A 283,602-nucleotide genomic window follows, 5' to 3' on the forward strand; every position below is an offset into this window, starting at 1 on the left:
CAGGGAATACCTCCATCTTGTTCTCGGCAGCTAGCTCAAATGACGGAACGGCTAGCTTTGTTTTGAGGGTGGGGCTGGGTTGGCACCCTTTGCTCGAGGATTTCCGATGTTTCCGTTGAGACTTGGTCACTGTAAATAAGATGCATTTATATTTCGTTTTTTTACTTTCACGTATGATTTAAAAAAAAATATATATATATACAGTATATACTGTATTATTTTTTTTTGAGTGGAAACGACCAAGGTTGATGGATGCCCCCCCGGGCCTTGACCACATCCTGAGTTGTGCACCAGACGAGAGACCACTGGCTGCTTCTTACCGCTCGCTGCGGGTAGACCATTCGTCTCACTCTCCACCGCAGCACCAGAAAGATGGCAAGAAAAAAAAATGGAAATGAGAAGAGTGATATAACAGAGCAAGGAAAGACATCAGATCTGCAATCTGTAAGAATCCGTTTGACTGCACCAGTCCTCTCGGGAAGGGGAAACGGCCCATTCAGGCTTTTGCCGCTCTTTGTTATGCCAGTCGGCAACTGCGGGCAGTGCGAGCAAGCGAGATCCTTAAGTATATTAACATGTGTGTGTGTGTGTGTGTGGGGGGGGGGGTTGGCCAATGAGCCCAACCTCGCTTTTTTTTTGTTGCGTCGGATCCCTTTTTGAGAAGCTTTTATTGACAAGATAAAGATTGCTTTGACATGGCGTGGGCCTTAATTACTTTTGATTGCTTTGAAGTGGCTGAAGGCGGAAACGGGCCGGTGGTGAGATCGGAGCGAGGGCCTTTATCTCGCTCAGTAAACGCACGCGACTGCCATTCGGAGGACGCCAATGCGGCCACGAACACAAAAGACACTCAAGCGGGAGATTTAGTGCTCGAACGGCTCGGGAATACGACGATTATCCACGTGAGGAGACATGTTGACGCGCTGTTTTGACAAAAGTGGTTGGCGGTGGGGTTGTGTGTGTGTGTGGGGGGGGGGGGGGGCGCTCGTCCAGGTTTGGAAACCGTCCATTGAACGTCAAAATATGAGTATGCTAACAAATAACAGCGACAGCGCGCGGATAATGTGGGTTGTCCGTATTTTCCGTATTGACGTCGCAGTGCTTGCGAAGGCGGCGAATGTTGCAATCATCCACTTTTTGTTCCCTGACGAATGTTGGTCGAAAATCAAGGGGCCGCTTCTGTCACCAGCGACGTCATGAGCAACTTTTAGCGATGCTGAGAGGCATCGCGTGAATGTCGGTGAAAGGAAGATGGCGATGATTTGCAACGCCATTGCTACGATTCGCAATTGTTTGCCCCCGTTTGGGAAGCTTTGGGATCTTTCTTTGAATCTGTGGACCCCAACCCAATGTAAAAGTGCGCCAACCTTCCGTGCAAACACGTCTGCTGGCGAAACAACGGCTCCGCAAGGAGATTTTCAGAAATTCCTGGCGACAAGTAAAACTGCTTGCAGACGTGTTTGCAATCTTTTACAAACCCTGACCAAAGCCCAAAACTGGCTACGTTTGTAAGTCTTCGGGACATCCGTGTGTGTGTGCGCGCGCGCGCGCGCATTTTTGCATTTTGTTGGAATTTTATTCATTGCATCCTTGAGGTTACCATGGTTACAGACATTACCGCCCCCCCCCCACACCCGCGCCTCCTTCTTAGACGTACATGCGCCGACGTCGGATGAGAGCATCAGAGGAACTTGGAAGGCTGGTCTGTGAGTCATTTGGAGGCTGACGATATTTGGAGGGATATCAAAACACTTTCCGAAGGAGTTTAAACAGCGAGATTTAGATAAAGACGAGCTGACAAGCTTTTTTTTTGGGGGGGGGGGGATAGTCCTGACTTAAATGGAACACATAATGGCTCATTGAATTTTTTTAATGGGGAACACGGTGAGGTCGTGGTAAGCGCAAGTTTATGAAGCAAACTCGGGAAAACAGGTGAGCCGTCCGTGATGGTCGCAATGCGAGCCCGAAGGCACTTTGATGTCAAGTGAGCGCTTAAAAAGATGGATTAAAAACGGGTGGCTTTATGTACTTGCGTCGGAGAATATCGATTTGGGTTTTGACGAGTGAAGGAATGTTCTAATTTGACCTCCGTTTTAAATTATTTAAAAAAAAAAATCAGTTTGTTCGCTTTCAGGATTTTCTGCTGTAATCGGCTCGCAGCACCTCGATGGAAGTCATCGAATCAATACCGACGCTTTGAGCTCACTTGAACCTAATGATAACCGAAATAAAATCATCCTTTCGTCAATCCACAATTCATGTCCGACAAAGCTGTTGAGGTTTTCACTTCCTTTCATGTTGGTTCATTAAAGAACCAGCTGGCTGTTGAGGGTCCTGCAGGCATTTCGACATTTTCTCCCCCACTCCTTGCGTGACATTTGGAAAAGCTTTTTTTTTTTAACTACCTTGACATTTAAATGGAAACATTGTTCCCCCTCTTAACACCCATCCAGCTGTTTGTGAAAGCAACCGCAAGGACGTCTAATAACAGTTTGCCTCTTTCCGTCTTTCCTCTCCCCACATTCTCAACTTCACGCAAAACTGCGACGACAACCCGGACAGTTTGTTCCACAGAACAACGTGTGAAGTTAGCCTCCTCGCTAGCGCTTGAAACGACCGAGCCGCTGATAGATTTGAATACAGTGGTGCCTTGAGATACGAGTTGAATTCATTCATTCACTCATCATAAAAGACCGTATCTTGAAATTGATTTTAAAAATGCGTCAAAGACAGGAGTCAAAGGAATGGGGTTAAAAAAAAAAGGCATTGTTTCTAACTTGGATTTAATAGTATTTATACTTTGGGCAGGCAACTTATTCCGGATGCGTGCAGCAGAACAACTAAAGGCTGCTTCACCATGTTTGCTTTGAAATCTCGGGCTCCACTAATTAACCCGAGTCCGCGGGTAGCAAATCCACAAATGAACCAAAGAATGACAAGAATGCAAAATAATTGCTGGGAATACACATTTGTCCCACACGAGTTGGTTTTTGTGCTGCACTGATAATCACGTTTCAAAAACATATAGCTCGCCATCACGTCGGCCAGCTAAATTTCAGATCTTCTTCTGATGGTTCAGTTCAGTTTATAATTAATTGTTTTTGTTTTTTTTATTGTTTAAACAAAAGTTCATAGTTCCAAAAATAAGCTAGTTCATATTCCTGGCCCCAGAAGGAGCTCGTTCGCAAAGCAAAAATCCACCACGTTCAGTTCAGGGTCATCCAAAATATGAAAGCGTTCATCACCTTTTGTTCATTGATCTCATTCACGTACAACACTGTCGTTATTGTTTCTCCTCGTCTTTCCTACCCACACTTTTACAGTATTTTTTTTTCCACCTAGAACTCTGTCGTTTGATATCAGCTGTTTGTTTGAAGTGCCGCGCATCAATGACCTTTATTGTCGGGCCGCAGCTGTGGCCGCAGTGCCTGACGGCTCTTTGACTCAGATTTTCCTCTCTTGCTTTTCTTTTGGAATCTATGACTTTTATTAGGACCCGTTGATAGAAGAATTGGCTTTCTCAAAGCTTGGCATCGTTAAATACCCGGATATAAAGTTCTTGTTGAAAATGTGAGGCAAGATTTTGGTTTCTGGGAGTTATGAGCCGAACGGATTGTCAGCCCCGTTTTCGGAGCAAATCTGGGAGGACGAGTGTCTCTGAACACACCTCGCGCCACAGAATAAGCTCTCAAAATCATCTTTCAGAGATATCCTTGATCGCAACAGAGAGAATATGCTATCAGATCCTTAGATCCAGCTTAGTTATGGCGCATATGTACCCCTGGCTTTAGATATTGTCGGTCCCCGTATCCATCACACCAAATCCCACAGGATAATCTTTCAGGGACATTTCTCCTTGGCTGGCTTCGATGGCAAGAGAGGGAAAATACTCAAATTTGGCCAGATAGCCTCTAATCACTTTAATCCAGTACGAAAAAATTAGCGACTTCGGTGACGACAAATCGTATAAGACTGAAATTCTTAAAGGGAAAACCAATGTTGTATGCTGTATTGGAAGGACGGGATTTAGACTCAGCCGACCCTCATTGGAGCTGATATTGGGTTTTTGCTGTGGGGACGGCAAGTCGTCTGCTCCGCCAGTGGTCGACCGCTCGCGGCTGAGCTGAGCTGTGGGAAATGGAGCGCGGGGGTTGTTTCGGATGTCGTGGGCTCTGGTATTGGCGCGCGTCCATCCCCAAATGTACCACGTCGTCGTACTCGGGCTCCTTCCCGACAGCCACGTTTAAGAGTCAGGGGGGTCAAACTCAAATGGTGGGCCACATACGGCCTCGGTAGATGTCAAGTGGGAGACTGCTGTTGCCTTCTTCTCTGATCAAAACAATGTTGTCTTCTACTGGAATCGCAACAGTCTGTCTCCGAGCATATGCATTTTTTTTTCACTTCTAAATGATCCTGCGGGCCTGATCGAACCTCCTTGGGGGCCGGTTCTGGCCCGCGGGCCGTATGATTGACACCACTGCCTTAGGCTGTCTGACAATTTCGGAAGAGTTCACATATTTTTTTTTTTTAAAGGGCGAGATCTGAAAATAAAATGACAGCCGCCCGGTGATTTGTTGCAGCCTTTTTGATTGCGTCCTAATTAAAGGTTCGGCTTGGGAGCACAGAGAAAGAACAAACATCACTTGGCCTGTGTTGATGTGGCGTACGCGCTGTCATGACTCTGTCATTTCATCGTGGTTGCGTTGTGATTATGCAGTGATTTACTGGATACTTTGTAGCAACACAATTGAAACGTGTGTGACCCAGCCAGTTGTGGGACGTGGAATGGAGAATGCTGTTCTGGTTCTGGGCCGTTGTCTTCTTCTAATTTAGGGTCTGAACATCAGGCAAGTTGATCTGTGGCTGAGTGCGATAGAAAATTTTCGATTGGAATTATGTTTTTTATATAGTTGATAGAGAAATCTACGAACAAAATTGTATCATGTTTAAAGTTTCGGTTAATTTGGGCATGTCTAGACATACTCAGCGCAGAGGTGTCGGCCGTTTAGGCGGAGGGCCTTTCCTGAGTAATCACGTTAAAGCAAGGGGGGCGAAGGCTAAATTCAATCACAGAGTGGGAATAAACAAATTGGGAACAAAGAGTCGTTGAATACCAAAAGACAGTTTGGGAACAGCTGTCGCGCCCAGGTGGACATTAGTCATCAGCAAAGTCTGTGACTTGTGTATTCGGGTAAATCAGATCATTACCGGGGGGCGTGGGGCGCAAATCTCGGGGGCAGTGTCTTTCTTGTATTTTGCAATAAAAGTTCGAACCGGCGGAGAGGGAGGAGAGTGTGATCGCGGAGCAACTAACCGTCGTTCGCTCTCAGAGATCCGCTCCCGCCGATATTGAAGACAATTTTCCTGTGTGCCGAGTCATTTCTTTAACTTTGTCCGAGAAAATCTCTGACAATAGTATAAGTATAATAAAAGAAATTGTCACGCTCAATAATCTATTCATATTAAATACAAGTGGTCCAAGGATGGACCCTTGTGGAACCTCCGCATGTGGTCTTTGTTCCCTCAGACTCATGACTGCAAGTTCGGACGCAGTAAAATGTGAACCAGCGACTTTTACACTTCTGATACGATACAGATATTGCAGTCTAGAGTACTCTCCAATACAGCTGTCGATCACGATACGATACAAGCAGAAATGATAGACGCGTTGGACTAGACTCCATCGCTGCTGGGTAGAAGAGCAGGAGCGACGTCCGGAATGGACTGCTAGTATAGAATTACTAATATCGGTGATTCTGGATGCAGAGCGATTCTAATCCAATACCGGAATGTTTTATTTTTTTTTTGCTGATATCGGAACAATATCAATATCAGATCATGACACCCCCGTTCATTAGTAAAATGGAAATTGCGTGTTTTGTTTTTATCACCTGTGAAAGTAATTATCAACATATTGCCACCTCGCCCCTCATACCCTACCAGCCAGCCAGCAAGGCAAGTCCAGTGAAAGAGAAACCACCACAGTGAAGAAGGAGATCCAAGGTATCCATCATTTAGGCTGAATCAGGAAACTGAGGCTACCTTATCCCCTCTGGCGTCAGCTCGTATTTATAGGCCCCCAAAAAGTTGCCCCTCCCCCGTCCCCCATATCACCTCCTCCACTCAGGGCTTTAACATAAACCAATATACAGTACGTATATATATTAATCGCACAGTTAAAGGAGCTGCCAGACGAATGGTGTTATCACTCTGGGGGTTGATTTTCATCCCAGAATCTGGGCTGATGGATCGCAAATAGGAAGGGGGTGAAAGGAAAAAAAGTCAGAGAGGACGTTTGCTGACTTCTTTTATGTGGTCTCTTTGTCCGCAAGGCTGCGGTTGGATGCGCGAGACTGTGACGAGCTTTGCTCCGGGAATGTGAGTACAAGGTGTTTTTTGCGTTTCCCATTAACTGTCTGACTGTCTGAGCTCAATGGGCTTTGTCAATTCAACCCTTTTAATCAGTTGCGCTAAAACCTTCTCCCCGGAGTCCTAATCCTCAAATAAATGAACCACAAGTGCTTTCGAACCTTTCTCCCGAAAGAAGATGGAATCTTAGGATCGGGGCTGTTAAATAGTTGATGAATTTAATGGTGGCGGGCTTCTCTGACTCTCGACTTGAAAGAGGCAACAGTCACGCTGCCACCAAATCCATCAGGATCACAAATGTGTGCGTCTGAATGTGCGGTGTGCACACTGCTGAGGAGGAAACTTTGCGGTTCCTTTACATCGAAGCGCAAATGTTCCTTTTTTGATAAATGACCTCTGGCCGAACCAGGAAGTAGCTGTGATACTCGCTGATTCATCATAACATCTGAGGATAGACGGCTAGAAAAGACGAAAATGGATGCGTATGCTCATGCTAGCTTAACCCTTTTTTAAAGATCTGGACACTGCTATGCTGTGCTCCACAATCTCTACTTTGCTGCAGCGGTACCTCAGGCTCCTCTCATCTATAATTGGTCTCATGATGTCAAGAAGTTACTGCAGGAGACGTGCATTGTTGTTGTTTGTTAACGTTTCTTGTTCCGGCTGCTCCACAGTCTCCATTTTGTTGCAGTGCTCTATTTTCTCACTGCTATCAATCTTTTCTTGGGTAATTGTTTCAAAAGAAGTACCGGAGACACATGATCTCCTCCTATGTTAAAGTTTTTTCGCATGCCTCGTTCTGACTGATGCCTTCAATACGATGTGTTTTATTTCCCGCCTTTCTACTCCTCTACAGACTCCACTTTGCTGCGCCGCTCCGTTTTCTTGCTGCCCTTTATCTCCTCCTGCGTAAACTTGTTCCTCTTATGTCCAGAAGTTAAAACGGGACCTATTTTTGCTTCTATTGTTTTTGTTTGTTAGAATGTCTTATGTTGGTTGCGCCACAGTCTCCACTTTGCTGCACCGTTCCGTTTTTCCCCTGCCCTTAGTCTCCTCTCGGGTAAATGTAACTTGTCAGAAGTAAGTACAGGAGACCCTTAATCGCCATGTTGTTTGTCTTAATACAGCATAGTTTTGGCAAGTTCCCGCGGCACTTTCTGTTGCTCCACAGTCTCCACTTTGCTGGAGCGCTCCAGTTTCGTGCTGCCTTCTGTGTTCTCTTGGGTAAAACTGGTGTTGTAAAGGTAAATACAGGAGACCCTTGTTCTCCACCATATGTCGTTTGATAGCGTGTCTAGTCAGGATCGCTCCACAGTCTCCACTTTGCTGCAGTGATGTTTTCACTCACCCACCATCAGTCTCGTCTCGGATTAAAATGTGTCTCCCCAGAAGTAAGTACAGGAAGCCCTTGCTCTCCTCCGATGGTGTTAGCCTTTCCCTTCCTGGCTGATGTAGTCAAGGATGGACCCCCCCCCCCCCCCAAAAAAAAACAACCAAACAAAGACCTAATAGATTTTGCGTTTGTAGATAGCTGGGGTAAGTCACTTAAAGCAAGAATCTAATTTATTTTATTTAGGCATATACAAACCATTTGAGATGGATATATAAATAATATATGTAAATAATATTTTGTAAACCTAAGCTGATTTTTTTTCTTTTTTGTCGGCTCATGCATTTCAAAGCAAGAATCCAATTGATTTGAAAGGAGACGCCGCTCTGTTTAACGTAGCTGAGGTTCTATGAGTGGCTATGTTTGCGTGCCGGGAGGACTATTGACAAAGTTAAAGATAGTACTTCAAGGGAAGAGTCAGATTCATTTGGATGCACACGAGACCCTCTCAAGGTAGCCGAGACCATCACAAATAAAGGTGCCGTTATCGTACATGCTGCATTTCGTTGGCATGCTGTAGTTCGTTGTGAAGACTGCTTAAGTTGAGGCTAATGTTCCAAGTTTGATCCAAACTTTTGTGAGTGGGTGTTTTGTTGTGCTCCAGTCGCTCGTAGGCGTTGTTGCTCTTTGTGCACCATGGAATACTGTGTTCCAGGGCTGCGTTATATGGCCTTCAAATAAAAATCGTTTTTTTTCTCTTCACAAGAATCAATTTTTGTCTCTCTTCTGGCATTTGCCTTATTTCTCCTGATAACAATTAAGATGGGAAACGGGTTTTTTTTTGTTTTTTTCTTTACAGCAATTTTTTTTTCCAATCCCAGCATAAACTTGCATCAGTTTCCACGGATGTAATAGAAATAAATGGTTTCCCTTCGGCATGCATCGGTCGCGACGCCCTCGGAACTACTGAAGCCGCAGAAAAGTAACTATTAAAAAAAATTAATCCATAAAATCCACTAATCATCTCGTCCAACTATGTTCTGCTTGCATTCTCTACTGTGCACTCTCTGAAAAATACACTCTCAGGGAATCTCGCATATACACGCCGTCTCAAACACCCTCTCATTCACGCTGACACACACACACACACACACACACTCAGACGCATTCACGCGCACGAACACGAATGGCTTGTGTTCAGGCGGCAAAACATCCTCCATCATTACAGCGGCGACGCAGCAGGTCACAGCGGTTACTGCGCCTCAAACGGAGGCGGAATGCTAGCTTGTACGGTTGCTGCCCAACGGCCTCCCCAACTCCATTTTGTGTGTGTGTGTGTGTGTTTGAGGCCTTGTGAGTGAGTGGAATTCACGGAGAGAATGTGTGTCTGTGTGTGTGATTGCGAGTGCCAGTGGATGTGCGGTGAGTCATAGACGCGGCGACCATTGCCTTTGTTCTACTGTTCCACTATCCTTTTCCTCCAGGTGTCAAAAAAACATGCCAGAAGTGTGTGTGTGTGTGTGTGTGTGCGTGCGCAAATATATCGCACTCCTTTGGCCTGTTACTGCCCTCGCACGTACAGTACGTACTGTACCTTTGAGATCACCATGCTGAAAGCAGGCATGCCTGTCTAGTGTGTGTGTGTGTGTGATGACAGAAACGCGGGTCCTTGTGTGACACTATCGGTGGTCCCATAAGCCATCTTTAGTCGTCTCACGCCGTAAATCTTTGCCATTTGTGCGGACGCATTACAAACAGATGTGCGCAGCCTGCAGCCATACGCACTCTCCGTTTACGCTAACCGTGACTCAATCCGAAGATATTTCTAACGCGGGCTCATAGATCATCGAGAAACAGGGGTTCCCAACTCCGGCCCTCCAGGGCCCCTATACTGCATGTTTGAGATGTTTCCCGCCTCCAACACACTTGATTCAAACGACGCAGAGACGGGTCCAGAGCGTTATTGGCGCTGATGGAAGTTCACAGCTGAGTAGCAGCTAACGACAAACTCAACTCACGAACAGAAACTCAAGTTAAGATAAATGTTTGGGATATGTGCGTTTAACCAATTAGAGTATCTGTGTGTCACCGTGTCACAAACGTCAAAAAAATGGCAAATCGATGGAAAATAGTAATTGGCATTTATGAAGTTAGCAAAGTGGCGACATACGCGGTGTCGCACTTACGTTGGATTTTTCTTTTATGCCCAAAAAAGAAGAAATGTTCCTTTTGGTGCTAACAATGCTCATTTATTTGCTGCCATACAGGAGAGACAAAGTCACTTAAGAGGAGTTGTGGTGGGCCACTGTTTAGCCACATGAAGCTAACCCAACCGCAACGTGTGCGGCACGAGTTAGCTTAGCATTGCCCCAGCAGTGCGCTGGCGGTGAGGAAAACGGCGAGGATGGCTAACTGCTCAACATGGATGCACCATTATTTTCTTTGGACCAGTTTAGTATGTTAAGATAATGGCGCCGGCAGCTCTATGGTAAGACGTGCTTGAAGCCCATTTCATGCTTAGGCGGCCATCCTCAACACGTCGTTAGTCGGCGGAGTCCAAATTTATCATTCATAGGCCAAACTTACACTGCCCCGTCTTCCTCCATTTATACTGCCTTTGCTTTTTTTTTTCTTTTCCCGATGTTCCTTTCATGACACTAACCCGAACTGAACTTCAACAGATGGCAATTAGAGCAAGCACAAGTCAAGACTTTTTATGACCATTTTTGCGAGATCTTAAAACAGGCGCCCAAGATGAAACATGAGGATGAAAGCTTTTTTCTTTTTCTCTCCGAGTTACATACGAGTGAGCCTACAAATGATCAGAATATAGGGAAGAGACACTGCGCAGTCACACGCATGCAGTCACCCCCCCCCCCCCCCCCCCCCCACACACACACACAGAGTGCCACATCCTCTGTTACTGGGCTATTTTCTTCCCTGGTGTTTAGGGGTTATTCTCGGACTAGTGTTTGTGCATGTGACCCAAGTTGCTGCCCCCCTCGGCGAAACATCCGTCTGGCTTGTCATCTCAAGTTATGTGTCATATGCAATACATGCGCGTGTGCGTGTGCGCGTGTGCGTGCGCGTTCATCCCATAGCGAGCGGGCCATGTTGACACCTTCTGCTTCGTATCACACCGAAGCGTCTCCCCTCTTGTCCTTTGACAGCCCCTCAAGGGCATTCCTCATCTTTTTGTTCTCTCACTTAGATCAACACCTCTTTCTCTTCGGAAAACAATTTCAAGCGCATGGTAACAATGGATTCATGACCATTTTTGAGCTTCTTGGTGAGCGATAGAATACAATTTCTGTCGATTGGATCTCGAATCACAGGATGCGATACGATTCCAAGGTGGCTAAGATTTTAAAACGTAAGGATTCGGTTCGAGTCGGTTGCGATTCCGATTCCATTCGGCTCTGTTTGAGAGGGAATGCGTTTCCTGTGGACGTTTGACGTACTTGGCCATATGAAGGAACCTGTGCTGCAAGTGTGGCGTTTCCTTCAAAGAGACATTTTTCCAAATCTCCTCTAATCCTGACAAATCAAGTCAAGTGAATCAAGGTCGAATACACAAGTTTAGACGTCCCCCCCCTGTGGGATGTCATGAGATGACATCAGCGTTCCTGCCGAATTGTCCCGTGATGGCAGCATTGCTGTGTGATGATCCAATCGTACGTGGCCGAAAGGTTTGGCGCCGTCGAGGTGATGGAGCCCTTCGAGAGTCCCAAATTTAGATTCTGGGTGAGGGAGGATTTGGTTGGAAGGGCTTGGTGGTGGTGGTGGTGGTGGTGGGGGGGCGTCAGCGCGATCACGACGGCTCTCCTCGCCGTCTCCCCGTGACAACGTGCGGCGGCGACAAGGGGTTTGCGGTTAGAAACCCTAATCTGCTCCTCATATGACCCTCTGATGGACGGGAACAGCAGTCCATACAAACACACCAACACACACTCCGCTGTGTCTCACTTCACTGGTGCAGTCTAAACATGCGCTTATATGGATTCCAAATCATTTCTGCTACCGTAAACACATTGTGGACACGGGACAAGTCGTCGTCAGTACAGCCTGAAGAAAAGAAGAGGATTTTCTTTTTTTCCGTCAAATGCCGCGCCGACGCGGGCGTGCCGTTTTCACCGCGTGTCACTCTCGAGGCGACTTGTGGATGGCCTCGCGACTGACGGTGATTATGCCAGTCAATTGGATTTTGAGAAATACGTTTTAATTTCCATGACTTGATTGAAAAATGACATGATTTTCCAATGGACTTCAATGAATGACGATTCGGTTACTGGTTTGGTCTGTAACATGTCAGAAAATCGGCAACAATGTTGATAAATTGTTTTCCAGGGTCAAAGCATCCATTTTATTTTGATTCGACACAAAGTAAATCGGTCGACCTTCATGGCGGGCGACACAATTTATTGTTGAGAAGTCAAAATTCTGAACTTTCGTACGAATTACGAAAGGTCTCCAAATGATTAATTGATTATCAAAGGTAATTATCAATTGATTTGATAAACAAATATACATATATATCGCCGTTGTACCTATTATGGAAACATAAATTTAAAAAGAATATTTTAAAAAAAGTAACAAAAAAAACAACAAGCAACTCCCAGGAGCATACTAATCTTATGAGAATGTACTGTATACATTTCAGAGATTTCTTTTGAAATATTTGAGGAGAAAATCTATATCTATCATATATATATATATATATATATATATGATATATATATAGATTAAGAAGAAAATTAAGAAAAATAAGTATATTTGTCAGAAAAAAATTCTCACAAGAATTAAGGATAGCGGATGGATGATATGATGATGAAAATACATAAATAACCAACTCTCATCAAAACAAACTCCTCTTCTGTGTCTTTCACCAAAACTGTCTCAGTCCAGTGAGAGTTTACGCATATGTGGCTGTTTTGAAGCCTTACTCATTTCCATTCATGTTTTCATTGCTGCCTTTTTTTTTTTTCTTTTTGCACGCGCCGTTCGCGCTCCGTTGCATGCGCGCTTGTCGGTGCGCCTTATACGGCTTTTAAGGATAAAGAAAAGCCGTGAGTCACCCGCCCGTTCAAAGGCACAAAAACATCCTTTTCCTTACCCTCCACACTTCCCCAAAGGGTAAATTAGGTGCGTCTCTCCGAGCCGTCATCCGTCGGGGGCCTCTTGCTCATAATGAGGTGTGGAGCTATTCACACCGCCGTTCTCCAGAGACCTGTGTGTGCGTACTTCGGTAACAGGCGATACCACAGTGGCGCTGCGGATTTGTGCTGGAGGGACCGTCACTCAGGAGTGCTTACAACAAAGAGGAGAACTCGCTAAAAGGGCAAAGAAAAGGCAAAGTAGACTTTCATGCATTTCACTTTTTAACATTAACTGTCATTTAAGTGTAATAACATGTTTCCTGGGAGTCGAGCCTCGTCACTTTGTCACTTTAGTCGTATGGCACTAAGAAGCTGTGACAGACAGCTTTCAGACCCCCCACACTCCCCCGAAATCTTTTAATGTGTAATTTAACATGGGAAAAGTAGCACTTTATAACATTGTACTTTAGAAAAACATACAGAAAGGACAGAATTAAATAGAAGTCATTGAACAGATTTTGTCACACTGCACCAACTCCTGGTGGCAGTATAAGGAGAGAATGGGTGTTCAGTGACCCATTCTCCATGTCTTGTATATCCCACTCGACTTCTTGGCAGTCCTTGCCACTTTGCAGCAGCCAATCAAATTGCAGCAGGGCACGTCCAACTTGTGGGAATCATAGTTAACGCCTCGACTCCTCCCTGAGCTCATCTGTGCGGCACTAATATTAGTTGCTCTACACTGAGGATCAAGAGTATGTGATTGTGATTACTGTCGCGTTGTTACTGCACCACTTGTACTCACTCGGCGGCTTCAAGGGTAAAGGGACGGCAACATTGACGCTAATTAGATTTAGCATTGAGCTAGCGCCCGAAAGAGTCAAACGATGGCTTGAACAGTGGTACCTGTATTTATGAAATTAATTGGTTCTGGAAGAAATGTGTTAACTTGAACATTTTGGAAGTAGAGATGCGTTTTTCATGTAAATGCTCTAATCCGTTCCAAGCCCCCCAAAATTCTGACATAAATGTTTTCTGAAGCATAAAAATATAATAAATACATGTTACAATTGGATGATCGCACAATAAGTGAATCTCCAGCACCCCCCCCCCCCCCCCCCCCCCGCGACACTTGTAAGGACAAAGCGGAAATGAAAATGGTTGGATGGATGGACTATCTTAGGTAGTAAAAACTTCATTCTTCCAACATCATGATTGTGTGTTAGCTTAGCCTGTTTCTGTGCTTTAGCTTTGGATGCTGCAGTATTTTACTCCACAGTCTTTCACTTTGTTCTAGCATCAGTGGCGTGCCAAGTTATTTATTTCTAATTTTAGCAAGCTAATTTTCCGTAAAATCATTTGTGAAATTGTGATTCATTTACCTTATTGGCCTATTGGGCAATTACATCAGACCCCAATGAATTCTGCCTAGCGACAAGCGGCAGAGGCCAAGCTATTCCGGAAATCTACGCCACTGCATCTGCCAGATAGCTGATTGCCGTTTTATATTTTAAATATCTACTTTGTGTGATTTTTTGTTGTTGTTGTCTAATTTTCCTCCTTGATATCACAAAGTTGCTCTTTGTGTGTCTTGAACAGCAACAAGAGTCCCACCGCAGCTGTATGGGTTACGCACGTTGATTTATTATGCATGGGAATGTGCTGAGTCAGGGCAACTCTCGGGAAGAGGGGGAAACAAGAACGAGAGTAAGATAAATGTCATTTTGAAGTACGTCAGACCGAAAAGATGATTTTCTTTTACCCCACCGTTAAATCATTTTTAGACACAGAGGGTTTGTCTTCTCAGGCACATTTAACCGTAGCGTCTCTATATGCTATTAATCTACAGGACTTATTTTACTGCTCTGTGATGACTAGATCATGACTCATCGTCGCTTGTTGTTTTATTTGGTTGTTTAGCTAAAAGTTGGTTATCCATGACCTCAAAGCCAAGATTTTAAGGTCGGACCCTGACCTTTATGCCCCTGCTCTTGACTGTATGTCGTTATGTGCACAGTTTTTGTTTCTGTTTTCATTCAGCTACTAATTGAGACACTAACGGTGTGCTTTCTCTTCTGTTTTCTTCATTCCCTTAGCGCCGCCTCCCCTCCTTGCCTTTTCTTCCGCTGAATCCTCGGTGACATCGCCCCCCCCCCCCCCAGGTCAGAAAAGCACATCTCCTGCCCCGGGAGACGGGAGACTTGAGAAAACGAGAGTGACGGCAGACATCCAGACGCAACACAAACAGGGGGGCGAGAGAGCGAGAGCGAGAAAAGGGCAGCGGGCCATCTGTGCTCGGTCCCCTGCTATTCTGCAGCTGCGTCAGAGTCAGCAAGTACTTCTCAGCTGCCTTGGGAAGAGGAGATAAAGGATTTCTTCCAGCGTTTCATCGCACAAGGGACGAGCCAAGTCCTGAGCCATGCTGAAGCCTTGCCGGCAGCGGATGAGGCCCCTGGGGGCTACTTCTGTGGAGGGAAGGGTGATAGCCCAGTTGGATGTTCCCTTTGTCGCCGTCCTGCCTGGATGTCATTAGTGGATAACGAGCTGCCGCGAGAGAGGAAGTGGAGGAGCAGCCCGTGGAGCCAGCAGGAAGAACCTTGCAGCTGTTGTTAAGAGGCCCTGAGATCTTGTGTCTCTCCTTTGCAACGGGACTTTCTGAAGTATTCCGTGCGAAAGAATCTGTGACAACATCTGTGAAATTTTGACAAGACGTTTAATTTTTCCTGGAAGATGATACGACTATGATTTTCTTTTTTTTTTTTTCGGTATGATCTATGCCCTGACGGATTAGTTTGGTGACATTGGTCACCATGGCAGCAGCCTACCGTGTGGTGGTGAGCAGTGTGAGCTGCTACAACAGCGTGGTGGTGGACCGGCGCACCCACTCTCACGCTGTGCACTATTGTTCGGGCCCGTGTAGAGCGCTCTCCCAGGGGCTGGAATGTTCTGTGGCCCATCACGGCACCTGCTCCGAGCTGCTGGCCACACCGGACTCGCCCTACCCCGACCTGACCGGACACTCCAGGTGCATGACAACCCAACAGATTCCTCACCACGGTAAAACGAATGGCACCATTGACACGGGTTATAACTGCGCTGCTCTGGAGAGGGCAGGGAGCAATGGCAATTTGTTTATTGGGGAAGAGAGCAACATGTGGCGGGGAAAGAAGATCCCCACTGGCGGAGGGTCAACGGGGAACCTGAGCTGCGGTACCTACGGTAGCCTCAAAGACATCACCGAAGAGGCCATCAATCTGGCCAGCGGGAAGCTCAAAGAGTTTTCCTTCGACAAGCTTCGCCTCTCCTCCTCCAGCCATGTCACCTTCCGGAAAGGCCGCAAGGTCCGTCCTGACTCGTTCAGCCGTCGCTCCACTGATCTGGAGATTATCTACGGCCATTTTGGCTCCAACGTCTCCAGTAACGGCACGACCAGCAGCACCGGCGCTGCCCCCAACGATGAGAACGCGCCGCCGCTTTTTGAGACGAAACAGAAGGGCAGTTCCAGCTCCTCGTCGGTTGTTACGAAAGTAAATGGTTCAAGCGGCAGCGGGTCACTGGACCAAAGTATGAACACTCTGGCCTCCCTTTATCGCAACACTCTAGGGGACGAGAACCTGATTGCTCGTCTGCTGGAGAAAACTTGGGGAGAGGCAGCTGCCGGGGGTGCCGGAGGGGAGGACATCCGCGCCTGCCTCGACATCCTGCTCAAATGCTCAGAAGACCTGAAGAAATGCACCGACATCATCAAGCAGTGCATCCGACGCAAGGGTGGCGGAGGACCGCAGGACGGAGGGGCCAGTCCCGACAGCGTGTACCGGGCCTTGATGACCAGACTGAGCATGTATCTAAAGAGACTACCTCTGGAGCTGGAAGGGCTCGGAAACGGCGGGCAGGGTGGACAGGGCACGCCCGGGAGTGGACATGGCGATCTGATGGAACTGGTCAACAGTCTCCACTCGCTCCAACAAACGCCCTTTTCACCGATATTTGGCAGTGAGCAGCCTCCTCGTTATGAGGACGTGGTGCAGTCGCCTCCCAACCCAAAGATGACTCCTAATTCTGCGTCATCCACTCCTCACCTATCCGTGCAGAGCGCCCCATCCAAAGCCCTCACCAATGGACTACAGCATTTGCAACCTCCATCATCCGTCACGCATCACAATCTATCTCCCTCTCCTGTTACGAGTTCCCCTTCCAATCGGTCTCCGACAAACTCTCCGTCCCGTCTTCGAGTTTCCCCGACCCCTCCGTACAGCCACACCCCTCCAGGGTCCCCCATGGAGGCGCTGTACATTGAGGAGGAAGATGTAGACACGGGGAAGATGTCTGAACAGATCACTCAAAATACATCCCAGAACAAAGACGTATCAAGTAAATCTGTGCATATTTCTCAACCAAACTCTACCGGCATTGTCTACAACTCGACGAGACCTTCCCCCAACGCTCTCGCGCACAGGAACGATGACATTGACAAACTGCTCATGGATCTGGAGAATCTGTCTCAGAGTATGAGCAACCACAGAAATATTGAGCCTCCACTTCCGGTCAAGACCCGCAAGCGAGGTGCCAGCGGTCTGGGGATTGTGTCCAACGAAGCGCAAACTCACCCCAAAATGTCCCAGTTCCAAGTCACAACCCCCGCGAGCCACCTAGCCATGAACGGCACTGGTTCCAAAGGCCCTCAGGGAGAAAAACGCAACGCTGGAGCCGGCGAGGAGCAGGAAGACGGCGCGTTGCTGTTGCGAATCTTGGAGAGCATTGAGAGTTTTGCCCAGGAACTGGTGGACTCGGGGGCAGGGAGCGCTGGGAGCTCTGAGAGGAACAGCGGGAAGGAACGGGAGGTGATGAAACTCCTTCAAGGCACACTGGCCTCCACTGGTAGGCCTGACACCCCCGTTGTGAGTTCGACTGGACAAAATGCACCGGCAGCCTGTCCAACGGAAACCGTTCCGGCAGTAACTGTTCCGGCCATACCGCCAAAGCTCTCTGCCCGAACACCTTCGGCGACAGCAGCTCTCCCGCAAAAAACTGCAGCTGAAGAAGTATGCACGGTTACATCGGCGCTTCTGCCTCCACCCGAGGCTGCCTCCGCATCTCCCGCGACGCCGGAAGCGAAAGACGGCCTTTCCGAAGCCCCTCCGATCCATCCCAAAACCACCTCTGCAACCGTCAGCTTGCATTCCCTTGCGCATCCTGCCCAGCTGGGGAATGACGCTGCCCCCAAAGTGCCGCCCGCCAGGTCCAGTCCATCTGTGGTAGTGGGGAGAGATCTGGCTGTTACCATCAGGGACATTCGGGTTCTGAGAGACACGGGTTCTACCCTGCTCATCCAGCAGACTCCTGAAGTGATCAGGGTAGGCCCCATTCCTTTGTTTTCCTCGCTTGGTTTGCCATCTCTATCCGTTATAACTTACGGGGGAAAAGCCAGCTATATCTTCAAGGCAAAGTTAGATGTATTTTTTGAAAAAAAAAAAGGCATTATCTTATATCTTATAAAAGGTTATATATTTTTGGAGAAAAAGGCATCATCTTAAATTAAATTTTTGTATCATTTTTTGGGGGAAAAATATCTTACAAAAATAATTACATGCCCATAATTATAAATGATTTTCACTGAATGTGAGCCGCAATTGCATAGCACGGGCATGCAAATGTCTACGAATAGAATCTTTGCAACGGTGCCGCTGTTCTTCATTTGCCTGATAAACATGTCAAGTTGAAATAGCCTGCAGGGCTTGTTTTTTTTTTCTTTAGTTTTATTTGATTTTTTTTGTGATGGCTATGGCACAACAGGATCGTTGACTGTAATTGATAGTTTGTGATGAATGCCGGTCATAAACGGCCGTGCAGCCCGTCTGCGCTTTGGCTCACTCAACAGAATGAGTGTGAGGGAGGGGGGGAGGTGCCTTGGTTGCGGGGAATGAAGCCCTCCTATTTATTTGTTTAGTTTAAAAAAAAAACCTGGTCACCGCACTGTGCCGCCTCATGTCCTGTTGATTTGAAAAGCGCCTATTTTTGAGGTTGCCATGGATACCGAGAGCCAGAACTCAGCAATAACAGTACCTGAGCACGTCATTCGAGAAAACCGATTCCTTTCCCATTCTGATCATAAGCGAACCCGTTCCAGGACTCTCGGCTTGGGGATTTTACTTGTGAAACAATTGTAGAAATACTGGAAATGGGCTCTTAGAATTGTTTCTTGAACAAATACAATTGGAAAAGCTTGTTTCAATCCTAAAATATTGATTTAATAACTTCAACTATGTCATGTAAAATGGATATATTGATAATGTAAATCCTCAAGCCGATGCTACCTCACACTTTGGAATCGATTGTCCTTTGGCGTGACTGTGACTGAGCAAGGGACCAGTCCAGGGTGCGTCCCGTGTCCCTCGTTCGCCTCCAGTCAAGGAGTCAGCCTGCAATGAGCCAACACTTCATCGCCGCCATTGGCCCGCGCTCTACCAGTATTTTGGGCACGTTGAGTAACCCTTGTTGCCGTGTGGGGGATGGGGTGGGGGGTGACCCAATAGGACGCTCTTGATGGAGGGTGCGGCAGCTTCGCGGGCAGTTGTCTGTTGGCACCACCGATAGTGTTAACTGTGTGCTTAGCCCCCCCCCCCCCCTAGTGGGCGGATGCCGGGGGGGGCACCTAAATCTGTCACCCCCACCACCCCCCGCGTACTATGGCATCCCGCTAACAGACTCGCTGTCGCCTCAGTGTAAATGGACCTGCGCTTGTGTGAATGTGCAGGGGGGGGGGGGGGTTCCCAGTCCCCCCCCCCCTTTTGTTACCATGCATGTTGTCGTATACTATTCTCGTTAAAATTAAAAACACGCATTTGAGTTGTAGCTTTTCTGTGCTTATATTTTCTCCACTCTGGTTAGATCATTGCTTTTAGATATGAAAAATAGTTTTCCCGGCTCAGCCGAATAGAAGTGAAATTACTTGAGGAGGTCGTTGTGCATTCTTAAAGCAAGACAGACATTTTCTTTGCAATAATATGTCGTAAGTAACCCCATGAATGTAAACTAGAAACTATGATATAATTCTGCTTTGTATTTGGTTTGCGCCATTTCGTCGCGTACGTCAGCTGACGTCGCCGTGCCCTCGGGCTCGCATTGCAAACGTCACATCTCACCTGCTTTCCGGGTATCTTCTGGTCACATGACATTCGCAATCCGAACCCGAAGGCACTTTGATGTCCTTGTATCCGTGAAATTGAAGACAAACTTGAAATGATCTACCTGCAACGAGCTGAAAAAGCGGACCAGAAATGCGTCCGTCTTCTCGGCATTTTTGGAAGATTGTGGGGTGGGGGGGGTGATGAATGTTGCCTTCAATGTTGATGTTTGACATCGGTGCTTGTGACGCGTATTTTGAGCGACCTCCCCCAAAAAAATGTTCATCATCTTGAAATTTAGAATTACATAAAAAAATTGTGGTATAAAAACTCATTTAAATGAAAGTAATTTGTAGCATTTAAGCATCCAATTTCTCCTTAGTACCGCGATGCGATCAAGCAAAGCTGCGCTACTGGATGTCACAGCCAGATTTTAATGACGAGCATCCCTGACACCCAAGAGCAACTGTGGGAATTATATGAATATTCCTCTCGGCCCCGCTCGCGCATTAAAGTGTCTGTCGAGCCGCAAACAAAGCTCAGACGGAATGCTGTGTGCACTTAATAGGCCACTTTTTAACCGCACGGGACTAGAGCCTGCCGCGGTGTCGTGGTCCTCACTTAGCGCTGAGCTCCACCTGTCAAATGGCAGCCACACGCGACGTAAAATTCGAGGCGGGCTCGTCGGCCGGCCCATCTCGGCGGGAGATCGTAAGCGGAGTCGTCGAAATCCGTGTCGCTATGTGCCCGCGTTTCACATTCGTGCTTTATAGGAGGGAATCGAAGAAGAGGGCTTTTAACAGCGTAGTGGTTCACATAGCTGATTTAAGTGCGGCCCTGTTGGCTGTGACCCTGAATTGGATAAGCGTACTGGGAAATGGATGCACGGAGGGCATATATCCGGATTCAAGATCGGATATATAGTGGCGCCTGTGCGTTTCAATGCAGGCAAAGGTGATGTAAGATTAGCTCCAGTCTCAGCTGACAGTCTGATGGCTTCAATTCCAGCTTCGGCCTCCCTGTGTGGAGTTTGCATGTTCTCCCCGGGGCAGGCGTGGGTTTTCTCCGGGTGCTCCGGTTTCCTCCCACATTCCAAAAACATGCACGGCAGGCTGATTGAACACTCCAAATTGTCCCGAGGTGTGAATGTGAGCATGGATGGTTGTTCGTCTCTGTGTGCCCTGCGATTGGCTGGCAACCGGTTCAGGGTGTCCCCTGCCTACTGCCCGAAGACGGCTGGGATAGGCTCCAGCACCCCCCGCGCAACCATTTGTGAGGATAAAGCGGATAAGAAAATAGATGGATGGATATAAATGAATAATTATTTTATTTATTTGATTTGATATTAGTTTTAGACAGCCAACCACCAGGGGGCGAACGCATGGTTAAACCTTCATTAAGCTGCCAAAATAACAAGCAAAGGCACTTGCTTGTCATTTAGGGCAGCTTACTGTTTAGCTAACATCATGAATAATTATAAAACTTGTGATTAAAATATTGATCAAAATAATTGTGATTATCGTTTTGACCATAACTGCGTAAAAATGTTTGAATATCTGTTATTCGGCAAATGATATAAACTACAACTCCGTATCGCTAAATAGCAAAGTTGCACATGAAAATTTTTCAAATAAATACATTTGATAATACAATACATTCAAAACACACTTGATCATGCTGTGGCTAATCAATAATAAGAAATACCAAATACGTGTGAGTAATAGGACGCTGAAAGACATTTGACGATTTTCCAGCTTCTCTTTTTCCATCCTGTCCGTTTTATCCTGCCAGTCAACTGTTGACAGCTCCGAGAGAAGCCCTGCTGCGTTTTGGCACAAAGGATTTCTTGGGAAGGGGATGAAAGGGGAGCTTAGGAAAAGTATGCAGATGCGAAGGTAATAACTGTCTGTCAGAGAGAACACGAGGAGAGGATTTGCACAAAAACACTTTAAACACGCGGAGGGACAAGTTGAGGGTGGGGGGGGGGGGGGGCGAGGATATTAATGGGTGGGGTCGACGCAGATTCCGGGGGTGGGGGGGGGGGGGGCTTTCCAGCACTATACAGTTGTTGACTCTGCTTCGCTGGAGAATGACATCACTCCTCCTACAGGAAATAAGGTCACAGCAGGAATGCGTGCCAAGTGGGGGAAGACGCTTGTTTAGACTTCATGCGCAAGTAAAGGTCCAAGAAAAGTGCTTAGATCGGGAAAGCCCGTTTCAATCTATCTATATCCATCCATCCATTTTCCGAACCGCTTGATCCTCACTAGGGTCGCGGGGGGTGCTGGAGCCTATCCCAGCCGTCTCCGGGCAGTAGGCGGGGGACACCCTGAATCAGTTGCCAGCCAATCGCAGGGCACACAGAGACGAACAACCATCCACGCCCACACTCACACCTAGGGACAATTTAGAGCATCCAATCAGCCTGCCACGCATGTTTTTGGAATGTGGGAGGAAACCGGAGCACCCGGAGAAAACCCACGCAGGCCCGGGGAGAACATGCAAACTCCACACAGGGAGGCCGGAGCTGGAATCGAACCCGGTACCTCTGCACTGTGAAGCCGACGTGCTAACCACTGGACTACCGGGCCGCCCTCTATCTATATATAGATGTAAAAAAAAATAAAAAATACCCACAAGGACAAAGGAAACTTGACCTCCTGCCTCTTTTCCAATATGGGTCACGCTATCCAAAGTGGAGGTGAAGCACTTGGCAGCGAACGCTCCGCTCATATTGGGAGCCGTTAAGCCGCTGACATCATCGCCCGGACCGCCGCTCCCACTGCAGCCCGGGACGTCCTCCAAACGACTGTTCCCACTTTAGCGTCAAACTTTTTTTTTTTTCTTCTTCTTTAAAGCGAGTCACCTTTTCATCTGGAAGCTTTTAACTCGGCTGGAGGCTGTGTCACCATGGCAACCGGCAAAACATGTTTTGGAGCATCCGAGGTCGGGGGTGAGGCTCCACGGGACTCCCCCACTCCACAGTGATGGCAGGACGGTGGGACTCCCTCCGAAGAGCACGCAGGGAGGCTGTTTTGGGAAAGGGGTGGTGCTCAATAATATTTTACTATCCCCCCCACCCCCACAATGAAGAAGCACCACAGGCAAGGTTGTGGTTATACAGCCAAAATATTTGAGCTGATTTGCATTCGGCTGTCCTTTTTCCACCGTGTTACAGCCCGTCTCGCTTGTGACTCACTCGTCAATGAAATCGCAAGCCACATTCATGTATACTAAACACTAACATAAAAACAAGACTCAAAATTTTTTTAAAAAAAAAACAAGTTACAAATACCACAGGTGGCATGTGGGCCCCCTCTAGTGGTATGCCATAGGAGCACTGAATTAAATGTTCAAAGTGTCCACATGGTGGTTTCAACTTTTTTTTTTCCTAATCCAGTGCAGCACATTTACCAAGCACAGTTCTGTTGTATTTAACTTTGTGGTTGATTACAACAGAAATGTCATTAGCATTGAATAATTCCTCTTTCTTTTTTTTCAAACATTTCTTTAGCTACACGTTTAACTTGACTTTTGTGTCCAATATTTTTTAATTGAATCCTTATCCAAGTACTTTAAATTTTCCAGTCTTTAAGCACAGTGGCAATGTTCAAACTGTGTATATTAATTTTTTTGCAATGTATTTTAGTGTATTTTATAGTTGGTCATTACGGTGCTGCTTTTTAGGTGGTGCTGGATGAAAAATAAGAAAAGAAACAGAGAACCACTGTCATAAGCATCGCAGAACTGTTTCTTTTTTCAGTCAGAATTGTCATATTTAGTCATCAATCTTATTTTTCAAACAAGTGTAATAATATTCATCATTTGCATTCTTTGATGCACTTTTTTCATGTCCTTATTCTTTTGAAATTGAAATAGAAAACTTCAAACCATGGCCAGAGTTTGTCAGGGCCACCAGTAAGGTCCTCGGTCCCAAGGAAGGATCTGCTGCCCTCTAGTGTGGTTTTCAACGCTTATGAGTTTGGTCTTTTGCGCCATCGAGTGGAAGTTCATGAATAACCAACCACCAGTTAAAAAAACAACAACAAAAAAACAGGATTATTATTATTATTTTTTAAATCATGCGCTCCCTAAAATAATCCATCTAATATGTAGGCAGTTTGGGAAAATCTTCATGAAATCAGATAAAATACTTCAGGTGAAGTACATTCATTTCTTTTCCTGGCTTTAGGGTTAACTCACTTCCACTAAACCTTAAAATAGCAACTGAGAAAATGAAGCTTTACCCCCCCTGTGATGGCCAAGTGTGTGGTTGTTGATAGAAAGTCAGCTCAGTTTGGATTGTTTGGGCCATCCCAAGATGGAAAACAACCGATTGATGTTAATGTGATCCAATTTCAGACTTGTATATGTGCTGTACTTAAATAATATATATATATTTTTTTTTTTGGTGGGGAGGGGGTTGGACAATGTCTGCTTCCCAACAGATTTTTTTAAAATTTGTGTTTGGTGTAAAAATAACTCAGAGTAATCCATCCAAATATATCAAGGTGGTTAGTTCAACGAGCATGTGAAAAATCAAATGTTTGCCAGCAAGTAACATCCGCAGATGTTGTCGTCACATTGTCACCGTTCTCACATGTCCATAACTCGGATTCAAGCTTTTGAAGTCGGAAGCTCGGTCATGTGACTCAAACGATAGCTGCTCAGCTACATTTGGACTCTGCACGCGATTAGCTTCTTCCTTACGGCTAATATTTCGAGTTGACCTCAAAACAAAGCAGAGCTCCCAAGTTTAGGTTGCACTGCGTGAAAGAAACAATCCTCTAGATTTGGAATGATGGCCCAACCAGCAGTTTTGGTTGAACTTTGAGGGCTTATTAAAGCGTTCAAGTCGAGACTTTAATACAGGATGTGGAAAATCTTTGCCTTGGTGACTCGCAGGCAACAACCGCAACAAATCTCTCTGATGACTTTAGCATTTCCTGAGCGTGTTTCTGATCCATTTGCGCCAACGTCTGAAGAAACTATCAGTCTGTCCTCCATCTCCCCAATGGGCCGTCCAGCTTTGCTCTGTCTGGCTCTTTCGAAAGCCAAACATAACCTGTATGATGTCATTATAACTGCAAAGACAGAATCATTTTGACCTTGAATCACTTCTTCCTTTTTTTGTTTTTTTTTGCGCTTAATGTCATTGTCTTGAAATGGCATCTTTAAAAATTCACCAATAGTCAAAATAACCACACAAAAATTACGAAAAGTTAAGACTCGTTTTTTTCACGAGGTAGCGTTGATGATCTGTCTTGTATAATACGTGTTTGGAATTTGGCAGCAAAATCTCTGACATGTCCGTCTTTGAAGTAGCCCCAGAAATGACCAAAATGATGCCAAAATTGATGTTTTAACCAAAATGGCAGACTTGCTGTATGATTTTTTTTTTTTGTGGGTCTACTCATGCTAGCCCAGGCTACTAAATTTCATGTTGCTAAAACAAACTGGTCTGGGGCCAAAAACATTCTAAAGGATACAATCAATTGAAAATGACATTTCGGCACAAAGTGGTTGTCTCACTTTGAGCATGGGTTCTTGATGTCGTTTTTTTTTTTTTTGTGGGTCTACTCATGTCAGACAAACTTTTGCTCCTAAATTTCTTGTTGTTGAGAGAAACGGGCTTCGGGAGCTACAAAGTTCATATTGGTGCATGAAATGACCCTAAAGTGGACATTTGTACCAATATGGCAGACTTCCCGTGTGTTTCCAGGCATGCCTTCTAGGCTTTTTTGTGGGTTTCATCATGATAGGCACGGCATCTAAATTTCATGTTGCTAATTTCAAACTGGCTTTGGGGGCTGGTTTTCTAAGAACATAAAAACGGGTATTTAGAATCAAAATTCCTAACTTCCTGTGTCTTTTTGGGCATGTGTTCTTGAGACCTTTTTGTGAATCTGCTTTATGACTTAACATGACTACCAAATTTCATGTTGTTAAGTCAGTTTGTTTTATTTGTGAAAGAAACGGCAACTAAATTTCATTTTGGTATGGGAAGTCATTCTCAGGGTGAGAATTTCTAAGAACGTTCAAAGGCCGCTAGAGTTGTAGCAAAATAGCTGACTTGAGACAAACCTATGAAAAATGATTCTGGCAATGACCAATGCTGCAGATTTTTCTAAAGGTGGTCCAAAAAAGAAACTTTGTCATTGACTGAGCGTACCGTGCCTGCAATCTGCCTAGCACCCCAAGCCGAAATAAACATGCAATGGAGATGCGATGTGTATGCGGATCATTTTGCAAACAGCCGCTGGCAAGAGTTGCTCCTAGCAGGTGTTTGAGGAAGTCGCTTTGTACACGCTATTCTCCGCGAGACGTCGTTCCTGGGAAGTGGCGTGCACGCATTCACCGTCACAGTTGGCGCTGCGGGACAGCTGGAACCCCCCCAGGCCCCCTCTTCGAACCACTTATCTTCCCATCATGCCTTCATTGGACTGACTTGCCTGTTGCCGTAGCGCGGCGGGAAAAGGGGAAGCGCACTCCAAAAGGCACACCAGTTGTCTTTATTCCCCTCTCCTGGTTCACTTGTCCTTCTGTGACCCACGACCGGTTCACAAAACATGATTTCTGAATGGATTGTTTTCCCCCTTTGTTTATAGAAAACAACAATGACATTATTTATGACCCCCCGTTATAATAGCTATCGAGTTATCTCGCCGTCTTACTATCAAACTATCAACTGTGTATTTTTATGTACCTTTCCTAGTGGCTGCAACACCATAACAAAGACAACGGCGCTTTAAAACGGTCCCGATGTTAACGCTTAAACATGCAGCAGAGACCGCAGACCAAAATAAAGTCCGCGTATAGTAGGAGAAACACATAAAACGGGGTTGGTTTGTTGAAATAAGAAACTTACAGCCAGTTTTTTTTTTTTTAATGTAACAAGGCACCACAAAACAAATCTAAAGTGCGTGAAATTATATAACTCACCAGAACGCAAAATCGAGAGCCACTTGCCTCAACTTGTGCAGAGTGGGCTTAGAGCATTGGACACTGGACCTTTTTCCCGTTATCAAGAAACTTTCCAAATACCTCTACTTTTTTTTCCTTTTTTTTGGACTCTTTTTGCTAGCTTATGAGTTGACTAGTTTTATATTAGCGTTGCGCGAACGAGACAATAAGCATCTTGTTCTGTTTTAACCACTCCTACCGTCGAATGTACGGACGCTATCTCGTTTGGCTAAATGTGTAGCATTATTTTGTGTAATTTTCTCTCCATGTACTTATAATGTAATAGCCTGCTATTTTGCGACCTCGGAAAAGTGTACTCGGATCACCCAAGCACTTAACTCATTCAGTCCCAAAGACGTTTTTAAACGTCTTTTCAGACTTGGTCCAGAATTGGCTGGTACTGAATGAGTTAATTATAGTCTTTTGCGATAATGTTAGCCGCTTAGCAATTAGCATGGCTTCTCGTCTTTCTCTCTGTTAATGCTTGGGGAAAAAAATTGTTTGGTCGCAGATGGGGAAAAACCATGGGGGGGGAATCTGAATCGTGATTATATACTAGATAGTACAATGTGTATTTGGTTGACTGTTATAATTGGTAAAAGTGAATTCATAAAAAAATTATTCTATGAATTACAGTAATGTGTTGGGGCCTTGCCACATTGTATTGGTTAAAGAAAACACTGTTCGGCATATTTATTATAATGTCAGTAGAGTAACGTGCGCAGCAATCCCAACAGGCACGTTTTAATAACAAACGAGTCGACGTAACATCCTCTTTGCATGGCGCTCGTTTGTTGATCGTCACAAGATACAGTGATTAATGTTTCCTCTTCAGCACATCAGGAAAAGTGTGTTTGTGTGCGTGTCCTGGTGTGTGTGTGGAATCGGTATGCGACTTTGGCTCCAGTACAGAGTGGAGTTGATCCAAAGAATTCAGCAGGGGTGCACACAGCCGAGTTATGAACAGGATATGGAAAAGTCACTAGCACATATGAAGTATTAAAAAACAAATAATAATAATAATAATGCTAACAAACAAAGACTGAGTTTTTCGGGACAACAAAAGCTGGATAGAGTTATTGCTTTGTAATTGTAGGTGATAATTACGACCACTAGAGGGCGCCATATTCCCCACTGACACCATTTGAGGAAAACGCAAAGAAAAAAAGGGGGGAAAAAAGGTGTTTATTCCAGGAGCAGATTGCGAGAAGCTTTCTTCCCTTATGGAATGTGCAAACGGCTGCCTTGAAGACATTTGCAACAGTTTGGCCAAACAATGGCCACTTTATTAGGTACTCCTGCAAAATCTCGTGGCATCTAAGTTCAAGAAACAAAAAAAAAAAAGACGTGTCTTTACAAAAGTAATCATGGTCAGAGAGGTGTTCATTTTTACTCTGTTGGAAGTCTCGTGTCGACTCTATACAGTAAATATTCCCATCCCCGGAATTCTATGGAAAGGAATATCCTTCACCCGGATTAAAAACCTATGCATTAACATTTTGACTACGATATTACGTGTTATCGGAAGTTGCGTAAGCGGAAAATTCCACTACCCGTAACCCGGATGGAGGTGTAATGCCGCGGGAGCTTAAATACACGCAACGCCCACCCGATGCGACGGAAAAGACAACGCTGAAACAAGTTTTCACTTCGAGTTTTTCGATCATCAGATTCTAAACGACGACGTGCAAGTGAGTTTTTATTGCCGTGCGTTTTACTGTAATTGTGAATGATTTTAACTTTATTCACTTACGTCGTGTAGAACGCGGCACTAGCTTAAAAGCAGCACCCACTCGACTCGACCGAAGAAACGTGTTCGCTTCGCCGTTTTCATTCATCAGATTCGAAACGAAGACGTGTAAGCGATTTTTTATTGGCGTGCGTTTTACTGTAATTGCGAAAGATTTTAACTTTATTCACTTACGTCGTGTAGATCATCGCATCGAAACGTAGAAGAACTGTTAACGACTGGAGCGGAGCGAGTGAAATGCATCCGTTTGAGCGAGGCTGGACACAAAGTTAAAAAGATCCAGCAGACACTTGGAGTCGGAAAGACGCAAATTTACGAAACTTTAAAAAAAACAAGCCATCGATTCAATCCTGATGACAAGCCACCATCCAGCAAGGAAGCAATGCAAATGGCAACAAAAATCCTTCAGTTTGCACAAGAATGACCAGACATCGGTGATCAACGGGACAGTTACTTGCAACTAGCAAGAAAACTGTATGACACGCAGGCAAACATTGTCATAAACCAAAGAATGCATCCAACAAAACAATCCAAAATACATATTTTTTTCCCAAGACAGAAAAAAATAAACATTAAAATACTGTACGTATTTTACTGTTGTGATTTTTTTTGGATACACCTGTATTGCAGTTTTTGTTATATAAACAGTTTTTGGACAGTATATTTTTGTATTTTATTGATTGTGTTGTTACACGTGCATTTTGTCAACATACTTGCAGGTTCGTAAAGGACGTGTACCATGCTCATCTCCCAAATGAGGAATTTCTGTTATCAGGACAAATTGGACAGCGCAAACACGAGTCCGTACTAGAGAATATTTACTGTAGTCCACCTTAAAAAAGACATATATTGTTAAATAAGACATTCATCTCAATATAGATATGGTCTATATGCATTTAGAATTACTTTCTATCTATGACAGTTTTTGTAAATATTTCCAGTACAGTGTTGTATTTTCAAAAAATGTCTTTATAGTAAATCCATAAAAATGCTCATCATGATGAGTGAGGCGCCAGTCCAACACAGGGTATGTTAAAATTTCAGGACCAGGTGACAAACTTCCTGGAACTCTACCGAAGCGTCAATCGCTGATTCATCACGCCGTCCCAAAATTACCTCTTTGGAAATAGTTCCTCCTTGATTGCCCCGCCCACTCACAAGCAAGCGCCCTTTGCTGAATGTGGAGGGGGGGGGGGGGTGTAAAACGCCACCCCCGCCCCTTCTCCACCGGTAAACTGTGTAAATCCGTGTTGACCGACTCCGGTAAGGCTCATGTTTCTCAGTGCGCTTGGTTCCGAGCCCAGCTTGTGGAGCGGCAGGCTCTAGAGAGACTGCGTGAGCGGGGGGGACACCGTAGGGTTTGCTAGCCCCCGGATAGTGGATCATGCTCGGGTGGTCTTCTTGCGCAGGAACCTTGCATGCTGGATTACCATCACAGTGTCTGGAGGGGAAGGTTCTGGGCTACTTTCGAGATCTTTTTGTGGGATCTCGAACCGGACATTGGCAGGCGGGGGAGTTTTGGCGTGCGGAGACCCCCAAACATGATGATCAAGGAGACGTCGTTGCGCCGGGACCCCGACCTGAGGGGTGAATTGGCTTTTCTGGCGCGGGGCTGTGACTTTGTCTTGCCGTCACGCTTCAAGAAAAGACTCAAATCTTTTCAGCAACAGCAGCAGCAGCAGCAGCAGGTCAGTTTGTGCAAGCGGCGGCTATTGGCACGCCGCAAGGTTAGCAGCACGGAAAGCGCGAATCAATCAAATATGTTGTATTCGTATTGCTTTTCTCACATCGGACATGCCGGGAATGACAAACTATTCTGAGGCAGATACCAGCAGGGTATTAATAGACGCGAGGCGCAGAAATAGAGTGATAGAATGAATGCAGAGGATAAGTGGGGGCGGGGGGTGCGGGGGGGTCAGTGACAGCTGTCAGGCTCAATACAGGCACTGTGCAAAATGGCCACCGCATGCTAACAACTTCCTGTGTTGTTGTTTTGGGGTATGAAGCGGAGAAGTAAAGTTTCCACGGCTGGACAATTCATAAAAATGGAATTTGGATTTTCGATTTTACCAAAGTACCCCGAATGCACCTTGATACTTTGATTGTGTCCTCCTCTTGTGCATCCATTAAATTGCGTAATGACACCCCAGTTGGAGTTGACTACAACTAAACACGTGACGATAATCCTAACGATAAATGAATACATTTTCAATGATGTGATTTCAATGTCAAAACAAAATCAACCAATGTTCCCGGTTATTAGCGCCGGGGTCACCAACGTGGTGCCCGCGGCCACCAGGTAGCTCGCGTGTGTAGCCCGTGGGCCTGTTCTCAAAAATAGCTCACCATTGATGGGACATTGTGATTTTCTAATAATCTTGTAGCGATAACCATCGTTGCCATGACATCGTGTGGAATTGCGATTTCGATTTAAAAACAAAACAAAAATACAAATAAATTAAAAGTGCAATATCCACCTGTTTCCTAATGTTTTGTTCATGTAGCCTATCCACCTATATATAGCGTAAATATTCATATTTTTGGGGGCGTGACCAGAATAGTCGGTCTTTGTTCATTTAAAAAAAAAAAAATCCGTCATTGTGCTAATTGAAAGTTTATGTCTCAACCGTAGTAGTGTTATCGCTACTCCGTATCACGATTGGTACGGATGCGGGAGTGCATACTCGTTTTGGGATCGGTCTGTAAAAAAAGTGCTTTCAAACATCTCTAATAATCCGGGAATAGAAAGGAACCGTATCGTTCTGACGTATTACTGGATGTACTCGTACACGACGGCGGGAAAAAAAATAGGATACGAGAACAACGATTGCAATTTCTCACGACATCATCCTCCGCGTTTCACTTCAGGTCCAGTCCAAAGCGGAGAAGAAACCCGGCACGCCACCACCGGCGCCAGCTCAGGCGTCCGCCGTCTCTCACGCGCCCTCGCACCGCTCGCCCAGCCCACCCCCGGCAGCTCCGGTGATCATCATCCCGTCTCCGCCTCCTCCTCCTGCCATCAACATTCCCAGGTTCTACTACCCATGCGGGCTACCTGCCGCGGGCCAGCCAGCCAACCACGACGCGGCCATCGCCGCCATCGAAGCAGCCTTTGCTGAATTTGAGGAGGAGAAGGCCGATATTTACGAGATGAGCAAGGTCGCTAAGGTAACAGATTTGTGTGATTTAAAAAAAAAAAAAAAAAGGAGCCCAAGATGAATCAACAAATCATTTTTAATCAGTTACATTGCAAAACTGGGGGAAACGATTTTGTTGGACGGCGGTTTTCCCTGCAGGTGTGCGAGTGTCCGCTGTATTGGAAGGCGGCCATGTTCTACGGGGCCGGCGGCGAAAGAACGGGATTCGTCTCGGTTCACTCCTTTGTCGCCACCTGGAGGAAGTACGTTGCATTTGCCGTCGGTCTGGATTGATGTCCGAAAAATGTTAAAAACGCTTGGGCGCTCCTGCAGGTTGCTGCGCGGTTGCCACGACGACGCCTCGCGGTTTATTCACCTGCTCGCCAAACCCGGCTGTCAATACCTGGAGCAGGAGGACTTCATTCCTCTTCTGCAGGTCAATTGCTTTCTTCGGCGTTTCTTTGTTACATTTTCATTTCATACATTGGCATTTTCGACAAATTGTAATTGAGTGCATACGTTCTTATTTTTATTTTTTACATTTATATCTTAGTTACAATGCTTTACATTGTTGCAATATGACTTCATCAGATGTCATTTTCTTTTGTTTAAATTTGATACATTTTTTTCATATATTTAGATTTTTACAATTTAAAATTATTTTTTATATTTAATTTTATGGCTAACTTATGATTATTTTGGGGGCTTTTTTATATACATTTTATTGTATACATTTTAATTTATCATATGTACTATATTTGACCCGATCTTGACATTAAAACGTATTTTTGGGTAATTAATTTTGGTTGATTGTATGTTAAGGCCTACACTGCTCCGAAAGAATCTCTCTAATAGGTGTTTTGATGACATAATCAAATATGTGAAATCCATCTGTGTCCTCATTTAGTCCAGTAACAACAAAACTATTTGCCGTTTTGTTTTAGGACATCGTGGACACGCATCCCGGACTCACGTTTCTGAAGGATGCACCCGAGTTTCATTCCCGCTACATCACAACGGTAATTAAAAAAAAAAAACACTCTTTAGATTATATTTCAAAAACTGCAACATAACATCACGTGTGTGCGGTGTGCAAATGCAGCTTTGAAATCCATCATGGGAAATGATGGCCAGCACAGCCTTGTATGCAGCAACCCCCCCGCAATGTCCTCTGTGGCCCTTTCCATGCCCATGTTAGGAAACTTCCTTCCATGGAGTCCAGCTCACCGGTTTTATTTTGCTGTCCGTGACACATTAGCCGCATGCTACAAGAACCAGGAAGTGGCTCAGCGTCACAATGTTGAACTTGAACTTCCCTCGTGCAGTCAAGCGCACGCGCGTATTTTCAAATGGATTTACTATCGTGCACATTTTGTTTTTCTCAAAATCAAAAAATAATTTCAAATAAAGATAATTTTTAAAAAATGAAGATTTTTTTTTAACACAGGTACCCTGAAATAAAAAAGAAAAGAAAATAATTGACATGAATTAAAGTGTTTCTCGTACTCACGCATGGACATAATCGTCCTTGGCAACTGTCCCGGCAGGTCATCCAGCGGATCTTCTACGTGGTGAACCGCTCGTGGACAGGCCGCGTTTCCATGACGGAGCTGCGGCGCAGCAACTTCCTGCAGACGCTGGCGCTGCTGGAAGAGGAAGACGACATCAACCAGATCACCGACTACTTCTCCTACGAGCACTTCTACGTCATCTACTGCAAGTTCTGGGAGCTGGACAGCGACCACGACCTCTACATCGACCACAAGGACCTGGCCCGATACAACGACCACGGTGAGGGCGCCAGACAATTTGAACCGGAAAAATGGTGGCGCGTCAGAGCTTCTTTCTTGAAACGTTTGTTAGCTGCGCAACAGGAACATTTTAAGATGATGATGTCATGAGTAATCACGTGCAAAAATGTACATTATTCTCCCAAGGCTTTAGCTAATTTGATTTTTTTTCATGACTTTTCACCTTTTTATTCTATTTTTATAACCAGATTCTTTTACAAAAGAAAATATTTTGTTCTATTTTCCCCATTTTCCAATGGGGAAAATAGAACAAAATATGATTTTATTTTCCTGACTCTTGGGGGCAAAAATGAGCTTTATTTTCCAGAAAAAAAAATTCTCACTAATTAGATTTTCTACTTTTATCACGATGTAATATTTCTGACTTTTTGCACAATTTCTCGTAATGGATTCATGACTTTTTCTTTGACTCCTTTTTTTTTTTTTTAAACAAATTTAAGTTTCCCGATTTTTTTTTCTTTTAAAAAAACATTGATGATTTTGTGTGAATTTTTTTTCTGACTTTTGCTCAAATTTGACCTGACCTGTTACGTTTCTCCTTCTTGACCTGTCTTAACCATCATCCAATTGATTTAACCATCTCCGCCATGACTTCAGCCCAGCCAGACCCCAGACCTATATCCTATGTGATTATCTATGGCGAGGCCTAATAAGTCATGCATATCCAACTCAGCAGTAACAAAATGGCCGCCTTTGTTTACATGCGACATCTTCCCCTGTCCTCCCTTTAGCGTCCTCCAACAGAATCATAGAGAGGTTGTTCTCGGGCGCCGTGACACGGTAAGCTTAGCTCAACGCGCAAATGGACGCGAGTGAGCCCGATCGCAATCGTCCGTTTTAAACTGGCCGTGTGATTGGTCGCTAGGGGCAACGCCGTGCAGAGGGAAGGTCGCATGAGCTACGCTGAGTTTGTCTGGTTTCTCATCTCTGAAGAGGACAAGAAAAATCCCACGAGGTGAGAAATCAAACCCCAGTGCGGATGCAGCAAAGTCACCCGAAAGCTGTAATTTGCCCTCGCTGTTTTCCCCACCAGCATCGAGTACTGGTTCCGCTGCATGGACGTAGACGGCGACGGCGTCCTGTCCATGTTCGAGTTGGAGTACTTCTACGAAGAGCAGTGTGAGCGCATGGAGCGAATGGGCATCGAACCGCTGCCCTTCCAAGACTTGCTGTGCCAAATGCTCGACTTGGTCAAACCGGAGAGCCCGGGTAGATACCGGCAAAGGCGCATTTCCTCAGCCGCACCCGCTTCACGTGACACAACGGGGCATTTTTTTGTTTGTTTTTTTCCTCTCAGGCAAAATGACGCTGGGTGACCTGAAGCGATGTCGCTTGGCGCACATCTTCTTCGACACGTTCTTCAACCTGGAGAAATATTTGGACCACGAACAGCGAGACCCCTTTGCCGTGCACAAGGTGGGCACAAAGCACGGGACTCAAGTGTGCTGAAAATGTATCGGAAATTGGACACGAAATGACAAAAGCCTCCCCACGTGCCCGAGAAAAAGTACCGGTAGAAGCCTTTCAATGCTTTGACTGCACAGTGGCAGATAAGAAAACCTTTATTTGTCTCACAGTGGAGAAATTCCCAATTTACAGCAGCAAAATTATGAAAGGGAGAAAGTAGAAGACAAAAAGTATATAAATATAAATATTTGCCGGCATCATCATCCCACTGGAAATTTACAACTAACTGGGGGATGCAAACGTTAATGACAGTGTCATTCATGACTGCTAACATTTACATTTGTTTTAATTTTTGTCAATGATAAGTAGACCCCCAAAAAAAGTCTCAGGAAGTCAACCATTTTGGTTCTAAGTGCCCATCTTAGCTTGGTGGCACACTTTGGATGCTTTCAAAAATACAGAATCTTAACTTTGACTTGGCAACTTGAACTTCGTGTATCACGCCACGTCTATCACGAGTAGACCCACAAAAAAAATAGCCGTGTCCCACAAGACACAAGAAGTCAGCCATTTTAGTTCAAAGTGCCCATTTTGGCTTGGGGATGTTTGAAGCCCGTTTGACTCGGCAACACGAAAATTTGGATGAATGTCTATCAAGAGAAGACCCACAAAAAAGTCTGAAGAACCCATCCCTGAAACGGGAAGTCAGCCATTTTGGTTCGAAGTGTCACACTAGACGGATGGACGCGGCGATTCAATCCAGCTCAGTAGTTACGGGACTGTCAATTCTCTCTTCCTCATTTTATTCTCGTGATTACCGGTAATCATCCGATCACTCTATTCTCTTGTCAAAACTTGTGTGGCCCTTCTAGGACCTCGACAGTGATGGTCCCGAGCCGTCTGACTGGGATAAATATGCCTCGGAGGAATACGAGATACTGGTGGCGGAGGAGACTGCCAATGAGCAGATACACGAAGGGTACCAACAAGAATCTTCTTTTCCATTCATTCAAAACGTTTGCTCAGCTCGCTAACGCGCTCAAATGTGATTGCAGATCTTTTGAGGAGGACTATGACGTGGATGATCTCCAGGTTCCGGCTGAGATCGGGAATAAGATAGAAAAACTGGTCATCTCAGATCTGACAGCCTGAAAAAAGTGGATTGCCTTTTTCGAAATTGTTGGATGGATGCACAGTTGGAACGGACATCAAAAAGAATAAGGACATCCGTTTTATGATGAGGCACCCTTTTTTTTTTTTTGGTGAGGATAGACTCACGTTCACGCGTGGACGTGCATCTCACAACAAAGCGGATGAGTGAGAAATTGTTTGATAAGCTCTTAAAGGAACACAGCACACTAAAAATAGCTCCACAGAAGAGGATTTTCATTTTGGGGCAGGGGGTGTGGGGGGGCGGGGTTCATTTGTTGGATCAAACTTTTTGACTATCATGCGCAAAGACAATCACATCACATGGAAAAGAAACACAAACGCAGTTGACTCATTTTGAAATCAAAATTCCTGGAAGTTGGGCAAATTGCAATTTTTAAAAACTGTTTGAAAAAAAAGTTTGTAGCAGGGCTAGCTTTGAGATTTTTTTGGGGGGGGGGGGGGGATCCGTCACTTAAAAAGATAGCAAACCATCTCGTCACAAAAATTATATATTTTTGTTTTTTACATTTTCACCCACCCAAATTAAATCTTTAAAGTCTATACATCCTCTCTCTCTCACACAAGCCGCTTGGCTGTTTCCTAACCGAAAATGTCAAAAAAGAGCGCAAAACCCCCAAACAGGAGAATTTGTCAGCATCTACTTTCTATTGATAGAAACATAAAGTAAAACTTCTGCTATCTAGAAGAAGAGCATTTAAATGTTCTGCCTGTCACTATCTGTTGCTGACATTCGTTACTCAACAAAGATACATCATTCGTAGTAGATGAATCAGAATTTATGGACCAATTACGTGACATTGCAAAATGCTACTTAACATTTGGAAAAGCGCCTCCGTGTGGCCACTGCATGTTCTTACAAGCATCACCCCCCCCCCCCCCCCCAAAAAAAAGTCCGTCAAATCCTTTCAGGTTGACCAGGCAGGCTATTCTTAGAGCTATGTTATGTGCGTATCGAGTCACTTGCCATTCGTTGCTCAAAAAAAAAAGTGACGAGCTTGTCGAGCTCTCTGGGAGAGTTGCCTTCTATTTGCCACCCACTGCATTTCGCTACATTTATAATAACGCAAACGCACGTATAGGTCGTCTTGTTCTGTTCATGCGTCGCTATCTGATGATGTCATCAAGAATGAACCACTGCGCGTCTGGCAAACATCGGAGATGATACTGTGGTACCTCCTGACTGATTTTTTTTTGGCATGTAAAAAAATAGTCATAGTCAAATATGGCCATCAGGAAAGTTTTAATGGTACAGCAATGTTCGAGGAACATTTCAAGTGTCACTCGAGTGTAAAACGATGTTTTGTCAAACTTTGTTTTGTGATGTGAAAAGGATTTGGCTGTGAGACAGATTGCAGCTAGATAACATCTTGCAGCTAAAATTAGCATTTTAGCACAAGTTTCGACTATTTTTGCGAAGGGTTTTTGTATAAATGAATGTTTTTCTATTTTTTTGGCATGGTTTTTCGATTTTGGATTTTCGCTTTTTGTCCTCTAAAGCAAAAAATGTTTCAGGTCACGTAAAAAAAATGCAATGCTGAAAGTTTTTGCATGAATATTTTTGGGGGTTTGTTTTGGGAGATTTTTCTAAAATCAATTTATTTAAAAAAAAATAGTAGAACTTCCAAGAGTTTTCCTTGTAATTTTTACAACTCCTGTGCAACTTTAGACTTGCATTCGTTTGCATTTTTTTTCTTTAAATTTTTCCCTCGGTTTTTTTGCATGACTTTGGAAACATTTTTCAGTAGTGTATAACTAAATAAAAATGTTTCTATGGTTATGCGGTGTCTTTAGTGAGGTTTTGTTTTTTTTCTTTTGTAATTTTTCAATATTCCAGAATATTTCAGCAAAAAATGTTTTTTAAAAAAAATCACTTTTTCAAAGCTTCATAGATTTCCCGTGAAAATATTACAGATGTAAACACTCATTTTCAATAGTTTTTTTTCTCGAAAATTTGCCCAAAACATGCTTTTTTTTCTCAACATTTTTGCACGACCTTAGAGATCCATTTACAAATTCTGAGGTTCCTCTGTCCACATAAGCATTTTTTTCACCGAAGATGCGGTTTCTTTTATATATTTTTTGTTTTTGTTTGTTGCCAAAGAAATACATTTCAACATTTTAATTTTTTTTTAAAGCTCTTCTTTGCAACTACATTTTATGAGGTGCACCTGCATAGCCTTCATGGAGCTAACAGAAATATTAGACAGAGCTCTCGGTGTATTACGCAAACAGCTTTTAAAAAATATATATATTTAATATTGTGCAGGTGACCTGAAATCTGTGTCCAATGAGTATCAAGTACGTTAACTCTAGTTTCAATTTAACGTCCACAACTGTGTGTACATATGCCTTTTGTAACAGTTCCATTGCTCAACATGACACAATGCAGCTAATATAAAACAACAACAAAAAACTTGTTAGGTTGCAAAGAAAAAGGAATTGACGTGTGATTGATTTGTTTAGAGAGAGTGTGTGTGTCCCTTTTTGTAGCTACATAGCCACTGTAAATGTGCCTGGCTGTGTCTTTTATTGAGCTGTATCAATATTATTATTATAGTAATAATAAGAGTAACGAGAAGCCATTGTAAATGGTTGGTTTTTTTTTTTTTTTTGACATGCTTTTAATTGCAGTGCCACTGTGTGGCTCGGGTTCAATTGTGTTCAGTGTGTGCGTTTGTGTGTGTAACTGACAATCATTACGACTCCCAACACACAAACACACATTGTCTTGGGTGCCTGTCCATCCACAGTTGTGTAAAGCCATGCTGGGACTTTTATTCTGAAACTACGCTGAGAGGAAGTGAGCAGGTTTTTATTTTGGACGAGCTTCCTCTCTTCAGGTTTTGTGCAACAGGAATGTTTCTTGCCAACCTTTCTTTCTGCTCTATTCTGTTTCCCTGTTTATTTTCTGGCATCGGCTGTTTGGTCTGAAGCTTGAAACGTTCAAATAAAAGTGTTACCAAATGAAAGACTACTTTTCAAAATGTTGAATGAAAAGAAGCGGAGAAAAAAAGTAATGGCAGCAGAAGTTTTGTGAGATGTTTCTCGATTGCTGCAATTTGGGGGGGGGGCAGCAGAATTTAACGATTTTTTTGCGTGAAATCTTAGGTGTTATTTTGAAGATTTTTAAAATATTTCTGCACTGTTCTATTTTTCTTAAAACAAAGACCATCATTTTTAACACCCGAGAGATTTTTCTCCTTTATTTCCATAATTTCACATTGCTATGGATTTTTTTGATTGTTTTAAAATCGTATTTGTTGTTTTTTTTGGAAAAAAAACATCTGCTGACATTTTTTATATCTGTTTTTCATGACAAAATGGTTTACCATTTTTTAATTTTTGCCAAACTACAGATTGTTAAGTCAAGTTTTTGAAAATCTTTTTTTGTTTATTTTAAACTAATATTTGCGCAATATTGGTCAGTTCATTGGTTTTACTGAAATAAGGTCAACCAAACAAATTTAGATTTTGTGTGCGTGTGCGTGCGCGCGTGTGTGTGTGTTTGTTTGTGTGGGTGTGTGCGGTTGAGTCACCCCACACCAGCATCTCCGGCCATTGCTGTGGCAAAGTCGCCCAAGCACCAGGACAGGAAGTGGTAAGCGTGGCACATTGTTGCTTGTTCTCCCCACAGTCGTCGTCACATTTACCCACTTCCTGCTCTCACACAAACACACCCAGTGACAGGCCAGCCAAGGACATTCCGCCTTTGGGGTGGGGGTGGTTTGGGTGGCAAGGGGGCAGTTTGTTCTCTGTTATGGGTGACGCTGTTTAGAGGAATTCCGAGAGGAAATTTTGGGAGTGATTCATCTCAGATGAAGTGTCTTCAAGAGTAATTCATGAGAAATTAAGGGGAAAATGAAGAATAATGTGTGTGTGTGTGTATGTGTGTGTGTATAAAATGTTGTTTTTATTTATTTATGTATATATATTATCACTGTATAAATAGAGAGAGAGATAATGTACCCGTTTTCTGAGTTTTGGTCATGTGACATTCACAAGTTGAGCTGTGATTGGTCGTTACCTGAGCAACCGTGATGTCATTTTCAGTCGACATCTCGTGGCAAAATGGCTGCCCATCTAAGACGGAGAAAAAGGCAAACACGACCGAAATATCAACCTGAATGACATGTTTTGACTGTAGTGGCAACACATATAACTGCAAAGAACATTTTGACTTGACCTGCCCTTAAATGGCACTCCCCTTCGAATATTTTTCATGCGTTCCACTCTCGTTAGGTCAACGATGGTAAATGGTGACATCATCATCAATCAATGACATCATCTTTCCATGATCAGGAGCAACAGGTGAAGCTTGAAGGCTGGAAAAAGACTCAAGTGTGGCCGAGAGAGAGACAGATGGAAAGAGAGAGAGAGTGAGCGTTACATGCCCGCTCTTGCGTGACTCTTTTGAAGTAAAAAAATAAAAATTCCATCGTCTCCGTGCACGCGCACGCACAGTACGAGCCTTATCGTCCATCAGCCGGTGCTCCTGCATCCCGACCCCTGATAGACATACAGTGGAAAAACCGCGGCGACGACCTGGCTTTCTGCGGCCTGAAAAAAATTTGGGGAGGGGGGGTTAGGGCAGGGGTGGGGGGTTGAAACACCAAACATTTATTTATTTATCAGTGAATGCTATAACAGTCGTTCCAGTTTAACCCACAATCGTCAAAAACGATGAATTGATTTCTTTTTGAAACTACAAACAATTTAATTACTTTGGTCATTTTTTTCCCTCAAAACTGTGGTGCTGAGCCTGGCTTTCTGTGGGTTATAAAAAAATAATAATAAAAAAAAAAAAATCTCCACTCCGGGTCGTGTTCCATTTAGTTGAAAGCGGCACCGGTGATTACAGAGAGGCGAGCAGCTTTCAAGTTGAAAATGGGATGAGAATGAGAGCGAGAGAGAGACAGAGACAGAGAGAGGGAAAGCAGCTGGCTCGCTGTTAAACATCTGGCGCTTGTTGATGTTCAGAGCCAAGACCTGCCCCCCAACCACTACCCTTCCTACTCAGCACTCGATCTTATCTAACATCCGTGGTGGGAAGTAACCAAGTACAAATATCTTGTGACAGTACTTCAGATTTTTCACCTGTCTGACCAATTCTTAACTCCCCACTCCCTTTATTGGAGTTTTTTTTCCATCCCCCTCTGCCCCGCCCCCCAAAATTGCCCCCCACCCCAAAAACCCCCCCAAAGAAACACAAGTCATCTCAAGGCACCACTATACTTGTACTAAAGTACAGAGTAAGAGTACTTTTGCAAGCTCTGCCTTACACTGGCACTACGTCACGAGAGGGTGGGATGGGGATGGGGGGGCAATTTACAGTTGAAGATCATGACGGCCACTTTTGGGGCCCTTCCCTGACTCATCTGCTTCCATTTATCTGCCGTGTGTGTGTGTGTGTGTGTGTGTGTGTGTGTGTGAGGAGCAGCGATGGAAAAAGTCGTTAGACACGGGCGGACTTGTGGCTCATCCCCGGCAGATCCTGCAGACCCCCGGCCCCACTGACTACCAACAGCACAATGACAACCAACGAGAGGTAAGGTAATGTGCGATTTTGTCTGCCGATATTGGGCTCTAAATAAAGCTCTTATCCTCCATACCGGCTGATATCTCACATAATCGGTGTTTATGAGGTTCTGTTTGCCTTTGGATCTTGTTGGGACAAATCCGGTGCAGGAGGTTTTCTTCCAACAGGCTGGAGAGGCCGTTTACAATGGCGTCCCCAAACCTTTTCCATGGCAAATATAGTCATGAATGCAAACAGGTCTCGAAATTTTTTTGAATATTTGTACCCTCATTCATTTGCCATCAAATTTGCTGCTGCTGTTTACAATTATTTACATTTCTGGGTGTATGTTTTACATGTGGGGTGGCCCGGTGGTTGAGTGGTTAGCACGTCAACCTCACAGTGCTGAGGTACAGGGTTCGATTCCGGCTCCAGCCTTTCTGTGTGGAGTTTGCATGTTCTCCCCGTGCCTGCGTGGGTTTTCTCCGGGCACTCCGGTTGGCAGGTTGATTGAACACTCGAATGGTTGTTCGTCTCTTTGTGCCCTGCGATTGGCTGGGAACCGGTTCCGGGTCTTCCCTGCCGATTGCCTAATAAGTGGCACCACGAGCCGAGACTCGCAGCTCGTCTTTATCTTCGACTTAAAAGCTGTGCTGAACTCAAAGCCAAAGCGATGCAACACTGCCATTCACTGGCATTTGTTCACCAATGCAGTTATATAAAATGGACCGACCTACAAATCTCCCGCATATGTACAGTAATCGACCTCCACCTGCCAAATAGAGCAAGCTGAGCTCGCTGTTTTTCTGATGGAAACGTGCTAATGTAAATGTATTGTTTTTGTTCTGCTGTGTGTGTGTGTGTGTGTGTTCTTTCCAAGGCTGAACATGAGGCCTTCCTTGTTGGCGCTAACTGTACATGACCTTACGTTGAGGTTTTTCATATGTCAGCTGACAATGATCATTGCAGCGAGTGGAATTTCATTTCAAACTTCCTGACAACCCCCCCGGCCCCCTCCACCTCCACCAGTCTCCTTCGGCCGCCGAACCCCCCCGCCTCCTCGTGTAAGGGCCTCGGAGTTCCACCGGCGGCTATTTGCTTGGCGCAGCCGGCGGAATGTGCGCTCGTGTTTGCCAAAAGAGAAAAATCCTCAAGTGCAGGGCAATGAGTCTATTTGGCTGGAAAAGCCAGTCAGGGAAACGAGTTTGATCTCTTATCTCTCATCTCATCACGACATTAATTGATTATGAGTCTTGTGAGGAGCAAAATGTTGTTGTTTTTTTCAAGTGAATAGGATCATTGATGCGGTGGAGGAAAAAGGTTGGTGAACTCTCGAAATTGTCCCAAGGGGTGATTGTGAGCGCGGATTGTTGTTTGTCTCTGTGTGCCCTGGGATTGGCTGGCAACCGGTTCAGGGTGTCCCCCGCCTACTGCCTGAAGATGGCTGGGATAGGCTCCAGCACGCCCCGCGGCCCTTGTGAAGATAAAGCGGTTCAGAAAATGGATGACTGGATTGATTTACTCCGAAATATAATTTTTAGCAAAAAAAATAGCCGGATATAAATCGACGCCGGCGACAGCGCTGCCGAGCAAATTTGCCTTGCGCCTTTAGTGCGAGCAGTACGGTAAAAGGCGGGGCGGTCTCTGGCCTCCCATGTGCGTGGCGCGTTTGATTGACATGGCGGAGCCTCGCTAGCACCAGTCCGCGTCGCGCCGCGCCAGCAGACAGGCGAACAGGCAGTCAGGCGAGCTCCGGAGCCTGGGAATTAAAAAAAAAATCTATACACACACATATCGCCACCATCACCAAGACGAAACGAGAAAGGCAGCCCACGTCGCGGTCCCGTCTCCACGTTGTTTCATTCGCAGCGAGGTAAGTTTCAACTCTTTCGAAACAAAGGAGGCCATGTTGGAGAGGGAAACTTTTATAAAGTGCGTGCGAGCGTGTGTGTGCGTGTGTGTGTGAGTGAGTAAGTGAGTGATTGAGTGAGTGTGTGTTGGTCGCGCTGACGCCGGCAGTCTGAGCCACTTGGCCAGCAGCGTCCAAAAAGAGGGGAGCGGAAAAAAAAGGGGAAACTTTTCGTTCGGTGCGTTTAGGCGCCGCTGAAATGTGCGTCAAAAGTGGCGTTGGGGAACTTTTCTCCACAGTCCAAGTGTTGTTTTGCTGACTTTTGTTTGGATGGAGAGTGAGCAACGGGAGGACAAACTTCAGCCCCCACTGCTAAATCTCTGTATTCCTTTGCTTTCAAAAGTCAACAATCCGCGTCGAAGATGCTGACGAGGCGAACTAGCTCGTTTCGCTGCAATTGACTTCCCCCCCCCTCTCCCTTTTTTTTAAAATTTATTTTTTTTAACACACTCAAACTTGGCAAGTGTCTCGCAACTTGGCGTAAAATACTCCCGTATGGCTCCACAAATCAGTAACACAAGCCTCCCTTTTAATCTCTTCCAATTTATAAAGATATTATGGAGACTGTTTGTTGCTTTTGGGTCATTTTTGTACATTTTCTCCCCCCTGCACAATGAGGCGTTGAGGGGAGAAAAAAAAACGTCTCCACTCCAGCAGATCCTAGCATTCCTTCCAGCCAGCCTCCTTCTCTCTCTTTTTTTTTTTGCCTCCACCTCTCAGAAACGACTACGTGTCTGTTTGTGCACCAACACATCTATCAATCTGTCTAGCCACGTCTTTCTCATGCTTTCCTCATTTCCATACTTGGGGGGAGGGGGGGGGGGGAACACATCCCTCAAAAAGTTGGAATACAATGTAAAAATCGACATGTCTGTGTGGTTTGATTGTAAGTTTGGAATCTGGCTTATCTATCGATGGGTAACCCCCCCCCCCCCCCTCAGCTGCTCTTGCTAAATAGTGGACTCTGGATCCAGGGGGCAAGTTGGAGAAAAGAAATGTCAAGCACACGCACTATTTTGTCAGTGCAGAAAGAGAAGAAGAAGAGGAGAAATCTGATCCCAAATACATGACGTCAGATGACATTCCTTTGGTGCAAGGCTGATGTGGCTGGGTTTTTTTTTTTGGTTTTGCCCAATTTTCTTTGCTTTGGACTAAAATGGGGGACAGGGCAGGAGTGATGATGTAACAATGTGATAGTTTTTCTTGCCCACACGTGATTGTTTTTGCGACAGAAAATGGTTGTCGCAAAGCTTGTAAAAATAGATAAATAATTCAGTCAATACACAAAGTCAAAAGTTTCCTTACGACAGTCCAAACTTGTTATTCCGATTCATATTGCAAATGTCAAACCCAGAAAACTGGTGAGCGACATGCTTTTTTCCCCCCAACCTGAGTCATCAATTAATCCAAAAAAAAAAGATTGAAAGCATCATTGATTATTAATCGTGAGTGAGCAGCTCTAAAACTGAAAATGTCTAGCTAACCCATCTCTCTCTCATATATAAGTATATCCAGTATATATTAGGATCAATTATTCAGCCTTATTGTTGGGAATCTTTGTTTAGCCCCTGAAAGGGCTGTCCTGACTCATCTTTGTTTTATGCCTGTTGAACCAAATCACCACAGGTCATAAACATCAAAATCGCAGACTAATAAACAATTGTCTTTATCGCGCCTAATAAATCATCAAATCCAGGCCTATAAGACAGAGAGCCCTCAAGTGCCTTTGGTTGATGTTGTCTCAGCCGTATCAAAGCCGACTGAGAAAAATCACTTTGAGTCCAGTACATTACTCGGAATTCGGGGTCCACGTGCAAAACGGCTCTCTTCCGCTCCATCTCCGGTAGTTATGGAAACCACGCCTGGCGCTCATTTCCCACACACCGCTGACGTACGCCACGCAACAACGCGCCAATAGATTACAGGAACAAAAACGACTGTTTACCACACCGCCATCGTTGCACTTTGTTGCAGGGTCTTTAAAATAAGCATCATTACGCAAATGGCGAACATCAACAGCGCGGCACTTTCAAGCGCCCGCGGGCCACAACATGCAAATGAGAAATGAACGTTGCTTTCCTCCTGTGTTTACTTCTAAAGTAGACCTTTTTTTTTTTTTTTTTATGAGAGAGGAGATGAGGGCTGCTATGTTCTGGAGCGTGAGACACTGGGGCTAGCTAACGTAGTGAATAGGCTATGCTAATTGTAGCTCTGCTCACATCTATAGTAGAGAGACTGCGGAGCGCGTGTTTAAAAAATGACACCTGTTTTTGTTATCTGGTTCATATATCACGGATGGTTATCGAACGTGGAGCGAGCTCTGCCAAAAAAAAAAAAAAAAGATTTATTGTCGAAATGAAGCTCCTCAACTCATTTGATCAAGAAGTTCCTTGGCAGCTAGAAAAGCCTCATGGATGTTTTGTCCAAATGAAGTTTTTAGACTTCCACGAAGCATCAGACCAGTGTATCGGGGAGGGGATGCGTTCTCCCCAAAATTCAGCAGTTTAATTCGCAATTGCCCAAATCGCGAATTTACGCGGATTCACCGTTAGAGTTTTTGGTTGTTTTTTTGCTGGCATTTCTACGGTGTCAAGTATGTGCTTTTGCAAGCTCTCTCTCGTGGTATGTGGCGGGAACCCCCCCCCCCCCCCTCCCCCCAGAATTAATGTTCCGATGGTTTTTAACTTATTTTTCTAGAATCCAGAACAATATATTAAGTACAATACAGTTGTATTTAACTTGGCAACACAATTCAAATTTTAGAAGTGATTGTGAACATGAACCGAGCCACAATTTGTATTGAAGTACAATGTGCAATGCATATGAATTGAAGCAGGATTTAAGTACCAATGTTTCCCTTTTCTCATATTCAAGCACGGTGCGACAGTGGCTGAGTAACACAGACAATATTTTAGTTGTTGCTATTTGTTGAGCTAAGAGTTATTTAAATTTTTTTTGAAGAGGTGGTACCTGATTTAAAAAGTTTGAAACCCACAGACATCGACAGTCAACATATTAGGCACAGCCGCGATGGCCCGCACCTTCGCAGTGTCTTTTTTTCGACGCATGCCATGTGCGCTCAGTGTTGTGGCCACTTAAGTGTAATTAATGTCATCGCAGTAAACTTGGCCCTGGGGGCTATTACATTTGACTTCATGCCTGCGTTACCGTGATGTGCAGACCCCCCCCCCCCCCCATGTTTTCTTGATGTTAAGCCTCGGCGGCCTTTGCGTTTCAGCGCACCCAGAATGTAAACAAAGCATCCCGAACTGTCGAGCAGATGCCGGGTGCAGGAATGCTTGGATCTTCAGCTCGCTGGAACTTAATGAGTGAGATTTTCTCGTTCTGGTTTGCGGCGGCAATGGGAATGCGTACAGCTGCAGGATGTATGCGGCGTTGAAATAATGATAATCTCCCCATTTTATTTATTTTTTGGTTGCTGCTAAGAGCTCAGAAGCTTTTGTTCACGGCGGAGTCAGATTTCTGTTGGCCTTTTTCTTCCGTGCATAGGTCAGCGGGTTGAATAACACTTTATGTAAGTCGACGACCTTGTTTCCGTAACCATTGCAAGTTTGTTTTCCAGGTACGACTGGGTTATGGATTATTTTATTTATTTATTTATTTGGGTTTAACTGTTGGGCGGGGGGGGGTTTCATTGTTCAGCAAGTTAACATAAAATGAGCCATCAAATTGCATAGTTTCTCCTTCGACCAATCAGATGAAAGCAGTGTGTCTAGCTGCGGCTCCGAGTTACCCTTTCACGGCGGTTGGTACTCGGGGCCAGCCGATCTCTCGGTCGATATTGTTATCCGATTTCTCCAGAACTTGCCGATGAGCTGTTCATATGAATCAGGTGTGTTGGAGGAGAGAAACGTTTAAAAAATGTGCCCACCACCGCTGCAAAAGATCGGAGTTGCCCACCTCTGTCGTATAGGAAATGGATGGAGGGGAGCAAATGAGCCCGAATGGGATGCAAGCATGGTTGTCTGCATGCTTTTCTAAGGCTAAGCTAACGTTAATGCTAATTGAGTTTGTGACTTTCTACTTTTTGTCTGAAAATCCACAATACAAAACTTTGTCATCTTGTTTTAGATAATGTGGGGTGGGGGGGATGTAAACATTATGATACGTTATGGTTGTCTCCTCTTAAGCTCTTTTAAGGCTAAGCTAAAAAAAAAGAAGCATTTTGTCATTTGACAAAGTTTTTGCAGTTTCCTCTATTTATTGAAATTCAACAATTTATGTGTCAAGTCAGATAACGAAGAAGAGAGTCGACAAAATTTTGCTCTGTTCCATGCATTGTGGTTGTGTACGGTTCTGCTTTTCTCAGGCTATACTAACGATACATTTTGGCATTTGTCAAAAATGACATTTTGTCATTTGTCCCATTTTTTATTTTTAGGGGTAGGGGCTTTGTTTGACTTGCTTCTTTTTATCTGAAAGCCCAATAAGTGATATCTCTCATGTGGATGAACAAAAGCGTTGACAACATTCCAGACTTTTGGATGCATTGTGGTTGTCTCTTGGGATGCGTTTCTCAGGCTGTGCCAATGATACCGATTTACTGGACTTTCTTGTTTCAAATTTCAAAACCGACGACTCACATGTCATGTCGATGAAAGAAAACATAACTTTGCCCTGTGGTTGTCTACCGTTAGGCTATGATAATGAAAAGCATTTTATTGTGTCGCTTTCTTTTCACCCGAAAACCAACAACTCACATGCCGTGTTTTAACTAATGAAGAAAGTAGACAAAACGTGGCCGTTGTTACACATTTCTACTGGCTACACTGACAGCCTCTTATCATTTGTCAACATTTTGTGACTTATTTTTTATCTAAAAATAGCTTCAATGTGTCATGTTTTATCTCACGAAGAAGAAAGAAGAAACAACTATGCCCACTTGTTGCTTCCTGTTACGCTTTGCTAATGCTAACTGTAGCATTTTATCAGCGACATTACTCGATTTCACTTAGCCAGTCCAGAAATCATTATTTACTCTGAATATAGAAAATCTTTATCTATCTCTGCCAGCAACATATCGCGACCAGCGGAACAGTCAAACGATCTGAATTAATCCACCTGTTGAGTTTCGTACAGCAGAATAACAGCTAAACAGGCCCAGATTTTCACCAATGAGCAATTTGAGATGAGAACATCATTTATTTCAGCATCAAAACCCATCTATTTTTTTGGGGGGGGCCATAATTATTCAGTCAGTTTTGAAAGACTCTGGCGTTAACGTCTTCTTATTTCGCACAATGAAACACTGAACTTGTGCTCTTTCCCCTCTGGCATATACGCACACACACAGACACCCCCCCCCCCCCCCACAAAGAACTCTATACAAATGCGCTCTATAACATAACCTGACTGTGCTCCCCACACACACACACACAGAGCGTATATGTTATGCGGCCCTCATGGGGAGGTCTGGAAAAGTCTGCGCGGCCCCGTGTTTGTTTAAGCGCAAGGCTGCTAGCGGCCGCTAACTGGTGTCTATTGAGCTGCACATGAATGCCAACCTTGATTCCGAATAAGCACACAAGGTTTTGGCTGATAGAAGACGCCGGGGTCGCCGTGCCCTCGGAAACCTTTTGCCCATGCGGCGCATCGCAGAAATATCAACGCAACACTTTAGTTTTTGCACCCCGCTCCCTTTTTATTTTTATTTTTTAAATATAATAGCTAAAAGCTAAAAAAAAAAAAAAAAGAGCCCTGACTTTTTCCCACGTATGCAAAAGGCCTGCAAGTCGCGTTAACATCCCAGTCAGCTAGGTGTTGTGCAGGTGAAAATGGGGTCAGGGAGGGGTCGCGATGCCGAGCAGAGCTTTGTCTCGGTTGCTTGTGTGTTGTCAGGAAAGGACGATGGAGCAGCTCTCAGGTTACGTGGACAAGACAAAGCATCCCTTGCTTCTTGTGCCCCCCCCCCCCCCCCCTCCGCCATCCTCTTTAGCCGCCATCGGGTTTCATGCAACTGTTTGTCATTGAACTTGTACATGGACGCAAACGACGAGAGGCAGCCCGATATGGCCCTAAAATAACATCTTTTGCACAAGTCTCCCATTTGCGGCTATAATTGATTTCGCCCATTTGCTCATGGAAAAAAAGCAAATGACAATGCCAACATTCAAAACGGGCTTTGAAACATTTTTAGCAAGGTCCCCCCCCTCCCCCCAGCATGAATTTATATCAACTTCCAGAGGAATAATATAAATCAAAAAATGGAGAAAATAATAGAAATAAATTGGGGCTGTCAGTGGGATCAAAATTTTAATCGGCTGCTGCTTTTCAATTTTAAAACGTCCGATATCGGTGCGATTAAATCATACTTGTTCGTCTGATTTATACACCCATGAGATTACAATTTTTTCTCCTAATCCAACAATGTCAGTTTTTCATCATAAAATTATATTTAAAAAAATTGAACTTTATTTGTGGAACCGGTGCAGTTTTTTTTCTTCTACGCTGCGACTTTTTATCTTCTAAACAAGACAACAATTATTTGCCTTTTATTCTCCCAGTGCGAATTCGTGACACGTAGCTTGACATGCACATGACATTCAAGAGAATTTTGCTGTTTTTTTTTGTTGTTTTTTTTTGTGGCCGCTTTTGACTTGTGATTGTTTTGTAAGTGCAACTTGATTTTGTGAAACTTAACCAAAGACCTCGTCAGCGTTGCGAAACTGCAGGTGTCATTGTGGGAAAACTGTCGCGAGCTGGCTGGATAAAGAACAAGCGCCGTGTAGTACGTGTGTATGTGTGTGTGTGTGTGTGTGTTCTTGATAACCTCGCTGCTGCTTTCACTTTCCATTTCCCAGCATCCTCTTGTGCCGTGTTGAAGTATCCCAGCATCTCATGTTTGCTTGGCACCGAGCTGCAATGTTTGCCCTCCTCCTCCTTTCTCCTCCTCCTCCTCCTCCCTTCTTTCTTTTCGCTTCCATGATACCAGCCCACCTTCTCTCACACAAACTCCTCGCGCATTCCCCGAGCACCCGTCCCCCCACCCCTCCTCCACCCCACAGCACTCCCCCAAGTACCCCTCGATCATTTCCTGCATTGTTGACCACCGGTTCAGGAGGAGATAAAAAGCAGCCTTTCAACTTGCTCCCCTCGCCGCATTTGAACATGAAAGCGCAGATGAACGAGTTTATTTGCACTCGACGACTGAGCGCGGACGATAAAACCTCCCCACAAAGACTTTTTATGAAGTAAATGATGGGCGAAAACGAGATGCTGGTGACTTGAAAAGAATGTGGGAAAATGCACCATCAAGATGGAAATGTCACGTATCACCCCCGCATGCCCTCGCCCCATTTGAACAGCGGATACCAAAAGTCTACACACCCCTGTTCAGATGCTAGGTTATGGTGGTATGGGAAAAAAAAGTCAATTGAAATTTTTCTTTAAAAAAAAAAAATACAATAGTGTGGTTGCACAAGTGTGCACACCCTTGCTTTTTTGTTGTTGTTGTTGTTCCATTTGCCCAACGATTAATCAGCAGATATTAGCGCTTTTAAAATCGGCAAAAATCTGGAAATTGTCAAAAAAATTTGTCACCGATGGAAGTTTTTTAAAAAAAAAACACATTACATCATAAGACAGACTCCCTCAAAAGATGCCCCAAAAATTGGCCAACTTTTCACCAATTTTTCTCTTTTTTTTGTTGTCAATCAACACTAAATCGCAAAAAAAAAAAAAATCAATCAAAATGTTCTGCCTTTAATGCACATCTTTTTTTTTTTTTAGTCAGCATTAGGGGACCAAAAAATAAGTTATTCTATTCATTGTATATTTTATTTAATTACCTGATCATTTATGGGAATCGTGTTCTGCCAAATATCAGAATCGGCATTGGCCTCAAAAAATTTAAATGAAATTTGCATTTTTGACTGATATTAATCGTGATCCCATACAATAAGATTAAATCAGTAACTCGAAAAAAAACACGCACACAAGGTATTCCGAAGTGCCTGCGTAGCGGTAATCTTGCGAGTTGACCTCTGGAAAGTTACTCCAGACTTTTTTTTTTCTTTAAACTGCATCTTTGGAGTGTCAGCAGCCCGCCGCCATCTTCCCCCCGCTCTCTAACCGCTTATTTTTCCAGATTAGGCGGCGGGATGAGTGTTTATGCAACGTGCGTGCGGGCGTGCGGAGGAAGTCGCTGTTATTGAATGCAAAGCCACATGTTTTATTGCTTTCCCTTGTTACAACACCCAAGCTCCAGCCTCCCCCTCTCAGGCATGCATACTGGCGTGACCCCCCCCCACCCGCCCAATCCCCTGTCCTTGTTCACCCCCCCCCCCCGCCCCCGGCCCGCCCCTCCCATCGCCACATACCTGTCATTTTTTCCAAGTCTTCTCCTTGAGCCTCTTTTGGCCTTCAACAGGTCCTCTTTGACTTCCACTTAGGTTGCCGAGCACGACCACACGGGATCGAGTTACTTTGACTTTCTTGTCAAAACCGCTACTAGTCCAACTTTTTTTTTTCCTGAGAAAACACAAAGGAAAGTGTTTTTTCCCCCCATGTAGGTATTAAATATGAATTTGGCAAAAATATTTTGAAAAATTAAAAAGTTAGTTCGTGGTCGGAAGCTCAGAGGGACATCATGACGCGTCATTCGCCTCATTAGCATAATTGCCCCTGTGAGTGGCTCTCAATCTTTTTGTACCACCGAAAATAAATTAGCTCTCCGAGTAGCGGCATCATGAAAATACAGAAGGAGTTAAAAATAACAAAATTGGCCTTTAAATATTCAATTAAAACGCGTCGCACATAATGGGGAAATGAGGATTGTAGCTCAGTCCCACACTTCGAGAAACACTTTGAACCTTTTCAAGAAATAAAAACCAAACAATCGACAAACGTCAAGTTGTCTCGATTTAACTCTTGTGCATTAACCATCATGTGGATGATCAGGAATCGAAATCTCCCCCAAAGTTTCTGCTCTTAACTAGAACGAGATTATTATTTGATTCTATCTTTTGAAATCTGGAGTCCCGATTTAAAGATCGATGCCCGTCGCCCGTCCTCGCCCTCCCGCCGGACCCCCAACAGACAAATCACATGCACAGGCACACACACACAGACGGGCTCGGCGGAAATACACACCCACAACCCCGAATGACTGTGTGAAATCCTGAGGCTGATTGGGGAGGAGGAATGCAACCTTGTGACCCTCCACCCCATCTGTGGGGAGGAGAGGAAATAGATGAGGGGGGCACTAGTAGTGTATGTGTGTGTGTGTGCGTGCGTGCGTGTGTGTGTGTCAGATTTGACGCACTTTATGGACAAGAAAGATGTGCCAATATCCCCAAAAATTGTTGCCACTAATTCATTTCAACTCTTGGGGGTTAACACAGTTTTCCCAATGTGTGTATATACACACACACACACACACACACACGAAAATACTCTCATTCATAAACACAGCAGCAGTAGGAGGAGTTAGTCATAGACTGAGGCATGTAAAGGCACCATTCATGATTTGCTTGTGCTCTTGAAAGACGCGTGTGTTTATTAAAGGGACATTTGTCTTTGTGGGGACATTTTGGACGGTCGCGTTTACCGGTTTGGAGTGTGCGTGTGTGTGTGTGTGTGTGTGTGTGTGTGTGTGTGTGTGTGTGTGTGATTTTTGTCTTTCCGTGTTTGCGTGGACCGATCCTGGACAGATATTATTCAGGGGACATTTTGTCATTGTGTAGGCAGTTTGGCTGCGACACAAGAAAAATGCTTGTGTGCGTGTTTTTGCGTTTTTTTTTTTTTTTTTTGATTGGGAGTGTGGCACCATTCTTGACTTCCCATCTTATTTGGTGGCACTTTTTTTTTTAGGGGTGGTCCATGAAAGAAAAATGGTGTATAGGCACGCTTTAGTTTTGCTGTGGTAGTGCGGCGCCATCCTTGATTTCCTTAATGGGAAGAAAGCATTTTGACTGGTCCGCATGAGAAAAATTGCGGTTGAGTGTGTGTTTTTTTTTCTTGTCTTTGTGTAGTGTGGCATTGGAAGAAAAATGACCATGAAATGAAAAATGTGTGTGTTCTTGTCTTTTCCGGTTAATGTGGCTTTTTCGCTTATTCCAGTGTTTGTGATCTTGTCTTTCTTTTGGTAGTGCGGCACCATTACTGATTTCCCAAACAGTATCACCTCTGTCCTCTTTTCATTGAAATTCAAGAAATTTTATGCCATCCAGGTTTTGATTTCTTCCAGGCAGGATAAAAGTGGCCTTAACGAGAAAGCGTCTTTTTTGCTCAGTGGGACATAGATCTGACAATCATCTGCATAACAGTGGAAGGAAATACCATGTTTCCCTAAGATGGAACCCAACGGGAGCAGGTACAGTGAGACCAGCAGGGGCCCCAAAATTGAGCCCTGTGGAACACCACATGACAGAATTGAGTTGAGTTCCCTAAATGTATTGGAAGAATATATTGACTAGTCTACACCCCCTGCCAAAAAAAAAAAATAATAATTAAATACTGTGTGTACATAAGTGTTCTCATCCTTCCTAGTTAGTGAGGCACCACCCTTGACATCCCGCCGTACTGTTGGGTAGTTTATTTTATTTTTTTTTGTGGATGCGTTTTCTGCAAGATTACTGTGTGTGTGTGTATGCGTCCTCATTTTTCTGTGTTCGTGTGGCACCGCTTTTGATTCCCCAAATTTATGAGCATTTCAACCAGTTCGAGGGGTCTTTAAATGGAAGTGTGGTATCCGCAAAGAAAGATGGTGAGATTTTTGCTGGCCCCCCCCCCCCCCCCAAAAAATGTTTTAAGCGTCCGTTCTTTTTATCCCGTGTTAGTGCGGTACCGCCGGCGATTTCGCACCTTTTATCAGACTGAAACTGCCACCCTATGAGACCACATTGTATGCGGTTCTCAAGTAACTGTGACTCATCGTTGGCCACGCAACAAGCAAGCTTTTTCACGGCTCATAAAGCCGCGCGTGCGTGTTCTCGACTCGGCATCTTAATTAAGAAGCCGTGTCACGGAGTCGCGCCGAAATCATTAGCCACCGCCATTTCCGCCCGGCCGCTTTGCATAAACGACACGGAAAAGTCCGAGCGTCATGTCTGTCTTGTAGGCGAGGCGCGCGAGTACAGTGAACGGCGCCCTCGCCGCTGGAGCAGATCTGTTTCATTGGAACAATGACGTTAGTTTTGAGTGACAGGCGAGGAGGTCAGTGAGGCCAGACCGACTTGGCGCTGACGCCACGTCTCTAGTGGGAATGGAATTTTTTTTTTCTAACTTTTGGAGGTTAGGGCACTTCGCTTGTTTGCTGAAGGCAGAAATGCGCTTTGAGTTCGGTACGTCCGAGTGGCTCGCCGCAGCCGGCGATGAGAAACGGACACAGCATGAGGTACACCTGCGCAATGGCAGGAAACTGATACGTGCGGCCTTGTCACAGTAGCTCTGTCTAATTATTTTATTTATTTCAGTTTAAATATGTCACTTCTTCTTTTATGTATCACATTTAGTACTGGTTGAATTTGTGTTTAACCGCTTACTATAGTGGACGGCTTGTCAATTTATCAGGTTCCAGGGTGCGTGAAAGGGTCGAAATGATTTTGCCATCATTTGCTTGGTGTATTTATCACGACTTAAATTTCAACACGCTGAATTTTCGATCCATCCCTCGTGTCGGATGTCCCGCAGCTGTGAACAGTGGCAATCATCATCATCATCATCGAGGCCCGCATGTGCGTGCGCTCGTGTCCGCCTCGGCCCTGTCAATGCGGCGCCTCGCGTTGGTGGTTTCTGAGCGCAGGAGTCGGGCCAGCTGTGAGCGCTTGATATCGAGCGCCTGCCGTTCAAAAGCGCGAGGCGCAATCCAAATCATATGTTGCAAATATGCTGAGTGTGCACTCGTGCGCAAGCGCTCAGCTGGCAGGAGTTGCGTTCGCTGTCTGCCAACAAGCGTGGACACACTGTATTTTGTGTGTGTGTGTGTGTGTTTGTATTCTGTACGTGTGGTTGTGTGTTGGAGCCAACACATACCTTTGTGACTGCTGGATGTATCTTTGCGTGTGTGTGTGTGTGTGTGTGTGTGTGTGTGTGTGTGTATTGAGGAGGAAGTGGCTGTGTTTGTTTAAATGGCGCACGCTCACCCATGTGGGACAATTTACCGGGAATGAGAACTCACCAATGCCACTTTGAAGCCTGTAACCCCCCCCCCCCCCTCCCAAAAAACCCCCCATCCTGAATGGTTGGCGCTTTGCATTTTGATGGAGAACGGACTGGTATCGTGACGGGACGGGTTCAGGCTTCTACACACTAGTCCGACGTCGGCCGTCGTGAAGTCGGAGCCGTTGTCGGAGCGGCTGGGCGGTCCGGACGATTCAAAATATGGAATCAGGTTGGTCTATCGGGACGAATGATGGCCGATTGGCTTCCGTGCTGTCTTTCAGACTAACCTTTTCCAGCCCACTGATATGTTTTCTTGACGTCAGCCATTCGGATTTGCCGGCGGGATATGTAACGCAGCCACTTGTCCATCTGGCTCCTTCTCCTCAAGCAAATCTTGCCAAAACCTCAAATATTTCTTGAACATATTTTCTGTTATTGTGCAACTGAAGCTGTTTTCTTACACACTGATGATTAAGGCTTGGACTTAACATGTGTTTTCGACTCTTATTGGGTCAAGTAGACCCAGATTCTGAAGCGCCTGAACAGTTGCGCATGTCATGAACAACGTTGCGCTCTTGAAGCAATCATGTTCAGGTTGAACCAGGAAGTGGAACCAGGAAGTCGGTCTTCGCCTTCAAATGTCCTTTGTCAACCTCACGTTTATTTTTGAACTGCGCATCAGCCTGATTAGTTGCGCGTCTGATTGCCAAATAGTGCTCTTGTCGTCAACGGGGGCGTTCTGGATTTGAATGAGAACGAAAAAACAAAAAGAGGAAGATAATCTGGAAGCTGTGAAAGAAGATTTTGACGAGATGTGAGTCACGGTCATGTGCTCGTGGGAGATTCTCCACTTCCTTCTGCCTTGGAGCGCGTGCGACACCTGTCACACGTCGATGGACGAAGTACAACGTGACAGTCGTGATATTTCCAAATATGGACGCAAGTCGTGGTGGCGATGACAGGAAGCAAAGTGTGTGTGTGCGTTTGGAGGGGGTCGGGGTGGGGTCTTGGCTGATGTAACAGCTGGAAAGCCGACTTGTGATTGAATGAGTGTTGTGATTAGGTCACTTTGTCTTGTCGTGTTGGGACTCGGACTCCCCCACCCCCACCCGGACCCCCACCGGCTGACCCACGTTGCGTCTTTCCATTTGCTCCTCGACTCTCCTCTCCCAAGTCATCTTCCGTGCCTCCTTTTTCTTCTCTTGGTGCGCCACATGACTTTCTACGTGCTCTGTGCCCGCTTGGACTCCCCCCGCCGCCGCAACCCGCCCCCGCCGCCGCCTCCTCTTTCCTTACCTCGTCCTTTACTCTCCTTCAGAGCTCTCCTTCCAACTTCTCGTCTTGGCTGCTCCTCTTCACCCTTTGGGCTCTTTTATTTATTTATTTATTTTTTTATACATTTACTTTAAAGCTTGAGTTATTCCGTGACAAGAAGTTTCCACATTTTATTTTCTCGGACAGCAAATCAGTTTTCCTCATTGAAATGAATGGAAATGCCCATAATCCGCTCCGGCCGTCCAAAACACAATTTTTTTTGTTCACTGTTTTTGATCAAGTAAAACAGAAAAATATATATATTTTTTAATTCTAGTTTTTTAAAAATTTATTCTGGGAGAAATAGACTCATTTTGTCAAGTGTAATTACTGTACGGACTGTAGTTGTCATGAGTTGGTTGTGTGCCTTTAAGGGGCGTGGCCTAGTGAGTAACATCTGGAACTGACGTCCGTTTGCTTGCATGCGACATTCTGGGCACGTATTGTCGTCTCGAGCAGCGACTTGCAAATTTTTACATTTTGCATTTGTGTGCTTGACTGTTCAATCGTCGTCTGAAAGTGCATCAATGGCTGTGGCTCTCCTTGCCCACATGTGAGGGCATTACGGCATTTTCATTGCCGTATATATATATATATATATATATATATATATATATATACCTCCCCGCCCCCCCTCCAGCGGTTTAAACGCGCTTGTTCTGCACATGTGACCGTGGACAATAGCTCTGAATGTCTGTGTTTCCATATGCTTGTGCGCGTTACGTAACCGTCGTCTGTTCCTGAGACGGAGGCCGCCGCCGCTTCTTGTTCTTCTCCTTTGGAACTGCCGGCAGGCCGCTGAGGCCTCGCCAAGAAGCTTTTTCCCGGCAGCCGGTTTGGAGTCAGAGCGCCGTGTTTTGACAGGGAGGAGGAATGCGAGGGAGGCGGGGTCTTTCCAGGAAGTGCATGGCAACGGCCAGGGATCCAGAATTCTTTTGGCTGCGTTCGGTTCCCTTGGAAAAGACGGATTTTCGTTGGAAAATGATGGCTCTTTTTCCTGCTTGTAACGAGGTCCTGGGTTCGCACCCAGCGATGCAGAATTTTTGTTCAAAGGCAGAATTGTTTCTGATGCGGGTTGTTTTCAGAATTGATGGCAGTTCCCTTCATAGCAGGCCTGTGACAATCTGAATTACACAGCACGCTATTTCTTCCTTATTATGGCCCGTTTGCAATATCAAGAGTCCGATTAAATTTTTTTTTTGCTTTCATTTCACTTTTTTTGCCCCTAAAATCAGTTATTTTAATCACACTTGCTTTTTGGCATGAGCCTTCTCGAAAGATTACAACCAAAAAAAAAAAAGACTGAAGTCACTTGGTCATCCGTTGTGGTTGGCATTCCAAGAAAGCAGGCCTGATGAGAGCTCTACACACATGGCTTCTCATTTAAAGGAGGCGCAGAAGTGCTGAGGACATCGTTTTTTTTTTTGTTTTTTTTTAAGCGGGATGCGTCCCGACTCGTCGCCCGCCGCACTTTTCAGAATTCTTGGCATTTAAAAAAGGCAGCAGAGAGGCAGCAAATGAAAGAGTGAGGTAGGGAGCAGAGCTCCATGAAAGAGTCGTTCGTCCAGGGAAAGTATAATTGTGACTGAGACGCCCTCTAATCTGCAGCACAGCTTTGCGAGGGCCGTTCCGGAATGTTCCGCTCAGTTTTTCACGGACCAGTCAAGTGAAAAACTGGTGGTGGAGTTTTTTTTTAAATGTTTTATTTTTTATTTTTTTTAACCCCCTAATGGTTTGAATTGGCAGTCGTACATCCGCCATCAAAGTTATTATTATTATTTTTTGCATTATCACAGGTTTGTTTGTGTGCAGCTTTCACACTCGCTAACTCTCTGTCACTCTCTCTGTCTCTGTCGCTCCGCATCTCTGTCTCATACTCTCTCTGTCTGTCTGTCTGTCTGTCTGTCTGTCTGTCTTACTCTCTGTCTTCTGTCTATCGCTCTCTGTCACTCTCTCTGTTTGTGTCTTTGTCTCATCTGCATCGGTTTCTATATCTCTGTCACTCTCTCTCCCTCTGTCACTCTCTGTCACTCTGTCTGTCTGCCTCTCTTGCTCTCGCTCTCTCTATATCTATCGATCTTTATAATCCAAATACTTGATTATTCGATAGAATTTTCAGTAGGATGTCCCATCACCGAAATATTCCCTAGCTCTATACCATTTGTAATTAATGAATCAATTAATTTACTTTTTTGCAGTCAGTTTTTTTTCTGTAAGCATTGTTGGAGGATTTTGCTTTTCTTCTTCCTGTAAAAGTGAGTTTCCGCCTGATGGGCACATTTACATGCAGTCAAAGAGCGAGAAATGCTCGTTCGCGGCAGGATTGTGTGACGTGGCCCCCACGAATGAGGCACCCGCCCGGCCGAAGTGCATTGCAGTTTGCAAAAAAAAAAGCCACAAAAGTTTACCTTTTTTGTCTAAAAGCAAGCGACACCTTCAGTTTACAGTCCGCTTTTCTCTGAAAGTGCGAATTAGATAGCGCAGCTGAGCTTCCAAATTACAGTCATGACATTTTCCAGGGTGTCCACGGGGCTTTAAAAAAAGCCAAAGTCATCCTTAAAAAAAGACACGTAAACCCAAAATCTGCACTTCGCGGTCTTAAAATGCACCGTAAACAAACTTGTTTTCTTTTTGTTGGAATCGTGGCGCAGTCCCCAAGGTCACAAGCAAAGTCTATCTGGTCACCAAGCGTGAAATGTCTTTGACGCTCTGCATGACGAATATCGACAAATATCCCGGCTTTGAAATCATTATCTGAGTCATAATAGAGGCGCGATGGCGCATGTGGAAAATGTACTTGGTCATGCTGAAAGAAGATCCTTCTAAGGTGTGTGTGTGTGTGTGTGTGTGTGTGTGTGTGTGTGTGTGTGTGTGTGTGTGTGTGTGTGTGTGTGTGTGTGTGTGTGTGTGTGTGTTTTTTAAAAGAGATCCAGAAACTGGCACGCTGCACTCGCATCTGATTGGAACCTTTGTAGTTGCATGAAATGCAAGAATGATTAGTTCCTTGAAAATGAAACGTGGATCCGCTTTCTCGTTTTCGACTCTTGTTTTGGGGTTTGGGCGACTTGCGGAAACGCGGCATTCACAGCTCTGCCAAGGATGATGTGGGCTTGTTTGCATGCCACTTCCTGATCTGCCCCAAAGCCAATCCTGCTCTACTTGAGAGCGACTGTTTTGTTTTTGCTTCCGGTCTCAGTCCCAGGCTTCCCGGGAGTATCAGGAACTAAAAGTTCCTGGATGCGGCATGGTTTGACCTGATGATTGATACGAAAAATGAACTCGCTCATTTTTTTTTGTTTGCCGAAATTGGACTCCAGTCATTTCGGTTATAATCTCGGATTAAACAAATAACATTTCATTGCCTTTGCAAGCGCTGTATTGTTTGTCCTGGTTCCTTTTTTATCAGCGATTTTTGTTTATACCTTGTCGGTGCGCTTTTGTTCTTTAAATCAATATTTTTGTGTGGATTTTGTTTGCGTCGACGTCTGTGGGATTCGATAATGGACCGAGAACCAAGTTTTGCTGGTTTGTTGCATTGCTTTGAAAATCTGGCTTGAAGGGAATGTTTTGGTCCTGCTTCCAGTCTCAGTCCCAAATACTGAAAACCAAAGATTCATTGAATGTCATTTTCAAATGGGGCTTCAATTTCATTTATTGGTAATATTCGCGTGATTTGTGGATTTGCTTCGATAAATGTTCCTAATCTGACCCTTCTACAAGGGGTTTGCTACTTTCTCATGGTCTAGGGACCTTGAGAAAGTAGGGTCAAGTGTCTTGCGCTGAAAGCATCTGATTAGATAAATTCTGGCCCCAGGAAGTACCAAATAACTAAAATATCCCAAAACTTTGCTTCACCATTTTTTTTTTAACTGGAGTCTCTTGGCCTACTTTTGAGGGAATGTTTTGTTTGGGCTTCCCGTCTTATCTCACATCAATGAAACGTTTGGAATGAGAAGCCGAGACGCTTCATACGCGGTTTTGTCGAGGTGTCATGTCCATGCTTTGGACACCCCGAGGGGGGTGCCGAGAAACCTGTTGTAACACGGTTATGGAAATCTTTGCGTGATTGTGTGTTTGTTTGTCGTGAGCCGGTGTCAGTTTACATTCCGCTCCGCCCATCCTTCCCCTGCGGATGACGTGTCATTTCTGCCACCACCAGGTAGGATGACGGTGGCGCTCGATGAAATCACACTGGCTGCATATGTGCTATGTGGGAAACCTCCACAGCGTCCATCGTTTAGAAATCCTCCCTCTGTCTTGACTGAGTGTGTGTGTGTGTGTGTTCACTTCAGCATAACATTCCTTTCCACCCTTCCACCCCCCTTTGCCGTATCTCCGTGTCTCCCCCACCCCACCTCAGCTCAGCTAAGAAGGTACTCACACAATTTGTGAGAGAGAGAGAGAGAGAGAGAGAGAGAGAGAGAGAGAGAGAGAGAGAGATCCCCTTGTTCACTGAATACCTTTTTGTAAAAGGAGCCAGATTTGAATGGGAGTGGTGTTGGTGGCAGTTTCCCACCATATTTAGCAGCTCCGACCCCCTTTTTTATTCCTTTTTTTTTTTTAAAGCTAAACACACACACACATCCTTTACCAATCAAATGCCAGCAAAGATTAAAGTTGTCAGCCGATCGTACGTTTGTGTGTGAAAAGTGCAGATGAATATTCGCCAGGTCTGCTGCTTCGCTTTGCCTCTTTGACCTGTTGATTACCCGCTGAGACAAAAAAAAAAAAAAAGGAGTGGGCGTTTCGACAGTGTGTGCCTGAGTTGCGACTCCTTCCGGTAGGGTCAAATTGGTCACCAGGGGGCAGCGCAGGCAGTCATGGAGACACAAATGAAGAAGACTTTCACGACTACTGTGAGATGAGTATTGTTATACAACTGGACAACTTCTTGCTGCGTCCAAACACCCGTTGCAGGGTTGCGGCTATCGAATATTTTGGTATTCTGTTAGCCTTATTCGAAAAATCGTGGACTCGGAATACAGAGCAGAAAACAACCGATTGATTTTAATTTTTAGATAAGCGCCATTTTTCTTTCTTAAATATCAAACTGTGCATAGCAACAAACCATATTTTCTTGGCTGTCAACATTAGTTTGTGAGAGTTGAGCCTTTGGGGCGAAGTGAGTCGCGACTTTTGTGATTTAGCAATTTTTTTTTTTTTTAACTGGACATTGGAGTTCATCTGGTTTGGTTAAAAACTGATCAGTCGGAACTGAAACAGTATCAGGCTTTCGGCATCAAAGTGTGCAGAGTTTTTTTCACCTTTGAAACTGCCTTCGAAAAGATGACTCTTGCTAGCCGATATGAGGCATTTGATTAGCGGCTAGCTGCTAGCCACTAGCCGCTAACAGTAGTAAGGTGCGGTATTATGTCAGCATCATGAATTGTTTTTTTTTTTTGTGTCCTTAATTCACGATTGAACATGATTTCAGGATGACATGTTGATGCCGTCGGCAGTAGTTTTGCTCAAAGATATTCGAGAGAGCTATTCCTCAGCCCCTTTGATTTTTCATCGTGCCTTAGCATGACGCTCGCAGAATTCAAAGTTGTTTGGTTGTTTTAAAAGCACATCTAATTCTTCATGTTTAATGTTTACTTTCCAGTAAAGTTCAACTGGCAGTGGCATTAGACAGCTGGAAGCCTCCTTTTGTTTTTTTTGGGGGGGGGGGGTTGCTCCTCGTTGTGAATTGAGCCGAGATGGAGTTCACCGACCGGCGCATCCGTTTCTCAGCCACATCATTTGCGTTGGGCGAAAAACCCATCCGCACGCCTCTTGGAAGGCCACCCGAACGGCGGCAGACACAACAAAAATGAGATTAGAGCGAGTCACCACCTCGACCAGACAAAAGCTCACCTATTCATTTTGAGGCTAAGTTGGACTTAACCTGTTTCGTATTGGCTGTAAATGCTCTCAGAAGTGGCCAACAAAGCCCCTTACCCCACGGCGTGCACTTTTGCTTTTGAATATGCCAAGTGCACTCGCTGTGTTTGTGTCTCAAATATCTTATGTATTAATTGTGTGGATATCGGTCATTGCTGCCGTGCAGTATGCTCTCTACTTTTCAGGAAATTAAAAAAAAAGGTCTTCGAGTCATGAACGGTGCAATCAATAAAACGATGAGCTGACTTGGGGAGTGCAACTTCATCTTTGTGCGAGAGCGCTTCCTTCTTCCTTCTACAATTGCTGGCGGCTGTTCCCAGTCAATTTCCCCGCTGCTCTTCTTGTGCTCGGGAGTTGGGTTTTCTTCCAATGAGTGAAACAAAGCTGAACTTGAGGCCAGTTGAGTTCTGGACTTCTCGTTCGGTCTGCGGCGTCATTGCAATTTTGTCCAGATTTCTATTTATTTTTTTGTCACTTTCCTAAAGGAGCACATAGAAAATACACATCTGGAGCTATTTCTATGCAAAGCTAACTTTAGAATGAGGTTGTGTGTAACCTCTTTCTCCTCTTTCTTTTGCTGTCTTTGCTCTACTCTTTTTCCTGGAAGAATCGGGAGTGGTGTTACCATCTGTGTACGATGTGTCCTGGAAGCTGCATATGTGTGTGTCTGTGTGTGTGTGTGTGTCTGTTGGAGGCAGGATGGCCAGGCCGAGCTGGGAGCGGGGCTCGGCTGGAGAAAAAGACTTTGCGGTTGGAGCGCAACATGCGATTAGAACTGCTGAGGCAGAGCCATCATGGCAAGGGGCTGACGTCGCCGTGTGCGTGCATGCGTGGAGACGTATGGACGTGCGGCTCAGCGTGTTTATGGTTCAACAGTGCGAGCCGCAGCTGTGTGATCTTCTAACCCTCTTGAAGACCTCGTTGGTGCGAGAGGATGTCCGGCTAAAAGCGAAGACGTACTGTGACACGCATCTGCGTGCGTGCGTGTGGTCAGGTTCTAATACTATGGCTTGTTGCATGAACGGGTCGAAATATTAAAAACACCAATGCAATCTACAATCACAATTTTCTTTTCTTTTTTTTTGTTGTTGACACTCAATTACCCGGGAATAGCATTTATTTACTCAACTCCCAGTTGAAGTCTACTGTCAAAGTAAACATAAAGAGAACTCAAAGCGGGGGACACAACACTCACTTCAAACACAAAAGGTGGTGCAACTCATGCAGACAGAGAGCATCACAATACTCACGGGCATATATTCGTTATCTTTGGTGAAAAATGACCAATATTATTTGGGGTGCACCGATCAATCAGCCAGAAAATGGATTGGCGCCGATTTTCCTAATTTTGATCGGCTAATTTCACAAAATATTAAAGAATATTGTCCACCGATCTCATCTCCCTCTGCAGAGGTCTGAAAAAGTCAGCCGCCGCCAGATGCAAATCTTTGTTTTGTTTGGTATTGGACTGTTTGCGCTCTGTATGAATTACAAAAAGGCCACGCACGGCCATTGCGTGGGGGTTTGGTTCGCCATGAGGAAACCAAACGATGGCAACACATGGGCATGCGCTACATGTCAAAGGGAAATGCAACATGACATCATGTACATACACGCGCGCCTGACTCACGTCTCTCCCCTCTCTGTACTTTCCCAGGTAGGGCAGTTGAGTGAATTTCTCCATGAATGTACGTCACAATGATGATGACAGACCAGATTCCACTGGACTTGGCTCCGCCGCCTCTCCTGAATGGGGAGGTCCCGCTCATGCCGCACATGGTTAACGGTGACGCAGCGCAGCAGGTAAACACGCATGCACGCACACAGACACACACACACACACACACACGCAGAAACACACAAGTGCTCCTGGGTGGTGCCGCACTAAGACCGACTGACAAGAACTTACACGCGTTTATCTTGTGCGTACCAGCAAAAATACCCTGATATAGCATAAATGGTTCCACAACAAATTGGTATGCCCAAATGTGGTGCCAAACGAATATAGAAAGACAAGAATACACACACACACACACACACACACACACACTCATGCAAGCATTGTTCTGATGGGGACCAGCCCATAAAAACAATGTCCCATCAGTAAAGGTAGAATTTTTAAAAAAGTTGAGAATACACACACACAGAGTTCTAACTAAGATGTCCCCTCGATAAAGGGGAAGAAGCATCTATGGTGGGATCACACTAACCGAAAAAGACAAGACCATACACACTTGTAAGCACACATTTTTTTTTTCTTGTGTAGACCAGCCAACATGTACCTTCAAAAGGTTGGATCTTAAGGATGGGTCCACACTAAAGCAGAAAAACAAGAACAAACATACAGTCATTTTTCATGTGGAGAACAGCCAAAATGTCCCCACCGAAAAAAAGTCCCTTGTGAGTTTTAATAGTGGGGGCACACTAATATAGAAAAATGAGAAAAGTGACCCCCCCCCACACACACACATACACACACTTAAAGCTGACTGTCAAGGGTGGTGCAACATGGAATGACAAGAACAGACACACACATCAACACTCAGCACGGTCCCTTATTGCTTAGTCACATCCTGTTGGGACACTGACATGTCCAAACCGTTATAAAATCGAATCTAATTTTAGCTTCATTACTCAGCACTTAGGTGATGTTAAAGACAAAGACGTACTGCACACTTGAATAGTAGCAAGTCAAACAATAATAAAATAAAAAACAATCTTATTATTATTATTTTTTTTTTTTACTTTTGCTCAGCTGCTTTTTAACCCTGCTTCTGCTGCGTCTGGAGTAGGCAAATCGCTCCTGGACCACGCCGACTCTCTTTCCTTCCCCTGGTGTTGAAGGTGCTTGGCTTTGGAAAGGGTGTTTTTTTTTTGGGCAGCGGCACGAAGGCAGTTAGAGCGTTTCTTTTTATTTGTTGTTGTGTTTTTTTTAACTCCAAAGCCTCGCAGCCTAAATTTAGTGTGCAACCAGAGATGGAGACCAGTGATTATACACGTTTATCTACGCACGTGCGCTCGTGTGTGTGTGTGTGTGATTTTGAATTTTTGAAATAGAACAGTGATTTGAATTTTTTATTATTATTTATTTTTCAATTGGAATGATGTGCCTCAGATGCATTCTATGGAAGTCGATGCACGTCAAAATCAGCGGCAGGAGATATCACGTTATTTGGTGACAGTTTTTCGCATTGGCACAAGAACTTAAAGGTCGGCATCTGCGGTAAAGTAGCTCGGCCACTCCGCACGGGGCCTCCGCCCACACGGTCTGGCGGAGGGGGTTTTCTCAGCCCATGGCGAACGTGGGTCACCCTGTACTCGACGGTGGTTCCCATAGCAACAGCAGCCGCCGCTGCAGCAGCCGACAGGGCAGGAAGTGCGCGACTGTGCGCGCGTGAGCAAGAGGAGCGGCTCGGCGCGGCGATGGGCGAGCGCGCCGACTCCAAAGGCAGGATACGAGCGTCATTTTTTCGACCGCCGTGCACCTGTAGCTCATAAGCAGCGCCCCATACGGGGGGAGGGGGGTGTGCGTGCATGCATGCAAGCGCAATGGAGGGTCACCTGTTTCACGTCTGCAGCCACGTGTACACGCTCGACCATCTGCACGCCGACAATATGACGGTAGGGCGGGGGCGTTGTGAGGGGGGGGGCGGCCGCCGCGCTGTTCGCGGCCGCGTTATGTCACCGCCGACTGTCACTCGGCCTATTGGGCGACGTTCTTCTGCGCATCTAAACTTGTCCGTGTGTGTGTGTGTTTGGACGCAGGTTATCCTGGTACAGGTGAACCCGGGGGAGACGTTCACCATCCGGGCGGAGGACGGCTCGCTGCAATGCATCCAGGGTCAGTATTCCTTGCCGGTTGTCCCGTTGTCATAGCGATGTCCATACATGTGTGCGTGCATGTGTGTGTGTGTATGTGTGTGGTGCAATAGTTTGTCTTCGTTTTTCGAAAGCTGCAACAGCAGTAGTTTGTCTTCCCTTGATCAAAGGGCAACGTGGATAGTTAATTTTTCTTCCCTTCAGTAAAGTGCAAAATAGTTTTGGCGTCCCTCGAGGAACGAGCAGCGTCCTTTTCGTAAGCGGCGGCATCCATCCATCCATTGTCGGCCTTGCTTTTTAGGAAAATGCAACGTCAAGACTTTGCAATATCAATCCTTGGTCTTCATTTTTAGTTGCAGTTTGTAGTTACTAGTTGTCATGAGTAGAAATTGTGACCCCCACACCCCTCCCTCATTATTGTCGGTGCAATGATTATTATTTTTTTGGACAAAAACAAGGAAATTCAACTCTACGATCGTGAACAGTAGCAGATTTCTTCCACAGAAATGTTTTGGTGTCATCGGTCAGGCTTTTGCCAAAACAGAGGCAATCATGGATCAATACGTCAAGTCGAGTTGTGACCTGGCGAAACGTTTTGACTTTGAAGTGTCCACTCCTGCCACAACTTGGCAGAAATTCCACCCAACAAGTGTGGCGCGTCAACACAAGTCCGTCAGCCACAAAGCAGATCGCGACAAATGCCGCGGCTTTAACCCCCCCCCCCCCCCCCCCACACACACCCCCCGCTGCAACTTTTCATCTTTCAATTTGCGGTTTTAGCCAGAAGCCGCGTTCAACCTCAAAAACTTTCCCTAGCGTCTTGTGTCTGCTCTGCTCTCCGCTGGAGGACACCCTGAACGTAAGCCGAACACCGTCTACAGTGTCCATTCAGTGATGGAAACAGTAACCGCTTTCATTCGTGTGACGCACGTCAAAGTCTCGCTCGCTCTTCCTCTGCGCTGGGACGGCGAGGCGGGGGCGGGGGGGGGGAGTGGCCTGAATTGTAAGACGGGGGATTCCCCTTCATCTTGCATCACTGAGTCTCATATCGATGATGTCAGCAGAGCTTTGAAAGATCCCCGTTGTTCCGTCTATCTCGACTCCGGAACACACACCTGACACCCCCCCCCCCTCGTGCCCCCCCCCCCCCCCCATCACCCTCACGGTGTCACACACCCATGTGTGATATGCTAACTCATTAAAGCCCACTCCCCTTTTCTCCACCCGCCAGGTAATTGAATTCCCGCCCACCCCCACCCACCCTTAGGGCATCACCTCAGAAGGGGGAGGGGCCATAGTGAATGCCTGAAAGAAAAGAAAAAAAACCTCACTTCAGGGCATAAGGTAGAGATGGCGGCATGAAGGAATTTAAGGTGGGGTGGGGGGGTCGGGGGCTGTCTTCTATCAGGGTCCAGAGTGGGCCATTTTGCTCTTTCACACTGGGATCTAGTTTTGGAGGTATTCCATATTTTTTGGTTTAAAAAAAAAAGTGATAAAAATATGCAAATGAGTTATCACAGAGAGCCACACATGCAAATCGGCCTTCATGATGATGACCAAGCAGAAATTCTGAACGTTTTGTCATGCAAATCCCAAAACGCTACTTTTAGTCATGAAAATTTTTTTTCGTAAAGTGTCAAAGCACATTTATTTGAGAATAAACAACGAGCAATTTTTAGAACCCCCCCCCCCCCAAAAACTAAAGAATTACCAACTGCCAAAAAAATCCCCAAAAGTGCTGCCTCCTGTCTTCTGTTATTGCAAATTTTTATTGGCTACCATAACTTTACGTATTGCAGTTTTTACCTCACTATTTTGGCACATTTTCTTGCTATTTTTCTTCCTTCTCAGTCAGACCAGTCAACACAATTTTTTTGTTAGTTTTACAAAAACTGAGACCATGAAAATTAGACTGCTCGTCGCCGATAATCAGCAGAACGTTATTATTATTTTTTTTAATCCGACGTTCTGCATTTTAAGTGATATTCATTAAGTGTAACAAGTGTTTCGAAGGGTAGGAACCGGGCAGGGGGTGGTGGCGGTGTTGGGGGGGAGGGGCTGGTGTCGTAGCATAGCATCCATTCACAAAATCTTTCTTGTGCCCCTTTGCAAGCGTGAACACATCCTCAAGAGGCTGAATCCGTCCGTCTCCGAGTCAAAACTCAAATCCCTCACAGCGTCTTGAATATTTTACAAGCACACGTGAATTCGGAAAAGTTTGCCAGCGCCCTGCAGGTCATCTGATTTTATCATTTTTTTGTGGGGGTGGGGGGCAGGATCATAAAGTTCACATGAAAACCATTTTGAAGGCCAGCTTCCCGTTATTGGTAATGCGCTGCGTTTAACAAAGTGTGTGTGGTTGATGTTTCTCACTCTCTCTCTCTTTGTCCCTCTCTCGCTCGCTCTCACACAAGCTTCAACACATTTTTTTTTCTTGTCAGGTAGTTTCGCAGGACAGGCTCTCACTTGATTTTCATACGTCCTGTTGTGATGTAACGGCAATATTTTTAACACGACTATTAATAGAACAGCGGTAGCTAAAAGGCGTGTGTTTGCGCCTTTGCGGTGAATCATCCAACTGTGTGTGTGTGTGGGGGGGTGATGATATCATGGAAGTTCATCCAATCTGTGTGTGATTGACGCCCACCCAACAAATTGACACCGCAATGTGGTAGAATGCAGGGGGTTTTTTTTCAATTGCATGAGGCTGCAGTTTTGCAATAATAAAAGATTTCACGACAAATGACAAAAAAATTTCCGCTTGCTAGAATTGCGTCTCCAGGCCGGGCCTCCTTCAGTCTGCTAATTAGCATCAGCGCCCACTCCGATTCATCGGGTCTCTCCCCCAAATCCCCAGGTGCCCCCCCACCCCCCCAACCGAGACCATTCCCCAGAGCTTTCCCACACTCACATCAAAGGGCATCTCTGTGCAGGGTGTGTTCGAGCACCCCACTCTGGAATGCGCCTGCGCGCGCACGTGTGTGTGTTTTTACAAGGCCGTGTTGTTTTACTGTGTTGTTTGCTCTTTGTTCGACTTTTATGTGGGCTGATGAGCCCTGGGGGGCGCTGGCGGTGGCGGGGGTGGGTGTAGGGGGTGGGGAGGTGGATGGAGAGCAGGAAACGATGGCCACCGAGGCAGGATGTGACATCATCGGCATCATCATCATCATTTTTGGACAAAATGGATCAATTCAAATAATTTTGCTGATCTGTCTCACCGTGAGGACAATTAAAAAAAATTAATTAATCTAAATGGGTGAATTAAAAAAATTATTCCATTCTTTTTTTTATCACATATTCCAATTCAGGTTTTTTTAGTTGTTGTTTTTCTGTCTCTGCGGATGGCGGCGAGTTGTCTGTGTTTATATCAGATTGCGAAAGATTTATAAAAAATTTTTCATGAAAAATGCATCAAAAATTAACTAATTCAACTTCATCCAATGATTGTAATTGCAAAGGAAAGTGTTTTCTGCTTTTGGATCAATTGGGGTGGTGGGGGCTTCATTTTCATAATTAAAATGAATAAAAATACATGGCACAAATACTACATTCAGGCGAAGCGATGAAAAAAGGATTTGACACAAGATTTTAAGATATTTTTTAACAATGAAAAATCCCTTTACATTGTCAGTTTTTATGCCAAAACTTTTACTATGTCGACATTTTTTAGGGTTAAAAAAAAAGTACTGGTGAATATAAAATCAAGAGCGTAACTAGCATTCACGCGGTATTCAAGTGATCAAAATAGCTTTTATTTATTTTTTTTAAATGTTTGTACTTGTTTTCCTTGAACAGGGTTTTTGCCCATTACTCTTATTTGAATATTAAAAAAAAATCATTTTCAAAATTAATCAAATCACTACGATCAAGAAACACAAAAGTGGCTCAAAATGGACATTTTCTTGATTTTCGTCGTTAATGATAAAGTCTAACTTCACAATGTCACACTTGACATTGTCATCCTCTCAAGTGGCCGGAAGCAAACCCCCCCCCCCCCCCCCCCAAAAAAAACACAATTGGGACTTGTGCTTGTGCAATCTGTTTTCCTCCCTTCTGGTTTGCGGACTCACTTTTTCATATATTTAGTCGCCGTCTATTTTTGTCTCAGTGGGCTGGATGATGCTTGCTTTTGCTTCACTCCTTTTTTTTTTTTTTCTTTTTGTCCGAGTCTGCACTTCTACCCCTCGGTGGATTTGGATAGGACGTGTGGAAATCGCTGCGTGAGAGCGACATATTGTGCATGTTTAGATGGTGCTAAACACACATACGAGTGCGCTCGCGCACCTCGTACGGCCCTCCGGATTCCTTTCGCCGTCCGGCAGCATTGAGGAAATCCGCAGGGCATGTCCGTCATGGCGGGATGCACAAAAAAAAAACATTTGCAGACTAATGCCGTGAAAAGAACATGTCTGCCATTTTGCATTTTTTGGTTGAATGTGCAGTTTTTCAGGGATTTGACCCATTACCAGGGGTCAAGGAAATTGTCCCCGGGTGGCAGAAGTGAGTAAAATGGGCAGAGCGAGAGAAAGAGAGATGGATTTTTTAATTTATTAGATTTTATTTTTGGGTCGCCAATTCAGATTTTGAGCAGGAAAAAAATCCTGATAACCGGTTAATCCGCTTAATAAAAAAAAAAGAAAAAAAAAGAAATAAATTATTTTGGTCTGTCCACATATTTTGTCCAGAAGCACTGATGAAAAAATTGTGCCCCCCCACCCCACCCCACCCAGCATTGAAGTTGCCCATCGCTGCTGTAAATACTCGATGGGCCGGATGTCAAAATTTTTCCTCCCTACCTCGCCCCCGATTGTAAAAAGACGCCAAGTCGATTGTTGTTGCTTGCCCCGCCCTGCCCTCCCTTTTGAACCCGATGCCCTCGTCGGCTGCGCGGGGCATGAAGAGGCAACGTTGAGCCAGGCGGGTGGAGTGGGAAAAAAAATCCGAATGACAGAAGGAGGAAAGGTAAATAGGCAGAGGAAGAAAAAAAAAAGGGAGCGAATCACACCACGCGTGTCTGGTCGTGTCTGCCGCGTTGTGGGCGAGGCCGCTTCCTCTTCTAACGCCGCTGACCCCGAGCAACCCGCCCCCCACTCCCGCCGCCACCGCTGCCGCTGCCGCCGCCGCCGACTCACTTCGGACCGAGTCTCGCGCACTCGGGAAGTTTCCTGGCCCGCTTTCCGGGCGAGCGGGGCGGATGTTGGGGGGGGGGGGGGGCGATTATGCAGAGGAAGAGGAGAATGCTGCCTCTGTCTTCATGTGTGAGAAAAAAAAAAGGGCTTGCATTTTTCCAGAAGGAGAGAGAGAGAAGAAGAAGAAGGGGAATCTTTTCCAGGGATGAAATTCCTGCCTCGCTTGACGTTCAGGGTACAGCTGGGGGATGTTTGCCCTCCTCCTGCTTCTTTTTCTCTTCTTGCTCATCTTGTTTTCATTCCGCCTCAACAACACTTCAATAAAAGTCCACATACCCGCATTCTTTTTGAAGGGCCTCAAACTTCATGGGAATCTTGCTGCTTCCTTCCTCAATTGATTTGAGAACCAAAAATGATCAGAAAAGCGATAACTTATTGATTAGGATGTTCTTTTTTTTCCCCGTCTCTGCTTTTTTTTTTCTTTTTCCAAATGTCATTTTTAAAAGAGCCATTTGTTTTGTAAATATGCTTTCACGACTCCTGAGGTGCCCCCCCCCCCAAAAAAAAAAGTTTGGGAGGCTTTATAGTTCCCACATGCAATTGTTTACATCATGTGAGCTTTCACTTTGCCTGATTGGACTGACAGAAATATGTTTGTGGGGGCAGCCGGGGGGGGGGGTGGAATGAATTTTTTGTTGCTCCCTAGTCGCCCTCACAAATATCATCGAACACATCATCCATGCCGTGCATGCTGAATGGTAGATGACAGGCCGTTAGTGTGTGTGTGTTTGCGGAGGGTGTGGGGTGCTGGGGGTGGGGGGGTATTCTGGGAAAGTCCCTGCTCGAGTTGGACTTGGATCCACTCCATCGCGCTGAGGCTTTGGGACCTTCTCTGACAAAAAGACAAGGGGACAAATTGACGCGGTGAGAGCGGAGCGGGCTCTCGCCTTTGATCAAACTGGGAAAACCAGAGCCGTAAAGCGCCTGTCAAAGGCCGTGACTCATCCTGAAGGAATGGAGGGAGGGGGTTGGTGCTGGTAGGGTAGGGGGGTGGTGGTGGTGGTGGTGGTGGTGGGGGTTCCAAAAGCTGCTCTTTTTACTGGGTCAAGGTTTGAGGAGGAGAAGCAGGAAACGATTATTGGACTCCGCCGAGTGTGTTTACTCGCCGACAGCTGTTGCGCCTCCTCGCGAGACGCGCCCAACTGATTAGGGAATGGATATAATGAGTCATAGAGCGTCTGGATCGTGTACATTGGGCCGCGCGCGTGAGGGAAAAAAAGCGCGGCCGACGGGTTGAGAGCGACGGGCAAAGTGTGTCGTGCCCCCCCCCCCCCTGTCATTCGACAACGCATGACAAAAACGCATGACAAAAGGAACAACTTGTGTTGTCAATGTAACTTTGTTTTGAGAAAAGCTATTAGCTTCAGGCTAACCTATAATGCACAATGTTATAGACAGGCTAATGAAACTAGCATTTATGTTGCCATATTATAATCGGTGCAGTAGCTAACATAGACAATATAATAGTGCTCAAACATGGCATGAATTATTTATCCCCTGCAAAGAGCAATCCGTGACTAATGCTCTCATTCGGGAGCGTTCTCCGTGTTAGCTTGCCAAAATCAAAGTTGCCGTTGAACAAAGTTGGCATTTTTAAGCATTCTAGCAATGCAAAAAAAATATTTGTCATTTTACACTAAAAATCTTCGATGAAAAGACAGTTCAAGAATAATTAGAAAAAGTTGTGAAGCGAATAATCAGGGCAAATCCTCATTGTGTGTGTGTGTGTATACTCGTGTGCGTGTGTGTGTGTTGTTCCAGGTGTGTCGAGTGTGATTTGTCAGTGTAGACTACGCAAATGTCAGCGTCTCCCAGAATTCAAGTGTTTGCGTGTGTTTGTGTGTGTCAGCGTGACTCCTTAAAGAGTTTATACTCAAGTGTCCAGGTGTTGCGCCGCTTTTGTCTGCATTCTTTTTTTTTTTTCTTCGCAGACATGTTTGTCTTGGTGTATGAGCGCCTTCATGTGTAATTGTGTACACATCTGTGTGTGTGCAGCTGGGCTGCTGTGTGTGTATACGTGCGCGTTTTCTGAAAGAACAAAGCAGAGCGGCCGAGTCCCTCCAGACATGACGTTGCTCTGCTCTGGAGCAGAAGCAGCAGCAAGTAGGTCGGTCTGCAGAACCCCTTTTTTTTCCAATCCCCGGGGGGGTCAGCGAGTTGTCTCCCGTGGGCAGGGGAACATGCTGGCATTTTTTAAAAGGCGTTAACACAAATATCTTGACATGCTCATGAATTAGCCTTGTGCCGATTGATTGGATCACGTGATCGGAATTTGGGGTGCGTGGCAAATTTTCAGCTGATGGAGCGTTCGTTGTCATTGTCGGTTTCGGGAAATGTGTCCGTCCTTAGTGTTGCGCAAGAGTCGGTCTAGCGGTGTGCGTTCGGGTTAGTGTAGCGTTCCAAATATAGAAGAGGGGGGGGAAAACTGAAGGAAAGGAGGAAAAGCCGCACATTTGCCCAAGTTCTTCTCTTTTTACCAAATGTGGAAATGGGTTGCGCATCACCCGCATTATCCAAGAAGAAAATTGCGGCTCGGGAAAATGCTGAGTGGTCCGTGCGACATGAAAACATCTTCTCCATGATGTAACCCTCCGTCGTTCCTTTTTATGCGCCGGGGGCATCGGGTTCGCGCTGTTGCGACAGCAATGGAGCATCCGAGACGCTAACACCACAACGGTCGCTACGTCAGTCTTGTGCCTCACACCCCAGGCAGGTTTAATTCATGTTTACATGAGATGTGAGGTTTTTTTTTCTTTCTTTCTTAAAGGGCAACTCAAGGCCAAGAAAATAATAATACTCGTCTGAACTAGGGTTACAAGAGTTTTGGATTCTCAAACAACTGTTACGGAAATGTATATTCTGATGAATGTGTCGTATGCGGAATTTGAATTCTGCATCATCTCAGGGCGCTGCCATTTTGGTCTTATACCGCATAACATTGGGAGCGTCTACCACTCTATTTATTTTCTGCTGTTTCTGGCGATATGAGTATGCATTTGATTTTTTTGTTGTTGTTTTGATTTTTTAATTTCAGATTCTGTTTTTCCTTCCATTGTAATTAATTTTCTTTTTTTTATAAATGTGCTAATTTAAAACTATTTTATTTTAATTACAATTTTCATTTTCTAACATTTGTTTTTCTAAACACAATTTTTAATTTCTACTTTTATTTTTGAAATTTATATGCTTGAGTATTGAATAAGCAACAACAGGAGATCGTGTACGTCTCCGTAACTCTGCAATTACCGCACCTTACTGGTATAAAAAAAAAATCTGATTCATCGACAAAATAACAGATTCACCGATGATTGAAAATCAATCTGCTTTTAGACGATATAAATCTGAGAATAATTACTGTTGAGCAGCTGAAATAAGTCGAAACGATGACTCAATCATGAATATAGTTGTCAAGTAATTTGGTCATCCAGTAGCTGTCAATCGATGAATTTTGACATCTCTACCCTGAAGGCTTTGAGGATGCTCCCTTCCTATTGTCTGCTATGACGATAAGTGATGAAAGCGCCTCGGGCGCAGGAATGTGCTTGCACATACCTCCCGCGCGCACAAAATCTGCAGGTTATGATTGACATTCTCAAGCGAATCAGCGATTCGCTCAGATTCTATGCCGACTGCCAACTCGTCTTAATTTTAAAAAAAAATGTTCGTGCTTCTGTTGGCAGTTTGACACACACTCTTTTGCATTGTTGCCCGGGGCAGTGGCCTGCACAGGAAGTCCCCCGCTTCCTCCTTGGCTGCCCCCCCCCTTCCCGGCCCCTCCCAAGCTCACCGGATTGCGTCGCATGCTCGACCTGGGATGTGATGTGAATATGTTGAAGTTGTCTCACATATTTCCTGCTGAGGGTTTGGGGTTGAGTGTCATGTACGCCCCCCAAATTCTTCCAAAAAATGCTGAGAACCGTTCAATATTGGATTCAAACTAAACAAAAAAAAAGAAAAAGAAATACAATAGGTAAATAGGGGCTCCGAAACACGAGTATGGTCCACTGTAGCAGTGTGTGTTCTTGTTTTTCCTCTTAAGTGTGACACTACCCTTGACAAGGAAAGTATGTGTGTGAGTGTGTGTGTGTGTGTGTGTGTGTGTGTGTGTGTGTGTGTGTGTGTGTGTGTGTGTGTGTGTGTGTGTGTGTCTGTGTGTGGACTTGTCTGACCATTTTCATTTGGCATCACCCTTGACCCTTGAAGAAAAATACTACGATGTGTGTGTATTTGCAAGTGAGTGTGTGTGTGTGTTCATGTATATATGCTTTAGGTGGCACCTACTTGGACATTTCCCCTTTGTCATGTGGACAATTGTCTTGTCTCCTGACGTTTTGGCTTCTCCACACAAGACAAATACTCGTGTGTTTCTGTGCCTGCTTGTGCTCTTGTTTTTCTGCTTTAGAGTGTCACCAATCTTGTCATGAAAAAAAAATGTCCAGCTTTCATTTGTCAAACCTTTTAGCTGGTTCCTACTTGAAAAATACAATAATCAGAATAATCTTTATGTAGAACACACAAGGAACTTGTCTCCGGTAGTACAGGCTACATAAGTATTGCAATAACAAGCAACTATGATCAACAAAGACATAACATCGAAGTATCGTAATAGTACCATTGAGCAGTAGTAGGGCCCAACGACAGCTGCGCGACAATGTGCGTAGTCGTCGAGCAGAGATAAAATGATCAGTGGGGCAATCCAATACTATGACGGTCGATGCAGATAATCGTTACGCCATTTTTTTAAAATGACCAGTAGCGGGTAATTGAAGTAAAACTTCTGTTGTGCAATTATACCGTCATTTGAGTGCTTTAAAGTGTCTGGCGCTGTGGAATGTTGATCTACGACAATTTTTCAAGTATGTCGAGAGCTGGAGCGATACTGACCAGTGCGGTAACTGTTCTTGCAGTGTCACACTTGAGAGCCATTCTAGATTTGAGTGACTGTTTAGGGAGGTAATGGCGAGAGGGAAGAAGCTGCTTGGATGTCTGCTAGTTTTGGTGCACATGGTTCGGGAGCGCTTGCCTGAAGGGAGTAGCTGGAAGAGGTGGTGGGCAGGGTGTGGGGGGTCCTGTAGGCTTTTGCGCGCCCTTGTCTTGGTTCTTGTGGTGTGCAAGTCCTCAGCATCAATTTTTTATTTTATTTTTTTGCTGAAGTCCTATCTGTCCGTTTCAGCCAGATTTTGTCCTTTTTTGTGGCGGCCCCCCGAACCAAACTGCGATAGAGGAATACAGGATTGATTCGATGATTCCCGTGTAGATCTGTCTCAGCAGCTCCTGTGGCAGGCCGTGCTCCCTCAGCAGCCTCAGGAAGTACATCCTCTGCTGGGTCTTTTTCAGGATGGAGTTCATATTGGCCCCCCACTCCACTTCATGTCCTGAGAGACCGCGATTGCCAGGAACTTGTAGGTGACGACGGTTGACACGGGGCGGTTGAATAGTCTGAGGGGCAGTCGTGGCCAAAGATCTCTCCTGAAGATGTCCACGATCATCGCCACCGTCTTGGGCGTGTTTAGCTCCAGGTTGTGTTGGGTGCACCAGGGCGCCAGATGCTCCACTTGATGTATACCGCAGCCTACGAGTGTGTTCTTGGATATTTATTGGAGTGTGGCGCCATACATGACACCCCACCTTTTACTGAGGGGACATTTCTCTTCGCGGCGACATTTCGGCTGGTCTGTACAAGAGAAACAGCCGTGTGTGTGTGCGTGCGCAGAGGAAGCTATTGTGGGAGCGCCTTGGCTCTCGGGGCTCAGAGGACAGATAACATTACCCCGCTGACACTTACATAACTTCCAGGCACTGCCACGTCACAGCTGACACACACACACACACACACAGACAAATGCGCACCTACACACACACAAATACACACTCATAAATGCGTGCACACACCGTTAATTGGACTCGTCGTAGCACTTTTCTTGGGCGCAACGGCAAAAATGTCCCCACAAAGAAAAATATCTTTCAATTCAAGATGTGGTGTCGTTAGTACTTCCACCTAACAGAGAAAAACAAGAACACACGCACACAGACACACACGGCTAAATGAAATTAAAAGTGTTCATTGTAGAGTTACGACCCCAGAGAAAAAGGTGATATATCAAGCGTGATGACACATTAGCACAGAAAAGCAATAGCGCGCTCTCTCTTTCACACACACACACACAGGCACACACGTGCGCTTTCCCAGAAGGGTCTTCTCTCCACACCATCTGGTCGCCAAATGGGAAGTGCAAGAAAAAGGTGCATTTCTCTCTTATTGTCAAATGAATAGATGTCAAGTTTTCTGAGCGAGTGTTAATACAACGTTGCAGACCATGTGAGGGTCCTTCTGAGCTGCTGTGTGTGTTGCTGCCTTGGGGCCAGCTCGCAGCTGGCTTTGACAGCTGCATCATGGGAAACATCTGATGAAATGTTACATCACTTCCCCTCTGTGTGTGAGTGTGTGTGCATGTGCGTGTGTGTGTGTGTGTGTGTGTGTGTGTGTGTGTGTGTGTGTGTGTGTGTGTGAGTGAATGTATGGAAGAAAGACAGTTGGATGAGATTACAAACTTGTTTCTTCTGAGGCAGGAAAGTTGAATGTATGACATTGTGTGTGTGTGTGTGTGTATGCGTGTGCGAGAACACGTATGAAGACACAAGAGAAAATGATACATTTTCCGACCAGTTGGTTTTCAGTTTTACATCATCGACTTTTTTTTCTCTCCCTCAATTTGAACTGCAAAGCAGCAAACTGTATTTTCTTCTGTAGGAACATTAGTGAGATTTTGGGCTATGATATGAGGTGACATCAAGTTGTATATTTTCCTGCTAAAATAGCACACTTGAGTGAGCCTAGTTTGTTCAAATTGATCAGTAAGATCTGCAACTGTGTCAGACTGCCGGCATCAAAGTGTGCCGAGCCATTTTCGCCTATTGTTTGTTTGTTTGTTTGTTTGTTTGTTTGTTTATTGAACATAAAACATATATACAGTAATAATTTGACAGAAAATAAGGTAGATAAAAAAAGTAAAAAGAAAGAAATCAATCTTCATTCAACACAGTTATTATGTTCAAGGGAGTAGGAAGAAGTAAAAAACGTATCTAGTCCTACCCCGTTATGTGATTGTATCTAATAAATCATTTTTATATCAATCAGAAAAGAAAAAAGTAAGAAGAAAGAAGTCTCCATTAAGGCTCATACTTTACCCTTAACCGTGATATTTTTACAACTTTTGGTTTGTATCGGGATTATATACTTCCACACCCTGACACTCTTGTCAATTTTCTCTTAAATTCATAATGGATATTTATATACCTTTCTCTATTTATCAACTTAGTTATGATTTATCATTATATTTAATGTTTTGAATTTATCATTTTAACTGATTGATGTAGGTTGTTTGTACTATTTTTTTGAATTTGTTTTTTAACTCAGCAAGCGATTTACTCATTTTCAGGTCCGTTTCGAGATTATTCCACAGATTAACACCTTTGATAGATACACTTCTTTGCTTGATGTTTGTTCTTGTTTTGAGTTTTTTGAATAAGTTGGTACCTCTTAAATCATAGCTGCTTTCTCGAATTTCGAAAAACTTCTGAATGTTTTGGCAGAGCAGGTTATTGTGTGCTTTGTACATTAATTGGGCGATTTTAAAGTCAACCAGGTCATAAAATTTCATCGTATTTAATTTGATAAATAGTGGATTTGTGGGTTCCGTATATTTTGATCTATTAATAATTCGAATTGCTTTTTTTTGTAGGTTGAGAATAGGGAGTGTGTTTGTTTTGCAGGCATTTCCCCATATTTCCACACAGTAGGTCATATATGGTAATAATAATGAAGTGTACAATGTGTACAAAGATCTCTTATTTAGCACTTCCTTGGTTTTGTAGAGGATCCCTACGGTTTTGGCTATTTTTATTTTTACGTTATCGATATGTGGCTTCCAACATAGTTTTGAGTCTATTACTAATCCGAGAAACTTGGTTTCATACGCTCTTTCTATCTCAATTGAGTTTACCATAATTTTAGCTTGGTGTTTGATTGGTCTTGTGCCAAAAACAATTAACTTCGATTTTTTCAGGTTAAGTGACAATTTATTTCTGTCGAACCAGTTTTTTAATTTGTTTAATTCGTTTTCTACGGTTGTCAGGAGCTGTTTCAGATTTATTCCAGAACAGTAGAAAGTTGTATCATCAGCAAATAGGACACATTTAAATTGTTTTGAGACCTTGCAGATATCATTTATATATAAGATGAATAGTTTTGGACCAAGCACTGACCCCTGAGGAACTCCGTGAGTGATTTTTAGTTGATTCGTTTTTTTATTGTTGAGTTGCACGTACCGATATCTGTTTTCTAAATAACTTTTTATCCATTTATAAGCTACACCTCTAATGCCATATCTTTCTAGTTTTTTCAATAATATACTGTGATCTATTGTGTCAAAAGCTTTTTTTAGATCTAGGAAAACCCCAACAGTAAATTCTTTGTTGTCTATATTAGTGGCTATTGCTTCCGCAAACTCCATAACTGCCATTGAGGTGGTCCGCTTTTCCCTGAAGCCATATTGATTCTCACTTAACAGCGCATGCTTTTGTATAAAGCTATCAAGTCTGCGAGAAAATCGTTTTTCTAATATTTTTGAAAATTGTGGTAGTAGTGATATTGGTCTATAATTTGTAAACCGATGTCTTTCTCCACTTTTATAGATTGGAATAACTTTAGCAATTTTCATTTTTGATGGAAAGATACCAGCTTTGAATGACAGGTTGCATATGTGCGTGAAAGGTCGCACTACATATTCTATAATCTGCTTTATTATTGTCATGTCAATATTAAAGCAATCAGTTGACTTTTTATTTTTAAAAGTTTTTATAATATTTGATACTTCTTCTTGTTTTACAGCAGTAAGGAACATCGTGGAGGAGTTTTTTTCTACATATCTATCTATTTCAAACAAGTTTGTTGGATCAGGAATTTGTTTTGCTAGGTTACTGCCGATGTTGACAAAATACTCATTAAATTCAGTTGCTATTTCTGCAGTTTTTTCCAAAATAGTATTTTTGCCTTTGATAAAATACTCTGGATAATCCATTTTTTTAGGACTATTTCTGATTACTTGGTTAAGTATCTTCCATATTTCTTGTGTGTTACTTTTATTCTGCTCTAATAGTGCATGATAATGATCTCTTTTACTGGTTCTTATAATATTTACTAGTTTATTTTTATAGGTCTTATATTTTTTTTCTGCTTCTTCAGTTCTCAATTTTAAAAACAATTTATATAAATTGTTTTTCTTTTTACATGCGTTTTCTATGCCTTTCGTTATCCATGGCTTACTTGGGTCTTTATACTTTTTGGAGACTTTAGTTAATGGAAAATGTTTATCATATAAGGAGATTATGGTAGACTGAAATACTTCAAACGCTGTATTTGGGTCTTCGTTTGAATAGACCTCGGTCCAGTTTTGTTTTTCTAGGTCTTGCTTAAAGGCGTCGGTGGAGCGTTGGGTTCTTAGTCTTATTTCTGTTATGCGAGTTGTTGACTTAGCTTTTCTATCAAAATAATTATGAAAAACTGCAAAAACAGGTAGGTGGTCACTTATGTCATTAATGACATTTTAACTATTTAACTGCCTTTGAAAAGTTATCGGGGCTCTTGCCAGCCGACAATGGGCACTCGCTCAGCGGCTAGCTGCTAGCCACTAGCCGCTAATGCTGAGAACACGCACCGGGTTCCGCCCATGTCAGAGTAATTTGTTTTAAATTGCTTTTGAAGCGCCCATGTCCGTGTATTGCCGTTTTTTGGAAAGATTTTATTTTGAAGTTGGCCTTCTCACCGCGTCGGCGTCGTGTTAGCATGTGTAGCGTGAACAATTTGCTGCTGTGGCTGGTGAGATGAAAGACTGAATGGCTGAAGAACGGTTGGTTGGATGGGGGCGATGATTGCGTGATTGGTGGAAGATAGGTGGGCGTGTGGTTGCATTGATGGGTCGCTGACGGACATATTAGCGAGTGGATAGGTCCCATGATGGAAAGAAATCTGGTTGAATGGGTGGTTGAGACATGTCTCACTGGTGGAAGGATAGCTGTTTGGATGTGTTGCTGCTGGGAAAATGGCTAAATGGGAAGGGTGTTGGATGGGTCGCCGATTGACAAACGTGGATGGGTCGCGGATGGATCCTCTTAACGGGCCTTCCGACCGACATTCGAACTTTCGAACATTCGATACCTTGCCTGTGGAATTGTGCGGAATTCCATTCCGATTAGGCACCGGAAGTTGTGACATCATGTTAGCATCGGTCACATCGCGCCAGCCACTTCTGTGAGCCCGCGCCATTTGAACGTACACACACACACACACAAATCCGTACAATCAGTTAATTATGCGCAGCTTTCCGAAATGGCAGGCATGTGGTTTACAGCTGTGTGTGTACGTGAAGGACAGCTCACAAAGAGCGTCTTGTATTTTTCAGGGGGGGTGGGTTGTCGGGTCTGTTGGGTCCAGTCCAGGGGGCCATGGATGGGAATGCGTGTGTACGAGAACGTGAATGTGTCAAGAAATGCTGCTGTGTGCCAACCAAAGAGAGCAAGGCTATCGTCGGGAGAGGGGTTTTTTTTTGGGGTTGGGGGGGCACTGTATGTGAGCTTCTCCTGAATGTGGATTCTTTCACAACCGTCGCGGCGGCTCGCAAGTAGACGGGACTGAAGGAGCTCTGTCTGCGGGCTACCTGTGACCTTCTCACCACACTGACACACTTACTACATACACTCTACCCCTGTGTGTGTGTGTGTGTGTGTGTGTGTGTGTGTGTGTGTGTGTGTGTGTGTGTGTGTGTGTGTGTGTGTGTGTGTGTGTGTGTGTGTGTGTGTGTGTGTGTGTGTGTGTTCAACCTGACTGGAAGTGAGGCGAGGTAGGGAAGGAAAGAGGGAATCATTTGGGGATGAAAGAAAGGAAGAGAGGGAGGATGAAGTGAGTAATCTTGGAAGGATGTGACTAATGGCTGGAAGGGGAGGCAGGTAATTTCTGACTGGAGGAACCGTGACAGACGTTGAAAGTGCGCCGTGCTGAGTTAGTCAGGTGAAATCTACATTTCAAACAGCGGTGCAGAATTGTGGTCAACCTGCGACTCACATTTCCTCTTTCCCCAGGCCACTTTTATTTAAGAAAGCAATTAAGAAAATGTATATTGAGGCTGATCAATGAATCTAGGTCAAACTGAAATTTGAGTGTAGAGGAATGCAATTTTCAAATCACAAAGGCTCCATTTTGAGGAAAAAAAAGTTTTTTCTACATCTATGTTTATGTTGTTAATTTATTATAAAGTGGCTAAAGAAGACATTTGCATCAAAATGTTGTGCCGTATCGTGTATTGATTATGGAAATAGAAATTAATAACATGTGTAAATCAATAAACATGGGAAACTGACCTTGAAAAAAATTGCATGTTATATCACAATCACAATATTGAGAGGGGGGAAACATGATTTCATGATATTTTTTCTTCTAAATCATTCAGCCCAAATGTATCATATTTGACGACTCCTTTACTGTCTATGTTCAAAGTGCATTTGACGACACCTTATTGAGGAACTGTGGACGAAAAAAACAACGACATGCCCAAGATTTAATTGGAGTCAAATTGAATATCACCAGTGCGTAAAATATGGCCACAAAATTGCACTTATCTTGTCTTATCTGCTATGTTCTATGTGTGGAACTGAACTTGCAACGTGGTGGAGAAACTGGAATTTCTTTTTTGTACATTCCTGAAAAAAAATGTCGGTCAATTTCCTGAAAGTTTTTCTGGAAATTTATTTTTGGTAAATTTGTGGAAAGTTTTTGGTAATTTTGCAGAAGGCTCGGGGGCAAATTTGCGGAAAGCTTTCGGCAAATTTGCAGACATTTTCTATAAACTTGCGTCAAGGTTTTGGTGTATTCACATAAAGTTTTGGGGACATTTGCAGAAAGTTTTCGATGGAATGGTAAATGTCGGGAAAGTATTTGGTACATTTTCTGAAAGTTCCAGCTAAATTTCCAGAAGGCTTCGGCAAAAATTTCTCGGAATTTTGGAAAGACTCCAAAAAAATGCGGGATGGAATGGGAATCGTCAGACTTTATAGGAAGTCAATTAGCAAGTAATGGTAATTTGATGAAAAGGAATCCTCTTCAAGCGTAAGGAAAGATTTTAGTCCTATCACAGGCAGACATCCCTGTATGTAGGTGGCTCACTACCCTGAGTCCGTATTTTCTGATAAATTGGACCGTGCCGTAAACCGGCACTTGTGCAACATGGCCGCATATTCTTTCGATAGTGTGCGTCGTACCGTCGTAAACAGACGACTGCATGTCATTTCTTTCCTACCTGTCCAGGACACCTCCCACATTCATTGCTTTAATTAAAAAAAAAAAAAAAAACACCAAATTTGGGGTGTTTTCGGTGTCTGCGTTCCCGTTGTGATTTATTCCCTCCTCCGTTCCCGGCAGCTTCTTCAATGACTTTAGCAGCCCCGGACGCTCCATCTCGCAGAAGATGGAGGAGGAGATGGTCCGTGTATTCAGGCAAAGACGGAAAAGTCGACATAGTTCTAAATCTGTTCCTACTATTAAATCCTTGCGCTGTTTTTGTTGCTCACATGATTCTAAAACACAGGCAGCGCTTTAACTTTTTGGACATTGCAGACTCCACATGAATCTGTAAATCTACTTGGAAGTAATAAGGACATCATTGTGTGACATACAAATGGGCGATACAACAATACGATGAAAACTCTTTGTCGTGCCTCTTCTCTTTTATTGTGGCTGAAGTCATTTTCTCTTTAGGTGTTTTTTTGTTTTTTGTTTTTTTTTACATTTGTCTACGTGGTCCTGAAAAGATTCACTTTGGCTCGACATGCATTCGGTGACGCGCTTACGTCAGCTATGTGCAGGTAGTCGGCAAGTCGAGGCCAAATTGGTTCTACTTTAGCTAAAGCAGCTTGCTAGCAATGAGCGTCGGCTGGCTACTACGCCAGCAAAACGTGGCGGTTTCACGTCTAATTCAATAATCGTTAAAGTATTGTTCTCATGAAGGGGCTGCAGGGAGTAATTAACGGAGGGAAAGAAGAAGCTAACCGGCTAATGTTATCCGCAAAAGACCGGAATTAAGTGCTTGGGTGATCAAGTACACGTTTGGCTGGAACCGCGTTAAAGCGGATCGTCTCCAACTTTAAACCGCAAGGTAGCAGGCAATTCAACAAAGCAGAACGATTTCAGGTTTTCAGTAAAATAGAACATGTCAGTTGTGACTAACGAGTGTCAATCTTTGCTCAGTGAGTCAATGTTTGTCGTCTTTTGCAGGTCCTGCCGAGGTCCCCATGATGTCCCCCAACGGTTCCATCCCGCCCATCCATGTACCACCAGGATATATCTCACAGGTTTGTTTGCAGCGTTATACTCCAAAGTTTCCACTTGCCTCTTGTGGTCTCCTTTCATATATTGTCATGAATATATCGGGGGGTGTCTGTCTGGAGGAGGTGTGTGTGTGTGTGTGTGTGTGTGTGGGTGGGGGGGTTGTCACTGTCATCAATACGACTACAGTTTGGTATCATCCGCAAAAAGCTCAACACTAAGAATTTGCGGTATCAGTTCTCAATCACTGATGTCATTCAGAAAATGCTCAGGGCCAAACATGGACCCTTGAGGCACCCCATTCCAATGGCATGCTGGCTATGTTACTGTGGCAATACTCGCGTCGCACAACGTTTTCAGCGCGTCCTTCAAAAACGATTTGATATGAAGGAGTCTTTGGCTTAGCCCACGAATGGGCCTTCAAATGCCACCTCCAGGCAATGGCGAGCCGCCTTCTAATATGATAAGCCTCCGGCCGTTGTATAATAAACACAACGGAGGTTAGCCCCCCGTTTGCTTAGCGACGAGGAATGTACAGGATGTCTGATTACCAACAAACAAACGCCATTTATATAAGCATACTGTACCGGGAGGGTCAGTTAAGTACAGCGTGTGGTCTGCATTTCGGCCACTGATAGCCAGGTCATTGGCTTGGCTTGTGTGGGTGTGTGTGGGTGGGCCAAGTGTGAGCGGGAAACACTGTCACTCTTACATAAACAAGCCTGATAGGACACACACACACACACACACACGCGCGCACACAGGGTGTTATTGACAGATGATTTTTTTTTTTCACGGAAAAGGGTTGTCATGGTGTTTGTGTGTGTGTGTGTATATACCTTTCAACTATTTGTGTGTGGGGATTAGCAGTAAATATTGCATCAGGTCCCCATGTAGTCATGTTGGGACTTTGGCCTCTGTAAACACTGAGCCAGAGTAGGGGGTCGTGTGCGTGCGTGCTTGCGTGTGTGTGCTGGGGATGGGGGTGATTGCACAAAGAGGGGTTGGTCTTGTTGTTGTTATTTTTTTTTCCTCTCACCCATTTTACATTTTACTAGGGCCCGACCGATGAATCGGCTAATCGGCTGATATTTGAAACAGGATGGGGATAATACAAAGTATTATAAAACAGTAAAACCTTCTTCCTGTAATTTGTACCTTTATTGTAGTGTTAAAGTGACAAAAAAGGACAAAAAAAGTTGTTTTGTTCATGATATATTTTTTTCAAATGAATGGCTGATTAATCGGTGATCACAATTTAATTCTGCCAAATTTTTGTCTCGGCATCGGCTTCAAAAAATCCATATTGGTCGGGCCCGACACACGCCGTCGTATTCCTGTTTCAATGTGTTTGTTTGGGGGGGTTTCGGTGTGTGTATGCATGTGTGATGATATTGTTGTTGTGTTGTTGAGATGACTCGCAGGGGGTGTTTTGTTTTGCTCCGGGCCTGGAATGCAGGGGCTGTTGTAAGTGCCTCAATAGCTGCGATGTGTACGCATGAATGTGATTGTTCGGAACAACAACCATTCCAAAGTTTGGACACACGCAGCGGGGACTTGCACGGCAGGCGCGAGAAAACTCTATTTCAAAATCTATTCAAAACCAAACAACCCCTTCCGTTTTATTGCAGAGCGCTAACCGCGGCGATGATGTGGGACACGATTCCCGCGTCTTTACGACGTGACTTCATGTTCTGCCGACAGCCAGTTAGCTTAGCACAAATTCGGGAAAACGAACCAAACATACCATACAATGTTGTTGAAAAAGATTTGTTGTCTGATGTTTGAACGGCGTCGTCCTTGTTTTTCCACCGCAGGTCCTGGAAGATACCACCGGGGTCCGCCGGGTGGTGGTGACCCCCCAGTCTCCGGAGTGCTATCCCCCATCCTACTCCCCCGCGTTGTCGCCCACGCACCACCTGCCCCCCTACCTGGCCCACCCCCACTTCATCCCCAACTCCCACTCGTTCTACCCGCCCGTCAGCCCCGGCGAGCTGACCCACCACCAGTACTACCAGCACCACCTCCCCCCTATGTACGGCGACCCAGGTACCCACGTCCCGAGCCAGCACGCCGTATAAGAAACGTGCCTTTGCTAGTTTGCAAGCGCCGCTAACTCCCTCTTCCTCCTCTAGAAATCATGCCGGTGTTCGGCATTTCCAACTTTATCCGAGAGGAGACGTACGGGAAGCCGCAGCCCAAGAAGATCAAGGAACAGAGGCAACTGGAGCGACAGAACCGGCTCAACTCGCCGCCCTCCGGCCTTTATAAAGGCAGCCTGGGGCCGGCCCACAACGGTTACAGGTGACCGTGCGTTATTGGCTTTGGCATGATACTTACTTTGTATGACATTCCAACTTGATTGACACTTGAATGAGTTTTTATTACTTTTTGGAGCAGGCTTGTGAGTTGATCAAATGAATCTACGACTATTTTAGTAATAGATTCACCATTTCGCGCCATTGTTTTATCTAAATTGGTAATTCTCTGATTTCTGCAGTCTTCCATGAAAGTAGATTCTGATTGTTATATATATATATATATATATATATATATATATATATATATATATATATATATATATATATATAATATATATATAATATATATTTATATGTTGCATATGTTTTGAAATAGCAGCAAGTCCCACGCGCCATCGCTCGGGTCAGTGGGGTCAGGCGGCGGCAGTCCAGGTAGCAAGAAACCGGAGAGGCGGCTTCGTAGCAGTCCACGCAATGGTGAACCGGAGGCACACCCGCAAGGTAGGACAAAATCATTTGTTATTGGTTCGCGTGTTGTTTACAGACATTACAAATTAGCCTCTTTGGGAGGACACAAAATGTAATTCTCTTTGATTGATGTTTAATTTGTTGGTGACCTTAAGATTGGAGTGTCAAGAAACAGCTTGAAACCTCTTTTTCGGGGAATTGTTTTGAATTTACTGTTGTAAGCGGCTAACTGCTGCTTTTTGTGATGCGGGTTTGGAGTCCCCTGCCACCATCCAGCTCTCATTTGTGTGTGACCGACTTGTAACGTGACGGAGAAATAGCCTGAGTGACCCAACTCGAACGGCCCTTTGAATACATGAAACGAACTTTGTCTTTCAAGAATAGTTGAATGCATCCCTGTGTGTGTGTGTGTGGGGGGGGGGGGGTTGTATGGCTCGCCGCATAGCTGAGGCCGTCCTGGAGTGCTATCGCTTTACCCTCAGCCACAATAGGCGCCTTGTCGGTGGAGGGGTGGTGGGCCGATGGTGCTTGTGCATACCTGTGCAGTCTTGCTGGATGAAGGAAACTTTGTGTCATGGAGAGACGGCAGCTCTGTGTTATCACTTATATACACACACACACAGGTCATCGGATAAAACACACAAAGTATCTGTATGTCCTCGTGATAATGCCGGCAGCGGAGTTCTGGAGAAGTTGTCATTTTTGTAGTGACTAGCCAGAGTGGACTTCAGTCATACATAGTTGGATGAGAACCAATGTTGAAGTTCAAAGAAGCAGTCAGTCTGGTAGAAAGGAGGAAGAGTGGCCGTGACCCTAATTAGGGAAACCCCACAGCTGAGTGTCATCTTCACAATTGTGAACGCGCAAGTTGAATTTACAAAAAATATTACCAAGAGCCAAGGATGTCGTTGATAAAGAGGAGGGTGCCCAAGACAGAGCCCTGGGGTGACAGCAGAACAAACGCAGGGGGACAGTTCTGATTTGAATGAATCATTTGATCAAACTAGGTGTGGCCGGACAGGTAAGAACCAAACCATAGAAAGGCAGGCGTGTATTGGGTAACACATTTTGTTTGTTGTGTGCGACAATATGAGTGAGAGGCCAACAGCACACTAAAAACAGAGGCGTTGGTACACCGGAAGGACGGGCTTCGTTGACCGTACTGCCTAACAGTTGATTTCATGCGGTGGTAAAACAGGACAGGAGAAGCAATTTTTAATTTTATTTATTTAATTTATTTATTTATTTGGGTGACTGAAACATGCAGTGCTACTGAGTAGGTTTCTGTGTTTGTGTGGGTGTGTGGTTACAGGATACACACGCTTGCAAAAGTTTTCAGGCATCGGGAGGACCTCGTCACCTCCCTCCCAAAAAAGGGATGATTTGACCAAATGGAGTAAAATGGAGACATTATCTGCTCCTTAAGTCAACTGGCCCTTTAAATAGTAGCTTTCATTCAAACCTTCACGCTAGCATACAGCCGGTGTGTGAATCCAGATGAGGTTGTGTTAGTCTGCCAGCGAAGAAGACACACGCACACATATGCACACATGCGCAGGGGGCGGGGGGAGATTGACAGCTCAGCTTGCGAGTCGAGGGAACGCTCACACGTCGACGACGCAATGTCTTAGCGGGGTCCTCAGCTGTCTCGGCCCGGCCGGGTCCCAGGGACGTGGTGGGGATCGGGCACACACATGCACACACTCATCGAATACTGTGGAAGCGAACTTGCTGGAAAACAATCAGAGCACGGGGGAGTTCGAGTCGTTTCAAGGAAAGGGGAGCTGGGACATTAAAAAAAAAAGGAAAAAAAGTACATCTCTGAAGCTTGGAAAAACATGTACACACGCACGCACACACACATACACCCACGCAAACAGCCACCCGCTCCATTTTATCGTACGGCCCACCAAGCATTTGCATAATCGAGAGTCCTGTAATATTTGTCGCATTATTTATTATTCCTAAAATGGGTGAATTATAATGCATTGGGGAAAAAAATATTTGTTACAATAATTGGTTTACGTTCAATGAAATGTGAAGTATTTGTTAGAATTGACTTTTTATATAGAATTTCAACATTTTACGTCAATATTTAATTTGTCTTTTTTTTTAATTGCACATCATAAAATATCTGTAAACTTAACCTATTATGATTATATTGTATTATGAATATTAAATAAAATAAGCAATTAGCACAAACATTTTGCATATGCATTTAAAATATTTTTTATTTAATGTTTAATTTATATTTTGTCAATGGCCATCAAACGTGGCCTTGAAGGAGCATAAAAGTTGCCCCCAATGCTCCTGCCCACCCTGCCCGTGCGTGGCTGTTGCCTCGGTGCCAACATGGCAGCCTTGCGCTGCCCCCTGTTAAAAGCCAGCTCTGCGAAGGCCCCGCCCTCCTTGCCTCCCAGAAACGAGCCAAGCAGAAACAGATGTGGGCCCGCTCCCCCACTCCCCCGCCTCCCTGTCTTCGCTTCCGCACCGTCCGCCGCGGGTTCCTAGAACCTTCTGGCAGAAACCGTCGCCAAGTTACCGCGAGCGGAGACGAAAGCAGATGTTCCCCACTTCGCTTTGGTGAGTCGAACTGCACTGCTTGCAAAAATCACAATCGAGCCTTCTTGGTTTGGGTCGCTGATGCAGATTTTGAATTTATTCGACGCCCAAGAACACATCTTAACCAGGGTTGCCAAAATTGATGGCTCCAGAAGCTGATTGGTTCATTTTACGGCAAAGTGAACCTGGCGCAGTGAGGAAAAAGACGGAAAAAAGTTAATCTTCTATTTCCGTGATGTCATCTTCATTAGCCGCACTCACCTTTTGACCAAAGCATGACTCATGAACAACGAACCCTCCCTTGCCCGATGACCCCCACCTCCCCGATTCTTCCTCCTTCCTTGTTTGGATGTGCATCGCCATGGCGATAATCTCGCCCCCGGGTTGAGTTCTCCGTGCTTCCCACGGCTTCCAAATAGGGCGATGCGCAAGAGGGGGGCAGGAAAAAATGACACGGGCCAGATGAGAATTATGGAGGAAAAAAATGATGACATCATGTGCGAGGTCATCCGAGGATGGCTGTTCCTGCCAATCATCGTGCAAGTGAACCCTTCTGTGTCAAGTGTGCTGCAGCTGAGCTGTGTGCATGAGTGTGAGGAAATCCTGTTGCTTTTTTAGGGGGGTGGGGTCTTATGTCAAACCATTTTGTTTATTTCTCTCCTTCAAGATGACAAATAGGATCCACTTAAAAAAAAAAACCCACACACCTTAGCCATTGTAGGGGGGGTTACTTCAATACAGTTATACAGACACAAAGAAGAGTCACCACGAATCTGGTTCAATAAATTCCCATATTAGTCGGGATTTTTTTTTTTTTTGCAGAGGATCAAGAATATATGCTTGTCAATATTAAATAATCCGCCTGCATGATTCGTTCCGCCATTTGGGTTCGAATGCCCGTTGCATCAAGGGTTATTCCACAGCAATGCTAAATGTTAGCCTGTCAATGGTGTTTTCCATGAGATGTTAGCATGAAGCCAGCGGCAGCATTCCCAAGGCCACGTCTGATTGTTTTAAATGCACGCCATTTAATGCTCTTTGTTTTGTGTTTAGTGTGAGGGTAAACTTCGGCAACAAACGGCTTCAAGCGTCTTTTTAAAAACATTTTTATTTCCGAATTTATTTATTTTTCTATGAAGTGTTCAATAATGTTTTTGGTGAATATTTGTTGGTTGCTGCAATTCCTGGTAATGCTTCTGCTAATATTTATGTCACGTCTTTGCAAATATTACTTTTGTTTTTGGAATAAAATATACCGTATAATATGGTAGAATACAATTGTAGTATTATTAAGAACAATTGTAATACAAAAAAACCTTAAAAATAAAATAATTCCGTCAAAATGTAATGGTTAAAAATGGGAAAAACTAATCAGACAAGCAATCATATAAATACAAATAAAATACGAATAAAAAAATCTATCTAGATTATTTGTAATATTCAAAGAAAAAAAGATGACAGTAAAAATTTATTTTGACATTTCCGAGTTTTGGAATTATATGAAGTGAATTTTTTTTTTATACTTTTGTCATTGTTTTTTGAAAGTCTTGGAATTAAAGAAAAAGAATTGATGATGTATGTGCAAACCTTCACCATGACAACGAGCGTTGCATGTGTGTGTGTGTGTGTGTGCGTGCGTGCAGGCCAGCTGCCGAACACACGAATGCTCACCATGCAGGCAATGACATGTTTTTATTTTCCTGCTCACACCTCATTCCTCATCCCTTCTTCCTCTCAGCTGAGTGCTTTTGTTCGCCGTTGATTAGAGACTGCTAAAGATGACAATCTATTGCACTTCTTTCCACGTGGTGTGTTTCGTGTGTGTGCGCTCTGCTGCATTTTTCACATTTTTCTCCCCCTCCCCCTCCAGGCCTTAAAGGTCTTTTTCTGTCCCGTCGCAGACAGAACGCATGCCGGAGCCGCAGGCCGTCATTCTGCAGGAATGTGACCTCTTCTTCTTTTTTTTCTATTCACACACACACACAATTAAGAGTGTGCGAGGCCAGCCGCAGACAAGATGTCATTGTTATCAGCCATTCCTGCGTGATGGTGCGTCCAACTTCCAAGTGGAGTTTTTTTTTTTTTGTTGTTGGGGGGTTCCCCCCCCCCCCCCCCCCTTCCGTTTATTCTTTCCGGTCGAGTATATTTGCAGGAGTCAAGACGCAGGAAGTCGATCACATGCTGCTGCTGCACGAGATATTTATGGATGAAACAGTCATACTTTAAAAATGTCAGACAAGTGTAAAAAAAAAAGCATGCTCACATGAGCATGATGGGATGATAACCGTGAGCAAAAATATTGCGGTATCACAGTATTAAAATTACAACTCTAAAATTTCCTGTTTCTAAATACATGCGAAATAAAAAATTTGGTATGTCCTGATCTGATATATCAGCCGAAAACAAAACTGTATCTCGTTTACGGATCGGATTACTACACCCAAAATCTCCGATATGAGCACTCATATGCAAGTAGTCCATTCAAGTACTTCACTCCTTTACATGTCAAAGATGGAAATATTTTTGTCTCTGGCCAAAAAAGAACCAATTATGTAGTTTTGTACTTTTTTTGTGGTCTAAAAATGCCCGGTACTGTACAAAATTATTTGCAAATAAATAGTTTTGAAAAGGCTAGAAACTGGATGAAAAGTTTAGTAAATGATCAGGGTAAAAGTTTTTAATTTCACTCTTAACTTACTTTGTTGGTGCTTATAGGTGGAGGATAATAGCAACTCGTTTTTATTTTATTTCAAAAAAGCTTATTTGGTTAGCCTCCATGAACTATCGTAACCATGGTACATATCAAGAATAGCACTTTTGGAAGCATGTACACAACTAGCACCTGAGGCCATCGACATGAAAAGGTAGCTGCGGCGATGCTAAGCTAATGTCCATGCTCTCCATGACCCATGACGTGATGTTCGCCCCGACTAACATGGCTGCCATGTATGTCCTTGCAATTGTTAGTCTGTCTACAAATCTGTGGTTTTCGCCTGCTCTAGTCTACTCTAACTATCTCTGAGCAACAGCAACGCAACTCGGTAGAATGCGACCAGTCTCTGTTGATGACACCACAGTGCCCTCTATTGGCCCTTTGGGGAATTGTGGTCACCTCTAAAGGTTACAAACTGAAAACGGCGACTTTAGAAAGGACCTTTTTGAGTTGACTGCACATTGTTTTCTGTGCGTTCTATCCCGCATCCGTTCAATCGTGTTCCACTCCACTGATGCTTTAAAAAAATATATATAATAAAATCCGTTTTCACCGGAGCACGTGGAGTTGCCCAATTCCCGCCGCCCATGTCGTCCACATCCTGTCCTTTGATGCTATGTCGCTCTTTTCCGTCTCGTCTGGCCCACACTTCCCCCTGAGCTTTTTTATATATATTTTCTCCCCCTCTTCCCTAGTTCCCAAATCCTTCATCTTTTTCCCATTTTCCGACTGCCAACGTCTGTCCTCGCTTATCGTCTTACACTCAGACAGGATGTGAGGTCAGGGACACAAGAGGAAGTGTGGGCAGCACATAAACACGTGTGGGTGCGTGCGTGTGTGTGTGTGCGTGCATGCGCGCGCGCGCATGCTGCTCCTTGCGGTTATTCCCCACACGTAAGAGTTTAGCAGCTGGCCTCATCCACCACAAGTCGGGGCACTCAACAAGTTTGTGTTTTTCTTTCAACCACTGCGTCTTGATTGGAAGTTGAGCAGATCAAAGCAAGAGCCCTATTGATTGTTTTTAATCGATATGTTGCCGTGTTCGACTCAATATGGCCTCGAATTCCGTTTTATTCGATGCAACCTACCCTTTGGTCATTTTCCATATTTTTGGATTTCCTGTAATGCCATGAGATGCCAGAAGATGGCACCAAAGCTCTTGTGGAAGTATCTCAGCATGTAGGGGGCGGAGTTTACCTTCAGCGCAGGTCATTAGAGGAGAGCCTTTGCCTCATGTGTATCGTTTTTTCCCCCCTCTGCTTATTTGTAAGCATATAGTTGTAAAATGTGTGTGTGTGTGTGTGTGTGTGTGTGTGTGTGTGTGTGTGTGTGTGTGTGTGTGTGTGTGGAGAGTTCGCCAGGTCAAATGCATACAGTAGCTCTGCTGTAACTTCTTACTTAGAACGCACACACACACACAAAGCACACGAGGGGAGTTCAAGCTGAGGTTGTGCTTCCATGACATCACGGTTGCCATGACTCACACGTGTCGCCCCGGGCTCCTCCGCAAACAAACACACGCACGCACGTACATTGTGATTTACAGTCGGCTCAACTCCGATGGAGAAAGCAGGCGGAAAAACCTTCAACTTGGGGGAGCCCGTAGGGAGAGTGATGATGGGGGGGCAGGCGGCGGGCCGGGGCTCCCCCAGTGTGTTACGCATGCACGCACGCGTGTGCACACGTACTTCTGCAAATGCATCCTAATGCCTCCACCCCAATGCCAACAAGCTCCACGGATATAGTGTATAGATACTCAGCTCCTCTCTTGGCTTCTCAGTACAGCTGTAATATCAGTTATTCTTTGCAGAAGATAGAAAAATATATACCTGCAAGTATTATCTTTGGTCGGCACATGTATAAAGAACAAATACTTTAAAATACTTTCCTTTATAGGATCTAAAAATCTGAATTAACATTTGCAAATTGTTTAAAAAAAAGCACAAATATATGGTCGTAACTTTAAGATAAGAAGATAAGAAAACCTTTATTAGTCTCGCAATGCTTTGTCAACTTTATTGATGTTTTTCTCCTCCAGATCATGACTCGGAGACCAAACGTGTTCAAGACATGTTGTCTACAATCGACAAACCACAGGTTGGTGCGCACACCTTTTACCCTTTCCTTTGTATACACACACACACACACGCACACACACACACACACACCAGGTCCTTGTCTCATGCTTTTCATTGGTGGTCCATTTTTCCATGTTTCCGTTCTGTCTTGGTAGCTAACATGAATATCAGATGCTGGGGAAGGGATGCGGGGGGGGGGGGGGGGGCGACGACAGAGTTGGCTGCTTTTTAAAACCCCCTGAGGTTGCAAAAGAAACTGCAGCAGTACTGTAAAGGGCCACACGAGGGCAGCATCCGCTTTCCCAAAGTACAAGGGTGTGCAAGTTGAACTATACTGCAGCAGGAAAAATACCTCAAAGCCCCTTTGACATCTAAAGTGAAGCTAACACTGCATATATATTTTTTCACCTGTAAGAATTAAGACAAAAAAATACCCTATAGTTTTGTGTTCATGAAACCAATGAACTTCTACAGGGAATGCAAAGGTTTATTTCTGCATGTCCTCAAAAATGTTGAGCTCTGAAAAACAGACAAAAAAAAAAAAAGGAATTCTCTGATTCATTAAATTGAAGCCAAAATGGAATTTTCCACCTTCGGCAAATCAAAAATGCTGTCGTCTTCTATGGCCACACCGATGAATCAGCCGAGCGATTAAACAGCCGTTATTATCGCTTTATAAAATCTGATGAGTTTCTTTTTTTGTTTTAATCTTTGTACATATTACAACATAAGACAATGTTTTAAACACTCTATCCCCAAAAAGTCTGCCAATTTTTGTTGGTTTTTACTGTCATTGTTAAGTTTAACAAATCGGAAAGGGTGGGCTTTTGTAAAGCAGTCAAATGGTCTGCGTTGAATTCACAACTTCGTTTTTTCTTGGTAGGTGTCCAATCTGCAGGCCCGAGCTGTGCGTCTCTCTTGGGCGCCCCCTGCAGGCCTGACAAGCCGGCACAGCAACGGCATGCCCATGTCGTGCTCCTACGAGTTGTCCCTCTCGGATAAAGGGCGAGACGGGAAGTATCGCCTCATCTACAGGTAAACACCAAGAGAAGCAAAAATGCCGCCGTTTAAATAAATAAATATATATATAAATAGTTTTTTTATGTTTTTAATGAAAATAATGAAAGAACATATGAACAGTATTCTTTTTTTCAACATTTGATGATTTCAGTGGGAAAAGAAACTTCAGATTTTTGTTTTCAAAATGGGCACAATTGATTTGTTTCAAATGTATTTTGACTGAAAAGAAATTGACTTTTTTTTGTTTGTTTAAAATTAAATAAATATATTTGGTATTGTTCACGGGGAAGAATGGATTTGAACTTAATGTGACATTTTTCAGTGGACGAAAAGGCGAAATTTCTTTTTTTTTTTTTTTTTTGAATGGGACGGTGGGGGAAAGGCATGTGAATAAGATTTCGTCAGAAAATCGCAGCTGTTTAAACCACTTGCCATTTTTACTGGCAGTGCATTGAATTCTTTGTAGCAATTGATTGTGGGATTGTTATCTGTATTTTTTGTTCCTGTTCCAAAGTGGTGAAGAACTGGAGTATCATCTCAAAGATCTGAGGCCAGCGACCGACTACCACGTACGGTACGTGCTCTCCTCTCCTCATTTTTGAACCTCCAAATCTTGTCGCTCGCGCGGACCTTTGTGACCTTGGTGCACCCCCTTGCCGGCAGGGTATGCGCCACATACAACTCGGTGCGCGGCTCGTGCTCCGAGGCGTGCACGTTCACCACGCATTGCAGCGTCAGCGTTCCCGACGTCCCACTTGCCCCCAGGCTTTCCCACCGCACCAAAAGCACCCTCACTTTACAGTGGAAGGTACTTATGCCCGAACTCGTTCCACACTGTGAACCTCGCATGGCTGTCCAGTGACAAGCAACTGTCGCTAAACTTAGGCTCGTTTTTATGCAAAGACGAAATATTATTTTTTTATTTACTGAGATTCTCGACGAGCAGAGAGGGAGGGGTGAGCAGTTACGCCCGGTCGAGGAGGAGGGAGGAAGCAAGACGACTGGGCAAACGCGGATGCCTTTTTGTTCTGTTGAGGAATGTTTTAAAGAAGAAAAAAAAATGGTGCCACCGGGTACTAGTTAGCCCCCAAGGACAACACGGGTCCGTTCGAAAAATAGCTCACCGGTGATGGGTCACTGTGACTTACAAAAAAAGAATTCAAACAGAAGAAGAATGTTAACATTTATTGATGCTTCTTCTGTACCAAATATTCTATTTTTTGTTTTAAATTTTTTTTATTGCGTTCAATGGAAGAAAAATGCCGTTTTTATTTACCCTAAAAAAAAAGATCATTTCGGAGCTGTACATTTTATTTCACATGTATTTGAACTAAAGGTAATATGACAATAAATTTCTTTCATAAAAAAATATGAGCATGAAACGAGTTTGAACTAATTTTGAATTTTTTTTACCGAAACATTCATTTTAACGAAACTGCAAAGTTATTTTGACTAAACTTGATGTTGTTATAGGGGACTTGAACAAAAAAATAAAAATAAAAAATTGATGACATGGAATATCAGAACAAAAGGCTAGTAGACGATTTTGTAATTTTTATCCGAAAAAATGAATTTGTCTTCATCGGATGGCGGCCGGTCGGCTTTTCATTGGACAGTCGCTGCTGAGTCACATGACAAAACTTGAGCATGTTTCATCCATTTGTTGTGTGGCCACCATCAGCCGCCAGGCGACAACGGATCCAAAATCACAAACTACCTGCTTGAGTGGGACGAGGTGAGAAAAAACGGCTGTGAATTTTTTTTCCAAACGATGATCGTGAATTAATTGTGCGCCTGTTTGTACAGGGGAAGAAAAACAGCGTGTTCCGGGAATGTTACTTCGGGAGCCAGCGACACTGTAAGCTGACGCGGCTGTTCCCTGCCTGCGCTTACACCTTCAGGGTGGCGGCGCACAGCGACATCGGCACAAGGTAACCACGCCCCCCCCCCCCCCCCCCAAAAAAATTACATGCTGGTGGAATAAATATTTGAAAAGGTTTTTTTTTTTCACATTGTACCCCAATATTTGATTTGTACGCCTTTATAAGAGAAAAAAAATAATTGCAGAATTGGACATTTTGATCATGAATGGATTGACAATCAATCGACAGAGAGTGCATTTGTTTTATTGCAGTAAAACATTTCTCAGGTGTGGACCTCAGGTTTTGGTTTCCCCAGAAACATATTCATAGTAATACGACTTTTTTTTTTTCTTCGTTTTGCAGCGGCTTCAGCTCCGAGGCGGTGTTCTACACCATGGGCACGCTGCCCGCGTTGCCTCTGGCGCCGCGTCTGGTGAGGGCCGGCGTGTCCTGGGTCACCCTGGAGTGGGGGCGGCCCGAGGGCAGCCCCGGCGAGGAGCAGCTCAAATACACCCTGGAGATCCAGGAGGACAACAGCGTGAGTGGCTTGCTCTTTTGTTTTATCGCGGACACGCCTTCAAAAAGTGTTTGTGTGCTCACCGCGCCCCAAATGAACCTCTCCCAGGGAGCGGAGTTTCACCCGAAGTACACTGGAGAAAACTTGACCTGTACTGTACAAGGCCTGAAGAGGAGCACGCAGTATAAATTCAGGGTGAGTGGCTTTCACACGGAGACACTGCAAAAATTTGTCATAAGGCCGCACGGAATTTGTCAAACGCGACATGTTGGGCACTCCTCCGGGCTACTGCACTTGACAAGTGCTTTCAACTCAAAAGTAGGCGAGTTCGCATTTTTGAACGCGTTCTCAAATGTATGTCGAACGTATTTGCGAGTACGTTCGAATGTATTGATGAGTCCGTTTAGGTGTATTTGCCAATGCATTGCAAATTTGTTTGAAAATATGCTCAAAAGTGCTTTCAAATACGTTGAATTTGTCACTGCTTGACTTGACCTTTTGAGGGCAAAACTGAATTCGTTGAAACTTAGCCTGATGCTCGGAACCTAAAAACGCATTTATTTTAGCGACACTTCTCATTTTTATAGAGAAAATGCCTTTGTTTTTGCTGAATTTAATAATTTGATTTGTGGGAATGCATTTTGTTTTGTCATATTAATTATTGACTCAATTCGGCTTTTTTTTTTTGTCGATTCAATGAACTAAATTTTGTATTTTGACTCGGAAAAGGCAGAAACAAAATATTTTTACCGTTCAAGCGTATTCATTTTACAACAGCGTGCGTTGGAACGAGCTCCATTTGCGGTTTCGCAAGCGTTGTCGCTCATTTATTGTCAACGTGCATGTTGAAACTAAAAACCGAAATTGACGTTTTTCACCCCCCCCCCCCCCGCGCCTCATTTTTTGCGTACCTTGGCATTTGTTTTTGAAGTCCATGGGATATTTTCACTGGTTTGAACAAAATCTGTTCTGAACATAAAAACCTTTTTTGCGCATGCCAAAATGATATTTCTCGATCTGCAAATTTTCCGACACCTCACCTCAATCTCTACCGAGCCCAGCACATATAAAAGCACCATTTACTTCCTCATACATGGAAATTACATTCACGTGCGTCTCCTCTCTCACCTGACACATAACCTTTTCCTGTTTTGTTTTTTTTTTTTTTTTAATTTTTGTTTCTCCCTCCGCCACGCCCGGCCGCAGCTGATTGCGTCGAACGTGGAGGGCAAGAGCAGTCCCAGCGAGGTGCTGGTGTGCACCACCAATCCCGACAAGCCGGGCCCGCCGTCCACGCCGTGCGTCGTGGCCTCGACGCCTTACGCCCTCACCGTCACATGGGGTGAGGCCTTCTTGATTTCGAGATAGCGTGAAACTGCACCAAAAAAAAAAAAAAATGAAGCCACTGGACACAATATTAGGTACACCGGTCCACCGCCGATTTCTACCGCCGTCACTAAATGGCGTTTGTCATCCCATTTATCGTATTGACTATTCCATCGAGTCATCAGATAGATTTGCTAGTTTTTCTCTTTGACTTGTTTTGAATCCCAGCCCAACTGGAGATGGTTTCAAATTTGAACACCAGAACATCATTTCTTAACATTTTTTTGTCATTGTGCTACATTTTTATCTATTTATGTTTGATTTGGATCATATTTATAATTATAATTTTGAAATTATTCAGTAGTACTGCTTTGGGGTCCATTCCGACTGCACCATTTTTAAATCACCTAAAATGTTTAAATTGGGGGGGAAAAGCATTGAAAATAGCAATTATAAATTTTGAATAAAGCAAATAAAAATGAAAAATAAAATCGAAAAAATTTACAGTATTATTTTTAGAAGTGTTGTTGGGTTAGTAGTTTTACTATTTTTTACTCCAACAGTGGAAAGGTGAAAATGAAATACAGCCAATGTTTCAATAGCATTTTTAACTAACTAAAAGTGAGAACGACTCATTACAAAAAAACAAAAAAAAAACAATCATGCATTAAGACGCGCAGGCGTACGTAACGTGTCCGGACGTCTACACGCCCGACTTCATCTTAATCCCAGCAAATGTTAATTACGCGCCTGTCAATTCAAAGGAGAAGTATCTTGTTGTTGTCGAAATGCGAGACCAGGACGGCTCGCTGCTAAACGACGTTGTCCTTTGAGTCGTTTTTGTCTCTCTGCTCTCGTTCTTGACAGATCCCCCGCAGGACAACGGCGGCTCTGAAGCGCTCACGTATTTGTTGGAGATTAGCGAGGGATGCTCGGAAGGTACAAGTGTTCGCTTTTAGGAGCTCATGTTGTACTCTTTAGTCCTTGGTTGGATGCTATTCCCCAAAAGTCATGATAAGAACTTGACTGAACAAAGATGTTTCAGTTATGAAATCGTGTGTGTGTGTGTGTGTGTGTGTGTGTGTGTGTGTGTGTGCGTGTGTGTGCGTGTGTGTGTGTGTGTGTGTGCGTGCGTGCGTGCGTGTGTGTGCGCGTGCGCCCGTGTGTGCGCGTGCGCCCGTGTGTGCGTGCAGCCGATCAATGGGAGGTGGCGTACAGTGGGCCGGCCACAGAGTGCGTGTGCGAGCGCCTGGCCCCGGGCAGCATGTACCGCCTGCGCGTCTGCAGCATCACCACCGGGGGGCACAGTCAGGTACGCTCTTCTTTCTACTATTCTTGTTGTTATGGTGAAGATGAGCGCATCAGAAAATAGACGATAGTCATTCTCGCTTCGCTTTACGCGCCACATAAATCACATCCTCCCAGGAGTCATTTTATAATATCTGTGTTGCTGCACCGTTTGTGTTTAAATAGCCATCGTTTTTTTTTTTTCAGCTTTGAAAATACTGCGGCACCGATGTTACTTTTGTTAGCCTGTCTATAGGGTTTGGCATTATGTGTTAGCCTTACGATAGTGGACTGTAATTGGACCATTGAACTACTATGACAAATGATCATTTTTATTCATTTATTAATTTTTTTCCTCCTTTCCTGCTGAAGTGCACTGTTGGCGTTCCGGTGCGCACGTTAAGCGTTCCACCCGGGCCCTGCCAGCCGCCAAGGATTGTGGGTAAAGCCAAGCACAAGGAGGTTCAGTTAGAATGGGGTGAGTACACACACACACACACACACACACTGTTTAGAGGCTTGACTATTTGTGATTGATTGCTGCAGGGTGGCTTAATCACCCTATGGCTCCCTGTTAACGTTTTCCCGGCCCGCCCTAATGGACCCCTCGGTCAAAGCACGCTTGTTGCTTAATCGAGACTCCATTAAAAAAAAAAAAAAACAACTGTTCACATCCGGCTCGCTCGGGTCGGGAGCCCCCGCTGCGTCTCGGCAAGCGCTATTTTCCGAGATTTGAACGCTTGTGTAGATCTCCTTTTAGCTGGTTTTAATAAGACAGGCTGAGTTGGAGCAGATTGCCGCAATTAACCGTCTGTGGGTGATGGTTGACCTGCGGTGCACTTCTGCCCTCGTTTTAGCGGCCTCGGTGCTTTGACGTTGCGGGGTCGGCCAAGTCCTGCCAGTTTGAGGATAGTCAAGTCAGACCAAAGTCTGGGGGTGTGGCCTCAAGCAGGCAATTTGACACAACTGAGAGTCACCAAATGTTGACATTCAAGCACTTTCAAATCGTGAAAGCAAATCCGTCCTCAGTTTGTATGCGTTGAAACTAGTGTTTTTTTGTTCTTATTTTTGCATTTGAAACGATTATTGTTGGCAATGTTTTTTATAGATAATCGACACATATTTGTCACGCTTCCAGAAAGCTCTGAAGAAAATTGGAAAGGACAAAGAAATCCAATACACGAGAAATACAAAACGAGAATAAACAACCAAACTATTTATATGAAAAATATTTCGCCCAAAAATGTGGTGAGAAGCAATTCGTGGAAAAAATAGTCAAGAACATCTAGAACAAACAGACACTTAGAGACAAGAGTTGTGAGGAAAGCCGAACGATCTGACAGCCAATTGTCGGCGTGGCAGAACTTTTAAAGGCCGGCGGCCAACCGGGATGATTAGTGACAGGTGGGGCTCTGGAGGGAACGCCCTCCACTCCTGCCAGCCACTGAAGAACAAACAGGACAGAATCAGGACAGTATTAATATCAGGGCCATAGAATTTTAACTTTTTTCCCACAAAAGTACAGGACTTTTTGTTTTTCTCTTGCATGGACTTGTGGAGCCCCCCCCCCCCCCCCCCCACACTCCCCTGACCATGTTCGGGATAAGCGGTGTTGAAAATGAATGGGTAGATAAATATACAGCATACTACATCTGTCCTTTTGAATATATAGTCCCCCCCTGAGTTATTTTCTGAAAGTAGGAATTTTAAACATTGGCATATTTTCAGATCTTTAAAAATTTTTTTTAAAAATTCCTTCGTGTCATTATACAGAGTCCCCCGCTGCCAATGGTGCAAGCGAGGTGTACATGTTCAGCCTGGAGATGAGCGAGGGAGATGCCCAGCCGGCCGAAGTGTTCCACGGGGCGGAGATGCAGTGCACCGTGGGTAGTCTGCTGCCCGGCGCCACCTACAGTTTCCGGCTGAGGGCTGCCAATGAGGCTGGGGTGAGCAAAAAAATTGACCAAAAATCAAAAAAGGACCCGACCGATAAGGATTTATCGATTTATTTTTTGCTGATATTTGGCATAACTGATGAAGTGCCTAAATGCAGAATGAAAAAAATAAAGTTGTTGTTTTTTGGGGGTGGGGGGGGCCTTCACGATACAAAAATAAAGTTCTGGATTGATCAGTTGGGCTGATTTTTATTTATTTTTTCTTTCGTAGTTTGGCGAGTACTCCCAGCCAACGGTGGTCACGACTGCAGCGGGTCCTCCAGGCCAGTGTGGGCCGCCGCTCATCGCGCTTGCCAGCAACACCTGCGTGTCGCTCAACTGGGAGGTGAGAACCTTCATGGAAAAGGAGACGGAATAAGAATTTGTTTTAGTGGCCCAAACGGGAGGTTGGTGAAAATGATTTTGGTTGCCGTGGAAACGGCGCCCGGGAGAGCTTTGGGGATTCTGACTCGAGAAAGGTCGTTGATGTTGTTGTTGTCGTCTGTGACTCAACCGCGGCAATCAAGCTTGCTCATCGCCTTAATGGCAGCAATCCATCTGACATCACAATGCGGTTCCGTCTATTTATGGATGCGGCCGGCTGTGCGAAGTCAAATCATATTTTTTCCCCCCTTTGAACACTTCCGATTTGAGGTCACAGTTGTCATTTCGAAATAATAACGCTAACAAGCAAAGAATAATGGTTTGGGTTTTTTTTTTTTACTTCACATTTTTAGGAGGATATTTTTTTTGTCTCAATGCCATTAATTCTCTTATACCTCAAGTCACATTTTTCTGTTGTCTTAAAATGCAATGTGTGCGTCAGAGTCCCGAGGGCTCGGGCAGCGACATCTCGGAGTATCTTCTGGAGTGGGGCCGGGAAGACGAGCCCATGGAGTTGATCTACTGCGGCTCGGCCACGCAGTGCGAAGTGTCCGACCTCACGCCCGCCACCAGCTACTGCTGCAGGTTACAGGTGAGCCGGATTCCAATTGCAGTGACTTCTTTATTTCGTTTTGACTTTTTTTGGGGGGGGGGGGGGTTAATTAGGTTTGAGAGAAAGTTAGTTAATTTTTAGTTGTTTTTTTTTTTTTGCGGCAAAATGCGTCATTGTAGTTGATTTGAATATTTGTCAAGTGGAAGAGTAAAAAAAAAAAAAAGTAACTTCGTATTGTATAATAAATCCTTTCATGCCCCAAAAATGATCACGTGTAACTCCTGTGTGGAGTTTAGTCCGTTGAATTTTGCCTCCCCCCCCCACTCCTTCAGGCTGTCAATCAGGCGGGGTCGGGGCCTCACAGCGAGCAGGTCAGTTTCCAGACACCGGCGACCATTCCCGACGCCGTCTCCTCGCTCAGCCTCCTGGACCCGCCAGCCTCGTCGGAGTCGGGCCAGTCGCGCGCCACCTGCCTCTTCCTCAAGTGGGAGGAGCCAAACAGCAACGGGGCGGAAATCTCATCGTACATCATCTCTCTGGATGAGCGGACCATCACGGTGGAGCCGGCGACCAGTCACCTCGTCGGCGGTCTGCAGCCGAACAGCGAGTACAGGTACGGCGACTCGACAACTTTTTCTGATTCTGAATTATTTCGAGTTTTGATGTCTTGATGATTATCTGATTGGTTCATCAACAGGGAGGGGGGGTCGGGGATACACTTCCATCCTTTTTTGACTTTGTGGATTGTTTCTAGCCATGTTGTTTATTTCTATTGCCTCTGGTGGGAGTTGTCATGAATATCTTAAGGAGCTTTCATTGTACGCTGGCCGAGCATAATGTGAACTTTTTTGACTTTGTGGATCATTTCTAGTCATTTCTTTTGTTGTGTCAGTTCTCAAGAAGGACTGGTTCAAGGAATGTTCATTTTATGATCGGTATGTGGCCATGCCACGAACTAAATTATTCGTCTTTCTGTTCGCGGTTATACTTTTTTGGGGGGGGATAATGTAGGGCTCTGATATATTTTGCAATTGAAAAGCATAAATCGAGGAGGTTGGAATCATTTTTTTAAAATGATCATTGTGCAGTTGAGGACAGCCTGGAAATTTTTCTGAGAAAAATATTTGGGGCCTTTGAATGGATCGTGGAAAAAAAAACTGCAGTAAATAACTACTCACCACCTGAATCACAGTGTGCTGTTGTTACCTTCTGTAAATTATTCTGTTATTTACCTGTACCAGTGTGTGTGTGTGTGTGCTGTTTTCCTCCTCCGCTTGTTTTGTTCCCATGTCAGGCTGCTCTCTTGCGTAATGGCACAACGCTGCGCCACACGCGCCTCCCTTGGCGCGGAAAGCGTCTTCATATTTGCACCAGTTTGTGTTTAAAGTGGTTAAAGGTTTAGACATGATGTTTAAAGTCTTAATTATAATTATATATATATATATTTTTTTTTTAACAAAAAGAAAGAAAGAAAAAGACGCCAATGGTTCCAAATGACAAAGTAACAATCTTCGTTGTTGGCTCACTATTTGGCAGGCTCAAGTTGGCTCTTCCGCCACTATTCTGTTGAGTTGCTTTTTCCGCAGTCACACTTTGGCAAAAGGGAGATGATTCACATTTATTGATTATAATTACTCAAATCATTTTATTATTTTATATGATTGATGAATGTAATTAATAAATGGTAGAATATTGTTTAAAGATGATCACTATGTCTGTCCCATTTTCTTTATTTGTTCCAAATTCATGGCTTATATTTTTTTTATATAAACATCAAGCACCAGATACACATGACTGCCACCACCAGTTTCTTGAGTAAATAAATGAGATCGATAACTCCCTTCTCGTTTTTTAGGAGCCACCATTTCCTGATTGTGAAACATACTAAAAAATTAATACTTGATGAACAAAATAAAATATTTATACAACGTTTTGATCAATGTTATTTTTGAAAACAGTTTGTAAAAAAATAAGCTCCTGTTCGTGCACGTGTTGCTTCTCATGGCCAGATGCTGGTGTTGCGGCTGGGCCGCATGAATTTTAATCAAAGGTCAGTCATGTTAGCATCCAAATGCCACGTGCGCTCATGAAACAAGATGTCTGCACCCCCCCCCCCCCTCAAGCGAACTGCATTATCACACTGTGTTCTACGGTGCTGCATAGCTGAAAGTTTCTTGATTTTGTGGATTACTGCCCCGACGTTTGGTTTCTTTCTGTTGTGCTAGGTGGCGGTTTTCGTAAATTTAAATTGGCAGAGGAAGCAATTGAATCAATTAGCATGACCGAGAATGCAGTGGCCTTTTTTTTTTTTTTTTTTTTTTTTTTTTTTAATTCGATGATGAATTTGGGTATTACAAACAGTGGCAAGAAACCGGCCAACATATTAAATCGGTGGGCCGATGAATCGGTCCGCCGTTCAAAAGCTGAAGATCCGTATTTTTATAAGGCGAGGTCGCAGTTAACATGAAAAACTCTGACTGAAACGTGCCTTTCCTATGACTGTGGCGTTTTAGCGTTCAGATCCAGGCAGTCAACGCCATCGGCTGCGGCCCGTCCAGCCCGCCGTTGCTCGCGAGGACGCGGCCCCTGCCCCCGGCCTCGCCCCCCCTGGAGTGCGCCGCCGCCGGGCCGCAGAGCCTCAAGCTGAAGTGGGGCGAGAACGCCAGCAACCCTCGCTCCTCCCCGATGGCCGACGACGTTTACTACACGCTGCAGATGGAGGACAAAAACCACAGGTGGGTTCCCTGTACCTTATACCTTATACACGGATCGTATTCATGTACACCTATACGTACGGACCTACAAACATAATACACACTTATAGGGCAATGGTCACTTTTGTCATTAATATTTAAGATTTACTAAGACATTGAGAACAAATTTGTAAAGTCCTAGTTTTTTCGTCGTTTTAATTATAATGCGCTTCTTCATTAAAAAAAAAATTGAAACCTTTTTCAAAATATTTTGATGAAAACGCAAAGATTTTTTTTTCCAATTTTCATTTTTAGCCTGAGATGACCTTTTAATCGCATTGTTTTCTTTGGTCATGACCGATGACGACCCCCCCCCCCCCTCTCTCTCACGACCCCCCCCCTCTCTCTCACCACCACCACCACCATTCAAACTCATGAGATTGTACAGGTGTACCTAATAAAGTGACCAAGGGCCATGTAACCACTTTCCCTCCTCCACCTGCTGCTAATCAATCACACAAACGTCAATACTACACAGAAAGCGTACGAGCAGCTCATTAGAGACCCGCGAGTGTGCATGCGTGTGCGCGTATGCCTGTGTGTGTGTGCGTGTGTGTGTGCGCGCACGCGCATGGTGTAACCAGATGTACCATAGCGGAGTCACGTTGAAGCCCTGTGAGGCAGGAGATTAACGTGGCCGCAGATGAGCTCTTTTCTATTAACGCGACACTTAAAACGATCTTGGGCACATGACAGAGGATGATGCCCACCTCATTTCCTCTTTTGCTATTTTGTTTAGTTTTTTTTTTTTTTTTGCTTTTTTTCCTTTAGGGGTATGGTGTGTGTGTGAGACATACTCCGTATGTGTGTATATATACAGTATATATAGATATATACTGTATATACCTGTATATATATATATACCATATGTGTTTGTATATATATATTGTACCTGTGTTTTTAGAGATATCCGTGCTTATTTATCTACTTAGTTATCTATCCGTCCCTCTGACCACTTTGTCTTTCTGCCAAATCCTATTTTGTCATTCTCATCACGAGATAAAATTGACCTTGACAACGGCAAGCGTCAAGGGAGCCCGGAAAAAACGCGTTGGTGAAAGTAGCTCCAGACATATGGAACGGCCCAATGCAAATAGCGCAAATGTAATTTTTGTATTTGGTCGGCCGCGTTTAATCAGCTTCTTTCCGATTGCCTCTCAGCGCCTCATGCATTTTTTTATTCCTCTAATCGCATTTAAAGAAAATCGACTTCCCAGCCAGATCCAATACAAGAGCGGTGCGTCAGAAAAATAGCAATCATTTAGAATGACTGGAGAGTCTCAACACAAATCGTCGGCCGCCATTCAAATGGTACAGCCCACATTGAATATATCATCGCCTTGAATCCTAAATGTCCCGATGGTTGTGTTTGAAATGTTTTTTTTTTAATGATTTCAGATTACTCTCAAATCATTACAATATTGTTCATTATAAACTCCCTGCCTCGAATCGACAACTGATACGTTGTGGGCGTGCCTAATAAAGTGTCCAGTGAGTGAATTTGTTTTGTTTGTTCTGTCCTCACTTCACTTCAACCCTCATTAGCGGCCTTCAAAATCCAGCGACTTGTATTTTCTCATTTCCTTGGCGCTCCATGGCAACGTGACCTAGACTAAAAGCCTTCCGAGATAAACAACATTAAAATAAATAAATAAATAGACAGACTGAGATTGTGGCGAGCTGAACCCAATATTGTCGATCGGCGTAAAGAAGATAAATCAGACAAACGATAACATCAGGCTGCCGTGCTCCTGTGCCCTCTCCTCTGAGTTTTTGTCGCTTAGTTAGACAAAGTCAGATCAAGGCCTTGTTAAATGCCGACCCCCGATCGAGTTAAGTGTTAATGAAGCCACGCTCAGTGCCGTGATGATGATGGATTGTTCTCAGATGAAGCCGAGAGGCCGCAACTTCCAGGCTAATTTTTAACACCTGACTTCGTGCGAGGGTGTGGCGTTAATTTGAATGTTGAGTCCACCGCCAATATTCCAACAGGCATGTGCGGTGACGTGTATGACACACTTGAATAATGCTCAAATTATTTATTCAATGAAATACAGTCAAACCTTGGTTTTCGTCCATAATCCGTTCCAGAAGACTGTTAGAAAAACGAAACCACGCTCTTTAAAAAAAAAAAAAAGGTTTATTGAACACGTCTGCTCACAATGGAAAGCGACATGAGGAAGCGTCACTTCCTTGTGTAAGGAAAGCGAGAGCAGTCAAATGGTGCATTTAAGTGCGCTTAGTTTGTTCGAGAACCGAATTTCGGTCGTAATCCAAAGCATAAAAAAATCTGAGACGTTCGAAAACCGAGGTTTGACTGTATCTGGAATTAAAAAAAAAAAAGACACTGCAGCTCAATTAATTAGATTTATTGATGGAACAGATCCAGAATGCCACAAGGCTCACTGCCCTCGCCCTTTTTGTTTTGAAAACAATTGTCCCAGTACCTAAATAACCTGACTGCGTGAAGCTGCAGAGGGGGTCCGAACGAACACTTAGGACGCAATAATGTCCTCATTTTTGTTCTCTCGGGTGAATAAACGCCCGCTCTACCCTTTGGTCCGATCCCATTGATTGCGGGAAGCTGCAATGGACAATTCAAAATGGAGACGCATTGCTAAGGACTGGCTAAGAGGGAGTTTAACTCATTTTTTAGTCGAACTTGTTCTCTAATTCAACAACTGCCCCCTCCACCCCTCCCACTCTGTCAGGTTCGTGAGCATCTACCGGGGCCCCAGTCACACCTACAAGGTCCAGCGGCTGACCGAGTCCAGCAGCTACACCTTCAGAATACAGGCCATCAGCGACGCTGGCGAGGGCCCCTACTCGGACTGCCAAACATTCTGCACCACCAAATCCGTGCCCCCCGCCCTCAAAGGTAAAGACCACACTCAGGTTGAACAATTCAAAAAATGCCATGTCACCCCGCACCACCCCCTTGCTCCCCCACCACCACAACCAATATTGCGATTTAAGATGCGATTATTTTTTTTTCACCCCCACCTAATTTTCAAACAAGCAAAAAAATTCATCTGCATTAAACACTCAACACGAAATAAACTCCTTTTCCAATTTGCAGCATTCTACTGCATGTCGATTTGAATTTGATGAATTCACAAGCGCATGCATGCACACAAGAACCCGATTTATTTATTTATTTTATTTTTTAATTGGTCATGTGACAGCTCCCAAGGTGCACCAGCTGGAAGGGAACGCGTGCGAAATCACGTGGGAGACCATCCCGCCGATGAGAGGGGACCCCGTGAGCTACGTGCTGCAGGTGCTGGTGGGCCGCGAGTCGGAATACAAGCAGGTACACACACACTCTCCGAGTCAAAACAAGCTCATTTTTATATCTATTTTTTTAACCCCCACACAGCCACTATTCAAAACCTTTGTGGTCTCTCTGTGACGTCCTCAGATGTCACAAAATCCGCGTCTAAAAGGAAAGTAGTCATTTTTTTGTCCGGTTCAGTCCATTGTCGTGATACTAGTCGTTCATTTGTTGATCATCCGCTTTGAGTAGCAAAAACCTTGCGGACAATCGACTAAAAACAACACCGGGCGTTTTTGTGTATTCTTTGGACAGGTCGTCTTTGATTCTCCAGGTGTTCTCACGGGATACAAAATCACACACACGTGGGTCAAATGCGGGGAGGATTGGTTCATTCTTATTCTTGGCAAGCCTGTGTTTTGTTTTTTTAAAATGTCCTCAGGGAGCAGCATAACATGAACTGTGTATTGATGGGCAACACACACAGAAAATCAGCAGAAATGTACTGTTAAAGATTTTGGCCGCGATTTTCTGATCGACCCGCTGATCGACCCGGTTCAAGGGTCGGGGACACCCTGAACCGGTCGCCAGCCAATCACCGCCTCCTGTCCGTAGACGAGCAAATCAGAGCCCCTGTGAGACGTTGCCGTGGCCGCGGCACAAAAATAATGTGCAAATTGTCGGACTGCGAAAAGTGGGGGTTCACCTTCCACCCAATGACGTGTTTGCGAGGTTGGCATCCCCGTTGAGGAAATCCGGTCTTGTGCGACAGGTTTTTAAGGGCGAGGAGGCGGCCTTCCAGATCTCGGGCTTGCATGGCAACACGGACTACCGCTTCCGCGTGGGCGCCTGCCGCCGCTGCCAGGACTCGTGCCAGGAACTGTGCGGTCCGCTCAGCCCCTCGTCCCACTTCACGCCGCGGCGCCAGGAGGCCTCGGGGCCCGGCGGGCCGGCAGGGGGCGGAGCCGGCGCCTCTTGCGCCGGCTCCGGCCGAGGGGCGGCGGCAGGCCTGATGTCCAGCGACGAGCGCTTCGCCGCTCTCATCATGTGCGCCTTCGCCGGCCTCTCCTTCCTCATCGCCTGCTTTCTGCAGTACTTCTTCATGAAGTGAGGGAATCTCTTTTTTATTTTATTTTATTTTTTTACAACAGGATAGAAAGAGAAGGCGAAACCCAAGAGAAACTTTTTATAACAGATCGTCAAGAAAAACACTTGAGACGCTCTTCTTCTCCTCAAGGCTTCCATTTCAGTGTGTTTTCTTTTTGTAGCCGAGCTGTACCTCCGCGCTGAGGGCAAGAAAATTCATCCACAAGCCTTAAAATAGCTGTGAGCAGTCACTCAAACTGACTTGCATGTTTTGGTTTTTTTTTCATATTTGATTAGAGGACGTGTATATTTCCTGGTTCATTGCCTTAATTAGTTGTCTTTTTATTGACATTTTTTTAATTGCTGCAGTCTTTATCCACTCAGCCATATTCTAATGTAAGCATTCAAAGCTTTAGCCGCGCATATTGGTTGACACACACACACACACACACACTTTTGTGCGTGGACAATGACTCAACTGATGCCACGCGTGCAGCCGCTCCGCTTTCTTTACGCTCGCCAAAGTGATACAATCCACGTGTGATGTACGATGCTGCTACCCTTTGATTTGTTTTTGTTTGTTTCTTTAGAATGGAAAGCCAGTTATCTAATATAAGTATGAAATAGAAATATATACAGAGAGAGCGAGAGAGAGAGAGTTAGAAATACACACGCATATCCAATATCCACGATTGCGTCAAAAGTGATGGCGTCAGCAGGTGGGACGGGCTGATTCTGGATCAGATCGGAAGCCAATCGGAGCAGTAAACTGGATTGGGGATTTTATTGGCCTTCCATTCCGTGGCCGCTTTCACGCAGACATCCTGCAAAATAATACCGCTTTTGCCTTTTACAGGGAATTTGCCCCGCCCTGGGAATCAGGAGGATGATCTGAACACATCACATCTAAAAGTCAATTTTGCTGCGTCTCGAAGCGCTTTTCAAACAGTGACACGGCATTCTGATATTTACATGCGTCAGACACAACTGTCACAGTTTTTACAGCACCTCTGTAAAACATTTCCTATTCCTCTTTCACCCCACTGTGAAATTCCTGGCGGTGTGAAAGACTTTCACACCGAGATTGTGCAAAAATTGGCACATCAGAGTCATAACAGATGACCTTGCATTTATTCGCTTTTGCCTTCCACACGGAACCCAGTGAAGAAAATTCCCTGGGGGACAGAATTGCCACGTCACAGCAAAACATTGGCCTTTGCCATCCGCCACAGACCCCATTGAAGAAAATTCCGTGGTTTTTAATCAGCAATTTGAAAGGGCCTTTCACACAGAGAACCTGCAAAATTCCCACATCAGAGCCAAAATATCCGACTTTGCCTTCCACACTAAACTCAGCGAAGGCAGGATATTGCCACAACTTTCACAGACACAATGTTCTCTGATCAGACAATTGTTAAAGGTGGAAAAAGGTCAAGCACACTTTGTCCCCCGCAAAAGTCCCAGGAAAATGACCAAATCATCGCAGTCACTTAACAGGGCGGGAGGAATCAAGTCCCGCTTTTATCGGCATTCCCAAACACACAGGGGCGACAATCCCGCCTGCATTTCGGTTCTGTTACTACCTCCAAAGGCGGAAAAAATGCCGGATGAACGGCATCGGTCCCGCCTTTCTGGCATTCCCTTATGGGGGCAACGTAGCGGGAAAATGGTCCGGGTCGATGTGAAATGTTCAAACTCGACGCATCCCGCCTCTGTTACGGCACCGAGTGGGGCAAAGGGGTATCGTCGTGGTGTAAAAATGAAAGCCCGCCCCTCATTGTTGTGGCTCTTCTTTTCAAGGAATCCACCTGTCTTTGTTTTTTTTAATCCCACCTCTCCTCCAACGATACACAGGGCATTCTGAACACCATCCCTCTAATAAACACAAAGCCAAGGTACACAGCCCAAAGAGGTCACCCTGACCCGTATGAAATGGAGTCCGCACATGAGGCCTGTAACGTACCTCAGGGAAATCCGAAAAAAAAAAATAGTTAAAAAAAAAAAAAAACAATCCATTAACCCTCCTGTTAGGTTGTTTTCTCAGGAACAACAACAATGTTCCCGGGTCAGTTTGACTCCCTGGCTATGCTTCATGATAAAAACGCGTGCCAGTAAACATTTTTAACTGCTTTCCTTGCACATATTTCAAAACGAAGCGTTGTAAAATTTCATTGGAATGAAATGCGGCTTGGAGATCTTTAACCTTGCAATGGGCCGATTTGACCCGGGCTAGGTTTCATGTTCTAAATGTGTTGTCATCCCGAATTACAGCTCATTATTAGCAGTTACCGATGCAAATATTTCCAACTGAACCATTTCAATCGCCTTTCGATGAAAAGTTTCATTGAGACTAGTTTCTAACTCGTAAACTATAAAATAGGTCAATTTGACCCAGGCTGTTTGTTTTCCAAAAGCATTCTGATAAACATTGGTCACTATTTTATTTAAACATGTCAAAGAAAATAATAATCATGTCTTTTGATGTGACGTTTCACAGCAAAAAAAAAAAAAACTCCACCCAAAAATGTTTTTGTAGGTCTACAACTTTAATATGGGTCAACTTGACCCAGCCGATGTTAAATGTTCTTAAAGTATTCTGCTGAATCTTATTCAAGAATTTGATTGAAAATGTCAATTGAAAATCAATCTGAAAATTTGTAGTGCTTCAACTTTTCAATGGGTCAATTTGACCCGGCAATGCTTAATGCTCGAAAAGCATTCCAAGAAACTTTACCGTTTTTTTTGTTGATAATGTCAAAGTGAATCATTTCCATTGTCTCTTACTGAGAAGTGGCGTTTTTCCACCCTGAATCTGGGCAAATTTGACCCGCAATGTTGAGTAGTCCAACCATACGTACAGCACATTTGACAATAAAGTTGTATTCAATTCAATAACTTGTAAACCATTTTCATTCCACACACTGTATGTCAAAATTAACCATTTTTATACACTGTTGATATGAAGTTTCATAGCGAATTAAAAAAAATATTTGCGGTTTATTTTTCCTTAACATGGGTCATTTTGACCCAAGCTATGCTCCGTTTTCCAAAAGCATCCTGAGAAACATTGTTGGAGCTCCGTCGCTGTCTTTGCAAAAGGTTTCTTTTTACTTGCTGATGCCGAGTTGTATAGCGAAAAGCTGGTGTTTGGTTTGGAGTGGGTCACTTTGACCCCCAACATAACAGGAGGGTTAAAAAGACTGCCCCCTCCCAACCCCACTCTCACCCTTCTCATCCTCCTCTCCACTTTTTGCGTCTCGGTCCTCTTCGGATGCCGTGCCTTGACAGCATCTTGCGTGGTTAACTCGCTTCGATAATTTTTTTTTTTTTTTTTTTTTTTTGCCAAAGTTGATGGGGAACATGATGGTAATTTTTTTTTGTAGTTTTCCTTTATTTATACTATATATTTGCATACAGTACTTTACAATGCCAATTACAGTGCAATCTTCATTTATTTATTGTTTAAAAAAGATTCAGAGATGAGTGTAGTTATATACTAATTTTTTTCCCCTTCCTTTTCCTCGTAGCATGTTTTTGGGGTGTTAGAATGATGTTGTTGGGGGTTTTTTTTGTTTTTTTTTAAGGCCAGCATTCCTTCTCTCTCAGTAACCCTTCGAGTATTTCTTACAGTTGTTGGGATCCCGCAGTTATAAAACTTGTAACCAAATACATTGTACTGTTCTGTCTGGAGGGGGGGGTTGTTTTTTGTTTTTTAAAAAATTTCATCTCTTGTATGGGCCGTGCTCGGCTGAGTCGTCATCTGTTCATGCTTCTCGAAACATGTAGCAAAGACAAATGTGCCTGCCTTTGGCTTCTTTAATTTTTTTTTGTTGGGGAGGGGGCGGGGAGGGATTAGAATGAAGCTTCTGATACTGTTTGTATTTTATTTTATTTTATTTTTGCCAAAGGGCAGGCTTTACTCTGTTCTGACCAAGGGTTCTGTGATATTCTTCTGTAACGACACAGCAGCATTACTATTATTTTTATGATTGTTATTGTTACTATTACTCTGATGAAAAGGACAAAAAAAAGCGACGTTAACTTGATCTGTGATTATGCTTATTTTCAATATTATCGTTTGTTTGTTTTTTTAAGCAAAATGTGCCTTTGTCGATAGATGTCGCCCCCCCCCCCCCCCCCTAAAGAGAAGAGGAGGACAATCTTGTACCAGTAAAGACCAACGAAGGCAGGGTGGGGCGAAGAGGAAATAAAAAAGGCTCCAAACAATCACACAAGCGACGAGCGCAGGCAGGCAAATTTCTTGACGAGTTCTTGCTCGGCGTAGCGAGTAGTAATGAGTGTTTTGTATCCAGTATTTTTTTTTTTTTTTTTTTTTTTTTTTGCTATGAGATGATATACAGTACAGAGATATGGATAGAGCTATAGAGGTGATAAGTACATTTACGACTAACCTAAGTTGAAGCACTTTTATATCACCACGAGCATTATTAGTCTTGATGGGCGGGGCTTTTATATTGATCCAAAACACTACTGCCAGGCTGTTCACGTTCGTCGCTCGCGTGTTATTTTATTCATTTTTGTTGTTGCGTGTTTTGTTGTGTCACGTAAGGCAAACTGTGCGTGGGGGGGAGGTGGCATCAGAAGGGATATTAGGCAGTCAGATTAAAAATTTCAGGATCAACCTCGAACGAGCTTTTAGCTTGACAGGCGAACTTGATTTGACACTCTCGAAACTTTTTTTTTTTTGACAACTTGCCGTTTTCTGAATGGCCCATTTCACCATACGTTTTTTCCAAGACAATTTGCAATGTCCATGCCTTTCTGTGAGTCTTCCAGTCTTATCTTGCAACCTGCTGATTACCAAGGGTGTCCAGACGTGTCCTTCCAAAGACTGCGTGCCCAGAAATTCATGGCTGACTTTGTTTACCGGTAATTAATTTTTTTTCATGCCATTAATAATTTTTTTTTAGTTTGCTTACAACCTTTTTGACAATGACACCTGCTACTTACTTAATGCAACAAATGACATTTAAAGGGAAGTTAAATCATGAAATTAATGTTATGTGAAGATAATGTTCATAATTTCTCAAGAATAACATGAGAAATGGCTTTGTGTCAATGTATGGATTTTTTTTAATGTAATTTTTTTAATACTTATTTTGGGGGATAGAGTGCATCAAGTTTTTGAGATATTTTCACTTTTAATTTTGAAGTTAATGTGTTGCTGAATTTGACCCTTAATTCAGAAATATTATGAAATATATTACCATATTACATTAAATAGGAAACAAAAACAAGGTCAAATTCGGAATCAGCGCCAAACGTTTCTACAACAAAAGAAAAATTGCGCTTTAATCATGAAAATTTGTTGACCAATCGTTATCAAGTGAACAAGACGGGAAACAAGGGAGTCATATCAACACGCAGCTTCGGCTTTTACAACATTCAGAGGAAATCACAATGCCCCCCCCCCCTTGTTGAGCAATTTTCAGAACTTACCCATGGGCTACTGGCACCAATTTGGTTGTAGACTCGATATACTTTAAATATATTAATATGCATTCATTGAAAAAAAAATTACAAATCAGACTGGATTTTGGGGTGGCCATTGACCCTGTGACTAGAATAGTGCCGCCTCTGTAAGCGAGCAACAGCACAATCTGGTCTTCAGCTTGCGAACCAAAATCAGACCAACCTGTGTATTTTATCGAGTCGTTACGATTCGAAAATTTGCTGGTATGTGATCAGTGAAAAACTATTTCCATGTAGCGGATGAAAAGTGGACGGCAAGCCGTAAGTCAGTCCTGCCCTTCAAGAACAGCAAGTTGTGTTTTGAAGCATTTCAAAGTTGACAGAAGGCCAAATGAAGTTCACCCGTAAAGGTTTTGAGTGCGTTCTCGGTTCATCCTAAAAATTTCGCACAATGTTCTTTCCTTTTTGTTTGGCAAGTTAGTCCCCAAATTGTTTTTTTGTTTGTTTTAAATTGTGAACCCAACATGTGACACAGCAGGTGTCCTGTCCTTAAACGGTCCTTTTTGTGTGGCAGGTTACTCACCTATTACATTACAGGTATATTTTTTATTATTATTATGTATTTTTTTTAAATTCCATTTAAGAAACACGATTTGTCCATGCAGCACCTAAACCATCCTCCTCACCCTACAAACATACACACACACACGCCTGTGCCTTTTGATCTTTTTTTTTTTTTTTTCAATTTTGTATGTTGTTGTTTTGTTGGGGGGATTTGTTTGTTTTTTTGCAGCGACCAGAGATTTTTTATTATTTTTTTCCAGACTGAGCAATTGGCCACAGGGTGCAGAAACACACAAAAGTGAAAATGAATCAAAACGTTTTTTTTTTTTACCTCATGGTTTTAAGAGTGAACATTCCAGGTTGTCATGGTCTACGAATTAGATTTTTTTTAAAGAGTAATTCATGCATTTCTTCTTGTATTGTAAATGTTAGACAATTTCATATGCATTATATAAAAAGAAACTGCCATATCAATTTTAATGTATAGATTTTTTGCAAATACTACCCTATGTATGTAAGACGTAACTGTATCGGTAGCGTATATATAATATATTTATGCCCAATAAATGTTTAATTTTTTTTCCTTTTTCTGACATGGATTGCGAGTGTTTATTTCGGTGTCTGTTATGTTCTGCTCGCAGCGGGGCCAAGTTGGGACAGCGACTCGCAACGGTACGTATCCGATTATACAGCACAAATTGTCATTTTCAACTTCATAGTTCAAGAGATTTTATTTTAATGTGCTATTGCCCTTTCTACGTAAACAACATTCAATCAAATGAAATTCATGTCCAGACACCTTTAATGTCACTGCAAAGCATCTATTTACAACAAGAAGACAAAAATTTGTTGGCGCATGTAACAAGGCAATGTGGAATGTATGTTAATGGCCCACAACAACATTCGAGAGAACCTGCACAAAATTCTGCCTTTGCGAAGATAACAATGCACATTTTTGGGGGTCATAAATAAATACAAAATGTCTCTTTTGGTCACGTTATAGTACACCTGAGATGGGAACGTCAACATCATCCAAGACAAAGATATTTTTATACACTTACAAAAAAAAAAAAAAACCTTTTTTTTAAAGCCCATGACTTTGCGAAGCTAATGCCTTTAAAAACACGGACGTGATACTATTACGCAACGCAGCATGTTGACAGTTTTTAGGGGAACCTCGAAAGATGTCAGGGGCAGTTGTAATTCAGACCCGTGATGTCTGCCCAGCAACAGGTGACATCACGTTACCAAGATTGTAAAATCCAAACAAATTTGAGGGAAATTTAAAAGCCCAAACACACATATACTTGTGTTTCCAAATCCAAACAAGGTTAAGGGGCAGTTGTAATCAAGCATTGTGAAAGTCTGACAAGCAACCAATGACATCATGTGACCTTGAATTGTCAACTCCAAACAAATTAAGAGGTCGACCAGGGTTATTTTTGCATTTATATGCGACTTAAAAATTAAGAAAGTCGGAATGTTGGTGACACTTGCGTCAGTTGGTCAAAGGGGCAGTTATTGAGCCCCATGAAGTCTACCAAGCAACAAGTGACCAATAAGGAAGAATCCAAAGAAATTGGAGCTTTTTTACTTCCTGTATGGACAGTTAATAATTTGAAATGTTCCTTAAAACGTTGTGTGTTCACACTGGTGCTGCTGAATTTATGTTTTGAGTTGCGATAGAAAAAAAAATGTTTACAAATGTTAACAAACTGGAGGTCACTGGAGGTGTAATCTTGACATATTGACGTTAGAGATCCCTGAAAGAACGGAGCCCTCCTAATTTAATGGGTATACTCTACCCGTCCGTCCCTGCGACTTTCAAGGTTCCACTGCACATTACGGGCATACGGTGCCGCTATTTAAAAGAACACACCACAAATTGCAGTTACGGGTTCTACAGTGCTTTTGTTGTCATCCAGAATGCAGAAAAGACAAACTGTACATGAAATAATGCCCACAAGGTTCGTCAGGAACAGGCCACGCGTGAAATCAGTATCACCGGTTGCACCTCCAGCTCACCCATGACCCCAGTGAGGACAAGTGCTGTCAGAGAATCAATAGAATGGATTAATTGTATATGTCATGTTGTATTTTTTTTGGGGGGGGGGGTTGTCTTATTTACAATGATCATTTCATGAGAAATTAAAACAAAAGCGGAGTTAAAAAAAACAACAAAAACTGGTTAATGGCCGGTGGACCGTACACACTCAAAAATGCTGGCTTGTTGTCCTAATTCACTCAGGGTAACTGTGGATTTGGAAGCAGATTTGGTTATTTTTACTCAAGGTTGGGCTGATCAGTTTCAAGCCCGGTAAATTGAGTTGGAGGCCGCATTTGGACGGGCTGAGGAGCCGAAGCTGGGAGCCATTTCCGTGTACTCAAATTGAAGTCGGTTTAATTCTGCCAGGATGTTCAATACCACTTTTTTTCCCCCAGACAAATACCATTAAACAAATTCACGTTTTTAGTCCTCGCCGATACCCGATACAGTAAAATTGCCCCAAACTGTGAACAAAGACCTTTCTTGCTGATGCAGGTGACAATTCGCCAATGTGTCAAATGTCGGCAGTATAGCGCCAACTACTGCCGTGGAGGACTTACTCTACGTCAGATTGTTTTTTTGTTTGTTTGTTTTTTTTGCCCTAAGTATCAGTGACAGGGAAAAGTTGCTGCTTCTTCTTCCTCTTAGAAATAATTGGCAATAAAGTTGGCACGGCTACAGTATACGAATAACCTGGAAAGCCATTTTTGGTTGCTTCAACTCACTATGATAGGTCGTATGAAAGCAGTCCCTTTTTGGACCCAGCATCGGGTTCACGATTTCCCCCAATGTGGCTTCCTTTTGACCCAGCAGTTTTCAGAGTACGCGTCGCGCTGGCCATACTTTGAGCGGAAGCGCACGGGGCTTTAGAAGCTGACGCTGGATTCCATCCAGCCGTCCGCCACGGCCTTGAGTGCGCTGGCGGTGCGGGTCCGAGGTAGCTGCTGTCCGGCGAGGCCGAAGAGGCGCGCTGCCGCCCCGCGGTACTTCCAGGACATGGTGTTGTAGAGGATGGGGTTGATGGCGGCGCTCAGGTAGAAAAGAACCACCGACAGCAAGCTGCAGTGCTCGGACAGGGCGGACAAGAGCGGGGACGGCGCGTCCAGCGAGCGGAACTGCAGGTAGCGGCACACGTGGAAGGGCAGCCAGCACAGGACGAAGGCCAGAACCACCACCACTGGAGAGAGAGAAGAGAGAACAGACACATTTCCATTTCATCGTAGCATCATGAAGAAAAGCTTCAAAACGAGATAAAAACACGGGCGGTCGGGGTACAGTATCCCTCAATAACTTTCGATACGATCATATTGGAATTAACGAGGTGACGTTTAAGATTCGGTGGTGAGTGTTTGGGAGAGGACAACAACAACAAAAAGAAGATGTTGTAAAAGTAGTGCAAATATTTGGAAATCAATTAGAGTGGTACCGCTACTTATGAAATTCATTGGAAGAAAATTCTTAACTGGAAAATTTTGTAAGTAGGGACGCATTTTGTAAATGCCCTAATCTGTTCCAAGCCCCCTAAAATTCCGATGTTTTATGAAGCATAAAAATGAACAGATGCACGTTACAATGAGATTATTGCGCAATAAATGAGAGTCGCGCATCATGTAAAAACCAATTTCACTTTTAAGCGCTTCCTCATTTTTTATTGCCCTCTTTCGTTCATGTTCTTTCTCAGAAGTGTTTTTTGCCTTTTGCCAAGAACCGATCCGAGGACCTCCGCTTTTGTCGGCTTTTAACAATCCTTCGAAAAAAAAAATCGGCACGGTGAGCCATCGCCCGACCGGTCGACATTTTTTTTCTGAAACGATCGGAATACCTAACGGTTTGTTTTCTCCTCAGATCGCCGGTGTTTAGTTCACACGTTCCTCCAGCCCCTGCCTGGCCCACGCGGCGCATCGAGCGCGCGTCAAACCCACCCAGCATCTTGACGGTCTGCCTGTTGCACCTGTCGCGGCGCGCCACGCACGAGCTGATGTTGGTCTCCCGATGCCTCCGCCACAGGCGGCGGCCGATGAGGCTGTAGAGCACCGTGAGGCAGAAGACGGGCATGAAGAAGAAGACGGAGCTCAGCCACACCATGGCGCCCATCAGGCCCGACTCCACGGCGTAGCGCGTCATCTTGCACTCCCGCATGTCCCCGTACTCCTCCTCCTCCTCGTCCATCCCAAGAGTGTCGTTGGCGTCCAATCCCGGGCGGTCCCGCTCCACGCCCACCAGGACGAAGACGGGCCCGGCGCTCAGCACGGCCACGCACCACAGCAGCAGGATGAGCGCGCGCACTCGCCGCTTGGTCACCAGAGCCTTGGCCCGCAGCGGGAAGCAGATGGCCACGTAGCGCTCCACGGAGAGCGCCGTGATGCTCAGGATGGTCGAGTAGGTGCTCGACTCGGACACGAACTGGAAGAGCTTGCAGAGCGCGTCGCCGAGGCGCCACGGCCGGTAGCGCCACATGCGGTAGAGGTCGAGCGGCATGCACAGGAAGATGAGCAGGTCCGACACGGACATGCTGCAGAGGTACAGGTTGGTGGTGGTGCGCATGTCGCGGTATTTGCCCACCACCAGGATGGTCATGACGTTGCCGGCCACGCCCACCACGGAGAGCAGCGTGCACGCCGCGGTGATGAACGTCAGCAGGGGCGGGCTGTAGTAGTTGAGCGGGGGAAGGTCCAAGTCGCGGTTCGCAGGGGTGGCGTTAGGGCTCTCGTCCCAGCTGCAGTTTAGGGGGAGGCACCAGGACGGGTCGGGCCCCGCGGGCATCCTGACTCATCGGTCGAGGGGTCTCGGCGAAAGGCCCATCGCAATCGTCGCGCGGACTGTTTAGCCGGATGTCAAACCAAACCCAACGAGCTATGAAAGTCCTCCGAATAAATTCGACACGCGGCACTCCGGAAACCTCGTAATCAGCAACGATCTCGGTTTTTAAGAAGCGGAAAAAACAAACTCTGGTCCAAGTTGGAAACTTCTATCATAAGAAGAATAATTGGCATCCATCAATTCCTACTACGAAATTGTTTTGCTCGTCATCAGTTTCAACGACAGTCTTAATATTTGGCGAACTCCAGCAGTGTGTTAAAAAGAAAGAGAGAAAGAAAAAAAACCCTCCAGCTTGCAGAAAAGCTTAAAAATCAAGCAGGAAAAAAAAGATTACTTCTCTTGCGTCCCAGAAGCATCATTATGAGATATCCCAGAAGCAGTTTTGATGGTTTCAACCGAAGTCATGCGAAAAACTGAACTCCCGTTTGCATTGAAGAAGGGAAACAAATTCTGAGAATGCACAAGTCTCTAACAAAACGTCTGGGAAGCCAAAATCTTTACTATCGTCGAATTCATCAACATTTTTTTCCCCCGCATTGACAACAACCGTGCGTAAAACCAAACTTCAGAAGGACACACCAAACCGAGATATCACCCAATTATGAGACCGCTTTTTATTCTGAAGCGAGATCCCCTTTTAGGAACCCATCAATAGCACGATTTTAAACCAAACGCCTCCGCCTATTGTTTTAACGTTAAAACAACAACAATCCAATCGTGCGGGAAATCTAACTCCAGAACATGTCAACCGAGCGGCAGCCGTGCGTAAAACCAAATATTTGAGCACTGCCGCTCAAAGAGAATGTGGGAAGTCCATCTAGAGAACCCCCAAATTTGTGAAACGCACATTCCGGGTGTTTCCATCCGAGTTTGGTGGTTTAATAATCCGCCTAAAATGCACCACGGCTGAAAAATTGGACAATTTCAAAGTTAAAAAAAAAAACAGCCACGAATGGCTTTCAGTCATCCACGCAATCCCCCCTTCTTCTTCTTCTAAAAAAAAAAAAAAAGACTCGTCGAGGAAAAACGTGTGTGTGAGTGTTCCAAAAGTCACCCAAACACAGCAACAGCCAAGGTGAAAACAAACACGATGCGGGGGAAAGGAGGAGACGCTTGGATCCAAGCCACGAGTACGACGTAGGAACGACGCATCGTTAGCATGTAGCAAGTAGCATGCGTCGGAAATCAACGCGGGACGAGGATGAATGAATTCTTTTTGTGGTGTTCTCTGTCTGCGTGCTGCGCGTCCGGCTGTGTCCGCGTTTGGAGGCAAGTGCACCAAAACGACAACAATCCGGCTGAGCGTGTGCGGAGCCGCAAAGGGGGGGGGGGGGGGGGGGGTCATCGAGATTGATGACGAAGACGGCGCGGCGACGCAACCTACAGGCCAGTCTGCGCATTGATCGATAAAAGCCATTTCGTTTGCTCGGCGTCAAACGTCAGTCCTCGAGGCCCACTATCTTGGATGTTTTAGATCCGTCCCCTCCTCCAATACACCCAATTCAAGTGATCAGGATCGTTATCAGGCTCCAGCGGGAGAAGAAGAAGAGGAAGGGGGGGGGGGGGGGGGAATCTAAAATGCGCAAAATAGCAGCCCTTGGGGACCGCAGTTTGACACCTGAGCTTCATCGGATGTTTGATTCGGAACAACCTATACCAGAAGTGTCAAACTCATTTTTTGTCGCGGGCCACATTTTAGTTACCGTTTCCCTTGGAGGGCCGTTATGACTGAAACAAAATAAAATAAGTCAATAATAATGTTTTTACAACTATTGTTTAAGTTACTGTGATGAGGGGTTTGGTGACAGGAAATGCTGACAATAAGTCTCTTATTTATTGTATATGAGAATTTTAGCAAGCATCATGTAAGTTGACATGCTTGATTTCCTTCCGCGGGCCACATAAAATGATGTGGCGGGCCGGATCTGGCCCCCGGGCCTTGAGTTTGACACCTGTGACCTATACGGTGTCCCTGATATGTGAAACACGACAACCAGTCACTGAACGCAACAGCAAATTTAAGAAACGCAAAACCATGAAAAAAAAGTAACCATAATAGCAAATGAAAACAAATAACAAATTCAAAAAGCTAAACAAAGCAATGAACACATATGCTGTCGTGTTTACTTTTTGTTCTTTTGTCGAGCTATTTATGAATTCACATTTGTTGAATTGAATTCACATTCGTTGACAGTCGACGTGCCAATGCGTTTCCAAATTAGCATCCTACGATGGAAAGTGGACTTCTCATTAATGACATAAGTGACCACCTACCTGTTTTTGCAGTTTTTCATAATTATTTTGATAGAAAAGCTAAGTCAACAACTCACATAACAGAAATAAGACTAAGAACCCAACGCTGCATCGACGCCTTTAAGCAAGACCTAGAAAAACAAAACTGGACCGAGGTCTACTCAAACGAAGACCCAAATACAGCGTTTGAAGTATTTCAGTCTACCATAATCTCCTTATACGATAAACATTTTCCATTAACTAAAGTCTCCAAAAAGTATAAAGACCCAAGTAAGCCATGGATAACGAAAGGCATAGAAAACGCATGTAAAAAGAAAAACAATTTATATAAGAAATATGGAAAATACTTAACCAAGTAATCAGAAATAGTCCTAAAAAAATGGATTATCCAGAGTATTTTATCAAAGGCAAAAATACTATTTTGGAAAAAAAGAAATAGCAACTGAATTTAATGAGTATTTTGTCAACATCGGCAGTAACCTAGCAAAACAAATTCCTGATCCAACAAACTTGTTTGAAATAGATATGTAGAAAAAAACTCCTCCACGATGTTCCTTACTGCTGTAAAACAAGAAGTATCAAATATTATAAAAACTTTTAAAAATAAAAAGTCAACTGATTGCTTTAATATTGACATGACAATAACAAAGCAGATTATAGAATATGTAGTGCGACCTTTCACGCACATATGCAACCTGTCATTCAAAGCTGGTATCTTTCCATCAAAAATGAAAATTGCTAAAGTTATTCCAATCTATAAAAGTGGAGAAAGACATCGGTTTACAAATTATAGACCAATATCACTACTACCACAATTTTCAAAAATATTAGAAAAACGATTTTCTCGCAGACTTGATAGCTTTATACAAAAGCATGCGCTGTTAAGTGAGAATCAATATGGCTTCAGGGAAAAGCGGACCACCTCAATGGCAGTTATGGAGTTTGCGGAAGCAATAGCCACTAATATAGACAACAAAGAATTTACTGTTGGGGTTTTCCTAGATCTAAAAAAAGCTTTTGACACAATAGATCACAGTATATTATTGAAAAAACTAGAAAGATATGGCATTAGAGGTGTAGCTTATAAATGGATAAAAAGTTATTTAGAAAACAGATATCGGTACGTGCAACTCAACAATAAAAAAACGAATCAACTAAAAATCACTCACGGAGTTCCTCAGGGGTCAGTGCTTGGTCCAAAACTATTCATCTTATATATAAATGATATCTGCAAGGTCTCAAAACAATTTAAATGTGTCCTATTTGCTGATGATACAACTTTCTACTGTTCTGGAATAAATCTGAAACAGCTCCTGACAACCGTAGAAAACGAATTAAACAAATTAAAAAACTGGTTCGACAGAAATAAATTGTCACTTAACCTGAAAAAATCGAAGTTAATTGTTTTTGGCACAAGACCAATCAAACACCAAGCTAAAATTATGGTAAACTCAATTGAGATAGAAAGAGCGTATGAAACCAAGTTTCTCGGATTAGTAATAGACTCAAAAGTATGTTGGAAGCCACATATCGATAACGTAAAAAGAAAAATAGCCAAAACCGTAGGGATCCTCTACAAAACCAAGGAAGTGCTAAATAAGACATCTTTGTACACATTATACACTTCATTATTATTACCATATATGACCTACTGTGTGGAAATATGGGGAAATGCCTGCGAAACAAACACACTCCCTATTCTAAAACTACAAAAAAAAAGCAATCCGAATTATTAATGGATCAAAATATACGGAACCCACAAATCCACTATTTATCAAATTAAATACGATGAGATTTTATGACCTGGTTGACTTTAAAATCGCCCAATTAATGTACAAAGCACACAATAACCTGCTCTGCCAAAACATTCAGAAGTTTTTCGAAATTCGAGAAAGCAGCTATGATTTAAGAGGTACCAACTTATTCAAAAAACTCAAAACAAGAACAAACATCAAGCAAAGAAGTGTATCTATCAAAGGTGTTAATCTGTGGAATAATCTCGAAACGGACCTGAAAATGAGTAAATCGCTTGCTGAGTTAAAAAACAAATTCAAAAAAATAGTACAAACAACCTACATCAATCAGAGTTAAAATGATAAATTCAAAACATTAAATATAATGATAAATCAGAACTAAGTTGATAAATAGAGAAAGGTATATAAATATCCATTATGAATACAAGAGTGTCAGGGTGTGGAAGTATATAATCCCGATACAAACCAAAAGTTGTAAAAATATCACGGTTAAGGGTAAAGTATGAGCCTTAATGGAGACTTCTTTCTTCTTCCTTTTTTCTTTTCTGATTGATATAAAAATGATTTCTTAGATATAAACACATAACGGGGTAGGACTAGATCAGTTTTTTACTTCTTCCTACTCCCTTGAACATAATAACTGTGTTGAATGAAGATTGATTTCTTTCTTTTTACTTTTTTTATCTACCTTATTTTCTGTCAAATTATTACTGTATATATGTTTTATGTTCAATAAACAAACAAACAAACGAAGTGTGGCCGCTTATTTGCATATACAGTACACACAGGTGAATACTTTGGTGTCTACACACACTTCCTCTTCCATCAACACAATACTGGACTCTATTCTACGGTATTCCTTCAGCCATTTCAACAAGTGGTAAATCCCATCCCCTTAGCTATCGGGAGGATACACCTTTTATTGTCGGATGGGCTCCTCATCATGCCTTAAGTATATATTGTTATCACTGTGGCCTTTGCACTGTTTACTAGTGGGCGTATAATATTTCTTTATGGGCAGCGGATTGGTGATGCACGACAAGCAGGAAAGTCAGACGTGACACGAGGAGGGCAGTCGTCATTATTATTTTTTAAAGAAGCCTTTTCCTCATATATTAAGGTACGTGGATTTCCATAATGTTTTGTATCAGGTTTGGGTGTGGTTCGTGTGAGCAAGAATCAACTGTCTTGTCATGTAACTTTGAGATCCACACATCGATGCCTTTTGAAAATATGCATTTGAAGCTGTGCATACATTTGTTTTAAATACTCTTTTAGTCCTTGGGGCAGGATATAGTGGAAATTGTTTTATCTGTATTGTTGCTGGAAGGCTGTGGATTGTCGGTTAAAGTTTAAGTTGGCACGAAGTAGGCCACCGTGTAGTGTCGTGCAGTACATAGCTTTGTCCACACGGTGGAGTAAGAGAAACAAAAATAAGAGGATTTCATTCGACGCGCCAGATCAAAAGGGCGTCCAATATTTTTAGAATGAATGTTGTAATAGTAGTGGGGGTTGTTTCGAATATTTTATCCCTCTCCTACGAGCAGTTGTGATGTTTGATGAGAAAGTATTTTTGAGGGAATACTCAAGTGATCCCCACATTATTATTAATAATAAAATACAGTGATTAAATTACTCTTCCTTCTCTGGGGATAAATATTTGTCTTTATTATTTTTATCATTATTATTAATATTTGATAAATAGGTCAGACAAATAACTGGGAAATATGGGGAAATGCCTGCAAAACAAACACACTCCCTATTCTCAACCTACAAAAAAAAGCAATTCGAATTATTAATAGATCAAAATATACGGAACCCACAAATCCACTATTTATCAAATTAAATACGATGAAATTTTATGACCTGGTTGACTTTAAAACCGCCCAATTAATGTACAAAGCACACAATAACCTGCTCTGCCAAAACATTCAGAAGTTTTTCGAAATTCGAGAAAGCAGCTATGATTTAAGAGGTACCAACTTATTCAAAAAACTCAAAACAAGAACAAACATCAAGCAAAGAAGTGTATCTATCAAAGGCGTTAATCTGTGGAATAATCTCGAAACGGACCTGAAAATGAGTAAATCGCTTGCTGAGTTCAAAAACAAATTCAAAAAAATAGTACAAACAACCTACATCAATCAGAGTTAAAATGATCAATTCTAAGCATTAAATATAATGATAAATCAGAACTAAGTTGATAAATAGAGAAAGGTATATAAATATCCATTATGAATACAAGAGAAAATTGACACAAGAGTGCCAGGGTGTGGAGGTATATAATCCCGATACAAACCAAAAGTTGTAAAAATATCACGGTTAAGGGTAAAGTATGAGCCTTAATGGAGACTTCTTTCTTTTTACTTCTTTTTCTTTTCTGATTGATATAAAAATGATTTATTAGATACAATCACATAACGGGGTAGGACTAGATACGTTTTTTACTTCTTCCTACTCCCTTGAACATAATAACTGTGTTGAATGAAGATTGATTTCTTTCTTTTTACTTTTTTTATCTACCTTATTTTCTGTCAAATTATTACTGTATATATGTTTTATGTTCGATAAAAAAACAAACAAACAAACAAACTAATAAGCATAGGCTCATCAATAAGTTCATGTAGGAATACGGCAAAATCTGACATATAATAACCACAAGACACCGAAATGCAGACTTTGTGGACAAAACAGACAAGAATTGAGGATGACGTAATAAAAGTGAGGTCAGTCTTCTGGTTTCCCTTTGACTCCTCCCAATTCCTCGGCATTTGACTTCCCCCGTGGTGAAGCACTACTCTTTCATTGGGGCAGACTCGAACGAGCCCGCCTTCGGAGCTCTGATTGGTTTGTAGTTTCTCGCCCCGCCCATTTTACGAAATCTCACAGAGTTGACTCTTGACTGTTTGTCACACTCTTACTTTTACCGACACCCGCAAGTGTCGGACCACTGTCGCTCTTGTTGCCTTCTATTTTCTTTTCCGTGACTTTTCTCGACGAGTGGACCGAACAAAAGCAAACATGTGGACTTCACGTCCGCCCAAAGAGCAGGTCGGTGACGTTTCACTCGCTTTCTTGTCCCGGCGGCGGTGTTCTATTTGTGTCTTTTGGGGGGGTGTCACGAAGATCACTTAAAATGGACACTTTACCGCCCAAAATTTATTGTCATCATTGTTGAGTTGCTGCTGCTTTATTATATTTTTCGTGGGTAACACTGACAAAGAAGCACGGGAGAGTTGGGTAAGATTCCACAGGTGTTCTCTCCCTCACGCACCCACGCACTGGGGAAGTTAAGTTACTGGAATGTCATGAGAAGGCTGCGATATTGAAGTAACGCATTATTAATTCGCCCTCAGGCCTTTATGTTTGCGTGCGTGTCATTCCACGTCTGTTCCACAACAGCATCACCACAAGCTATTGCATCTTTCCAATTTCCAGATAGGTGACACGGTGGGCTAGTGGTTTTATGACGTCTGGACGATATTTCCGAGGTTCAAGGGTCGAATCTGGGCTTCCTCTCTGGATTTAGCATTGTTCTTCCCCTGTGCTTGCGTGGTCTTTCATCCTCACACATAACCAAAACATTTGTGTAGTGTTAATGAGAAGTCTTCATAGGTGTGAATGGTTGTTTGTCTTTATGGGCCCTGAGATTGTGTGGCGACCAGTACAGGGTGTCCAGCCTCATGGGTACAAGGCAAGGGAAGGGATTTGTATTGATATGGAACATTTCATACATGAGGCAACTCGATGTGCTTCACACAAGCAAAGACGCAACACCTGTTAGCATTTACAAACGCAACAGTTAACGACATTCCGAAGCACAGGAGAGAAAACAAAAATGGCTAACATAAATTACCAGAGCGTGCATCCTGGATTTAAAAGCATTTACCCTTGGGGCTGACTTCTCTTCTGTTGGCATCTTATTCCATTTATGTGCAGCATAATAGATAAATGCAGCTTCACCGTGTTTACTTTGAACTCTGGGCTCCATCAACTGACCCAAGTCGGCAGATCTCGTCAGAGGACAAGCGAAATAGAAGATGGACGAACGGATAGCTGTAAATGTGCAACGCTGGCGTTTATGTGGCCTCCATAAAGGCAACATTAATGTTTTCCAGATGTGCAACCGCAAACTGTATGCTGCATGCCGAATAATTCAGGGAGCTTTTTGGACCACAAAAAGAAAAAAAAGAAAGAGACCGTACGCTATCCAATCGAAGCTTCGAGAAAGAAGTGCGCCGTGACCCCAAAATTATATGATGGAGGTTTATGTAAAATTGAAAGTTATTCATATGCTTTGCAGCTGTGAGTAGCCACAGGGTGCACGCGATCATTAACCGCCCTGCAAGTAGGAAATCAGATTGTATTGTATTGCCGGAACCTACCTGAATAATCTGACTAAATAAAATGACATTACACCAAAATTGCTCACTTACAGCATGTAGCCTGACAGACATGAAGAGCAAAAGTGTTTATACGTTAAACAACTGAGATCATGTGGTTGCACAAGTCTGCAGCCACTCTTCCAACTGGCTATGTGGCTGTCATCACAACGAATCAATCACATTCAAACTCACCGGCGTCAGATTACTCCTTCCACGATTTAAGCTGTCCCTGATTCACCCAAATAAAGTTCAGATCGTGTTCGAGTAGGCTTTTCCTGACATTCTGTGTGCTTTCTGGCAGAAGCCCCAAGGTTTTGTGCCAACGCCGACTGCCGTTTGGCACTCTTATTATTTCCCTTCACCTGGACTAAGGCCCCCCAGTTCCAGCTGAAGAGAAACAGCTGCAAAGTGTGACGCTGTCGCCACCGTGCCAGACCGTAGCTACGGTTTTCTTTTGGTGAGGAGCAGCATTGTGTTGGTGCCAAACATACCTTTTGGAATTGTGCCTAAAAAGTTCAACCTTCCAACGCGTGTTTGAAAGATTTCAAGTGTCTTTTTTTTTTTGTAAAATGTTGGTTTGAAGTTGGTTGTAAAATAACTCAAGCTTCTGAAGATGGGGAGATTGTTGTCACATGGACAGCTAGTACTTGCTAGTTCTTGTCTTTTCATCCTTTTTGGAAGAACCTCCAGTTTGATGATGACTGAGCTTTTCCCTACTCTCTGTGGTGGTGTTCACCCTAACCAGGGAGTGCCCTCAAGTGGTCTGGACACAAGCGCCAGGCTTTGAATCTTGGCTCCGACACGGTCACGATGACATGAGCGAGGACTACCCGACCCAAAAGAGGGTGCGAGCAGCCCCCCCCCCCCCCCCCCCCCATGTCTCCTGCACGGGCACAATGGCGCCTTGTGTTCGCAGTGCCACGGTGACGAGCATGACTGCTCCCTCATTGTCGCTGGCGCCTCCTGGAGCGTCCCTGTCACCCCCACCACACCCCACCCGCCACTCTGTTTTCCCGTGGATTAGATAATAGGCAGCTTTAGTGTGGGCAGAGAGAGAGGTGTCACAGACCTCCTCTCTTTCTCCTTCTCTCTTTCTTCCATCTTCTCCACTTGTACCATCTGCGCCATGAGCAGCTTGGCACCGCACGTTCTTTTAATGCTACTCAACTCAACTCGACTGTATTTGTACAGTGGTTTAAAACAACCGCCGCTGCATACAAAGTGCTGTACACGGAGCAAAAATAATTCATACAACAAACAATAAAACACTAAATTACTAACCGAGACAGTAAAAAGCTCAAAAATAATAAACCTCAAAGTCAATTCTCTTGCTGAGTCAAAAGCCAAAGAATAAAAATGAGTTTTAAGATGAGTTTTAAAGGTGGGCAGCGAGGGGACTTGCCTAACGTTCAGCGGGAGGTCATTCCAAAGAGAGGGGCTTGCGACGGAAAAGCCTCGATACCCTCCGAGCCTCCGCTTAGTTCCCGGTACCCCTAAAATAATATCTGTTCCGCAGACCCGAGGCACCGGGCAGGTGCGTTGCGGCGGAGGAGCTCAGAGTGGTAAGATGGAGTGAGGCCATTTAAACATTTAAAAACAAATAACAGGATCTTAAAAAGAACTCTAAAATGTATCGGGAGCCAGTGAAGGGATGTCAGAGTAGGAGTGATGTGCTCCCTCTTACATTGAAATTCAAGAAATGAATGCCACCCAGGTCTTGATTTCCTCCAGACAGGATAAAAGTGGACCTCAATGAGAAAGCGTCTTTTTTTTGCTCAATGGGACAGAGATCTGTCAGTCGTCCGTGTAGCAGTGGAAGGAAATACCATGTTGGAACCCAATGGAAGAGGATACAGAACAGCAGAGGCCCCAGAATTGAGCCACGTGGAACACCATACTACATTGATGAGTCTGCATTGTATCTGTGGATCAATGTGTGATTATCAAAGCATCAAACCATGTGCTCCTCCTCAAAGGATGCTCGCCTAATCAACCACGGCTGTGAAACACACAGGTAGTCATTTTAGCCCAATTCCAGGGAGAAGGTTCCACAAAGCACATGCACTCAACAACTTTGGCGGACAATGGCAACGTATTTTAGGGGTAAGACTTCATTCTGTTTGCTCAAAAGTGAAAAGGCGTGGCACCCTCCAAGCATACGTGCGCCGCCAGGATGTCCCGAAGCAGTGGGGCAGAATCGCATTGTGCAACTCAGTTGATATATAAACAGTCTCCGCCCAGTTTTTGGAAGAGAACAGTCCCGCTGAGCTCCCACTCTCAACACTGGCCAGCTAGATACTGTAGACCGAGATGCACATGCATTTTTTTGTAATAAGCTACCACTCCACCTCACCCAGATAGTGAGAAATTACGGACATGTCTTTGTAAAAATAAATAAATGAAATAGATTAGGTAAACTTAAAATATCAAGTCAACAAACTTTGATAAAATTTGAAGCTGGGGATTTTTGCTGTTGGGAAATTTTTCTTTACCGCCTATCACAACAAAGTAATTTGCCAAAAAGGCAAAATTAAGGCAGAAATTTCCACATTGCCAAATGACATTTAGATAAATAAAAATAACCTTAAATTTAAAACTGGCACAATTTCAGGCTGTCATGTTCGGGGGGACTTTGAGTCCAGAAAACAAAGCATGATAGCCAATTAGAAGCCAGAAAAAAAGTCATTTAGGAAAAATAAAACATAATAGAGGCAGAAATGTATACAGATTTCCCCAAATGGCAGAATTTTCACATATTCGTTATAAATAATAATTATGGTCTCAGAATGACATCTTAGTGTTTCTGCCAGCATATGTGTCCAAAATGTTTGAAAGGCCCAAGCGTGCGTGGTGAGAGAAAAGCTTTATTCTCGGCGTCCAGCCATCCTCCACACGTCTTCTTCACCCACACAATGTGCTTTTCTTCTACTCTGCCGGCTGACGATTTCCACCGCGCGTACACTTCAACTAAGTGACATTTAAGAAGTGTTGTTAATATTCATACGTCAAGCAGCTTGCTGGCTCTTTAAACATCACCATGACAACGGGAGTGGAAGCAGGAAGTCACGGAAGGAAGCGATAACTCATATTTCTCTCTCCCGCGATCTGCCTCCAGGTTACGCAGGCACACTTTTTGTGTGTGTGTGTGTGTGTGTGTGTGTGTGTGTGTGTGTGTGTGTGTGTGTGTGTGTGTGTGTGTGTGTGTGCGTGCGTACTGGGCAACAGTGTGTACATGCGCACCCTGAGATCTTTTCCAGCATTCCAGCACCCCCTGGAGTTAACCTCCGGGCGGGTCGGGCCGACGGGAGGTCACGGTTATTCTTAGACAGCAAGAGATAACGCAGCAACGTCGTCAATAGCTAAGAGTACTTTCGCCTCGGGCTCGTTTTAGTCAGTCAATGTTAAAGAAAGGCTCAGGGGAATTCATCCCTGCAAATATCGGCCTCCTGGTTAATCCATGCAAAAGTTCTGCGCCTTCCTCATATTTCTAGTTATTCGGTTACACCCGTGTTACTCTTTAATCTTATCTGGCTTCATTGTTCCCCTGCACAAAAAAACAAAAACAATGAGGAATAGTCGGAGTCTCGATTGTCCGGTATTATCATTCGTAATCGATTCTGTCACACCAAGTGATTCTTTCGTAGCTGACCTGATGGCACTTTTCACAAAAATCCCATAAAAAGATGGAAACAAAACAAGTGAGAACCGCTGCTGCAGCTACTCGTACGATAACTACTGCTAGCAATGACTGCCAACATTTACGAACAACAATTCCAAATAAATGCGAGCAAGAATTGCGAACACCTTCTACAACCGTGGCTAAAATAACTGCGATCAGCTTCGAACAACCGTTAACCACAAGGAATGACATTTTTTTTAAACACTTGCTAAGTAATTGTAATTGAGCCTAGTATGAACAACTGCGAACAACAATTGCAAACAACGACTGACAACGACCTGACAGCACGTGCCAATACAGTAACTGCTAACGACTGCCACAACCACAAACAACTGCTAGCTACAACCAACCAAGGCAGTTTTAAACAGCTACTAAAAACTGCCAATAACCGCCAGCAACAACTGCGACTGAAACAACCGTATCTACATCAACTGCGAACAACTACCGCAACTAGCACGAGCAATTACCAACAACAACCACCAACAATTCCCGACAGCAACTGCTCACGAAAATAACTACTAACTTATTCCCTGCCAACAACTACTTCTACAATAGCTGGTAGCTACTAACAGCTATTGGTTGGGATAATCCGATATAGTCTAGCTCGCGATCAACACTTTTTGGGTGGTCAAAGATGCGCTATCCCGCCGTTCGTGTGATGAACACTAATTGTACCAAAATGAGCAAATTGAAAAGAAGGCGACAGAGGACAACCCATTGCGCATCATCTAAAAATAGACATGGAAAACAGCATTTTTCACAAGCCAGAGCTAATGAAAGTGCAACACAGACCTGCGCGACGTGATACACGAAAATGCCCTCGGAAACAATCGAGTTGTCTCATATCTAGCTACTGCTAACAAACACTACAACAGCTACCTGCGTCCAATTACAGCCAATTACAACTTTTCACAACAATTGCAAATAATGATAAACAACTGCTTGCGCCAACTACTGACCACTGCTAACCGATCCAACAGCTACTCCGTAAACAACTGCAACGGCTTATGGCCAAATGTATCGTTACCTGTCGTCTATAAACATGTTCAATGAGCAAATGTTCGTCTAGCCTGAATGGCTGAATGAAAGCGCTTTACCAAACTTCTGTCGACTGCTGGCAACTCTTCAGACGGGTCGGTGTCAACATGCCTGAACTTGTGCCGAAGTCGGGAATGTTTACTGTCAAGCTCTTATTTGTTGCTATTTTCTCTCGTGTTACATTCGCCGGCATTTTTAGCATTTGTTTTTCAATGATCCGAAAAGAATATGAATACGTGGCCACTTTTCAGGTCATTGTCGACACATCCCTCACGCTTGTGTTCCAACATGCAAATTGTTGCTCTGTTTATGGAAATGAGTGCATCTAATTTTAAATGTCCAGAAACTTCACACCGCGCCTTAACATTGGTAATGACTTCACCCTCTTTTGGCACATTATTTTGATGGTGTGTCGATGGTGTTCAGAATAACATTGAAACAAACAAACTTGGTGTTGTCCTCACACTTTGCACTGTGCACGATACTTTAAATCGATACTCATACTGTATTAGACAATGTGGTTGTACTGGGCGCGACAGTGGGAGTCTGTTGGCTTGTTGGTGACTCCGTGCTCACTCAATACGCACGCTCATGGCGCACTTGACTCGGCAATGATATCTACCTTCTGACTTATTTGGGTGCAGCCCCAAAAGAAAAGTCACACAGAACACGCCACATGACAGTGCCTTAAAACCCGCAGACTCCTCTTCAAATTGTTGTTGCCGTTGTTTGGCCTTGACGGAGGTCTGCCTTCGACTTTGTACGTTTTGGTCACGATCATGTCCGTTTTCTGGCGCTCTTCTCAGGGCCGCCCTGCTTCGGGCGCTAACGACTGCTGAGCATGCTGGCCAAGGCTCCGCCTACAACCAGCAGACTTGATCTGGTGAATGCTGAAAGTTTGGACGGCGCGGCGACTGACGGAATCAAGATGGCCGAACTTGTAGAGAGCTTGGATACCCGAGAGCTGGACATTGATGAAGGGGAGGACGTGGACTACGAGGGAAACTGCCTAGGTACACAATGAGTAGGAATATTACTAGGGATCCACCGATATAACTTTTTTTTTCTATCTCCAATATATACACACACATATATAACAGAGTGGCATTACTGACATTTGCATGTTTTTCTATCAACCTCTCATTTTGCGTCAATGTACCCCGAAGCACAAAGAATTTCACTGATGTGGTATCTGAGTCTGAACACTTTCAAAGTAGTACATAGAGTAGATGATATACAAAGAAGAAATAAGAGATGAAGACGAATGTAATATCTGGTAGTACTGACGGGACAATGAAACTTCAGATTTGCTTCGTGAACCAGTTGTAATTTTCGACTCCTCTAGATGGCACTGTTGGTTTAAATAAAGGGTTTTAGGAAATGGCACGTCAGTGTGCTTTCGCGCAACGTTGAACAGACAGCGCCATCTGGAGGAGGTCGATGAAGCTAATTTGAAGCTTCATTTTGACACCGCTGTCTGGTCGATACATGAGCAGAAGTGCAGCTGATTTTACCTCCTGTGTGTTAACTACAAAATAAAGTGAATAAAAAGAAATAACAAACCCACTTGAGAATATCACAAGTTAGAAAATAAAACAGCAAAGGCTTCATAACGCGAATGCGGCCGAATCTGTTTTAGCAATGTAGCACGTAGCATGTGGCTGCACGTAGCAATGGGACACCCCAGCGAAATTCGCGCGTCCTTTTGCAGAGCAGAATTTGCAATCGGCTAACAGAGTGCTGTCGTCCCCGTTTACTTTTATTAAGTAGCTGCAAACAGCGAATACGACTCCTATTCAAGCTATCCAGAAATTATATGTCAGGCTGGTAAAGTAGTAGTAGTGTTCTAGTATCTGAATATTTTTTTGAGTCGGCGTAAGTATGAAAACTGGAAGAAGAAAAAAAATCAATTGGACAAAGCCCGTTGTTCTACACGGTGATCTTATGTGTTCCAAGATTCAAATGAAACAAAATTGAACTGGACCGGCACAGTAGCTTGGAGAGGAACTAAATCTTGGAAGGAAAGCCAGCGTAGCATCCCACTCGTTAGCCTCCTACAGGCACGACTCTCACCCCTGCCGTTGCCCTCTGTGTTCTCCTCAGGGGACTGCCGCATCCCGTTCTCGGCCGTGTACGCTACGGTGGGCTTCAAAGAGGCCAGCGCCAAGGTCTTCCTTCCCACGGTGCCCATCACCGCCCGCATCCTGGAGGTGGAGCGCTTCACCACGGCGCAGGATCGCTTCAACCTGTCGCAGCACAGGAGCGTCAATAAGGTCCATATACACGCCACAAATACTGACTCTTTGATTTGTTCAGAAATCCCCCCCCCCCCCCCCCCCCATGATATATTTTTTTCTTCCACTTTGCAGAGAAAAGACTGATTAAAGTTTCCAGCCCAGTTTAAAAAAATGTTACATGATTTAGGTTTTTGAAACATAATAAATAAAACTGTTTCCCAGTTTCACCTTCAAAGGCCATTCAAGGGGTAGTTTATCCCGAATGTACTGCGAATTTTTTTCGTGCCTCATTCATTTCATTCTCATTAAATCCCACAAAAGCCCCCCCACCTCCATTGAAATTTCTCATCAGTTCCTGTCAATTGTCTGCATGCAGTCTCTGCCCGCCGTGTTCAAGATTGAGATGAAGCACGGCGAGTTCACGTGGATGGTGAAGAGGAAAGAGAAGCACTTTATGGAGCTGCACCGAGAGCTGAGGACCTACAAGACCTTTATGAGGATACCACTGCCGTCGCGCAGGTGGGGCACGCCCACTTCATCTGCATATCGGAAGCATAAACGCAAAACTACCCGGAGTATGAAAGTATTTTATTTAGCAATTATTTGTAAGACGTTGCCAAACAAGGGGCTATTTTTAATATATTTTACAGAATTTATTTTATTCATCATATTATCTCATAAAGTGTGTGTGTGTGTATTAAAATATTTTGTTCACATATTAAAATATGATTTATATATATATATATATATGCAGAACCATAATTCATACAAACAAATCTGTTGTCATACTTCTGCAATAAACTTTAATCAAAATCGAAATATTTCCATGAAATTAAATAAAATGTTTCCATTTTACATGCTACACGTGGAAAGACTATTTGTTTCTATTTAGGTCCATTTTGTCTGATTGCAGAAGTGCACTTTATAAAATGATCATGTTTATATGTATAGAATATTTAAGTTACAGAATATGACCCAAATTTATTCAGAGTCTTCTCATATCCTGTTCCATTTGAAGAGCATGCTAATGCGAACCCGTGAGTTATAGACTTGCGATAACAAACTGGGAAAACTCGCTTTCCCGATGGGCCACTTTTCTACTTCCTCCAGTTCCTTTTTCAGATTGTGTCAGCGTTACATTGTTATAGAGCCAAAATGTGCGGACCTACCATGATTCTTTTCCACAACTCTCTCTCTCTTTCTCCTGCAAGCTCAAAAAACAACATTAAGATTTTCATAACACGTGTCATGTCTTGTTGACTTGACTTTATTTGCGTCTGCGTCACACACTTTGACCAAACATTTCTTCGGCCTTCAAGACCGACTCGCCCCGCTGTCAGTTTTTTTTCTCGCGAACCACATTAGCCTGCGCAAGCACCTGCGGGGGCTGCGCCGTGCACCGCGACAATGCTTTGAATGAGCAAATATAATGGATTCCCGCCGGGCTTCTCCTCGTCTTGCAGTCACACAGTGAAGAGGAGGACGGTGAGGAAGAGCGAGGTGAGAGAGATGCCCTCGCTGCCCAGGGGCGGAGGCGACGAGCTGGTGCGGGACGAACAGGTGTCCAGCCGGCGGGTACGTCGTCAACACGTGGTACAATTAAATGCCCGATGGGTTCATGATAATAACACACTCTTGCAAATGGATTTGTTTCGCGGTGTTTATATGCTCACAGGTCAGAATATTAGGTACACCTGCATGGTCCAATGAGCAGAGCATCGTCTCGTTCCGTTATCTAATCCGGCCCACTGAGCATTTACATTGTAAAGATTTTTGCCATGTGTTTTGCCAAAAGGCTGTGAATAAAATCTTATTGATTCATTTTGGATGTTCCCCAACTGATTTATCGGTCGCAAATCACAAAATAAGACAAAGTATGCGCGTGTGTCTTTCTCCAGAGACAATTGGAAGACTATTTGAACAAGCTGCTGAAGATGGGATTGTACCGCAAATATCACCACACTGTGAGTATCCCGTCGTGCCAGCAAGTGGCTACGGGCTGCCGTCACTCATGTTAGTAATGTTCACACCGCTTTTATAATTGGACGAGCGTATTTCGCACTTTGTTGCGAGCCACGTCTCGGTGTTGAAGAGCTAAACGGGATAGAAGTTGCAGCACGCTGTGACGCTTATTGTGTGTTGTCGTCTTTTCCCAGATGGAGTTCATTGACGTCAGCCAGCTGTCTTTCATTCACGAGCTGGGCCCCAAAGGACTGTGAGCACTTGGTTTTTCTTCAATCAGAAGAAATTGTTTGATTTTTTTTTTCCTCTTAATGTAAATTTGATTAGATTATTTTTAGATGTATTTTTATTCTTGTCAAGTTTCTTGCTTGAGTCACCCATTTTATTTTTAAATCTTTGTATTTGATTTCCTTAAATTTTATTTGGCACTTTTTCCATGTTGTTTTCAATGTGTTCATTTAGATTATGATATTTGCCCCATCCATTTGATGTTCATATTTTTTTATTTTTAGCCATTCATTTTGGTGTGTGTGTGTGTGTGTGTGTGTGTGTGTGTGTGTGTGTGTGTGTGTGTGTGTGTGTGTGTGTGTGTGTGTGTGTGCGCGCGCAGGGAAGGGATGATATACAAGCGCTCCGGAGGTCATCGCATCCCCGGCATGAACTGCTGTGGTCACACACAAGCCTGCTACCGCTGGTCCAAACGGTTTGTGCGCTTATTTATTTATTGATTGATTGATTGATTTTTTTTCGGCCTCTCATTCTCTTTGTCCTTGAACCAGTTTCGTAGCGAGTTCGTTCGTGGGATTATTGACCAAAAAATAAAAATAAAATCAGCTGCAGATCCATTCGCTGTCAACATATATTGCTCCTCTCTCTGTGGCTTGGGTTTCTACTGAACCTTCTTGCTTTACACTCACGGGCGGTTTTGGTGTCTCACACAATGTTTTTGTGTGGTTTTTTTTTGTGTGTGTGTGTGTGTGTGTGTGTGTGTGTGTTCTCGCAGCCTCCTCTTTATCACAGCCAAACGATTATATGAGCATTTTTACAATGTACTGCGAGAACACACACGCACACGCATGCACAAACAATCCCACACATTTGGAAGGCTCCCTCGAGCCACCTACAGCTCCGTGATTTGCTTACCACATGCCTCCTCTCCCAAAAAGAAAAAAAAAACAACAACAACAAGTGACATAAAGAATTATAGATTTGCGCTAATCCACATGTGATGATGAAGACTGTGCGTGTTTGTCTTTTGTTGTAGGTGGCTGGTGATAAAGGACTCCTTCCTGCTGTACATGAAGCCCGACTCGGGAGCCATCTCCTTTGTGCTGCTGGTGGACAAAGAGTTCAGCATCAAAATGGACTCCAAAGACACTGAGACCAAGCACGGGGTTAGGATTGACAGTCTTTCCAGGTGTGTGTGTGTACGTGCCTGCGCGCAGACGGGGCAAGCTTGTTTTTTGTTCCACTCTTCATGTGACACCACGTGCGCGCAGGACGCTGGTGTTCAAATGCAGCAGCTACAGACACGCCCGCTGGTGGGGTCAGAGCATCGAGAGCTTTGTCAGGAATCACGGCAAGGCCTTCCTGCGCCAGCATCGCTTCGGTTCCTTTGCGCAGGAGCAGGAAAACGTTCCTGCCAAATGGTCAGTGCAGCCGTTTTGGTTTTTGGGAATGTATTTGGGACAGTCCAGTTTAAAACGAGTCAGGTCCCCCTGCAAGAATGATACCCTGGTATAGGTACTTACTCGCCCATCCCAAATGGTAAAAAAAAAAATAAAAAATAATAATAATTCAATTCAATTCAATTGTATTTATTGAGCACTTTCGAACAGCCATCGCTGCATACAAAGTGCTGTACGTGGAGCAATTTAACATATACAATGTACAGTAAAACAAATCGGTAACAAAGACGGTAGAAAGCACCGAACAATAAAACCAAGAACAAATCCAAGTCATGCTGAGTCGAATGCCAAAGAATACAAGTGAGTTTTGATAATTGATTAATAATAAAAGTTGATTTGTTTTGCATAGCACCTTTCTCACCAAAGTTACACATTGCCTCATGAGAAAAACAGACTACATAAATAGTCAAGCCAAGTCGTCAAGGAAAAAAAAAACCAGGCTCCTCGCCCTACAAAACAGCTGCGTGCATTGTGCTTTATGGACATCTTGACGACTGAGTAAATCCGCACGTGCAGGTACGTGAATGGAAAGACTTACATGGAGGACGTCGCTGATGCCTTGGAGGAGGCCAGAGAGGAAATCTTCATTACCGACTGGTGGTGAGTGTCGTGGGCGGTTGGTTGCTAAGCACAAAAATTTTTATAAATAATAAAAAAAAAAAAAGGTAATGGAACCAACGCAGCCGCTTGCAGGGACGCTAATATTGGCGCCGGTTCACTTAGAATCCAAATCAACTTGCCAATCTGAAGCTCGGCTGATGTCCTCATGCGCAACCCGCCGGGCTTATGGACTTAACCGTTCGCTATGTTGTAACATGAGCCAGCGGATTGAGCTCCGGATGCCAACGTGAGCCTTAGGTGGTGTCAAGCCACGACATTAGGAACATGATATGTTTAACAAACGTTCACGAGGCATGTGAAGTATAATAAACGGTGTGCGTATCGGTGCAGGCTGAGTCCCGAGATTTTCCTGAAGAGACCCGTGGTGGAGGGAAACCGCTGGAGGCTGGACTGCATCCTCAAGCGCAAGGCTGTAAGTGAAAGGCGCAATCACAGTGGGACACGTTTTCACGGCCACTTGTTGCTAGGCGGACTTCGCTTGGGCACGTCGTAATCGTGCAAGAATCGGGTTGCATTTTGTCCAGGACAAAGGTTGTATTTTCTCAAGAATTAAGAAAAGAAATGTTTAAATATATATTTACGTGCGTTATGAGGACGTTGCATATTGATGAGAAGGTCTGACTTGTGACAAGAATCGTATTTGGTGTGATATTTTCATGGGGCAAACCATTTATTTTCTTTAATTCAAATCATCGTGCATATGTTCATGAATCACTCTTTTTAATAAAATATATATTTTAAATATTTTTTTCTTATGTGAACCTCTGCATTTTGAGGAGAATAATGTCATCTTGCTAATATCGAATAAATCATTTTTTTCTTAAGAAAATATACTTTCAACCGTTCTTCTTATTGAATTCTTAATTAGTATTAATATGGGGAAAAAATAATTAATTTGCGATAATGATAATTATCAGATGGTAATCCGATGTTGATGTTCCAAAACACAGATTTCATTTTCTTTCTCGAGTGTAACTTGACGAGATCCTGGCCAGAATCTCCGATACCTTTACTTCCTTTTCCAATGCAATGTGATTCTCCCATTATGGATCTTGATGTGTGTGTGTGTGTGTGTAATGGTAGCAACAAGGCGTGCACATCTTTGTGATGCTGTACAAAGAGGTGGAGTTGGCACTGGGCATCAATTCAGGCTACAGCAAGCGAACCCTCATGCGCTTGCACCCCAACATCAAGGTAAGTTCCCAAGTGTAGCAAATGTTCACAGCGGTGAGCATGTCACATCAGCAGCTTCCTCTTGGTGCTTGTGCGTGTTGTCAGGTGATGCGCCATCCCGACCACGTGTCCTCCTCCGTCTACCTGTGGGCGCATCACGAGAAGATCGTCGTCGTCGACCAATCGGTGGCCTTCGTGGGCGGGATCGACCTGGCGTACGGTCGCTGGGACGACAGGGAGCACCGGCTGACCGACGTCGGCAGCGTGACGCGCTCCGTGGCGCTCGAACAGGTCGGACACGCGCACGTCGCGCGCGGCTTGGCCGTTTTGACGCTTTTCGAGACGATCTGTGCAAATGTCATCTCATTTGGTGGTTTCCGTTCCTCAGGTCGCTTCCGCCGACGCTCAGTCCGGTACGGCGGCCCCGCCCGTCGACGACACGTCGCGGAGCAACGGAAGGGGGACGACCAACGGAGACCCCGTGGACCTGCCCAAGCTGAAGGGCGTCGGCCGCAGCCGGCGGGCGCGCTTCAGCTTGTATCGACACTTACACAAGCACACGCTGCAGCACGCAGACAGCGTCAGCAGCGCGGACAGCTCGGGTGCGAAACAAAGCGTTCAATCAAGCGCCGCTCGTTTCTCACATTGTCCCTCGCTTTTTGCCGGAGTGTCCAAGTTTGCCGTTGACAGGGAGCGGCTCGGTGCGAAGCTTCAAGACGGGTGTGGGAGAGTTGCAGGGAAACACTCGCTTCTGGCATGGAAAAGACTACTGCAACTTTGTCTACAGGGACTGGATCCAGCTGGAAAAACCTTTTGACGGTGCGGAGCAGTTCTTCATTATGAACCAATAACGACTGAAAAGAAAAAAAACTCGGCGAGAGAAAACAAAATCTTCAGGTTTTAAATGGACAGATTTGTTCCTTGGCACAATCGGCAACGTTTAATCCCGTTTTCGCCTCTTCTGAATTTTTGAGATGAAGTCCATATGACACAATTACTTTTCCTAAACGGTGATATTTTTACGAGACAAAAGCTGTCGTCTAATCCCATTGGCCCTCTCGGCGCTCTGCGCAGACTTCATCGACCGGTACACCACTCCCAGAATGCCGTGGCATGACATCGCCTCGGTGGTGCACGGCAGAGCTGCTCGTGACGTGGCGCGCCACTTCATTCAGCGTTGGAACTTCACGAAGGCAAGTACAGCGTACATGTACTGGAGAATAATAACGACATTGAAATACTCATGATAAGGGATGATTGCTTTTATTTTTGAAGTGTGTTGTCAAACTTAACATCAAACAAAGAGGACTGTAAATTGTGTGTTTCAGCATAAAAATACACCCAATAACCGCCCCCTAGCTTAAGTGCTAACACACAACGCAAAACACCATAGATGGACTCTCAAATGGCATTGGTGTTATTTCGATGCGCAATGGACATTTCAACACAGGCAGTGCAGCAACACATGTAGACAGGAAATATAACAATACATATGTTCTGTGAAAAATATTACTGCGGCTTACTGCAGAGTTGTGACCGTCTTGTTGGGTCAAATCCGTATTATTCCGAATTATACTTCCCCCTAGTGGCCAAAGACCATACGTCAGATTTATTAATTGTGATGCACAAACTGCTTCATCTTTCCATTCGATTAAATTATCTCATGACACCATCGAATTATTGGTTGCGAAAACTTTTCTTTTTACTTTTGGTGTTTGTGACGTTCCCGTCGTCAGTTCGCTTCATCACCAACGTGCGGGTTCACATAGAAGCGTTTCTTCCATCGTTCGATTGATTCTTTTTCCGTCTTACTTATTGTGCTGGAACGTTTCCTCTCAAGATAATCATTAGCGGGAGGTTACACGGCACCATTCGGTGGCTCACCACACACACACACACACGCAGGTCAATAAACACTCCCTTGTTTCATTTCAAGGGAACGTCTTGACTCCAAGTGTGGAAAAAGCACTTTTACTTTGCCACTCATGCTTTCCGCTGCACTGTGAGGTGACACCCCCCCCCCCCCCTCCCTCAACCCCCCCCCCCCCTCGTCCCTTCTCTTCCTCTAGATCATGAAGCCAAAGTACCGCTCTCTGTCTTATCCATTCCTGCTGCCAAAGTCTCACTCCAGTGCCACTGAGCTGCGCTACCAAGTGCCCGACTGTGTGCATGCCAAAGTGCAGGTAAGACAACGCTGCGAACGGCGCACTTCCAACTCTCCCAATCAACCGTTTTGCCGTTAGGGAGCACAATAAGCCTGAAGGAAGGCTTGGAAACCCCCACCCCACCCCACCCACCAAAACAAAACAATAATCCAAAATATGACCTCCTGTATTACTAACGTGTCCGTGAGAGCTGCTGGAAGGGCACAAAAGGGAGTCCGTAGGCCAAAAACAACATTATGTAACTACAAAATTAAAAAAAAAAAAGAAGAAGCAAACAACCTTGTTTTTTCATCTTTGGTGCCAGTTATAAAGTTGAAATTGGACACATTGAGCCATATTTTGGTCATGTAGCTGTTAATTAGGGAAGTGCGAGGACCCAATTGAAATGGTTTCTCTGCCGCTATTATTCGTAGGCCAAATAAATGGTCATTTTGGAGACTTTCTGATTCTCCCAAGTTGCCCAGAATTTGCATATCTCTTGAAAATAGTGAAAATGGAAGTTTTTAGATATTCTACACCAGAATCTTACACGAAAAGACGCAGCAAGTCGGCCATTTTAGGGTCTTGGTTTCTCCTTGAGTGCGTGGCAGATCCAGAAAGGATTCTTTAAATGTGTTCCTAAATGTCCAGTGAGTGTTATATTGATTGAAGAAGATCAAATGTTTGTTTTTGGGGGTTTTTTTTCTCCTCCGTAAGGTTTTGCGGTCAGCGGCCGATTGGTCGGCTGGCATCAAGTACCACGAGGAGTCCATCCACAACGCATACATCCAAGTCATCGCCAAGAGCAAACACTACATCTACATTGAGGTAAAAAGAAAAACTGGGATGTCCGGGTGTTTTTTTTTTTTTTTTTTGGAGTAGAAATGTTTGTTAATTGCGATCTTGCGTACCTTATTTGAACACCCCGTCGTCAAATACTAAAGCCGCAACGCCTCCGCTGAGCTTGTGCAAACCATGTCGCGTTAGCGATCGAACACAAATAACCCAGGGATCATCTTGTCCTCCCAGAACCAGTTCTTCATCAGCTGCGCTGACAACCGGACGGTGTACAACAAGATCGGAGACGCCATCATCGAGAGGATCCTCAGAGCGCACAAGTACCTGAATCGGCCGCTTTAGTTTTGCGTCGAGTCCGTGTTCGCCTCAAAACACGGACTCGACGCAGAACTAAAGTGCGCGATATTTTCGAAATCCCTTTTGCACTGGAGCTCATTTGCGGTAACGAATGTGCAAATGTGCTTGGCAGGGAGGGCAATAAGTATCGCGTGTACGTGGTGACCCCTCTGCTTCCCGGCTTCGAGGGGGACATCACCACAGGCGGGGGCAACGCCATCCAGGCCGTCATGCACTTCAATTACAGGTGAAGCGCAAAGACCACGATCCTTTCAAATTGCGCAAAGCGTGACAACTGACTGTTGTTTTTTTGTTTTTTTTTTCCCTCTGAAGAACCATGATTCGAGGGGACTACTCCATCATCTCTCAACTTAGGAAGGAGAGTAAGTACGCGATCGTGTGTTACTTCAAAGCCAACCGCGAGAAAGAGAGTGATTGAAATCTGTCATGGCTGATAAGGTCACTTAGCAAAGTTGATCGAGTGGAGTGAACTCCTTATCCGTTTGCTAATTTACCTGAAAGACGGCATTTTCTTCTCTCCGCCCGCAGTGGACGACCATTGGATGAACTACATCTCCTTCGCCGGCCTTCGTACGCACGCCGAGCTGGAAGGCCGCCTGGTGACGGAGCTCATCTACGTGCACAGCAAGATGCTCATCGCTGACGACAATACCGTCATCATTGGTGCGTCGCCACCATTTGAGGCGCACTGACGCCTTCTGAGCCGTGTCGAGAAAAGAAAAATTGCAGTTGCATAAGAACAAGCCCTCAAACTTTGCACTCCGATGCCACCTGCTGGCTAGAAAGCACAAGGACCTGATTTTTTTTTCCGACACGGGTCTTGCAGGCTCGGCCAACATCAACGACAGGAGCATGCTGGGTAAGCGCGACAGTGAGGTGGCGGTCATCGTGGAGGACACGGAAACGGTGGCCTCGGTGATGGACGGACGCGAGTTCGAGGCTGGCCCGTATGCGCTCGGCCTGCGTCTGGAGTGCTTCAAGTGAGAGATTTATCTTCTCCTTTCATCCATCCGATTTATACACGCTTATCTTTTGGAGGAGCTCACTGTCATCTAATCAAATTCACTACAATGTGGCAAAAAAGCCACAGAGAAATCCAACGAGAAATCTTGTGATGTTAATCCTGTCGGTGCTCAATGAGCTGAAAGTAGCCAGAGGTCTTTTCAATTTTCTTTTTTTTTCTCTCTGTGTCCAGGACGATCCTCGGCGGTCACAGCGACGCAGCCATCGATCTCTCTGACCCGATCAGCGACCGCTTCTACAAGGAGGTGTGGATGACCACGGCCGGCCGAAACGCCACCATTTATGAGAAGGTATGAGAGATCACAACAACGTGGAACAAAAAAAAAAAAAAAACTCTCTCTTTTATAGTTTTCCTCAACATGTTAATTTTACGGGGGTTCTCATCTTATGGTGTAGTTTTGTTCTTTCAGCGGCGACATAACCCAAATTTAGTTCAAAACATGCCGTGGGCTAGCAATAATTTCAAATGCTCTAGCAAAACATAAATGCACTCAAAGTTTGTGTGGAAAAAATCGTCTATGCCATAAGTGGGCCTGACCGATTAATCGACTGGCCGATTTAATCTGCCGATATTGGCTTGTTTAAAATCGGCAAAAAAATCGACCGATTTTTGTCAAAAAAAAAATTTCACCATCGAAATAGACAGTAACGACATTCAAAAATTCCTTCCTAAAAAAAGTTGACCGATTTTTTGATTTTTTTGTTTGTTACAAAAACAATATAGGTCAAAGTATTTCAAAACAGTCTTGTGCCCTTAATTCATATCTTTATTGTCATAAGCATGACCAAAAAATAAATGTTGTTGTTCTTTATTTACTTGTTTAAATTAACCGACTGATTAATCCGTCTCAGAATTTTACTCTGCAAAATATCAGAATTCCCATGGGCCCTAATAAATATCAAACAATCCAGTGAAAAACAGCAAGTACGCTGCTAGCTGAGCGTGCCTTCTCTTGCCACGTGACCACGCATTCTTACGCCGCCGTGCACATATACCTCCGCAGGTGTTCCGTTGCCTTCCCTCCTCGCTGGTACGCAACATGTCCGAGCTGGAGCAGTACCAGTCCAAGCCCGGCCTGGCCCAGGCCGACCTGGCCCGCGCTCAGGAGGAGCTGCGCAAGATCCGCGGCTTCCTGGTGCAATTTCCTCTGGACTTCCTGTCAGAGCACAACCTCATGCCCTCGGTCGGGACAAAGGAAGCCATGGTGCCCACCGAGATATGGACGTAGGACTTTTAAAAGCCGGATACTGGGACGCTATCTCGCAGTTGCAGCGAGCATGATGGGATGCCACTTCCTGACAAGCTTATGTTCCAACAAAGGGACCAGGCGCTTGGTTTTAATACAACCCATATTAGGTAGAGATGGCGATGCATGCATGCGTGTGTTTGTACGCGCATCAGCTGCGTTAGGTTGCCGAGATGCTGCTTGACACCAGGGGTGGGAACCCTGAGGCTGACATCATTGTATGTGGTTATTAAAACTTGGTAGCAAAATCTAGAGGACTAGTTTGCTTTTGAAGGAGCCCTGGAAATGGCTAAAACCAACCTAAAATGGCCACTTCAAGACAAGATGTTAGACTTACTGTGTCTTTTCTGACATGGGTTCTTCCGACTTTTTTTGGGTCTGCTCATGAGAGACATGCCAAGCAAGTTCATGTTGCCATGTCAAACTGGCGTCGGTGGCTGAATTTTTAAAAACATTCTAAAGGCTGCAATTAAGTCAAAATGGCCTCTTTGAACCAAAATGGTTGCCTTCATTGTCTATTTAGGCGTGGGTTCTTCAGACTTTTTGGCGGGTCTGCTCATGAGAGACATGCCTAGCAAGTTTCATGTTGCTTAGTCAAACTGGCGTCGGTGGCTGAATTTTTAAAAACATTCTAAAGGCTGCAATCAAGTCAATATGGCCACTTTGTGCCAAAATGGCAGACGCGGCGTGTTTATTTTTGCATGGGTTTTTGAGACTTTTTTGTGAGTCTACTCATGATAGACATGCCGACCAAGTGTCATCTTACTAAGTCAAGCTGGCTTCAGGGGCTGGATTTTTATAAACATTCTAAAGGGTGCAATCAAGTGAATATGGTCACTTTGAGCCAAAATGGCAGACTTCAGTGTCTGTTTGGGCAATGTTTTTTTTAGACTTTTTTGTGGGTCTGCCCTTGATAGACATGCCTAAAACTAACTCACAACACCAAGGGAAATTGAATTGGCTAAAATAAAATGTCTGCTTCAAAGTTCAAACCAAAATGTGTAGGGATGGGTCCTTGAATCTTTTTTGTGGGTCATGATAAACATGCCTAACAAATGTCACATTTCTAAGGTGGCTTAATTGTGTTTGAATAACTTTTAGAAATGGCTTAAAATAAACCCGAAATGGTGGTTTTAATGCAAAATGGCAAATTTTCTTTGTTTTCAGGTATGGGTTCTTGAGACATTTTTGTGGGTGTACTCATGGTAGACATGCCGACCTAATGTTGCGAAGTGAAACGGGCGCTGGGGGCTGAACTTTTCCCAAAACTTTTAATGGAACGCTGCAGTGTAAAGCCTGAAACATTTGGACACATTACTGTTATTTGAACCACTCTAACATCAAGGCTTTATGTAGTGTACCCTTTGTTATGACGTCACAGTTTGACACGTCATCGTGCTGAAATGGAGCCGAATGGGAAAGAAGTCAGAAAAGGACAATCTTTCCTCTGTAATTATATATTTAGCCCGGCAGGTGGTGCTGGTTTCTTAAAGGTACTTGTACTTTTTTTTTTCAAAACAAACTTCCCGTTCGGACCTTTTTTTTCTGATTCTGCCTAAGAAAATGCTTTCTTTTAATTTTTTAATTGACATCTTTTAATGCTATTAATGTTTTGTGGAAGGTAATTTGAAACATGAAACGTAACATTTCATACCTGAATGATTGCCCCCTTAGCCCTCCTTGCAATGTGAATGTTTAAGAACCACTCTTGGTATTTCCTAATGTTAGCAGGTCGAATATATAATGTTTAAATTTGTACGGTATATGCGTGTGAAACAATAACGTCTGCTTCGACGGTGCTAGAAAGATGAGTTCATTATTCGTCCTGGTAGTAATAACTTACACTAATCATTTCTTGAGTGGGACCATGGACTTTTAAACGTTCCAACCTTCAATTTTTACCAGTACTGTATTCACATATGAGAGTAACAATCCTTATTTAGGTCAGTTGTGCCTGGTATTATCTAGTTTCTATCTTGTGAAAACCACAACGCTGTCTAACTTCAATCTACCCGCCGCTTTTCATGGTTTTGTACAGTCCTGTGTCTAATATGCTCAGTTCACTGGATTTACTGTACTTTAAATGGCAAGCCAATAAAAATGATCACGTGGTCACACCAAAGACCCTTTGCGTGTGTGTCATTGGAGATTGTCCCAGAAATAACGATTTATAATTCAAATGTATTAAAAATAGTCATTTTTAAACACTGAGACAATTTGAAATTCACAGTTGCAGAAATGTACCCACCCCCGCCCAAAAGAAAATACAAGAAAAACAGACAATTGGAAGGAGATAATTACATAAACTGATTAAATACATAATTTAAAAAAGGAATATTGTAAATACAACAAACATATTGTCATAAAAATGGCACAATATTGTAAATATATTTACGATATCTATAACTGAAATTGAAGTTATGTGTTGTGTTGTATTATTTTGTCATTTTATGTAAACTATTCCAGCTTGTCTTGTCTGGTTGAGAGGGAAGAAATTTCATCTGTGCTGTATGTTGCACATACAGCGCATTTGACAATAAAGTTGTACTTGACTTGACTTAACAAAGAAAAAAAATTATACAATTAAAATGTGATTTTAATATTTCGAAAGGAAATATTGAAATGTACAATAATGAAATAAATACTTCTAAACAAATCCCCAAAAATCCCAAAAAACTAAAAGAGGTCATTAGTAAAAGGTAGCCATTTTAGAAATTACAAAACAGTAATTTGAATTAAAACATAAAAGAAAATATTTTTAATTTTTAAACTATTTTCGAATGATTACTAAAACAAATGGAAGAACATTCATACCACAGTGCTGTATGTGTTTTGACCTACAACTGTTCTTCACACTTGCCGTTATGATGATGATTATTTTTCTTATTATTACGACGACACCTTGTTTGTTTTTATGACTTGGGCAAGTCACATGACATGTTCAAAGTGCGGGACTCCCTGCTGCGCAGGGCTGCCTGGCTCCACCCCTTTCCCCACCTCCTCCTTCTAGCCCCACCCTTTCCGCTCTACGTCCGCTGTCTGTCTGTCACTTCACACGGAGCGGCAGCGGTGGCTCACAGTGCGACGCTCACGCCGACCCGCGAGGCAGCACAGCCCGCAAAGCTTTCGCCTCCCTCACGTCGACATGGACCGGGAAGTGGTCGGCGACGACCTGCCCTCGCCTTAGCCGGAGGTGACTCACCCGCCGGGAGCAGAGACATTCAACGCCAGGACTACCAAACAGCATTACCTTGGACGTTAAGACCTTTTTTGATCTTTTTTTGGAGGGGGGGGGGGGTGGAGCAGGGGGCTTTTATTTATTGTTTTTGTTAGTGTGAGTTCAGTCCCCCGTCATGGCGAGCGACTCCCCCGCTCGGAGTCTGGATGAAATCGACCTGTCTGCTTTGAGGGTGAGCCAACCTACATTCTGCTTACTACTTGTGTGCACCTGACACTGGAACAAGCAAGTGCAATAAGCCATACAAGTGTATGTGTGTGTGTGTTTCTGCTGACTTGGAGCCCCCCCCCCCCCCACACACACACACACACGCGCGCACACAGAAAATCATAAACGACCCAAACTGCAATTTAGGGAAGTAGTACTGCACGGTATCACAAAGCGACGACTCAAACATTTCATGCTTCACTTCGATGCATTGCGCTGGCCGTCCCGGTGAACACGCCTTGGCCACCGGAGGGCGGTAAAATAAAGCAATGCAGACACAAACGAAGAGTGGTTTCATAACTCGTGTGACTCAGTTGGCTGCTATAAAATTAGTTGTGTTTCGCAGAGGATAAAGAATACATGCCTCCGTGATTTTTTTTTTGTCTTCATTTCTTGCGCCATCGTTTGGGTTCAGATATTCCTTGCATCGAAGGTTATTGAAAACACAATGTCTACTTCTCTTTGTTTTAAATGCAGTGGAATAACTGGCGAGAGGAGCCGTCACGTTACATACATGTTGGCCCATATGAGCGAGCATGCTGTAGACTTTTTAAACTGAAGGATTTCAATTACCTCTCTTTATTTCTGTTGTGGAAGCTGGTGGTTAGCATTACTAACTAGCAAGAGGAGCAATTGCATTAATCATATGGCACCTAACTTATGCACAAATGTGTGACCAAGTGTCCAGGATATATATATATTTTTACTTGCTGTATTATTATTTTTTATCATTGTTGTGGTCGTTGCATCAGCCATCAGATTAATGATGTGAAACATGACATCAGCTTGTGGCTTTTGTAGGGTGTTTGCCTGGAATCTAAGGACGTTACAGATTTTTTTGTTGTTAACATAGTTGTATGGAAAACGTCACAAGTATGTGAATCAGTGGGGGTTCACTGATACAAGACTGATATTAAAGTTCAACATTAGCTCTCATGGTAGCTTCCAAGGTTAATTTGCCGTTGGCTGTAATGTTGGGTGTGTCAGGTTAGCGTTAGCATATTGTGCTACTGAAGTTGGTCGGACTATTGCGTGGCTCCTTAGGATGCTACTGTGACTTTTATTTGAGGTGTTAGTGTATTTGTACTGAAAAATACTCGAGTCGGTGAATCGGTGGGGGTTGAGTGGAACGCTTAGAGTAAAAATGCAAATGCGCTGACAAGCAGCTGTACATAAATAAGCCACCCGAGCTAAGGACAGAAGCTCGGACGTTTGGCTCAGACACATATGCTCGCTTTTTAAACCCAACTAACAACAACAACCCCCCCCCTCCACTCATCCACACACTGTCAGATGAGTGTACAGTCATCCACTGACTAGACAGGAAGTAGGTCAGCTGGGTCTGACGAGGGGGTGGGGGGGGGTTGGTTGTTATGGGAAGGGGGCTGTGTGGTTTTTGTTTCTGTCTGCGCTCAAAGATGCAAAGAAACCGAGTGGGAGGAACACGTGTATTTTGGTGTTTGCTGCCACAGTTATTTTTTTTTTTTTAATTTTCACTTGATATTTTGATCGTTGAAAATTTTCAGGCAGCACGCAGTGTTAGTGGTTTGCACACCTGTCTTGCAATCGTAAGGTTCTGAGTTTGAATCTCAGTCCTGGCTTTCCTGTGTGTGTGTTTGCAGAATGATGTGGATTATTTTAAGGCTGATTCTGATATTTGGCAGAATAAAATTCACCTCATCGGTTACTTGTCCGATTAATTAAAAAAATGAATAATGACTAAAATACTTAAAAAAATTTTGGTCACTTAATGCTTTACAAATAGTGCAGATATAGGCACAGAATTTAAATGTACTTTGTTCTGAAGTATTTACTTAACTTGACAACAATGTCAAAAATCGGCCCAAAATCGGTACATCTCTTTTGCGTGTATCTTGGCAGGGAGGGGCAGAACTTTTAAACACAATCAGCAAACGTTGGCAAGACAAAAACGAAATAAAAATGATATGCCTTGCGATTGACTGGCAACCAGTCCAAGGTGTTTGGTGATGTGCCCAGGTGCCACATACGCACAGTATAGACTTTTAACCGCTCCTTCCACAAGTTCCAATTAATTTGAAGTTCAACTTGTAGATGTCTGTCATCGACCTAGGGCGCCACCCCACCTCCTCATGCGTTCCAGGCGTTTAATAGAAGCGCGTCTCGCTGCAACAGATGGCCCAGCAGTGGGCTGCGTGTGCATGCCCGGCGCACTTCACACGCTCCCGAGAGGTGATGAGATGTGACCAGCAACTCAAGTAGTCCAAGGCAAAAACGATCCACAGTAGAGAATACTTTTGGGGATTACCTTTAGGGCTGAAAAACAGATAATCTAAACTGCCACCCCCAAACCCTCAACTATTGCGATGAAATGATGCAAGGGCTGTAACAATTGAATCCTTTAAAACATTGATGATTCCATTGATTAATCGAATAATCGGCTGGATTTTTCACAAACGGTAAAAATCCAAGTGGATTTCCCACCCACTAAAGCTGACTGATTTAGTTCGTTGTTTGACTACAGTATCCACTTTCCACCAGTAGAGGGTGCTAAATGAGCGAAATGGTCATGAGTAAATGGATACAGTACAATGCCGCTCGGTGTGTGTAGACCGGAAAGCCGAACCACAGCGCCGGTAAAGCTTCAAGACCAAATGCATTTTGTGTCGAAACTGTTTTGTGAAAACCGATTTTATTTTATTTGTCGGTGTACTTTTTTTAAACTGTGGATTACTTCCAGTGGTTCTTAATGCGCAGGTTGGCGGTGATCATGACAAACCGGTGCGAGTGCATCACTCACACGTAAAGGTTGACAATGTGACCAGAGACTAAAGTAGTCCAAGACAAACACTCGTCAAGACCCCCCCCCCCCCCCCCGACCCCCTTCTCAATGCCTGCTGCCCAGCGAGGCCGCATTCCTCGGCCCCTCGCGCCGCGGACGCCATGGTAACGGGGCCACGGCAGTGCCCGGGGGGCTTACACAAGGCTTATTCATGAATAGTCGATATACTGTATGGAAGTCTGTCACCCTCGTCCTCCCTCCTCTTCACTCAGCTGTCCCTTCTCCACTTGACCCATTTCGAACCCCCCTCCCGCCGCTCGGTGACGAACCACCGGATTCGGGATCAGTTCCGTGGCCTATAAGTTGAAACGAGAAGCCTAAATCGCCAGTGGGGACAATGCTTGCGCTAATTTCCCCTAATTTGCATTGATCCATTTCCGAGCGCTGATTCCGTTCAGGGTCATGGGTGAGCTGGCGTCAATCAGAAGGGCACAGATAAGCCCCCCACCGTGCTGGCCTTCAAAGCTGGCTTTTTCTCGCCGACCAGGATGTGAAGTTTCACCGTGGTTGAATATTTCTTCAATAAATGGCCTATTTTGTAATTATTTCTCATACGTTGGGCGCACCGCATTATAAGACGCAATCTACAATGCATCCACTAGATGGAGCTACGCTTAAGGAAACACCAACAGAACGATCAGATGTCAGTAAAACTTATTTAATGACGCAGCGACACAGTTCAATTAACCAACAGCAAGTTATAACATTGACTCTCCTGCCGCTGCTCTATTTCCGAGTTCAACTGCATCACTGATCGGCTAAAGTTTGAACTCTGCGTTGTCAGCATGTCTCGAGCAAGGAGCCATTTTGGGGGTCGAAATATTGCCGTAACGACCATACACAAGGCGCATCGAATTTTAAGGCACGCTGTGAGCGTTTAACCCTCATAGTCCACCGTTTACTAGGAATGCAATATTTCTTTGAAGTGTCATAGCACAGAACTGCTTTATTGTCCATAGAGGGCAAAAAATCCCAAGGAATTAATATAAACTACTGTATATATGTATGGATAGCACAGATCCCGCTGAACATTTTGAGTGTTTGAAAAAAAAAAAGAATGTTTGTATAACACAACATACATCATTTACAAAATTGTAAAATGCGTAGGTTCGGTATCAGCTTTTTTCGAAGGGCATAAGGGTTTTAAGAAAATGAAAGGTTTTTAGGTGCGCCTTTTAGTGCAGAAAATACGGTATTTATATTGCGAACCGTGGCAGTTATCAAGAATATTGGGCGAGGTGCCGTTGCATCGGAGTCATTGTACGCGCCCCCCTTTTCACAATGTGCTAGACGTAACCACGTGTCGACATTTTTTTTTTTCTTGACTGAAATTGAATTATTTCCAGTCATTGTCATCATATTATTTTTCCAAATCCAAATCAGCCCGCACGGATGGACAGCCTGGAAGGAAAATCTGCGAATCAGGCTCGACGCGGCAGGCAAACTCTCTGTCATGCCACGTTTTCTTGTAAATGTGTGATTAAGACTTGACTCCCGCGTGATGAATAATGCAGCGGCGAGGTGTGGGCGGGATGTGCTGGGAATTTAGACTCGTGCCTCATCACTTTTGTGTTCTAAGTGCAGACACGACCCCCCCACCCCCCCACCCCCTTTCCCTTTGCCGCCACCGTGACTGCCTCTATCCTCTCCAAGGGTCTCTAATTTAATCCTCCCCACTTGTGTGTAATTCACTTTCCGGAGACCAACAAGTCGATACGGCAGGAGGCCATCGCTAAAAAGAGGCGAGAGGTGTTTTTAAATAGCGACGATTAGACGCCCACTGACGTTTGTAATGTGTCAACGGATTGTTCAACAACGCAGAAACGAGCTAGTATGGTGTTCTTCCTGCCGTCGTTTACAACAGTTTGGTATCAACAACATGGGCGGGGAAGCGTTGAAAATTGCTGCATCGGAGTCGTAATAGGAATTTAATTTATCCGCCGGCTGGATACGAGAGCCCGACCGATTAAGTCGGACGATTGAGGCCGTTCAAACATTGTTGATTAAAATTGGCACCGGCCTTAAAAAAAAGAAAAATTCATAGGACCATATTGGTCACTCACACACACACACACACACACACACACACACACACACATATATGGAACGTGAGTTCGGCAAGAATTGCAGGCCTGCACTCTAAAAGCCATTACAGTATTCGTCATGGCCTCTCCCTAATGCCTCCCCGGGACAAATTTCATTCCGAGTGTAAGAAGGCCGTTCAGGGACTCTTAAGCAAAACCAGGCTGACGGGGTTGAGTTTGAATTCGGTGAATTTATGATCTGCTCTCGATCTAACCCAAAAGAAGGCATTCCGTTTCCCATGCAAGACACTTGAACAATCACTGGGGAACACAGTTTTGTTGCTGTTTTTAACAGATTTTTGTGTGCAGAATGCAAAACTGATTTCAGTTTTTCTCCATGTCAAGTTTTTGAGTTATAGGAGCCCAGTTTTCTTTTAAAAGTATGAGATAAATGTCCGGAACTTAAAACGGTATGCCCATGGGTCACAAGGTTAAGAGAAATCCCAGCACCGGGTTTCTGTTTGCGGATATTGATCGTAGTGACCTATTGGGAGCTGCACGCACGTCTCACCACGCTATCTCAATTGTGACGACACAAACACGTCACCGTGTAGCTGTATTCCAGTCGTAAAAAGATGAATCCGTGGAATTTTTCTTAACTGGTAAGATGTGGAGAAACAATTGGACATTGTAGAAAATAAAAACGGACTGCGATTTTGCAATCAGCGTGCCAATTTAATTTGAATCCGCATAAAAATCCAACCTAATGATTTTGTTTTTCAGTTTGTTCCCCAGTGAACAGTATCAGGATAATTAAAGCAAATCGCCAAACAACAAAAAGCAAAACTTGATTGGACTTGCATCTGTTTCTGGGCATATGCTTCACAAAAGTTAGCGTACGGGCTCGACGCAAGGATAGTAAAAGAGGAAGTGAGCAGAGGAAAAGCATTCTTGCATCGCCCTGTTTGCTTCGCCGTGCGTTTTATCCTCCTTTGAATGTTCCGAGCCGTCGTGTGGGTGTGCGCCGCCAGACTGAGGGAGGATGCACTTCAGACCAGCTCATCTTTTTTGGCGTTTAGGGCGACGGGTAGTGGAGACGAAGAAAAAAAAAACAGAAGAAGAAAAGGTCTTTGACAGCTTGACAGCTGTGCTGAGGCCTGCACAAACCCATCGAGACAAAAGTGAGGAGGGGAGCAGTGGGAATTAAACGAGGAGGGACGGTAAATCTTTCACATCAACACATGCAGATGCGATCGAATGACATCCAAGACAACCACTGTGGCAGCAGCCAAGGTTGTCATGTCCAGTCTCTGCCAATCTTGCGGCATTTATGCAATGACGGATGAGCACTATTTACTTTTTTGCTATTTAAAAAAAACCAACTAAAAACTTTAACTTGACAACCCTCGTGAATGAGAGCCTCAGATAGACTTGAGAAGGAAGCAGAGCTGGAATACCAGCTATTGTTGGAATGCCGTAGCAACGTGCACCACATTGGAAGCGGGGAGGTGTGGTTGTGTGCGTGCATGCGCTTATGTGTGTTGGTGGTGGTCATGGAGGGGGTTCAGTGGGTTTGTCACGCGGTTGAATCCAGTCTTGGCAACCTGTTGGTTGTGTGTTTAAGCTCCGGTGGCGTGTCATCTTTATTAAAAATGTGCAAATAGTTTGCCATGTATACGTATGGCAGTGAGTGGAACGTACAACGGCTAGGTTGACGCGCTCCTAGCAACCATTGTAAATACGCCCCTTGTAAAAAAGCCTTTAGCTTAGCGTGTTGCCGTACACGCTAAGCGCTTCGCTAATGAACTCGGAACTCCGGGGGAGCTGTCGGCACTCGGGGCGGTCGTAAAACAGCAATGTGAAATGTCTTCATTTGCTCGTGGAACTTGATGAGAACCCAAAGACGTTTCGCTTTTACATCCCAGCTGGGGCACAAGTGTTTCTAAGTGCAATGTTTGCACATGGAATTGTGCAGGAGATGCCCAAAAAAATATTCACGTCTTACCTCTGGACAGACCTTAGTTGAGCCCTTAATCACCACCAATCGCTTCTTTTCCACAGTTATCTATTTGTCGCTAGAAAAAAAGAAATGAAGAAACACAACTGCTACCATGATTTGAGCCTTTTCCTCTACATCAATTAAGGATGGACCTAAATTAAGCCCTTGTTGGCCACCAATTGCTTCTTTTACACTCTGATGTGAGACATGACAAAAATAAATACACATGCTAATATTTGAAAAATTTGAGAAGAGACTTCACCACCAATCAGTTGTTTTCCACGACAACCTTCTTCCCTGCCTTAGCCTCGTTGGACCTTAATTCACCCTTAATCACCACCAGTCGCCTCTTTTCCACTGCCACGTACTCTGTCGTTGCTGGAACTGACAAACGCTGATGACACCGCAACTTGAGCTCGTTTTTGTAGCCTGGCTCTAAACAACTGTACTTGCCCCTAAATTGTCACCATTCTCATGTCTGGAAATGACAAAGACAAAACAAGTGAACCCTTTTCCGTGGCGACCTTCTTTTGCGCCTTGGCTCTGCACGTATCTTAATTTACCCTTAATCACCACCAATCGCCTCTTTTCCACTGCTACCTCATGTGTTATTGCTCAAAAAAAAAATTGCATATGACTCGCTAAATTTAGAATCTCATAGTCCTAATAGTGACACAATCTTCTGATCTTCTCAGGACCCCGCTGGCATCTTTGAGCTTGTGGAGCTGGTGGGAAATGGCACGTACGGGCAAGTGTACAAGGTAAGACAATGTCCTTATGTGGGGAAGTGTGTGTGCGCGACACAGGAAGTGGCTGCGCTCAGCTGTTAGCATGTCGCAACGTCACGACGGTTCAAATCTGCTGCGTGGTTAAAAGTCACAGCTCGCTTACTGGCTGACATTCAGCACCGATGCATTACCCAGAGTGCCGATGGCAACAGCCTGTTCGCCTCGAGTCCTCACTGCCCCCACCAGTGACAGTCAGACAAACAACCATCCACGCTCACACTCACACCTAGGGGCAATTTAGAGTATTCAATCAGCCTACCATGCATGTTTTTGGAATGTGGGAGGAAACCAGAGTACCCGGAGAAAACCCATGCAGGCACGGGGAGAACACGCAAACTCCACACAGAAAGGCTGTAAATGAAACACTTGACTTGGGCACTGGAAGGCAGACGTGCTAAACAATCAAACAGCATGCCGGTAGATGTACCTGGATATAAATGCGACAGTGTTCTTCAGTGTTTCATCATCAAATGTACGTTGTATTCATCCATCCATCCATCCATCTTCTACCGCTTATCCGGGGCCGGGTCGCGGGGGCAACAGCTTTAGCAGGGAAGCCCAGACTTCCCTCTCCCTAGCTACTTCTTCCAGCTCTCCCCGGGGGATCCCGAGGCGTTCCCAGGCCAGCTGGGTGACATAGTCACTCCAGCGTGTCCTGGGTCTTCCTCGGGGTCTCCTCCCGGTGGGACATGCCCGGAACACCTCACCAGGGAGGCGTTCAGGAGGCATCCGAATCAGATGCCCAAGCCACCTCATCTGGCTCCTCTCGATGTGGAGGAGAAGCGGCTCGACTCTGAGCCCCTCCCGGATGACCGAGCTTCTCACCTTATCTCTAAGGGAGAGCCCGGACACCCTGCGGAGAAAACTCATTTCGGCCGCTTGTATCCGGGATCTCGTTCTTTCGGTCACGACCCATAGCTCGTGACCATAGATGAGGGTTGGAACGTAGATCGACCGGTAAATTGAGAGCTTCGCCCTTTGGCTCAGCTCCTTCTTCACCACGACAGACCGATACAACGTCCGCATCACAGCAGACGCTGCACCGATCCGCCTGTCGATCTCTCGCTCCCTCCTGCCCTCACTCGTGAACAAGACCCCAAGATACTTAAACTCCTCCACTTGGGGCAAGATCTCTCCCCCGACCCGGAGGGGGCACTCCACCCTTTTCCGACTGAGGACCATGGTTTCAGATTTGGAGGTGCTGATTTTCATCCCAACCGCTTCACACTCGGCTGCGAAACGCTCCAGTGAGAGTTGGAGAGCCCCGTTTGAAGGAGCCAACAGCAGCACATCATCTGCAAAAAGCAGGGATGCAATACTGAGGCCACCAAAACGGACGCCCTCAACGCTTCGGCTGCGCCTAGAAATTCTGTCCATAAAGATTATGAACAGAATCGGCGACAAAGGGCAGCCTTGGCGGAGTCCTACCCTCACTGGAAACGATTCCGACTTACTGCCGGCAATGCGAACCAAACTCTGACATCGGTGGTATAGTGACCGAATAGCCCGTATCAGGGGGTTCGGTACCCCATACCCACGAAGCACCCCCCACAGAACTCCCCGAGGGACACGGTCAAACGCCTTCTCCAAGTCCACAAAACACATGTAGACTGGTTGGGCGAATTCCCACATACCCTCGAGGACCCTGCTAAGGGTGTAGAGCTGGTCCACTGTTCCACGGCCGGGACGAAAACCACACTGCTCCTCCTCAATCTGAGGCTCGACTTCCTGACGGACCCTCCTCTCCAGCACCCCTGAATAGACCTTACCAGGGAGGCTGAGGAGTGTGATCCCTCTGTAGTTGGAACACACCCTCCGGTCCCCCTTTTTAAAAAGAGGGACTACCACCCCGGTCTGCCAATCCAGAGGCACTCTCCCCGTTGACCACGCGATGTTGCAGAGGCGTGTCAACCAGGACAGCCCCACAACATCCAGAGCCTTGAGGAACTCCGGGCGGATCTCATCCACCCCTGGGGCCCTGCCACCGAGGAGCTTTTTAACCACATCGGTGACTTCAACCACAGAGATAGGAGAGCCCACCTCAGGGTCCTCAGACTCTGCTTCCTCCAAGGAAGACGTGTTGGTGGAGTTGAGGAGGTCTTCGAAGTACACTGCCCACCGGTTCACAACGTCCCGAGTCGAAGTCAGCAGTGCCCCATCCCCACTGTACACAGTGTTAGTGGTGCACTGCTTCCCCCTCCTGAGACGTCGGATGGTGGACCAGAATTTCCTCGAAGCCGTCCGGAAGTCGGCTTCCATGGCCTCACCGAACTCTTCCCACGCTCGGGTTTTTGCCTCGGCGACCACCGAAGCTGCGTTCCGCTTGGCCAGTCGATACCCGTCAGCTGCCTCTGGGGTCCCACAGGCCATAAAGGCTCGATAGGACTCCTTCTTCAGCTTGACGGCATCCCTTACTGCTGGTGTCCACCAGCGAGTACGAGGGTTGCCGCCACGACAGGCACCAACCACCTTACGGCCACAACTCAGATTGGCCGCCTCAACAATAGAGGCACGGAACATGGTCCACTCGGACTCAATGTCCCCCGTCTCCCCCGGAACATGGGAAAAGCTCTGTCGGAGGTGGGAGTTGAAACTCCTTCTGACAGGGGATTCCGCCAGACGCTCCCAACAAACACTCACAATACGTTTGGGTCTGCCAGGACGGACCGGCATCTTCCCCCACCATCGGAGCCTACTCACCACCAGGTGGTGATCAGTTGACAGCTCCGCCCCTCTCTTCACCCGAGTGTCCAAAACATGCGGCCGCAAATCCGATGATACAACCACAAGGTCGATCATCGAACTACGGCCCAGGGTGTCCTGGTGCCAAGTGCACATATGGACACCCTTATGTTTGAACAAGGTGTTCGTTATGGACAGTCCGTGACGAGCACAGAAGTCCAATAACAAAACACCACTCGAGTTCTGATCGGGGGGGCCGTTCCTCCCAATCACGCCCCTCCAGGTCTCACTGTCATTGCCCACGTGAGCATTGAAGTCCCCCAGCAGAACAAGGGAGTCCCCAGCAGGAGTACTCTCCAGCACACCCTCCAAGGACTCCAAAAAGGGTGGGTATGCTGAGCTGCTGTTTGGTGCATATGCACAAACAACAGTCAGGACCCGTCCCCCCACCCGAAGGCGGAGGGAAGCAACCCTCTCGTCTACCGGTGTGAACCCCAATGTACAGGCACTGAGCCGGGGGGCAATGAGTATGCCCACACCTGCTCTGCGCCTCTCACCTTGAGCAACTCCAGAGTGGAAGAGAGTCCAACCCCTCTCGAGAGAACTGGTACCAGAACCCAGGCTGTGTGTGGAGGCAAGTCCGACTATATCCAGTCGGAACTTCTCTACCTCACACACCAGCTCGGGCTCCTTCCCTGCCAGAGAGGTGACATTCCATGTCCCAAGAGCTAGCTTCTGCAGCCGAGGATCGGACCGCCAGGGTCCCCGCCTTTGGCTGCCGCCCAGCTCGCATTGCACCCGACCCCTTTGACCCCTCCCACGGGTGGTGAGACCATGAGAAGGGGGACCCACGTTGCCTCTTCGGGCTGAGCCCGGCCGGGCCCCATGGGTGTAGGCCCGGCCACCAGGCGCTTGCCAACGAGCCCCACCTCCAGGCCTGGCTCCAGAGGGGGGCCCCGGTGACCCGCGTCCGGGCAAGGGAAACTGAGTGCCATCGATTTTATCTATAATAAGGGGCTTTGTGAGCCGTGCTTATGTCTACATAGACATAATACGTTGTATTATGTCTATGTATTATACTACCCTCTAGTGGCCAATGCGTGCACACCAAAATGAGCAGGCGCAATTCCCACGAAATAATCGTGATGCACAAACTTGAGTTCCTCACATTCTATTAAACGGTGTTCGTACTGTATGCGTGTAAAAAGAATACCATATCTAAATTTATAATTGCTATTCAAAAAAAATTTGTTTTGCGTGTTTTTTGTTGAAAATGGATTCACGGCATTTCCATTCATTTCAATGGAAGTTAGTCATGTTATGAGAAAATTTTATTTTCAGACTTGTATTCAAACCATAATTCCATTTTTTTTCCTCCATAGATAACTTGAAAAAAAAATTCAGAATGAATTTAATCCTCCTTCACAATAATATTCATTTAAAAACATATATATATATATATATATATATATATATATATAGTTGTGCAAACAGGCTGAGCTGCTCACCAGGCAGATACTGTATTAAGAAAAAAAGAAACCGCAACACTGGCGCGTGGAAAAAAAAAAAAGAAAAGCATTCTATTTTACAAACGCTTACAAAGATCCGTCTCGGCACCCCTAAAGCCGAAGAGGATCATCATCCTGTGAGCAGCTCAGTTGGAGAATGTGAGAAGATAAATTGACCTTCAGGCTGGCGGGTATTAGGCGAGTGAAATGCTGCTGCTGCCACGGCCGCGGAAGCATTTTTAGACATTTTGTGTGTGAGAAAAGGAATATGCTGGACTTAATTCTCTCCATGGAGGTCGATAGAATGACTAAGTTGATGGAAGAGCTTTTGATTGGCTGGAAACGCTGCAAAAAAAAAAAAGCGTCTGATGCAAGATCGTTTGGGCTTTTCTTCCTCATCTCAGCTCTATCCATTCACCTCGTTATCAATAAGTAATCCGTTTTTTTTCTTTTTTCCTTGCATCAATTTTGGGGGGGGTCCAAACCTCCCTTGTGAGCAGTTCTTGAGGGAGCAGCTCGCGGGGCCTCCCAGTGTGAATGTGTCTTCTGTATAGAAATGGATGGATAGATTCCGCCGGTTGCTCTAAAAGGCCCATAAATAGAGAACACGGCTTATGCTGAATAATTCAACGCTTTCTCCATCTTCCACTCTTTCCCCCCTCGCCGTTCCTCATCTAATTTCTGACGCAACACCTCGCCGTCGATCCGTTCCCACAAGAAATGGTTTCGCGCCAATGTTTCGCCCTTGAAGTCGATGTTCATTGATGTACTCTCATGTGGAGAAGCTCCATTTCTCAATCCAATCGTGATTTTGAAATGGGGGTTGGGGGGGGGGGGTAAGTACAATCGAGAAAAAGAAGTGTATGTTATTTTCAAGCTTTTTGAACGGTGGAAACGGCTTGAGAAAATAGTCACAATGTTGCAACTTTCGTCCGGAAATGTGAACTTTGATATGTGAGCGTTAGAGCGATGGAAACACTGAGAAGAGGTTTGACTGTTTTTTCTTTCCAGCCCTAATTGGGAACACATAGCAGCGGCAAAGGAGTTCCAGTCGCGGAAAAGTACCGTAATTTCCAGACTACAGCGCGCACCTGATTATAAGGCGCACCCACTACATTTGAAAAGGAAATAGCATTTTGTACACACATAAGCCGCACCTGTCTAGAAGCCGCAGGCGCCAACATTGTAACATGCGATATTTACAAAGATGGTACACAGAAAGCGTTTTCAAAGTTTTAATAACATACCTTCATTTTTCTTTCCAAATAGTGCCTGTGTAAAACAGCACTAACAGGGCTGGTAAAAAAAAAACAAACAAACATAAAAGTCACTGTTCACCGTTGAGTAATGCTTTTTTTTTTTTCAATGAAAAACTCCTCCCTTCCTTCATGAGGCTTTCTACCATCTACACTTTAGTGTCACCTTTCACGACAATGTCTTTCATTTTTTGGCATCGTAATTCTTGGTGGATGCAGCTCAAAACACAGCTCAAATGCGCCCTCTGGTGGCCGGTTGTTTTCAGTGTGTGACAGATGATCGCGTCCTCCTCCACACCGATATATCAACTTGTCTCGCTCTTACCTTTTATGCTTGAGCGCTCCCTGGCGGCCATTAGAAAAATGGCTTCATTAAATAGTTGAAAATGTGCCCCCGGAAATGACGGTAGTTACAATAGCAATCACGCAACGATAACAAAGACGTCATAAAAGCAAACGAGTTACAGTGGTGATGACGTCAAAGGGGAGCAAAGCGGTTCCCGTAACGAGGAAGTAACGGTAAATCTGATTGACAGCGGACAGGCAACCGTCGCAAAAAAGGTTGCCACGAATATGACAATATTTGCATCGAAAATCGGCTCCATGAATGACACTTTCGAACGAGATGCTGTCATGGAACACCACTGGCGCGGCAAAACAAAACCAACCCCCCCCCAAAAAAAAGTATCGTTGTCGTCGTGTGGTTTCCCGCCCCCGCTGTCGTGTTTGCGCTGTTTTTTTCCCCCCACCGTCGGCACACGTTTGAACGCACGCTTCAATCTCGGGAGTCCTTGTCAATGAGCCCTGAACCGTGACCGAGGTGGATGTTGCTTGTTACCGTGGGAACAGCAGATGTGCCCGTTGTGGCGCGACACACGCGCACACACGCGCGCACCTGGCAAGCGCATTCATTAGCCTACATCCTTTCTGGCGCTGTCTTACCCAAGGCCACGCGTCCCACTTACCCACAATGCACCGGGCTGCCGCCCCCCCCCCCCCCCCTAGTCAATTAGCCGTGTCTGATGTCAATAACCTCTCCTAGCCTCTTTTGTTTTTTTTATCCACAGCGCACGCACACACACACACACTAACTCACATGCACACATATTTGAACTGGTAATACTTACTTTTCAAGTGCCCCCCCGTTTTCGATGACAGCTCATACAACATTCCAAAGCAGACTTCCAGTTGTGTTCAGTTTGCTGCTGTTGACTCTTGGCTCCTCTTTTGTCTTTACAACGAATTAAATCTTCGCGACTATTCACTGTTTACACCGATTAAGTCTTGGGCTACTTTAGCGCCCTCGCTGCTATTAAGTCTTTGCGACTTTTATGCCTTTTCTACTCGTCCTTTGCTTTTATGTCTTTGTGTTGGGCGCGTCGACATTTTTGCTTGCATTTATATTTTTTGCTCCTTTTAGGTCTTTGCTGCGATTATGAGTCTTGTCTTCGCTACTGTCTTAAGTCTTTCCTACGTTTCCATATTTGCTACTATTACGTCTTCGCAACGATGAAGTCTTCCCTGCTTTTAAGTCTTGGCGACTTTTATGCCTTTGCTCCGCTGCTATCACATCTTTGCGAGTCTTCCCTACTTTTATGTCTTTGCTTCTATTATGTTTTCCCTGCGATTACATTTCTTTGCTGCAATTATCTTTGCACTGCTTTTCGCTAGCGCTCGCGTCGCGGGCCGGCGACGGATTACGGTTTCGGGAGACACACTCAACCCATGCCGGTTGTCTCATCGTACACGGACCCACATCAATCAAAAAGCCTCCGGACCGCTTTGACACGCCCGTGGCTCTCGGCTTCCTTCAAAGTCTCATCTGTTCTTCCATATTTTCACAGCTTCCCCTCTTCTAATGTTTTCCTCTCCCTTCCCGTGAGCCGCCTCGGGCTGCCTCTTGTGTTTCCGCGGCAGTATTAGATTGGAATGGAGGCCTTTGTCACTTTTATTTACTGCTTCACTGATTCCACAGCAGTGCGCGCGTGTGTGTGACTGTGTGTTTACTGGCCGTGTGTGTGTGTGTGTGTGTGTGTGTGTGTGCGCTGTCGGGTAGATTGCAGGAGTCTTTAACTGCGGCGAGGTGTGCTTGCCACTTTGATTGCTCCCTTATTTCTTTGCGTTCCGCGAGGCGGAGCTGTGTTTTTGGGGCCATTTGTTTGCCCGAGAGTGGCAGTAATTCCCAGCACCTGCTGCGGAGCACGATGGGAGTGAAGGTCAACGGAGTTCAGTATTGGCGCTCTGAGGGTGGGCGAAGGCTGAAACATTGCTGTCACATCTCGGTTCCGCTCAGATGACCTTTGGCCTGTTTTCTTGTCGAAAAACCTGATGGAAGTCCTCCCGACTCGGCTTTTCCGTTGGCGAGAGTAGACGCCGCGAGAGACTGTTTCTGTTTTGAGAATAAAGGGCTAGAAAATGACATAAATGATCTTTTTCTGGTGGTAATCTGTCGTCCTGGCTTTGCTGCGGCACTTTGCTGCCTTTTGTCTCCTCTTGAATCAAAGTTGACACAGACGTACATTGTCTTCAATGGCGCTTTTATCCATCCATTCATTATCTGAGAGCTGCTTATCCTCACAAGGGTAATGGGGGTGCTGGAACCTACGCCAGCTGTCTTCAGGCAGGAAGCCGGGTACAACCTGAACCGGTTGCCAGCCAATCGCAGGGCACGCATCGACAAACTACCATCCGCGCTCACGATCACACAATTTAGAGTTTGCAATCAGTGTGCTACGCATGGTTTTGGAATGTGGGAGGAAACCGGAGTACCCAGAGAAAACCCGCGCGGGAACGGGGGGAGAACATGCAAACTCCCACAGGAAGGCCGCAGCCGGAAAATATGAGTTCATTTTGGCGGATTTGAAAAGAGCTAACATTTTGTTTTCCTGTTGCCCTTAGTCGCCTATTGGGTAAAGATCGTCTCAGGAGCGGTCACCCGAAATTCTCATACCTATGTGGTTACTAGAGTCATCAGCGGTTGACGCTAGGTTTTTTTGAAGAGCTAGCCTTGACGCTAGAACAGGCGTGGGCAAACCTTTTGGCTCGGGGGCCACATGGATTTCTAAAATTTGACAGGTGGGCCGGGTCAGCACAAGATACGGTACATATAAAAAACTGCATAGGTTGACAGTCCACACCAAACATCAACAGAACAGAAACATTAAATTGTGAACATACTTTTTTTTTTTTTAATGAAAACAGTGAAACAACTATTGTATATGTCTGACATGAACGTCCAAGTATGTTAACAACATACATGTGTTACAACACAAGCAACAAGTGCAACAATATATTGCCCAAAAACTGGAGAAGACAGTACAGGTATATAAAAAAAATATACAAAATATTACAAAGTTAGGACTATTTGTTCCAAAAGGAGACGTAAGAGAAAGAGACCTGGTGGCTTTTCTTTCCTCTCACTCACTGTCGCTAACTTTACCTCGTCTCGATCACCACACATGACGGCGTTGCTCAGCTGATGTCGCGCAACGAACTTTCGAGGCCAGCCTCGGGACGCTTCGATGCTCATAGTTAGCGCTATGGAACTCGCCTCCTCTCTTATTAGCGGTCCAGTTTGCGGAAAGTTTTTAACATGATAACAATCAAACCATTCTAGGAAATGTTCATTTACTCGTGTCACGTTTGCGAGGTGGTGGTGGACCCCAAAAAGCAGGCAGGAGGGAGGAGCAGGGTGTATTTGAAGAATTGTATTTAAAACAAAGAAAACTAAATCCCAAACACACAAAGTCCAAAGTATCAAACAAAAAACCATGACTAAAACTAAAACTAAAACATAACAATGAACTAAACATGACAGAAACTAAGAGCAAACAGCAACACACATGACAGTAGCAAGAAGCAACAATGACCCGACACTGAGTGTTCGGGCTGGGAGTCCTTTTAAAGCCTTAATTAGTTATGACCAACAGGTGTGCAGCTGCCGGGGGAGCCCTACAGTGCCACCTGTTGGTCCCTAAACCGAATCATGACAACTCGAGCCACAAGCAATTCAGTCTGAGGATGGAAAATGCCAGAATCGGACTGAGTAAGAATCGCTTCCTTGTTTTTCAAAGTCTCGTAGATTTGAGTCTTTCTGACTCCAGGCGTCTCCTGAATGTTTCGTACTTTGTTACCCGCTTCATTTAATCAGATACATATCACTTTCCCTTCCACGGTCATTACTCTCTCCCTCTTTCTTCGTCTTCCCCTCCCTCCCTGTGCTCTGCAACTTGAAGTAACTGCGCCACCTGGTGTTGAAATACCTGTCATTACAAGTCCAAACGAAATGAATGCAATCAAACCTTAATTGTGCACCAATCTTCGGCGGGACGGATTAAAAAGACCAACGGGCCGGATCCGGGCCGCGGGCCGTAGTTTGCCCACCACTGCGCTAGAAGAATTGTTGATCTCGTTTTCATGTGTTGTTGAATCTTCGTTAGCAAGCTAACCGCTAACGTGGAAGTAATACACGCCACAATGTTATAACTAAACGGCATTTAAAAAAAAGAAATTTGGAGCCAAAGTCTAACGCCGTACATTTTGGCACCCGCGTGCTCATAATTCGCCGTCAATCGTTGCCACGTCAACAGGCCCTGAGTTGAGAATCCGCAAAATTGTTCTCATGTTTTTGTTTGTATGTGTGGATTACCAGAATGGCACACATTAGGATTAGGATTAGGGTATAACCCGCTTCCTCTTCTTGACAAAGAGTTACTCACTGACAGTTGAGCGAGTGTTCATTCATGTTTTTCCTTTTCTGGGTCATCATGTGTGAGCACGGACCTGAAGGGAGAAGCTTCGCATTTCTCACGAGAAATCAGTGTCTTTGGCTTTTTCTTTGTCTTTGTGCTTTTTGGAACTCCTTTTTTTAGTCACTGTGACAAATTTGTCATATTTCCATGATTTTTGCTTTCATAAAAATGCACATTTTATTCCGTAAATTAATGCCGACTTGACCTAGATGGTCCATTTCCATCCTATAACTTATTTAAAAACACTTCACAATAAGCAGCGCTCTCAAAACTTTCTTGTCATACAAAAGTCGATTCCCGAGCTTCCTCTTCTGTCTCCTTCCTTCCTGTCCTCGGCCTCACCTCGCTTCCTATTCTGTGTCATGCAAAGTACTCACCCGCTTTCCTCTTTGTGTGTGTGCGTGTGTGTGTGTGTGTGTATGCGCGCGTTTAAGTTTCATGCCCAGGCAACACTGTTGCTAAGATACCACAGGAAGTGTCCTGCATAGTAAAAGTGTCCTGGTGATGGTGTGCGAGTGTGTAACTGACTTGGCAAGGGCACGGACGGTCGTGCACATCAACAATCAAAACACACACACACACACACACACTCCAGCAGCAGGTTATATTAAGGCTGTGGCAGGCATCCCAGTCCTGCTGAAGTCAAGCAGCAAATGATGAAGAAATCTTTCGTCCTGTAGCCACCAGCTCATATACGGGCATGTGTGTGTGTGTGTGTGCATGTGCATGGTATCCTTAACCTTCAGCTCCCGGTGGTCGCAGGGCACATCGTATAAGTGAATCATCACACGCGCACAGTGAAGATCATCTTATGCGTCCCATGGTGGCCACACACACGCACACGCACACACTCACAGGCTATCATACTTAATCATTGTTATGCGTTCATGTACTTCTGTACAGTGGACAAATTGATTTATTTAATGGAACTGGAAGTTCATAAATGATTATGCACCAAAATATTGATCTCAAAATTCAGCCCCTATTTCATCATTAGGTGAAGTATGGCAGCGAAGATTGCTGACTCACCCTGACATACAAAACTCAAAGGGGTCCTTTTATTGTAGACAAGTGCCCGGGCGCCATAAAAAGTACCATAAAAACTGACGCATCTTTGGACAGAAGGCATTTTTTTTATGACCCGACCAAGGCGCACATGACAATTTGGTGATATAAATTAGAGTAGAATTTCGACCAAATAAAAGCAGGTCTAAGTTGTGGCGCAGGTGGTGTAATTTTGCCGGGTTTGATGAAGAGCGCAAGCAGAGAGTTTCTGAGCTCCGCGAACATGCGTGGTGGTCCGCAGCAGCCAACTTCACGTCATCCTCAAGTGGAGATCTTGCAGTTCCTTTTAAATGTACGTTGCACGTGATGATCTCCTCCATTTTACACGCCATTTAGACTGCGTGCCTCTAGTGCGGGGAATTTTAAGGGAACAAGGGCAATTCAATTGAAAAATTAATTGTGATTTCGATTTTGGCTCCTTTCAATTTTTAAGTGCTATAATCGCAAAAAAAAAAAGAATGTGCAGTTCCCGATGTTGTAAAACTACCCGAAAAGGGCTGGGTTGCTAGTGTAGCAAGCATGTAGCGTTTTTGATTCTGCCGCCCCTGCGCGTGCTTCAAGCTGTTTAATGACACCCAAGTTGGCGTTTGAAGAATGACAAACATTGTATATTTTGATCGGAAACGTGCTTAGTGTTTTAAAACATCGCTTGCGCGAATGCCAAAGTCAGTGTAATAACTCACCGACATGCTAACGGCAAGTTAGCATACAGACATGTCACAATACTTAGACACATTTTTCCAGTTTTGTGAAAAACGTGTTATGTTCAGTCGCAGCTTTCCTCATATCTCATTCCAAGTGTGTACTCCATCCATGCACGGCACCACACTGCCCCGAAGAGGCCAAAACGCGCAGGATAATCCTGAAATAAGGATAATCCTTCAGAAGGAAAATGAAGAATGAAAATGTAAGAGGCTTGAATTTCACATGACATTCACAAGGTCATTTTGACCTTGATGGAAAGAAGCAAGTATTCAAAAATAAAACGTTCAACATCGAGGGATGAATGGACATGAGGCTGTGATGATGCTTTTGAGTAGTTGCGTTAGTATCCTAAATTTGGTCATCAATGCATTATCTTTTCATTTATCTTGATGTCAATCGCAATCAAAATAATCACGATTTGCGTGACAATTATCCAGCCCGAATCGGATGCCAAACAAGTCGGCTGTGTTCCCTCCCACAACGGCGCACTTTCTACCTTCGCCCGCGTACGAAAATACCCCAAAAAAGAAAACTCCACCCGCAGACAGCGCTTTGCACCAGACTTGGGTTCGACATAATATTTCCAGTTGAGCTCCGCCTCGAGATTCCGGCCATGCATTTGCGTTTTTTTTTTTTTTATTTCCCGTCACTGCGTGTGGGCGGAGCATGGCAGCAGAATACCTCTCTTTTCCACTTTGACTCCCGTGCTATCGACTCTTTTGCGACGCCGTCGCCCGGAGGCTGATTGGATATCAGTGTGCTGTCAGCTTCACAAGCGCGGCCATCCGAGCGGAACACGCATTTCCAATTGGCTGCGTTATCGCGCTAACGCACCTGGCCCGCTAGCCCGCTAGCCTCGGCGTTGCTTTTTGGGCAAGTGACATGTTTTCCTCCAAACACATTTGATCAACAGTAATACGAGCGGATTGACGCGCTATTGTGACGGCGGTGAAGTTGCTGATGGTGGCCGCTGCGCTCCAGGGTGGAAGCAGCTGTGTGTGTGTGTGTGTGTTTTGTTTTGCTGGTCTGCACATGAGCGGTCACAATCGGAGATGGATGCCTCGCCTCGCCTCGCCTCGCGTCACATCTGCTCGCCGCGCTCTGAGGCCAGGGTCGATTTACGTCGAAGAGCGTCCGCGCACGCCGAGGCGTCGCCTTTGAGCTGGGACACAACGAGAGAGGCTGGAAATACGAGCGAGGCATTTTAGGGGATGGAAAGCCAGCGATAATGAAAGGCATAAAGAGGGGTTAAGAGGGTTGGATAATGAGAGGGAATCAGCGAGGATCAGAGCGAGCGGGGAAAAAACTGCAGATTTAGGTCAGAGAGTCACAAATGGGTGCGGGGTGGGGAGGAGCGTCAAAGCCACTTGCCCTGAATGGGACCAAAGAGGTCCAAGATGAATATGGCGCCGTGTCACTTTTCCATTCTTTATTATCCAAGACAAGGGCCGCATCGCAACCTCCGCCTGAAAAAAACCCCCAGTAGAATAGCTGTTTCTTTCTTTCTTTTCTTTTTTTTTTAAAGTGTCTAATACAGGGTTGCGCGACTCTGGTCCTCGACGGCCACTATCCTGCTTGTTTTAGATCAGGGAAGCCCAACCATTTTGACCGAAGATCTACTTTTCAACCAACCAAACGCCGCACGATCGACCCGTTAGGAACCCTTGCACACTCACGCCTATGCACGTACGCGCACACGCTTGCCATGATGAGCAACAGGCATCATGGCCCCTAGCATGAGCAAAAGAGTGTTCCATTAAACTGGCACGCCTGTTTTTTTGTAACGTGGGAGCAAACCGGAGTACCCAGAGAAAACCCACGCAGGCACGGGGAGAACATGCAAACTCCACACAGGGAGGCCAGAATCGAACCCTGCACCTCCGTGAGACCGACGCGCTAACCAGTCGACCAGCGGGCCTTCGCAGATGAAACAAACAAATTGAATGAAAATAACAATTTTAAAAAAGATATGTCGCAACAGCTTTGGTTGACCGCTAACGGATATCCCACCTCCTGTTCAATTTCATGCAAACATTGTGAGAATTTTCTAGCAAAAAAACCCCCAAAAACATGCAGCCATGTACAGGTGGTGGGTTTGTATGAAAGGGGACAATTTGGTAGCGATCCAAATGAAGCTCGTTGGGCCTTGGCGGAGGCCTGCACCCCGGCGCGTTCTCATTCTCGTTCCATCTGGCACCAGGAGATGCGAATTGCAAGCCAGGGATACACTGTCAGCCGATCACGTGCGGGCCAGCTTTTGATTTTGCGGGTCTGAAGGTGATGCAGAGGACACGGCGATGTCAAGAGATTTGGACAGATCTTGACACTTTTGGAGCTTCGCTCACTGGAATTCACCACTTGTCAAGCCTTTGCTTTTTTTTTTTTTTTTGGAGAACTCTTTTAAAACTGGAGATATGAATACAGCAGAGGAGACGAGTGGTTGGCAACGCTGTCTCCCATGCAAATTTCTGGATTTGAGGCTGCGCTGTGATCTTTGAAGATTAAAAAAATGCTCGCCTCTTTGAACGCTAACTTGTCTTCCGTCCTTAAACAAATTTGGAGACCAAATTGTCGTCGTTGATGCAACCCGATGTTGGGTTCTTTAAGGACTGAAAATTGTTTTCAGTGTTTCCCCCGCAAAAAAAACCAAATCCCCAAAAATAAAACAATGACTGTGGCTTTTTTTTTTTTTTTTTTAAGAGCGATGCCGATTCCTGTATTTGGCAGCAATAAATTCCGACAACCCATTAATTAGCAGGGGGGAAAAAAATTATTTGTTCAACGAATCCAATTTTTTTTTGTCCTTTAAATGCTTAAAGGCAGAACATTTGACAATTTAGCAGTATTTTGTCCAATAGTATTTGTTCATCTTTGTTCTTTGAAGATGAAACTTTAACTGAAGACTGTAAACTGGGTTCATTGTTTGCAAAAGGATTTCCTTTTGCTTTACGGGAAAAGACGAATAAATCTGACAAAGTCCGCAAAAAAAACAAAAAACGTCGTCGCTCTTCATCGGGTACGAGTCAAGCGAGGTCTGGCTGCTTAAGAGGCCGCGATTCCTTTTGTCGGCCGCCAACAAAGCAGGCCCTTGTGCCCGCGGAATTGGGGGCAGTCTGATCCTAATGAGCAATCCCTGCTCATTTTCCTCTCGCAGATTCTTTCAGCGTGAGAACGAAACCCATCCAAAATCCTGCTCGCTTTGCCCGCTACGCGATTGTTCTTTCCGACAATGAGTCGTCGGATTCAAATCTTGACTGTCATCTGCCACTTTTTCTGATCTTTTTTTTTTTCCAGCCAATGCCACGAGCAGCATTTGTCCTGTGGCACAAATTTGCCGCATCAGCAGCTTGAATTGCGATCCGTGCAATCCCCCCAAAACACCTCTTAACGCATATATGGACAATATTGTTGCCTTTCATATGGCGCTATGTGTAAAAAACTAGAACAAAGCAGCCTTTTTCTGAAAATGTGACCGTGAAATTGTTTATTTATTTATTTTAATGAATGAATGGCTCAGCATTAGAACCTTGCAACATGCGGCTTTTAAGTGGGGCAGCCCCCTCTGCTTTGGCTCGTTATCACAGTGACCCTTTGGTGGAAGCCCCCCAGCGGGCGCTTTGGAGTCAGACCCTCACAATGCCATCTGCTTTACAGCAATTCCTCCAGGATCCATCCACTTGATCATACATGAATTGCGGCCCTGCTATGCTGGGGAATTTTATTTTATTTTATTCTTTAATTTTTTAGGGGGTGGAACATAACTGTCTGTCTGTTCAGGACTGGTCGCGGAAATTAGTGATTGTTTTTCAATGGATTTGTAAAATTTGCACTTAGCATTATGTCCACGCATGTGGGAAAGGAGAGCCGCAGTCAACGATGCACGAATCACAACTCCATGGAAAGTTAGAAAAAGTTAGCCCCATCCATATCGACCGGGCCCTTTTTAAAAAAAATTTCTTTATTGTTTTTCTACAGGGCCGCCATGTTAAGACAGGGCAGCTGGCAGCCATCAAGGTCATGGATGTCACCGGGGTAAGCAACACACTCCCACTCGCACACATTCTCTCACATCAGCCGCCAACTCCCAGAATTATACCACCGTGTCATCTAATTAAGAGCGATGAGTCAGTGGCAGCGAGGAAAATGAGGACAGGCCTATCGCCATGGTAATATTAGCTGCTGCTATCAGAGCGGCGGTGTGGTCTCAAGCATGTCTGCAAAGCAGGAGAGCAACGTCTCAGTTATATTTAGAGACGACACCCACGACTCAGCGCAACAATGAAGTGGCAAAGGAGGGAATGAATGAATGAATGAATAGGGCTAAATAAGACAATCTGCGGGCTTTTTTTCACACAGAGAACCTGTGAAATTGCCGGATCTGAGCCATAACTCACCATATGGCATTTGTCCACATGGCAGGATATTGCCGAAATTGTGTGCTCTTTCAAACGGCAACACCTGAACCTGCTATTAGACATTTCGCTGTCAAACAGTAACAATTGCTTTCGACACAAAAGTGCGGGAGGAGTGAAACAAACTTGATGTGTGACATCAGCGTAACTGTGATGTTTGATTCCATGTCTCCTGATGACATCACCAAGAAGGAGCGCACATGGTTTAAAAGGCACTGGGCCTAAAATCAAACCCTGGGGCACACCGCATGTGATTTTATAGCGTTTAGAGAATAGCTGTTCGGCAATTGCTTTCAACACAACAGGGTGGGAGAAGTGAGTGAAGTCACACACCCCTGTCCCGACATTGTGGCATTTCTGAGTTGACAAAATGAGGAAAACACTTAAGCGGAAGTGTAAAAATCATCAGCTTACCATCTCACGTCAGAGCCATAACGGTAGACCTGGTATTCATCCACCTGCACCTTTTACACGGAACTCGGTAAAGGCGGGATGATCATTTTCAGTGGCAAAAGAAAGTGGCTGAAAACGATCAGCTCGAGCTTCTTTCACGCGGAAATCCTGCAAGATTTCTGCTTTTCTGAGTGACATTGTCAGCCAACAATGTCAAAATGCTACTTTGAAGTAACAAACGTCATGTTCATAGAGGGTTGCTCGCTGGTCAGCTGTGTTATTTGCTGCTGTGAAATGCTAATTTGTTGGGGGTTTATTTTCCCCCTGTGTGTGTCCGCGTCTCAGGATGAGGAAGAAGAGATCAAAGCTGAAATCAACATGCTGAAGAAGTACAGCCACCACCGAAACATCGCCACCTATTACGGAGCATTCATCAAGAAGAACCCCCCGGGTGTCGACGACCAGCTCTGGGTGCAGTGTTGTTACTCAACTGCAGATGGGGAGGGGCGGGGAGGGTGTGTCTTGGAGACACACGTGTTGCTGTTGCGCAAAATAAGGATGCTTGGTTTACACAATATACAGCGTGGGCCAAAAGTAAGACTGTAGGCAGTTTTTGAATTAAGTAAGGAAAGGAGGATGGGTGGAAGGATGAAGGAATGAAACAAGGATTTTTTTTTGAAAGGAAGGGAGGAAGGATGGATCGGAGGAAGGAAAAAAAAGTATGGTATGAAAATTACGGTTTGCCATCCATCCTTCTCCAAATTATTGGAGGGAAAAAATAGTGATTTATCTGAGGGAAGTGTTTATTTTCACCCCGTTTGACGAATGGGGGCACGGACTTAAAGGAAAATGTCCTAAGGTGCTTAATTTAACGTTTTCCCACGCCACTTGGGGCTCAGCATAAGCGCATGCGTGTGTGTAAACAAGGCAAGTCATGAGCCGTTAATGCTAACAAAAATGTGACGCTAAGCTCGTCGAATTGTTTGGAAAAACAACGGCGGCCTGTTGTCCTCAATCACTCCCTGACCTGCTGGTCAATTCAGATTGGGCTCAAATTGAGGATAAAGTCAAGAAGGCATCGGAACTGTCGAATTTTTATGAGTCTTTTTGTCGGGCATGCTAATTTAGCTGCTAGCTGGATAACTGAACTTTTGTCTACCATGCTAATGTCAGCTGCTAGCTGGATAACTGAACTTTTGTCTAGCATGCTAATGTCAGCTGCTAACTGGGTAACTGAATTTTTGTCTAGCATGCTAATGTTAGCAGCTAGCTGGATAACTGAACTTCTGTCTAGCATGCTAACTTCAGCTGCTAGCTGAGTAACTGAATTGTTGTCTAGCACGCTAATGTTACCTGCTAGCTGGATAACTGAACCTTTGTTTAGCATGCCAGCTGCTAGTCTGGTAACATGTCCAGCATGCTCATGTTGGCAGGTAGCTGGGTAACCGAGGTGTTGTTGATCGGGTCAGAGGGAATACTTAAAAAAAAAAGTTTGACTTGTTTTGTTTTTGTTTATTTTCTACAATAGATTCAGCTGTCTGTTTCAAATGTGACGGTAGCGGGTCTGTCACATCTCCTGTGTTAGTGTTTCCTGCTGTTGTTACTGCATTCAGTCATGAATAACATGATGGGAGTCCAGGCAGTAATCCACCTTGTTATTCTACACAGCTGGTCATGGAGTTCTGCGGCGCCGGCTCGGTGACGGATCTGATCAAGAACACCAAGGGCAACTCTCTAAAAGAAGAGTGGACGGCCTACATCTGCCGAGAGATCCTCAGGGTGAGCGTCATTCATGCTATTTTCATCCCTGGCCGCTTGTAATTGACGGCGAGCGGCGTGTGCCGCGCATCCCGCGACCCCCCCCCCCCCCCCCCCCCGATGCTATCGCCGCCGCAATTGACGCCTCTCTCCGCTTGTCCTGTTAGATTTTCACTTTCACTTCTGCTGCTTCCTTTCTCCCCCATTGATGCCCCCCCTGATTGAAAATTTATTTTCTTCCTTCTGTTTTTGGATTGATTTTTCATTTTTTTGTGTGTGATGTGTGTTTTTTGACCCATTCAATTTGACAACACTGAGTGGCATCTTTGTAGCCGTCTTGTAGCAAATCCTTTGACTTACTTCCTGTATTTGTCACTACAATATTGATGCAAACAAAAAGAAATAAACACCACACCTTGAATAATCCCTTGCTTGTCCCCCGCAGGAAAATAAATAACTGCTGGCTGTAAATACTGTACCTTTAACTTCTGTAGCAAGAAAGTTGATCTTTTCCAAAAGTCAAATGTAGAAGTGACCACCCTCACTGTGCACATTAAAAAAAAAAAAAAAAAGCCTCATTGCGAATTCATATCCCCCCCACCACCTTTCTCTGGAACTAAACGCAAAAGAGGGCTCATCCTAAATAGAGACCGGTCGGCGACACAAGGACATGAAGTCTTCTTGAAATTGAGGCTCTTTCTGGAAATCATCTCCACTTGGCTCGTGGCTCTGGCGTCCTTCACTGAGTGTGTGGGTGTGTTTGTGTGGGTGTGTGTGTGTGTGTGTGTGTGTGTGTGTGCGCGCGCGCGTTCAGGGCCTGACTCATCTCCATCAACACAAGGTCATTCACCGAGACATCAAGGGACAGAACGTCCTGCTGACGGAGAACGCCGAGGTCAAACTAGGTAGGTGCTGTCACGTAAAAGCCACTTGGCGAAACGGCTTCACCGATTGGATGGGCCTGGAGTGTGTGTGTGTGTGTGTGTGTGTGCGTGTGTGCGTGTGTGTGTGTGATACCTGCCAACCTCTGGCTTACGGCCATTTCTGACACACGCAGGCAACGAAGGTTGGCACACTCTGCATTTTAACTCCCCGTCTGTAAAAAGCAAACAGTTACAGACGCATCGGGGGCCAGGCTAATAATCGATTTTAATGCTGCATTCGAGTTTACAAATTAGAGGAGCCATGGCAATATTTGTATTCTCGTGTATTTCACTGTGCCTTCTCCATGTAGTGGACTTTGGCGTTTCGGCCCAGTTGGACCGCACAGTGGGAAGAAGGAACACGTTTATCGGGACGCCATATTGGATGGCGCCAGAGGTGATCGCCTGCGATGAGAACCCCGACGCAACGTACGACTTCAAGGTGCTTAATACGCAAGAGACGTGTTTCACGCCTTAGGGGTTACCTTTCGGACTCATCGATTGGTTTTGTTGCAGAGCGATTTATGGTCACTGGGGATCACGGCCATTGAGATGGCCGAAGGAGCTCCACGTAAGCACCGTCCGCTCTATCAAGCGCATATGCGTTCTTTCTAGGTTGGCTCAAAGGAGTCTACTCTAAAACTTTATCAAACTTTTTTTTTTTTGCTCAAGGTAGTCCGGAATGAGATTTAATCACTCATTTACTAAAAGGAGTCTGACATAAGGAGATTGGTCCCCCCCCCCCCCAAATAAAAGGCAATTTGGAATGAGATTGCTTTAAGTGATTCATCCTTAAAGCAATCTTTCTGTCTGAAATGAGAGTACAGTGTTCTAAAATAAATTTGAAAGGGACTCTTGCTTTTTAAAAGGTGTAATTTTTAAAGGAGGTCTGGATTGAAACTGCTCTAAAATCATTTTTTTTGGGGTTTTTTTTTTTTTTGGAAAGCAAGTCTGGAGTGAGAAGAATACTCTAAAAGCAATTTGGAATAAGTAGATTGCTCTCGTCAGTTTTCTTTTTTTTTTAAGTGATCCTGGAATAAGATGAATCCAAAATACATCATTTTAGATCACTCTAAAATAAATCAGATTCTGAAGGGACTCTGGAATGAGGTTATTAATTTTTTTTTAAAAAGAGGTCTGGAATGACATTGGTCCAAAATTAGTTTCCTAAAACAACAACATCCACACAGACTAAAACAAATCATCCTTCAGTGTTAGTCACAAAATGTATTCATGTGTTGTTGTTATTTTTAAGTTGTTGTTCGAGACTTTTAGACACTCAAACTTTGTCACACATCCGGTGAGAATCTTTTTTTTTTTTTTGTGAGAATTTAGTCTGCTTTCTGCTGTTTCATGTGTGACCCCACAGCGCTGTGCGACATGCACCCCATGAGAGCCCTCTTCCTCATTCCGCGGAACCCTGCGCCGAGACTCAAGTCAAAGAAATGGTGAGAAATGAATACAACAACTGCATCACGCTGGGAGCCATTTTGAATATTTTGGCTTCCAAATTAGGTCATCAACTGACCAAAAAAAAAAAAAAGATACTCAATACACTCCCAAGTTATTTTTCCCTCGGAATATTGACTGGAATGCAAGGCAAAGGCCAGGCTAATATTCCAGAGCTTTATAGCGGAAAAAAATTCTGGAACTGTCTTTTGTTGTTGCGACGGGGGTCAGGTCGAAGAAGTTCCAGCTGTTCATCGAGAGCTGCCTGGTGAAGAGCCACGGCCAGAGGCCGAGCACGGAGCAGCTCCTCAAGCACCCGTTCATCAGGGACCTGCCCAACGAGAGGCAGATCCGCATCCAACTCAAGGACCACATCGACCGCACCAAGAAGAAGCGAGGCGAGAGGGGTGAGACCCAGCTCCATTTTATTTAATTTTTTCCCTTTTTCCAAAAAGTGCGACATTGAAAGTTTGTCTAAAGTCTGTCATCTGTCAATGAGAATTGCTCTAAAATCGGTCACGAAATATGTGTTGTAGTTCTGCGTAAACAAAGAGGCTAGCAAACAAACAAAAAAATCACTGATCAAAACAACTCGATGTCAGGCGGCGGTAACAAAATGGGTAATTCCGTTTTCAAAACAAGCTTGTTTTTTGAGACTCATTGCTGCACCGTCGCCCTGAGGACGGCGTTCCAGACTCCAACTTTGTCTCACCAGTAAACATCCAGTGACAGACCTCAGTTCCGCTTTCAACGCGGCAGATGATGGCCTCGCCACACACGCCGCTGCTGCCGCATCATTACTAAGCAGATTAATCGCTTCACGACACAAACGCTGCAGGCCGGTTGAGAATGTACGGAATTTTTTTTTTTTTGCAGATCTTTCTTTTCTCCCCCCTCACATCCCCTCTTTTACCACAGCCGCCGTTTTGACTGAAATGCTTCCAAGTGCCTGTTCTCCACCACTGTGAAAGTTTTGTACTCACGAGATGGTTTAAAAATACCCCCAAATTATCAGAAAGTTATCCAAAAGTATTCGATCAAACATGTTGGAAAAAGTTAGACCAAGAAAAAAATAAAAACACCAAAATAATCAACAAATATAGTGCACTCCAAAAAATAAACCCAGGAGGCCTCTGATGTCTGCAGACTTGGATTACTTCGTGGAGCCCAGCGTTCAAATCAAATATGGTGAATCAGCATGTCGCATGTTATGCTGCATGCAAATGCAATAAACCGCCAACCGGAACGCTTTTAAATCCAGGGTAGTTGATTTTAAAAATGGATAGAAGCATAGCATATTAGCGTGTGTTAGCATATACAGCATAGCTTAGCATATTTTTACCCTGGATATAAAAGCATTTATACTGACTTCACTTTGATGAAAAATCTGCCGATGTTAGCGGAAAGTCCGCATTGTGTTGAGGGCACAAGTTGGATGATGTCAACGTTGGGGCTGCTCTTCACGCTGACAAATTTGAGCTTCGTACACCCGACGTGGCTCAAACTGGAAAATAACCGCTGACTTGTGTGAAGATTTGGCAACATCAGAAATGCCGAGTTTCAATGAGGAGCGCGTGAGGAAGAAAACGGCTTTGATATCTGCGGGGGGATTCATTTTATCCCACGTGTGTTTCGAACATACCAGACGAAACCGAGTACGAATACAGCGGCAGCGAGGAAGAAGACGAGGAAAGAGACACGGGTGAACCGAGGTGAGCGCCGGCCGACAACCGAACGCGCCGACGCGCTTCCTGAAACCTTCCCCGCCGTTTCAACGCCACGCCTTCTTGTTTTTCTTCATCTATAAGCTCCATCATCAACATCCCCGGAGAGTCGACCCTGCGGCGCGATTTCCTGCGCCTGCAGTTGGCCAATAAGGAGCGCTCGGAGGCGCAGCGGCGGCAGCAGCTGGAGCAGCAGCAGAACGAGGAGCACAAGCGCCTGCTGCTGGCCGAGAGGCAGAAGCGCATCGAGGAGCAGAAGGAGCAGCGGCGGCGGCTGGAGGAGGTGAGCATGAGGGAGCAGGGCGAGGGAGGGGAGTCGACTAATCGACTCGTCGATTCCGTAATGAGTCGATGAGTCGATTAATCGACTAACACATTTTGGTCATGCAGTGGATCATTAAATAACAGATCTATCAGTAAGAAAAGATAACTTTAGCCCAAGTTGTCTGAACAAAAGTCTGTTCCTCTCTGTGATCCCCCCCCCCCACACACACACACAGCAGCAGCAGCGCGAACGCGAGCTGAGGAAGCAGCACGAAAGGGAGCAGAGGAGGCGTTATGAGGAAATGGAGCAACTCCGTAGAGAGGAGGAGCGGCGGCACGCGGAAAGAGAACAGGTTGGTGTCGGCACTATTCGGCGGAATCGTCGGAAATATAGCCATTAAGTTTCTTCCACTCTGAGGTGCTCTGTGAGGATTTTTTTTTTGGGGCGGTGTAATTCCAATTTTGGCCACTTGAAGGCGGCACACGTTTGCATACTGGGGCTATCAACCAGTTCGGTTTGTTGCACCCTTTTTTGGGGTGACCATATTGCGCTCTCAATATGTTATCTTTTTAAATGTGTTTGGATGATTTTGAAAGGATGTTTAAAGACTTGAAATAAGTTATCAATAAAATGGCTTAGAGCACTAAAGTTTGCCCACCTCTGTCCCTGTTCCAGACCGTTTCCACCTCCTCGTGTCGCCACCTTGGCTGTCTGCCTCCAAATGTCACTAACGCTCACATTTCTCAACGTTGCTGCCGTTTTTTTTTTTTTTTTCCCCCTTTCCCTCGCACGCTGCCTAGGAGTATATCCGTAGGCAGCTGGAAGAGGAGCAGAGGCAATTAGAGATTCTCCAGCAGCAACTTCTACAGGAACAGGCGCTCCTGCTGGTAACCTGGCTCAATGTTTACACGTCCAGTGCAGCATCCTTCAAAGGATTTCCCACAGTTTTTTTGTTTTGTTTTGTTTTTGCTTGCTTCTTGACTGCCTCCACCTTGGGACCAAGCATATTCTTACGGGGATATGCTGTAATACCCGTCGTCTTTAGCTTCATCCCGTTCTCCTCTTCATCGAAAAGTTGTCTTCATTTCACATTGGGCACACGTAAGATAGATTCCCAACCACCGTGTGCCGTGGGAAATGATCCACCCGCACTAAATTGTTAAAAAAAAGTGGGATTTATTGACTGCAAGGAATCTGAATCGTGAAACGCTCCCCCTCTACAGGATGAAACAATCCACATTTGACTTCTGTCAGTGTCGCTTCCTCGTCCTTTGTGGCTTCTCTCATCCACTCACCTCCGCTTCTGAATTGCGCAAAGATGTCTTAACTGGTTTCCTTCCTTCCCCTCCAAGGAGTACAAGCGCAAGCAGGTGGAGGAGCAGCGGCAGGCCGAGCGTCTGCAGAGGCAACTCCAGCAGGAGAGGGCCTACTTGGTGTCGCTGCAGCAACAGCAACAGGAGGGACGGCAGGCGGAGAAGAAACAGCTCTACCACTACAAAGATGTCAGTCATCCCAATGACAAGCCGGCCTGGGCGAAAGAGGTCGGTGACAAAAAGCCGAATTAGCCGAATTGTTAGCGTGTGAGAACTAAATGTAGGCGGGATTGTTGAACGTAAACATAAAACGGCAGTTACAAAATGCGGAAGTCATACACTGCTGCGGCAATCCTGAACCTGTAGTAAGAATTCCCCCTTTTTTGTGAAAATAATCTGCCGTGAACTACACGGGTATGAAGGAGAAGGAGATGTGATGAAGGCACAAATGACTGTTTCAAATACCGGTAGTTGTTGTGTTAGAAAAAAAATTCACCTTTGCCAGATGATCAAGGTGGGGGCGGGGGGTGGGGGGTAGGACTTACTAACTTGAGGTCCAACTTGAGGCCCAAATAATTTTACTTGTACTTATTTTACTTCTTATCAATACACTGTCAGCCGAGAGTCAAGTTTATTCCTTTAAGAAACTCTCAGGAACCAGAGTAGCATTTGGAAGAATACACAGGCTGGTCACACGCCGGGTTGAGGTGGCACTCCACACTTGGGCCAGGAGTGGGAATGTATTCTCGAACTCATCCCCTGCCAGCCCAGTTAAAATGGATCTTTGACGTCTGTAGCCGTCAATGGCACTGAATGAGTTAGAGAATACAGAGAAGAAAAAAAAGTGTCTGGAGCTGAGGCTCAGTAGAACTGATCGTCGACCAAGTATCAATTTCTGAACCTTTTGTTTTCTGCTGTCACACCGAGTGGCCTTCTCGTCTGCTAACAATCTTTCTCAACAGGACAGCTGTCGGGATCCTTCCGGAGACTGGGACTCTCTGGCCGTGAATTGTGTTTACATTGCTGCCCGTGTTCTTGTTCTGACTTTGACTCCCAGGTGCAGCAGCGCGCACAAATGCAACGCGGTAACCCGCCCCGCTCTAACCTGCGCCATCATCAGTCGTTCAACCAGCCGCCTTCGTCCTCGTCCGCGTCCCCGGCCTCCCACGGCCAACCCCGAGCTCAAACCCCTCGACGCACACCGTCCGTCGGCACCCAGATCCTTCCCGGCCAGGTCCCCCAGATCCGCATTGCGCTAGACCCAGGGGAGCCCCTCGACCCGGGACTAAAGCAGGAGATAAGTCAGCAGGTCAGAGAGTTGAGGGCTCAGAATCGCAGTCAGAGGAAGCGCAGCCCGACCGCCGTCAAGGAAGACGGTCAAGCAGCTCGTAAGGAGCCTCGTAACCCTGAGAAAGAACCTTCCGGTCCCGCGCCGGTCAGACAGTCGAAAGCTGCCGCAGACCCTCGAGACCGCCAGAAAGAGAAGTCCCCAGGCAGGCCCCTCTCTGTGCCCAATCATTCTGATGTTGTTACTAAGGCCCCCGCGCAGGTCCAAAAACTGGTTAGTGCCCTCCGCCGCTGCAGCTCGTACGCACACCCCCCCCGGCAGTAGAGTAGATGTAGACGTAGAGCCAAAATGTCGTCAAGAGCTACTCCACCTTAGCAAGAATGAGGCTTTCTGCTCTTTCATCTTCTTCCAAACTCGTCTTCTAACAGACAAGAAGCCAATAAGACCATGTTACTTTTTTTAAAAAAAATGTTGCTTCTAAAGGAACAGAGAAGATCCTGTCTATTGTCGGTCCTTGTGAGTCCCAAGTTAGTGACAGGCAATTAGTGTTCGTTGGACCCCTTTTCCAACAAACTCCGGACTCTCCTTCTTTCGTCTTTCTAGTGTCCGCTGTTCTTTCTCATTTTTACCAGAGAGGGAAAAAAAAATCATTTTGGGTGCCGGGCCGGCTACCCAAACCGTTTTCTCCTCACGCGCACTTCTCAAATATTCTCTTTTCTCTTGTAGATGACAACGCTAACATCTCTCTGCCTCCACAGAAACTAAACAAAAAGCTGCCAGTTTGTTTCCCTTGTAGTTCCTCCCCTTCATGAGTACTAACAATTTGTCTTCTCGGGGGCTTGTTCCCTGCCTCCGTCGCCGTCATTGTGACTCATGAATAGGAGCTGCATGCAGACTGTAGTTGTGACGACCCGAGTCATAATCTTGAATAATCCCCCAATAGATTATGAGCTCATGAGGATTTGCAAAAAAAAAAAAAATCCTTCAAAGGGGTTCGTTTTCATTGCGCATGCAACATGACTCAAAAAGAAACAGCAAAGTGTTGACTCAAAAATTAGGACAAACTCTTGATGTGATCTGTGGTTGGTTTTGAAGGAAATGGATAAAATGATCCCAAAATAGCCGCTATGACCTAAAGTGTTGCTTTTTTTTTTTTTTGGGCACGGTTTCTTGAGGCATTTTGTGGGTCATCACATTATAGATATGGCTACGAAATTTCTATTTGCTGAGTGAGAACAGCTCTGTGACGAAATTAAGATTTGGGTTTGATGGCCGGTCGTTCGACTTCGCTGCCATGATCCGGCCAGATGCAAATATCAAAACTCCATTTTTTTTTTTGCAAGTCAGCCGATACATATGTCCAGTATTTGCCGTTCAAATTTGTTAGCATTCGAGCAAAATTTGTAGGACACATTTTCATGATACGTGCCGACCAAATTTGATCTCGCAACTTGAAACTGGTTTGAGGGTCTGAATTTTCCCCCCAAAATTAAAATTCTCTAGCCGCTACCGGGCTATGAGTGATGATAGTGTGTGTGTGTGCGTGTGTGTGTGTGTGTCAGGTGGAGGAAAGGTCTAAGATGAACAGACAGAGCTCTCCGGCACTGCAACCTAAAGTGTCGAACTGGATCTCCGACCCTTCCCTTCCTCCCCGATCTGAGTCCTTCAGCAGCAGTGGGGGCATGCAGGCTGCCCGAACTCCACCCGCCCACCGTCCTGTTGAACCCCAGGTGTGTGTGTGGGTGTGCCGCAGGAACACGTGTGCCTTGAAAATTAACCTTACTACCTCTCTTCGCTTTGTTTTCAGGACTGTACAAAATATTTACATTGTTGTCGTGTATTGATGGGTTTCCCGTTACCTAAATCAGCCCGCAGTCTCCTCTCCGATAAAATATGTCGATGTGAAACAAACCGGCCGCTCACTGGTTACCGTGTTGCTGTGCCTTACCTCGGGACGTGACTGTATTAAACTCCGCAGTCTCCACTTTGCTGCATTGTTCCCTGTCTCCCCGCCCTTATTGTCCTACCAGATCAAATGTGTCACCTCTTGTTGAGGTAAAGCACCACTGGGCACGGTTTCGTTTTTGTTCCTGAGAGGTACATTCAACAAATTGTTCCTGACACATGGTTCATGCTCCTGACAGTTGACTTGAGCAAAGTTCTTGTTCCTGACAGGTGACTTAGCCAAGGTTCCTGTTCCTGCAAGTTATGTTGGCAAGATTTTCATTCCTGGGAGTTGAATTTGTTCATGACATTTAAGGTCTTGTTCCTGAGAGCTGACTTGAGCAAAGTTCTAGTTCCGGACTTTTACTTGTTCCTAACACCAAAACAAAGTCCTTGTTCCTTGACACAGCATTCCTTGGTCCTCTATCCTTTTATGCCTTACTGTATACTTGTCTGTATTTCCTTCCTCCTGATTCCCGGCTTCCTCGTCCATGCCTCAGATGGCCCACCTGGTTCCGGTCAAGACGCACTCCAGCTCCATGTCGGGTTCTCAGTCGCTGCAGGAGCAGACGGGATCGGCTCTGAGCGAGAGCGTGGGCTCCGCCAGGTCGGATATCCCCCGGCAGAACTCTGACCCGACCTCCGACAACCAAACTCCGCCACTTCGCATCATCGATCGGGATCGGGACAGAACCGCTTGGCTGAGAGAGGAAGACTTTCCGCCCAAGGTCCGAGAATCCCAACCGGTAAGACCTTGCGTGGTGCATCACGAAAAGGTTCATCTCATTTCTTTTTTTTTTTTTTTTTCTCCATAATTCTTGCTGTGTATTAACTATGACGATTACCGTGTTTGTCCTCAGATCCCCCAGAGGAACACCTCCATCTCCCCAGTATTGGTCAGAAAGAACTCCCCCAACGGTGGTGTCATTCTGGGGCCTCGAGCAGGCTCTCAGCTCATACGAGCAAGGTGATCTTCATTCTTAGGCTTTGTCCAGGGTGCTGCAGTTTTATAGTCCATAGTCTCCACTTGGCTGCAGCAGCCGGTTTCCCTGCAACACTCATTTATTATTTTTTTAAAATTTGAATTTAGTAACCCGGACCTGCGCCGTTCTGAGCTCTCTCTGGACGCCATGCTGCAAAGAACTTCCTCCAACTCGTCATCATCTTCCTCGCCTTCATCCCAGGGAGGCTCGGTCGAGAGGAAAGGTACAGTACGTGTTCTCTTTCTGCAGGCGTCCCAAAACATGTGTCCAAACACTCTTTTTCTGTCAAGCCGGTTTTCCGAGGCCATCTCTCAGTTCTGCTCGGATCGACCTGTCTGACGCGCCCCGTTACAGTCAGTCAATCTCCGGGTGGGGAGGAGGTGGTATTGCGGGGAGGCACAAGAGACGGGAAATGAGAGAAGAAGCGTAGAGGGAAATGTCAAATATACCAGGATATGTTAAGGCATACATGAATCTCAAGATTGGAGCTTGCAACTATGACAGACAACAAAAAACAACTCATACTGTTCCTGCCCAATAAAATGAATATATTGACATAATTCATTTTTAAAAATCACAACTTAAAAAGATGGACATGCTGTATTTTTTGCATTTTTTTTAATGTATAAAAGAAGAAACTAATAACATTTGGAGAAACAATGTTCACGCCACTAGCCTAATCTAATGCTAACTTGCCTCAATGTTGCGGGGCTGTAACCCTTTGAACACAAATAGTGCAGTAACACATCTCGACAGACAATCTAAGGGCAGTCAAAGAATTAGAAAGTGAACAGCTCAAGACATTTGTAAAGTAACGAGAACAAAAGTAACCTAAAATTACTACAAGACTGTGCATTTACAAACAAAATTGATTTTTAAAAATGGGGGAAAAAAAGCATAGTTTTTAAGCATTCCTACTTGGAGCTGACTTCACTTCTGTTGGCAACATATTCCATTTGTGTGCGGCATAACAGCGAAATGCCGCTTCACCGTGTTTGCTTTGAAGTCGGGGCTCAACCTATTGAAGCTGGAGTCTGCAGTTATAATGTGAAGAATGTGTCAGTGCAGCTCATATTCAGTGCAAATGTTCTCGCCCCAACAGGTCAGGGCAGACAGGAAGCATCGTCGTTGGGAGCCAATCAGGAGGCCAAATCCAAACAGGAGGAGGGCCGCGACTCAAGCCGACCCAGCAGGCCTGCAGTGAGTCCCAACACACAAACACACTCCAAACTATTTGCCTGGAGTGTTGGACAATCGCGAAACTTGTTCTCTGCCTCTCTTGTCTGTCTCCCTCCATCCTTCAGAGCTATAAGAAAGCCATAGATGAGGTTAGTGAGCCCCCCCCCCCCCCACCCACCACCCCTTTTCCTCAGTCCCCCAATGTGACACATACACATTGCAGAGAGGGTGGATGTCGCTTGTGTGCGTGTGTCACATCCACCACCTGAGCATCTGTAAATCTCTTCCAACCCGTCGTCATGGTTACCGGTCAGGTGGCAGGGGCTGTCGCCGAACACCCCGGCCGGCGTGCCATCAAAGAATGCCCCCATCCCAACCACCACCTCCCCATGTTGTCCTTTCACCATTGAGAGAAAAAAACAAACACTTTGACGAGCGCCTCCCTTGCCCAAATGTTTGCGAGGTCACTCATGTGGCGCTTCATTTGAGGCGCGGGAAAAGTAAATCGACTTGAATAGTCTTTGGTGGTCTCCTTTCAGGACCTCAGCGCTCTGGCGAAGGAACTGCGAGAGTTGAGGGTCGAGGAGGGGAGCCGGCCTCCGGTTAAGGTGGGCTGTCCAAGATCATGGCAAGAATGAAGCCATGGCTGTGATGTGTGATGACATTTCAAATTGTTGTTTGAGTGCACGTATTGTTATTATTTGAACAAATTTGGGAAAATTCTTCTTATGCTTGAAAATCTAATTTCATAACTTTGATCTAGAAAAGGTCAAACAAATGTTTTTTAAAATTTTTGTTCTTTTGTGTGTGTGTGTGCACGTGCGTGCATGCATGCGTGAGTGCTTGCCAGAGTGTTGTTTTCGTAAAATCAGGCACTAACTAACGCAAAGGCTGCGCAAACTGATTTTTTGGGGGAGGAATTTTTTTTTTTTTTTTCATATTATGAAACATAAACATGTTTTGAAGCTAATTTGAACCCTGTGGGATCGAAAATGCGTTTCTAAAATGTATTATGAAACTTTGCGATGGAGCCAACGGTTCGGGAAAAAAAAAATCCATGTCACAAGAGTCTCAATAGTGCGATCTTTTTTATATACCAATGAAATCTTTCCCGGTGATGCAGGTGACGGACTACTCATCGTCCAGCGAGGAGTCGGAGAGCAGCGAGGAGGACGGCGAGACGGTGGGACACGACGGCACGGTGGCCGTGAGCGACATCCCTCGCATCATGTGAGCTGGCCCAATTTGAACCCACTGTGTTTTTAGCAACAAATGCACGAGTGATGATGTGGGGATCTGTTTCACTGTCACTTGCTTGGACTTTGTCAATATTTTTTGGGGCTTGCGCGCACGTGCGCGTGCGTTGTGCCGCAGGCCCGCCGCGCAAAACAACAGCAGCGAATCATACGGCGGACTGAGCGAGGGCTCCCTTGAAGAACCTTACAGCAACTCCAAGGACGGCACGCTGGTCGTGAGAGAGGTGACCGCCCCGACGTTAACGCGGCGGCGCTAACGGCACGACGACCACCACCGTTGACCGCCTTTCTTGTCCGCTTCAGGCCGAGGAGAAGAGGCGAGGCGGCCACGCCGAGAGCAACGGCTTCGGCAACCACGGCGGCCACGGCAACCTGCCCGACCTGGTGCGGCAGAGCAGCTCGCCCGCGGCCGCGCCCACCGCCCTGCAGGAGCTGGGAGACATGCCCGAGGTACCTGAAACGTATCCAGACGCAATCCGGTGTGCATAAATGTGCAGGTGATGCTTAGTAATGATAACAGGTGTCCACTATAGTAACTGCTGTCCCTTAAAGGGTTAAATTTGGAAAGAAAAATTGAAAAAACACACATCCCAAAGCACCACTACATTGCTATTTCATTGTGGGCACTCTGCGGTTTTAAATAATTACATTTGGATTATAATTACTCCCTAGCATGTGATCAGGTTACAGGTTGTCATTTTAGGTGCATGAAAGGGTTAAGAAGTCTTTTTTTTTTAATTTAAATTCACGTCAGTAACCTAAGACATTAAGAAAAAAATCATGTATGTAAATAAATGTAAAATATATATAATGTGTATATATTTCACATGGCATTCCGTATTTCACTCAATGCACACATTCTAAAAGCCGTTGAAAAAATTTACATCCGTACCTACAGTATATAATGGAGAACATAGACAACACGCTAACTCATTTGAATCATTCTTATTTGTTGTTCCATCTCGCAGTTTGGTCTGGGCGGCTCCAAATCATCCTTCACCCCATTTGTGGACCCTCGCATCTACCAAACGTCCCCGAGTGACGAAAACGAGAACTCGACAGCCGGTGAGCGCCCCCCCCACACGCCCGGAGACATTCATCTACGAGTTGATCATGCCAAAAGGTGTTCATGCGGCGTCATTAACCGCGCACGCCATCTTTGCCGCGGCAGCCATGTTTGCCAATGAGCTGCTGCGGCAGGAGCAGGCCCGACTCAACGAAGCCAGGAAGATCTCGGTGGTCAACGTGAACCCCACCAACATCCGACCGCACAGCGACACGCCCGAGATCCGCAAGTACAAGAAGCGTTTCAACTCGGAGATACTTTGCGCCGCACTCTGGGGTACGTCCCGAACCTTTGACTCCGCCTCTCGCCGCCCAATATTTGGGTCCTTGATGTCCGCGTTGATGCGGTCAGGTGTGAATCTGCTGGTGGGGACGGAGAATGGCCTCATGCTACTCGACCGAAGCGGCCAGGGAAAAGTTTACAACCTGATCACCAGGCGGCGTTTTCTTCAGATGGATGTGCTGGAGGGCCTAAATGTGCTCGTCACCATCTCGGGTAGGTCTGCTATTAGTTTCGTTGAGCTATTTTTATTTTACAGACTATTCATAGCAGATTTGTATTTAGGTTTTGAATCAATTTTTAAAAATTGGAAATTATTTTTAGCACAGGTGTTTGATTGATATCAAACTAACCAAAACAGAGAGAATTACACTTTGTGTATTTAAAATAACCAATAGAAAATGCCCCAGCTAGCTGAACGCTAACACATAATGGAAAACATCATGGATAGGCTCGAAGATAACACTGATAGTCGTGACGTTACAACCTTGTTTAAGCAACCGATAATTGAACTCAAACGGTGGCACAGCATTTAAAAGTACATCACGCAGGCACATATTCTTTATCCTCTGCGGAAAACCCCCCCATCTTGGACTGTTAGTTTTTTAACTATTTTATTAGCATGAATATTCAAGACATGCAGTTTTTGTTCTAGCTTTTTTTTTTTGTATTCCGGTAGAGTACAAATTTTAAGCACAGTTGACTCGATGTGAACTTTTTACTGCAATTTTTATTTATTTATTTTTACTGCAGTTTTTCTTTCTGCCTTCATACCTCGCACTCTTTCTTTTTGTGGCCGCTCTAAGGGAAAAAGAACAAGCTGCGCGTTTACTACCTGTCGTGGCTGAGGAACAGAATACTGCACAACGACCCAGAAGTGGAGAAGAAGCAAGGCTGGATCACTGTCGGCGAGCTGGAAGGATGCGTGCATTATAAAGTCGGTAAGCGTGAGCTGCATGGAACACGCGCCCTGTCGGCACGAAGCGCAGCGCGGCGTCACTGCACGTGAGGACCCGAGAATGCTTCTCACGCTGTGCCGTGGTTCCAGTGAAGTACGAGAGGATCAAGTTCCTGGTGATTGCACTGAAGAACTCGGTGGAGATCTACGCCTGGGCCCCCAAGCCCTACCACAAGTTCATGGCCTTTAAGGTACGCCTCAGCCATCGATCCGAAAAGAACAGTGATTCTCAAGAGTGTGGTACTGGTTTTGTGCCGGTTGTGCTATGGGGGCTCCCTCTAGTGGTGCACAAAGAAATGACTGAATTCCATTTTCAGACTGGACCTTAAAGTTGCTTGAAGTTTTGTTGTTAATCTGGTACAGTACAGTAGACATTTTTTTCCACGACATTTCTGTTTATTTGACTTCTAAGTACAATCGGAACGCAAAAGTTGAGTTTTTATTTTAAATTGTAAGAAGTCCATCTAGGAGCATTCAGATAACTTTTATGAAGTATTTCAGTAGAATTAAGAGTAGATATTTTTTTGTGATTATTCCAGTATATTTAAGAGTTGGTAACTTTTTGAGAGTATTTTGCAGATTTAAAAGTAGTTAGGTAACTTGTAGGAAGTATTTGAGTACTGTACATCTACAAGGATGATGATGACTTTTTAGCGATTATTTTAGTAGAAGAAAAAAAAGTATTACTCTTCAGCAGTATTTGACTACATCTAGGAGTATTTTGATTATTTTAGGTAATTTAGTAGATTTAAACATATTTTGATTACTTTTAGGGAATATTTTCATGCATCGAGAAGTATGAAATAACTTTTGGGAAGTACTTGAGTACATCTAGGAATATTTAGATTATTTTTAGGGATTAATTCAATTGATTGAAAAATCTTTAGATCACTTTTACGGATTATTTTCATGCATCAAGGAGTATGAAATAACTTTCAGGAAGTACTTGAGTACATCGAGGAGTATTTCGATTATTTTAGGGAATATTTCAGAATATAGAAGTGTTTACGTTACTTTTCGGAAACACTCGAGTATATCCAATAGATCGAATACTCGGGCCTACGACGCAGATGTATTTTAATGTTGGTCATTCCGGTAGTACATCAGGAGCCAAGCATTTTTTGGACGCGGTACTCTGTGTTGTTGAACTATCCCGGCATTCCATAAAAACAACTCTGAGCTTGCTCGCTAGCGCGAGGCTGGATCTGGAAATTGCTCAGTGTGCCTCCCTGTGTTGGTTGGCAGTCGTTCGCCGAGCTGCAGCACCGTCCTCAGCTCGTCGACCTCACGGTGGAAGAAGGCCAAAGGCTGAAGGTCATCTACGGCTCCAGCGTGGGCTTCCACGTCATTGACGTCGACTCGGGCAACCCGTACGACATCTACATCCCGTCGCACGTAAGTAGACTCATGGGAGGCACATCGGAGATGTTCTTTCAACAAAAATTGCTGTCTCAAGTTCCACTTTAAGGGGTGGTCATGACCATCTGAAATGTTATCCCAAGTCTGTGTATGAGAAGACTTTCAAATCGCCAGCCAATGCAACAATTCACATCCTCCTCCTCTCTGCCCTGCTCCTTCCCTGCCAATTTTGTTTTTCTTTCAGTGTGCCAAAGAGACCAAGGTGACGCGCACTGCCCTCCTCCATCCACCGCTTGTGTAGTTGTTGCCATGTGTTGCTGCGTAGATGTGTAGAGCCATAGTCAAAAAGCGCCCCCAGTTGAAGCACGGCGTTGTGCGACCACGTGCCCATGTGCAGTCCACATGTAGAGATGCATAGATAACGAACAGTAGCAGTCACTTAGAGCGGATGTGATGAAATTCATCTCACCCCCTTAAGCACAAGGCTGGAATTTCAGCACTGTGCGCTAAGAACCAGGTATAAATAGAATATACTAGAACGTTATACGGTGTCGTGGAAATTCTTATTTTAAATGCATGGAAGTTTTGTAATTCCCCCCCAGAAAATTGTATTGGAAAAAAATGTATCAAACCCAACCATGAAAATATTGAATGAAAGCGAACTGTGAAGTTTGTACCTCATTTTACCTCTGATCATCCTGCTGATCACTTGGTCTGTCTATCTGTCTATCTTGTCCGTCTGTCTGTCAAGCTAGCTGTTGAGCTAGCTAACTTTCTGGCAGTTTGTCTGTCGTGTTGCCTTCTCTTTTGAAGGGTTTTCTGTATGAATTATAATTACTATATGTCATGAATAATATGAAGTATGTCATGGGCTGAGATGAGTTTCGCCACCATACTGTCATTCACTCGTTCGTGTCATACTGATTTTGTCTTTTGATATTTCAGTGTCATGTATTTTTTGTTGGCCGTCCTACTAATTCCTCTGATTTTTTAAAAATGTACATTTGTATAATATCTACGCTCATGTCCAGATTTGGGTTTTGGCGCATATATATATATATGTGCCAAATATATATATATATATATATATATATATATATATATATATTTATTTATTTAAATGTTTTTTTTTAATGATTGAACACTACTTAAATATTTATTTTCATCCTTTATGCCTGGCATATCTTTCATGACTTGAAAAAACAGCAGTCATGAAGCTATCAGATAAAATGAATACCAGCGAGCCATCAAAAAGAGGCGAAAAACAAATAATTAAGAAGCTGAGAAAGACGTGGAAAACACCTGCAAATAAAAACCCGAATCCATGTTTTGATGTCAAACCCAAAGGTATTACAGGAAGCTTTTAACTGCGCTTATGCCTAAGCGTCAACAAACACGCTTATAAGGGATTAAACCCAAAATATGGCTTTAAATACCCCACTGGGATATTTTAATCGGATAGGGACATTTGACACATTAACATCAGGTATTAACATCTTTGTGTGTGTGTGCGTGCGCGCAATAGATTCAGAGCCAGGTGATGCCGCACGCCATCGTGGTGTTGCCCAAGACGGACGGCATGGAGATGCTGCTGTGCTACGAGGACGAAGGCGTCTACGTCAATACCTACGGCAGGATCACCAAAGATGTCGTCCTGCAGTGGGGGGAGATGCCCACCTCTGTTGGTAAGTGCCTGTGTGTGCGTGCGTGTGCGCGCGCGCGTGTGTGTGTGTGTGTGTGTGTGTGTGTGCGTATGTGTGTTGTGTCGGACTGGGCGATATATATTGTTACCATATTGATATCTTTTCCACATTTCCGTGTCATAAGCAAGGGAGATATTGCTGGGCACTGTCAAGCCATAGAAATACAGTTTATATAAGTACACACTTAATGTGTTTTGCACTAATACTTAACCATATTTATAATGTATTAGTGGATAAAATCCAGCAACCCTGTTCAGGATAAGCGGTGTGGAAAAGCAGCACGGCGTTCGACTGGCTAACACGTCGGCCTCACAGTGCAGATGGGGTTCAATTCCAGCACCGGCCTTCCTTTGTGGAATTTGAATAGTGATGAGGTCATGCATCTGATTGTGTCTAAAGAAAATAACAATATTGAAAATGTACATTTGACTCTGCATCTGTAGCCTACATCCACTCCAATCAAATCATGGGCTGGGGCGAAAAAGCCATCGAGATCCGTTCGGTGGAGACGGGCCACCTGGACGGAGTCTTCATGCACAAGAGGGCCCAGAGACTCAAGTTCCTGTGCGAGCGCAACGACAAAGTACGCACACATTCACAGAAGAATACGACAACTGTCATCTTATCTCATTCAGTCGGACGCCTTTATGTGTGTCCATTTATAATTACATCGTCTGGAAAGCAGGAACAATGACTTTGCTTAAGTCGGCACTCAGCAGCCAGGAACAAGAACTTTGCTACAACCTGCAAAAACTGTGCCTCTCGGGAAGGATTACTTTCCTAAAATAATAAGAACTTTGCTAAATTCAAATGTCAGGAGCAAGAACTGTGCTGTCAGGAAAAATAACTTTGCTAACATTGCCACTCAGGAGTAATGACTTTGTGAAATTAACATGCAGGAAAAAGAACCTTACAAAGTCACCTGTCCCGAACAACAACGAAAGTTTGCCTGTCAGGAACAATGACTTTGCTCAAGTAATTTGCAGCAATGAGAACTTTCCTAAATTAACAAAGCAAAAATAAGAAACCTCTTGGCCAGGTAAAGGAACTTTGCTAACGTTGCTGCTCAGGAACAGTGACTTTGCTGAAGTAACCCACAGGAACAAGATCTTTGGCAAATGAACACATTGGGAACAAGAATCGTGTTGGTGTCACCTGTCAGGAAAAATAATTTTTGCCCACATTGCTGCTCAGGAATAATTACTTTGCAAAGGTAACTTGCAGGAAGAACCTTCTCAAGTCACCTGTCTGGAACAAGAACTTTGCTATAATGTGCAGAAAGCCAGAAAAAAGAAATGTCGCCTCGCGGGACTTAACAAAAGTAACCTGCAGGAACATGAACTTTGCTGAAGTCATCTGTCATGAAGAACTTTGCTCGAATTGCGTCGCAGGAGCAATGACTTTGCTACAGTAACCTACAGGAACGTTTCTGGAATCACCAGGTACCGCGTGAAATTAATTTCTCTCTTTCTGTCTCCCGCCAGGTGTTCTTCGCATCAGTGCGCTCGGGAGGCAGCAGCCAAGTGTTTTTCATGACCCTCAACAGGAACTCCATGATGAACTGGTGATGATCTGCCCCCTTGGTCCAGCCTCGCGCTCCCATTGGCTGTTGCCGTCTTCCACCTTTTTGCACACTTTTGCCTCCCCCCCTTCCTTTGCCCGTCTCGCCGCCCTCATGACTTGAAACAATCACACCAGGGCAGCGCCGGGAACACTTGATCTCCTCCTTATCATCTTCCTCTTCCATTTGCTCCTCCTCCTCCTCTTCCCACCAAATCAAAAGATGACGTCTGCGTCCCTTTAAGGAGAAAATCGCACACTTCCAACCTCATTCACGACCCCCGCCCCCCTCCTCTTTGTCATTCTTCCACTCTTCAAAGGTGCTGCATTAGACTTGAGCTGTCAATCAACAAAGAGCGTCTGTGTGAAACTTTACAGCACACGACTGCCCCCGAAAAAAATGATGTGTGCGTGCATACGTGTGCGAGTCGCGTCCCTCGATTGCCGTCTCTGTGAGGGGCAAAAAAAAGTCTGTGTTGTGCGTCCAAGTGAAGCTTTTTTGTTTTTGAGCAGGAAAGTTGACCTAAGACAAGTAGACAAAAGTGGCCGTTGCCACAATTGTATCCCACCGCCACAGAGACGGGATTCATTATTATTCTCTGACGGTAGATTATCCTTGAAAAGTAATCAGTTAACAATCCGTCATCTGTCTTTAGCATTGCTAAAACCACCAATCGGGAACAACAACATCGGCAAAGTCTACCATGACTAATTCGCCGGCTGACTTGTCAAGAACAAAGCATTGCTGTGAAGTGCAACAACTGTACAGTTGCCAGTCAGAAACAGGAACTTAGGTAAAGTCAACCGTGAGACAGGATTTGAAATCCATCTTAATCTTTCAGGAAACAACAACCTCAGGAAAGTCACATGCCCGGAACAAGCACTCTGCCAAAGTAACCTACAGGGGCAAGTGACTTTGCTAAATTATCACGAACAAAATCTTCACTACCATCCCCTGTTGTTATTGTATACACACATGCATGCACACCAAAAAAATAATAAAAAATTGAATGAGCCAACTCGGCCTTCATGATTGGACGAGTTTCAAACTAAAAAAAAAAAAAACATGCCAAATGATGTGTGGTGGGATACATTGTGAATGGTCTACAAACTGGTTTGGTTACGTCGGATTTGCGCCAACACGCTAACACATTTCAAATTGTTTAATTATTGCTAGTGAAGACAAGCTAATGACCACCTCAACCATGTCGTCGCGTACTGTACTAAAAATGGCTGTAGATGCACAACAGGCTAACAGGCTAATGGTTCAGCAATAAAGAGCCCTTGTCTTCCCACTGTGTGTGAGTGTGTGGGTGGGTGTTGTCCATTCTGGTCAATAACACTGAGTACTTTCAGACAAAACTACTGTAATGTTTTATTTTGCCGTGTGTTGTCATTTTTCATCTTTATTTTAAAAAGACTAATCGTTCTGTTTGAGGGTTTGTTTTGTTTTGTAAAAGAGACACTGGAAGAGAAATAAATGCAAGAGTAGAGCCATGTTGCTGCCGTGTATCTTTGTGTGTGTGCGCGCGTCTGTCCATTTGGGTCATTACACTAAGGAGTCAAATGCTAAGAGTCTACCCAATCCACTGCTGTGTTTTTGCCAATGTTAGACTTTGTTCACCTTGTGAGTGTATCATTAACCAGACTGAGTGATTGCGTCAGCTGCTGACGATTTTTATTTTTTTTACTTGATTAAAACGTGCCGCATATGCCTGCCCGTAATCTTACACCGCATTCTGCATCCTAACACGCTTTTAGTACCCCGATTTGGTTTTGCTGTTTATTACACTGAGTTCTACATCTGTGTGTGTTATGCAAAAGTTGGAACAATCACCTGCAGGAATAAGGATGTTATGAAAGTCACCTGTGCGGAACAAGAAATTTGTCAAACTTGCCGCGATAATCAGGCGTTGCATTTATGTTGACGGGAATTGATACGAATTTTTCAATTCCAATTCCATCACCGAAGCTTATGTGATTTCTTAATGATTCTGATTCGGTGAGGGAATGAAATGATACAAATGGGTTTGTTTGTGCTTCTTTTGCATGTATCTAATCCAAAGCAAATTCAGACCTAAAACAATGAAGCACCTTACACAACATTATGCAAAGTCACTTTTTAGAACAGACTTCAGGGAAGCTTTGCAGAAATGCATCCACACATACCAATTGCCAAATATTTTTACATGATATTATTACGATAACAACCTAGCGTGAATCACAAATAATCATTCTTGGATTTAATATTGTTCATAAAAATGAAGTCATGTCATTTGTCTCATGAAAACTTTCTGAAGACAACGCATGACAATTCCTAAACAGTTATTTGCACGTGTTTCATTGGGGTAACCAAATCCACTGAAGTTTTTGTGTTTAAAAAAAAAAAGAAAGATAGTGTGCATGGATTACTTTGACGTCTTGGGCTTTTGCTACCTGAACTCGTGCGTGTTGTTTGTCCCCATGTGTGTGCGCGTGGTCGGTCACTGGACATTGATCATTAGCTCGCCACCTTCCTGATCTCCGGTGGCTGACACTCTTGGACTCTTGATCATGGAGCCCGGAAAGGTAAGCTGGCATTTATTTCAGCAAGCATCCCCTTCCAAATGGATTTGGTTTCAGTTTCATCAATTGGCGCAGGAGCTGACGGCCACCTTGGCGCTGGCGGTCTTCACGGCAGTGTTGGGCTCCCTGCAGTACGGCTACAGCCTGGGAGTCATCAACGCCCCGCAACGGGTGAGTTGGGCACGGCTCCTTTCGTGGTTTCTCTTTGTGCGCTCCACAATTTTCGCACTGCTCCTCTCTGAGCTAACCCAAGAAATTGGACTGTTTTCCCTTGGTGTGGTACACAATTTTAACTTTGGTCTGATGTTAGCTAACCCTTGAAATTCGGATTTTTTTTCTTAGTGTAGTCCACAATTTTAACTTTCCTTTTACATGAGCTATCCCATGAAATTCGCGTTTTTTTTCGTGGTGTGGTCCACAAATTTACCTTTCCTCTTCTATTAGCTAACCCATGAAATTTGCTTTTTTTTCTTTGTGTGGTCCACAATTTAAACTTTCTTCTTCCATGAGCTAACCCATGAAATTCGCTTTTTTTTTCTTTGTGCGGTCCACAATTTGAACTTTCCCCCTTTATTAGCTAACCCATAAAATTCTTTTTTTTTTCTTTGTGTGGTCCACAAATTTAACTTTCTTCTACTATTAGCTGACGTTTTTTTTTTGCACGCAAGGTGATCGAGAGGCACTATGGGCGCTCGTTGGGCGTTTGGCCCCAGGAAGCCGACCCCATGTCGCGAAACGCCAGCCGCACGGCAGACACTGCGCAGGAGCAGGTTCATCCGACTGTGATCATGTACTGGTCCCTGTCGGTAGCCATCTTCTCGGTCGGTGGCGTGCTCTCCTCCTTCCTGGTGGGATTCGTGGGAGACTTCAGAGGCAGGTGAGAAATCAACGGAGACGGAAACAAACCACCCCCCAAAAAATCTCTTGTCAGGAACGAGGATTTTCACCAGCCTGGAATAAGTGGTGGAGTGTCAGGAACAAGAGCTTTTTATAAATTCACGTGTCAGGAACAAGAACTTTGCTTGAGTGGAACATAAACTTTGGCAAAGTCACTTGCCGCTAGCAAAAAACTTGCTCAAGCCATTTGTCAAGAACAACAACTTGGCTGAAATAAAACCTTTGCTCAAGAACATGTCACGAGAAACAACTGTGTGAAAGTCGATTGTCAGGATGAAGGACTTTGCTAGGGTGGCAGGAACAAGAATTTCAGGATTTAGGAACAGGAGCTTTGCTAAAAGTGGAAATGGAAAATAAACGTTTGACAAAGTCACGATTTAGGAACAAGAACTTTGTGGAAGTGCCTGGTCAGGAACAAGAAGTTTGCTGCAGTGGAAGTCACCAGTCAGGAAAAAGAACTTTGCAAATGTCACCTGATGGGAAGACGGACTTTCTTTAGTTCGTTTTCAGCAGCAACAGCTTGAGTGAAGTCACCTGTCAGGAACAATGACTGTGCATAATTTTAAGAAGAGGGTGTGCGGCGTGGCGTGAGAGCCCCAAATTATAGCCGCCGCTGCTGCTGCCGCTGCTTTGATTGAAATGTCTTCTCTTCTACCAATGCGGTGGCAGGGTGAAAGGAATGTTGGCGATCAATGTGCTGGCCGTGGCTGCCGGACTCCTGATGGGACTGTGCAAGATGTGGAAGCCTCACCTCATGGTCATCGCGGGCCGCGCCATCATGGGCTTCTACTGCGGTGAGCAGGACTTTTTTTTTTTCTTTTTTGCGAAACGCTTCAGGCAAAGGAACATTACACTGAGACTTATTTTTTTTTGCGATACAGATGAAAATGATCTCGGGGCTATTTCTGGTCTGCGCAACATGTGTTTTTAATCATAATATAACTGCTTTATACTTCTTATAATATATTTTTTAAATCTCTTAAATGACTTAAATGAATAAACTTTATTCTCAATGGCATAAAAAAAAATTCTCATAATTTTCTCATCACATTACAACTATTATATTTTTTTTCTTGCAGCAGAATCTCAATATCTTTCAGTGCAACTTTGTTTAAGTTGTAATATTCTATTCTTTACTATATTCTTATATTTTTCTAAAAATCTCATCAATTACAATGTTATTCTCAATGACATTCATTTTTTTTCTCATAAAAGTGCAACTTTTTCTGATCCTATCCCAACTTTATTCTCATTGTCCACCCCCGCCCCCTTTGTAATATAGCCACTTTATTCTGCTAAAATGAGACATTCTTTATCCTCATATGACAACTTTATTTTCCTTCATTCCAGTTAGATCATGACTGACTGACTCTCAACCTGTGTGTGTGTGTGTGTGTGTGTGTGTTTGTGTTTTCAGGCTTGACGTCCGGCCTGGTGCCCATGTACATCGGCGAGATTGCGCCCAAAGCTTACCGAGGGGCCCTGGGGACCTTGCACCAGCTGGCGATTGTCGTCGGCATCCTCATCAGCCAGGTAAGGCTCACTCGGGCGCACCCGGCGTCCCCTCGGCGTAAACGCGTCGCCCGCGACCCGGCAGGTGATCGGCTTGGACTTCATCCTGGGGAACGACGCCATGTGGCCCCTGCTCCTGGCGCTGTCGGGGGCCCCCGCCGTCCTGCAGTCCCTCCTGCTGCCGCTGTGCCCCGAAAGCCCGCGCTACCTCTACATCCTTCTGGGAAAGGAACGCGAGGCTCAGGAAAGTACGCGAAGAACACGGAGCGAGTGTCTGCGGGCGCTTTACTTTGCTTTGAAAAAAAAATTAAATCAGCCCCAGCTGAAAGAAGTGTCTCTGTGGCAGGCCTGTACCGACTGAAGGGGGCGTACGACGCGTCCGCCGATCTGGACGAGATGAGGCGGGAGAAGGAGGAGGCAGACAAGGTGCCTCGGGTCTCCATCTTGTCTCTGGTTGGTCTCCCGCACTGGAATTTTTACACGGGCACTTTTTCCGCATAGCTCGACACGGCTCTCGTGCATTCTGTCCTAAGATCTGCTCGTCGGCGTACAGGCGGCCGCTGTTCGTGGCCCTCGCGATGCACTTGTCTCAGCAGCTGTCGGGCATCAATGCGGTGAGTCGCAGGGAATGGCGTCAAATGTGCTTTTTCTTGAGCTTTTGGCCTTTTGACTGTTTTTGTTGACATGTTTCTAGCTTGCTGTGAGTTGTGCTCTGAGTGTTTTGTTGTTTGTTTGTTTGTTTTTTTGTCATTTTAAGTAACCTAAATAAACATCTTATTCCAGCAGGTTTTTGAAAAAAAATAAACAACACTTCCTTTTTCTCATTTTGAAATTTGCACCAAACTTTTTGCCTTTTGCTTTTTGTCAAGCTGAAGCCAGATCATTTGTCGTGAACGTTCGGCAGTCTGCACGGTTGAAAATTATTATTTTTTTACTCTTCCTTCCTGGGCAATCGGCCCCCGTCAGGGACTTGCCCCCCCTCCCGGGTCCCACACCCGGTATGACTCTCGCTGGTGCCCCGCGAGGTTCACACTCAGTGCGGGCCCCGGAAGGGCCCTCGCCTGATTTTTGTTTACTCTGGTGTCATATCACTAAGTGTCCTCTTTTCTGTCGTCCAAAGATCTTTTACTACTCCACGGCAATCTTCTCCCAGGCCGGCGTAAGTCAGCCCGTCTATGCAACCATCGGCGTCGGCGCCATCAACACCATCTTCACTCTGGTGTCTGTGAGTCGCTTTCGTTATCTTGCAGCCTTTTTCCACAGTTGATTGCTTTCTCCCCCCACCTCCTGCATCCCACCATGACAATGTGAAGAACCAGCAAAAACAGTAAAATATGCACCAACAACGTTTTGAGCAAAGGCTAACACAAAACTTCTCAATACTGACCCAAATAATAATAAAAACACAAATTGAAGCAAACACTACTCAAAAACGAATGGATAGTAATTTAGACTTTGCAATAACACCAAAAAATGACTCGAAACCAAACCAAATTACTTCTCGACACAAAGACTAGTCGATAATATCAGCGCAAAAACTAGTCGTTACACAGATACAACTCGACAAAAGAAGTATTATTCAAGAATACTCTAACACAAAAAAATACTCAATAAAGCAAATACTACTCGAAAACGAATGGATAGTAATTTAGACTTTGCAATAACACCAAAAAATGACTCGAAACCAAATTACTCGATATCAACCACAATACTTCTCCACACAAAGACTAGTCGATACACAGATACAACTCAATAACAGTATTTTTCAAGAATACTCGTACACAAAAACGACTCTGAAGTAATGCAAAAAAATAATCATAATCATAAAAACTACCCTCGCAAGCACGAGCTAAAACTCTCACGTGAGGAGCAAAATTTTTAAATAAATGTGCAGACATTTTTCATGTCATCGTTGCGGGAAGTTGTGTGAAGAAATTTGTGGACATAATGCCAGAATGAAAGCTACCTGCGTCCCCCAGGTGGCGCTGGTGGACCGGGCCGGCAGGCGCACACTGACGCTAGCCGGCCTGGGCGGCATGTGCTTCTGCGCCGTCGCCATGACGGTCGGCCTCAAGTTGCAGGTTTGTCCAAGTCTGTCCTCGGAACGCGCTCGGAAAGAATACGACGAGGATTGCCGTCTTCTTCCCTTGTAGAGCTCGTACGCCTGGATGAGCTACGTTAGCATGTCGGCCATCTTCCTTTTTGTGGCCTTCTTTGAGATCGGTCCCGGTCCCATCCCGTGGTTCATCGTGGCCGAGTTGTTCAGCCAGGGCCCCCGACCGGCGGCCATCGCCCTCGCCGGCTGTTGCAACTGGACCAGCAACTTCGTCGTGGGCATGACCTTTTCCTACATACAGGTAGGATTATTATTCTTACTGCGTTGTATCACGTCTCCGTGTTGTTTCTCCCCCCCCCCCCCCCCCCCAAAAAGTAGCCTACCGTGTATCATGTAATTTTTTTTTTTTTTTGCTTATACTTGCTAGCGCAAAAATGGCGAGAGTATATTTAAAAACAGTATTTCTGTATGCCTGATTTCATTTACGACGGGGGTGGTCTGGTATGTAACCGTGCCACGTTTTGACGCCTCAGAACTGGCTGGGCGCGTACGTCTTCGTCTTGTTCGCCGGGCTGCTTTTTGGCTTCACCGCATTCACGTACCTGCGAGTGCCAGAGACCAAGGGCAAGAGCTTCGAAGAGATCGCCGAGCTTTTCCGAAAGGGCGTCAAAAAGGCGCCGGCCAACGGCAAGAGCGACGACGTGGAATTGCAGCGGCTCAAAACTGCGACGCACGCTTGAGCAATCGATTCAAGCGCAAAAGTGCAAAAGCTCCTCCAAAGTGACGCACAACATTGGGAATTCTTTGGGAATGCCGAGAACCTGACTGAAGTGTGGCTTTAATTAAAATGGGGGGGAAAATGTTGACTGTGAGACTGAAAAATGATAGAGGTGTGTTTTAAAAAAAAATGTAGCCATTAATCTGGCCAAAAGCGGAATACTGACTGTTAAATATTACAAAAAAACAAACAAACAAAGATGTCCTAAATGAGTTTGAAGATGCTTTGGATGGCTTGAGAAATGTGGAACACGGATATACAGTATGTACATCAAAATGTCTGTACTGTATTGATTTGGGACTGTTGCCATGGAAAATGAGGTAAACTTTAAAAAGTTGAGCATTTGACAAAATGAAGATGATCTTCAAAATGTTCTGATTTTGGTGAATATGTTGAGGTTTGAATCACTTGGACCCGTTTGAGAAATTTAGAAGGATGAGTTCAATTTGGACACTGCCTCATTCATTTCACTTGGTTTTACATTCCTGGCAGGTTGGAAATTTGGGTTCCCAAGATGCCCTTCGTGTCCTTAGCTCGACTCGGTTGAGAAATGTGGAACGAGTTTTAAAAACTGCCGGGATTCATGGTGATGATAAATGTGAGGGGTTTTTTTTTCCATTGCTCGGTCACATACAACAATACGGTACTTTTGCAGCGGCTGCCGTCACAAAAGCGCTCCCTCCAGCGCCTCTTGGAGGTTAACATTTGATTCTTTGAGAGGAGCCTCTCAAAAATCGACCTCGGGCTTGTCAGTATTATTGTCTTCGGTTTTAAACGGAATCAGGATGAAGCGCAAATGTCAAAGGAAAAGTTGTCGACATTTGTTATTGGCTCAGTGTGACTTGTTCTAATAATGCGACTTTTGCTTTTAATTAACTTTATTCTTGTGACAATGCAACTCTTGTATGTCATAAAAATCACAGTTTTATTCGGACGCTGATTTGACTTTGCTGTTGTGTGACGGCTTTTTTTTTCCTGGCAATTTTTTTTTGGTTTTTTTCCTCTCATAGCAGTCTGGCTTTTATTCATGACACATTCTCATTCTGGTACTTGTACTAAATGTCGTAATGTTATGATTTTTCTTGTCACGTTCTTTTCTGTGTGTGTGTGTGTGTGTGTGTGCGTGTGTGTGTGTGTGTCAATGTTTTATGCCTTTATCTTTGTAGTTGGTAATATTTTGACTAAATTGGCATGTGATTTTCATGATTTCTTGAAGGATCCTGCATGGGATATTTACACTCTGCATTGACTTCAGTATTAACTTTTTTTTTTTTGGATGAGTGTTTTACTGTAATGATACTAAACTGATTATTTTTTAAATTTACTGCAGTTAATTGTGACGCCACTACCTCATTGTGATATTATTTTGGCCACAATCACATCTCTTTCTCTGTCGTCTTGTGTGGTTTAATGCACACAAACCAATGTTTTAGCAATGTTTTGATGAGATGAAGGAATACAAATGAAAAATAAATTGAATAAATACATGGACAAAATATGTGTCCGTGCTAAATTCATGCTCGTAATACATTACATTTTTCAAAGCATGTATAAAAGTTCCGTGAACTTAACCGACCAAAATGACCAAAATGGCTCACGTGTAAAAATTGTAATTCAAGGGAAGCACAAAACTGTTGAACAGCAAACTAATTTTGTGCCCTTTTTTTTCATAAAAATCAACAACAACAAAAACTTTCTGATTGAGATCTGATGTTTGACCTGTGTATCATTCCAAATCCACATTTTTTTTTTTTTTAGCCCTACTCACATTGTTTTTTTTTTTTTAGCCCTACTCACATTGTTGTTTTTTTTAGCCCTACTCACATTGTTTTTTTTTTTTTTAGCCCTACTCACATTGTTGTACAGGACAGGATAAGATCCAGAGTTTGTGCAACGAAGCCATGCTTTCTATCTAGTGGTGGATATAGATATTACAAATACAAAACTACAGGCTACTACTTGCATTTCGATACCCATATTTTTGGGAGGTTGGAGAAAAAAAATCCAAACAAATTTTTAAATGTGTTTTTTTTTTCAATTTGGGGGGAGATTTATATATATAGAGCTATAGAAACGCAACTAATATTAAATGAGTCTTAAGGATGGAATCGCCATACATTTAGTCACCTGCCCAAATATGGTCACGAGGTCTCCATAAAGCGGTGAGATATTGGCTCCGCCCCTTCCACGCAGATCACGTGAGCGGTTACCTGCACTTCCGCCATACAAAAGTTTGTCGCAGCGCATCCGCGCTCCCTTTTTGTTTTTGGCGTCTGCAGGTCATCAAGGTAAGGTCACGTCGTGTCTGGAGCCGCTCCGAAAGCGAGCGTAATCGCCCTTATCTACCAATTTAAAACCAGATCGCGATACCGCGACCTGTTAATGAGTAACTCGGCCAAGTAGAGGCTCCATTTGGGGAAACCTGGCTGTGGCTAATGTTTAGCAACTTGTGTCAGGTCTGTTGGGTGTGGGCCACCTTAACAAGGCGGTGAATGTTCGTTCTATTTTTCAATTTTTTGATGCCTAGCTCACCATTCAAACCTAGGTTTTTATTATAATCATTCCTCAATCATTCCGTGGTATCATGATGAGAAAACAAAGTACCCTTGATAAGCCTCAAAATGACGGCTATTAACGCATACTTTCTTGACGATGAAGACCATCGACGATGGTGTCGGGTTACACACATCGGCACAAATTTAAAGAAAAAAAAAACAATCAAATGAAACGCTTGTTATTTTTGGTACATCAAAGCAATTATGGGCAGTTTAATGCGACTGGACACACATTTTGTCTCTTTCGATGAAAAACGACACCACTGCGTCAAGTTGGTATGGGGCTTTTACCATAAAATACGATGTTATTCAATGGAAAGTATCATCTTAATTTCAATACATTGTCACGTAATGATCGCAATTGAATATTTTTCCATTTCGGTGTAGCCCAATTAAAGTGGGGCATACGCGGAACACGCGCACACCGTGTTTACTATTTTACTTTTTTGTAAATAGCCATTTTACTCGAACTTTTTTTCGTGTTAAAAGGTAATTATCGTGCGTCACAACACCGCCAAAGCCTGCATAAAAGACATAAGAGCCTTTTGAATGGACATAAAAGAGGAGCTGATGGAGCAGGTGACGTCACACAATGGACGTGGCAGCCATTTTGACAGCTTGCATTAGCCCGCCCCTTCAAACGCACTCCACATATTGCCAAAGTACGTTTTGAAACAAAAAAGGTAATAGATAAGCCCCAAGAGATGGTCCTCAAATATCAAAAGAAAATAAAAATGGAACAAAAATTAATTTAAAAAATAATTTTTCATCGCACACAATGTTGGTGAAAATTGTCCACTCTACACAATGGAGGCAGTAGTTCTGGATTGCTTTGCAAATCAAGATGTAGAATTTCACATACATCTATCTTCTTTGGTCTACTTTTCTCCGATACTGGTCTCTTATTTTCTCATAAATCCCCTTACCTGTCCAGCAGTCTATGATCATTCACTATGGGACTACAGTCTTGCTTCTGTTCACAACGGCTGCGCTCAACATGGCCTTCTTACTATTTATATTTGTGTTGTTTTTTTTAAAGCATTTATCCATTTCATTTTTTTCCTTTAGATTCATTTTACGTTGTTATGTGCATGATAAAGTATGTTTATTTTCTAATATTATTTTGTTAATATTTTTGAGTCTGTGGAATGGATTTTAGATGCTAATATTGCTTTGCTTTTCACATGTTTGGGTTTTTCTGTCTCCGGAATGGATTCATCCCCAAAACCGAGCTACCACTGCATATACAGAAACTTTGGGATTAGTTTTCCTGTGTTTTCAAAAGGGCAAATGTTTCTTTCAAATCATGACGGAAGTTAGGTTGCCTCATGCTTCTGGTTTTGATTTGACATGTCTTGAAAAGATCACCCATTGTATTCTCGCAACGCAGGATAAGCATGGCAGATGAAAATTTTCATTCTGGGGAATCTGGGGCGTCCGCCACATACCCCATGCAGGCCTCAGCCCTGAGGAAGAACGGCCATGTCATGCTTAAAGGGCGCCCATGTAAGATTGTTGACATGTCTACCTCCAAGACTGGCAAGCACGGGCATGCCAAGGTAAAGGAACAAATTCAAACGTGATCCGTACCAGATTCGTGTCATGAGTGACCCCGCAATGTTCACAACAATTCAGTAGCAAATGTACTCACCAGACGGTTAAAAAAAAAAAGGATGATTTTTTTTATTTTTTTATAGGTCCACCTCACTGGACTTGACATTTTCACTGGCAAGAAGTATGAAGATATTTGTCCATCAACTCATAACATGAACGTCCCACATGTGAAGAGGAAAGACTACCAGGTGAGATATTGTACTGAGCCGGTATCAAAAACTATAAACTCCAGAACAGCTACTGGTGGTTTTGTCTTGAAGGGGTACCAAACCAAGACATTTATTTACTCAGAAATATGTTGCGAGTGCCGGCATGTATCAAAAGTATTCTAGCATGGGTGAACTAAGAATTAGTGAATAATTCATTCATCTGAGGCGGCCATCATGTCGGGAAATATCCCCCCCCTGCTGGCGACCGACAAACGCCACAACTCCACTTGCCAACATTGGGCGTGTCTCACGTGACCAAACCCAGAAAACTGGTTTGCGGTCTCCGTGCACGCTGCTGGTTGACGTGACTGAACCTCAACCCAACAATGTTCAGTTCATACAAAAATAGCGCAAACGGAATATTATTCAAGCGAATGTGTCAATTTTTGTGTGATAGAGAATTTTCAAGAGCTCTGAATTGTTTTATTGTTTATTGAGCATATATAGTATACACAATAACAGGTTGACAAAAGTCAAACAAAAATTATGTAAGGAAAATTAGAAAGTAGATAAAAGAAGAAAACACACATCATCACGGTTGTATGCTCAAGGGAGTAGGAAGAAGTAAGTATCTAGTCCTACCCCTTATTTTGTAGCAATTTGATTTGATCATTTTTCAAAACGAAGAAAAGAAAAATCTACATATCATCAAATGCTTTTACCCTTATGTATACTATACTATTCTATTTATACACCTTTTGGTTTGTATATATATAGTTATTCTTTCTCCTTTTGTATTTCAATTTTCTGATATTCATTATAATTTTCATTTCTTGAATACAATTGATAAGTTGATCAAATCCAAAACAAGAACAAACGGTTGTCTTACTATATTTTATAAGTATATCAAATGTATCTTTTTAACTCTGATTCATGTAGTTTTTTTGTACTAATCTTTTGAATTGGTTTTTGAACTCCTCCAACGATTTGCTCATTTTCAGGTCCGTTTCAAGCTTGTTCCACAGGTTGACACCTATTACTGATCCACACCTTTGATGTTTGTTCTTGTTCTGGATTTTTTGTATTGATTTGTACCCCTTAGATGATAACAGCTCTCTCTAATTTCAAAAAGCTGCTGGATATTTTGGCAGAGGAGATTGTTATGTACTTTATACATTAATTGGGTAATCTTGAAGTCAACCAAGTCGTAGAATTTCATTGTGTTTAATTTGATGAATATTGGATTTGTGGGTTCTATATATTTAGACCTATTGATTATTCTGATTGCTTTTTTTGTAGTTTTAAAACAGGGAGTGTGTTTGTTTTACAAGCTTTTCCCCATATTTCTACACAGTAGGTCATATATGGGAGTAATAATGAGTAATATAATGTATACAAGGAGCTCTTACTCAACACATCCTTCGTTTTGTGGAGTATCCCGATAGTTTTGGATATTTTTTTTATTGTTATCTATGTGTGGCTTCCAGGATAGTTTTGTATCTATTACTAGTCCAAGAAACTTATTTTCATAGACTCGTTCTATTTCAATTGAATTTATCTTTATGTTAACTTGGTCTTTGATTGGTCTCGTGCCAAAGACAACTAACTTAGTTTTTGTTAGTTTATTTCTGTCGAACCAGTTTTTTAATTTTGTCAATTCATTTTCCACAATTTTCAGGAGTTGTTTCATATTTTTTCCAGAGCAGTAAAAGGTTGTGTCATCGGCGAATAGGACGGATTTGAGTTGATTTGATACCCTACAGATATCATTTATATATAAAATGAATAGTTTTGGTCCAATCACTGACCCCTGAGGCACTCCATGGATAATCTTCAGTAGATTGGATTTTTTGTTTTTGAACTGCACATACTGATATCTGTTTTCTAAATAACTTTCAATCCATTTATATGCTGTGCCTCTGATGCCATATCTCTCTAATTTATTCAATAATATAGTATGGTCTATAGTATCAAAAGCTTTTTTTAGATCAAGAAAAATCCCGACCGTGTATTCTTTATCTATATTAGTAGCTATTGCTTCCACAAACTCCATTGCTGCCATTAAGGTGGTCCGTTTTTCTCTGAAGCCATATTGATTTTCACTTAATAGCATGTATTTACATATGAAGTTGTCAAGTCTGCGAGAAAATAATTTTTCTAATATTTTTGAAAATTGTGATAACAGTGATATTGGTCTATAATTTGTAAAGAATTGTCTTTCCCCACTTTTAAAAATGGGAATGACTTTGGCTGTTTTCATTTTTGATGGAAAAATACCATCTTTAAATGACAGGTTGCATATATATGTAAAGGGTCGCACTACAAATTCTATAATCTGTTTTACTATTGACATATCAATATTAAAACGGTCAGTTGACTTTTTACTTTGATATGTTTTTACAATATTTAATATTTCATTTTGAGTCACAGCAGTCAGAAACATTGTGGAAGGATTTTTTTCTATGTATTTATCTATTTCAAAAGAATTTATTGGATCAGGAATTTGTTTTGCTAAGTTACTGCCGATATTAACAAAATATTCATTAAATTCATTTGCTATTTCTGCAGTTTCCTCAATAATGCTATTTTTGTCTTTCATAAAATACTCCGGATAATCTACTTTATTTCTAATTACATGATTTAAGATTTTCCATATTTGTTTTGTTCTAATAATGCGTGAAAATGGTCTCTCTTGCTAGTTCTTATAATGTTTACTAATTTGTTTTTATACGTCTTATATTTTGTTTCAGCTTCTTTAGTTCTGGATTTTAGAAACGATTTGTATAGATTGTTTTTCTTTTTACATGCATTTTCTATGCCTTTTGTTATCCATGGCTTGCTTTGTTCATTTGACTTTCTGGTGACTTTAATTACTGGGAAATGTTTTTCGTATAGGGAGGTTATGGTTGACTGAAATGCATCAAACGCAGTATTTGGGTCATCGTTTGTGTAGACCTCAGACCAATTTTGCTTGTCTAGGTCGAGCTTGAAAGCTGAGATGGAATGTTGGGTTCTGAGTCTTATTTCTGATGTGTGAGTAATTGGTATTGTTTTTCTATCGAAGTAATTGTATAGGACTGCAAAGACCGGTAGATGGTCACTTATATCAGTTATGAGGAGTCCACTTTCCTTTTTATGTTCAATCTTATTTATAAATATATTATCTATCAATGTGGCCGTATCAACTCTTATCCTGCTGGGTCTCAGAATGACTGGGAAAAGACCGTTGCTATACATTGTGTTTATGAATTCTGTTGTTTTTTTGTGTCCGTTTGGGTTTAATAAGTTGATGTTAAAGTCGCCACATATTATTCGTGTTGTCTTGTCATTTGAACAACTCAGCATATCTGTCAGTTTTTTATTAAATGTGTTTAGACAAGATCCTGGTGTCCTGTAAACACAGCTTATAATAACATTTGATGCATTTTTAATGTGTATTTCAAGAGTTAGACATTCCATTCGATTCTCGGTTGTGTTTGTCAGGCTCTCAAGTTTGGTGCATTTCAGTGTTTTGTCTACATATATTGCAACTCCCCCTCCTTTTTTGTCTTCCCTATGAGTTGCATACATTTCATATCCATCAATTTTCCTTTCACTTGTTTTTTCATCATCAAGCCAAGTTTCTGTTATGGCAATTATTGTACATTTATTAAATGTAGTCAAATATTCTTTGATTTTGGTGACATTTTTAGAAAGACTTCTACTATTTATATGTATCACTGAAAAATTATTTTTCAGTACTACATTTGTGTTGAATTGCTTATCAGTGTAATAGTCTGAGTTTGTGATGCTGTGATTATGGTTGAAGAAATTATTGTCTGGGTCCAAGTTGTTCTCTGGGTCGAATGTCTTGTGTTCAGCGTAATCAAAGATTTTAAAGTCCATGTTTGTGTTGTTTGTTTCCTATCTCTATTTAGTCAGAGTTTTTTCTGGTGGTAATCAGCTCTCAGCCCGTTGAATTGGAGTACTGGTGCGGGGGTGGACGATGAGTTTGTCGTGCCTCAAGTAGGCAATTTCCCCTCTTTCGCGTGCCGCTTTTAGTTTTGGAAGCAATTCTTTTCTTTTTTGACGTACCATATCTGTGTAATCTTCATTAATGTAGATTTTGGTACCTTTTAAGTATTTTGCTCTCTGTAGTATCATTGTTTTGTCCTTATATTTTTCAAACTTCACCACGACTGGCCTTGGTCGAGGTCTTCCCGATTCGTGTCTCCCCGTGCGGTGGGCTCTTTCCACCTCGATTGTCTCCTTTAGTTGCAATTGCTCCTTAAAGATTTTCTGCACTTTTTGCTCCGTTTCGGTCCACGTTTCTCCTTGCATTTCTTCAATTCCATCGATTATCAAGTTATTTCTTTTAGATTGTCCCTCTAAGTAGTCCATCTTGTCCGTTAAAACCAGCATACTGTCACATACTTTATAGATTTCAGTTTGCATGGTTTTGCAATGGTCAGTTCCATTCGTTTGTTGTTTTTTAATGTCATCGACCTCCTTTTGGGTAAAATTAAGACTTGTTTTCAGTTCTTGTACTTCCCTGGAGAAATTGTCGAGTCGTGTGTTTGTTGAGTCCAGAATCATCTTTACAAATCCTTTGAAGTGATCCTGTTGTTGCTGAATGAGTGCTGTGAACAGTTCTTTTTGTTGCGTGAGTAGTTCATTGACTTGCGTAAGGGTCATCAATTCTTCGTCCTGTTTATTATCTTGTCCCCGTTTGGGCGGCATTTTTCGGGTTTTGTTGCTAGCCGGCCCTCAGCTGGTTGATGAGGTGTGCTGTGGTCTTTCTGCCAACCCGGAAGTTGGTGACGTGGCAGTGGGCCTGTGGCCTCCCCTGACGGCACCGCCGCGATGTTCGAACTTTTCCGCCGCTGCTGCCGGATTAACCGTTCAGCCGGCTGGCCTCAAGTGGTGGTAGCTCCAGCTGCCGGCGCCGCCGCCACTGGAGTCCCGAAGAATCCTCTCGCCCAACCACGCCAGCTGGCTATCGCTTGCTCGCGCTGCCTCAGTGGCCATGCATCCGCCGCCGCCGCCTGACTCACCGACCGGTCGGTTGGTTTTCTGGGGTGGACCCCGCTGCCCACGTCCGACCGATGGGTCGAGAGCCGCTGGCCCCCCAGGCGTGAACCCAGCCACCGGCGCGGAACCAATGTGTCAGCCGCCGCCAGAGCCCCAAACAATCGGGAGCCCCAGATGACCACTGGCTGTCGCTCGCTCCCACTGGCTGTCGCTCTTCACGTCTCGACATCCGTGGTCTCACTGGTCTGCCTCATCTGGATTGAGGCTCCAGTCTCTCAGGAGGCGTGGGTTCAAATCCCACCACTGCCACCAATTGTTGTGCGGCGAAACAGCAGGCCAGGTGAAAAAGAATAAAAAGGCAATTCAGCCAGGATTCAGGAAGGAGATTTTCCAGTTTTCTCTATTGTCAGGAGTGACAGTTGACCAGTTTTGAGCAGCCCACGTGTAGCACTGCTCTCCAAGTTGTCCGGCGTTTTTTGCTTAAATCCAAATCCAAATAATTGCTTAATCCATGTTTTATATATAGTATCGGTCGCTTTTTCCTGAAAGTTATTTCCAATTTGGTGAATGATTTTCGTTTCGGCTTTGCCTTGTTTGAACCGGGCACACTTGCCCTGTTCTTAACAGGGTGTGTTACGCCCGTGAAAGCACGCAATGTTCAGGTTTGGAAACCTACAGAACAGGTTCCTGTTTGGCCAACGAGCCTGACTGACGAGTTCTATGAATAAAGCTCTCGTAACAACTTTCTTCTACTCTTTATATTAATATAAATCTGTACTCCATGCATGCATGGCACCACGTTACCCCGAGGAGGCCAAGGTGTGTATTGCAGAAACAGCCTGTATTTTTATCTTATTTTTTTGATATTGCATATGTATTATGGTGTTGCTTTGTTCCTCATTTTCTTGTTCGTGATTGCAATATCGATCAAAATAGTTGTGAAGATTTTTTTTTCCCCCCTTAATTTAATTTAAATGATTTTAAATCATTTGTGTGAACATGTGCATTGATCTGTTTAGGTCATAGGTAACAATGATGATTTTTTGAGCCTGATGGACGACAATGCAGATACCAGAGATGACCTGAAATTGCCGGAAGGCGATTTGGGCAAAGAAATTGAGAAGAAAATAGCCGCCGATGAGAGTTTTTATGTAAGTTTTGTCCCCCCAAGTTTTGCATGTCGTTGCAGAAATGACACAAAATGCTGGCCAGCGACATTGCTTGATTCTGAGAGAGCATGAACCAAAATATGAAAAATTACTTTTTTTCTCTCTCTCTCTCTCTAGGTCACTGTGTTGAAGGCTATGGGTGAGGAGACAGTAGTCGGCGTGAAGGCGCAGGTCAATTAAGCCGAGCTCCCCTTTTTGCTGCTACGCTGCCTGCCTCCATTGCACATTTTGGCGACGAGCGTCACTGCTGCGTCACCTCTCAAGTGGAGCCGGATTGGGGCAGGTTCCGTTTTTTTAAACCCCGCTACTTGCGCTCCAGTGACTGGCAGTCAATGAAGTTTGCATAAGATTTCACCCAAAGCATGGGGGTTTTATTATTACGTCTCTGGATGATTCCTATACCAAAAAAAAAAAAGGATATTTATGGGCTGTTCATACACAAGTGAACAAATCAAAATGTTCTTCTTTTTTTTTCACAAATTAGTCACCTAATGTCAGGCTAGACTGGCAGTTCAAAAACATTGACAGGTTTTCCCCCCGCCTCCTTAAAAATTAATTTAGAAGTTTGACACTGTTACAAACGTCATTAACATGCATTCAATTGTTAAAGCTGCAGAGTTATGAAACGGTAGCCGCTCTCTTACTGGCAGAATTTTTCATGTACATTTGGCTGCTTTTTACGAAGACACCCCCCCCCCCCCCTTTTTTTTTTTTTTTAAATGGGATCAGTCATTGTTATCTTAGTTTCTCATTTTGAAAGGTTTTGGGAGCACAGTCAACGAAGTGTGCGGGTATTTTGTAATCGTCGTTTTATGTAGTGGGTGGAGGGAGAGTACTACGTCTTGTACATAGAAAACCTTTGGGGGCGGGTGGTCCTTTTTGACGGTCCTTTTAACCTTCGTGCGTTGTGGTGGTGTGTTGCATAGTTACTGGACCTTGGCTGAATGTTTACGTTTCCGTGCCGAAACCAACTGGGAGAACGTGTTCAATCCTCCTCTTAATGTTGTGTGTAAAATAGACTTTATTTAAAGTAGAAATGAAAAAATAAAGTCACTATGAAACTTCCGTTCACTTTGATAAGTGTAATCAACAATGTATTGGTTCATTTCACACATTAGCAAAATTATTTTAGATGTCTCGATAAGATTTTTTTCATTTTTAATTCCTCCACTTGTTTGGGAGTGCGAGTTGACCCGGGAACATTAGCGCTGTTCCAGAGAAGCAATTGAACAGAACGCGAGGGTGACAGTCTAGCCTTCATTGGATTTTAAAATTTTTTGCAAGGACAAAAGCATTTCAGATTGCGTCCATAGTACAGCAACATTTTTGAAGCGTTCTTAGCCGCACAGTCATCACATGCTAGAAACAAAATGGGCAATAATGTCGATAAAGCATCGGGTTGCAACGGCAAAAGCATACCGACGCACACAACTGACCAACAACGTGGTTCAGGTCGCTTCCCCACGTACTCATTACATTGTAATGATTACAAAGGAAATGCCGGAATTGAACAAACTACGCTTTAAGACAAAGTCCCTGTGAAGTAAAAATGAATCTTCTAAATTGCATATGTTACAGGAGAGGCATTGCTAACAACCCTGCCAAATTTTAATTAATAAAAAAAAACATGTGGCCAGTAGTGTTTTTTTCATAAAAAAAAAATCCAAAAACCTGATTTGCTATTTAGAAAAATAAATATGTTTTTAAAATGAGCATAAAAAATGCATTGAGGCACACAAAGCTATCGTTGAATCAAATTTGCTATTGGCCAGATATAACCCAATTTTAAATGCCCAATTTTCTTATCTTAATGTTTGGGGTCTGTCAAAAATACAATAAAAATCTTAATAAAATTAGAAAACAAATCCTTGTACATAGAAGTCCTTATACATCCCCCACCCCCCCCAAAAAATCAAAAACGAGGCCAACTGAAATCTCGACAATGGAGTACTTAGTTCCATGCACATTTTGAGTACCTCAAACGTGTCCGTCAATTTAGAATAACATTTCAGAATTGACTTTGAGGTCTTTCATCGAGTCAGAAAAGGTCCAAAATAAATCCTTGTTCATTCAGCGAGCTCTAGCACCAGCCAGAACAAGATAACAACGCGCTTCCACTGGATGATATCTCAAGGTACATTCAAATGACGCCTCTGTTTGGATGTGCCGTGATAGTTTTACTGCTCAAGGGGGGGGGGGGGGGGGGGGGGGTGACGCTGGTGGAATGCACTTCTTCAGGTCCTGCTGCTCCAGTTACGGCAACCTGATCTCTGCTAGCCTCTGGGCCTCAACCGTGGCCGATTCAAAGCGAGAACTGTTTTTATGCAAATTAGGCCGCGAGTTCTACCAGCGATTCCTCAAGACGTTTCGTCCATTGAATCCTGCTTGAAAACACGCTTTAGGTCTTCGCGCCCTCGAGTTTATTTCAACTGTTAATGCGCACGGGGTTGGGGGAGAGTTTACATTCAGTCATGAGCATTCATTTTAGAGGAGACCATTTTCTCAGGGCTAATTGTGCTAATTTGTCAGGCTGCAGTCATATAATTATTTTTTTTCAAAGGCAATTCTTCGATTGGTGGATATTGTACTTGTATCAATCATAGGATTCCATAGCATTGATTTTTTTCAGTGCTTGTGCTTTTTTTTTTGTTTTGTTTTTTACTCTGACTGTACTTTTACTGAGATTTACCAAATACCCCCAACATTGTTTGTTATATCTGCATGCAGTGTACATCTGTTGTTCTATTCTCAACTGTGTAATTGGTCCAAATGGTTTTTCTCTGGAAATGTGACTGAGTGTTTTAAAAAGAAAGTCTAAACTGTCATTGATAGTGGGAAAAATAAAGCTTAATAATTGCAATTAAAAATATATATCTTTTTTTTTCTTTTTTTTTCATTCATTTATGCCGCTGTGCGCTAGATGGCAGCAAAATGAAAGCCATTCGCGCTCCCAGCTATGACGTCATTTTAGACCTTGAGCACAAATGCAGCGAAAGCGCGGATTTCCCCCCCTCGGATACGACTAAACACAAGGCTTCAAGCTTCTGAGCCCATCAATGAGCCTTTTCATGACCGTTTATGTGGAGAACTCTCGAGTGTTTCGTTTCCGCGGAGATCTGAAGCACCGCAGTGTTCAACGCAATGAGGGTCCCTTGATGGGCTTTTTTTTTTTTTTTTTTCCAAATACAAACTTTTTTTTTTTCTTGAGTTGCTTTGACGCCCCCGACGTCGTTGGTTCACAATCATTTGGGGAGGGGAGTGGGACATGTTGAAACTTTTCTGAGGATTCGTCTGTCAGTCAAATGTGGGGGGGGGTTGTTATGTAACCGTTTGACTGGAAGCTCGACGATGCTTCATTTTGCACGAGTTGACGGCAGTTTTGTAACTTCTCCTACTTGCACGTGCGGAATCTCAAAAGTCTGAGAAAATCACAAAACTTAATGTGCTTCCCAATTGATGACCACTTCGGTATTGCTTGAAAGTGTCGTTTTTTCGGCGCGGGCCAATGAAAATGTTTTATTTCACATGCATGTTAAAAAAAAAAGTCACAAATACTACTGTCAAATATCGACTTTTTGTTTAGAGAACTACTTTTATTTTTCTCAAAATATTATTTTATTCGCTTTGTATTACAAATTAGTTCGAGCCCTTGCATGAAGTGTACATCGGTTTCAAATACGCGATAAAAACAACTCGGGGAGAGTTGAGGAAATAGCTTGATCCCTTGCTGTCACCGTCTTCCGAAGAGGCGTTTAGTCACCTCTCCTCCCACGCTTTCCAGCATCGGACCGCATGACCGTCGCACAAATGGATACACTCATCTCCTGGGAATTGTTTTTTTTTTTAAATGCCTTATCGTCTATCAAAACGATGTTGTGTCACACTTTGCGGTAACACTGTCAAGGACGCGCTGATCCAGACGCTCTGGCGACAAGGTTGCGTTGTTGCAAAGGATGCATGATATCAGATGTGTTATCAACACATGGACAATGCTAAATTGGCGGGGGGGTTTCCTTTAGTCGTTGAAGTATGATGTCATGATTGGATAAAAATTCTTCAGATTAGTTGTGAAAAAAGGGCATCTCGGGCCCAGTTGATTGCTGCTCTTTTTTTTTTTTTTTCAGATTCTTAAACTTGTAAGATGGTTCAGCACGTCGCTAACTACTTGTGCACTTTCTAACATTTGCACGCGGGGTCATGTCGACTCGGCCGCACGTTCGTTTCCAGTTTCCAGATGGGATTGAACACCCTTGAAACGGTGGCTGTTTTTTTAGTGTGTGTGTGTGTGTGTGTGTGTGAGCGGACGTAATGCAGCGCACATGTTGGTCAAATGTGTTTGTGGATGCAGGAGGACTGGGAGCGGCTATGAAAACAGCGAGGGCCAGGATCCGCTCAGGGGGCGGTGGTGGGATTGGCTCAACTCGCTACGGGGGGTTGCGGAGGGGGTGCGCGTGACCCCGACGCCGACTTCCAGAAAGACGACGCTCCTGTTAGCCGATTTCAGACTCATCGAAAGCCCAATTGGATGAGATTCACCTCGATGGCCTTCTGCCAATGCTCCCCCCCCCCCCCCCCCCTTCTGCTTTTCAAACCTCAAGTGTTCACATCTGGGAAGCACCTGTCACGCTACGAGGTCCATTTGTCTCCACACAAAGCTTCAACATGCCACTGTCGACTGAAGTGAGCTTCCCTAAAGCACACGTGTCAGCTGCAACGCTGACGTTTGAAGATGGGCTGTTTTTAGTTGTTTTTTTTTGCTTAACATACGAGAAATTCACTTTCATGGACATCTGGTTGAATTTGTCCAACTCGTGCGCATTTGTAACGGGAAGTCCTTTGACCTTCCGTTCCAATTGAAAACATGTTTTTCACTACCGTGTGTGTCTGAGAGAGAGAATGTGTGCAGCACGGGGAATATACACACACACACACACACCCACACAACAGTGGTCTTGCTTATCTTGGCCCGTTGTCTGTGATCCCGCCCTTCATCCTTCTGTCCCGGTTGGACGGCTCTTCTATCGAAGGTCAAAGGCCAAGAGGCACGGCGCCTCGGTGCGCTTGTTTTCTCCGCACTCACGCGGAGCTGCCATTTTAAGACGCCTTGCCCAAAAATGACACCCGATAGCCGAGGGTGAGACAATCTGTTGAGGGGGCGAGCGTGGCTGCTTAACCAGCTTCCCGCAGAGCCGATTGCATGTTTGCCTGTCGGCCGGCAAGATTTGTTCGCTCAAATGCAGCCGCGGTTTTCGTCGGTTTTTAAATTGGCGTGAAGGGAAGCCTTTGTGTCGTTCCCGCAGGCAGGCGAGCATCCAGTTGGTTCCCCCCCAAAGACGAAGAGCGGCTCCTCTCAAGAAGTCAGATTTGCAAAATGGCATCCTTAAGGCCAAACAGGAAGCAGATTTGGATGTTCACCAAAAATAAACACCAACCTAGCTGCCGAGTTTGCTTCGAGACGCTCTCAGCCGTGAAAGATGTCACGCCGACTTGCCACTCCCAACAAGCAAGCAGTTGTCAACACAAGAACCGTTGACAGTTCGTTTGAAGTGCATTAAAGACAGACTAAATTTGCGTCCTCCCTAAAAAAAAAGGACTAGATTCGCCGCTTCAGAGTTACAAACTCTCACGGTGGCTTAACGGGACGAGCAGCTGGAGGATGCACTTGACCGCTCCGCCCTTCATGGTGTTCACCAGGTGCGTGACCCGGCCGATTAATTTGGATGACATGCCGGATGGATTTTTTTTTAGATTGGCCTTTGATGACTCAAATGTTCTTCTGTACATTGATGCAAAAAAAAAAACCCCCAACAAAAACCAGACATATGCACATATTTTGCCCTCAGTAGCGCTAACGAAAAATTGTGGCTCTTCTCCACAGCCCGTGTCAGGCCTCAGGTGAAGATTTTTCCATCCTTGGACTCAGTTTGGCTCCGTATGTGCAGCAAAGTGACCACAATCCTGGTAAGAAATGCGCTGTTCAATTAATCGTGGCGACTGAGCGTTAACTAATTACTAAGAAGAGCGAAGGCCACTCTTTGAGCACATCTTTTATCTTATTTTTCCACCTTCGTCTTGATTAAACAAACCTCATCAAGTCTACACCATCTGTTGTTGCCCCCCCCCTCCAAAAAAAAATCTCAATTCATTGCACTGTTTTTCTTTCTTTGAAAGGGCACAAAATTATCACTTCAACCCTGACATAAAAAGAACATTTCACACCAAGACATTTTTCTTTTTCTAAGTCAAAAATGTATGTGCAGGAAATACAACCCCCCCCCCAAAAAAATCACTCAATTTTTTCTCCCCTTTGAAAATATTGTGTGAAAAATGATAAAATAAAACAAAATGATAAATTAAAACAAAGATGATAAAATAAAACAAAGTTTGATTCTGGAAATAACAGCTCCACTATTCTCCCATCGATTTGAGCTCGGCCTGGATGACTCCGGCGCACACGCGCCAGCGTCCCGATCAGACACTTCCTGTCGGCCCCCTCGTCACTCGACCCCGTGTTTGGACACGTTAATCACTTCCTGCCGTGTAATCCAATCAGTTGCTCGGGCTACCGTCCTTTATTCGATTTGTAAAAAATGCAACTGCATCTGCACTCAGTTCTCGAAAGGTAAACCAAGGCCTTCTTTTTTTTTTTTTTTTTGAGTAGTTGTAAGTGTGTGCAGCTGTTATGAATACCTGAAAAATAAACCACCAATCAGTTCAGCAATGTTTTTTTTTTTTTAAAGAAATATCGCACCCTGTAATGTGTCATAAAAACATACAGCTTCATTTCAATAGACGTTGTGCTGCTCCCGCTGTTGTGCGCCTTAGCCACCTGGGGGCGGTACAATATGGATTTAATACATGGGGATGATTACAGCTTTTCAGGACGATTTGTCGTTTTTGGCAGAAGATAAAGAAAATATGTGAGTACTGTTTGATTTTTTTTTTGTTCTTGTTGTTTTTTGTTATTCGTTTGTTTCTTACCACGAAGGTTATATAATATTTACAATGTCCCAAAAAATTATTTGGTGACTATTCGTTAGCCCGTCTATGGCATTTGTCAATAAGCTCTTTCTGTCGTCTTTCTTCACAGCATCATCCTCAAGAAAAAAAAGGCAGGAGCTTTGAGCTTCCTCCTCAAACAACTGCTTTTTTTTGTTCCTTAAGGAGCTTTGCATCTCAATGACTCACACTGACCGCTCGCAGACCCTCCCGCACGCCTCCCACGTCTCAATGGCCACGCCGGAGGTGTTTGTGTGTACGTATGTATGCGATGAGTCACGTCTGACCTCGGCTGGATTTCCTGGATGGGTAAACAGCTCCTCGCCGTTATCTCGGGAGGAGCTGGAATATCGGCAAGCAAACTGGCAACGTGCGGAGGAAGTGACTTGCCACTGACACGCCTTCAAACCGGGGCGGGCAAACGTTTTGCGCTCAAGCGGCCACATTTGAGTTTTCAAACGGTCAGAATAGGCCACGCCGTTGGTATGTGAGGTGACATTTAATCAAAAATGCCAAATGCAACTGTAAAATGTTTTTCGATGTTGTGTTTCCTGTTTATGTGGACAGTGGAGAGTATCGGGCGGTGCGGAGGGGGAGCCCAAAAGCAGAACTCATTTTCAATCACATCATTGGGAAAAAAAAAAAATCACAGCCAGCTGTTGCTGGCTTTCCAAACAAACTGCAATTTCCGATTGGACATGCTTTCATTGTGCGTGTGTGTGTGTGTGTCGCCGTGGTTGCTGGAGACCATCCCATAATGCTCTGCAGGTGTTCATTTGACTGAGGTGGTCATTAGCCTTGCTTCGGGCTCTATAGCACACAAAGACAACAAAGGTTATGTGTGTGTGTGCATGGGTGTGTGCGTGTGCATGTGTGTTTCTAGTCTGCCTCACAGTCAGGAGATGTAGGTTAGCTTCATTGCTCATGCCGCCAACGCATCGCAGTGTCAAGTGACGCCGGCAGCGGCCATCTTGCGTTGCCCTTCGCTAAGCGTGCCTAACTTGGATGCATTGATTTCTCCATTTTTTCTTTCTGTCTCTTGGAAGGAAATGGCGCAGCATGTGGCTGTACGGTTACAGCAAGAAGTCTGGGAGAAGCGCAACTTGCAAATTTCATCCGGAAGTATGTGATTATAGATGGTGTCTCATAAGGTATATCTCCTTGCGCGGCTCAAAGATTTATCTGTGTCATGTTGTCACAAGCATCAACAATGAAAAGAAAGCAAAATGCATCAAGAAAAAATATATATTTTCAGCGTTGGGGGGGGGGGGGGGATACAATTTGTCAGGAATAGTGGCAACGCAAGATGGCTGGCCTCTGGCTTCATCCGCCACAGGCCACGGGCAGTCCACGTTATTCTCACTGTCTGTGCTGTGTATACATGTCCGTATGTGCACCTTTTATGTCGCGCGGCGCCCCCTGCTGTCGACTGCAATTGACCTCAAGCTGCCTTCGGGCTCGCATTGTGAACGTCACATGAGCAAACCCGTGTCAATCATTAGCAGGGTTGACATTTTGACTTTTTCGTCATTCCAACTGAAAAACAGTTGTGTTCCAGAATAAGGCATGCAAGCGGAGATCATATTGGGCACACACAGAGCTGCTGAGTGCGCGTTCATCTCCTTGCGAAGGGTCAGCAATGCCCCGTGGCCTGGTGACCACATCGGACAGCAATGCATTATGGGTAGTGGCACTCAGGTCGCCCGGCTGTCTCTCCGCCGAGGGCGCGTCGGCGCTCTCCGGTCACGACGCTTGATTTGTCACGCGACGTTTAGCACGTCATGAGAAGAAGCGCAGGCATACGCGGGTTTACACGGCTAACATGCTAAGTGACAATTAACATTGGAAGTCGTTTTTTTTGGGGGGGGGGGGGGGTGAAAGGTTTAATAATAAAACTAACAATTTTGTTGTACAAAAAGACTGTTCTCAGGCAAAGTAGCTTTTAAAATGATATATCCATCCATCCATTTTCCGAACCGCTCCACCGACGCCTTTAAGCAAGACCTAGAAAAACAAAACTGGACCGAGGTCTATTCAAACGAAGACCCAAATACAGCGTTTGAAGTATTTCAGTCTACCATAATCTCCTTATATGATAAACATTTTCCATTAACTAAAGTCTCCAAAAAGTATAAAGACCCAAGTAAGCCATGGATAACGAAAGGCATAGAAAACGCATGTAAAAAGAAAAACAATTTATATAAATTGTTTTTAAAATTGAGAACTGAAGAAGCAGAAAAAAAATATAAGACCTATAAAAATAAACTAGTAAATATTATAAGAACCAGTAAAAGAGATCATTATCATGCACTATTAGAGCAGAATAAAAGTAACACACAAGAAATATGGAAGATACTTAACCAAGTAATCAGAAATAGTCCTAAAAAAATGGATTATCCAGAGTATTTTATCAAAGGCAAAAATACTATTTTGGAAAAAACTGCAGAAATAGCAACTGAATTTAATGAGTATTTTGTCAACATCGGCAGTAACCTAGCAAAACAAATTCCTGATCCAACAAACTTGTTTGAAATAGATAGATATGTAGAAAAAAACTCCTCCACGATGTTCCTTACTGCTGTAAAACAAGAAGAAGTATCAAATATTATAAAAACTTTTAAAAATAAAAAGTCAACTGATTGCTTTAATATTGACATGACAATAATAAAGCAGATTATAGAATATGTAGTGCGACCTTTCACGCACATATGCAACCTGTCATTCAAAGCTGGTATCTTTCCATCAAAAATGAAAATTGCTAAAGTTATTCCAATCTATAAAAGTGGAGAAAGACATCGGTTTACAAATTATAGACCAATATCACTACTACCACAATTTTCAAAAATATTAGAAAAACTATTTTCTCGCAGACTTGATAGCTTTATACAAAAGCATGCGCTGTTAAGTGAGAATCAATATGGCTTCAGGGAAAAGCGGACCACCTCAATGGCAGTTATGGAGTTTGTGGAAGCAATAGCCACTAATATAGACAACAAAGAATTTACTGTTGGGGTTTTCCTAGATCTAAAAAAAGCTTTTGACACAATAGATCACAGTATATTATTGAAAAAACTAGAACGATATGGCATTAGAGGTGTAGCTTATAAATGGATAAAAAGTTATTTAGAAAACAGATATCAGTACGTGCAACTCAACAATAAAAAAACTAATCAACTAAAAATCACTCACGGAGTTCCTCAGGGGTCAGTGCTTGGTCCAAAACTATTCATCTTATATATAAATGATATCTGCAAGGTCTCAAAACAATTTAAATGTGTCCTATTTGCTGATGATACAACTTTCTACTGTTCTGGAATAAATCTGAAACAGCTCCTGACAACCGTAGAAAACGAATTAAACAAATTAAAAAACTGGTTCGACAGAAATAAATTGTCACTTAACCTGAAAAAATCGAAGTTAATTGTTTTTGGCACAGGACCAATCAAACACCAAGCTAAAATTATGGTCAACTCAATTGAGATAGAAAGAGCGTATGAAACCAAGTTTCTCGGATTAGTAATAGACTCAAAGCTATGTTGGAAGCCACATATCGATAACGTAAAAAGAAAAATAGCCAAAACCGTAGGGATCCTCTACAAAACCAAGGAAGTGCTAAATAAGAGATCTTTGTACACATTGTACACTTCATTATTATTACCATATATGACCTACTGTGTGGAAATATGGGGAAATGCCTGCAAAACAAACACACTCCCTATTCTCAACCTACAAAAAAAAGCAATTCGAATTATTAATAGATCAAAATATACGGAACCCACAAATCCACTATTTATCAAATTAAATACGATGAAATTTTATGACCTGGTTGACTTTAAAATCGCCCAATTAATGTACAAAGCACACAATAACCTGCTCTGCCAAAACATTCAGAAGTTTTTCGAAATTCGAGAAAGCAGCTATGATTTAAGAGGTACCAACTTATTCAAAAAACTCAAAACAAGAACAAACATCAAGCAAAGAAGTGTATCTATCAAAGGCGTTAATCTGTGGAATAATCTCGAAACGGACCTGAAAATGAGTAAATCGCTTGCTGAGTTCAAAAACAAATTCAAAAAAATAGTACAAACAACCTACATCAATCAGAGTTAAAATGATAAATTCAAAACATTAAATATAATGATAAATCAGAACTAAGTTGATAAATAGAGAAAGGTATATAAATATCCATTATGAATTTAAGAGAAAATTGACACAAGAGTGTCAGGGTGTGGAAGTATATAATCCCGATACAAACCAAAAGTTGTAAAAATATCACGGTTAAGGGTAAAGTATGAGCCTTAATGGAGACTTCTTTCTTCTTACTTTTCTGATTGATATAAAAATGATTTATTAGATACAATCACATAACGGGGTAGGACTAGATAAGTTTTTTACTTCTTCCTACTCCCTTGAACATAATAACTGTGTTGAATGAAGATTGATTTCTTTCTTTTTACTTTTTTTAATCTACCTTATTTTCTGTCAAATTATTACTGTATATATGTTTTATGTTCAATAAACAAACAAACAAACAAACAAACAAATCCTCACTAGGGTCGCGGGGGGTGCTGGAGCCTATCCCAGCCATCTCTGGGCAGTAGGCGGGGGACACCCTGAATCAGTTGCCAGCCAACCGCAGGGCACACAGAGACGAACAACCATCCACGCCCACACTCACACCTAGTGACAATTTAGAGCGTCCAATCAGCCTGACATGCATGGTTTTTTTGGAATGTGGGAGGAAACCGGAGCACCCGGAGAAAACCCACGCAGGCCCGGGGAGAACATGCAAACTCCACACAGGGAGGCCGGAGCTGGAATCGAACCCGGTACCTCTGCACTGTGAAGCCGACGTGCTAACCACTGGACTACCGGGCCGCCTAAAATGGTATAATGAATCCTAATTATAGAATCAGCCAACTCCAATTGCAAAAATCTTTTGGTTTAGTCCTAATTGGGTGTGATTTTTTTTTTCATTTGATTTGATCATTTTGTGCAAAATGAGACCGTTGTTTGCTGCAAATGTATTTTTCTTCTTCTCGTCCCTTGATGTCATTAAACATCAATCAGGCATGCCCCCCCCCCACCTCCGCCCAAACCAAAATGTCAACGGCGACCCCCGACCCCGACTTGTGACCTTTCGCATTCACCTGGCAGGTTGTTTGTTGCCACAGTTGCCACGGCGACACGTCATTGATCTGACTTCAGTCCAAATATGGCCGCTGCAATGCTGTGGTATGCTTTGGATTATGGTTGTTCCTTTGCTTCTCTGTATTTGGTGTTGGCTGTTTTGCCAGGCCTGATGTGTGTGCAAAGCTTCCTGAGTTTTTTGCGCACGCAGGTTTCGACCCTCCAAAACAGCAGCATTTTTTTTTTGCAAACGGCGCACAGTGACAGTGTGCAAAAAAAAAAAAACTTTCAATAACTTTTCATCTGAAGCATCTTTAAGTAAGGCAGCCAGATTTTGAAGACTATTGGATAAATGATCGAGGAGGAGTTTATTGAAATGTGACCTTTTTAAAACTCCCAAAATAGCACCTAATTCAAAGTCAGATTAAAAAGGCTTGACTTCCTCTTTAAGGCACACTACAGGTGTCAAACTCCGGTCCTCGCTATCCTACAAAATTTCCAGCTTCAGCTTTCCAATATCTATATTTATCTAGATGTTTTTTTTGTTTTGTTGTTGTTCCTATTCACAAAGGCATGCCTCGCCCCGGATCCGCACCGCCATTGGTCGCTTTCTTGCCTTCGCCCCGGCCCCTCCCTTGCGCAAAGTTTCTCGTTGCGCGTCCAAGTCATCCTCGGCGTCGTTCCGCTTGCCGGCAAACAATCGGCGACCAAAGCAAAGCCCGTGGGCGCACGTAAACGCGTTTTTGAGGAGTCAGACGACCGCAAATCGCCTCATATCCGCTGCAGCGGATGAAAAAAAAAAAAAAAACCTCCGCGCACGCGCGCGCACGCAGCTTCATAAATGATTTAAAGCTTTTTGCATCATCGTCCCCTCCCTCCCATGCACTCCTCCTCTTCTCTCCTCCCCATCCTCCCTCCTCTTCCTCCAGCCCGTAGATGCTGCTGCTGATGCGGGCATCGTTGCATCCAGCCATGCCGCAGTGAGTCCCCCCACGTTCCTCCTCTTCTTCCTCCTCGCCCACCATCTTCTCTTCACTTTTTATTTACCTTCAACCCCCCCTCCCCCTCTCCTCTCTTTGTTGTGCATTCCGCCCGGATGCACAACGGCTGAAGGTGATGCTGCAGCGGGCGTGTTTTCTTCCTCCTCACCAGCAGCAGCAGCGGCGGCGGCGGCCGGCCACGCGCGCCTCACCTTGACCGGGCAAGAGGCGCGGGGAGGCGGCGTTGGTGTGCGGCAAGACGTGGAGGGTTGGAACCTTTTTTACACGCGGGTGAGTTGAATCGATGTCGCGATCCATTCATCGATCGATCGCGTCGTTCTGGCACCCACGTGACATCATGTGTCACAGTCCAGAAGTGGGCTAATCCCTCATGACATGGCCTCGTCGCTCTCTCTCTCTCTCTCTCTCTCTCTCTATTTCTCTCGCTCACGCTCTCTTGACGTCGGCAGGCCGCCCCCCGCCCCCCTACCTAACTCCCTCCGAGACGCCACAGGTACTTAATCCGACTAAATTGGGAGGGAGGAGGGGTGGTTATAAATAAATAAAAGGCTAGCTTCTGAATTTGAATGTCAACTTTCCACGGCCTAAAACATGCGTTCACTGAAGGCAAAGATGCCAAGGTGAGGGTTTTGTTTTTTGAGAACGTTGTTCAAATGATGGTTGGAAAGCCACGGGTAGGATTTCAAACAAGGGGTTGGGTTTCTTTTTAGGGTAGTCAGGGTAAAAAAAAGAAAGTGAGGGTCTTTCCAAACTTGAATTAAGGTCCTCAATTAGTGTGTCAGGGGTTTTTGAAATTGGATTTTGATTTTTTTTTCTCTCCAAATTAGGGTTTTATGACAGGATCAGGGTGGCAAGTTATACACTCAAACTTGGATGGTTTTAAATAAGGATTTCAAGACAAAGGTAGGGTTTTAAATGAGTATTTATTCTTCTTATTATTATTATTATGGATCAGAACGCCTCAGTCAGACAAAAAAACCTGAGCGAGTGGAAACCGAGGATTACGTAACAGACAAATTTAGAAACGACAGATTGTGTGTGTGTGTGTGTGCGCGCGTGCGCGCGCAGTCCCCGAAGACATCATGAGATCAGAGTGCACTTTGTGGTGTGTGTAGCCTAGCTTGCTAGCATTGCAGTATTGGCCAACACTTTTCACACAACCGTATTTCTTCAAATCATGGCCCCGACTGCATTAGATGCCGTGGCCCGATGAGCCTCGACAACTCACTGACGCTTCCCTTTTACCATGATGTTGAAAAAAGGAAAAAACAAAACAAAACCAAAACACCCACATCAAGTTCAAAGACGCTATCATAAACCCGGCTGTGAACATGCTAACCTCTTAGTCCGTTGTGGACCTTGTTGTGAACCAAAACGGCAGCACCTACCTTTCAAATGATGTGTGTGTGTGTGTGTGTGTCTGTTTCTATGGTTCCATGTGTGCATGCGTGTGTTGGTGCCCGTGTATTTGAACAGTCCCACGTGGGCCAAACAAGGCGAAACACAAAGGCTTGGCAGGTGTTCCATCTGCTTGCCGCTTTGCCAACGGTGAAGATAAAAGGTCGGCCTCGCCTCCAGCCGAAAGGGCGGCGGGGGGGGGGGGGGGGGGGGGGTTATGTCCAAAAGGCAAACACACGTGCCACTTACAAGCAAGGTACAAAAGCCTCCCACAGCAACAACACGCCGCACTCCACACAGTGTTCGCGTGGCCACTTTGGGCCCCGTGTCCCAAGGGCGACCATTCCCTGGCAACCTAAGCAATCACAGGGCGGGCATTCATGTCTCGTGTGTGTGTGTGTGTATTAATGGCCACGTTGATGTTTGGTTCTTTCATTCATCTGCAAAACGTCAACACATCGGTCTGCCCTTTCATGCGCAAATCGATATGCGCGCACACACCCGTTAGCATATCTGTCTTTCTTTTTTACATAAGAAGCGACACGCGCGCACACACACACACACACACAAAAAAACCCCCACTCCGGGCTTGAAAAGAAACGTTTTCGTGGCAGACAAATGAGGGCGCTCATACGGTAATGGCTATCATGGGTAGAGTGGTTGAGATGACATCCGAGTGGCGACGTGGGCGTGCGGCTCGTCACTTGAGTGTTTGCTCACCAAAGTGCGGGTTGAGGTGAAGTGAAGAGGCCCCACCGCACTTGCCATTTGGAACTAATGGCACTTTTTTTTCTTTTTTCAACGGCAAGCGTCAGATGCACATAATTGAGAGTTGGGGATGGGTGCGGGGGGGGGGGGGGGGGATCAGGCTATTACACTCGCTTAGGTTGTTTTGTACACCCGCCCCCAAAACCCAACTTTTTGGGTCATTCATTTGACTCAAAAAGTTGGGTCAACTGAATAACCCATTCAAAAAATGAATTGTTTTGTACCCCAAAAAAAGCCAACAAAATTGGGTTGTTTTGTGAGTTCTCCATTCGAACCAAATTTTTTTTGGGTTGTTCCATTTTTTTTTTAACCAATATGGGTTATTTTTGAGAATGTTTTCAGAATGCTTTAGGAGCATGATGTCAGTTTGATTAATTTTTTTGTTGTTGTTTTAATTCTTAAAAAAGCAAATTAGCAGTTTCACGGATGAAGTCAAAATAGTCCATCATGACTGGTTGTCTCTGACCCATGTCTGAAATGAAGTACTCCAAAAAACATTGGGTCAAAAATAAACCAAATTAGGTCAATATCGGACTGAGCCAACTTTTTCATTAATACCCCCCCCCCCACCCCCCTCCCCCAAAAAAATACCAACATTGGATTTTTGGGGGATAAAACAAAACCAAAATTGGTGTTGTTTTGTGATTTATTTATTCGACCCAACTTTTGGTTCAACAAACTACCCCAAAAGTTGTGTCGGTCAATTTTTGATCCATGTGGGTTATTTTTGAGCAAACATTTTGGGTTAAACAAAAACGACAAACTGACATTGAGTTAAAGAGGGGACCGAGTCATTAATTCATAAGACCATAAAACAACCGTGAAAATGGCATTGTTTTCTTCTGAACAATATAAATTGAGTTTTTGTTCCATTTCTTTTTTCTAGATCATTTCTCACCACGTGGGGACCAAAACTCCAGTGACCCAAGAACTTGATCTCACCTTTAGAATAACGCCCCTCCTCGCCACATCCAACCATCAAAGAAAAAACTAAAAATTCTGCCTTGACTCTCAACTCTCGGCATGAGTGCCCTGGCAGGCAAGCTGGACCCGCGGCGGGTCCAATGGGGTGCCATGTGGCACACCTTTACGTCGCGCGTCCTGAGAACCAAGCCCGTGGAGTCCATGCTGGACTCGGCCATGTCGGGCACGGGCCCGCACGGCACCCGGCTGGCCCGCGTGCTGTCCACCGTGGACCTGGTGTCGCTCGGCGTGGGCAGCTGCGTGGGCACAGGGATGTACGTGGTGTCGGGCCTGGTGGCCAAAGAAATGGCCGGCCCCGGCGTCATCGTGTCCTTCATCATCGCCGCCGTGGCCTCCATTTTATCAGGTGAGGGACTCCCTCTTTTCCGGCTGCCTCATCGGTCCAATCGAAATCCAGACTGCCTCCAATTTACCAACATGTCATGTTCCAGAAGGCTCTTGGCATCCTGAATTGCCGATAATTATTATTATTTTTTTTAACGATAGTCGTTCCATATTCCAGCCATGTTTCGCTCGGTCCGGTGAGGCGTCACAAGTTTTGCCCCGAACCGCTTCTTTAACGACTGCCGGTCTGTCTGACGATCTGCGGCAGGAGTGTGTTACGCCGAGTTTGGCGTGCGCGTGCCAAAGACCACCGGCTCGGCCTACACGTACAGCTACGTGACGGTGGGCGAGTGCGTGGCCTTCTTCATCGGCTGGAACCTGATCCTGGAGTACCTGATCGGCACGGCGGCGGGCGCCTCGGCGCTCAGCAGCATGGCCGACTCGCTGGCCAATCACAGCATCAGCGACTTCATGACGACGCACATCGGAACGCTCAACGGCTTTGGTGAGTCGGGGTGGCCTCGTTGGAGACGACTTAGTCAGTTACACCCCTAACATACAGACATATGCGTGTACAAGTATGATGTACATATGTATGTATACACATGCATATATATGTGTATATATATATATATATATATATATATATATATATATATATATATATATATATTGTATATATAGCTTCAATTAATTTGGATTCCAAATTTTCATCTGGCAAAGCAATCCCAAATTTTGCTTCTTAGAAGCGAGTCACGATCATTCCCCAGATGGTCAGACAAGTGGGGAGCGGCTCATGGTTTTTAATTGCAAAAGTGAAGGATATGCTGCCATGTGGCGGTGCGGTCGCCTGGCAACACGACGATCGCATCACCCGAGCCGGGCTCCCTTAGCTGGCGCTCTCGCTTGCGCGGCAGAACTGCAGCCAACCGCAAACATTGACTGTGAAGCACCCGCACGCTTGACACCGTGTGGAAAAAGAAGCAATGTTTGGCCGAAAGAAAGTTCCATTTTCTTGTTCTTTTTGTTCAGGTAAAGGAGAGCAGTCATATCCGGACCTGCTGGCGCTGCTCATCGCGCTGTTGGTGACGGTGATCGTGGCGCTGGGGGTGAAGAACTCTGTGGGCTTGAACAACGTGCTGAACGTCATCAACCTGCTGGTGTGGCTCTTCTTGATGGTGGCCGGGCTCTTCTTCGTCAACGGCGACAACTGGGAACACGGAAGATTCCTGCCTTTCGGCTGGTCGGGGGTACGTCAAAATCGGTGGCGTGCGGTGAGGTGCATGGTTGGTGAGGCACTGGCTCCTTTGGTGTCAGATTTACAAATATAGTATACAAAGCAAAAAAGGCTGGCTTATTCAATTGGCTAAACATTATATTTGCGACATGCAGATATACGGCAAGCAGCACGAGCCAGTTGCACGTATCGACCCAGTTTGTGATGATTGCGCAATGCAATGTGCATTCAGAGGTGAGGCTCTGCCTCACCTGCCTCCCCTGACCGCACGTCTCTGGTCAAAATACAGGGGGGGGCGGGGACGCGGACATATTTTTTCAATTCTGGTACGTAAAGAATGTACAGTGGTACGATTCTCCATATGGTGTCTCGTCGGTGAGGAACCTCATTTGCCGATAATTACGAACGTCTCTTCAAACGAAATGTTCCAGTTACAAAACGCCTTCACAGGAAAATATTGCATCAAGTTACGAAAGAAATGTCAAGATACTAAAAGTAAAAATACGTTTTGGGCTGCTCCTCGCAACTCTGAGTTACCTGAACGCAACATACTGATAGCTGCTCTGCTATTGGCTATTACCAAACATCTTCCTGGCATCCCATTGGCTACGAGGGACCGCTACCATACGTGTCTGTGTGTGTAGATAGATAGTTATACGTCTATGTAGCGTCCTCGTCATTGCATTTGCAAGTATGGATCGATAAATAACATCTAAATACAGGCCATTATTACTGTAAGTTTTACAATATATGGTACTTATTTTGTTTACATTATTTTATTTACAGGCTAGATTAAAAGTGACTGAAAATGTGCAAAATGTGTTTAAAAAATTGTGTTCTTGAAAATGTTTTTTTTTTTCAACTTTCATTTCATAGTTCATATCATTTTTTAAAAAATAACATGATACAAAATACATCACATTTGAAAACCATCTTGTATTTTTCATGTCGGCGCTCTTTCTCTGCGTCGCAGGTGATGCAAGGCGCCGCCACGTGCTTCTACGCCTTCATCGGCTTCGACATCATCGCCACGACGGGAGAGGAAGCCAAAAGTCCCAACACGTCCATCCCGTACGCCATAACCGCCTCGCTGGTCACGTGTCTCACGGCCTACGTGTCGGTAGGTTGCAGGGGAAACCGCACACCTACAGCCTCCCGGGCGCCGCGCTACAACTATCTGCATCTTATTTGTGAGTCCGACATGTTGGATGATGGTTGCCAGGGGCAACGGCCGCCTCCGAAGAAGACGGAGGCCCCGTGGTGGCGGAATCTGGTTAACTGCATCGAGTGCGATGTTTTTGCACCGCCCTTGTCTCAGCATGTTAGCGGGATTTCAAGGGACGGAGCCCTCTCTGGCCACCCCTCATCTTGGGGGGGGGGACAATTTTTGTAGCTGTGAATTTGTTTCCATTTCCCCATGGGTGCAGTATTCTCAGATCTCTTGGGTCTCTGCCCAAATTCTGGTTTCGCCGGCAGGTGTCCGTCATCTTGACCCTGATGGTCCCCTACGACCAGATCGACGCCGACGCCCCGCTGATGGAGATGTTCGCCGCGCACGGCTGCATGTTCGCCAAGTACATCGTGGCGGTGGGCTCCATCGCCGGGCTCACCGTCTCGCTGCTGGGCTCGCTCTTCCCCATGCCCCGGGTCATCTACGCCATGGCGGGCGACGGCCTGCTCTTCAAGTCAGTTTTATTTAGTTTTTGGGGGGGGACGCGGGGGCGTAGTTCTCGTACTGGGCTCAGGGGTCTCTAAAATCATCATTTTGTTGTATCATTTAATAATATTTTTTAAATTCACCTCCCTAAGCCGTCTCCTGCTTTATACCTTCTGGCGGACTTTTTTGCAAGTGTGGGCTTGCGTGTGTGATTGCACGCAGGTTCTTGGCCAACGTGTCATCGTACACGGAGACCCCCGCCGTGGCCTGCGTGGTGTCGGGCTTCCTGGCCGCACTCTTGTCCCTGCTGGTCAGCCTCCGAGATCTCATCGAGATGATGTCCATCGGCACACTGCTGGCGTACACTCTGGTGAGGACAAGAGCAACGATGTCTTGGGTTCGTTCGGAACCCGCACACGAAATGTGCTCACGTGCCAGTTCAGCTGTCCTGAGCTGCGGCGCGCACTTTCCTCGTTGCCCTCAATCTCCGAATATGTAAATGTAGAGGAGCCACGATGTGTCAAATGCTGCGTGAATTTTGCAGTATTCGATCCTGCTATTGGTGAAAAAAAAAAAAGTATGAATTGGTGCTACCGTTAGCTTAGCATCTGTGCTTGACGTGGCTGGATTACACTCCGCATACTCCACTTTTCTTTTTGGCCTACCTTAGTCTCTATTCAATCAACTGGAGAAGTGTTTTCGTTTGATGCGTCGGAAATTCCAAAAATTAGTACACATACTCATGTTAGTTCGGCCCGGGATGGCTCGCTAGCCCCTGAGTCGCGTCGCAACTCCACAGTCTCCACTTTACCGCAACGCTTTTCTCTTCCGTTGCACTCGGTCCACTCAAGGTACAAATCGTCTTGAGTGTTGAGCGATGCCTGCCGGATTTGAAAACTTCCCACACTACTGCGGGTCAGAAATGTTAAAAATAAACGCACACGCTAAGGTTAGCATAGCCTCATCAGCAACATCAAACATCGCAGACCGCACCATGGATGAAAAAGACGAATTTCGTTCTGAGCGACCCATTCCGTGCAACGCGAATTTAGTTTCCCGCCGCCAGAGAGATCGGTTACACGTCGTGTACTCGCGCAGGTGAGCCTCTGCGTGCTCCTGCTGCGTTACCAGCCCGAGGGCGACATCCACGGCCTCGTCAACTTCCTGTCCGAGGAGCAGAACGTCAAGAGGAAGGAAGGCGTCCTGGCCGAGTGCGAGAAGGACGCCTGCTCGCCCGGCCGCGACGATGCGGACGAGACCACCAACACGTGCGGTGCCAAGAACCTGCCCTCCCTGGGCGACAACGAAATGCTGATCGGCAAGCCTGACAAGAACGCCTACGCCGCCGGCCACCCCAACTACGGCACGGTGGACATGGGCAGCGGCATCGAGGCCGAGGAGTCGGAGGGCGGAGCGACGTGGCGGCTCAAGAAACTGCTGGGGCCCCGCTACTACACCCTGAGGATTCGACTGGGACTCCCGGGGAAGATGGACCGGCCCACTGTCGCTACGGGGAAAACCGTCACCGTGTGTGTGCTGTTGCTTTTCCTTTTCATGTTCGTTTTCTGCTCCTTTATCATATTTGGTAAGTATGGACGTTCTCATTGGAATCTTTACCGGAGATATTGTTAAATTATTGCCACTTTTGGAATGAAATTATTGCTACTTGGTGACTCCCTCAGTAAAAAACAAAAATCAATGATAAGGCCGTCACTGCTATAATATAAAGGACTTGATTTTTTTTACTTCCCGTCGTCCAGGCGCGAGCAGCATCGGGGAGGCTCGCTGGTGGGCTGTGCTCCTCCTGATCTTGTTGGTAGCGGCGCTGGCGCTGCTGGTGGTCATCATCCTGCAGCAGCCGGAGAACCCCAAGCGGCTGCCCTACATGGCGCCCTGCGTGCCCTTCGTGCCCGCCTGCGCCATGCTGGTCAACATCTACCTCATGCTCAAACTCTCCGCCATCACCTGGATACGATTCTCCATATGGTGTCTCGTCGGTGAGGAACCTCATTTGCCGATAATTACGAACGTCTCTTCATACGAAATTTTCAAGTTACAAAACGCCTCAACAGGAAAATATCGCCTCTTGTTACGAAAGAAATTTCAAGATACGAAAGATAAAAATACAGTATGGGCTGCTACTCGCAGCTCCGAGGTTCCTGAACGCACCATACTTATAGCTGCTCTGCCATTGGCTATTACCGAGCATCATCCTGGCATCCCATTGGCTAACAGGGACCTCTACCGAAGGTGTCTGTGTTTAGATAGATCAATATATGTATATGCAGCGTCCTCGTCATTCGCCCCTCGGGCCATGAGGCGTTTTATGGAAATGTTTGCCTTGGCCATTTTGGAAGGATCATTCAAAGCCGACCAAAGTAAACATCCTTGGATCGGTTCTTTACAAATCGCCAGGCAAAAACCACTTGTGAGAGAGAACATGAAGATGAAAAGTGAAATGACCATCATTTTTATTCTTTACTCTATTCTTTTTCCATTATACACTCATATCTATTGCGCAATAATTGAATGGTAACATGATTTGTTCCATATTTTGATGCATTTTTTTGCTTCAGGAAACATTTATGTCAGAATTTTGCGCGGGCTTGGAACGGATTAGGCCATTTACATGGAAAATGAGTCTCTACTTACATGTCTCCGCAGGCGTGCTCATCTATTTCGGCTACGGCATGTGGAACAGCACCTTGGAGATCACGGCCCGGGAGAACGAGGTGCACGCTTCCACCTACCAGCGCTACGACCAAGGCGTGGACGAGGGCTTCTGCGGCTTCGACGACGACTTCTACCCGCCGTCCGAGGTGGCGTCGGGCCCGGCGGGCAGAGCGCCGCAGGCCCAGCCGGAGAGCGATGGGACGCCCGTTCGCAGGGCCGGCGCCGCCCCAGTGGAGGAGGACCCCGTGGATTTCTGACTGCCTCGAGTGGTGGGCCGAGCGGGAGTTTGGTGGTCGCCGGGCAAGTGTGCATGCCAGCATGTGGGTGGGTTGTTGTTCGTGTGTGGATTCCGTGGGCTACGTTGCCAATCCCCCACCACCCCCTAACCCTCACCCCCTTTGCTACGTCCTTCGCCGGTTTTCACCACAAAAACAAAACAAAAACACTGATAACAAAGTGCAGACGCTGCAGATTGGAGGGCTCGCTTTGCGTTCGCGCAGAGGACAAAAAAGTCACGAGAAGTCACGACAAGTCAGCGGGTCTTCTTATCAGAGTGAAAATGTTTAGAGAAAAAAAAAATGGCTAAACCAGAGATGGGCAAAGTTTGTGTTCGAGGGTCAGGGTTAATTTTGAAATATGACAAATTTAATTCATTTGAGGCTGAGGATTCAAAAAAAATGTTTGTTTTATTCAGGCTTGTTATTTATTCTAATATTCATCTTATCATAAATTTTAATTAATATATGACCTGGTTGTTGAATGTGATGAATAAATAAAAAAAATATATATATATCGGATGAATGAGTAAAAAAAGAAAAAGCCATTCGGCTCAATTAATTCATTTCAATTTATTCATTAAATTTAAAAAACTGTTTTACATGACAAATATAACAATGATGATGGATTTGAGAAGAAAAAGTCAATCAACAAAATGTGATCGGACTTCGAATGATCTCAATTGTGGGCCGGCCGGTTGAACTTTGTCGACTTTGCCCAGCCCTGATTTTTTGTTAATGGTTTTTTTTTTTTTGTTATCCAACACGAGCAAGAGGACTGAAGATTTCCACCTTGTCACACTTTGTACTCTGACTCACTTTGCTTGCGATAGTGCCTTCATGTTTCCGTGACGGGAGCTTTGTTTGGGGTTTTCTTTGCTTTTGGTTCTCTGTGTCTGTGTTTGTTGCGTTGCGCATGTGGCACTCGCTTCCTGTGCACGGTGTTTTGTTCAAAAATAGACGACGTTGATTTTTTTGGGGTGAGGGTGTTCTTTGTTTTTTTTTTCCGTGTGCATGCTTTTTGAAAGACACTGCACACTTCTTGCTGCTTCCTGGCCTCTCAACTACTCCACTTTGGATTTGTTTCTTGTCGAGATGGACATCAAGCTAAAAAAAAGAAAAAAAAATCACGTATCGGTCACAACCCCCCCCCCCCCATCCCCCACACCCCCTGTCGACTTTGTAGCATACTCTGTTCAAATTTGTGACCAATCGAGTACGATATTATTTGATTTATAGCCATGTGGCGTAGCCTTTAAGTCCGCTAGCTGGATGCTAATGCTAGCACACCATGGCAAATGCCAAAGACGTGCTCACGAATAGCATCTCTGTGGCGGATATAACCCTCGAATCAATGGATGTTTGGAACAAAACTGGTGGGGCAACACATGAAGACAGACATTATCAACACTCAAGGGCATGTATTATTTATCCTCTGCGATGAAAGACTAAGATTATCATGACTATTAGAACAACAATTGACCTGAAGCAAAAAGCGTGGCAAAGAACTGTGTGGCTGTTTTTCAGCTTGGTTTCCCCCCCTGAAATTTGTTAAAAGCAACCGTTGTTCACAGACGTCAATATTTCATACATGACTTTTTGAATATTTGTGTAAATATGAATGTAGCCTCTTCCCCACCTTTGCATGTTCAAGTGTCGTGATCAGTGTTCCGTCACCGAAATTGTGCATTTGGAGAATGGATCAACTCAAATTTGCAGTTTTGGCATGTTTTTGGCTTTGTGTTGACAGTACGTTTTTTTTGTGGGGGGGTTGGGTATGTTTCGTGTCCCCTGCGCCTCGTCCGTTGTGCGCCCCTCTTTGCTGCATCCGTTCCCTTTTTTTAAAGGTGAAGCCTTATTTGTTGAATGCACTAAACCTAAGGATGCCACGCCAATCCCCGCCCTACCTCTGCCTGCATCACATGATCGCCAAGCCACACCCCCTCCTATTTCGTGACTGTGCGAAGGTTCCAGATGGACCCTGACGCAGCACCACGTAACACTCCGCCCGTGGACCTTAATCACCTCCCAACTCAGCCAAAGGCAGTCACAGCTCAGCCAAAACGACGACAAATTCAGGCACCGCCGAGCCTGAGATGCTGGATTGTAAAAATGCTGCGTGTGTGTGCGTGTGTGTTTACTTCTATATAAGCGTGTGTTAAGTGTGAAGCATGCACAAGACTGTCCATGTCGTACTGCATGCAGTGGTGACACAAAAAAATAAAACAAAAAAATATGACACATTCACACCAGCCAATGATCTCCACACATTTGAGAATTTCGTAGGAAATTTGACCCAAAAAAGACATGCGAATTTGGCAAATCAAAAAGTAAACCACAAAAGGGTTAAATATTTTTGAGTGGATGAAATGTTAAATTATCCATTGACAAACTGTTAAAAAAAAAACACCCAAATAATGCCTATCCCCCCCAAAAAAAAAATCACAGAAAATTTTGTATTTGGCGACAAGTTAAGTACTAAATTAGTGAACGGTACCAAAAAAAAATCGCAAATTTAGGAAATCACAAACCGCTAGCGGTGACAGAAAGTTCACTTCGCTCAAAATGTGGGGAAAAAAAAGCTCTCAGTCCTGATTGAAAGAATCATCCAAAAAGTGAACCGCTGACTCCAGAATTCAGAAAAAAAATGTCTGGCTAACATGGCTCCATCTCCCACATTGGCAACGATCAGTTCCATTTGGAGCGTTTCCAAGTGGCCACGATGACTTCATCTCAGAATTTTGAAATTTCCGAAAAACAACATAAAGAGCACTTAGCAAGTATTTTTCTACAGCGACTTCCTGTGAAAAGAAAACAAAATCTAGCTAGTTGAGAAGCGGGAAGACGTGCAGAGAATATTTTAATACGATTTAACAAAACAATATTGATTTGTTTTCCCCTCCCCCTCCCCTCCTCCGTGTTCTTTCTCTGCGCGTACGTTTGTCGTCGTCTCTGGAATACGGAATTAACTGAACAGATGAGATGTGTTCTTTTCCTGTGTTTTGTTGTTTTGGTACTATGTCAGATGTGTGTGTTTATGTTTTAATTACCGGTATAATTATTATGATTATGGATTTCTTCCGTGTGTACGTGTGTGTGAGTTGTTAACTTGCTCTGGGGTGCTTTGATTTTTATTTTTTTCTCTTTCTGCCGACTTGTGCTGTTGTTGTTTTCATGCAACAAGGAAAGTTATTTATTGCAAATATAAAAGAACCCCGCCCCCAAATTCTGACATGGTCTTTGCACTTTCATTGACATGTTCAACTCAGGTTGTGTTTCAATGTAAGGTTTTAAACTCGAGATGGGGTCTTCGAGTAGGGTTTAAAAACACAGGTTATGATTTCAAATTCGGGTTTTATAACTTGGATTAGGGCCTCAAATAAGTTTTTTTTTTTCAACTAATGTGACCTTTCAAAGTAGGGTATTAAATTAAGGGTAGGACTTCAAAGTAGGGTCGTAAACATGGGTTAGAGTTTTCAAGTAGAGCTTTAAAGGAGGGTTAGGGTTTCAAATTAGGGTTTTAAACTGGGCCGCAGAAGAAAATAATGGTTCAAAATAGCGTTAGCGTTTGTGTTTTAAATTAGGGTTTTAAACTGAGGTTCGGGTTTGAAAGTAGGGTTTGTGTTTCAAAGTAGGGTTTCAAACTTGGGTTAAGGTTTTTAATTAGGGTCCTAAAAGGAGATTATGTTTCAAATTAGGGTTTAACCTGGGGTTAGGGTTTGAAAGTAGGGTCGGGGTTTCAAAGTATGGTTTTAAAATTGGGTTAGGGTTTCTAATTAAGGTCATAAAAGGAGATATTGCAAATGAAACAATTTCGAAATTGCATTCAGGTTTCAAATGTTTTTTTTAACCAAGGTTACATTGCATTGTAGTGTTTTGAACAAGGCTTAATATTTGAGAGTCGAGTTTGTGCATCCAAGTAAGGTTTTGAACTTGGCTTAGGCTTTTCAAGCTTGTAAATACACAACATGGACCTATCTCGCACTGCGTGGGTGCTTCCCTTATCCAAGCCAAGGTCTCTGACTAAGGTTTACAGACATCGCCGTCGTCCTCACAAAACAGACAATAAGTCGGTAAGAGTTCGTCAAATACTTTATCGAAAATCCAAACGAGAGCATACAAACAATAAATAACCACAAAGAAAAACTTGGGGGGGGGGGGGGGGGGAACCGACTGTGTGTCCGTGTGAGCAAAATGTAAGTGTGCCTTGGCCAAACGATCTGTCCGTCTCGGCATATGTTTTTTGACGCTTTCAACATTTACGCACTTTCTTGTTGGAAAATGCCAAGCAAGAAGGTGATGAATAAAAACCTACGCCAGTCCATCGAGGGGGAAAGCCTTGGCCAGATACAAAGGTGATTTCACCTTTGACCTCATCAGACGTGGACGCTCTTGGTGTGTTTCGGGGAGGCCGACGCGGCAGCGGGGGCGGCGGCGCTCGGCGCGCTCTCCGCCGCCGTCTTGGAAAAGTAGACTCTGCCGTTGTCTTGGTACGGGCGGGACGCCGGCGTTGGCGAGGAGCAGCAGGTCAGGATGACGCCGGCCAAAAGGCACAAGACCGCGCCCACCCAGCCGGCGTACAGCGCAAAGCCGAAGGACATCACCTGCTCGTTCAGGTTCTCGCTGATGAAGAACCACACCGTCGAAAGCAGCCCGCAGAAGCCTGGGCAGGAACAAACATAGTGAAATGACGCCACAAAAGCTGAGTGTCGCTCTTTTCATTTCGAGTCCATTGTTGTGGTGCCCCCAACAATGTCATCCTGGAGTGGCTAGCACGAGCGTCGGTGGCTTATTTTGGAAAGTTGAATTTAAATTTTTTTTTAGGTTGCTTGAGCTTCATATGAGGGTGCCAAAAGCGCTTACCGGCGGCGAGCAAGAGGACTCCGCCAGCGGCGGCGCTCTTGTTCTTGGAAATCTGGGCGCCGCTACCCAGGCGGATGCAGGGCAGCGACACGGCAACCATCACCACGGCAACCAAGCCCACGATGGAAGCCGTGACCATCAGGGCACGGGTCACGTGGGCGTAAACTGCGCAAGGGAAAGGAGAGTCAGTCTCAACGCCATCGGAAAGAAAATGTGATATGTTGTCAAATGAAGTGAGTTCATTTCAATACAGATATCAAAGAAATAAAACAATTATAAATAAACCTGTAAAGTTCACTGAAGCATCGTGTCGATTAAAAAAGACGAAAGAAATGTCCAAAGAAAAGATAGTTAAAAAAATATTAACTCAAGCTGATTTTTGGATGAATTTGAGCTTTTGTTCACATCATTGCTCATGAATTTTGACTCTTTGATAGGACGCCTTATTTTGGTAGGTTTTATGCAATGCCACTTGATCATGTGTTCATAGTGTGAAAATATGATTATGGTAAGTGCAAAACATGTCATCAGAATGATGGGGGGAAAAAAGACACCACATAAAATAGAAATAAAACCAAAATACATGTCATGAAAACCATAAAATGTGTGAAACAAACTAAATGGGAAAACATAAAATGATAGATAATCTGTAATGTAAAATTGAAGACATATCAAAAACAATGACTATGAATCAATTCTACACAGTCATACTACACAGTTTCCCCCATGATAAGACTAATTGAGAATGCACCCCCCCCCCCCCCGCAAAACACTCACATTTATAAGCAGAACATTGATGATTTAAAAAAATAAAACAAATATATTTTTAAATCGTCAAACATGAAAATGTGAATTCATACCGGGCAGGTCAAAAATCTGGAAAGGTAAGCAAGTCTGCATTCCGTTGGAGACGCTGGAGGAACATTCGGCCCAGGGGCCTTTGGTCCTCACAATGTCGAACATCCTGCAGGTGGCCAGTTGACTGTGCCTGCAAAGGACGAGCCAGTCGTTGCTGGCGGTGGCCAGCAAGATGCCCAACCAGCCCAGGAGGCCCAGGACCAAACCGCACAGCAGCCCGCAAAACTTGGCCATGACGTCCAAAAAGGGAAATCGGAGGAGGTGGAAATCCACGAGCCGGCTGGCTGAATCCCAAATGTGCTCCTGTCTTGTGATGGTGATGAGTGAAGCCTCTCAGAAACTGAGTTGGCTTTGTAGAGCAGAGAAGTTCAGTCATGGGGAAGGAGGGGTGTTTGGAGACAAACTCCAAACTTTTCAAGCAATCAGAAAGTCATCAGTCATCACTTGCACCGCCTCCTTTTGCGAGTCTCACCCCGCATGATTTTCAGTGTTTCACTTTGAAACTAGACTGCCTCCTGCTGGTCAACAAAAAAAAACAACATTGGCAATGTCATTTGTACTCGTTTAAGAACCGACGTTGAGACTTGTGATGGTATTTTCGGCTCTTTTCGGTGATCCGGTTCATTTGGATCGGCTCAGTGAAAAGAGCTGGCACTTTTTGACTCTAAAACGGCTCTTTTAACTTTAGCTTTTCTTTGAAATATTTATGACAAATTTAGCATGCATTTTGAGGAATGACTTGGTGAACTAAATATTGCACTCTACTGACTGCAAATAGCAACAACTATCAAGCAAAGAAATGGCTTTTGACTTATTTTATTGAACATTAACCCCCCCCCCAAAAAAACGACCATGTATAGAAAGGCGTTTTTAGCCGAAAAAAACGACCATGTATAGTAAGGCGTTTTGAGCCGAAAAAAAAACAGACCATGTCTAGAAAGCCGTTTTTAGCCGAAAAAAACGACCATGTATAGTCAGGTGTTTTTAGACGAAAAAAAAACAACCATGTATAGTAAGGAGTTTTTCGACGAAAAAATGACCATGTATAGTAAGGCGTTTTTAGCCGAAAAAAATGACCATGTATAGCAAGGCGTTTTTCGACGAAAAAAAAACGACCATGTATAGTAAGGCGTTTTTAGCCGAAAAAAAACACCATGTATATTAAGTTGTTTTTAGCCGAAAGAAACGACCAAGTATATTAGACGAAAAAATCGACCATGTATCGTCAGGCGTCTTAACCCGAAAAAAAACGACCATGTATAGTAAGGCGTTTTTAGCCAAAAAAAACAAGCATGTATCGTCCGGCATTTTAACCCGAAAAAAAACGACCATGTATAGTAAGGTGTTTTCAGACGAAAAAAACGACCATGTACAGTAAGGCGTTTTAACCCGAAAAAAACGACCATGTATAGTAAGGCGTTTTTAGCCCGAAAAAACGACATAGTATAGTAAGGCGTTTTTAAGCCCAAAAAAAATGACCAAGTACAGTAAGGCGTTTTAACCCGAAAAAAACGACCATGTATAGTAAGGCGTTTTTAGCCCGAAAAAAACGACATAGTATAGTAAGGCGTTTTTAGCCCAAAAAAAATGACCAAGTATATTAGACGAAAAAATCGACCATGTATAGGAAGGCGTTTTTAGCCGAAAAAAACGACCATGTATCGTCCGGCATTTTAACCCGAAAAAAAACGACCATGTATAGTAAGGCGTTTTTAACCGGGAAAAAAAACGCCTTACTATACATGGTCCTTTTTTTCGGGCTAAAAACGCCTTACTATTCTATTTCGTTTTTTTTCGGGGGAAAAACGCCTGGTCGGTTTTTTTTTCGTCTAAAAACGCCTTACTATATGGTCGTTTTTTTTTTCCGGCTAAAAACGCCTTACTATATACATGGTCGTTTTTTTCGGCTAAAAACGCCTTCCTATATATACATGGTCGTTTTTTTTTCGTCGAAAAACACCTTACTATATACATGGTCGTTTTTTTCGGCTAAAAACGCCTTCCTATATATACATGGTCGTTTTTTTTTTTCATCGAAAAACACCTTACTATACATGGGCGTTTTTTTTCGGCTAAAAACGCCTTACTATACATGGTCGTTTTTTTTTTTTCATCGAAAAACACCTTACTATACATGGGCGTTTTTTTCGGCTCAAAACGCCTTACTATACATGGTCGTTTTTTTTCGGCTAAAAACACCTTACTATACATGGTCGGGTTTTTTTCGTCGAAAAACGCCTTACTATACATGGTCGGGTTTTTTTTGTCGAAAAACGCCTTACTATACATGGTCGTTTTTTTTCGTCTAAAAACGCCTTACTATACATGGTCGTTTTTTTTCGGCTAAAAACGCCTTACTATACATGGTCGTTTTTTTCGGCTCAAAACGCCTTACTATAGATGGTTGTTTTTTTCGTCTAAAAACGCCTTACTATACATGGTCGTTTTTTTTCGTCTAAAACGCCTTACTATACATGGTCGTTTTTTTTTCGGCTAAAAACGCCTTATTATATATACATGGTCGTTTTTTTTCCGGCTAAAAACGGCTTACTATATACATGGTCGTTTTTTTCGGCTAAAAACGCCTTCCTATATATACATGGTCGTTTTTTTTTCGTCGAAAATCACCTTACTATACATGGTCGTTTTTTTTCGGCTAAAAACGCCTTACTATACATGGTCGGTTTTATTCGGCTCAAAACGCCTTACTATACATGGTCGTTTTTTTTTCGTCGAAAAACGCCTTACTATACATGGTCCGCTTTTCTCGGCTCAAAACGCCTTACTATACATGGTCGTTTTTTTCGGCTCAAAACGCCTGACTATACATGGTCATTTTTTTCCGGCTCAAAACGCCTTACTATACATGGTCGTTTTTTTCGGCTCAAAATGCCTTACTATACATTGTTGTTTTTTTTCGGCTCAAAACGCCTTACGATACGTGGCCGTTTTTGTTCGGCTCAAAACGCCTTACTATATGTGGTCATTTTTTTTCGGCTAAAAACGTTTCACTATACATGGTCGTTTTTTTGGGGCTCAAAACGCCTTACTATATACATGGTCGGTTTTTTTCGGCTCAAAACGCCTTACTATACATGGTCGTTTTTTTGTTCGGCTCAAAACGCCTTACTATACATGGTCGGTTTTATTCGTCTCAAAACGCCTTACGATACATGGTCGTTTTTTTTTCGTCGAAAAACGCCTTGCTATACATGGTCGGGTTTTTTTCGTCGAAAAACGCCTTACTTATACATGGTCGTTTTTTTCGGCTCAAAACGCCTTATTCTACATGGTCGTTTTTTTTCTGCTCAAAACGCCTTACTATACCTGGTCGTTTTTTTTCCGGCTAAAAACGCCTTACTATACATGGTCATTTTTTTTGGCTAAAAATGCCTTACTATACATTGTCGTTCTTTTGGGTGAAAAATGCCTTACTATATACATGGTTGTTTTTTTTGTCTAAAAACACCTTACTATACAGCATACATGGTCGTTTTATTTTCGGCTAAAAACGCCTTACTATACATGGTCGTTTTTTTCCGGCTCAAAACGCCTTGCTATCCATGGTCGGTTTTTTTCGTCTAAAAACACCTTACTATACAGCATACATGGTCGTTTTATTTTCGGCTAAAAACGCTTTACTATACATGGTCTTTTTTTTCGGCTAAATACGCCTTACTATATACTTTAATTGGTCATCTTTTTCAGCTAAAAACGCCTTACTATACATGCTTGTTTTTTTCCGGCTAAAAACGCCTGACGATACATGGTCGTTTTTTTCGGCTAAAAACGCCTGACGATACATGGTCGTTTTTTTCGGCTAAAAACTTCTTACTATACAGCATACATGGCCAGTTTACTTTCGGCTAAAAACGCTTTACTATACATGGTCTTTTTTTTTGGGGCTAAAAACGCCTTACTATATAGTTTACATGGTCGCTTTTTTCGGCTAAAAGCGGCTTTCTAGACATGGTCGGGTTTTTTTCTGCTCAAAACGCCTTCCCATACATGGTCGTTTTTTACAGGTTAAAATGCCACTGACTATATAAAACCCTAACCCAACTGCTGAAACACTACATTGAGACCCTAACCCTTGTTCAAAACCCTACTTTGAAACCCTAATCCTAATTTGAAACATCACATTGAGAGCCTAACCCGAATTAGAAAACCCAACCCTGTTTTGAAACGCTACATTGAGCCCCTAACCCTACTTGGAAACCCTAACCTTCGTTTTGGAAACCTCCTTTGAAAGCCTTACCCTGCTGAGAAACCTGAGGTCACACATCGTGAGATCTGGATCTTTTCCATCACCTTCAGAACTGCTACAAATTGTCACCCAACAAAACCTGCATTGTGACGAGAGAGACAGCAAACAAAGTTGCAGTTACAAAATGAGTGTGCAGTATTTTTCTGCCGTCATGAAGGTCAGTTTCCACCTGGCCAAATGAGTCCGAATCCAGCGTTTCATGTGAAGTGACATTGTTGTTTCCCCAGAGGGAAGCGTTCACGATCATCAAGATTTTATTACTTTCATTATCTTTCATCCATTTAGTCTTTCTCTATATTTTGAATCTTTTATCAGCCAAATCTCTTTTCCAATTTCATATTGTGTCATGCTTAACAACCTGGAGTATTGTTCTCTTGGATTTATTTTGAACAGAGTAAAACTTGGGGAGCTGTCGTCAGTTTTATTTCCCCCTTTTCTTCATTCATGAAAAATACTGTAAACACGTGACCAGAGTCGATTACGTGGCTTTGTTTTGGCTCATTTATTTATTTCGCACTAGGAAACAAGTTATATTGAAATGAAATGAAACAAGAGATATAAATGATGGTAGTATAGTCAATGTTCGTCCACCACGTTTATTCTCACCTTTGTCAGAAAGATTCGCGGAGCAGTCGGCAAAATTGCCGAGGAGAAAAACAACATTACCCAGAATGCCCTGCGCGCAAAATCATTTGCGATTGGTCGAGTAGACTTTTACAGTGCCGCCCAATGGGCGTTCTTGTGTCGTCACGGTGACGCGCCCGGCCGATTTATTCGGTGGGTCGGCACCTGTCGACCACCGACCCGCGAGGACAAGTGAGAACAGGTAACTCAACTTTTATTTCTCTTTAAATATATTTTTATATTTACGAGCGGTTGAACTGTTTCGCAATAGTCAAATGAACACCTCCGCCACCGTTGAACAGATTGAACCGCTATGCTGAAACTTTTTTTTTTTAATTATCATTTTTTTACGATTGATCAAGTCGGGTTTACATGGAGCCATATCTTCCGGTTATCATGAATCCGAATGATATATGCTGTTCCATTTAATGTAAAAATATAACGCCCAAAATAGTGAGTGTCGTTATTATCTGTAGAGTAAAATGAGACAAAAGGCTCGTATTTCCACTATTTTGAAACTTGTTATTTTTTAAAGCGATTTGAAGCATATTCTACTCCTCGTGGACAAAGTTTAAAACGTTGCCTCGAACGACTGCATGCGCACATTGCTTGCAAGGTGGTGCAGTAAGCGAACCGTCTTCTAATGCAGGAGTTTATCCATTTCATGTTGAGGAATGTTGGGTCTCGATTTACAGTATACGCCGTTTGAATAAGTCATTGTGCTGCTGTCGGAGCTTGGTTTTAGTATTGGGAGACCCGTCACCCATTGTACTCTAAATTGTATTTTTTAATGTATAGCCTTCTTACATTTATTTTTAACCATTGTCTGCGTACTGTAATTTTTTTTAACGGACTATGAGTCTGCTGAATAAAGTTAATTGGTGAAACAAAATGAAAAGGAGCGACGCCCTCAAGATCGGCCACCGAGCCACCTAGTGGCAAACCGCAGGTTTGGAAAGCGCGTTGAAGAACCAGCAAATCATACAAAATTATGAAAAGCTTCTTGTTTTTTTTATTCACATCAAAAGGCTGTTATTTTGACCCATGACTATATCTTAAGTTAAAAGACACTTTAATTGCCTTGTGTCCCCGGCAGTGAATGTGGTAGTGTGTGTGTGTGTGTGTGTGTTTAAAAAAAAAAAGGTGAAGATTTGCAGTACATATGACCTGCTTGTCGTCTTTCTGTTCTGACCAGCAGGGATTTTGACCTCATCCAATATTTTGTGGTTTTTGCCATGATGGGAATTTATCGTGGGCTGCGGCTGGTTGGCGGCTATTTGCTGGGCCTCCTGGGCTTGATGGGAATCTTGGTCGCCACGACCTCCCGAGGCTGGGTGCGCGTATGCAAGTTCAGTCCCCCGGAAACCTGCTACATGGACGCCGGAGTGATTACGGAGGGCCTCTGGGACATCTGCGCGTATGCTGAGGACAATGTGACCAATTACTCGTGCAACCCCTTGGCCAAACCCGCAGGTAAATAAATAAATAAATAGAATAATTTGAAAAAACTTTTTTTTTTTTTTTTGCTTTATCACTTGCCTTTCTGTTGCGCAGTCTACATTTGGATGAGTCAACGCCTGATGATCGCAAGTTCCATCTTGAGCATGATGGCCTTGGTGATGGCGATTGTCTACTTGCTGGCCGGGACCTTTTGCCGTCAGCGCTGCCAGGGTGGCATCAACACGTTCGCCATCGCTGGCGCAGTCTTCATGCTCAGCGCTGGTGAGTGCTTTTGAGCCAGTGGATGTTGATGCCAATTTCTTCTCCCTCATATGAAGCTGCAGTTCGAAAGCCATGATCTTTGTCTTATGTTGTAATGCGCTAAATGCTGTAACGTGTAAAGAAAAAAAAAAGGCCAACCAATTAATCCCACTTCATCCCCGATAGCATATCAAGGCTGAAGCCTGACCCCCCCACCCCCAAAGCGAAATGCTCCACTCACCTGGCGATGCCATGACGTCATTTCGCTATGTTTGTGGTCACAGGGCTGTGCGGGCTGATTGCCACTATGTGGTACCCTGTGGCTGTGAACAATGAGGGAGAGCTGATGGAGACCTGCAACGCGCTGCGCTTCGGCTGGGTGGGTGTCGGCGCGTCACTTTTGACCGGCGGTGGTTGGTTGGTATCGTTCTGCCTGTGCCTGGAAGATTACAGCTTCCACTTTTACAACATGAGGCTGCCCAGAGAGCCGGTTGATTCCCCCGCTGCCACCTTCGTCTCTTCCAAGCGGGCTGAGAGCATCGACGTCTGATGAGGTCGCGGGTCATCTGTGTGCTTCATCAACTTTGGTTTGTTGTTATCCGGCTACAATTTGCACAAATGGTGAAAGCCTCCAATCAAAACATTTTCATTCATTCTTGTTGTGTCAGTTACATTTGCTACGATATTTGTCGAAATGACAGCGTCAGGTACACGTTGTTAGCTGGCTCAAGCACACAGTCAGTATTAGCAAAGCCGTGGTCATTTTTGTTGTTAAATGTTTGCACGCACACCCGTTTTGAATTTCCATAATAAAGTACTTCACAAAGAAACTCAGCGAATTCCTTTCTGGATTCACATTGACATTTTTTTAAATTTGTATTTTGAGGACGCCATTGATTTCTGCCAATGTTAGCTTGCATAAGAAAACATAGTGCGTGAGGTACGCAATGTGTCCATCCTGTCCATTTCTTTCTTTCTTTTTTTTTTTTTACTGCCTTCAAGGACTCCAAAATTCCAATTTCAAACATCAAAACTGGCAGACAGATGTGATAGTCACCAGGCACTGGTGCAACAAAATCTCTCATAATTGTTGAAAAACTAGATAGTTTGACTGTTTTGCAATCCACCTTTCTGCGTTTCCTAAGTTTGGACATGTGACGCTGGAGAGGCGAGTCGTGATTGGTTGCTACCTGTAGCAAAGTGATATCATCTTCAGTCGACAGCAAGAGGCAAAATGGCCGCCCCCTGAACTTCTTACATTATAAGATAAGAAAACCTGTATTTGTCCCACAATGGAGAAATTTGCAATGAATGGACTATCTATTAATAGGCCGCAGAGGGCAGCCATCTAACATTGCCACTGTGATTGACAACGTCCGTTATTTGTTGAGGAAGTCAACGTTTTCAAGTTAGGCAGGTGACATAAGATGGCCGCCGATGGCGAGTGGGCGGCATTGTTAGTCCATGCGTGTATTAGTCTCTGCCTGCAATGGATGCACTTCCCCTTTGCGTGCCCAGTTGGGATTTTATTTCATTCCATACAATTTCCGACACGTTAATCAGAAACACATTAAACTGGACCAAAACAAACAAACATCTAATGATGCTGTTGTTATTTGGGTGATTACAATTGTGCCGGCAGTGTTTCAAATAAAGTCATTGGATAAAAAGCTTCCAAGCTTCATTTGGCCATGACCAGTTGGAGGGAAAACAGACTTCCCGTACTGTACATTGTTTTGATGTTGATGTGACAAGGCTGCTGTTATCCAAAGGATCAAAGAGTGATGTGTGTCCTGACAAATGCGACAGCAGGCACATGAGTTACCATTTTGCAGAAGCAGTCAGAAGTAGAAGTCAAGATTTCAGAACCTGCTGGTAGGTTATAACTATTAATGATCCAATCGTTATTTTTATTAAAATTTTTTTGGGGTGGGGGGCAGGATGCCTTATTTATTGTTAGATGACCAAGTTTAGAGTGCCTTGTTATTCTGTGCAATCGTTCCATTTTCATCTTTGATTAAAAGATTGGCAACCTTCCCAAATGTGAGACTTAAAAGAGTTGAATTCTTTTCAATCTTTTCAACTTTAACCCTACAATGTCATTTGTATCATATTTGATACATGCATTTTCATTATACAACTCATTCTTTATATTACATTAAATCATCTGTATTGTTTAAAATATGATTTTTCCTAAATGACCATTTTCAGATGTAATCTACATAACGCTTATCAATGGGATACGACAAATATCTAAAACAACATGATATGGCAAAAATATTTTTGTGGATTTTGTTATAAGGGTTAATGAACATCTCAGTTCCCAAAAATCAGATTTTTCTGGCTATTCCTTGATGGGTCAGGCATTACAGGGTTAAGGCAGTTTGAAATCTCGAAAGAAGTGGACAAGTCAATCACTGTTTGCGTTAATGTTGGGGGAAAAGCAGCGTTAAGTATCGTCTGACTTTGAGCGGACAATTCAATCTTACTGTGTGCTGTTCAAAGGAAGGGTGATGAAACACGGCGGCAACGGTGCTGCTCTCTACCCAAATGCAAAATTTGTACATTTTTGCCGCAAAGCAGAAAGTTTTATCTTTCTAAATCGTCCTCTTGTTATTTATTTAGAATGTTTTAATTTCTTTGGGACTGAGATTTGAAATATGAGTGTCATTGCCAGGGATTTTTTTTTTCACAGTCGCTTTGTTTCGAATACGGGTGATTATAATAAAAGTAAATATTTGTATGTTTCAGATAAGAGCACTGTTGCAGCGGCTGAATGGAGCGTTGCACAGTGATTTTCCTTGTGTTGGCGTCTCTCATGGCAGGTAGACCCCCCCCCCCCCCCCACTAACTTTCTTCTCCTTTCGGCTTGTCCCTTTTCAGGGGTTGCCACAGCGAGTCATGAATTTCCATCTTTCCCTCTTCTCTGCATCCTCTATGCTGACTCCAACTTACACAAATTCTTACTGTATGGGAGAAATATTCATAATGTGACCTTTTGAATAGTTCAAAAAGTGACCAAAACTATGCTGATACTCCAAATGGTTCAAGAATAGCTAAAAATTGACTTTGGGTGCACCTTTCCACAGGCGTTTTCGGCAAAGTTGCCCTCGGTTTAAGTTAAATATGCTTGAGTATGTTTAGATATATTTCTTTGATTGCTGCATGACACTCTCAGAGAGAGAGAGAGAGAGATAAGAGAGAAAGAAAGAGTCATGCGGCAATCAAAGAAACATATCTAAAGATAGTAAAGCATATGAAATCAAGTCATTATTCCTTCACATGATGTCGGCGTGGCATCAGCTTGAAAATATCCCCCTCTCCTCATGTGAAAGTTAGCAAGTCTGGTCGATACAGATTTTCCTCCCCTCTATAAATATCAGGTCTAACTTTGACTGCAACTTGTGTGTTTTGTGCCCAAGCCTCTCAATGTTTCGACCACCACTTTGAGGTCACAACCCAAAGCCCGTCCATTAAGGAGGGCTCCTGCATCGAACTGAACCTAACGTCTACGCGCGAACTCCCCGGCTTGCCGACCAACTGGTTTTGGATGAAAGACGCACACCGGAGCAACTTCAACGGCACTGTCATTCTCAGCTCCGACACACAAGTGCGGCCCGTCCACCCGGACTTTGTGGGCCGCGCAAAAAGTCAGGACTCACTACCTTCCCAATGGCCTGCCGGAACTAAATTGATGGTGCTGATGTGCAACGCCAAGAAAAGTGACAGCGGAAAATACAGTTTTGTATACGAGTTGACCGAAGGCGAGCGCTCGCTGTGGGCGGAGGCTTCTGCTGTTGTCACCGTGGAAGGCAAGTGTTCAAAATGGCACGCGCGAAAGCATCACATCCTTCGTACGTGGACGCGGCTGTTTGGGGTTCCCCTGCAAATTGAATGCGAGACATAACCACTCCAAAATGTCAGGCCACCTTCCACTCAAATCCATGAACTTGATGTCCATTTCTCTTTGCAGACAATCCCTGCCCCGTCCGAATGAGTCCACGCGTGACGGCTGAAGAACACCAGACAATCAATGTGATGTGCTTCACCACCAAAACATGTCCCGAAAACCCGCAATTATTCGATCACAATCTTATGACTCCGTTCAATGACATGCATCGTGTTCAGCATGTGCCCTGGGCCAATATTGAGGTCCATTGGCAGAATGATGGCCAGACGATCGTGTGCCAGGCGCAGGGCAACACTGACAAGTATTTGAGGGCATACACCACTTTAAATATAAAATGTAAGAACTTCTGCAGTGGCTGAGATTGTGACCGTATGCAAAAAAATGAGCTGGGCAGTTATATGGTTAAGGGACTGAAAAGTATAGACTCCGAAATGACTTAAGTACAAATGGTAAGATGATTTTTTTTTTTTTTTTACGCGAAGTAATTCCCAAGACCTTATCAATGTGAATTTTTTTTTTGAAGCGAGAGCTAGGTGAAGAAATGTGGAAAAAGCTTTTTTAAAAAAAATTGTAAATGAAAATGGAGACTTAGTATCAATGATTTTGTTAGTTTGTGTGGACCTCGTTCCACACTGATGAGAACTTTATGGCGACTTTTAAGAAGCCTGACTTATTCATCCCCCCCCCCCATTCCAGACAGCCCAAAAAATGTTCATCTCAACCTCCCCGAAGGCGTCACGTACTTCCAAGAAGGACACAACATGACCTTGATCTGCACCGCCAAGGGCAACCCCGGCCCCACGTTTGAGTGGTTTAGAGATGGCACAAAGTTGCCGGTGGAAGGGGCCACCTTGACTGTCCAGTCCGTCAGCAGCCAGCACAACGGACGCTATAAGTGTGTTGCCAAAAACCAACTGGGAACAGAGTCGTACATTATTGCCGTTGACATCAAATGTAAGTCTGCTGATGTTCTGACGCGGGTCATTCACATCTCGGCACATCTGTGCATTAGCGCTAAGAATGCCCATTCACATAGGGCAGGGTCCGATATTAATGGCGGCCCGACGGCCCTGGCGCGGCAGCGCACTTAACTTCGAAACAGGCCCGTTCATTCTGAAATACGCAAATGTCTTTCCAGACCCTTCGACTGTCGAGGTCCGTTCTTCCCGGACCACGTTCAAGCAGGGCGAGGCCATGACACTGTTGTGTCAGGTGAATAAGAGAGGCAACCCCTGGCCCGATAGCTTCATGTGGCACAAAGACGACAAACTGGTGGCGTCACGGCAAAATTTGATGGTGTCGTCGGTGCAGCCCGAGGACATCGGATGGTACACGTGCACCGCCTTCAACGCGGGCTTCAAAGACATGAAAGCGACTTCGGCCGAGCTTCTCATTGACGTGGAATGTGAGTCTGAGCATTTTTGAGGGGTCGCCGGACAACGGGGCGTCGTTGACACCTCTTCTCCTGCTTTGCAGACCGGCCGCGCGAAACCAGCCTTTCCATCATGGGGTCAACCAGCCCCGTGGTCAAAGCGGGCGCATCGGCCCTGTTGCGGTGCGCCGCCGACGCCAACCCCAAGCCCGACGAGTATGACTGGTCGCTGCTCAGCCAAGATGGGCGCTCGTGGGATAAGTTGTCCAATGGCAACAAGGAACACTTTCTGGTGGGCGAGGTGTGGCTGAGCGACCGCCGGTGCTACGCGTGCCGCGCCATCAACCAAGTTGGTGTCGGCGAAGACAGTCCACCGCTGTGCATCCAAGTCATGCGTGAGTTCACTGCACTCATTCAGCGCCAGCCATTTTCGGACCCTCTAAAATCGCCAGCGTCTGAAGTTTTTCCTCTTTTTTTAAAATCCAAGACCGTCCGACAAACCTGCTGCTGTCCATGCCTGACAAGGTCACCGAAGGCGACCTGGTTTCCGTGCGCTGCTCTGCGGAAAGCTTGCCGCTCTCCAACATTACTTTGACCAAGACGTCCGTCGACCAGTCATCCGTGCGCTCTGTCACGAATCAACCTGACAAGACGACGCAAAACAATGTCCTGACGTTCAGTTTTGCAGCCGCCAGGGAAGACGCAGGAGTTTACACCTGCACGGCTGCCAACAGCGAAGGAAGCGGAAGCGCGCAGAAGACTTTGGAAGTCACGTGTATGTCATTGCATACTCATGAACCGGCCGAGCGTATGCAAACAAGGCCATTTAGCTACGGCGTCAATTTGAGCGGAACAAAGAGTGGCGATACATTTTTCTAGTGCCAGAAAAAAAAATGGTTTCGGTGTGGCGTTTACGAGACCAAAGGTGACTATTTGAGGTCATGACGATCACGTTTGTGGTCTTCGTGAGCCATGTTGTGAGGAAAAATTAAAATCTGGCTTTTTTAATTAAAGGCCATGATGAACAGAGGCGCAGAAGCAACGACTTGATTTGAAGTTGTGGCGATGGACGTTTCTAGTCAGCGGACGATGTTTACGCGGATTTCAAAACTCCAAACCAGGCATTTAATTGTCTCAACAAATTATTAGTTGTACACAAAGGATGGATGGATGACGAGTTTTGAAATCAGTCAAGTCGATAAGAAGAAATTGTTCAATTATTGATTGTCAACAGGGAAACAAAATAATTGCAAAATCTCAACGTTATTTATCAGACATGTCAATTTGACATTTCAGTTCAAGGATCATGCAAGTTGATGCCGATGATTTGCTTTCGCGGGCCACGTAAGATGATGTGGCGGGCCTGAGCTGGCCCCCGGGCCTTGAGTTTGACACCTATGTTTTAGCGGCTTCTTTTGGGGACAACAGCCACATAGAATTATTTGAGACGGTGGCGTTTTGATTTTTCAGTCTCCTATGACATAATTGAACCCCTTTATCTCTTTGCCAGATGCTCCCAGAAACGTGTTGGTGAAAGCGGATCCGTCCCTGGTGGTCGCCAAAAGCACGTCGTTGACGCTGCGCTGCGTCGCCGACTCGAACCCGCCCATCCATTCGGTGACATGGTGGAAGGCGGAAGAAAATGTGAACCAGGGACAAACCTTGACCTTGTCGTCCGTGGCGCTTGCCGACGCCGGCGTCTACGCTTGCACGGCCGCCAACGAGTTGGGCTCGGCGAGGTCAGCCCCGGTCGAGGTCACGGTCCACAGTAAGTTGAACGTCAACGTCGCTGAGAAGGAAAGAATGCAAAAGTCATTCATTCCACGCAATAAAATGCATACGGATATTTGAATTCCCCTCCCCCCCAAGACGGTCCATCCGAACCGGTGCTATGCATGACGACCAAAGTGACCGAAGGCGAGCGGGTCAACATGCTCTGCTCGGTGGAAAGCGACCCGCTCTCCACCCTCACCCTGACCAGGCAGTCGGCCGCTTGGGCGCCTGTGTGGCCCGGTGCCAGTTCCCATGGCAACGCCGTCCAAAACAACACGCTGTCCCACACCTTCAAAGCCACCTCGGCGGACAGCGGCGTTTACACGTGCGAGGCCGACAATGGCCTCGGAAGACGGAGCACGCAAAAGACTTTGAAAGTCACGTGTAAGTCATTGCTTGCTCATGAAACAACGCGATGCGGAGAACCGTAGATAACTCATTCACTCCCAAAGACGTTTTTAAACGTCTTTTCAGACTTGGTCTAGAATTGGCTGCTACTGAATGAGTTAATTGGGGCTATGGTGTGAATTTTTGCGGAGGCTCGCTGTGACTGGGACAGTGGAGTATGTTTTTTGTTTATAAGTGATGTGAAAAAAAATCCCCCAAAAAAGTTTACATTTTGTGGCGTGAAAACTTGATTTACTGAGGCGCGGCTTCAATTCGTGCAGAAGCCACCGTTTGAGGTAGCGGTGGTAAAACGTTCAATCTTGAATGAGTGGTGCTGTGGTTCAAATTATGTCACACTTTGTTCTCAATAAACCCTTTTACGAAATAACAGGCGGCTGTTGTGATAAAGTGAGGTACGGCATCAATTTGAAGGAGGCCACTACTTGAGGAAATGTCGTTTTGCTCGTCACGCTATTTATGAGTGTTGTAGAAAGCTGGAGCCCAAACGGCATAACACCTCGTGGAGTACAATCTCGATAAATTGAGGATACGGTGTCTATTTGCACGGCGGCCACTGTTTTGAGGCGGTCCGGATCAGGGGCCGACAGTTTGGGGCTTTTCGGAGCAGTGTGTAAAAATATAGAAACTAGAAATTCAACACCTTGTCATTTAAAAACAAGATGGCCTGGTACATTTGTTTTGTGAAAAAAAAAGTAACGCGTTTTTGATGGAGGCCAGGCATCGAGTCATTGCGCAGCACGAACATGATTACATGAGGCGCGGCCTTGATTTGAGCGGAGGCAAATATTGGAGGCGCTGCACTTCATTTTTTTGCCAACCGTTCCCTTTGTACTTTCTGTGTCAGATGCACCCAAAAACGTGAAAGTGAGAGCTCAGCCTTCTCTGGTGGTAACGGAAAACGCGACGGTGATGCTGCAGTGCGACGCCGACTCGGACCCGCCCGTCGAGTCGGTGATATGGTGGAAAGTGAACGGCACAGGGTCCCACAATTTATCCCGCAGTCATAACTTGACCGTCGCGTCCTTCACGCCCGCCGACACCGGCCTCTACGCCTGTACGGCCACCAACGAGGTGGGCTCGGTGAGATCGCCCTCGGTGGAGGTCGACATCAGCAGTGAGTTTCAAAAGTTGACATTGTTCGGCTCCATTTTTGACTGAAGTTACACAATGCTCTTCTGATGAACGCATTCATTGCTTTCTTTCATGTACGTCTTTAGATGTACTCAACTTCATGCAGATAAACAGGCCATCATTCGACGCAGGTGGGTAGAGTTGTAGAAATGTTTTGGTTTTTTTTTAGTCATTGGGTAATTCATTCATTAGCTGATTTTTTTTTCCGTGCCTAATAATCGGAATCAACATCGGCCCCCCCAATTTTTTTTTTAAATCCACACGAGGCGGGCCCCACTGCGTAAGTCTAGGTACCGCTGTACCTAATGGTCTGTCTGTCCCCCATAGATTGGTTCCTGAAGTTCATCGTCCCTCCTCTTTGTGTGCTCTTTGCCGCGGTGCTTACTTTGTTCATCTGCAGGTTGAGAGCGTGAGTTTCAAAAGTGGACCTTTTCATGTTTACCCTTTCATTGTCTCACCTAGTCAGCAAGCTTCCATATTTTTTACTGTTTGCATGTATCACCTAATAAATCAGAACAACCCTCCCATAGAGTTCCTATCTTTTATTTTTTATTCATGTGTTCACCACTCATTAAAAGTGGCTTCTCTCTCTCACACACACACAGGAAGAGAAGTTCCCATCAGCTAAGACATGAGGATACGCAGATCTCAGGGAAGGATTTTGACGAGGTCCAGACCAGCGAGTTGAGCGCAGATAACAAGTGAGATGTCATCCTCCCTCCACGAGATGTCAACGCTGGAGATCAAACATTGTCTTGCGATTTTTTTGTGTGCCCTTGTTTTTTTTCTCATCCTTCCACAGAGCTAACAAATTCAGTTACAGCATGAGCAACATTCTCTTTGCTGGAAAGGTGAGTCATTCACCACCCAGAGGTTTGCATATTAAAGTCAGATAAAGTAAACTTCCCGCATCACACACACACACACAAAGTTACCCCCTCTTTATTATTCAAAGTTGTGGCTGATCAACAGCAGCGAGACTTTGGGTGACGACTAGAATGAGAGATAAAACACCCTTGAAAAAAAACCAACAAGACTTTTTTGGAACTATGCTTCAAGTGCTATCACTCGTCCAAACTGGAACTGCACTAAAAAAAAAACAAAATTTCACAATACTGAAGTAATCTGTCAGTAAATATTTAGACAATTAAAAAATATACATCGGGTGCAACCTGAACGTTTTACCTTGAAGTAACGTTATTTATTGAAGCAAAGTAAGGCCATAATTTTGGGTTGTCCAATTTAAAATAATAGTGGATTCATTGATTAAATAATACGGAACTTTTTCAGTTGTGTGGTGGGAGGTGGGGCGTTGCTGGTACAGTTCTACCTTCATTTGGCAGGTACATTAGGCAATGGGAATAATACATAAAACTAAATATATAACATATAAGTATTTACTAGTTAGATGAGCTAAAGACTTAATTGATACTTGATTTGGCTGTTTTGGACCAGCAGTCTGGGCATTCTTGTTCTGGATAATTTTTGCTGACATTGCTAGCAACAAGAGGAACCAAAGGGCTACCGTTACCGTGACACTGCTGCTGCTCTTCGCCGGCGAGATAAACTCATGTCATCGGCACAAGCTTTATCACCAGTCGACTCCTTTTGGAGCCACACCATTTTTGTGGGTGCAGCTGTTTTAAACAAGCAACAATGTCAATTCAATCTGTGATAAGGCACGTCAAAATGACTTGTCAAGCTTGCCGTAACGCCACCTCGTGGAAGAACTTCAAAACGAAAGTTCGGGTTGTTGCGTTGGCGTCAGTGTAGTACAGTACTGTATTTGGAAAACCATTATTTTGAAGACAGCCTTTGCGTTGGCGGCATGCGTTAGTCGTCTGTTTGCGCGCACACCAAATAAACTCTCAAATCTATTGCAAGAGAGAAATACAAGAGGTTAAAGGCTAAAATTGCGAAGCGCTGCTACTTTGTACCGATGCGTCAAAGCAATGGTTACAAAGAATGTTTTCTGACACTTTGTTGCTTCACCTGGCATCAAAACAAAAAAGACAGAAAAAGCAAGGAAAAATAAGTTTGAACAAAACGTGTGTGTCGTATTAAATATCTTGAAAATGAATAAATGTGACAACGTACTTTGACATAAATTCTGAATAATTGTAAATCTATTCAAAATAAAGAATATGTAATCAATGTCGATACCAATTAATATCCTATGTTGGAGTGCGTGCGTGCGTGCGTGCGTGCGTGCGTGCGTGCGTGCCTGCCTGGGTGTATGTAGGATCCGTCAACGACCGACACGGCTGAACTGCCCAAGGACAGCTTTCTACAAGATACTTCTCCACAAGCTGAACACGGGTAGGAGTTGAATATTTAATGTTTCATTAACCAAATGAAGAAAAATACACGGTATGAAAACATGCTGACGACATGTTGTTTTTTTCTTTCTCTGAGTAGGCAAAGAAAATTTGGCATGTACACGTTTCCAAAAGACAAGCAGTCCAAAGAGGTATACATGTACACATGAACATCTTGGGCCTCTTCGAATTCTGATTTTTACTCCCGAAGGAGGCCCTGAGTGACTTTTTAACAAACTGATCCGGTCGCAGTCTGAACTGGCTTGTCGCTTGTTGCTGGGCAGATTTCCTGGGGCACAACTATAGCCGCCCAAATCGACATTTTTTTTCTTTCAATCAGTTCAAGGCAAAAGTGAAGGTGTGGTTCCACGCAAACAAATAAAAAAACTAAAAACACCAAAGTGAAGTACAGATAAGTGAAAAAGAACAACTAAAAGGCATAATTGTGTGTTCGTTTTACAAATTACTGACCAACCCAGCATCTAAAAATAATGAGATTGAAAAGTAACTCGCTCCTTTTATCATCTTGTATTTGCAATGGTGCACTCTATGACGTTTTTCTTTGGGGTTGGTTCAAGGACCAATTTTACATATCTTCATACATACATATGTCTGTATATCTGGATAAATGTACTCGAAATACTTCAGACACTTAACACAGTGTGTGTTCTTCCAGACAAGAAGCAAGGGCATCAGCAAAGAAGTACCCGCAGTGTACCTGAGCCATGCTCAGGTACACTTCCAGGCCAAGCGGCCATGCGAGGGGGCTGAAGACAACAGCGATGAAGAGAACCATCAATTCGGCTTCTCAGTCTAATTGCTCACATCATTTGGTGCTACTGCGCTCGCCTATCCAATGTGGCTTTGCAAACATGAAATGTTCAACTTCAAGATTCTTTGGGGTTTTTTCTTTTTTTTTCTCCAATTAGATGTCGTAAAGGCTACTAGGGCTTTTAGTCAAAAAATAAAATGAAAGAAAATGTTTTGTATTTTTGTCCGCTGTTGAAAATTAAAAATAGCTCACCAAGAATGACGCATTGTAATTTCCTTGGAAATTTGTGGCCATCTGAAAATGTGAAAAACCTGCAGATTTATATTAGCTCGGTAGCATATTGATATTTATCTGGCAAATCTTGAACATCACAAGTTATGAACAGCAAAATGAACAGAAGTCATCTTCCCCCCCCCCCCCCCCCCCCAAAATAGAACCACCACTGTGGATAGATTAGATAATTATGACTGAATTTAGATTTAGCGTTTCAGAGAATTGAGTGGGTGATTGAAATTCAGCCTGCAGAATGAGTGTGAAGTGTACTGCGTTAGAGCCACCAGCAGAGGGCGCAACAGTCCAGCAGTTTTTCTTTTTTAACGGCATCCTATCAGTCAAAATGAAGAGGCCCTCTCCACTCTTATTAAAATGATTTTGGGGGTCCAATTCTAGTCGAGGGTCTAATGTTCTCTTAATTGTCTCCAATGACATTTGTTAAATTGCCTGTTTACAAAAACACGTCAGTTAAGTTTATTAAAAACTAAAATCTGCCCTGCGATTGGCTGGCAACCGATTCAGGGTGTCCCCCGCCTACTGCCCGAAGACAGCTGGGATGGGCTCCAGCACCCCCCGCGACCCTAGTGAGGATTAAGCGGTTCGGAAAATGGATGGATGGATGGATGGAAAACTAAAATCATGGATCCAAAAATGCGCACAATAGCTTCATCAAAGACCAAATTATATATCCTGTGATTACAAAAACACATCAGGTACCTCAAATAGTGTCTTTTCTTTGATATTTTCAACAAAATACCCAACTGAGAGAATTATGGCCTTCTGTCCTTGTGTTTAAATTTTGCACTAAAACTGAATTGAATTCCTCTTTGACAAACGGGTTTTGGTTCACCGCCGGAGGTCCGCTCCTCCTCATCCTCCCTGTTAATCAGCGAGTGTGACCATTTTGAAAAAGTAGCCGTCAAGCCCCGCGAGTGTCACTCACACCGGCGGCGGGTGATTCATCCCATGTGGCTGCCAATCAATTGTGCCCCTGCCATCAGCGCCTCCAACACTGTCCTGACGTTGGAATGATGCGCCTGAAGGGGGTGCCGCGTGACATTTTGACAATTTTTATTTTGAACAACCGTAATGTAAAAAAAAAGATCCCGTTGGAATCTGAACTGCACTGTCGCTTCTTGCTAGGCAGATTTCCTGGGGCACAAACATAGTCGCCTCATAGACGGGGGGAAAAAACCACGAGAACAACATTGACAGGAATGGGAAGTCATGCAACGAAGCTTCGACTAACTTGCCGCCCCTCCCTTGTGCTCGAACACCTTTTGCCCACGCGGGGGGGCCTTAAATCCCACCATTTCCCTCTATGTCATCACCAGTTACAATCCCAGCCTCATTTGCATAATATTCCCATTCCCTTGCCGCTTCATTCCTCCCGTATCAGACAAAGTGCGGCAGGAATCATAGTGCGATATGACCCGCTTACTTCCGCCCAACTTATTCCCCATTCTGTGCATGTGCATTTGTGTGTGTGTGTGTGTGTGTGTGTGTGCGTGTGCGCGCGCGCGCGCGTGGTGGTCTGCACAAGCGTCACACAGGCGGATGGCGGGAGAGGTGAAGTGTGACAATGTGTGTGGTTACACGGCCGACTGCCTCGGATGGTTGACCGCAATGATCTATAGCGCGTTTCGAGTCTAACGTGCAACAATGATGTATTTACATAAAAGCCCGCAAGACGATAAAATCATCCGCCGCTGCAATGTCAACGCACCGCTGAGGGAGGGCTTAAAAGCTAATGTCGCTAAACGTGACTTCAAAGCCTCCCGCATTTCAAGTATTAAGTTATTAGCTCTAATGGTTCGTTTTCCTGTGGGGGGAAAAATTTATAAACCTAAAAATGAAATAAAAATGTAAGTGAATGGATGCATTTTTTTCATTTTTTTCCAATGGAAAGAATTTAAACATTATTTCCGATATTTCTACTACCTTATTAGGCTAGTGTCCAATATGGGGATGGAGAACAATTTTATTAGAAAGGAGACTATGGGCTAAGGGGTCATGACGTGGTGATGACAAATTTCATGCAGTGACTAAGGGCCAATGCAGCAAACTGGAGATTGCGGATTAAAATGCTGCAATATTTAGAGCTGTGCTAATGCAAATTTGCATTAACTTAAAGCGAGACAAAGGTTATCCAAGATGAGACTATGGCCCACTGGAGTGAACTAACGCAGCTTAAGCCGAGCTGCGCTCATGCTAGTGCAGCGTGGTTTTGGTAGCTGCCTGGCGGAGGTTCACATTCTCGTGAGTTTCCCACCCATCAATCGTCCATCTTCACTTCTTGTCAATCAAAATCGCACACGCCGCCGCCACGCGCCGCCAATCCCGCCATAATATACATGTCAGGCCACCGCGGCGACCGCCACAAATTATTTACGAGCAGGAGATTGAACAGGGTGCCGCCAGGGCCCGCTTTGCGCCATCTCTTATTGCAAAAGAGCCGTTTCCAGATGCTGCCTCCAGCCAACAAATATGAAGCAGCACTCATCCAAATGACTTTCCCTTTTCTTTTCACAGGTTTGGAAAGGGGCGGGGGGGTTGTCAGACGATTAGACACGCTCCTATCTAAGACATTTGGACGAGCAGATGTCTGACGAGAAAGGGGGGGGTTAAAAAAAAAAAAAAGAACGGGGCAAAGTTATTTCATAGTCATTTGGCACATGGTTTTGCTGACACGTTGAGAAAAAGATCGCGTAAAAATGTGCATCTGCAGTAACAAGCGTCCTAAGTGTGACTTTACAACACACGCACACGTTGGTTGCATATTGCTGCAGCTACAGCCAAGTCGTCTTTCTTGATTTTGTGGCTGGGTCCTATGTCACGTGTGTGTGTGTGTGTGTGTGTGTGTGTGTGCGCGCGCGCACATGGGCGACATCGCTCGCCTCCCTCAGGCAGTGTCGGCCATTAGTATCAATTAACGGCAGGAAACGCATGGCGCTCTCAGACATCACCACAGAAAAAGCCTTGGAAATCGGAAAAAAACACGATGCAAAAGATACACAAATATGCCTCATAAAGCTGGCAAAATTCAACGGTTGAACAATTAATCAAAAGTCCATATCCGCTCGTCGTGGAATGACATTTTCCAAAAACAATCAACCAGCTAAACAAACAAATAAATCCTCTCAAGACAGAAATACGCGTTAAAAAATGCCACAAAGTTAGAAAAATATGTCGAAAATCTTTGACTTGGAAGTGAGGAAAAGTCCCGTAAAATTGAATATTATTCTTCATTTTACCATTACGATTATTATCGTTATTATTTTAACGCCCAACAATCACACCCACAAAAAAAAGCCTCAAGAACTGCAAAAGTATGTCTCAAACGTTTGCAAAATCTTGCCTCTAAGTTGGAAACTTTGCACTACTAGCCTGAAAAATTGGAATAATACGCCCGAAAAAAACCCTATCCGTGTTGCTAAACAAAAGCCTTGAGATGCAAGATGCAAGATGTGAGTTCTCCATTTAGCCAAACGCTCACAGATGTTTCTTTCACGCTCCCAAATTGCAGCGCAGCTCCCGGGACGGGATGCGACACAATGTGCATTTAATGCGCTCGATTAATGCATTCGGAAGGGCCTCGTGGTTGCAGAAAAAAACCCCCACTGTGTGTGTGTGTGTGTGTGTGCGTGTGCGTGTGTGTAAGGGGGCACATGCAAAGCAATGTGTCCTTTTTAATTGCGTTTCACGCATTATGCACTTAATGAAGTCATCTCATTAAAGCTTTATTAATGGCTCCCAACATTTGCATTGTTTACCCACGCCGCGTGACAACGATGACGAGCGTCGCCGCGGCAACAGGCGCATCAAACACCCAATTCCGTGACGCGAAGGCCTTCCTTTTGAAATCCCGATCATCGTCCTGGCTGACGAAATTTGTCCTTCAAAATGACTGGATCGGAGAGGATTGCGGCTGAGGTGCAAGCCGGCGTGAAAAAACAAAGTTGGAAAAATGCCCTTCAAAATTTGGAGGAAATGTGCAGCACAAAGTAAAAAAAGAAAAAAAAAGGATCCAAAGTATGACAGAAAGCCGACAAATGGTCAAAAGTCAGAGAAACATGGCACAAAAGAAGGAAAAATGTCAAAAGATTTTCAAAAGTGCCCCAAAAATGGTGAAAATGTACATTTAAAGTTCAACGTCAAAAAATATGGCTTAAAAGTCCGAACAATATACCACAAAAATAAATCTAAATGTAAATATTGAAAGTTGGAGAAAATGTGCCACAAAATTAGAAAAAAGGAGCCTCAAAAGTCAGAAGAATAAGCCTAAATATTTTTGACAAATGTACCACGGGAGCTTTAGTGAGAAACTTGGGCGGAGTCTTAAGGCAGGCCCCCGACCACACTCTGAGTGGCCCCTTGATCCCCCCCACCCCCATCCATTTTGGGGGATTTTTTTGTTTGTTGTTGCAAATTTGGAATGATATGTAGGACAGAAAAAGTGCCACGATGATATTAACATTTCGAGTGAGTTGATTTTTGTGGGGTTAAAAAAGAAAATGCTAGAAATTAATTCTTGCAGTGAATGCTGATTTGCAGTTCGCCAGTTTTACATGCAAGAGAGGCCTGTGCTATTAAAAAAACAAAACAAAAACAAACAAACAAACAAAAAAATACAGAATGTGGATATTTTGTTGTTTGCTCCAAATCCTTTTTTGTTGGATTTGGAGAATGGATCGTTGATAAAATGTATGTATTATGAAAAATAAAGCGCGTGGTCCGATTTGGTCGCCGCAGTAGCACTGACGAAAGTTGCGGTCCCATCCGGCATTTAAATTGCCCATCCCACTCTTAACCCTTATATTATGTTAAGGGTCAATTTGACCCGTTTAGGTTTTTGCGGTGACCAAAGCACTGGATATCCTTTCTTTTTCTTCATGAAATTTAGTGACTTTTCCTCATCTAGGGTCATGAACTGGTGTGTAAAATCTGGACACTCTGATGTGTAGTGGGATGTCTGTGCACAGTTTGAATACAAATATGATGTTGGGGGTCATTTTGACCCAGACACTTTAATGTGGGCAAGCAGCTTTTCAGATCCAAAAGAAAGATGTCTAATTGATGAACAGTACTTTGTTTTGACTGCTCAGAGACTGCCAGATACCCAGCCAGGTATGTGTAGAGCAGGAACTTTCTCTCATTTGACTCGTCACTCTTCTCATGTCATTTCTTTGACCAACATACCAAAAATGAGCTCCAGAAAATTTACAGCTGAATAAGCTTCACCACAGAGTTTGAACTGGGATAGTGATGCAGAGATAGATATTTCAGAGACAGAGGATCTTTCTGGCACGTATGGCATCAAAATGTGGGCAGCCTGTGATGCAATATCGAGTTTTGCATGGAATATGCAAGTGCATACTGGAAAGCTACCTGAGAAGATTCAGATGATGCGTGTGGTGCTGAGGATGAGTGAAGGACTGCAAAGTCATAACTTCTTTACAATATTACGGCCTTGGAGATGAAGTTCAGGAGAGAAAGCTGACTGTGTTGGCAACAGTCAGAAGAAATAAGACAGAAATTCCCGGTGAAATTCTGAAGATGCAGGGCAGACCTCTGCGTTCCTCAGCATTTGTTTTCACTGAGAAAGCAGCAGTTGTTTCATACTGCCCAAAGAAAAACAAAAATGTTCTTGTAGTGAGCACAATGCACACAGATGCATCTCTGAGCACAAGAGAAGACATGAAGCCACAAATGATCCTGGATTACAACTCAACCAAAAGGGGACTTGACAATCTGACAGCACACATACAACTGCCAGTGCAATATTTTGTAGATAAAACACTGAAAATCTCAGAAAAGTTAAATGAAAAAAAGAAGCGTGACATGGAAAGACTTTAACTAAACAGTTCTTAAATATACTTTTGGGATTAAAAATCTGTTGTCTGTCTCTTATCTGAATGTTTACATCATCTTAAACAAAGTTGTTACTGGTGTAACCTGTTTTTTGACTATTTTGTGTGGATTTTTACAGTGCGGGTCAAAATGACCCACAACATAATCAATGTGATTTTTTTTTCAACATAATATGAGGGTTAAAGCGTCCCATCGAAATACAAAAATCTGCTTTATTTGTTATACAGAAAAATGAGTAAGTGTGAGAATTTCTTGACCGGCAGGGGTTCACCGTACAACCAGAAGGGCGCGACTAAATCCTGGAGACCTTGTTACCGCCGCAGTTGAACCTGACATGCTGGCCGGCACTTACTGGCCTGCATCGCATTGATTGTGGCCGATGATGTAATATCAATATTGTCTACACACACACACACACACGTGCGCAAGGCTGTCAGCCTTGACGCTCCATCGGTCTGCAACGCTTTTTTTAAAAAGAGGCCAATCGACTTTTCTTTGAGTGCTAACGCTCAAGGCCCGCCGAGCGTGCCTGATCCGAATAACAAGCTCTGATATGGTCTTTTATTAAAAAATGTTTTTTAATATTTCACAGATAAGATTAGCACTACTGGACTAGCGTGGCGAGGGGAGTTACTCAACGACCCGGGACGATCGTTCGTCGTGTGCTGCACTTTGCTATTTCTCAATTAGAGTGCCTGACAGAGGACGGACGGCTGGAAACGGGGCGAGACAAAAGCTTCGACGTCCCCCCCCCCCCCCCCCCCCCCCACTCCCCACGGCCATTTTTTGGGATAAGTCAAACCGTCGTCCTACAGCTCCCGGGAGCGAGGCGGAGATTGAGTGGGGCTATTGTTTCGGCTAATGCAGTCAAACTGACGAGGAGCTAAGCCTTGAGTACACTTAGGCATGAATTTATGTGGGTTTTTCATGTTTTTGTATCGTGAGAAGTGAAAATTTAAAAAGCCAGAAAACCGATGACGAAAAAAAAAATCCTCAAATTCCCAATGGCCCCTCAAATGCCAGAAAAAATGCTTCAAAATTAAAAATAAAGAACACCCTCTCATTCAGCCTCTCTCTCACACAGAAGCTTTTGTCTCAAACGCAAACTCTCACGAAATTCTCTCTCTCTCTCTCTCCCCACCTACATTCTCGATACACAAATCTCTCTCTCAAACACGCAAACTCTCTCTCACACACTCATTTCTTTCTCTCACAGGTACACACAAACTCTCTCTCTCTCAGGTTCACACGCTCTCTAACAGTCTCTTTCTCTAACACACACACACACAAACCATCACAAACTCATTCTCTGGCTCCCTCTCAAAATCATTCTCTCACAAACTCACACTCCCAAATAAACTGCAACATTCTCTCTCACAATGCTCTCTCAGTTGAAAAACACTCTCACACACTCATTAACTCTCTCGCTGCCCACACACACACACACACACACACACCCATGCACACGCAAACTCACAAACTCTTTCTCTCACAGGAAACCCTCTCTCATTCTGCCTCTCTCTCACACAGAAACTTTTGTCTCAAACACAAACTCTCTCTCTCTCCCACTTACATTGTTACTATCCACAAAACTCTCTCTCTCTCATTCTCAATCAGGAATTCACTAACTCACTCACAAACTCTTTCAAATTCTCTCTCAAAACCCTTTCACACAGGCACGCCTTTCAAACGCACTCATTTACTCATACCGTGACAGCCACACATACACATTCGGTTTCCCACAAGTACCTCCTCTCACAGCCTCATCTACACAATCTCATAGTACAGTAATCACATTCTCTCACAGGCACACTGTCACACGCACACCAACTCCCTCTAACTCACTCCACCCACAAGTCTCTAACACGCACACACATTCACTCACAACCCCCCCCCCCCCCCCCACCCCCCAATCCCTCTCCTGTCTCTCTCTATCTCTCTCTTTAAACAGTTAATCCTGATGGGCATTTGATTGAGGTTTGAGTTTATACCGTCACGCACCCCCACCGCACACGCGCACGCTGCTAATAAAGCTCCCCGGGTGACGGCCGACTGCATGATGTCACATTCAAACATTTGATTGCGTTTGATTTAATCCGGATGATTGCGCAGTATAAAGTACTTGTATAATCTTTTACTTGGCAAGTGGCGGGTTTTCAAAGGACAATAATGATACAAAAAAACAACAACAACAACAACAAAAGCTTCATTTAAAGATGCCCCGCAGCAGACAGGAGGTCGTATTCCCTGTGTAGCAATTAACCAGGTGACAGTTTCATTGTTATGAAAAGCAAAGTGTTTAAGAATGTGAGTACTGAGCCACCTACCTCAGGCGGGATGGGGATTAGACACACGAGCGGCGGGCAAACGGCAAAACAAATCTGCTGAATTATTTATTTATTTTTTTGCTATCTGACAAAGGAAGCCCGCATCTTCTCACATCTCATTGATTGTTTTCATGTTAAGGTTTTGAATTGGTTGCCGTAAGCTGCCAGTTTCCTACCGTGGACCTTGACTATTCACATCCGCGAAGACAACAGCAAAAAATTCGCACAACAAAAAATGTACCTCACACACATTTGACATGAGCATTATTGATGATTACATTTTGAGATCACGCACCAGCAAAGACAGGCAGACTCTCCGGAACAACCAGGGCTCACCTTTGCTCCTCCCCAATTTACAAAGATGACTTCCTTGACACCCCTTATAACATTCCTATTTGCTCGGGCCTTGGTACCATCTTGTGACATCTCGGGGTGCTAGAAAACCAGCCTATGGAATCCATTTGTGATCATACACCCCAATACGGACGTACCGAGACCTCTAGTCCTTTTGATGTAGGACTTTTATTCAAAATTATTGACCGATGTGTCAAATTTCCCAAGCATCACAGCCATGGAGGACTGTCGCGAAGCAAGATAGTTTTGCCTTAAGTATCGGTGGCTGGTATCGGGAGCCTCCACGATCACATGATACCTTCGATTGGGCGGTGATATCGGCCCGACACGGATACCTTAGTATCGGTACTCGCCCCTCCCGAATAATAATGATAGTAATGCCCTCGACAAATTGATTTCTACAATGATTCACAGGGTTTGACGCTGTTATTATGCTTAAGGATGAAATACGATGACATCCAGCCATGAGTTTGGCCCCGTCTGTGTGCCCCAATCAAATTCATCGAAATCATGTTCAAACAGCGTCACTATGTCGACACGGTTTCAGCTTTGATCGTCGTCCGTCGATTCGTCTTTTTGGGGAGAGGCTGAAAAGGATTAATGGCTTGAGATACAAGCATGGTGACGGAACATACGATGGTCGTATCTCAAAGCTCGATCGAATATTCAAACAAGGAGCAGCTTTCTCTTCTTCCTCAGAAGATGAGACTGGTCGTTTTACGATCTTGCCCATTTTGCTTCGGGAGCGCGTCCATATTGCCAGTGTGTGACACGGTAAGCGATAATGGAATTATCTTATCTTATGTAAACGCAAATTGAGGGCTCCTATGGAATGGAGGAGATGGGAGTCAAACATTGCTCACACGCCAGCTCTGACAATGTGACTTGCCGGCCATTGTGCGCAAGCAATCGTGTTTTTATTCCTTTCGCATTCAGCACGCTGAGGTAGATTCGAGAGAGTCAAGAGTTGGAGTGGGTGTGGTAAAGTCAGGAGGAAGTGGGGGGGGGGGTGAGAGGTGGGTGGGTATTGTTTGAAGAGGAAATAAATGGATGGACAGGAGGGGATGACAAAACGATGCGAGAGGGCCGCGCGGCGCTGACACGGAACCGCCGACTGAGTCGGGGCTTTCTCAAGGACTTTTTTGTGATTCACTGTTTGATCCGGGCCTGCAGGGAGTTTTTCTCGGAGAGGCTGAGAGGCAGACGGGGAGCTGTTGAACTCAGATGAACTGAAGTGAGAGGGCAAAATGGGGGATTTTATTTATTTATTTATTTTTAGGGCGGAAATGGAGATGGATTGCTGTGTGATTTGGAGCAACAAAAGGTGACACATTTGCAGATCACGCTCAACTCAACAACAAAAAAAAAAAATGGTGATGGGGAGGTTTTCATTCAAGAGATTTGAGGAAACCACCGCTGACGTTGGATAAAAACCATGTGAGACAATGCTAATCCGACTTTGTAGGGCCAACACTCATCACACTTTTGTCCAAGTGTGATGAGTCAAGATCCTCTGTAGGCCCAAAGTTCAGCAGATTTGCAGGAGTGAATTGCAATCTAGTTCATTAATGAACGGCAGTGAAAGACTTAGTTGGGTACAAAAGAGCACCGTTGTGCTGCAACGTCCCCAACAAGTGACCTGCCATTTTACTTATCAAGTAGTGTTGCTTTTTTTTTTTTTAAACCATCCATGAAGTCGCACACAAGCGCGCACTAATTGTCTCATCAATCCTCATTCTCTACTAAAGTCTGGGAAAGTATCCTTATCAGTGGCCGAGCAGCCGTCTTTAAAAAAAAAAAAGTGGCAGCCAGAACCTGGACACCCCGCCACTATTCTCTTTATAAAAAGGGTGTGTGGTGCGTGCGTCAGCTCTCGTCATCTCGCCGCCAAGTGTATGCTTAACAAGCCTAGCCAAACATGTCGATGACTGAGAATTTCTGTTTGTCGATGGTGATTACTGGATGTAAATTACAGCCGCTATGATGTAAGGGTCCAGAAGCTGTACACGGTTGTTCATTTTAAATGGAGAGAAGTCAACAAACCACAATATGTCCCTTTTACAAACTAAATTTGGCCACTCACATGAATATGCGCGCCAGTAGCTCAAAAAGTCATGCTGCAGCTCTGCCAACACAAGCCCCACCCCCCACCCCCCAAACCCCGCTCCCGCGCAGGCCTGATCGGCGGGGTGGCAGGAAATAAAAAGGGGATTTGCGAACGCGCTAGCGAGCGACCGCGGCGCTAAGGCGAATTGTGCTCGCGTATGGAGATTCCTGGACAGTTCTTTTTTTCCAACCCCCCCAATTCAATCCTACGGGAAATTTAATACACAAATGAAATCAACTTTGGGGAGAGAGTAACTTTGGACCACCTGTCGTCAAGAAAAAAAAAGAGCCTTTGAGAAGTTGCAATGCACGTGTGCAACTATGAGTCAACAGTAAGACTCTTGAGTGCGAAAAATGTCAACACTGCGCGTGGAATGTGAAATAGCATCGTTAATCATTTATGGCCGACGGAATTTCATATGAAATCAATGAAAAGTGTCTGTTTCAGTGGTTTTCTCTCTAGCCTCTGCTTAAGTCGGCCCCCGGCTTAGGCTGATAAAGACGTGTGGGCCGAGGGCCACCGACCGCTTAGCCTCTGCGCACGTGTGTGCGTGCTGATGCATGCATGCCTGCAATTGCAATATTACACGCTATGCGCATGTTTGGTTTGAGCTAGGAGCATGCGCGTACGCTGATATGCATGCATGTGCCGGCATATGAACGGTCTGTTCAGTCGGAAGTGCTGGTGCGGATTGTGTGCAAAAAAGCGGAAATAACATATTGCTGCGAAATTGCTGAAATACTCTTCATTTGATTTCAGCCACACACTTTAGATGATGTGAATTTAGGTTTGTTAACAGATGCTTGCTTAACATTATGGAGGCTCAGTCATGATAGCGCGATGCCGGCATCGCGCTGCCGTTAGCCGTCGAGCAGAACTGCTATGAGCTACCGCTTAAGCTAGCTATTCCATCGCTACAACTATCTTAAAAAGAGCAGGGTGGATTTATTTTATTTTTTTCAGGCTCCCGATTTGTTGGCGTTCACAAATGGAGAGTTGCAAATAGGTATTTATCCTATTTGTGGAAGTAAATGCAACGAAATGACACATTGTTTGCATTAAGTATGGGCTCATTAGCTTAACGGCGGCGGATGATCGTAGCTTTTCCCGGACGATTTCTTTTTATGACCTCGTTGATGCTGCTCACAGCCTCTTGGGGGAGCTTATTGACATTTGATCAGGTTTGTATGTTGTTTGCCCTGAGATGCTATCATTTATTTTTATCATCAATTTTCCACTGAAGCTAGTCATGTGTTTAAATAAAGGAATGGATGTTTGGATGCTAAAACTGCTCTCTGAATAAAATTGCACCATCTCCTCATCCGAGAAAGTACTCGAGGCAACAAAGAGAGCAACAATAATTTTGAGGAAGGCGAAGACGAAGAGGTCAGCTCCTCCTCAAGACGCGGTAAGCACATTATATTGCTTTTGGGTGATTTAAAAGTTTTCCGCCTTTCCATGCCGCTTCAGGACAATCAGTCGATTGCTTGCAAAACACTTGTGAATCTTGTTTATTCTCCATTCAGGCTCGTTTAAAACCCCAAAGTCCGCTCATCCTCTGGGGAGTAATTCATTTGATCCTGACGTCTAAATTAACATTTGAGGCCCTTCATAAGTTTATGGAGTGATTCATCAAATAGGAATATCGTTACTGCGTGCAGGTTTTGGCTTAATAAAGCGCCCATCAACGTGCTATGTCTGACTCCGCAGCCATTAATTGCCATGCGGCAAAAAAAAAAGAAAAAAAAAGTGCTCTTCTACTTGATATTCTTTACAGTGGTAGAAATTCCTCTCTTTGATGCCAAGATGCTCCGCGGTGGGATTATTGATTGCCGTTAACTCCATGCTGGCGAATGGGCGGCCCGAGGAAGAGATATGAATGAATGAATAATGGAACTTTTTAAAAGCACTTTTACCCATTTAGAAGAGAACGATGATGGATTTTTCGTGTCACAATTCCAAATTCCACAAGGATCAAGAATTACAGCACAATCTTGCCAAAAAGTTCCATCTTGGAAAACACCATTGACGGGCTAACTATTAGCATCAATAGTCGTAGCGTTACAACCCTTTTAGCAACAGATATCTGAACACAAACAGAGACACAGCAAATCCTAATGCACACAGGCATATAGTCTTTATCCTCTGCAAAAGACAAATCAAAACAACTAATAATGTTGTAGCTTATTGAGTCCCTGAGAGTCGTGGTGATTCTTCTTCATTTGAATGTTTGAATGCATTGTACTGCCTCCAGTGGCCAAGGTGGAGCAATCTGATGAATTGAAATGGCGCATGAAATCATTTGTTTCCATTCGATTTATGTGACGACTCTGTTTTTCTAAAGCACACGATGTAGCGGGTTATTTTCTTTTCCACATTTTGTGGGGGCTACTTGAAAGTGGCTCTGGATCTTCAACCATCTCAAGCAGCCCTGGCAGAGAATCTGTGGAGCTGCGATTTAAAAAAATTTTTTTTTAGCCACATTGTTACGGAAGTGTGGGGTGGAAGTGCACGAGGGCTTCGACATCGTCAGGTAGCAAAAGATTAACTCGGTTGTTCAATTTCACACTTGATGGCAGGGCATCCAACTATTTTTGTACAAGATATTAAAAAGTCAATTTTCTGAAATGCATCCCCTGGCTCTCGTCCTCTGGCGTGCAAGCGTGCGTTACGTCCGGATGCGTGTTTCTACTTGCGCAAGCCAAGCACGGAGCGTGTCGGGTGGAAAGCGAGTGCCCGTAAAGACATTAAAAGCATGTTAATTTCATGAGGAAGCCGTTCATTCTCTGCACCGGGGGTCACCAAGGACCACAGGAGTCGCCCGTGGGCTACTCACCAGCCAGGGGAAATTGTGACTTCCTAGGAATGTTTTTCAGGCGAGTGTAAACACTGGCAGACTTGAATATTTCTGCTTGAGGTCTTAAAAAAAAAAAAAAATTAATCACAGTGACACAAACATCCTCAGAAGAGCGCTTAAAACGCATCATAAACATAATCCATCTGGCTCAAGGCCTGATTAGAACTTTATTGATACCCTTGGTTGCCGTTTGCGGTGCTGAAACTCAAATGAAGCGTGTCGAGTCTTTTCACCCCAGCACCTCAGCGGCTTGCTTTTAAGGAGGGCCGACTTTGAGTCGGTCAAAGAGTAGAATGCGAGGTCAGTTAAAAAATAAAAATAAAAAATTGCCTTCAGGAAGAATACATGTTTACTTGCGGAAAACGCTGCGGCGAACAATATTTATTACTAGTCAGTTTAAGAGATAGATTATTATTAATATTAATGCTTTGCTGCGCACAATAAATGGTCGATACTGTTTTGGGTTGTTGTTGTTTTTTTTTTCTTGGGGGGGGTGTCTTCGGGCATTTCCCGTCTCCTGTTGACTGACGGCTAATCAATGATCTCACTCAGTTTAAACACAAGAGGGAGTGAGGCCTGCAGGTGATTTTTGTCTTTTGTTTTGTCACTTGGTGTTTGTTGTTACGGCAATTTGTTACACATTTGCATCTTCCAACCTATTTAGCTCCCGTACGCCATTATCCTCAATCTGCCTACCATTCATCCCTCGCCACTTCCTATTCCTGTTTGCAATATCTTCATGATTACAAGTCCCTTGCACTCCAAGTATTAAAACCAAGCCGTGAAAATGCAAGTACGTCGCCCAGACGTGACGACGCATTACAAATGAGTTTACCCGGGGAGATGATTTCAAATCGCCGCGTTTTGTAGAGCTGAAAACACGCAGCCGTGAAAACGTCGTGGCACTCTGCAAGCAACGCAAAACTTGGATACTTTCAGTTAATACGAGCGATCCTTAAATGCATTCCGTCAGTCCAATGAAGGCAGCCGGAATTGTTGTTTTTGTACTCATTTCTACCTCCGGTCGGTCATTAATTCAGGTGCTGTTGATGTTGATTGAATGGAGACACTTTTCAAATAAACACAGACTGTTTGGTTTATTCCTGCACCTCTGTCATCAGTCACTATCAGGGCAGCGCCCGCAGGCAGCGGTGGGGCCGCCGTTGCAAAGGGTCTTATTGGATCCGCGTGCGCGTGCGCGTGTGTGTGTGTTTGAGGTTATTGACACCAGCGAGAGAGCAGAACAAGCCTGAGGTCAAAAGACGATGGAACATTTTCATTTCTTGGGCCATAGCTCTCAGAAGGAGTACGGCGAGCACCGCAATGAGTCCACGCGCACGCTGCACTATGAACACATGCGCAGTAAAATCAGAGGATTAAAAAGCTTCTCAGTGGTCACACATGTAAGCGTGTCGCCCGTTGGTGTGTGTGTGTGTGTGTGAGAGTGTGTGAGACGTTTTGACCAGAGAGAAGGTTCAAAGCCAAGGGATTTTTTTTTTCATTTTATTTTTATTCCGTAGTCATCTCCCTGCCTCAGCAAGGCCAACATTAATGAGACAAACAGGGTCAACCTTTTCAGTACTTAGCGTCCACATCATTTAGTGTGACTGCAAAAGAGTTACATTTAAAAAATGATGCCTTTTACAAAGATACTAGTTTTATATCAGTCTCCCTCAAATAGAAGATTATTTTAAAGGTACGGTTTGTCGTTAGATTTTTCTATATTCACTATTTTTTTTTTAAAAAAAACAATGTCAATAATGTCTGTCAATAGTATGGAAAAAAAATTAATACATGTTCCATCACATCAACGTAAGTTTTAATGGAATTGCAGGTGAAATAATCGCAAATTAAATTACAGAAGCCTGCCATATTTGGCCGCCATCTTTCTGCTACGGATACCCGATGGAGACAAATTTAGCACCACAGCATGTAATACAACTGCCTTGCAATTATTCTGCCACTTGATGGGATACTAGAAGTCGTTTCGGATGAGCTCTTGCTTGCACCTCAGCTAAATAAAGTGGTGGTTTGCTCGCGAAGTGTGTTCTTTCCAAAGCACCGTAGTTTGAGCTTCGGTCGTTGCATTCTATTAGTTCACCACTTGAGGGCAGTAGATTCTTCACACTACTTGCTGTACACATGTTTAAAAATGTTTTATTCAAATAAATGTTATTTTAATATTTATATTATTTTTATTTTGGGGAAACATATCTCACTTATATATTTTATTAATGTCGAAGTAGCAATCATACATAAGTGTTTAAATAAAATCCCAAAAATATTTTTTGTCTACTGTGCTATATTACCACCAAAATATTATGCATAAAATTAACAAATAATGAATGCTACATATTATTGTATTACCTCATAAACGCATATGTCTTGTAATCAGGGCATTGAGAAAGAAAAAAAATGAGGCATGCCGTTTTGTCTGTGTACGACGACACTCCAAGAGATGGGGAACGGAGTCGGAGTGGGCGTGACTAATTGAGAAATTAACATAAATTAACAGTGTGTGTCGTGAATGTTGGGTACTTTATGTTTTGACTGGTGAGTGCTTAAGCTACAGGGGACAATAGTGGGAGTCTTGCTCTTGTCCAAAAGTAGAGACAAAGCTGGTCTTTGCTGACCCCCCCTCCCAAAGAACATGAAAAGAGTTGTAAACCAAAGGACACAATCCAGCGGAGTAATGTAAAGGATACTCAAAGGCTCGCGGTGTATTTTAAAGGCGGGGCACAGAAGTGGACTCCGATAGCAGCAGCAGCAGGAGGGGAGAGGGGCTGGTGAAACGGAGGAAGAACGAGGACGCGGCGGGCCGCGTGCGCATGCAGATAGGCAGAAGCGGCAGCCCGTTGACCTTCACAGGACAAGCGAAGACCAGCGACGAGAATTTATGCGCGCTCTCACTTTGTGTTATTGGTTTAGCGAAGCGTATTTGCGCGCGGCATTTGTATTCACCTCTGGGCTTGAAGGTGAAGATAGAAGAAGGATTTCCCTTCCTCTTCTTGGACTCCCTGTCCCGCCTCTCTGCTCCTTTTACAACATGCGCCGTTATCTGATCCGAGGACAAATAGTCACATCACCTGCGTGCGTATCGTGCGAATTGGATCTCTGTTGTGGCTCGACGTGGTTGAAAGGGGACACGTTACGGGAAAACGGACTTTCTAATGGCAAATTCTTGGGTCGCTGGAGTGTCTGCCCACCGACCAAGTGTGAAATTAAACAAGCAAGTAAATCATTTAGCCGCTGCTTATTTCCAAAAAAATGTATCGGTGAGCGAGACGTTCTGAATTTTGCCATATTGTGACTTTGCAGTGCGGCTCATCGACGCATTTATTGACGGTACAAGCCCCTACAGCAAACTGCATCTGTCTCTGAACTAGTTTGCGGTCTGAAGACCACGGTTGAGGAATTTTTCATTGAACAGGACGTTTTGTGGAAAAGTGCCTTGAATTGCAAAATACCTGCGTGTCTGGAGTGCCGTCCCAACCGCCGAGTGTGAAATTAAATCGCCAAGTAGATCTTTTGGTCGATGGCAGGCTGGCGAACGGCACGTTTGCGGCAAGCGGGTTCGGAAAACAGCCCGGAATTGTTTTTAGGGTTCCCTCACTGTCCCCGTGTTCTTCATTTTTAAGAGTCTTATTTGTTTTCATCCTCACTTGTTGGTCATCCAATGCTTAAGCGAGTACACGGTCGGTTGTTTCACAACCCTGCGTTGCATCTGACTGGATTGAACGGAGGCCATGTGACCCGAGGGAGACATTTCAAGCGAGGTGGTTATATAGACCGCTTGCCTCCTCGTGGCTATCCGCTGTCCAACAAGGACTTTGCCTTTACCTGTCATCATTACAGGCTTATTTTGAGTCATTTCAACAGCTCGGCGGTGCAGCTCATCATGTCGGAGTCATTAATATTCAACGAGTAAGCAAAACGAGACCCGTTCCGACAGTTTGTCGCCGAGGTCTTCATTGCATCGGTAGTTGTCTTTGTGTCTTTGAGATATATGAGCCGCAATGTAAGAAAGCTGAGCTTGCAGAGTCTGGCTTCGCCGGGAAACATCTGCATCTCTGCCGCCATTTGTCCCGCTGGTCATGAAAGCCAGCAGCATCGAAGTCATTCCAAGAGCTCGGAAAGAGCAGGAGGAGGAGGAGGAGCTAAGAATTATCACCAGCACAGACTGATAGCTTCAGATGTCTGGCCATGAGGACAGAAGAAGATTTAGCATGCGGGCCAGTGACGAAAAACTGGCGCAAGAGCAATCAGCATTTTTTTTTTTTTTTTTTTTTAAGCTTCCACTTCACATGGAAATGAGGACATTTTGCAGATTTATGCTTGTAACGGTCATCATTTCACCGGACGAAGGGTGAAAACCTGACAGCCCAAAGCAGATGTAGTGATTCACATAACTGCCTTGAACGCCGCAGGCGCACACCTCAATACCGGAAATACGATTGAGACGCGACCCACGGGACGAATGAGGGCCAAAAAAACCCCAGCGCACAAATCATTTTGTAAAGGTAGCACCGGAAAACGCAGTGAGTCACATAGCTGGCTTTCATGTATCAGGCCCAACAATCCCCCAGACATTCCCCGCCAAAGGACATTTATAACGTTGGACCCGGCAGAGGAACAAAAGGAGAAATATGACGGGATTCTGCAGTCAAGGTTGCATCAGTCGAGTAATGATTCCCGTAGCTGCCTTTGAGTTAATCAACTCAAAATACACCACGTGGCACTCGACTAAGTCAGCTGCAGCGGCCACCAACTCCTCAACTGTCAATGCTGACACAAAACGCTTGTCGGGATAATGCACTGATTCACCTAGTTGATTTTCTACGCAGCCAGCATGACATCTCAATAACACGTGAATGCCGCATTCCGCGGCCACAAGGCTTTTTTTTTTCTCCTTCAAGGCAGCCCGACCTTTTGGTGAAGTTATGTTTGGGGTAACCCCCCCCACCCCAAGGAAACATCCCTGGAGGTCTCGCTACATCACCATCAATTCCTTCAGATATTTCATCTTACAAAAAGCATCTGGAAGGCACTGGGAAAACAAACAAATAAACAAACAAAAACTAAACAGGCGCAGCACGTATGAACAAGGTGGGTTACTTTTTTTTTTTTTTTTTTTTTTGGAAAAAGGCTCTCCGCCCTGCGGTCGTCCTTGGGCAATATCATCACAGGCTGGATCAATAGAGCCATCACTCAGAATGGAAGGAGAGACGGTGAGAAATGTACAGGATGAGAAGAGGGGATTGGAGCAAAAAAGATGGGAGGGGAGCGGGCGGAATAATGGATGTGAGCCGGAACGGAGGAAGCAAGCACGGGAGCGGACCATTAGCGCTAACAGAGGGAGAGCGGCGAGAAATGCCGACGAGAACGTTTGAAGTAAAGAAGTTGAAAAGGAAGCAAAGTGACAAGGATGGATGAAGAGAGCGAGAGGATTGGGGTGGAGGGGGGGGGGCAGAGGATTGGGGTGGGGGTGGAGGGTCGGAGGGGAAAAGAGATGAGCAAGGCAAAGAAGCGGGAAAAGACAGGAAGGACGTTTTACTAAGTGCGGTAAATGAATGTGATTCCATAGGGAAGGTGGCGGGGGGGATTAAAAGAGTCAAAATTGAGGCAAAAGGTTCAAATGTGAGCTGGGGTGCGAAAGGACAAAAGACGATGAGTAATGTCGGAGTAAGCCAGTGATTAAGCCAGACAAAGGCTGAGCCGTCAATATAGATCGGTGGCATGAATGCGCCTCATCGGGAATGCCGATCTCTGCCGGGACGGCGATTTAAGACGGGAGACATTTTACACGTGAAAGGAGGAAAGTCAAATAGCGCAATTGAATTTTTTTCTCCGTTGTCAATTTGGCGACGGGACAAAGGGACTTAAATGATCCAAAAAAGCCTTGAGGATTTAACGGACGCTCGGACTTCCGTTTCTGACACCCGGTTCCCCAAATCGTGGATGTGAAACCACCAATCTCGAGTCACCAGGTTAACAAACAATAGCTCACACTTGTCCATCTGGGTTGCACTGAATTGTTTCGTTCTTGCCATACGAAACTATTATTGTCTACGTGAAATGAAAATCAAGCATACAGCTCACAAAGAGGGAAAAATGTCAAAAATATCAATACTACCACGTATCGGATACATCTCTAACAAAAGTAACATACATGCGCAAGCACCCAAGATCAATATAGCCTCTGTCCAATGCAAACCAATCAGTTAGTGTCATCATCTCGGATATTTGTATTTAGTTGGTTTACGACTCAATATGGATTCACCGGAATCGAATACAGTACTGACACCTCAAAAGGGCACATTGGGAAAATATTGACGTTGCCATGTGTCATATTCTTATCGCTTACGACACGTAATGGATGGATGGATTAAAAATATTTACATTGCCACGTGTTAGCAAGTGTGCCGTGTCTGGTTGGAATGGCTGCTTCAACCCAAATCCAATTTTAAAAATCGTTTTTTAATTTTTTTTTTACTCCGAATCAGACGCGACGCACGGCGGAAATGTGCGCGGCTGTAGCCAATCGGAGTCCCCCTTCTAAGATTGGTTTGCACGAAATGAAAGAAGAAGCAGTCAACAGAAAGTAACGAAAACATAGTGACCAAACGTACAGTGAAACGGGCAGCTTGATGGGCAGCCATGACTTCCGAAGATGAAGCTATGTGGACAAGAGAAGTTCCTCCCCTGGCGGTATCTTTGCACTCCGGAGCGAGGGAGCTGTTGTACGTGGAATGTCGTCAAAAAAACATCCATCCATCCATCCATTTTCCGAACCGCTTGATCCTCACTAGGGTCGCGGGGGGTGCCGGAGCCTATCCCAGCCGTCTTCGGGCAGTAGGCGGGGGACACCCTGAATCAGCTGCCAGCCAATTGCAGGGCACACAGAAACGAACAACCATCCACGCCCACACTCACACCTAGGGACAATTTAGAGCGTCCAATCAACCTGCCATGCATGTTTTTGGAATGTGGGAGGAAACCGGAGCACCCGGAGAAAACCCACGCAGGCCCGGGGAGAACATGCAAACTCCACACAGGGAGGCCGGAGCTGGAATCGAACCCGGTACTTCTGCACTGTGAAGCCGACGCGCTAGTCAAAAAAACAAGGTAATAAAAAGAAACCCGTTGAATCCTTTGATCAAGTAACAGACAAGTGATCAAGTGGAAAGTATGAAAAATGCGAAAAGAGTTTGCCCAGCCTGCCCACGTAAACATTCGCAGTTCAGTCGCTAATAACTAGCCGGCAGCTACCGGATGAAAGCAGCAAATAAATCGTTTCATCTTTTGATCAGTCACATTTGCAAGTAGCAGTGATGCTAACGCCGTATGTAAGCTCATAACTTAATAAAATATTATGTTTACATTAGAAGGCGTATTTATTTTTCCTGATCGATCCATTCCTTAAGAGTTGTTTTATTTTATTCTACGTTTGTTGTACAGTGGAATGACACTCTTTGAAATGAAGTCGACGTCTGTACAATGTTGAATGACTGACCAGGCATGTCCAGCTCCGGGCCTGGAGGGCCACCGTCCTGCCTATTTTCCATCTCTCTCGGCTGCAACGCACCTGATTCAGATGATCAGCTCATCAGCCAGCTCTGAA

The 283,602-nt window shown here is 44.3% G+C and overlaps 12 protein-coding genes across 31 annotated transcripts in view; 9 read left to right on the top strand and 3 right to left on the bottom strand.

Annotated features, from left to right (window-relative positions):
- Nucleotides 1–39,129, top strand: part of LOC147196691 (serine/threonine-protein phosphatase 2A regulatory subunit B'' subunit alpha-like) — a 43,385-nt gene extending 4,256 nt beyond the window's left edge. Inside the window, exons 2-13 of one of the 2 annotated variants that reach the window (XM_086127893.1) lie at nt 14,892–18,149; nt 31,501–31,800; nt 31,929–32,032; nt 32,103–32,205; nt 32,714–32,788; nt 33,317–33,560; nt 34,312–34,360; nt 34,446–34,535; nt 34,614–34,789; nt 34,878–34,996; nt 35,860–35,966; nt 36,043–39,129. In XM_086127893.1, the coding sequence (XP_085984019.1) occupies nt 15,606–18,149; nt 31,501–31,800; nt 31,929–32,032; nt 32,103–32,205; nt 32,714–32,788; nt 33,317–33,560; nt 34,312–34,360; nt 34,446–34,535; nt 34,614–34,789; nt 34,878–34,996; nt 35,860–35,966; nt 36,043–36,139 (4,008 nt within the window). In that variant the 5' untranslated portion in view covers nt 14,892–15,605 and the 3' untranslated portion in view covers nt 36,140–39,129. The remainder of the gene's footprint in view (nt 1–14,891; nt 18,150–31,500; nt 31,801–31,928; nt 32,033–32,102; nt 32,206–32,713; nt 32,789–33,316; nt 33,561–34,311; nt 34,361–34,445; nt 34,536–34,613; nt 34,790–34,877; nt 34,997–35,859; nt 35,967–36,042) is intronic. The other variant, XM_086127894.1, reaches the window with a different exon arrangement.
- A 4,264-nt stretch (nt 39,130–43,393) lies between these two features.
- fndc3ba (fibronectin type III domain containing 3Ba) lies at nt 43,394–117,955 on the top strand. Of its 2 annotated transcripts, none has more exons than XM_086126993.1 (27): nt 43,394–43,548; nt 64,562–64,707; nt 66,670–66,745; nt 85,237–85,313; nt 87,105–87,336; nt 87,423–87,591; nt 87,925–88,049; nt 95,330–95,388; nt 96,253–96,404; nt 96,904–96,963; nt 97,053–97,197; nt 98,071–98,124; nt 98,196–98,320; nt 98,615–98,789; nt 98,877–98,963; nt 99,975–100,110; nt 100,962–101,033; nt 101,288–101,406; nt 101,754–101,859; nt 103,155–103,327; nt 103,548–103,661; nt 104,142–104,291; nt 104,585–104,865; nt 106,766–106,987; nt 109,717–109,883; nt 110,191–110,318; nt 111,052–117,955. In XM_086126993.1, the coding sequence occupies exons 2-27, from the start codon at nt 64,591–64,593 to the stop codon at nt 111,388–111,390; spliced, it is 3,660 nt and encodes a 1,219-aa protein (XP_085983119.1). In that variant the 5' UTR covers nt 43,394–43,548; nt 64,562–64,590; the 3' UTR covers nt 111,391–117,955. The 2 variants fall into 2 exon arrangements, with proteins under 2 accessions (XP_085983119.1, XP_085983120.1); XM_086126994.1 differs by having other exon boundaries at nt 87,928–88,049.
- Nucleotides 117,956–118,081: 126 nt separating this feature from the next.
- ghsra (growth hormone secretagogue receptor a) lies at nt 118,082–123,304 on the bottom strand. The gene is made up of 2 exons (XM_086126995.1): nt 121,332–123,304; nt 118,082–120,586 (listed from the first exon to the last, which is right to left on the bottom strand). Exons 1-2 carry the CDS (start codon nt 122,170–122,172, stop codon nt 120,276–120,278), a joined length of 1,152 nt encoding a protein of 383 aa, XP_085983121.1. The 5' UTR covers nt 122,173–123,304; the 3' UTR covers nt 118,082–120,275.
- Nucleotides 123,305–127,253: 3,949 nt separating this feature from the next.
- pld1a (phospholipase D1a) lies at nt 127,254–150,710 on the top strand. Of its 2 annotated transcripts, none has more exons than XM_086127293.1 (26): nt 127,254–127,356; nt 136,145–136,351; nt 137,442–137,611; nt 137,952–138,094; nt 139,039–139,150; nt 139,474–139,539; nt 139,732–139,790; nt 140,148–140,240; nt 140,802–140,954; nt 141,037–141,186; nt 141,742–141,825; nt 142,177–142,258; nt 142,930–143,040; nt 143,125–143,310; nt 143,408–143,621; nt 143,710–143,838; nt 144,094–144,212; nt 145,089–145,202; nt 145,881–145,991; nt 146,193–146,281; nt 146,431–146,544; nt 146,631–146,680; nt 146,847–146,981; nt 147,145–147,298; nt 147,514–147,631; nt 148,346–150,710. In XM_086127293.1, the coding sequence occupies exons 2-26, from the start codon at nt 136,180–136,182 to the stop codon at nt 148,568–148,570; spliced, it is 3,153 nt and encodes a 1,050-aa protein (XP_085983419.1). In that variant the 5' UTR covers nt 127,254–127,356; nt 136,145–136,179; the 3' UTR covers nt 148,571–150,710. The 2 variants fall into 2 exon arrangements, with proteins under 2 accessions (XP_085983419.1, XP_085983418.1); XM_086127292.1 differs by lacking the exon at nt 127,254–127,356 and adding an exon at nt 129,153–129,287.
- A 928-nt stretch (nt 150,711–151,638) lies between these two features.
- On the top strand, nt 151,639–198,937 carry LOC147196695 (traf2 and NCK-interacting protein kinase-like). Of its 11 annotated transcripts, none has more exons than XM_086127062.1 (36): nt 151,639–151,998; nt 159,573–159,638; nt 175,608–175,664; nt 176,783–176,908; nt 178,106–178,216; nt 179,010–179,100; nt 179,430–179,560; nt 179,635–179,689; nt 180,488–180,566; nt 180,799–180,974; nt 182,213–182,279; nt 182,376–182,574; nt 182,792–182,908; nt 183,357–183,443; nt 183,909–184,097; nt 184,927–185,430; nt 186,720–186,887; nt 187,602–187,847; nt 187,962–188,068; nt 188,192–188,307; nt 189,187–189,284; nt 189,389–189,412; nt 189,803–189,871; nt 190,387–190,493; nt 190,638–190,743; nt 190,823–190,969; nt 191,488–191,584; nt 191,691–191,861; nt 191,937–192,080; nt 192,671–192,805; nt 192,913–193,013; nt 194,068–194,217; nt 194,426–194,443; nt 195,707–195,866; nt 196,328–196,467; nt 197,369–198,937. In XM_086127062.1, exons 1-36 carry the CDS (start codon nt 151,942–151,944, stop codon nt 197,450–197,452), a joined length of 4,500 nt encoding a protein of 1,499 aa, XP_085983188.1. In that variant the 5' UTR covers nt 151,639–151,941; the 3' UTR covers nt 197,453–198,937. The 11 variants fall into 11 exon arrangements, with proteins under 11 accessions (XP_085983188.1, XP_085983189.1, XP_085983192.1 ...); XM_086127063.1 differs by having other exon boundaries at nt 182,795–182,908; XM_086127066.1 differs by lacking the exon at nt 184,927–185,430.
- A 947-nt stretch (nt 198,938–199,884) lies between these two features.
- Nucleotides 199,885–206,748, top strand: slc2a2 (solute carrier family 2 member 2). The gene is made up of 12 exons (XM_086127074.1): nt 199,885–200,012; nt 200,085–200,180; nt 200,678–200,886; nt 201,576–201,700; nt 202,324–202,439; nt 202,504–202,666; nt 202,765–202,871; nt 202,952–203,032; nt 203,539–203,643; nt 204,398–204,499; nt 204,572–204,775; nt 205,008–206,748. Exons 1-12 carry the CDS (start codon nt 199,998–200,000, stop codon nt 205,212–205,214), a joined length of 1,530 nt encoding a protein of 509 aa, XP_085983200.1. The 5' UTR covers nt 199,885–199,997; the 3' UTR covers nt 205,215–206,748.
- Nucleotides 206,749–207,436: 688 nt separating this feature from the next.
- On the top strand, nt 207,437–218,618 carry LOC147196697 (eukaryotic translation initiation factor 5A-1-like). Its single transcript, XM_086127075.1, has 5 exons — nt 207,437–207,540; nt 209,198–209,366; nt 209,505–209,609; nt 215,600–215,731; nt 215,867–218,618. The coding sequence occupies exons 2-5, from the start codon at nt 209,205–209,207 to the stop codon at nt 215,927–215,929; spliced, it is 462 nt and encodes a 153-aa protein (XP_085983201.1). The 5' UTR covers nt 207,437–207,540; nt 209,198–209,204; the 3' UTR covers nt 215,930–218,618.
- Nucleotides 209,659–213,455, bottom strand: LOC147196698 (uncharacterized). The gene is made up of 2 exons (XM_086127786.1): nt 212,302–213,455; nt 209,659–209,674 (listed from the first exon to the last, which is right to left on the bottom strand). The coding sequence occupies exons 1-2, from the start codon at nt 213,453–213,455 to the stop codon at nt 209,659–209,661; spliced, it is 1,170 nt and encodes a 389-aa protein (XP_085983912.1).
- A 10,158-nt stretch (nt 218,619–228,776) lies between the features above and the next one.
- On the top strand, nt 228,777–241,427 carry LOC147196699 (putative cationic amino acid transporter). 5 transcript variants are annotated; one of them, XM_086127559.1, is made up of 11 exons: nt 228,777–228,858; nt 228,992–229,149; nt 231,932–232,375; nt 232,622–232,858; nt 233,386–233,603; nt 234,564–234,710; nt 235,067–235,275; nt 235,470–235,617; nt 236,346–236,832; nt 237,008–237,244; nt 237,912–241,427. In XM_086127559.1, the coding sequence occupies exons 3-11, from the start codon at nt 232,069–232,071 to the stop codon at nt 238,175–238,177; spliced, it is 2,256 nt and encodes a 751-aa protein (XP_085983685.1). In that variant the 5' UTR covers nt 228,777–228,858; nt 228,992–229,149; nt 231,932–232,068; the 3' UTR covers nt 238,178–241,427. The 5 variants fall into 5 exon arrangements, with proteins under 5 accessions (XP_085983685.1, XP_085983687.1, XP_085983684.1 ...); XM_086127561.1 differs by adding an exon at nt 229,329–229,372 and having other exon boundaries at nt 228,791–229,149; XM_086127562.1 differs by having other exon boundaries at nt 228,804–228,858; nt 229,031–229,149.
- A 933-nt stretch (nt 241,428–242,360) lies between these two features.
- LOC147196700 (claudin-11-like) lies at nt 242,361–244,287 on the bottom strand. Its single transcript, XM_086127564.1, has 3 exons — nt 243,919–244,287; nt 243,059–243,223; nt 242,361–242,858 (listed from the first exon to the last, which is right to left on the bottom strand). Exons 1-3 carry the CDS (start codon nt 244,148–244,150, stop codon nt 242,572–242,574), a joined length of 684 nt encoding a protein of 227 aa, XP_085983690.1. The 5' UTR covers nt 244,151–244,287; the 3' UTR covers nt 242,361–242,571.
- Nucleotides 244,288–248,976: 4,689 nt separating this feature from the next.
- LOC147196701 (claudin-11-like) lies at nt 248,977–251,338 on the top strand. 2 transcript variants are annotated; one of them, XM_086127730.1, is made up of 4 exons: nt 248,977–249,009; nt 250,003–250,280; nt 250,362–250,529; nt 250,793–251,338. In XM_086127730.1, exons 2-4 carry the CDS (start codon nt 250,043–250,045, stop codon nt 251,056–251,058), a joined length of 672 nt encoding a protein of 223 aa, XP_085983856.1. In that variant the 5' UTR covers nt 248,977–249,009; nt 250,003–250,042; the 3' UTR covers nt 251,059–251,338. The 2 variants fall into 2 exon arrangements, with proteins under 2 accessions (XP_085983856.1, XP_085983854.1); XM_086127728.1 differs by having other exon boundaries at nt 250,006–250,280.
- Nucleotides 251,339–252,344: 1,006 nt separating this feature from the next.
- LOC147196702 (sialoadhesin-like) lies at nt 252,345–262,450 on the top strand. Of its 2 annotated transcripts, XM_086127555.1 has the most exons (19): nt 252,345–252,383; nt 253,260–253,333; nt 253,931–254,320; nt 254,482–254,754; nt 255,115–255,372; nt 255,557–255,823; nt 255,895–256,185; nt 256,278–256,565; nt 257,301–257,558; nt 257,660–257,947; nt 258,816–259,085; nt 259,189–259,233; nt 259,430–259,511; nt 259,708–259,803; nt 259,905–259,953; nt 261,345–261,421; nt 261,521–261,572; nt 262,097–262,123; nt 262,154–262,450. In XM_086127555.1, exons 2-19 carry the CDS (start codon nt 253,285–253,287, stop codon nt 262,235–262,237), a joined length of 3,144 nt encoding a protein of 1,047 aa, XP_085983681.1. In that variant the 5' UTR covers nt 252,345–252,383; nt 253,260–253,284; the 3' UTR covers nt 262,238–262,450. The 2 variants fall into 2 exon arrangements, with proteins under 2 accessions (XP_085983681.1, XP_085983680.1); XM_086127554.1 differs by having other exon boundaries at nt 262,097–262,450.
- The last annotated feature ends 21,152 nt before the right edge of the window (nt 262,451–283,602 follow it).

The sequence above is a fragment of the Hippocampus guttulatus genome, chromosome 13, assembly GCF_054856545.1.
Source record: "Hippocampus guttulatus isolate MCC_2025c chromosome 13, RoL_Hgut_1.0, whole genome shotgun sequence".
Taxonomy (NCBI): Eukaryota; Metazoa; Chordata; class Actinopteri; order Syngnathiformes; family Syngnathidae; genus Hippocampus; species Hippocampus guttulatus.

Bases quoted from the DNA above. Each gene is read 5' to 3' on its own strand.
- fndc3ba (XM_086126993.1), top strand. From the start codon at position 64,591: ATGTACGTCACAATGATGATGACAGACCAGATTCCACTGGACTTGGCT. The intron at 106,988-109,716 runs GTGGGTTCCCTG...CCACTCTGTCAG, and splicing joins ATGGAGGACAAAAACCACAG to GTTCGTGAGCATCTACCGGG. The intron at 110,319-111,051 runs GTACACACACAC...CTTGTGCGACAG, and splicing joins GCGAGTCGGAATACAAGCAG to GTTTTTAAGGGCGAGGAGGC.
- ghsra (XM_086126995.1), bottom strand. From the start codon at position 122,172: ATGCCCGCGGGGCCCGACCCGTCCTGGTGCCTCCCCCTAAACTGCAGC. The intron at 120,587-121,331 runs GTGGGTTTGACG...CTCTCTCTCCAG, and splicing joins GCAGACCGTCAAGATGCTGG to TGGTGGTGGTTCTGGCCTTC.
- pld1a (XM_086127293.1), top strand. From the start codon at position 136,180: ATGCTGGCCAAGGCTCCGCCTACAACCAGCAGACTTGATCTGGTGAAT. The intron at 143,622-143,709 runs GTGCGAAACAAA...TGCCGTTGACAG, and splicing joins CAGCAGCGCGGACAGCTCGG to GGAGCGGCTCGGTGCGAAGC. The intron at 147,299-147,513 runs GTGAGAGATTTA...CTCTGTGTCCAG, and splicing joins CTGCGTCTGGAGTGCTTCAA to GACGATCCTCGGCGGTCACA.
- LOC147196695 (XM_086127062.1), top strand. From the start codon at position 151,942: ATGGCGAGCGACTCCCCCGCTCGGAGTCTGGATGAAATCGACCTGTCT. The intron at 185,431-186,719 runs GTTAGTGCCCTC...TGTGTGTGTCAG, and splicing joins CCGCGCAGGTCCAAAAACTG to GTGGAGGAAAGGTCTAAGAT. The intron at 192,081-192,670 runs GTAGGTCTGCTA...GGCCGCTCTAAG, and splicing joins TGTGCTCGTCACCATCTCGG to GGAAAAAGAACAAGCTGCGC.
- slc2a2 (XM_086127074.1), top strand. The intron at 203,033-203,538 runs GTGAGTCGCAGG...TGTCGTCCAAAG, and splicing joins AGCTGTCGGGCATCAATGCG to ATCTTTTACTACTCCACGGC. The intron at 204,776-205,007 runs GTAGGATTATTA...TTGACGCCTCAG, and splicing joins TGACCTTTTCCTACATACAG to AACTGGCTGGGCGCGTACGT.
- LOC147196697 (XM_086127075.1), top strand. From the start codon at position 209,205: ATGGCAGATGAAAATTTTCATTCTGGGGAATCTGGGGCGTCCGCCACA. The intron at 209,367-209,504 runs GTAAAGGAACAA...ATTTTTTTATAG, and splicing joins GCAAGCACGGGCATGCCAAG to GTCCACCTCACTGGACTTGA. The intron at 215,732-215,866 runs GTAAGTTTTGTC...CTCTCTCTCTAG, and splicing joins CCGCCGATGAGAGTTTTTAT to GTCACTGTGTTGAAGGCTAT.
- LOC147196698 (XM_086127786.1), bottom strand. From the start codon at position 213,455: ATGGACTTTAAAATCTTTGATTACGCTGAACACAAGACATTCGACCCA.
- LOC147196699 (XM_086127559.1), top strand. From the start codon at position 232,069: ATGAGTGCCCTGGCAGGCAAGCTGGACCCGCGGCGGGTCCAATGGGGT. The intron at 232,859-233,385 runs GTGAGTCGGGGT...CTTTTTGTTCAG, and splicing joins CGGAACGCTCAACGGCTTTG to GTAAAGGAGAGCAGTCATAT. The intron at 236,833-237,007 runs GTAAGTATGGAC...CCCGTCGTCCAG, and splicing joins CTGCTCCTTTATCATATTTG to GCGCGAGCAGCATCGGGGAG.
- LOC147196700 (XM_086127564.1), bottom strand. From the start codon at position 244,150: ATGGCCAAGTTTTGCGGGCTGCTGTGCGGTTTGGTCCTGGGCCTCCTG. The intron at 243,224-243,918 runs GTATGAATTCAC...TCCCTTGCGCAG, and splicing joins CCAGATTTTTGACCTGCCCG to TTTACGCCCACGTGACCCGT. The intron at 242,859-243,058 runs GTAAGCGCTTTT...GTTCCTGCCCAG, and splicing joins AGTCCTCTTGCTCGCCGCCG to GCTTCTGCGGGCTGCTTTCG.
- LOC147196701 (XM_086127730.1), top strand. From the start codon at position 250,043: ATGATGGGAATTTATCGTGGGCTGCGGCTGGTTGGCGGCTATTTGCTG. The intron at 250,281-250,361 runs GTAAATAAATAA...TCTGTTGCGCAG, and splicing joins CCCCTTGGCCAAACCCGCAG to TCTACATTTGGATGAGTCAA. The intron at 250,530-250,792 runs GTGAGTGCTTTT...TTGTGGTCACAG, and splicing joins AGTCTTCATGCTCAGCGCTG to GGCTGTGCGGGCTGATTGCC.
- LOC147196702 (XM_086127554.1), top strand. From the start codon at position 253,285: ATGGAGCGTTGCACAGTGATTTTCCTTGTGTTGGCGTCTCTCATGGCA. The intron at 254,321-254,481 runs GCAAGTGTTCAA...TTCTCTTTGCAG, and splicing joins TGCTGTTGTCACCGTGGAAG to ACAATCCCTGCCCCGTCCGA. The intron at 261,422-261,520 runs GTAGGAGTTGAA...TTCTCTGAGTAG, and splicing joins TCTCCACAAGCTGAACACGG to GCAAAGAAAATTTGGCATGT.